The following is a 243,793-nucleotide window of genomic DNA, read 5'->3' as shown; positions in this document are numbered from 1 at the left end:
CGTATTGGGATGTGAGTTTATTTTTGAAAATATGTAGGATGGTTGTCGACAAGACGGTTTTTGTACATAATATTATAAGGAATTTCTATTTTTTTTCAAACTTTCACTCCTCTTAATTATTTTTTCTCACCTCCGGGCGGAAAACGTCACGTTTCGTCCCGCTGCGCTTACCGATGTTGCCGTTTTTCGCCTCCGTCGAGGAGAAAAATAGTATACGCGCTATGGGCAGTAAATAAGAAAGCCTCAGATCACATGTTTGTTGATCTTGGCTTCGCCTCGGCCAACAATAACATGTGAACTGAGACGTTTCTTGTCTTCCTGCCCTAGGTGCGTATAATGTACTATATTCCAGTACGAAATTAAGACAAAGCTACAGACTGTCAAAAGTGTGGAGTAGACGCTGAACTAAATTTTTTAAACGAAATCACGATAGAAAGGCGGTTTTTCGGTTCGTATTTTCGCAGAAGACGTTTTTACACTTTAAATATTATGACCCTGATACAAATGTTATTTTTTAAATATAAATTGAGGTCTTGTACTTTTTAAGTGATTTAAAGATTATGTTGGGCACCTCCTCTTTTTTGACAAGCTGATAAGCAGCTATTTGAAACCATGGAGCGATTAACAAAACTTTGTAAGACAGAATTTGTATAAAAAATAATTGTGACCCTTGTTTTGTACTAAATTTTGTACTAAATTGAGTAAATATCTCTCCTATTTTGGGCTTTCTATGCTGTAACTTTTAATGGATCTCCAAATTGGTAGCCTTTGTTGATTATAACTTGATCAACCGTTAATTATGCAGCGAAATTTTTGAGTGAGCCATTATTAAAACCGGGAGTTTGCTAAATTGGTTGTTAATTCTCCAGCAATTAATGTAAACCTCATTTATATTACTTCGGTTCCGAACTAAATATTGAACTACGAGGGCTATTCGTCGAGATACAATTATTACAGGACCGAATACCGGCTTCCGCACGCGCACCCCCGCCTTGGTGACTTTGGTGGACTTGGTGAGCTTTATAATCTTCAATATAAAATTCTCATGTCACAATGTTTTTGTGTCCCGGCCCTAATAATTTACTATTATTTATTCAAAAAATGCACTTATTAATAAAAAAAAGCCAGTAGTCGATTCTCAGACCTACTGAATAGGCACATAAAATTTGGTAAAAATCAGTGAAGCTGTTTCAGAGGAGTACGGTAAATAACATTGTGACACGAGAATTTTATATTGAAGATTATAAAGCTCCTTTATTTCTATTAAAATACGAATATTATAAGACCTTATGCGTAGGCATTTACAATCATACACACACAAACAAGGGCACGTTGGACCACTAGTTGTGGCGAATACAGATGAGACATAGTTCTAATTTTACCAATGGATGTTGGCGAAAAAACTGTATAACCTATTTTATACTGAACGCTTTTCATATTTTAAAAAGAGAAGGCATAGTTTTTTACCAGCTACTATCACTGATACAGTTGAAAAATTTAGTTACGCTTTACACAAAAGGTACAAATGAGTCTTATAGAGTCTAGACTATAAACAGACTAAACGAGATTGGGTACTTTTATTTAATTCATTTGCAGAATCTTACTTAGGTTAGTGTTAGTGAAAAAATTGCCTACTCTGCGAGGTACGGATCTTCTTTTCTAGCCCCAGTGGCTCTCAATGCTACGAGCTAATAATATACCGTATAACTTTTCAATGAAGAGAAACCATCATTTTACTTCTTTACTAATGAAAACTCTAGGTCTGATCCCAGCCTTAGGTTTTTTATTTCAAACGACTCACAATACCCACATGAAGTAAATACAAACGATAAAATCTATATTGGCTATGCGACGGAAATAAAAGGGGAGGCCTACGCCGCCGCCTTTATCCGAAAATAGAAAACAAAGTTTTCCTTTTGTAAGCAGTCTGCCAAAGCATATTGTACTTAGAGTATGTCGTATTTGTCATATAAGGGCCAATTCATGCTGCAACGTGACGCGTAGATGCATTATTAAATTTGTACTGAATTAACCGATTTGCAAGACGTCTCACGAAGTCTGTCAAATCAATACGAATTTAGGAATGCATATTCTACCGGTCGCGTTGCAGTCTGAATTGACTCTAAGTAGGTAGGTCATATTATTTAAAGAAATTCAATCATACTTTACTTGAGTTGAAGGGAAAATTATATAGGTAAATTCAAGAGGATGCATTTATGCTGCCTATTGCCTGCTGAGTGCTGGCTGCTTGTTCAAAATTTTAATGGCACATTTAAAAATACATTGCGACGAGACGTTGTTATATTATTTAATATAAATTGACACTTTGGGTCAATTCAAACCACAACGCGACGAGGCGAGGCGCGGCGCGGCATAAATTTGTATGGATTTGACAGATTTCAGTTGCGTGAGAAGTCTTGCGAATCTGTCAAATCCATATAAATTTAGAAATGTATCTACGCGTCGCGTTGCGGTCTGAAACAACCCTTAATCTGATTATAGGGAAATGAGTTTTTAGTTATAACTTAGAACAAATAATTCTAGTTTAAATAGAAGTCTTTGACTTAGAATAGTATACTAAATTCCATGGGAGAATAAAACAAAAAAATATGAAAGAAACATTTTATTGATCACTAACAGTGCTTTCACAGTTATAGTTTCTTTATGGAGATATTAAACATTTATAGGAATGCGAAGGCGTGAAGTAAAAATAGCTTATTTTAGTGAAACATACATCTAGGCTCTATTAGATACGTAATACGACTAAGTTTACAGAAGGCCGTGTACGCGTACTATTACTTCGCTTATGACTACAACTATTTTTGATCGAAAATATAATGGAATACGATAAAATCTTCAATACGTTCTCATAGTAAAATGAAGCCTTCGAGTTTATATAGTTTACAATGACATATATCGCATTATTTCTATTTACATTGAGGCAGTAATTTCTACATAGGCTCTATATTTTATCTTATGTAGTCAAATTGCCAAAAATTAAGCAAGATACGTTTTTACAATTTAGCTACTGATATATTGTCAGCCAAGGCTTATATCCCTGACAAGAATAGTCACTTTTTTCAATTAATATAGGATAGAAATATACACACAAAGTATTTTTAAGGTGCGCAATATCAATTCGCATCCAGTAAACTTTTTACACAATATAATTGTTTCCCTTCTGAAATATTATATTTTATTAGACTACCTTTTATCGGAATAAACATTCTATAATTATTCTAAAATATTTTTGCGCGATAGTAAATTTTCATTTTGCTATAAAATCTTTTCAAAATAAAACATGAATCTACAGCAAATATGTTTGTATTTTTGTAAAGAAAATTTCAAAGTTGAAATTCAGCAAAAAGTATAGATTAAGCTTTATTGTCTAACGTGTACATTAATTCTACATTACTTAACTTATTCGCCGTTTGACTAGATCGAGACTAGAGAAAAATATACATCTTATGACAATTTAATTTTTAATAGAGATCAAACTTCCTTCGAAAATAATTTAATGAGTAACATTCTTGCCTGCCAATGAAGCATTAAAGGATTTGTACAAGATTCTTTATTTAATATTAGGTACAATCGACGAGGCTGGAGTCTCGTAATATGGCAAAAAGCTCTTTTAATAAAATTTAAAAAATCGGCCAATTGCTAGTTGGACTCGCGCACGAAGGGTTCCGAACCATTATGCAAAAATAGTAAAAAAATGTGATTTTTGTAAAGTCCCTTGATTATTAATTTTATTTTAATTTAAGCAACAATTATTAAAGTATAAAATAATACAACTGAATGTTTTGTGAACATTTCAGGTGCAGCAGCTGTTGTCATCATTGATACCGAGCAAAAAATGTTTGAAAAATCACGTTTATTGTATGGGAACCTAACCCTTAAATTTTTAATTTATTTTGTTTTTAGTATTTCTTGTGATAGCGGCAATAGATATACACAATCTGTGAAAATTTTAGAAATCTAGCTATTGCGGTTCTTGAGATATAGCCTGGAGACAGACAGACATCGAAGTCTTAGTAATAGGGTCCCGTTTTTACCCTTTGGGTACGGAACTCTAAAAGTAACATTTTATCACATAAATCAGAGATTTCCAACCTTTGGGGCGGGAATCCTCGACCCTCGAGACAGGTAAGCCGCCATTCACTGTCACAGGCGACATTCGCAGCGGTGTGGAGACAAATCGTTCTCTAAATGTTTCACCACTTTCACCTCCATCACGTACTCTTACATTCTAAAATGTACAAATTCTTAATTCATCGACAAAAAATCTAAGGCGCGATGGACTAAACCTAAATTATAATTTTATTTTCTTGATAATAAAATAAAATAATATTACTAAAATGACAAAAAAATATACTAGCGAAAAGCTCATAGACGACTCAAAATTGCTAATAAAATGCGTCAAGATAAAGTTGAAACTAAAACTTAATAACCTACATAATGATAAAGCAAAGTTTTGTCTCGTTAAATTTAATAAAAATGTACAACTGATATAAAAGTACTTATTAATTAAAATTAAGAAATATGGCAACCACAATTAATGCAACAAATGTTTTCACGGAAAAGTTTAGTTGATCACTAAAATAAAAATAAAATCTTTTTTAAAAACAAGTTCTATTACTAAGGAGTAAAAAGAAGTAAAAATCTCAAAATAATCATCAATATGAATGAAAAATGATCCCAAACTCGATGGGATTATGTTTTTGGTTTTATTACGTTGTTCCAAAGACCTTCTAGATCATTAATTATATAATTTTAGTAAAAATTATTTACAGATTTATTACACATTTATAATAAGATTATAGTAATTATAATAATATAGGATCCATATATACAAATGGATAGTAATAAGGTACTCTACTTTAGAACGTTCGCTTTTATTCAGAAAGAAGTCAATATACAACATTAATTAAATCTAATAATTATAATAATTACACAGCTTTTAAAGGAGTATAGATATTTTGCCTGAAAACGAAACTACTAATATTTTTCTGCATAACTGAGAATGTCGGGATTCTTCTGTCTTTTCGTGAATACGATAGTTTAATAATTGTTACAAAAGTATAATATCATTAATGATAGTGTAAAAAATACGTATGTTCATGAAGAAGGAATCTGCGGGGCTAAAATGGTCGCTTTGAAGAATCATGATATGAATCATAATATGATTCATTTTTCTAAAATCGCAAAATGTAACTCTGCTTGCAATTCATTTCTGTATTTTTGTACTGATTTGACATTTGTAAGTTTGACAGTTTTGACAATTCATTTGCTGAATTACTGATTGAGAGGAATTGCTAAATGTGATCATTTTAGCCCCGCAGTGTGTTTAAAACAATTATAGGTGAGTAAAAGAGATACCGTGCATTGTTTTGTTATAGTAAATGTAATTTATATAAAACCCTTTTTAACAATAAGGTTTAAAAATATATAATATTATTTGTAGCTATTTATTAACATTGATACAATAACTACAGTAGGAACTTGTAGAAGCTGTAAAATTATAAATTTCCTTGTAATAATTGGATTGTAAAACTAAATTAAATAATATAATATTCAAAATAAAATCTTTTTTCTTCAAATATTTGATGGCAAAAGGAGATAAAATAGTTGCTTGTAAAAGCTAACTTGAAATTTAGGTACTTATTCTCTATTTCAAGATTAAACACTTTTGAACATAACATTTTTATGTTAAGTAAATAAATTATATAAGATTTTTTCCTCTAAAATAAGCACACTTTACTCTACCAGCTAATTTGACTTATATAATATAAGGATCATTCTTCTAATAGAAAACGTCATTTATTTGGAGGATACTTGATATTAAAAAAAACGCTGAACAAATCGCAAAAAAAAGTTGTCAATTTTACATTACAGTCCAGCATGGATTTTTTTGTTTGGTATTATTTTAATAATTGTACTAAAATATGTTTTCTGTAAAGTCTTAAGTATGGAAAAGTCTTGGTTATCATTTATTAATGTAAAACGTAAATGACGTTCTCTGTTAGTGTGGCCCTGGCGTAAAGGGATATCTTAAGCCGAATCTATATATCTATATCTTATGAGATATATTATATTAAATAAGTCGTAATTATCCCAGATCGCTTATTTACATTTCCTTAAAAGATATCGTAAAGCTTTTAAGTACACTACTAATATCATTTGAAATTTGTGCTACGAGAAAAACATTTACAAGGAATACACATAATATATTACAAAGCGAAAATTCTTATAATTTACTTGTTTTAGGCTATAATATCTCAAAGCTCTAAAAACCTGAATCCGTAATATAATCGCCACAAAATTTTAGTGATTTGTGCTTCAGTGTCAATGCTTGCTTATTACTTATTAGTAGGGCCCGGATTTATATGTAAATACCATCGACATAAGAAGCTATATGGACACGAAATGACCACGAAAGATGCCTGCCTTCAAAATTTGTAAACTAAAAATGGCGGATCGATGGTATTTACATATAAATCCGGGCCCTACTTATTAGTTACCACTGAAAAATTGATCGAAAATGATTACCTGAATTGGGTCTTTTCCTTAAAAATAACAATATCAATGCGTGTAATATCAGTAATTAAGTACCTACATATACATACTTATATAGTAAAAGTATTTTGAACATAGATATTACCAAAAGGTTTTAGTTTTCTACTTATAATTTCGAATACAAAACAAAAATATTAACAGCTAAACGAAGCGAATTAATCCGGTTCTCAATATCGGTCCAAACTTTTTGATGGAAACTCTAAAACGCTTAATTTTCTACCACGTTCGTATCTTGTTAGAATTTAAATCTCGCAGAAAAATTGAAACTCTGCGAAAGCTCGTTCTTGTATTTTATTTCGCCTAAAGCGCTCTTTGCATAAACTTGCAAATAACCTTTGCTTTTAAGTGCCTACATTTTCAAGAGAAAGTAAAATCAAAAGTAAACTTATTATCGTAATATGTTAGGCTACTATAATAAGCATATTTGCGCCTCAGTCACTTTTAACAGTAATATTATAATTCATAACGACACCAATTATTTTGAAATATATTTATTTATAAGCTACATGTAGTTATTTTAATACAAGTATTTTTTACATTGTAATTTTTAATCCTTAGACAGAAAGGGGTTTTATGCATTTTCTCATATTCTATAAACAATTTAGTACCTAATATGGAATGTTAAGTACAATGACTAGAGTCTAGACAGGTATCGATGACTTATTCTACTATATTTTCTACAACTATGTTGGTTCTTCTTCGCTATAAACTTCCTCCGGTTTCGTCTGTCCGATACCGAAATCTTTGAGCGCGTCTTCGATATGCTTTACCTGTAATAGCGTCTTTTATAGTAAACAAAATAACGAGAAGTCTTTAAATTCTTGATTATAGCTTTGCTTAGCCAGAATTAACAGACTGCATAATAATATATTCATGGCCATTTATAATAAATAATAATATGTCATCCGTTACGTTACGCAACCTAGACATGTTGGATCAGTTGAGAAGTTCCCTCGCTGTTGCTCGAGAGCAAATTCTTGGTGTCTATTCTGCCGAATTTCCGCGGCGGAAGTTCGGCTTGATTCCGCCTGCAATGTATTTGAAATTACCGATGACACACCGTGCCAAAAATCCGTCGCGATATATCAAAGACCTTTGGACCAAGCCACAAAACTGCGTTGCGACGTCGCATCGTAAAAATCTACGACGCCGCAGAACGAATCGTGGAAATTTTCGATGCGACAGTGACTATTTCCAATGAAATTTTGCGCTCCGTCATCGCATCGCATTTCTGTGCGATGTTGTTTATGCGATGCGACGCCGCAACGCAGTGTTGTAGCCTGGCCCTTTCTTATGTCAATAATTATATTGTATGCGTTTGACATTGCTAACGTAATTATGAATTTCCGCCTCGGAAATTCGGCATAGTGTGTTTAGACACTTGGAGAATCTCTACATTTCTCTACAAGGCCATTAACGTTATTGACGACCATTAAAAGCTTTGAGGCCTTGTTGACAGGCCAAAAATCTCAAACAAAAGCGAAGGAGCTGTAACATTATATTCTAGAAAATCTCGTTCTTTTATAGAATTTAGAAAATCCATCAAGAAATTATTACCTGAGGTCGGAATTAGGTAGAGTTGTTTAATATGTACTTACATTGATCTCATACAGAAAAATAATAATGTAAACATGCCTCAAATCCCGAAATTAATTTAAGAGAGCAGAAAAAATCCCGTGATTCAATAAATAAATAAAAAATATTTACCTACGTGACCCAATTATTTAAATTATGCCACAAAAAACTTGCTTCATTTATCACAATAAATTAGGACCTACCTGACCGAATATTCGGCCGAATACGAATACTTGGTAAACATGCCGAATATGCCGAATTCCAAATTTGAAACAAATGTTTGGTCCATCACTAGTTTTTATTATTATTTGTGTGTAATATTGTTGGCCACACGGGATTTTCGATATAAGTACCTAGATAACCTTAGATTCCGACCTCGTCATTACACAACACAATTGATAAATCATCAATATAAGAAGCCACTCTTTATTAAACCTCAAGAAGGCCGTAAAATATTGTTGACAGCGATAAGCCTCGGCCAAATTCAATAAAGTCAGCACGTGGTACGTACCTGAGTGGCGTCGGGGTCCGTCCCTGGGTGCGTATACTTGTGTAGGAAGTAGCACGTCCCCGGGATGTCCTTGGGGAACGAGTTGGGGAGGCAGGAGCGGTCGCGTGGCTCCATATCGAAGCCGGGGAATTTTATTAACCACCTGCAAAATTGTTTTATTTAGTTTGATGCATCAGCCGTCAACGCTTCTGACAGCATCGAAATAATATACTGTAGAAGAGTAATCAAATCAAATAGTAGTTCCAATAATTCTACATCAAGGTGTGCTTACAGTTGATTCTGATTTCGGACGATCTACAATTTTCATTGCTCTAGCTACCTTAAGAGGCCGGGTACCATCGAAATTCTCATACATACGTAATACCGAAATCATTCATGTCTCATATGAAAATATTTAACATGTTTGAGTTATTTTTCAGCTGAAAAGGCACCTAGGTAGGTACTTAATTACTATTTTAAGCTGAAAAATAGCTCAAACATGTTGGGGCAGCTGCCCCCCCCCCCCCCCCTGGATCATGTTGACGTTCCTTCTAAGTATATTATCTAGTACTTTTATTTATAAAAATTAAAAATTAAGAACGAATTTTTGCCATTTGTTTGCAATACAATATTTTTACAACTAAAAATTATAAATTTTTTATTCTTTATAAACACATAGCTTATGAAAAATCTGATTTGCTAGTTCCACCACTCCACTAAGCTAGTTGCTCTACCTACTCACGTTCAAAGCATCTGGAGTCCAGTTTTCAGATATTACACCTATTTATTTCATAAAATTATGTCAAGTTTATAATTAAATTTTATAAACTTTCTCTATTATAAATTAAATAAAGTTGAAGTTGGAATTGTAAGCTTCTTAGATTGGGTTGCACCAAATAACTTTAACTATAACTTTAACTATAACTACAGTGCAAAATATAAAAATCTTTGGTTAAAGTTAAATATGGCGTCCAAGGACGCCATATTTAACCTCCGCTCATACATATATCTGAACTGTGTTTTACAGTGTTATATTTTTCCTGACGATTTTAACGGATAATTCAATTTTTTATACACTCAATCCCGTTACCTGTAGCTTCAATAAAAATAAAACGCAACAGACATCTGTGAATTTCTCCGGTTAAAGTTAAAGCTACAGGACGCCATATCCAACTATAACCATAACTTTAACTTTAACCACGCCTCTGGTGCAACCCCAACCTTATAGTGATAGTGCATGTACTTGAAAGTATTAGGTTTTTTCCGCTAAATTCAAGCTGTACCTTCGTGCAGCTGCTTGCTTATTAAGCATCATTTTGAAATTACTACATAGATAACGTGCGTACAATTTAATATGGATAATCTATATATATAAAAGAAAGTCGTGTTTGTTACAACACTTATAATTCGAGAACGGCTGAACCGATTGCCATGGTTTTTGATTTGTTGGATTTGTTTCCGTCCCGAATAGCAGCATACATCTTAAAAACAATGAAAACTCGATATGTGTAATGATTAATGAATACTTTATCATTTCAGTAGATGCTGATTTGTTTATTACATGTCAAACATTTGTTGTCCAATCCTGTCAAATAGTGTAACAACTATTTTTTTTGGAGCTTATGGCCTGGTTGCTGAGACCTTTAGCCCGGCCGCACATTGTCCGAAATTTCTGATACGAAACATTTGAACGTCGGCCGGACCGCCACACCGCACACTACGTCGGAAGCTGGCTGAACCAGCAAGGCTAGACGATAAAGTACGAGACGTCATCTTGCAGGAGTCTAAGGGCGAAGAAGGTCATGACAAATTTACCGGCGAAAATTACCAGCAGAGTCACCGGGAATTTTTATAATTTTGTAATTTAGAAGACAAGACTTATTTTATTACTTATTGATTATGTTTATTTTTATGAAGCATTTTTAAAATAGGTTTTGATGATTATTGCGCACATGTTGCCTCCCCCGGGAGTGTATTTATTTTTTGTAAAATGTCTACAAAGTTCAGGTACTGTTATATTTGTTTGTTTTAGACATTAATTTTCGAAAAATTTTTATTAACCGAAAATAATACCTAAGATTGCCATTATTGGTTCTGCCACCAGAGCCATTGTGCTCCCTGCTTTATGGCGAAACACTAGAATCACGACATTTTCCTTCGGTTTTCCTTCCTGGCGCTATAACTCCAGAACGCACGAACCGATTTCCACGGTTTTGCATTCGTTGGAAAGGTCTCGGGCTCCGTGAGGTCTATAGAAAAAAAATCAGAAAAACCTTCAAGAGAAAAGCAGGAAAATAGGGAAAATAATTTTATGGCAAAACAACGTTTGCCGGGACAGCTAGTATTATAATATAAGTACAGTAATACTGCCAAAAAAATCTTATTTTCAGCCATATTTTTACAATAAGAATTTCAGGAGAAATTAAAACAATTACTTTTTCACTCTTGTGTCTGTAATAGGTACAGTTTATCGTCGTAAACTGAATTTTCATTTTTCCTACAGATAACATGTTTGGCAAAATTGGTAATAAGCCACAGCCCACATGGAACATGGAAACAATTTTGGTATAATTTTTCGTAAAAGGAAAAATTCGGGATCGTATTCTACCCCTTATTGTAACAATAACTTGTCGGGCTGAGGAAAAACAAAAGTAATTTGATAACCAAATGTTCTTAGAGAAGAGTAATCAAACAAGGGGTACGATTTCAAACACGTTTCAATAGAATATTTATTTACATAAGTAATGTGATTATAATATGAATAGAGCTTTTTATAAGTCTAGGTTTTAAATAATATTATAAAATTAAATAATAATTTAACATATTTATGGGGATAAAAACAAAAACATTACACGACTTACGACTAATGAAGAAGCCGAAAGGCATAAATATTGAAATATCTTTCCAACTCCAAAAACTGACATAATAGGTTTTATATTATGGCTGGTTTACACGGACCGGGCGGACCCTTTTTTTGTCAACAAAAAAAAAGGTCTTATGTTTCTTACCATTGTGAATGACTCAATAACGTTAGGCAATAAATTAAACAGTCAAGTACGTTCTCTAACGTATTCAAGTGTTGATAGAAATATGATAGCGATAAAATACGCGCGTAATATGAGTGGTGTTATGTGTGCTGCCGGGCGGCACGCGACAGACAGGGGTGGGATTTGACATACCGCCGGGCGGCAAATGACAGAATAATAATAATAATAATAGCTCCCACACCGGTTTCGGTGACGGTGGCCGGTTTCATGGAAACCAGGCCAGCTACGCAGGAGTAATTTTATAGTGCCCAAGTGTGTGCGCAGTACACAAGAGCACTCTCTATTCCTTTACTCTCATAACCCAGTGGGACGGCAGACCGACACAACTGGCGAGAGATCAGGCGCAGGACAGACTTTTTACATGCCCATCCGACGCATTGATCATCTTACTTGTCAGACAATCAGGTGATCAGCCTGCATTATCCTAACCAAACTTGGAAATAACATGTTTCCAACGCGGGAATCGAACCCACGACCTCCGAGTCAAGAGCCGAGCTCTAAACCACTAGACCACGGAGGCGATACACGTAATAAGTAGATCAATAGAGAGTCAACAAAATTTTAACATAAAACTTTATACTTACTTAACTAAATTTAAACTTGCTACTTGCTACAAAATTTTGTGTTTACATGCAATTAATAACTTAAAATTAAGTTAAATTTTAGTTAACTACTTATCAACTTAACCCTCAAGTAACATCGTGATTTTTTGTTACATAACTAACATCGTGGGATAAAATTTTACCCCACATAAAACTTGAAAAAATGTTATAATTGTTAAAAAACTACTATATTTATGATCAATTTACATTAGACTAGCACATTATCCATACTAATATTATAAATGCGAAAGTATCTCTGTCTGTCTGTCTGTCTTGCTTTCACGCCAAAACTACTGAACCGATTGCAATGAAATTTTGTACGCAGTTATTCTAGAGTCTGAGAAAGGACATAGGATACATTTTGATGTGGGAAAATATCTTATTTCCATGAAAATATCGATGAAAATGAATTCGCATTGCGCGTGGCCAGCGCTCATCCTGGGGGTCCTGGGTTCGAGTCCCGCAGGCGGAACAAAAAGTTTTCAATGTTCCTGGGTCTTGGATGTGTATTAAAATAAAATTTAAAAAATCTTAAATATATTTTGTGTTATTATTAGTATAGATTATGTGCACACTGCACAGCTGTTTTTGGGTATTTTGATTAATTAAGGGCCGCGCTACACCGGAATGGCAGCGGCGAGGCGAGCACTTTCAGCGCTGTCATTCCGGTGTAGCGCGGCCCTAAGAGGGGTACCACTTACCAGGGTTTTAAAAAGTTTTTAAATTTGACTCAAATTTTGTTGACACCGCGCGCTATAAACTAAAGTCCACGCGGACGAAGTCGCAGGTAACAGCTAGTAAATCTATAAATAAATGTGCGCTATACTGAGAATACTTAAAAGGCATTAAATGTACTTTCGATACAAAAAATATTATTGCAGTTTTTATGCGAGTGGGGTAAAAATTTACCCCACGATGTTACTTAAGTGTTAATACGTGTAAACCAGCCATAAACGAGAGAAAATTTTCAATTTAATTGGGCAACGAGATGAGTGACATAAAAATGATGAATGGGCCAAAGTTTATGAATGATAAAAGAGGAGTGATTGCTCCAACATGTGCTCACATTGTGCTCGGTCTCCGTGGAGCTATCAATATCAGAATATTTATAATGTTTTGGCTGTAAACGCATTTTACGGTACGGGATTTACACGACGTAAACGAGAATGCTAAAAATATACGGAGAAAAAGACGAGATACGATGAAGACAAGATAAGTAAACGGAATTTTCAAAAGCCTTTTGTAATATTTGAGTTGTACTATCAGAGAAGTTGATTCCTAGGCAGATGGGGGACCTACGTAGTTTGGTCGCGTTACGTCAAACCCAGCCGACAGATCACAATTAACATTGAATTGACGTGATCCGACCAAAATTTGACGTTGGTCTGTCAACTGCCTAAGAATAAATTTCCTCGATGGTACATAAAAGCAAAAGCATAATACCTACGTGATCGTTTCGTAAAACAATTTAATATTGTTCAAAAACTATATTTCAACAATGCAATTTGCAAAGTTAAAGTAATTTTGTTACTTAACAAAATTTCTTTGAAAGTTGGCGTCAATTTAAATTTTCGCTACATTTTACTCTCAGGGGAGGGATTGGATAGTGCTTCCTACTTTAATTTTCATTGTTGGTGGCCTCGAGGCAGCTTTAAACAGCTTACTGGAGAAAAGTTTACTGTGGGAATTAGTAAACATCTGCAGTATTTTTCAATCTTGAAACAAGGTTTTGTGTATCACAACCATAATATTATCATCATAATATTATATTTTGTAGGCTAACTTACATTATACCTGAAAATACATTTTATTATAATAATATTAAAATGTAAAGACAAAATATTAGTTATAGTACGGGAGCTCTAGAACACATAAGACGAACAGCATTTTTATTTTCGAAAAATCTCAAAAGTGGTAGCTAACAGAGATAGAAACGATTTCATACTTTGACTTGATGGTCCTAAAATATGGATTGTTTTATTTGTAGGACAAGGTTAGTAACCTGTAAATTGGTAGTAACCAATATACAAAAAATCAGCTCCGTTCCGTTTTAGGGTTCTATAATCAACAAAACTTGGTTGACAATCCATATTTTGGGACCATCAAGTCAAAGTATGAAATCCTTTCTATCTCTGTTAGCTACCACTTTCGAGATTTTTCGAAAATAAAAATATTGTTCGTCTTATCAAAACGTAGCTACTCACAAAAAATTAGCTTGTTAGTGTAATCACAAAAAAAATTTGTTCACTATTACTTCTAACCAAAACATTGTTGGCATTAAAATAATATAATGTTTAGGCAGACAATAACGTGATGTATGTCGGTGTGGGCCAGAGATATGAGAATTAATGAACGTACCAGCTATCTATTCTTAAATGGAAATCTATCCATCTTTATAATATTTCACTAAACTATAAGGTTCATAAAAAAATTAAGTGCGTATTCAAGTTTATTGCTTATTTGATTCTTCATGAGTTTTTCTATACTTTTTATTTTCAATCGAATCACTACATCTATCGTCGATAAATCCTCGATCTTTAACATATTTTATTACTTTTCAATGTACCGTCACAAAAATTATTACTGATTCATAAATAGATGGCAGACCTTCGGAATTTGGTCCAGTCAAGTCAAAGAGTTGTGTTCTGTCAGCTTGGTTTGACATAATCTGACAATCACGTACGCCTATGAATCAATTTCCCTGGTAGTACTTATTAGGGCCTGTCGGTTAAAATTTGCAGATTGCGATATTTTATTCTCACGAATTTTTTCGTCGGCAGTGCGGATACTCTCAAAAGATTCAATGTGTTACAGAATTGCGAGAAAAACGTTCGAAACTTTCGTTCGTTCGTTTCGAACGTTCAAAATTCGCAGAGCGGACAGGCTCTTACTTTTTTATAAAGGGACTACTCTTTGTGCGTGTGTAACTAGAGATGTCGTTATAGATAACGGCCTCGAGGTCGTCACGTAGTCACGCGACGTCTTATCTCGGGAGGGTGAGTGTTGGAATTCACTCTCAAGTCCCGCTAGGATATGGATTTTTCTTTTAAATCCTTTTAAGTTGGATATCATAGATAATATATTTACTAAAAGTCTACTATAAAGTATATTATTATATAAAGTTTATTTTTTTACAGAATGCGATTATTTTATTCAAATGAATTCAGATGGCACGTATCGTTCTGAATGTGAATTTATGAATGACTAAGTACTGAATTAAGTGAACCAGTGTGATGATCGTGGAAATTCAAAAATCCTATATTTCCCGAAGAGCTCTTTGAAAAGTATATCAACATTTCAAAAGAAGAACATTAAAAGTCAGTTTACATTACAATGTGAAAATGCGATGCGATGTATTTTTAAATGCGTCCAAACAAAACTATTAAGTTTAACACCTGTTAGTTGTTACATGTATTACCTACATTACACAATTTTTTTTTATGAAAGAAGGGGGCAAATGAGTAAACGGGTCACCTGATGGAAAGCAACTTCCATCGCCCATGGACACTCGCAGCATCAGAAGAGCTGCAGGTGCGTTGCCGGCCTTTTAAGAGGGAATAGGGTAATAGGGGAGGGTAGGGATGGGAAGGGAAGGTAATAGGGGAGGATAAGGAAGGGAATTGGGCCTCCGGTAAACTCACTCACTCGGCGAAACACAGCGCAAGCGCTGTTTCACGCCGGTTGTCTGTGAGAACGTGGTATATCTCCGGTCGAGCCGGCCGAAGCATGGCTCTCCCACGTATAAAGATGTGCACTCTATTTTATATATTATTGCTAAAAGTGTTATTTATTAAAATCATAAGAACCTTATCACCACCTACTGTATTAACCACTTGTAAAGCAAATAAATGAATTGAATTGAATTAAATTGAAAAAACTGCATCTCATCGTCTCGTCACTTAACATCAATCAATTTGTTGACGTTGTAAATTCAAAACTGTTGTTAAATTCCTCGAAGAGTACGTCAGCATTAAAAAAGAACAAACTTACTCATATGTGGTTGGGCTGACGTTGATCTTGAGCGGCTCCGAGCCGGACTCGAACTTGTTGGCGAGCGTGACGTTGTGGCCAAACAGGCAGTACTTGAGCATGGTCTTGCCCACCACGCCCGCCAGCACCGTGCCCGTGTGCAGGCCGATACGCATCTGTGACGTCACAAAACAGAATCAGAATCATTTGTTTCAGTTTAGATTAAGCGCGTTTTCCCACGAGCTGCAACACGTCACACGACACGATTTAAGACTATACGACACATGGCACACATTAAGCTGTCGTTTGGACGCTTTCCCACCGCAGTAGCTTTAGTAGTTCCACAGACAACTGCCATATAATTATCGTGTCGTGCGATCCATAATGTAAAAGTTGATACAGGTTCTAAACAGTCGCTAAATCGTCACCGCAAAAAAAAAAACGTGACAACATAGCAGTATCTAACCACATAGTGCATTGTCGTCTGAAAATCATGTGTCGTGGTGTGTGGCGTCATTGTGTGTATAAACGGTACATAGAAATGTATGGCGCCCGGAGTCTTCACGCATTTTGCGGTGTCGTGTCGTCATGGCTCGTGGGAAAACACCCTAAAAGGTCTGTACTGCCGACTTAAGGCTTCTACCAAAATATTATAAAATCGGAGAAAATTGAGGTTTAATATTTTTATTTTATTTTCATTTTATCAGGAAAACATTCAGTGATTTGATTAACAACCTTAAATACTACAAAAATACTTAACACTGTTCGGTCGAACATAAGAGATGAATCAAAAACTGTACTCTTTATACAAATGTTATATTCTCGATATTTTTACAATTTTGAACTTGAGATAATAGAAATTTTAACTATGAGCGTCCACGGCGGTTGTAGGTATAGAAGTGGGGCTCGCGGTGTACCTCGTACCGCGCCGCGAATGTTCTCGTGCCTGTGCGTGGGATGGAAGAGCGCCGACGGCCGCGCTCGACGATTGTGTAGGTGTTCGCAGCTAAGGCGCGAACAAACACCATTGCACGTTTTCACAGTTAGATATAATGCAATAAGACACATCTCTAGTATTATATTATTACTATATTAAAATACTAGAGATGTGTCTTATTGACGGAACTCGGAAGTGTATTCTTGGTTCTCTAGTCCAATTCCATATTTCTGAGTATCACTCGCGTATGAAGATAACTCTGGTAACACCGCGCTTCTAGTGCTTAATTGTAAAAACGAAATATGACGTCCGAGCGATGGAGTATAATTTCTATTCATCGACTAATCTATAGAAAATATTACAATGTATGTATGCTGTAGTCATCTGGTTCAATCTGCGATTCGATTGAATGACTAGTGAATTCATTGAATGATACTTTATACTATTCAATAATTGAATGACACTATTCAAGTCCACAATCAATAAACCTCTATATTTTTAAAGTACAAGTACAAAAACATACATACACAAATTCAACCTATGTCGAAACAAATTCAGCTGCCAGCACTTTCAAATCAAAACTCCAGATATTATGTTAATAAAAATACATTTGCCACACAACACAAATCATTGGACACAGTATTTTTTACATACAAAAGGTTTATTTGAATACTGCTTATTGAGCGTAAGCAATTTTTTGCAGATTTATATTTTGTCCGTGGCATTTTCATACAAATGGCTTTTCCAAATTTTGCCGAGGGGAGATAAGAGGAGAGCCCTCGACTGTATTGACCATGATTAATTCTGAATTATGTGAAATTATCGAGCGTAGCAGGCAACTTCAAATGAGCAAGTCATTATTTCAATATGGAAATGAACGTGAGTGATTGATTTTGTTCATTTCGCTGATGATAAAATGTCGTGTTTACATTTATTTAGTAATACCGGAAAGTCAGGAACTTTTCAAATTGGATTCCTTCAAAACAAAAACAATTCAAAATTTAAAGGACTAAAATTTTACTGTTACAACTTAGTATGTGTGTGTGTGATTTTTGTGGTTAAGCGACAACTCCTTTTTTGTAATAAAATTCGGGGTCAAACGTGGCATACCTTTATGGGATTGCCTTCATGTGTCAAATGCTGTGCGCAGGTCTCTACCATCCTCAGCGCCATCCAGGCGATTTGAGGCGCGTGAGTGGTGATCTTCTTGTGGAGTCCGCTTGCAACACAGTATGCGTCACCTATGGTTTCCACCTGCAAAGCAAAACATTGGTTAGTTTTTCTAACTTGGAATAAAGGGTGGACAGGGTACCTAAATGCCTTCGAAGAAATAGATACGCAGACAGAGGATGTACGTCATTTAGTCAGTCGTGATCTGGCGGCTGAGTTTCACATAAGGGTTTATTCAGACTGCAACAGGACGCGTGGATGCATTTTATATAGATTCGATAAATTTGAAAGACGTCTCACGCAATTGAAATCTGTCAATTCAGTACAAATTTAGAAATGCATCTGGCGTCGCGTTGCGGTCTGAATTAACCCTTAGGGTCAATTCAGACCGCAACGCGACAAGGCGAGGAGGGGCGTGGCATAAAGTATGGATTTGACAGATTTCAATTGTGTGAGACATCTGCGAATCTGTCAAATCCATATACATTTAGAAATGCATCTACGCGTCGCGTTGCGGTCTGAATCAACCCTAACGCAACCAAATTACTCAGTTTCGCTATATAACTATGAATTAACTTTTGGATCCTTTCTTGATGCTCCCGTTTCGCAGTCGCTTGGTCGCGTAGGTTTGAACAAAGCATTATATTATGAGCGACAAGATAAAATGAGATGGCTAATACCAAAAATATTTCGTAAAACCTACCAATAATGGACCTGAATTTAAAAAACATTTTAAAGCCCCTAACAGCCGTAATGGGCAATTTACATGTCTTATATTACAGAAAAATAAATTCATGTGTCATTATTAAGATATTTTCGACCTTAAAAAAAGATTTTTCAAATCCAACACTTTATCACCTTTAAGCTGACGCATTTTTCTTGACGACGATAAAATTGGGAACACCCAGGGAATAAATTATCCTTTACTTATATTATGTTACATTTGTCACGTAACACATACTCCAGTTTCATGCTAAAATCTATTTTCATTAAATGTATTTCGACCTGAATTGTTCTGAAGTCTCAATTACAAGGGATAACTTTAATGCCGAATATATTCCAAAACATGAAACAATTTTTGATAAGTACATTATTTTTCTAAGTTGTCACTTTTAACTTTCCTTTTCTGTAAAAAATACTAATGTCATCTAACTTTATTACGTACAATAACATAATATTTTTATTTACGTTGTATTACTTTGGCCTTTACAGTTTTATATTCAGCTTTTTCCATTTCCATTTCATGGTAGACTGCATACAACCGCCATGGGACACGAACTTAAAGAGTATCGCTTCCTTTTATTAGATAACTTCTACCTTGTAATTTAACTTACAAAAAGTCCAACCATTAAATTCCAATTTCTTTGTATTTTTTTGAACGTTTGTATGTCTGTAAGTCTTCCCTCTTTCTAGACTTACGAAGTTTAACAGTATATGTACTTACTTGACGTAGTATATTTTTTGTTAACAAGCTTAGTTTATTTTTCAAGTTTTTATTAATAACTACATATTATATGTAATAAACTATTATAACGTATAATTTTTTTTTTCATTTTATACGAATTTTTGTGATTAAGTTTTGACCTTTAATTAAATATACAAATTCCAGGAGAATAAATTAAAGCTATAAGTACTAAGTATAATTATTTAAATGATCATATTATTTTAATAGCTTGATACTTCATACCGCCAGTAAAATTTGACGATTAATATGACAAATGGATTCTTCCAGAATAATCTAGCTGAATGATAATTCACCATCTTTATGGTTCTACATTCAAAGCAATAGCCGAAGTTTTGGGAGAGGCAATGAAAATATTCGGGCGGTTTGATAAATTGAACTTTATTAAGACAAAAGTCAAGGTTAACAGCATTAGGAGGCAGTTCCAGACCGCAATTACTGAGCACTGCCAGATAATAGCCGCACTTGGAACTTTTTTGAGAAATAAAATCGGCCATTATGCCACCTGACTTGAGGTGAAATGATTTTCCTTATACAAAACACAAAGCATGTCGAGACAAAAAGAGGACAAATTTGGAGTAGTTTCAGGCCATTTTGAATTTGTTCCTATTTTTGCAAATTACGAAAGTTTTCGTGCGTGAAAATTTTTGAGCGAAAATAATACTCGTAGCCGAGTTAAGATATCCTTTATTTTTCTGTTCAAAGCATAAAATTATCATGTTAGTTTTAAAGTTTTTCTTCTTAATTAGAAATTTATGAGTAACTTTTACAAACTTCACTCGGCGAACGAGACAAAAATATCTACCGAGTAAAATAAAATAAAAATAGGTAAAACGTAGTGTTCCAATATTAGATCCAACTGGAAATTTGTAGAGGTCTGATAGAACTATGAAGGTGCCATATTCGAACTATGGGTAATAATAAAGTTTAATATGTTAAACGTCAAAGGGTTCATCTATGAAAATTGGTTTATTAAAGATGGGTCCTCGTGTAACTGAATTATATAGGTCCACGATCGGGACCCTTTTACTCAATTATGAGAGCCTATGGAAGATAAATTGTTGATAACATCATAATAATTTCCGATATCATAATCAATGTTTGTATGTGCTCACTCCTGTTACCTATTTAATTTTTACATAGGTACTAATTTACATACCTTATTATTATTAGTTATTGCTAGAAACCATGATAGGATCATAAATTGATGTGTTTACTTTACACCGATTTTGATGAAATTCTGAATGCAGATACTTTGAGTCCTGGAGAGGGCATGGCCCTCTCTACATTTTCTGGATTTAAAATTATAGTATGTTAATATATTTTCTATTCAGAAAATGTAAACTTCCCGCGTGACATACGATTTTCGGCACGCAGAAGTTACCGCAAGTTACTGCTACTAATTTTTAACCGACTTCCAAAAAAGTAGATATTTCCTTACCTTATACACGTCCAGCTCTTCGCAGAATACGTCGAACACGCTGTACAGGTCCTCCAGCATGGCAATCACCATCATGGGCGTGGCGGTCGCGCAGATCGACGTGAAGCCCACGATGTCGCTGAACAACATCGTCACGTCGTCGTGACTCTTCGCCTCTATCGCCTCCCCTAAAAAAATATCACTGTATTATTAAAGAAAAAAATACGTGTGGCATTAGGGGATCGCCGAGGTAAAGCCATTGCATTTTTTTATCAACGTATGCAATTGTAACTGTGCCGGTCGGAGAAGGGTGTGTTAGATTTTTTCGTTACGGAATTTTTTGATTCGGTCGCCGATCTAAGCCCGCATTAAAAGCTATGCAATAGCTATACCCCCTAACTAATAAATGCTATAATAGCTGTATAAGCTTTGAATAGTTATACAGTGTTTTGTCTTCTCCAATCCAATTAAAAATGTCACTTGTGTGACAGGAACAAAACACTGTATAACTATTCAAAGCTTATACGTTTATTAGTAAGGGGGATAATGTTTACATAGTTTGAAGGGATAGTACTTATAAAGCAGACTATCTTTTATTTCAATGTAAGCATAGCTTTCTATGGATATGATGAAACTAACCTTCAAAAATAAGTTTAGGCAAGAAAAAACCGATGGAAATAAAATTAAGGTCCGCTAAAATATTGAAATAAAGAAATACATTAGAGTTCAAATTTTAAAATTACAAGTGGGTGAATCATTTCAAACGGAAAACACAGTTTTCATGAGTCTATAAACTATAATAAAGTACACCTGACTCGACGCATATAAAAGTTGTCGTGACTCGTGACCTATAAAAGTCTAGTCTTACCTAGCCAAAGTCTCTTCGCTATGTGCGGTGGAAATATCAGGTGTAGGAGGCTCACATTCTTCTCTCTCTCCTTGTCTACGGATTTACTCGTCTCCACTATTGAATTCTTCAATTTATCCATTCTTTTCCGTAGACCATCCTAAAAAAGAAGAATCATGAAAATTAAATAAGAAAAGCTAGTTATATTCTAATAATAATTATTAAAGCGAAATTGTGTCTGTTATTCTTCCTATTTAGATAAACCCTATTTTGATGATTTTTTTGGTGGGGACATATTTTGAGTCCCAGGAAAGGACATCGGATAGTTTTAAAATGAGCAGTTTCTGCGCGATGAACAAACTTTGATTATTATTGTTCATGAAGTGGCGAGCACATTTTGGTACCTAATAAAATAGTATAGTATAGGTAGCGGCTATAAACAATATTAGGCACCAATATTATGTTTTCCAGTATTTCACTATTATTATAATGGAACCCGTATTCGCGTTTTATCGGGAATCGAGGCGAAATAAAAAGGAAATAAAATCGAAATCCAATACACCGCGGTTTTGAGATAAAGTAAGCGTTTTCGTGGATCGGAACACAAACAAATAATCTTTGGGTACTTCGAATATATTTATAGCGTGGCGAAATGTATCTTCCTGCTACAACCATGCTTTTTAGGGCCTGTCTCACCACTTCTTGATAAAGTGCCGAATAAAGATAGCTACAACTTTTTGACATATTCTCCATACTCTATCTCATATCTGTCAAGTTAACTAGTGGATAAACTATTCGGCACTTATCAGAAAGCTGTGAAACAGGCCCTAAGGCTGCGTTTTCACCAGAAATGTGTTGCGAGAAATGCATTTTTAAGGTCCAATAGAATCGCTGCACTGAGCGAGGTCACGTAAATGAATCGATTCTATTGGTTTTTCAAAAACATATTCCTCGTAACACATCTCTTGTGGAAACGCAGCCTCAGTTGCTTTCTTGTTGGTTTTGATTTTTTAAAGCGAATATCGATATCGAAAGTGTATGGTAGGTATATTTTGTCATAGGGCAATAATTGCTAGCGCCATGACACGGTGACATGCTATGTCCACAATAGACATAACTACTATGTCCAATCTCATTTTTTTTATTTGCAATTCTATTTTCAAAACTATTGAATGCAATTTGCCTAAGAACTCTGAAGACTAATATACTTACTCCAAAGAATTTACTTTACTACATTGGTATGTAACTAAAACACAAATTACTGTAGCTAAATCTCTTGTTTCACCCGTGAAACACATTATAAAAAAACCATATGGCGGTTAATTCTCTAGCAGGTGACCCTTAATATTAAAACGGATCAACATAAATTAAATCAAATATACGGGTCTAAAAGATCATGGTCGTAAGCTCGTATGGGATTAGATTATAATACTGTATGATGCAGGACGGCCCAAACAAACTTAGGGTTACACAAGTATAAGCATTATGTACCTTAATATTTCAAAAAGGATTTGGTGTTACTAGACTATTTATTTATGCATTTCCTTTTACCATATAAATATTATTTTATTTTCTAATTTCGATTCTTACAAAATTAAGGCAAGCAAAATATTATATTCTGTTACATTTTAACAACCGACGTTATCGCATGTTCCTGGCATGTGACCATTTGGGTTTTGTAAAAACATAACGGGTTAAACAGCCTAATGATTTTCTTAATACTTATGTAAATTATAAATTAACGTAATTTAATAATCACCAGAACAACAATCAATTTTATGCAGCGTTTAAAGTGTATCGACGCTGTAAATAAAACTGACTAGTTATCATGTTCCGAGGTTTTCTTATTAAACAGCATTTTTGATTGGTTGATACTCGATAATTTGGCGTTAGCCAAACCGGGCATGTCATTCTTAAATATAAACATAAAAGGTTTTCATAAAAATGTATTATAGAGGTTTGCTTTTGATTAAATGACGGCCTTAATCTTTAGGCCACATATTATTAAATAGTTACTACGTAATTTAGTGTGTCTAATTCCGTTCGATCCCCTTTACGTCTTATGTGGGAACTCTCCGAATAATCTAAGTTTGATTTTGACTTCCATAGTTTCCGGCCAGATCGTTACTGACCCGAAGTCAATCCACGCAATTTATCTAAAGTGTAATCTGTCTAAACGCCTCTATCGAGATCTTGGATAACGGGGAAACAGGAAACTTGGATTATAGGTCTTAATTAAATGGAAAATCGATCCCACGATAAGGGGCAAAAGTTTTTATGCGACTTCAGTAACTATGACTTAAGAGTTTATACTGAAAAACATGTTTTGCAAAGAAGTTTTGTTGGAATTGCAGGAGTGAGATGGATAAGGCTAAATTACGTCAGCGCGAAGGAACGGTTTGACCACTATACCACGAGATTACGAGCGATATTAGTATGTATCGATTGATTTAAATAGCGATCTCGCGGTGTAGCCGCCAAACCGCGCGTTCGGGCGGATGCATGTAAATCAAACCTGAAGATCAAAAATGTTCTACCTCCTAGTTAATACAAACATTTGTTTGTTAAAATTCTGCATACAACATTATCATTAAAATATGATAATAGTCTTGCATAATTAATAGGTAGAGTCGGAAAATTATTTTGTAAATCATTGTTAAAATTATATAGTAAATTTTAGTTTGTAAACACAGAATTGTATGCATAGTATAATTTGTGTGCTTTCACTAATATAATGTGATTTATTCAATGCACTGGAATAATATCTACTAACTCAAACAAACGTAATATTGTGAAAATAACCCAACAAAGTCAAAAAATAGGATTGCAATATTATTAGCAATATTTCAAACCTTACAACATAATACTACGGAAAGAAAACAAGTCTGAGCGGCTCCTTTCAGATATAACAAGTTTTAACTACCAAAATCAAACACCTTCAAATGCCCTTATTCTAGCATCTTAAAAGGGCATTATTCATATTTTATATAACACTGAAATAATTTTTCAAATCGGACCAGCAGTTCCTGAGATTAAGGCGTTCAAACAAACAAACAAACTCTTCCGCTTTATAATAGTAATATATTAGACGTTCCGTGCGGCTTCGCCCGCGTACGGCGTAAATTAGATATTTCACAGACAAATTAGTCCACAGCTCCTATTAGTCTTAGCGTGATAAAATATAGCCTATAGCCTTTTTCGATAAATGGACTATCTAATACTGAAAGAATTTTTCAAATCGGACTAGTAGTTCTTGACATTAGCGCATTCAAATAAGCCCTTTTAAATAATTTCCCTCGTTTTTTCCACATTTTCCTCTATTTCTTCGCTCCTATTAGTTTTAGCGTGATAAAATATAGCCTAGAGCCTTGGTTGTGCACTTAATTTGTTATAATTTAATATATTATATTTCCTTTATTTCCTTAATAATTAAATAATAAGTTCTCAAATTACACTCTGGATTTGTGTTGTGTTTGATTTCCGCTGTTTGGATGTAACTCAGTTTGGGAGTTTCTGTTCATCAACCGTTGGATGAACCTTTAACATAATATGGCAATTCACCACTGTCGGAAGAAGACGAAGAATACATATCTTTGACACTTGACAGATGACAAGTGTTTGCTGGCCTCTTTATGCCGCGGATCGGGCTTGATGGCATACGAGAAAATCTTGTTCTGATAATTTTTCCTTGAAAAGGCTTAATCCAGCTGGAATTTCAAGCTTCTTTCCCTTTTCGTTTTTCAATATAATCGCTGTGAACTTTTTGTGTGGTCGGCCGACCAAAGTGCATCAAAATTCAAGAGTACTTCAGCTACGCTCCGGAGTGGACCACGCACTACAGAAGACAATCATCTTGCTCCTACAAGACCCAACGGGCTTGCTGCTACTGCAATTGCCTGAGGAGCATCCCTGTTGACTATGGAACAGGTTAGTCGGGCATGATACGGATTCCGGAGTTTTTTTTTTTTTTGAGAACTTTGTATTATCCCGCAGGCAATTTAGCTATTTACACGCTTTTGCCTTTCCAAGCCTTTTTCGATAACCCTTCAGCTGTGGCGGCCATTTTGAAAAAAAAGCGCATCTGTGGGGCTACTTCTGGATGTTCACGCGTGACGCGTTAAAATGACGATAACTCTAAAATTCCTTATGGGGGATGCATATTATAACTATGTCATTGGAATCTGAATGAATTAAGCTCAGATAATAAAAATAAATTAATCCTATTTTGCTATGTTAAGTCTTATTAATTTAAATTTGAAATCGGAATTACAAAAAAAAATCAGGTTTTTGTCCTTATAACAAGAAAATGAAATATAATTAAAAATATTTTTATGAAATTTACATTAATAAACATTATTTAACATTCAACAATAAGAAAAACACTCTTCTCCGTACATTTTCTTCAACCCACAAGCTTTAAAAAAAAACAAAACTTGTCAGTACGCGCGCGATTTTAAGACAAGGGTCAAGTTTGAAACTTCTAGCAATCCTCGTAAGTATGTTTTAGAGTCATTAGAAGTGACTATAGCCCGTCTTTGTTATATTAAGTACACTTTGTGCAAGTCAGAGCGGTAAAGATATAGTTTACGATATACTGTGGTTAAAATAAAACATGAAGGTGATAATCGAGCTCCAGGAGCGCGGTCCACAGATGCGCGCATTTTTGACATCCCGAGAGCGTGGTCCACAGTTGATGGGATAAATGGGCTATCTAACACTAAAAGAATTTTTCAAATCGGACCAGTAGTTCCTGAGATTAGCGCGTTCAAACAAACAAACAAACTATTCAGAATTATAATATTAGTATAGACTATATTAATAATACCTGTGCCCTTGTCTGCTCGCTGACTAATATCACATCCCTAGTAGCATCATGAAGAGGAATATCCGAGATGAACAGTCCTCGCCCCGTCAGACCCTCAAGTCCATCCAGGAAAGGCGAGCCCACGAACAGCAGCGAATCCGACTCCGTACAGAACACCATTTGACCTTTTATCTCCAGTCCCTGCGGAAAAAATTCAATTTTAGCACGGCGGCTTATGATTCAATTTCGCTTGGATAACATTTTTATTTTATTGACAGTAGACGCCTACCCAAATGGCGTACTGCAGCATTCATAAACAATTTTTGAGTTTAAATTACCAAATACAGCTTATGGGGACTCAGTTAACTATAATCGATAAGTGTCTATTCCAAAATATAATATGTAGGAAATTTCATAAGGGTGAAGCCAAACGTACGTAATTTGTGAGCTGTGAGTCGCAGAATTTCGGCTGGCAGAAATCCTGCTGCATTCAGTTTCATACAAAAATCCTGTTTGACTCACACGAGCGTAATTTTACCGGTATAAAATGAGTTACATAATTAAAAAATTTAACAATTAAATATATAACATGTTATTATTTAAAGTCAACTGCAGAAGGTTATTAAGAGACGTAAGTACTAAGCATGTAAAACGTTCAAAGGAAATTGGAGATCGACAACTTTAATAGGCACGAACAAATTACCTCAGTAAATTAACAGTCAAACCGAAATATTTGAACTGATTTCTACTAAGAAAAACAGATAGGTATATATTATTTTCAAACATTGTTTTGCAATTTTTTTGGTTTCCTCAAAATTGTTTTTGTCATGCGATTTTGAGTATTTGGACTTTGGAGTATTAAATTCTGAGTAATAAGTAGTTTTAAAACGTCTTCCGTAGACACCTAAACCATATTGCACCACCAAAATTATTTCTCCCAAATATTTTCTTCCGCATGAATAAAACAAACACTTATATAAAAATAACATTTACATAAGAATGCGTGCTCTCTTACAATTTGTTATAGGCGTAGACAAAGGGGGATACAGAAATTTCCTTGTGCGAGGAAAATTCGAAATGTTATAGAAATAGTTTTTTCATGCAAGTCATTTGGCAAGCGTTTTATATTTCGCTCAAGAGCGGGCCGACTCTTTGAATAATATTTTTATGTAGAACTAAAAGTTCAACATTATTTTTAGATACTAAGGGCTGATTTATACGTATTAAGTAACTTAATTTCAGGTGCCTGCCCGAAATGTGTCAAGTGACAAGCCCTGCCTGCCAACTTAGCAGAAAATAGTCAAAATTTTAATTTCCTTATTCAGTACTTAACTAAATTTTAGCTTGCTACTTGCTTCTAAATTTTGTGTTTACATGCAATAAGTAACTTAAAATTAAGTTAAAATTTAGTTAAATACTTATCAACTTAACACGTGTAAACCAGCCATTAGGGCCTGTTTCACGCGTTCTCGCGACTCGGCAACGGGAAGACGAAGAGTACCGACGGGTTAGGGCCTGTTTCATCACAAGTCCTGATAAGGCTATCCACCAATTAACTTGACAGATCAAGTATGGAGAATCTGTCAAAAAAGTTGTGAATAGCCTGTTAGGCACTTTTAATCAGAAAGTGGTGAAACAGGCCCTTATTGTTTACTAAGCTTACCAGTAAAATCAAATTATTACTTTTATTTTTATTTAATGAATTGAGACAATAAAATAAGGCATAATTTATAAATATAACATAAAATTGTCTAGGAACACTAGACTAAGATAAATTTTTTTAATGTAATAAGGGGGCAAACGAGCAAACGGGTCACCTGATGGAAAGCAACTTCAGTCGCCCCTGGACACTCGCAGCATCAGAAGAGCTGCAGGTGCGTTGCCGGCCTTTTAAGGGGTAATAGGGGAGGGTAGGGAAGGGAATAGGGCAGGGTACGGAAGGGAATAAAGGAGGGTACGGAAGGAAATAGGGGAGGGTAGGGAAGGGAAAAGGGTAGGGGATTTGGGCCTCCGGTAAACTCACTCACTCGGCGAAACACAGCGGAAGCGCTGTTTCACGCCGGTTTTCTGTGAGGACGTGGTATTTCTCCGGTCGAGCCGGCCCATTTGGGCCGAAGCATGGCTCTCCCACGTCAAAATTATGAGTAAAATAATAAATATTTTATAAAAAAACATAGAATAGGTGTTGTGACTTGTATCGTTTGATTAAAAAAATATGTCTTGAAGTTAAACTACAATTATTGCTTACTTTATAATATTATCTAAGACAATACAAATAATTTCTGATATATTATCTTTCCATTCCTTCAGTTCATAGAAAATACGTTAGTTCATCTTAAATCCGCGATTATAAGTACGATGAAACTATAATCTCGACAGAAAAATCTTATTTATATCAGCCCCTAATCGCAACGAATTGTTCCCGAAAACCTTTCCAATAACACCTCTATTAAGAGGGATCAGCTCGTATGAGGCGGCCGAAGATACCATAAAATGTAGCTACAATTGCCGGCTGTGTACGATCAGATCTTATTTTCCGAATTTTACCTTTATATTAAAAGATAGAATGATAGAGATCATTCCTGGTATAGTGAACCTAGGTGTTCCAGTTCTGAATTTAGAAGTGGTATACATACACCTTTTACAACTTGTCTCAAAACCTACTTACGATAGCGTGATAGCGAGTTCTAGATAACTAAGGTCAAAGGTCAGAAAAATATACGTGGGAGGGCCATGCTTCGGCACGAATGGGCTCGACCAGAGAAATACCACGTTCTCACAGAAAACCAGCGTGAAACAGCGCTTGCGCTGTGTTTCGCCGAGTGAGTGAGTTTACCGGAGGCCCAATCCTCTACCCTATTCCCTTCCCTTCCCATCCCTACCCTCCCCTCTTAAAAGGCCGGCAACGCATCTGCAGCTCTTCTGATGCTGCGAGTGTCCATGGGCGACGAAGTTGCTTTCCATCAGGTGACCCGTTTGCTCGTTTGCCTCCTTATTTCATTAAAAAAAAAGAACTTTTCGAGAAATTTTCCGAGAAGAAGTAACAGACAGACACTTATGAAATCAAATGTAGATTTTTCTTAATGCAAAAGACAGCTGGTGAAAATTACTAACGTTGATATGGAACCACACGTCGTTGGCCACATAATCACAAAGTTGTGGTTAAAAGACAGACAGACAGACATTTATTTATTCAACAAATTTCACAGCACACTACAATAAAACAAAGCATAACAAGAGACAGAGAAAACAAGAACAAAAAAAAGGACAAACAAAACAACAAAAATAAACAAAAAAAAAGCTTAGCAATATTCTAGAATAATTCAAGATGTGAGAGGAAGAATAAGGTAAGTAATATGAAAAAACTTTCCGATTTTTTCCTTAAATGGAGGCTGGGTCGGAAAATTATTTGAAATAGAAAAACTATGGATTATATTATGTGTAGCCAGATACTTGTTCAATTCTTACACTCGCGTCTAATTTATTACCTTTTTTTTACTCAAACCAAATACTGGACAAGAGGTAGTTAAATTAAATTCAACATAAAAATAAGGCAAAAACAACCGTAGCGCAATCTACCGCAATGCAACCAACCGCAGAATGCAGAAGCGAAAGCGGTGATGCCTGAAACTGACACTGATACTGCTCACTATAAGTAGCAGTATAATTTATCGCTGAATTAGAGAGAACAACCACTTCGTAACTTCTACTACAACCAATGACTGACTGCCGCACTCTGAGGCAAATATTTATTACTTATTATTATAGACATCGGATTATATGCATTTGCATACTTGCATATGCAAATGCATATAATGGGGTTTTTAGGCGATAGTGCATATTTTGGTATTTTTTCGTTGATAGTGCATATTTCGGCCATAATAATTCTTCAAGCCCCATAAGAGCACCGGTGATCGCGACAACAATAGAATACAATAGCCACATCAAAAAAAATATTAATAAAGTCGGTAGTTAACTTCCATGGCCACTAAGATGTAAGTAAGGAAAGAAGAAAAAGTCCTGGATTTAATGGAATTATGAAAATTAGTGCATTTATTATGAGCAACACCGGAAAACTCTTCCAAAAAGAATACATTTTTATAATAAGTGACTTTTGATTGTGCATATTTTGTGCATATCTCGACCATTTTTTCGTGCATATTTGCATGCATATTTCGGCACTTTCATCGTGCATATAATCCGATGTCTTCTTATAAAATAATATTAAAATACGCACTGTAAAACTTTAGAACGAACTGTCACCAGCAGTATTTCCAGACCTATACGACCTGCACCTGCAAACCTTCAAGAAGAGAGCATATTCCCTGTCGGCAACGCATCTGCAGCTCTTCAGATGTTGCGTGTGTCCATGGGCGATTGTAGTTGCTTTCCATCAGGTGACCTGTTTGCTCGTTTGCCCCCTTATTTCATAAAAAAAAAAGATTTCGATATGAGCTCGTGTGTAACATGACACACACAATGACAAACTCTTCATTAAATTAAAGTTTAATCATGATTAAATGTCTCAGAGTGTGGCAGTAAATGCAGTCTTGATTTGAAGTGGCAAAAGGATAACTAGTGATTCTTCCGCATTCATTTTATGGATGATATTCAAGTAAAATTACTAGTTTTAACTTAGACATGTTTTAATTAGGCACAACTTACCTAAAAAGAACGTCAGGTATTTACTGTGTTACTTTTATTGTTTCACCAAATACTTTTTCTGTCTCGTTCATTTTAACTTTTTTGTTTACAAAAGAAACAGGTGAAAGCTGAAAAATTAAATTAAAACTTCCAAATATTACACGTCGCGAACAATTCCGTTTCGGCTGCTGGAATGTCGGCATTTACATAATAGAGTGACTCGGAATGCTGAATTACCGCTTGAATAAAAAATGGACAAATTGAAATTTCGCTTGGTCTTTATAATTCTTATTTCTTTGGCTTCATGGATGGCTTTTTCTTCGGTTATTAGTTTATTACTTATTAGCTGCAGTTTTAGGTTTATATTTATTGTAAACAGAGAGCTGTTTTTGGTCTTAAATTCACATTTAACACCAAAAACAAGAATCTGTTAGATGTGTACAAGTAAACATCATTAAAGTTTGAAAGATTATCTTGTCCATATTAATTTAAAAAATTGTTAAAAATAGCCAAGCACTGTAATTTATTTAATCCTAAAATATTTTCAGAAATGATATAGATGATATAATAATCTTAGATTATAAAATAATAGGCTGTAAGCAAAACAATTTTTAATGCTTCTATTAAAATCATTTAATTTAAGTTTATGACGGTCATAAAAATATGTTATTTATCAAAAGTTTTACTTGCGCAAACTTTAATAATAATTCTTGTTCTTCGCCGAGTACGAAATAACGAGTAGGTAAGTACTTCGTAAGCCCCCGTAAAAGTGCCTAAATAAATTTATAAAAGTATCAAGCTTAATATATTGATTTAGGAGTCTTTGGAGCGTCGTGTAGCTTATATAGCTAATATCACAATATGATTTATAAGCAACTGAGAAAGAACATCTATTTATATTATCTTCCTTCGCCCGTCTGTCCTCGCTTACCGTCCAAGTCCTACTCATTCTTAAAAAGCTCAAATATAATATCGTTTTATATTTTGAATTCAGTTATTCAGAATACAGTGTAGTACAGAGAATCCATACTTTCATGCCAATATACTAATAATATAAATGCGAAAGTGTGTCTGTCTGTCTTTCTGTCAGTCTGTTAAAGTTTCATACCCAAGCCGCTGAATTTATTTTGCTGAAATTTAGTATGGAGATACTTTGAGTCCTGATAAAGGACATAGGACACATTTTATCCCGGAAAATGTACGGTTCCCACGCAATAAACGAATTTTGGCGCAACGTAGTTGCAGACGTCATCTAGTTTTTAATATTGTTTCTTTTACTTAACTTTTTTTTTATGAAATAAGGGGGCAAACGAGCAAACGGGTCACCTGATGGAAAGCAACTTCCGTCGCCCATGGACACTCGCAGCATCAGAAGAGCTGCAAGTGCGTTGCCGACCTTTTAAGAGGGAATAGGGTAATAGGGGCGGGTAGGGAAGGGAAGGGAATAGTTGAGGGTAGGGAAGGGAATAGGGTAGGGGTTAGGGGATTGGGCCTCCGGTAAACTCACTCACTCAGCGAAACACAGCGCAAGCGCTGTTTCACGCCGGTTTTCTGTGAGAACGTGGTATTTATCCGGTCAAGCCGGCCCATTCGTGCCGAAGCATGGCTCTCCCACGTATAAAACTACATTGAATATACATTGATGATAGTAAAATGTTTATGCTATGTACCCACATACGGTTTGACTCGATAGTTTTACTTCAAATCGAGTAAAAATTACCATGTGGACCGTAAAACTAACAGCTGGAAGGCTCGCATCGAGCCGGCTTGATGGAATTAAATCTAATTTCCTTCGGACTTACTCGACGTCAGGCGTCGAGCTTTACTCAAGCCATACTCAAGCGTGTGAGTTTTGCGGTCCACACAATAAATTTTACTCGATTTGGAGTAAAACTATCGAGTAATGCTAAATGTGTGGACGAAAGCCCGAGCCGTGGTTTTTAATCTACGTGATTGCTCGATCGAGCAAAACCGTATGTGAGTACTTAATTATAACTAGGTACTTAAAATCAACAATTCACATTGCTTTATAAAAAAGTGTTCAAAACCACGGACGTAAAAAACATTTACCGCTTATTTTGTACCGTGGCATGATAAACAAAGGTGAATCGTTGTGTACACAGTTGAAAAGTGCAGAGTTCTGTTTTCATAAGCTTTTCACATGATTCAAACAAAAATTGCTGACTAAATAAAACAAACGTAGAAAATAAAACCAGCAGAAATTGAGGTTATAAATTAATGTCAACGTATTTTTTTCTGTCCATTAGATTTTTTATATTTAGTAACCTAGATAAAGATATATTAATGTTCTGAATGCAGTTAAGTTTAAGTTTTGAGAGATTCTTCCGTTTATTTTAACATACTAGAGTCCTAATAGTATTTTCAGATGTTTCTTTGTTGACGTCAATAGCTTTTCCGAATGAAAAAAGAGTTTAATAAGCGATCAGCATCTATTTTTATTTCTTCTGTTCCACAATAAGATGTATTTCTATATTTTTTGACTTCAAAAAACTGCATTTAAATGCAGTAATTATTACCGAAAAGTCTCTTAGTCCGTTCAGTTTATTCAAAGATCGATAACATGTAGATGTGTCGCGACTCGCGACGAGCAGTCGCCTTTTACATTGGTGTCACGTCGTCTACGACCTTAAAAGCCTGATCAGAACGTACAAAATAAGTAACTTTTTGAGTTCCAAGCAAATTGTACTAACTTTCAAACAAACGGAAAGGAGACAAGGGGAAGAAAACACGCTATTATTACGACAATGAGTAAAACATAAGTTATTACATTAATTGAGAAATAAAAAAAAATCGGCCAAGTGCGAGTTATATATATATATATATATATATATATATATATATATATATATATATATATAAAGAAATAATATTTCCTTATTTAAAATTGGCGCCCATTCATAGTGGCAAAAATTAATTGTGCCACAATTTGATAAATATCAAGAGGAGAAGCCGAAGGAGTTTTATCTGTGACAACTGACAAGCATTACCGAGCAAGTTTTCATATTTTTCAAGAGTTTTCATATTTTAAGGTTAATAGTAAAAAATAGTTGAGAATAAACTTTAATTGTCGTTTTGTAATACGTTTTTATTACAATTTCTTATTTCAGAACAACACAACGTTTATTCTAATTTCAAAAACAAATTGTAATAAAAACGTATTACATATATATATATATATATATATATCGGAACCCTTCGTGCGCGTAAGTGTGTGACTGAAAGCGTACCAGCCGAACCTTTGCGCCTGCTATTTTTTAGTTTTTTGCTCGTCGTTTTTTTAAACATCAATTAAATCGAGTCAAAAAAACGAATCGCCCTAGATATATTCTTTGTCTTTAATTCAGTGCAAAAATTATCTGAAAATTCCAAATAATTTGGACATATTATGGAAAATTCGTTAAAAAAGAGGTTAGTTTGGGATTTTTTTCTATCGAGTGAAGTTCATGATATTGTGTAATGGAATATAAATTCCACTGTGTTAGATCCTTAACTAGCACATATATTTTTTTCAGAATTTAAATTACAATATTTTTGTGTCTACTGTCTTTTAAATCTTTCTACTCCTCTACTCTACTCTTCTACTTTTAAATCTTGAAAATCGTCCGTTTTTGGGAATACAGGGCCTTAAATATTAATTTTATTTTGTGTTTAGTATTTGTTGTTACTTATAGGGGCAAAAGATAATATATACAATCTAATCGATAAAAATTCGAGCTAAGATAACCTCTCTTGTATCAGTGAGTAGGCCTATGATGATGAAATAGGCCTAAAATGACAAAAAACTAGATCAAAATCGGTCTACCCGAAATTGGCTTTATCCACACTGTGCCTTTTTCTGTTCGTCAAGCAAGCGTTATAGCGCAGTTAACAGCAAACGTGAGGCATGCCCGCGACGCATGTTCTCTGACCGTATCCAAAACTTCAAAAATGACAATATTGGCGTTGCGTTCCTTGACGCATTCAATTATTGAATGCGCCTATATGAAAGTTGATGACGAAAATTGAAGATGAAAGTGCACAGTGTGGACATAGCTTTTTTTCTAATGAAATAAGAGGGCAAACGAGCAAACGGGTCACCTGATGGAAAGCAACTTCCGTCGCCCATGGACACATCATCAGAAGAGCTGCAGGTGCGTTGCCGATCTTTTAAGAGGGAATGGGGTAATAGGGTAGGGAAGGGATGGGAATGGAAGGGAATAGGGGAGGGTAGGGAAGAGAATCGGATAGGGGATTGGGCCTCCGGTAAACTCACTCGGCGAAACACAGCGCAAGCGCTGTTTCACGCTATTGGAATATACCAAGGATTTTGACTGGACTGTGTCTTTATGTGTATACATACACATTACACAGTACACACACCCACATACAGGCAGACAGATTCCATAATCGGAGGTTAAAAATGATCCAAAATACAGTCAAAAAGACAAAACTATAATTGTAATAGCCGCATAACTTAACCCTGGTATTATAATCGAATGCTAGTTTAGTTGAATACATTCGCTATAAATACAATGTACCTATTTAAATACAAAACAGGCAAATGTATTACTTCAATTGGTTTCAAAGCTGTATTAAATGCGTACATTGAATAGACTCTAAAACGTTAACATTACGGGCCATTTTGCTTCGTCACGGATTTCCCTTGATTCGTAAACACCGCCATAGTTCCAATTTGTTCAAACATAGTTAAGGGTTGGACAAACATCCACTATTTACATTCCCTAACAAATCCAGTGTAACGAGCCCATTTCAATTACACCTTTATTTCAGATTGGACTCTCTTTTCGAGGGTTTGGCTAAGCTAAATTGCTTTCAAGATTGTTTTATTATCACAGTACAGTGTACACTTATTACATTCATAGAATATAGTCATCGTCTTTATTATATACAAAGACGTACAAAATGTTTATATTTTGTCTGACAAGCCACTTTTCTAACATAGCGTATAAAACACATAATATTATTATACTTAAGTAAAACGTATACAATATAATGTGGATCTTTATAATATTAGTAATTGAAATGGGCTTTGTATCGTGTATCGTATTATACAAATATCCGCTAAGTGCGAGTTTGTACATAATCACGATGGATTCTATTTCATAATGTCGAGGAATATTATAATATATGGTATAGATCTTATAGTTTAAGAAAAAAAATTTACATACGGACGGACACACAACGAATCTTTAAGGGTATGGAACCCTTTTTTGACATTAGGCTACGGAATCCCAAAAAATGAGATACTTTTTGTTTTAAAGTAAGAACTAAGAAGGAATTAGAAATTATTTATTACAAACAACAAAAATATATTAAAACCATAAACTAATACAATAGCTAAATTAAATTACAATATAAAACTAAATTACAATAAAAACTAGCGTAATAATAAGTAAAAAAAAAAACAAATAAACTGTTTAAATATAAAAAAGGTTGTCATCCAGACTGCTGCCCTTAGGGAGAGAGCCCAGAATACTAGCCACATTTCCCCGCTGTAAGGTCAGGCTTAATCGCTGGCCAAAATACCCTCCAGCCTGTGCGATCTATGAGGCGGGATGATATAAGATTGAAAAACTTTTTCATATCATCCCCCCATGGGCCTAACGTTTCAAACGCAAGCGGCAAAAATATGTAGTCACGGCTTAAAGATACATATTTTCGCCGCTTACGCGTTTGCGCTTCGGACGCCGCCGCACCAGCCGTCACTGAAGTTCCATGTAAATAGGAGGCCGCCAGAGTGTCGACACATGTTGCGTCTCACACCAAGCACCTCCCACTTTTCCATGGAACTAATGTTAAGCCGTCGGGTCCCTTGCCATCATCACGGGCAATACCATTCGGCTCTAAAATAGCCGGAACGTTGATGGAGACAAGAGCCCGACGAACAACATCATTCAATGCCGCGTGGCGCGAGCGCTCCGCTGGCAAGAAAGCCCATGGTGACCCAGACGATCTACCATAGATCCACAAGGGCAGCAGTGTGGATGGTTTGTTGGCAAACCTAGTCGCAGACTGAAGGCAAGGGAGAAGGTGGTATTGTCCAGTAACGTGCCTAAATTTGGAGATGGAAGTGCTTGGAGCCAGAGTCCAGATTCCCAAGCTGCAGCAGCCAGAAGACGGGCCCGCTCAGCCGCGTCGAAACTAGAGTTAACTAGCTTATCAAATACAACACTGCAAAGCGGCTCATCCCAAAGACGCTGCAAACATATGTTGGCTAGAACGGCCCCATTGGCACTAGCTTCTCTCCAGGCCTCTAATGCTAGTTTAGTTGAATACATTCGCTATAAATACAATGTACCTATTTAAATACAAAACTTCAAATGGGCATTGTCCAAAAAAAATCACATGTACTTTTTATATTTTTTTTCGTTAAAATAGGGTATTTTAAGAATATAAATTAAATAATTTTGAAATTCATTGGCTAGTTTTTTCTCAATAAATTTTTTAAGTTTCGCTCTGACGTCATCATCGGCGGTCAATAATTGACCTCTGCAGTATGTTTTTTCCTTTCAATCTTATTTATAATGGCTGGTTCGTCAAATGCAAGTTCTCATTATGTGAAAGCTGATACGACAAGCTTACCAAAAGTTCGAAACGTAATGTTGGTCGAATTTATTGCTAATTTAACGCCGTTGAAGGTCAAACAAAGGTTAAACATATTTGTTCAAAAATATAAGTAACTAATGGGTATTTTTTTCGTTTATATACAGAAAAACGATTACTGACCTTATTCCTCGAAATGTTTTTGTAATGAGCAAAATTAAAAAAAAATGGACAATCCCCATTGTAAATCTCTAAGAAAAGTTAATGAAAATTATGTTTATTCATAAACATGTTACAGGAGAATAATATTATGAGTACTCTCTACTGTACAAAATATGCTAGTCTAAAGTTTATATTCCATTAAATAAAAACTTTATGCTTCAGAAGACTATAATTAAGATAGTTCATATTATTATGAGCTTTTTTTGCAGGCACACATGCAAACAAATTACATAATATCGATGGCCCCAACGAATAAACGTGCAAGAGCTCTTACCCAAAAATTTTTGATTTTACATTTGCATGAAATATGATACACCTATGTAAATTTTTTTTAATTATTTTTGACTTAAAATAACGATTTTATAGCAATGTAAACCTTTATTGTACGGAAAAATAATAACATAATATATCACATTAATATTAAAACATGCGCTTATTGCAGATTATTTGTTTATTTGAGTTCACTAGAATAAACGTGTTAAAACAATCTGGCGCTCGTGTCTATCTTTTCCTTTGGGTTATAACTCTTGCACGATGATTCGTGTAAAAATGCAAGCGACTTCTATCACTAATGCCTCATTGCAGATGGCGAAACTTTGAATATAATAATCACAGCTATTCTATTATCTTTTACTAACTTCTCTTGTCTTTTCTGCTTTGTAAAGGTTATTCGAAGATTTGTCTATTTATTATGCAGTCGAAGTTATGTGGCTCCAAACGTTTTTTTGACACAACAACCTTGAATAATACTTGTATAAATATCCTTAAAAATGAAGTTTTCTGATTTCTAATTTGCCTAAAGCCTCATCGATTAGAGTACATAAGAATACAAAGCCGCAGAATCATCGAAATATTATAAAAACAATTTTCCGTGCAACAAAGCAAGTAAATGCGACAACGCAAGAGGGTCGCGAAGCCGCGCTCAAAAGGCCCCTCTCAAAGGCTTACGTTGAAACCTCCATACTCCATAGGCGACAAAGGATAGCGCTGTAATAAACACTTTGAGACACAATGCTCTTGTCATATCGGACTTTAAATTTATATTCCTACAAACGTCTTTGATATACTTTGAAGATGGTTTACCAATTTCCTCTACAAAATATACTTAGTGTAAGTACTCACATACGGTTTTCGGCTACGGCTCGTACGGCTCGGGCTTTCGTACACACATTCAGCATTGCTCGATAGTTTTACTCCTGTTCGAAGGAAATTAGCTACGAATACGAGTATATATAAACTAGTGTCAACAAAATTGTCAAGCCGGCTCGAGCCTTCAAACTGGCTCGATGCGAGCCGTCGAGCTGTGAGTTTTGCGGTGCACACGGTGGTTTTTGCTCGATTTCGAGTAAAACTATCGAGCAAAACCGTATGTAAGTACTTAGCTTAAGACACTACGAATAAATAGTAGAGAACTATAAAAGCGTTATAATGCGATTCATTATCTTAATCATACTGAAATATATTTTTTCCCATGGTATCATTAAAAGATAATATAAATTTTTAAGCTGATAATGATAATAATGATGCTTTTCATCATTACAAGATTATATTTTTACAAGACATCAATTTTCCTCCCAAAATATCAATCCCGTCACATCAGACGCAAAGATATTAAGCGCTCAAATCGGATATTATTATCCCAAGATTATTAAGATTACGTCGATTTTCATTTAAATTACGGCATTTTGATATGATATTACGGATATTGTATTACAATATTATTATTATATTATCTATATTTATTAAGTTTTCATTATTCTTTTGTGTACTATCCACAAATGCTCTTATTTTTCACAATGTCTTGTAGGTCTGCTGGCAGAGATCTCTTCTAGAGATAAGCACACCTATGTACTCTATTAATGTTTGGTATATTTTAAGGTAGTCTTAGAAAATTGTACATAAAGAATAAATAAATATTTCTGTCGTAAATAATGTAATTTACGGCAGAAACGTCCCGATCTACAATTATGTTTATTTAAATACGGGCTGTAGGGTGTTATAATTTATTTTAATTATGTAATTTGAAGGCTTCGAAACGGTAATCCACTTATTAATTTAAATATACTAGATTTTACTAGTGGTTTTGCTCACGCAAAAGAAAATTATGATAAATTGTAACTAGTTTATGTGTTGATCGGTGTGCCAAATACTAAAGGCCATCCCCTGAGCAAACGACCTCAACCATACATTGACGCGTAGCCGAGATTGCACCAAAATCCTATTTTTTTACATAATATCATAATTCAAAATTGACCTAAAAAAATTCAAACGGCGAATATGTAGTTAGGTAATAAAATTGTCGATCTATTGGAGTGTGTTTCAAATAAACGTAATTTATAAATATACTAGGGGATACTGAATGAATGCTTGAATTTAAATAAATTGGTATTACTTCGGAAGCTGATATCATGAGTATAATAAACAAAAATAGGAAATTAATAACGATGAAGGAAATGTTCATATGCTGAAGATTATTGCTGTATTTTTATTATAATTTTGTAGCTTTCAAATTATGAGTTAATAAGACTCTAAAACCGGTAAATTACGGTATCACCGTAGGGGCGCCTTAACTATTGTTTATACAATAGCTAAGGCGCCCCTACGGTACCCTCGAGTCGAAACTCGAGGGTAGTCGTAGAACCGACCGCCCGGTGCAAACGAAGACGTCGCGCTCCTGCAGTCCCCTCGTGACCACGGCCGTTGCAACACGGCCGAAACGTCGAGAAAAAGTATGTACTCGTAGTAGCATTACTACTTAAATAAGTCGCGTTAAGTCCCGATTAAAAAGTTTCATTATAATGCAACGCGAAAGTTTAAAATGTTATATTGTATAATATTATGAAGATACTAGAAAGTAGAAACTTATAGCCGGAAAATAGAATTTTCTAGTGTCTTCGTTGCACTTTTTTTCATTCAAATGAAATAGTACTACAAATTACATTGTATTTTTTACTGGGACTTAAAATATCTCATCGTCAAACATCTGAAACCGCTTGTGCTTGAGGACTGAGGAGGTAACAATTATTACTTTTTCTCATCTATACTTTCATACTAATAATATTATTATAAATGTGAAAGTGTGTGTGTCTGTCTGTATGTATGTTACCTCTTCACGCCTAAACCGCTAAACCGATTTTGGTATAAATATACTTTGAGTTCTGAGAAAATACATAGGATACTTTTTATCCAGGAAAAATGTACGGTTCGTGCGATAAACGAACACATAACATCTAACTAATTACTAATAGATAATATTTATAGAGGAGCTATAGGAACTAGGCCTATTTTAACAGGTAAGTATGACGTATTCTGTCTGTATTTTTCATATATTTTTTATTTTTTGATGAGGACGACTTACGGCCGTTCCCAATATTTGATCTATCTCTGGTTTTGCCCTACTAGAGATAGAAATAGCTCACATTAGACATTAGAGACATATATTTTATGTCAATTGTGAGCTATTCCTATCTCTAGTAGGGCAAAACCAGAGATAGATCAAATATTGGGAACGGCCGTTAGATTACTTACAGAAACGATCATAATATTAATCATTTATTAAAATAACAACAAAAATAACCAAATAAATATAATTTTATGGAAGTCGACGAAAAACTAAAACTAGATAACTACTTTTTGTTTCAGGTAAGTGAACATTTTTCAATGTGTCAAGATTTTAGCAGGTTATTATTTTAATCTATCATCGATATTTAATCTAAATAAATTGCAAACTCAATTCCTTACGAATTACGAGTCATTACTCCCTTCATCCGTTAACGTTTTCACACTACAAAATGGGAATTTCGTATAGCGCAGTTATGTATTCCACAATAATTGAGAACGAGATCCCTTACACCGGTACTAATGACTTGTCTATTGATCGCACACGCAAAAGAACATCCGCTACAGAATTTGGAACACGCTTTTGGAGCATTTATGATACGAATATCATCAGGGCGAGCGAAGCGAGCCCTAGTGTATCACACAACCTGAACATTTTGTAGTACACTTTACGGAAAAACTATAACGCCAATTGATTTGTCCCATTTTTAGGGTTCCGTACCCAAAGAGTAAAAACGGGACCCTATTACTAAGACTTCGTTGTCTGTCCGACTGTCCGTCTGTCAAGATCCGCTATAGCTAGACTTCTGAAATTTTCACAGATTGTGTATATATTCTGTTGCCGCTATAACAACAAATAGTAAATACAAAATAAAGTTAATATTAAGTTAATAGTCAGGGGGGGCTCCCATACAAGAAACGTGATTTTTTTGGCCTATTTTGCTCGTTATCAATAATGGTAGTGTGAAAACGTTAACTGTTACCATTCACACAAGCACTTAAAATTTTCACAAAATCCTTTTTTATAACTATACTTTAATAATAAATTATAATATTAAAATAAATTAAAAAATTAAGGGCGCTCCCATACAAAAAACGCCATTTTTGGCGTATTTTTGCTCTATAACGGTACGGAACCCTTCGTGAGCGAGTCCGACTCACACTTGGCCGATTATTATTTATATGTCATCTACATAAAAATAAATGTTATCATCAATCAGTCAAGGTGTGACGACGCGAGCCCTCACAAAGCTTGGCTTTTAGCTAGTATTTTTAAGTTTTAGGCTGCGTTTCCTACAGAGACTCGGCCCTATAGGTGATTGTGAACCGCAAAAAATGGTTTAAAATAAGCTATTTAAATTATGTGGTTTCATCTTCTTTAGTGTGAGTGCTAATGAGAATTAATTATTCGTAGTTTTAAATTTGTTTTATTTGTATGCAGGTAAAATTCGATGGGATTGACATCGTCTTTCTGTACAAAAATCCCTTTAAAAAATAAAGATTAAAAAAAAAATGTAACAGGGCGTCACAAAAATTAAAACCAGACAAATACTACGGACTCCAGCGCAGAGGTGGTTTGGTGGATGGTTTTTTGGTAAGTATATTAACTGTCAAATTTTCTGCCCAACGCATTAAAATTTTGACCTCTTGTAAATGTACACTCGTAATCAATTAAGTTTAGATTAAACATCATAATTAAATTTGAGTTTTTTATAACGCATAAGATGTTGAAAATTATATTTTAAGACCATAAAAAATATTTTTCCATTAATGGGACTGTCGGACCACCAAATCGATTTTCGAGAATTGGGATCCTGAAAAACTTATTTTCATGATCTGTTTGTAACAGCTCTCGTTATGAATGTGGTTATATTAATTATATTAAGCCTAACTAATCTGGATTAGTTCCATGCAATAACGTTGATTCACCTGAACTGGGATTTATTAGTTTAATTAGCACTAATATATTAATACAGACGCTCCTGTATTAGTTTAAGATTAAATTGCTATTGTCGCTACTCATAGACCACGCATCACTTGTAAACATTGAATTAAATTGCTGTGGTGCGTGTTTTATTATGATGATATTTCGATGAACTACAACGTACCAAAGCCTACTAATATACCTGCAGTTTATTAAGTTTTGAGTACATTTCAGTTTGGTTTCTCAATAGAATAGCTGGTTAGTGGTTGATTCAACATCCCAATTCATCCCATCCAAAAGCATTCTAAATTTTATAGCTTTCTATCAACTTATACGTAATTGAGACTATACTGGGTAACAAAAATAAGTGATAATACTTTAGGGTGTGTACGTGTTCGTTGTAGAGAGTTCACTGTGAAAGTAGCAGCGCTAAAAGACGAAACATTTTTTTCACTTTTGTATGGGCAAGGGCCCGAGCGTCACGAGTTTCCCCATACAAAAGTTAAAAAAAAAAATTGTTTCAGCGCTGCTACTTTCACAGTGAACTCTCTATAAGGAACACGTGCACATCCTAAAGTATTATCACTTATTTTTGTCACATCCTGTATTAGGCTGGCCAGTGGCCGCATACACGCGTTTTCCACATAATATTATGATTTCCGTATTCTGTAGATGCATTTTTGATTTTTTTTATTTTATGAAATAAGGGGGCAAACGAGCAAACGGGTCACCTGATGGAAAGCAACTTCCGTCGCCCATGGACACTCGCAGCATCAGAAGAGCTGCAGGTGCGTTGCCGGCCTTTTAAGAGGGAATAGGGGAGGGTAGGGATGGGAAGGGACGAGAAGGGAATAGGGGAGGGTAGGGAAGGGAATAGGGTAGGGGATTGGGCCTTCGGTAAACTCACTCACTCGGCGAAACACAGCGCAAAGTATAGAATTTCTAAATTTGTATTGAATTGACAGATCAATCAAATTCGTACAGAAATGCATCTACGCGTCGCGTTGCGTCTGAATTGACCCAAAGACTACTTACCTCCGCAAGCGACGCCGCGCCGGGTATTTTGAGACAGAACATGAACGGAGTGTTCACTCGCTTGAGGATCTCGTTGAAGTCCAGCGGCACTCCTCGCGGCCGCAGCAGCCTGAAGTATGTGCCGAGTGAGGAGCCCCGGCTCGATAGGGAGGTACCCAGCAGCCGCATGAAGCCACCACCTGATGGACAATATAAAATTAAAATATTTTCGGATTTTTTATGTAAAATAAGTGGGCAAACAAGCAAACGGGTCATTTTCATCACATTTAAAATAGTACTTAGTCGCCTTCCGTTTGACTGACTAAATTGATTTTGTGTCATATATTTATTATTAAATAAAATAACGTTGAACTCGGCACAACTGTTAATTAGATAGAATTGAAGGAAAAATTATGTAAAGCAGTTAGGTACTAAATAAATTAACAGTAATTAAAATGAAGCCAGGTCACCATTTCATTAGCAGGTTCAGTTAACTTTAACCGCGTCATAAATTTAACCGACGAGTTTATTAAATACAGCGGTCATTTCGCTAGGAAAAAAGTAACTTTGACTATAAAATTTTATTGGAATAACGCGCTTTTAATGTTCCACGTTTTTAAAACCCTCCATCGTGGGTATCACAGACACGATAGATTTTCAATTCTTATTCGACAGCCATACCTACTAAGTTTTCTTTTTAAGCTATATTTCATATCTTTTATCACGGGCTTTGAGCGCGGCGACCGAATCAAAAAAATCCGTAACGCAAATAAATCTAACACATCGTTGTTTCAGTTCGGCAGACTTCGGCACGGTGTTTGCATGGGTGCGAATAGACGTATGCGTGTAGACTAGCTATTGCTATGCTATAGTCTTACCGCAGTAGTCCCCGAGTGTCACACGTATTTTTTCTGTTGATCCGATCTTCTATCTAAACATTCTTAGGGCGTTTTCACATTATCCGATCCCATATCGGGGTAAGTAAAATGTATGAAATATGTACCTGTCTTTCATATTGTCCGGCCCGATATCGGATATCGGTTCATACATTTTAATTACCTCGATATCGGATCGGCGTCCATCACCGATATCGGATCGGTTAGTGTGAAAAAGCTCTTATACGAGCAGCAGCAGCTGACAGTATTTTCAGAACTTCAATTGATTTTACAAAATCTGTCACCAAAGACCAAACATCGATAGGAAAATTTAAAGTAGGTACCCATGAAACCTTTTTTTAATTCCAACATTAAAATCCTGGTAAAGAGTAATCTGCTGACGTGCGACAACAGTGGTGCCAACATGCAACAAACAATTTTCACAATGGAACATTTTCCACCCTCGTGTCCTTCGCGTGACCGCGCCCGTGGAATTAATCGCTGACCTCTATGCAGGTGGCAGGCTCTGGCACGGTTGAACGTGTCACACCGTTAACACGGTAAATATCATAAGTTTTTTAATAATAGTGAGACAGTGACATTTATTAAAAGCATTTAAATTATTATAAATGAGCATCCATACCAACATTATAAATGCGAAAGTGTGTCTGTCTGTCTGTTACCTCTTCACGCCCAAACCGCTGAACCGATTTTGCTGAAATTCGGCATGGAGATACTTTGAGAATCGGGAAAGGACATAGGATACTTTTTACAACAACAACACAACACCGTTACGCCAGAATTCGTTTATCGCGCGGGAACTGTACATTTTTCTAGGATAAAAGTATTCTTTGTCCTTTCTTGGGACTCAAAGTATCATCATACCAAATTTCAGCAAAATCAGTCTAGCGGTTAGAGCGTGAAGAGAAGACAGACAGACAGATGATGCACTTTCGCATTTATAGTATTAATTAACTAGTATGGATGGATTAGGTTCATAATAAGTAGCAGCTCAGTTGTCACGCCTTTTTGATGAAAGCCTAGAAACTTTAGATTTCTGTGGCGCTCTGTAATCTGTATCGCCTTTGACATAGATTACGCAAAAGCCTACTAAAGTTAAAATAATTTATACAGATATTGTCACTGATGGTATACGAAATGTTCCTGTCAAAGTTGGTAATAAATTCCTTACAAGATCATGGGAAACTGCTAAACTACTAATCTATACTAATATTATAAATGCAAAAGTATCTGTCTGTCTGTCTGTCTGTCTCGCTTTCACGCCAAAAATACCGAACCGATTGTAATGAAATTTTGTATACAGATAGTCTAAAGCCTGAGAAAGGACATAGGCTACTTTTTACTGGAAAAAAGCGTTGTAAGGGGGTGAAAATGCGTAAATTTGTTCAAATTAAGTTAGTTCCAAAAATTGAAAATAGATGGCGCCGTGCAGACGCACGGCGCCATCAACAGCGTTAGCGCGATGTAGGAGACCCTACATCGCGCTAACGCTTGCTCAGAAGTCGGTCTTTAAGAGGTGGTATTATTGTATTGTTAATTTTCTCGATTGTTATTTCTTTTATACATACGTTACTTATTAAATCAGTACTTTATCTGTGCAGTGACGTAACCTTAAACCTATCAATGATAAATAGTTTATGGGTAAAGTTGTGTAATTGGGGGGCTAAATAAGCTTAAAAAATTGGCATAAAATATAAAGATTAATTTAAAAAATTGAAATATTATATGCACACTAATAGGGTTATTGCGGAAGTGATTATGAGGAAGAGGAATTTTCACGCGTAAATTTAGAGGATGCGGATGAGGAAGAGGATGATAGAAAATTATAAATACTAGCGGACCCAACCCAAAAGTCTTTGTCCTGTCTATCCATAACTAGGTACATACATTACACAAAAAATAATTAAAAGGGCATTTTCCAGTGGACCAAACTATGAATCTAAACCATTCTCAAAACACACACAATAAAGAATCATCAATATCGGTTCAGCAATTAAGGAGGAGTTCAGTAACATACACAACACACGCACACAAAAAAGATGGATACGCGACACGCATGCGCAGTGAAATTCCTCATAAATTCCTCTTAAATTTTGAGGAAGCGATAGCGGAAGAGGATTTTTTTTATTTTTATTTATGAGGATGCGGTAACGGTTGAGGAACCTAAAATATTGCGGAACTTCCTTATTATGAGGAAGCGGAAGAGGAGTCCTCAGCAACCCTACTGACACTGCTTAAGGGGGCGACTAACCCTAAAGTGTCGGTTTTATAATTCATTTTTTTACTTGAAAATAAGCCCCGAATTGTTTCATTTTCTAAAATAAGATACTACATTATACTTCCGAGAATCCGATCTGAGCAAAAACACGAAATCTTAAAATTTTCTTGTAGGAAAAAAATCTCAAAGATGCATCTAATTTTCACGAATTTTTCATTTATTGCCGTAACCGTGCATTGAACTAAGTTAATATTTTAACACATTGTATAAAATTCTATCATTGAGAGATCGACCTAGCGGATTTTTAAATTTTGTATATTTATCGAGTTATTGAGAAAAAACTAATTTGGCGATGAATCCACGTCGTTCTTTTTCACCTGGCATATGAAAGACGGGCGTGAGTGTGAAGAGAGAAGGACGATGTTTGATTTTTGGGGTTAGTCGCCCTCTTAACGGGTACCAGGGTTTTTTTATTAAAGCTTTTGACACCAATTTTGTTGACATCGCGCGCTATAAACTGAAGTCCACGCGGACGAAGTCGCGGGCAACAGCTAGTATTAAATAAAAAGTTACTATAATCTTATATATAAAATTCTCGTGTCACAATGTTAGTCACCCTACTCTTCCTAAACGGATTTACTGATTTTTACCAAATTTTATATGCATATTCTGTAAGGTCTGAGAACTGGCTACGAAGTACTTTTTATACTGATAAGGGCATTTGTTGAATAAATAATAGTAAATTATTACAACTCGAGACTGACGGCGACCATTGTTTGTGCGACGGGATAGCATGGACGTTGACATGGTTAATTACTTATTTAGTCACTTCAATAAAATAATATGGGCGAAATCCATACTAATATTATAAATGCGAAAGTATCTCTGTCTGTCTGTCTGTCTTGCTTTCACGCCAAAACTACTGAACCGATTGCAATGAAATTTTGTACACAGTTATTCTAGAGTCTGAGAAAGGACATTGGCTACATTTTGATGTGGGAAAATATCTTATTTCCATGAAAATATCGATGAAAATGAATTCGCATTGCGCGTGGCCAGCGCTCATCCCGGGGGTCCTGGGTTCGAGTCCCGCAGGCGGAACAAAAAGTTTTCAATGTTCCTGGGTCTTGGATGTGTATTAAAATAAAATTTAAAAAATCTTAAATATATTTTATGTATAATATTATAAAAAATCCAGAAATATATCGATGCAATGAACATTTTAGTTCTAATACGATTCAACAGATGGCGTTTTATTTTTTACTTCATTGTAACATAGAACTAATCATACTTATTAGTTAGTATGTTTTTGATTATAGTTTTTAATACGTTAGAATATTATGTTTAATAATATAATCACTTGGTATAATAATAATCAATCTATCTTATCTTATAGAACTCCTACTGCATTTCTAATATATGTGACAAGTTGACAACAGAAGGCGCTCTAAAATAAAGGAGTTCGAGTGTACCGTGTTGGCCTATATTCCATCCAGAAAATATATCAATGCAATCAACATTTTAATTCTAATATATGAAAACAGATGGCGTTTTATTTTTTACTTAATATTGTAACAGAACTAATCATACCTACTTTACTATATAATATTGTTTTTATTCATAACTAGCTGTTACCCGCGACATCGTCTGCGTGGACTTTAGTTTATAGCGCGCGGTGTCAACAAAATTTGTGTCAAATTTAAAAACTTTTTAAAACCCTGGTAAGTGGTACCCCTCTTAGGACCGCGCTACACCGTAATGGCAGCGCTGAAAGTGCTCGCCTCGCATGGCAGCTCCATTACGGTGTAGCGCGGCCCTTAATTAATCAAAATACCCAAAAACAGCTGTGCAGTGTGCACATAATCTATACTAATATTATAAATGCGAAAGTATCTCTGTCTGTCTGTCTGTCTGTCAGTCTCGCTTTCACGCCAAACGCCAAAAGTATCTCTGTCTGTCTGTCTGTCTGTCAGTCTCGCTTTCACGCCAAACGCCAAAACTTCCGAACCGATTGTAATGAAATTTTGTATACAGATAGTCTAAAGCCTGAGAAAGGATATAGGCTACTTTTTTACTGGAAAAAGGGTTGTAAGGGGGTGAAAATGCGTAAATTTGTTCAAATTAAGTTAGTTCCAACAATTCATAATAGATGGCGCCGTGCGTCTTCTACATCGCGCTGACGCTTGCTCAAAGGTCTTTCTATAAGATGTGGTATCATCTTACATTTAAGTTTCGATTTTTTTCGATTGTTATATCTATTCTACGGTATTAAATAACTCAGTACTTTATCTGTGCAGTGACGTAACCTTAAATCTATCAATGATAAATAGTTTATGGGTAAAGTTGTGTAATTGGAGGGCTAAATAAGCTTTAAAATTTGGCATAAAATATAAAGTTTAATATAAAAAAATGAAATACTTATTGTGTGCACACTGCACAGCTGTATTGATTTAAGGGGTACCAGGGTTTTTTTATAAAAGCTTTTGACACCAATTTTGTTGACATCGCGCGCTATAAACTGAAGTCCACGCGGACGAAGTCGCTGGCAACAGCTAGTACTTTATATAGCAAAGAAACGTTTGCCGGGACAGCTAGTATATATTATAATATTTGTAGCAGCTAAAACATTCCAATCGAATTCTGTCTAAGTTAAAGTAACGTTACAAGTAATTCCTTGTACGCCAAGCGACGTAGCAACAATTAATAAATATACACAATACTGGTCAGTGTTTTCTACAGAAAACCGTTGAGTGCATACATCGTTAGTCAGATTAATGGCCAAAATGGACATTCGCAACGGAACAAGATGAATGGGACAGACAGACGGACGCGGTCGGCACAGTGAGCCGGAAATTCGCGCAAATTTTCAACATTGCCAACCTTTTTTACTACCGCTCATTTTGTATTTTACCTTTTTACCTCTGACATATTTCATTGCTGACCAACCTTTTACAAAGTGATTTTTAACGGCGACGTAGGGGCTTTATGGAAATTAATGGTAATTAATTTTTGATTCGTGGATTTATAAAGGCTTATCTGAGCTGAATTCGGGATATCTATTTGAGTTACATTTGAATATTGAATTCCATTTTTACTTTGTCGAGTTCGTTTTAACTTTCGTATTTCGATAAAATATTAGGTTTGAATTATTATTGTGATGGGCATTTTGTTGTACTTATTACCTAATTGTATTAATTTCACGAGAAGGGCATTAACATTTAGTATTTAACTTGAGCTGTCCCCGTGAACTTCGTGTCACTTTAAAACCTTCCCTGGACTTCTACGAATATTTTAAGACTAAAATTAGCCCAATCTTTTATAACAAATGCGTGTATATTACCTTGAATAACTCATAAAAATAATAGAATAAATTCAACAGAGTAAGAATATCATCTAAATGTAAAATAGGTTCTGGAGACGTAAAAAACGTCAGATATAAACTTTATAAGGACTCCGTTGGACCTCTATTAAGCACAATGACTGTAATATTTCTTTGCCTTAAGGACAATAATATAAGAATTCAAATAAATGAAATGGGAGTTTTCCTTGTAACATTAAAATATCAACGTTTTTGAGCAAATACCTAAAACCCATGGCAATATCTATTATAATTTTTTTTCTTTATTCATTGTACATGATATTTTATTTTGTTATTTTGACATTGAGTAAATAAATAGTCGTAATGATTGAGGTAAATATTGTGCTAATCGTTTCGACTTAAATGAGTTGGCCGGACTTTTTAACCGACTTCAAATAAAGGAGGTTATCAATTCGACCCATATGTATGTAATATTTCCAGAACTGCCCAGTTTTCGTACATTATGTTATAGTATATATCAGCGTCTGAACAAAATATGTGCAAAATTTCAAAAATGTATTTATGTATGTATGCATGTATGTAATATTATGTTTTTATGTTTGTGTTCGTATATCTCCGGAACTACAAGTCCAATTTAAGTGATTCTGTTTTTGTTGTACTAGGTATTGTTTACCTTATCGAATACTGAATGTTTCACCAAAATCGGTTAAGCCGTTTTTGAGACGCACAATTTTGAAGTCGGTTTTATCTTTTTAAAATACTATTACTATATTATATAGTGTTGCAAACAATTTGCACAGGCGTATATCAAGCCATATTAGTGTATATTACATTATAATCAGCGCCCTACATTCTACTTTTCATAATTATTTTGACATCATTAGGAAACCTGGAGCCTACCTCGTTATAAAGATATTTCACTGTAAAATTTGAGAAACGTAGCTGACAAAAAAGCTTTGAAACAAAAAAGGATCATTAATTATTTTCTTCATCATTTAGTAATAAGCTTTGTCTATCTTTTGAAAGATTTTATTCATGAATTTTTTGAATATTAATGTGCGGCACACGGCGAAATTGTGATGTTGCATTTGTTTACATGAAATACTAGACCTTATTTAATATAAATTATTTTCATTTGTTTTTTAATTTTTATTTTAATGAAATGTTTACTACTTCTGTGTAATAACTTATAGCCTGCATAATACTTAAATATTAATTTTATTCTTAGCAATATCAATTGAAATTAATTAAATTATGAGAAAGTAAATAAAATTTATACGTGGGAGAGCCATACTTCGGCACGAATGGGCCGGCTCGACCGGAAAAATACCACGTTCTCACAGAAAACCGGCGTAAAACAGCGCTTGCGTGAGTGAGTGAGTTTACTGGAGGCCCAATTCCCTATCCTATTTCCTTCCCCACCCTCCCCTATTCGCTCCCCTTCCCTTCCCATCCCTACCCTCGCCTATTACCCTATTCCCTCTTAAAAGGCCGGCAACGCACCTGCAGCTCTCCTGATGCTGCGGGTGTCCATGGGCGACGGGAGTTGCTTTCCATCAGGTGACCCGTTTGCTCGTTTGCCCCCTTATTTAAAAAAAAATTTAACCATACCACTATCTCCTCATAGAAGCTTAGAACACTCTTGCTCCGTTAATGATTCATTACTTCCCTAATTATATACGTATTACAAGTTTCCTCAACATTTTAATTAGAGGGTTGTTCGAGAAATTTTATACAAGCCTATTTCGTAATCATTACAAGACGCAAGCTTCCTTAAATTACGCAACAAGTTAACAAAACAAATCCCTGGGAATTTATGATACCTTGCCTCTTAACTCTGATTGTAATTAAGGTGTTAGGTGTAAATGAGTGCCCTATAAAAGTAATTAGTTCGAGGCACTTCTATTACCGTGTTTTCATTGTCTACGTTCTAGTTTTATGGTAGAGGCTAGAGCTTTTCGTACTGCTTTTTTAATGGATACTAAGTAAGCGTCCGCATTTAAGAAAAGTTTATGAAGTATATAATGGGTAATTATTCTGAAGCTTTTTTTTCTAATTTTTGGTTTTTATTAATAAGCCTAAAAGCTGAACAAAGTTGGTATGAAGATAATTTGAAACCGCGTAAAGGACAAAATATTATGATAATAGTGTTGTTGCTGAGATAGGAAGATGTATTATTATTATAGATATATTGACTGTTCCGGCAAACGATTATTTCATTGAAGTGACTAAATAAGTATGTTACCATGGCAACGTTCGTCGCGATCCCGTCGCACAAACAATGGTCACAGTCAGTCTTGAGTTGTACTCTTGTACTACTTGTAATACTTGTAATAATTTACTATTATTTATTCAACAAATGCACTTATCAATATAAAAAGTAGCCAGTAGCCGATTCTCAGACCTACTGAACATGCATATAAAATTTGGTAAAAATCAGTAAAGCCATTTCGGAGGAGTACGGTAACTAACATTGTAATTTGTGACATGAGAATTAAATATAAGAGAAGATTTATAGTTTTTCGTGATATAAAAAATATATCGGGACAACCACGTTGCTGGCGACATCTAGTATTATATTTAAACATAGTAAGTAACTTCTAAAGATAATATCGTTACCACGTGGCTGAAGACACAGGAAACAGACTATAAAAAGAAATCATCTGTAATTAAACTCGAAAACAATCGCTAGTGATTCTATTAACAACAAATGAGCCATAAAATATGCGACATACACAATAGGAAACATACACACATAGAAATAGGAAAATATCGGCCAAGTACCAGTTGGCCTCGCACACGCAGGGTTCCGTACCATTATAGAGTAAAAGAAGGCAAAAATTGTGTTCTTTTTGTTAACTAATTTAATTATTTAATTCATTTTAATTTTATAATTTATCATTGAAGTACAAATGAGTACTTTGTGAACATTTCAAGTGCAAGTCAAAAAATAGCAAAAAAAAACAAGTTTGTTGTATGGGAGCCCCCCAACAATAAATATTGAAAAAAACTATATATTTAAGCTTTTTCAGTATTTGTTGTTATAGCGACAACATAATAATATTTTATAACGAGCTTTTACCCGCAGCTTCGCTCGCGTTAAGAAGTATTATTATATTATACAAACTTTCATCCCCTATTTTACCACCTTAGGGGGAGGATTTTTTCAAATCCTTTCTTAGCGGATGCCTGCGTCATAACACCTACCTGCATGCCAAGTTTCAGCCCGATCCGTCCAGTGGTTTGGGCTGTGCGTTGATAGATCACTATGTCAATCAGTCAGTCACCTTTGAGTTTTATATATATATAGATATCTGCAGTTGTCGCTATAACCTACGTCCTACACAATCTATGAAAATTTCAGAAGTCTAGCTATAGCGGTTCTTGAGATCCATCCTGGAGACAGACGGACGGACATTGAAGTCTTAATAATAGGTCACGTTTTTATCCTTTGGGTACGGAACCCTAGAAATGCTATTGTTTGGTTACGCAAGGTTATGAAATATAGATGTTATTGTCTTCATGTCGTAATTATTAGAATAACTTGAGTTGAATATTCCATTATGATCAGACATATTATATTTTCCATTATTATTAGACATTATTTTACTGCTTGCGATGATATTATGAAAATAGTTTAATTTTGTTTTACTGTGTCTAGCTGCCTCATTTACTTCATTTTTTAAAATTAAATAAGGGGGCAAACGAGCAAACGGGTCACCAGATGGTAAGAAACTACCGTCGCCCATGGACACTCGCAACATTAGAAGAGCTGCAGGCGCGTTGCCGGCCTATGATAATGTTAAGTAAAATCTGAACTATGAAGTAATGATGATTCAAAGTTCAAACATAACGATTTTTCGTTCAACGACTGAAGTTATAAAAATATGCCTAGATGTTTACCATCAACTTAAAAATATAATATAGGGAGCCAAACAATATCACCTACTATTTTTAACAAACTTTTGTCAATCGGTTTTGTAGTTATTGAGATCTTTGATAAGCCTAGTAGGTGATTAATCGGTTGAGTTGTTAAAACAAAAGATAATAATTAATGAAATATCAGGATTATAAACGATTTTCTATGTTCATGTTCTCGGAAATATACCATTTACCTAGTAACTGTTTTTGTCTTCGACATTAATGACTTTTATTTTATGTAGAGCCACCAGCTCCAAAATCTACAAATCCCACAGAAATGGATCTAGTTAGAACCGCCATGTCGCTCCAATTTGTATGAACACGAGCGTGTCACTTTTTTCATACCTACTGTGACGTCACAAGAGCGCTTTAGTGATGGGAATACCCGTACGCGCGTAATCGATTCGAAGGCATCGCCGCGCCCCGTTTCTTTTGCCACTTAAATAGGTATATCGATTTTTAATCAATTATTATTATTCGATTAATATACAGAGGAATTATAAATCTATAGATACGTGCTTACCAGGACAGCTAGTAATATATTATATTATTCTAAACTAAATCACTAAACAGGAACATAAATACATATTACATAAAATATAATAACTGAGTCACAAAATATACCAAAGCGAACATTATCATTCCTCTGTTTCATGTCTGTTTCGAAAATCGATTAATTAGAATCGATAATATGTACAACACTATTTGCTTCATTTGACAGAAAAATGAGAATATTGAATGTACCTCGAAACTAAGCAATGAGTGAAATTATCGATTGTTTTATTTCCATTGCGCGTTCAATAGCGGACAAACAGAACGGGCTCTTTAATTTTCTAACTAAAGCGGCAATGTATTATGAATCATGCGGTACACACGCAGTTACGTAGATTTTATAGTAAAAATTACAACCACCCACGATTAACATTAAATAATTGATTTTAAAATAAAGGACACATGATTTAATAATACAATTACTTACCGATGATAAGAAACGTATCCACTATTTAGACCAACGTTTCTAGTCGAATTTCCACAGCCTAATACGGCACAATTAGACATTTTTAGAATTCCGATTGACGTCCGATTCCGATAACGGTGGAGCGCAGACTAAAGAACAGACTTTTGAAAGATTGACATTGTACGACGTTTGGAAACGCGATGGCACGCGAAGTACATACACATGGCCTATCTAACAAGATCCATTTCTGTGACAAATCCTAACATTACATCTACATTTTAGTCCAAAACATCATTAATGATATTATATTTAAATGTAATATATATTACAATATACATAATTTGTAGCAAATATTGTATCAACTTGAAGAATATTCAAGTGTGCCAAATAACATAAAAATTGCTCCAGTAGTTCTTAATTCTTAATCTAATAAGCAATTTCATATCATTTTCCCCGTTTTATCCACATTTTCCTCTATTTCTTCGCTCCTATCCTTCCTCGATAAATGGGCTATCTAACTGTAAGAATTTTTCAAATCGGTCCAGTAGTTCCTGAGATTAGCGCGTTCAAACAAACAAACTATTCCGCTTTATAATATTAGTATACTTACTTAGATTATGATAATACTAGATGACGTCCGCAACTCCGTTGCGCCAAAATTCGTTTATCGCGAGAGAACTGTACATTTTTCTGGGGTAAAAAGTATCCTATATCCTTTCCCGGGACTCAGAGTATTTACATACCAAATTTACACAACATCAGTACAGGGGTTTTGGCGTGAAGAGGTAACAGACAGACAGACAGACACACTGACGCTGGACAGACAGACTGACAGACACACTGACACTGGACAGACAGACAGACAGACACACTGACGCTGGACAGACAGACTGACAGACACACTGACACTGGACAGACAGACTGACAGACACACTTTCGCATTTATAATATTAGTATGGAAGTATGGATAGTATGGAATTATGGATGCGTCAATGTATTCACTTAATGATAACGATTCGCTTAATGACGGAGGTCATTATCGCCATCAAATGGAAGTATTATTCCGTATCATTGATCATAATATTAACAAATATTGCTTACCGTGATAATTAATCGTCCATATTATATTATCCTTATATAATTTATAAATCTTCTATACGTGTGTTATTCAGTGAACTAATCATAAACGGATATACCGATTTTGATGAAACGTTTAATTTAAATAGGTTCGAGTATTAATTTTATTTAAATTTAAGTTAAATAATTGTTTATTAATGTCTCTTAGTGTTGCTATTAGTGTAAATAAGCATAGCACTTATAATTTATAATATTATTATTTACCAAACAACTTCTAAAACGTCTAAAAGTTCACTCAACTATATATAATAGACGGACATACTACAGACCACGAACTAGAAATGTCTTAAGATATTAATTACTTAGTTTTTCTCGTGTAGTAGTTAAAACGGGGTCAGTTTAAGACAGAAGATAAAATGGAACACTTGTTAGTTAAAAGCTAGGAGCCCTATTCGTTAACACTGGACGTGTTTTATTGTTGTACGTTATATTCGAATAAAAGGAAATTAATGGCCATATCACTACTATTTGCGATATAAATCAAACGAATTTAGAACTAAGCATTCAATAGCTTTGTCCACACCATGCCTTTTTCTGTTCGTCAAGGGCATGCGTTATAGCGCAGTCAACAGCGAACGTAAGGCGTGCCCGCGACGCATGCCCTCTGACCGAAAAAAACAAAAATGACAATGTTGGCGTTGCGTTCGTTGACGCATTCAATTATCGAATGTGCCAAAACGAAAGTTGAATGAATGAAGATGACGAAAATTGAAGACGAAAGCGCATAGTGTGGACATAGCTATAATAATTATCAAAGTTTATTATTTCCGTGCAAGTAGACGATAAAGCCCGTCACAGACTTAAGCTATAATATATATTTATATATCTATTTATAGCTAGACATATTTTCTATACTAAATCCACATGCCACAGAAATATATATTATAGCTGAGTGTGTGGTCACGCGAAATTAGTATAGAAAATATATATTAATATGCCGAGCTATAAATATATTAATATATATTATAGCTAAGTATGTAACGGGCTTCATCATCCAAGCGTTGCTACCAAGTTTTTCTGTTGGTGACTCAGGTGAGTTAATTTAATTGTATAGAACTAATAAAAGTAATACTTAGAATGATGATGGGTACCGCCTTTAGAGGTAAATAAATTTCTATAGAGCCATTTTATGACCTGGGCTATGTGCATAGATCAAAATGAAACAACCTAGGACCTAGGTCATGAAGTAGTATTTTATTTTATTTTTTTCGGTCGCGGTCCCTTGCCGCGAGGATCGAAAAGTCGGTTCATTTGCGTTCAGATTTGTGAATAGTAATAATATGTCATCGCTCAAAAATTGTAGGCCGTAACCTAACATAAAACATTTACCGTCTTACTACAAAGATTTAAGAGGGCGACTAACCCAAAAAATAGTGCGTATTTAATTTTTAGAAAAATAATTATGAGTTTTAAGTACTTACTTCAAAACGTTTTAAGAGGGCGACTAACCACAAAAATCAAACATCGTCCTTCTCTCTTCACACTCACGCCCGTCTTTCATATGCCAGGTGAAAAAGGACGACGCGGATTCATCGCCAAATTAGTTTTCTCTCAATAACTCGATAAATATACAACATTTTAAAAATCCGCTAGGTCGATCTCTCAATGATAGAATTTTATACAATGTGGTTAAAATATTAACTTAGTTCAATGCACGGTTATAGCAATAAATGAAAAAATAGTTAAAATTAGATGCATCTTTGTGATTTTTTTCTATCGAGAAAACTTATGATATCGTGTTTTTGCTCAGATCGAATTCTTGGAAATATTTTTTTTTATTATTAAATAAGGGGGCAAACGAGCAAACGGGTCACCTGATGGTAAGCAACTACCGTCGCCCATGGACACTCGCAACATCAGAAGAGCTGCAGGTGCGTTGCCGGCCTTTTAAGAGGGAATATGCTCTTTTCTTGAAGGTTTGCAGGTCGTATCGGTCCGAATATAATGTAGTATCTAATTTTAGAAAATGAAACAATTCGGGGCTTATTTTCAAGTATAAAAATTAATTATAAAATCGAAATTAGGGTTAGCCGCCCCCTTAAATACCTGTTGAACAGTTGATTAGAAAAAAATCAGTACAAAATGGTCTCATAACAACTGTTCAAAGATATTTAGATCTTTTGTGATAATACCGTTAATATATACACATCAATATTACATTTTTAGGGTTCCGTACCTCAAAAGGAAAAAACGGAACCCTTATAGGATCACTTTGTTGTCCGTCTGTCCGTCTGTCAAGACCCTTTTTCTCAGGAACGCGTGGAGGTATGAAGCTGAAATTTATATCAATTACTCAAGTCTACTGTCCCTTGAAGCTGTGAAAAAATCAAACTTCTAAGCCAACGCAATCAAAAGATACAGCCGTTTATGCCGCAAATTTTCGACACTTGCAAGGGAATCAAAACCTACAGGGTGCTTCCCGTGAACTCAGAATCTTGAAATTTGGTACGAAGCAACGTCTTATAGCATAGATAAAGGAAAAATTACGAAAACCATAAATTTTTAGTTACATCACATAATATATTTTTTTTAATAATTTTAAACTTACTACCCATTTCCTCATAAACGCGTAGAGGTATTAAATTGAAATTCATACCAAATACTCAGGTCTATAATACCTTTAAGCTGTCGGAACCCTCGGTGCGCGAGTCCGACTCGCACTTGGCCGGTTTTTTTTTTACATACATACACTTCTGAAATACCGCAGTCGTAGTCACGTGTAACCTACACTTTTATTATTACCCTCTTTTTATGCTATTACCTCCACATACACATTAAAGGACACTAAACAATCATAAATAAATTCCTTATCTTTATTCTCCCCCACATAAAATCTAAGGTATGGCGGCAATTATAATTTTATTCCTCTACCGCCGTTCAATATTTCAAGTTACGCACCTCGGAGTACGACAACGTCACGCGTTCACCTTTAATAGTACACCATTAAGAACGTTATGCTCCTAAATTGGAAGCGCTTAGCGTTATGGTACGACCATAACCCTCACGACTAACAACTAGGTAATGTTATAGAGATTTTATTTCCGTTTCATTATCTGTTTTATGTTTGGTTTTTGGAGCTGTAGACGGATAAGATAAAAGTTTAATTTGAGACTTGAGTTATTTTAATGATATGGAATTGTTTTGCAATGGATTTTACATTCAAATAAGACTTTACTAAATTTGCCAAATTATTATACTTAATCTACGAATAATATATATATTTTTTTATTTATTTAAAACACTTTATGCAAATATTTACATAGGCGGGCTTAATGCCGTGTGGCATTCTCTACCAGCCAACCTTAGGGTGATGATGAAAGTGTAGAATAGGCGCATTCTAAGACTGAATTGGTTTATTATTCGTAGTTTTTATTATTCGTAGTACTTAATTATAATATTCCATATTTCGTAACCAGTGCTTGTATGTTGCTTTCATTGATTTTAAGCACCAAATCTTTAAATCCCAGCTAAGATTAACCACGATAGTAAGGCAAGTTCCAAATTCTACGATATTAATCCAAAATGGAGGCCTAGTCCGTTTTCTGTAGACGTACATCACACGTAATGATTGTACCACATTGTACCCAACAGCCTACTAAATGTTGGCCGCATCCATTAAATTTAACGTCCCATACAAAAAGGGAAAACATGATTGCGACAAAACACCACATTTTGTCTAAATGAGTTTTGGGAACGGAGCCAAAGGAAAGCTATGATGCGCTTGTAACATTAATATTAATTAGCATTATTAGATGGACTTAAATGGGGCGAAATAAGTTAGGTTGATTAATAATATTAATGTCAGTCTGTCCTGCGATTATTTTTTTTTATTAATTACATAACTCAGTAAGAAATATAAAAAACAGTGAGGGTTTAACACGAGCAGCGGGGATAAAATGGTCACATTTAACAATTCCTCTCAATCGATTCAGCAAATGAATTGTCAAAACTGTCAAACTGACAAATGTAAAATTAGTTCGAAATTACTAGACAATATAGACATGAATTGCAAGCAGACTTGCATTTTGCGATTTAAAATTATTATTTTTAGCAAAAAATTAAAACCGACTTCTAAAGTAAAACCAATAATAATATGAACTAAAAAGTATTAAATAACTCTTACTCTATAATAGTGCCTTTTTCAGAATTCGTCTAAATCTCAACTATTTCTGTACATACTACAGTCTTCATTACTTTGAAGTCGGTAACAGCTAATTTTATCGTGAGTTCAGTCAATGTCAGAATATCTGAAGCTTTTGGGACTGGTACCGACTTCAAAGTAATGAAGACTGTTGTATGTACAGAAATAGTTCAGATTTAGACGAATTCTGAAAAAGGCACTATTATAGAGTAAGAGTTATTTAATACTTTTTAACCGACTTCCAAAAAACGAGGAGGTTATATATTCGGCTGTGGATATTTTTATTTTTTTTTTGTATGTTCGACCACTACTCCGCCGTTTGTGAACCGATTTTCAAAATTTTTGTTTTGTTATATTAGGTTTGACTCCAATTTGGTCCCATTTTCACAAAAGTGGTGATCTGATGATGGGATCCATGAGTAATCGAGGAACTCCTCAAAATTTATATAGAAACATATGGTGATTTTTGTTTTATGAGAAGCATCCTAAGCATATTCTACCAAAACGCAAGATTTTGCACCAAGGTATACTATGGTTCCGAAGACACTAAGAGAACTCCGGATTCCTTATAGACACAAGTTTGGGGGTTTAGGCGTTGTTTTAAGAACTGAAAGCATATGCTACTATGCAAATTACATTCATCATCATCATCATCATCATCATCACTACCATGTCAGGGTCACCAATGTCACAACTCACATGGTTGTATACGGATACAATATACACACAACACCATAAAATATCATCAGTCATCACGTTATGTCATTTATTTGGTACATTCCAAAGCGATTTTAATAGAAAAATATATACTTAATGTTGTTTCAAAATACATAATATTTCAAGTACCACAAAATTGAACATAAGTAACAAATTCAACCTTTACTCCAGAGCGTAAGGCACACATTTGGGTTGGACTGAAGGAAACGGGTCACTATGGAAAAAATACTTACAAAATTTTTCGTCCAAATTTTAACCTCTTATAACCACCCCTTTTGAATACACCAATCGATAGGGGGCGCCAAGGGGAGTAACAAAGCTCAACTATTTCTGTACTCAATCTTCATAATTTTGAAGTCGGTGCCAGTTCCAAAAGTTTCAAATATTCTGTCAGAGAACTAAAGATTCAGCTATCTGGTACCGACTTCAAAATGATGAAGATTGAGTACAGAAATAGTTGAGGTTTAGCCGAATTCGGAAAAAGGCACTATTAGATAGGAAAAATTATTTAATACTTTTTAGTTCATATTATAAGGATGTTATTATTGTTTTTACCCTGGAAGTCGGTTTTAATTTTTTGTTAAAAATGATTAGTTCATATTAATATTGTTTTTACCTTTGAAGTTGGTTTTAATTTTTTTGTTAAAAATAATAATTTCACTCTTTTTAATATCTACAAGATAAGGCTTTATGCGTAAATAACCACTACGAAAGTCAACTATTCATATTATGTTACTGTAAGCGAAATTGTGGTAAATGCTTGCAGTTATCTAAGCGATGCTGCAATTTAAACACATTTATCTTTAAAGGTTCAGGAGTTCTGTTCAGTACTTTAGACCAAGAGACACCTTCGTATGAACTTTCTCTTATTCGTAACATATGTTTAAGTTACTAGAAACAACATTTTAACCACTATGAGTCTTTTGATAAATTTCAAGGACCTCAATTGCTCATAGATCCCATCATCAGCTCACCACTTTCGTAATTATTATACAAAATCAAAATTATATCCTATACAACAACAAAAGAATTTTGAAAATCGGTTCACAAACAGCGAAATAATCATCAAAAACATCTGCTTCGATGCAAAATATCACGAAAAGCATCAATAATTGGGCCATAATGTGATGACCCATGGCATAATTATGATTGTAATGATGATAATCAATTAAATTGATGTGTTGGCTTATGCTTTTAGTTGTTTAAACAACGCCGAAATCCCCGAATCTGTATCTATAAGGATTCAAAAGTTCTGTTGGGTACCTTTGGATCCAGGGTATAACCTGGTGCGAAATCTTACTTTTTGGTAGCATTTACCTCACATGCTTCAGAAAAAATCAAAATCACTATATGTTTCCATACAAATTTCAAGGAGTCCCCTCGATTCCTCCAGGATCTCATCATCAGATCACCACTTTTGTGAACATGGTACCAAATTCGAGTTAAACCCAAAAACCCAACACAAAAAGAATTTTGAAAATCGGATTACAAACGGCTGAGTTTTTTTTTTTGTATGTTCAACGATAACGTTGAACATACAAAAAAAAAAGATTCATACAGCCGAACGTATAACCTCCTCCTTTTTGGAAGTCGGTAAAAAAATGAATCATATTATTATGATTCATAATATTATGATTCTCCAAAGCGACCATTTTAGCCCCGCAGAACGTCAAGCTCTCTGTATATTATCTTCTATCTACTCTCTAGTCTACTTTCTTATTATTTTTAATCAAAAGACAAATCAATCATATCAATTTTATTGCTTTAATATGGCCGATATAACACACATACATAAATAGTGATTTTATTAGGTATTCTGAGTAAAAATGAAGTAGTGACGACCTCTGTGGCTCAATTGGTTGAGTGTGTGGCAGATTAAGCCGGGGGTTGCGGGTTCGAATTCCGCGCGCCTACGTAACAAAATGTTTCTGGGTTCTGGATGTGTATTTAATATATTTCCGTTATCTGGTACCTATAACACAAGTCCTTCAGGTATTTAGCACGGGGCCAGACTGACGTGGTGTGAAGCGTCCACAGATATTATTATTATATTATTAACTATATTTTAGTAATCTGTTGTACAGAACATAAGAAAACTTACCCAGTTGTACCAGTTCCAGTCGTTTGTCAGTGATGAAGTGCCAGGGGAAGGCCTTGCAGAAGCTGGCCACACCAATCCTGAGGTCAGTGACCTTGGTGGACGAGGCCAAGTTACCGTCGCTGGCCTCACAGTTCTCCTCCTTGGACTTCTGGCGCGAGGACACTGCGCTTATGTCGTATCTGTTGAAATATAACGCTGTCAGCAAATGTGTCTCTCAATTCGTGGAGGGTAAAAAATGGACCAAATTCCTGGCACCATTCAAAACTTTTTGCTTTGCTGAGTTCAACCCCATTCACAGAATCCGGTCCTCATATTTTGCATACTCCACTCCACTCAATGCCTGCTCTATCCCACAAAATAACGAAAAGTCATAATCGTGACCATATTGTAATTAAACAATCACAAAAAGCCAAAATTTAAATCACTCTTAGCAGAACACAGCCGAAACTTTTTACCAAATAAAATCATTTTACTAATAAAATTAACTTTTCTTTTTCATCTAATCTATTATACGTCATCCGTGAAATAAGAACAATTCTAATAATGTTCATTTTTAATTTCCATATTAAAATTGTCTCGTAATTGTTAGACTCGTTTCGCAGTGAAATAATTATGACCATTAAAATCTTAAGCCTGACTTTCATTGTTATATCAGATGAAGGAGACATTTCACGACGACTAAGTGTTTCCAGCATATTTTACGACATTTAATGGATTTTAGTATTATTTTTATACCATTTAACTGCTTTACTTTGCATTTTATATAAAATATATCCAATATTTTAATTGTTCATTTTATTTGAAAGTTGCAATTTGGCAAATGGTAATATTTACTCAACAAATAGCTAAAAAATTGTACTTATATCATCTGTAAATGTGGTTTAGTAGACTGTATCAGTGCATTGGGCAACGGGCATTACTAAGGGTAGGCATCAGTTCCTGTAGAGAGCTAAGCACCTAATCGTGAAAAGAATGGCTTATATGCATTTGAAATATCAAATTCGATATTACAATTATGAAGCAACGAGCTTTTGCCCGCGGCTTCGCTCGCGTTAAGAAGTATTATTATATACCAACGTTCATCCCCTATTTGAACCCCTTGGGGTTGGAATTTATCAAAACCCTTTCTTAGCGGATGCCTACGTTATAACATCTACCTGCATGCCAAATTTCAGCCCGATCCGTCCAGTGGTTTGGGCTGTGCGTTGATAGATCACTATGTCAATCAGTCAGTCACCTTTGAGTTTTATATATATAGATACTTGAGCTCATCCCTCAGTTCACTAAGGTCAAACTGGAGCTTACAATATAGTTAAAATATGTCTTCCTAAACTATTATCCGCATTTTAACGACAAAGCAACAACTCAACATTTCTACTCACCTAAACCTCCTAGGATCATTTGAATAGCTTATCAGTCTTATATCCGTGTGTGTGTTGTATAGTTTCAGCGCGATTGCCTTCAGGCTACCCACAAGGAGGTAGGCGACGGGCTCGCTCTCTGTAGTGAGGTGCAGCTGGATTTCCCCGGCCTGTGACGTCGTGCACACAAACGCTGCCTCGTTTTCTCTTGACTCGTCTTTTAGCATGTCATCCTGGGAGAGAATAGTTAATTAGTAGAGTAAATTGGTAATAGATATTATTGGAGTTTTCGAGGATTGTACATGTGTAATATATTTAATTATAATCATGTAAGTTCTGGTAGAGTAGCAAGAGATCGGTCATCATGGCATTCATTGAGAGAGGTCTATGTCCAGCAGTAAACGAATATAGGCTGTGCTGATTTGATTGATTTATTGATATACTTAAGTTTGAACTTATATCAATCAATCAATCAAATCAGCCTATGCCCTATAGATTCAAACTAGAGTTTGAAATTAATTTTTCAAAAAAGTTTTAAAATATTTTGACTTATTATAGGGTACTAGATTACATCCGCAACTCTGGCCAAAATTCCATTATCGCGCCGGAACCGTCCATTTTTCCGGGAGTATCTTATATTCTTTCCCGAGACTCAAAGTATCCCCATACCTTTAAAAAAATCGGTTCAGCGGTTTGGGCGTGAAGAGGTGACAGACACACAGACACACTTTCGGATTTATATTATTAGTATGGATATATTAAGCTTTATGAAAAACCTCGTCTTTTTCTCATAATTGTAATCTACATTACTTAATATTTATGTCTATCTGTTATTTATTACGCTAAAACTGCTGAACCAATTCGGCATGAAATTAACTGGTTACTTTTGTCTTGGAGAAAAAGTATACCGCGCGTTAAACGTATTACTTCTCATTGTCTGGCAACATCTAGTAAGAAACAAATCTCTATTTAAATCCTTAACAGGTTAATACCTAAATTAGCTACTTCAATTAAAGTTTCCATAAAATATGAGCTGCTAGACCCAAGGGGTGGGAAGGTATCGTGTGTTCCCTCGGGGTTATCCTTTGTGATGTCATCCATATTGAAGATCGGACTAATAGAACCTTGTTTATGGAATACAAATTAATTAAGACGGAATAACCATTAATATTAAATTCCGCTGAGATGCCATCTGTGTTTATTATACTTTTGTATATTATCTTAGATATAGCTATTATTATGGTTTTGCTTGAAGTTGTTTATGTCGCAGTCGACTGGTTAAAAAAGCCATTCAATCAAACGGCTAGCCTTTTGACTGAACAACGACATTCAATCACACGGCTATGCGTCGTTTAGCCGTGCGATGTGTGTGTGCATGTGTGTAAGTTAAGTGCAATAATTACACAAGCGTAATAATAACAAGCAGATTAATAATTGTATATTTACTCATTTGGAACACGATTGCAATAAGTACCTACCTTGGTGATGCATTTCATAATAATATTTATCCCGTAATTTATCCTCGAATATTAGTTTAAATTTTGATTCACTCGTATGTAATCCCATAGTTTCTGTCTCTTTAATAATACAAGTGTAACGTATATTTACGAAAAATATCTTTATACAATTGTTCCACAATACACCGGCTAGTTGACGCCATATTGTAAACAAAACGCACCTAGCGCGGTGGTGAGCGCTGAACTAATTCAATCAAACGGCGGCTTTTGAATCAGTGTTGAACGACGTTTTGAGCGACTTAAAAATTCAATTAAAACGTGGGATTGAATGGCGTTGTTCAGTCAAAGGGCTAGCTGTTTGATTGAACGGCTATTTAAACCAGTTGGCTGTGAAATACATAATACATAAAATGGGGGATATAATAACAAAATAAATAGTAATATTAGTCAGCGTTGCCGAACGAAGTTACAACTTCGTTCCACCGAAATTCGTTACTAGCAACTTACCTTCCTATTGTGCTTTTCTAGGACTTTAGTATACGTCAAATTGTATGAAAATTTAGTTGCCGAACCGGTGGTAGGCAACGTAGTTTCTTCGTTCGACTTTTAAACAGGGTATCATGATACCCATTTTGAATAAAAAGATATTTTATTTTATTTTATTTATAATTGGTTCAGGGATAAAGACACTCTTTCATATTTTAAATATTACTACAGAATGTGAATTATTAATTGGGCTTAAAACTTGAAAATATCTAAAGTTAGTTGGTACAACAACTCTTTCGAATTCAGTCATTGAAAATTTTGATCGATTGTTTAATGTTTTTATTAGGTACATTACACAATGCGTTATTTCTGTTTTAAATAGAATACTCAAGTTCGTTCACATATAAATAATATTATAACTATACATAAACTAGCTAACATCAAGTCTGTTTTATCCGTTCTGCAAAAACTTTAAAATTCGCATAACGAAGTTTTAGTAAACACGCTCGCAGCTAAAAGCTAACTTTTGTCATTTGGAATTCAAAAACAGCAGTAAACAATATGACTTTGGTATCTATTTTGGAGCAAGGCCAAAATAAGAAATAGTATGAACTATGAATGCTTTTGTAGTATTCTATTAGGATCTTATGGCAATTAATCGTTACGGAGGCGTGGCTACGAAATAAATGTCCCTCAAAACGACATCATACTCACATCATCATACTTATTGAAATGACATAGTGATACTTGAATGATTGACGGCTACGAATAATAAAAACTAAGGAAGAGTACCTAACTGTGTCAAAAAATTTGTTCCGATTCTACAAAATGTGACCCGAATACATGCATACTTTATGCATAAAGAGGCCCGAATTTTGTGTAATTATAGAATTGACAATTATTGTCAACGGCTTTATTTTGTCAATTTGAATGTAGTGTTTCGTAGCTTTTGTCATATTATTTAAGTGTGCAAAAAGAACCTTGATAAACATTAAAAAAGGATTGAAATGTGGGAGTTACGTTTCCTTAGTTTTTATTATTCGTAGATTGACGGTCAATGAACTATAAGTACATATCTTTTATCTTTAAACGAACAATTCTTGTATATATATATATATATATATATATATATATATATATATATATATAATCTAACGATTTTCATGAAATTTAGTATATAGGGGGTTTCGGGGACGATAAATCGATCTGTTTTATCGAATACCAAGCAAAGCTTGTACAAATAGTTATATTATTATGCTGGCTTCTCACAGGGCGTAATATCACGAGCCGCACCACGCCAGCTCGAGCTACGTGCCGTGTGCACGGGCTGGCTTGTTTATATTGTAGGGTGGGTGCCACCTTTAACAATGCCTAAACTGCCTAAGACTTTATAGGTTGACGACAGACTTGTAGATAATATTATGTGCGTTGACCGTCGGTGTTGACACCGATATGTATAAAATATCAGCGCTGTATACGCGTTATTAAAAAACGGTTACTAGAATTTCATACATCTCAGGCCATCAGCGCCGAAGGTGTGCGTGCGGTCGGCGTAAAGAGCCCCACACAATAACAGTTCACCGGCAGGCCGCCGCCTATAGAGCGCAAACTCACAGTTGCCCTGACGATTTTGTAGGTTTTTTTTATCGACGGTCAATGATGAATGACTGTCAGGCAGCCTGCCGACCAGAGCCTGCAGGCGGACTGTTTATGTGTGGGACACTTAAGACTAAAATCAGCCAAACTGCTCTATGCTTTATGCTATGCTCTATCTATAATAATTTTATTTGGGCATTATCACAGACATAAGGATTATGTAATTTAGTCACCTGATCATGTAACACGTCGTGTACGCTGTCGAGGGTCGTCAGAAATTCAGTCAGATTAGTACCCAGGCATTTGAAGGCACGTTCGAGTCGACAGTTGTGGGAGAATGCGGTCAGAATTAAATATTCCCCTAACTTCGCCATGAAGTCCTTTGTACATACGCCTGGAACAAAAATGCTAATTAGGCACCCTGTGTAACATAAAAGAAGGAAACAGCTACGTTTGCAAAACTAGCAGCAAATGACTGGATGTAGTGGGTAACTACAATTTTTTTGTTTTTTTACATAAATTCAAGCTTAAGGACTGGAAAATTGGTTTTAAATGAAATAAAAATCGACCAAGTGCGAGTTAGACTCGCGCACGAAGGTTTCCGTACCACAATAGAGAAAAAATAGGCTGAAAATTGTGTTTTTTGTATGGGAGCCCCCTAAATTATTTAATTTACTTAAATTTTATTACTAATTATTAAAGTACAAATACTACTAAGTATTTCGTGAACATTTCAAGTGCCTATGTATTGCCGTTATCAATATCGACCAAAAAAATAGAAAAAAAATCACGTTTGTTGTATGGGAGCCCCCCTTAAATATATATTTTTTTTTAGTATTTGTTGTTATAGCGGCAACAGATATTATGCACAATCTGTGAAAATTTCAGAAGTCTAGTTATAACGGTTCTTGAGTTACAGCCTGGAGACACACAGGCAGACAGACAGACAGACGGACAGATATCGAAGTCTTAGTAATAGGGTCCCGTTTTTACCCTTTGGGTACGGAACCCTAAAAATGGGTTATATGTATAGCCAAATATATTTCTTGACGATATTTATCACTAGCTGTCGCCCGCGACTTCGTCCGCGGCAATAATATTATTATAGTAGTATGTCTGCAGGCTGATATATCTCAGCATCGAGCGAGCTAGAAAGGTGAAATTACAAAATATGTATGAACAAATATAAAAATTTAAAATATATCCTCCTCCTTTATTGAAAGTCGGTTAAAAGGTAGCCTAAGTTACTCCTTATTATATCCGCTATATATGTATAGATAATATTATTTTTCTATTTGGGCTTGTAGTGCGATCCTTTTGCAAACAATAACAAAGTCTGCTTAATTTATAACTTGATTCTAATTTTATGAACAAACAAAGTAATTAAACAGAGCTAAACTGTGCACTCATTTTTCAAGAATTAAGAGGATACACCGGGGGCGAGAGAAATTGAAAATAGGTATTTGAAAATGTATTGCTGTCTCACCAATCTCAAGTCTCCCACTGCAGAGCGCGATAGAGACAACACGACAAAAGTTCTAATAAAAGAACAGAAAATCTTCGATTCGTTGTCCGCTGATTCCTTCTCCAAAACTTAACTGATTTTAGTACTTTTTTCATCAAGAATTAAAGCAAGGCTTGAGCTGTGTTCCTATGTTTTATTAATTTTTTTGTATATTTTAGCCAGTTTTGTTTTATGGGTGTTTGAACACAGAGGAAAATCTGGCCATTTTTTGGGTTTTTGGACGTTCTTATCTTTTTTAATAATAAAATTATGAAAAAAAAAAAGAAAACATAGGGACATGCTTTTAGTAGCCGTAGATATTGAGGAAAAAAATCATAACTCTACCGGCATTATCCAGGGAGAAAACAGGGGACAGCGTTTGTATGGAAAAACGGCGGTGTGGACTCCTCTTAAGAAGCCGCCAAAAACAGCTAATCTCGTCGAATAAACTCGCTACGCCTTTCATTTCGAGGATTTTTATAGCTCCCTAAACCTTGTTTATTCTGCCCGCATTTCCATAATGGTGTTTTAAATCAATATAAAAATAACACAAAAACATAATTTGGCGAAAAACAAAGAGGAGAAGAATTCGATTCGAGGAAAGAAAAGTAATTCGTGAATAAAGGAATCCCCCGTAAGTTTGTAAGTCACTTTTAAACCTGTCAACAGGGCGAAAGTCTTGAGAAGTTTTACCGCGTTTTGTCCTTAGCGTTTTCACTTTTCTTTGTTTTCCTAAAACAAAGTGGAACTTCTTGTGTCGGCGCCTGTTGAACTATGTTAAATTACCCCTAAACTTCGAGAAGTACTAAATCTTTCGAAGTAACATTATGTCCTCCCCTTTATACGTTAAGCCAATATCAAACGTTGATGATAATATAATAATCCAATATTATATAGAGTTAAGATATAAAGGTATGTTTCATCTTTAGAAAGACGGGGAAATTTCTGAAGAATTCGTTTAAATTTGATGTATAAAAAAACATTACTTTCTATTCAAAATTGTAATGAACCGCTCTCTTTGTATATTTTTATAATTTTACCTATTTTAGAATTAATATTCATAAATATAACTACTAACTATTAAGTAAAGAAACAATAATTGAAGACACGAGTGGATGAACCGGACAACGAACATTTTGCAACGTAAGAGCAATTACTCATTTTTTTCCCTTATAATTTAAACAAACCTTCTAACTTGCCTACTCCATCATCTATCTAATATATTTATCTATACATAAACTCCACATTTTTTTAATGTTGAAATCATTTTCCCGGCCTCCATTTATGCAAAAAAGTCAGTTTTCAAATTGTTAACTCGCCTCATATACTCATGTCTTCAGTTATGACATTTAAATATCGTTAGGGTGTCTCACACACACTCCGCCAGTTATTTACACTTTCAACGCAAATCCTATTCAAATCGTGAAAGTGCCAATAACTGGGTGGTTTAACCTACGCAAATATTGTTTATCGACACTCACTGTCCGTTGCACGCACGGCGTCGTATATCTCCTGTAGGTAGGCATAGTTCCTGCACGACCTCACATCATCCGGTAGCCTGCGTCTGAAAAAAAGTAGAAATAAAAAAATAGAACAAGCTACAAGGATGTTTTTATGTAATTTTTAGTCGCGTACAACTAAATGAATAAATGGTTATAGTTGCGAAGCAAAAAAAAATGTTGTAAAAGCCATTTACAACTTTATTTTTTGTAGTAAGAGCCATGCGATCTCTGAAATTATTGAATGTAGAATATTTTGAGTTTCTATTTAGTAAAGTACCCGATAATCTAAGCTTAATGAGCTATAGTGGTTTATTATAACTTCAAAGAATAAAAAATATGCGTGAAACAAAATTACAAGTTTTGTTTTTTTGGCATACCTACTGTAAAATGGCCATTTGGCTTTTACGACGTTTCTACCCATACAGAAGGGTCGATATGTATAAATTATAAATGCGAAAGTGTGTCTGTCCATTATCTCTTCACGCCAAAACCACTGAACCAATTTGGATGAAATTTGGTACGGATATACTTTGAGTCCCTGGAAAGGACATAGGATACTATTTATCCCGGAAAAATGTACGGTTCCCGCGTAGTAAACGAATTTGAGCAACAGAGTTGCGGGCGTTATCTATAGTATGATATCAATCAAACTTTTCCGCATTTCCAGGAAATAGCGAAAACACATGAAGCAATGAAATGAAAACAATTACCAATCAAATATTATCGTGCAGCGATATTTTTACGTTCAACTACAAAAGGCTTCGGACAATATTCATTTGTGATCCGGATCATCCATTATCTTTATTCATCAATGTTTTAACGAATGAACTAGGTTTATCTATACTTATAATATAGTAGTGTTTAAAATAATATAAAACAGAAGTAAGGAAATAATGTTTATTATATGTATATTATGAGTGTGTTATAGACGTAACGTTATCAATTGTTGAATTCTCTAGACATATTAATAGACCATAATATTTTAAGGAAGTGGTAAAGAAGAAAATTGAAGTTTTTGAAATTTTCTCTGGAAGTCTGTTTTCAGACAGTACTAAAATAAGAAAACTTGAGCACTAAAGTCTGCACCAGTTCAAAAAAACCATCGAAAATATAAAATACCGCTCTAGACGCGATAAATCTAAGTTTAAAATTTTACTTTCGTACTAAAGCATATTTACTACACGGTCTAATTAAATTGGAAGACGTTTCCTTTTATAGAGGTCATAAAGGAGCATTCTATTAAGCGTATTAACAAGGAAATATTTTTTTGTTTCCCTTCGATACCGGAGTCGTAGAATTGATGGCGATTGACGTTTTCCTTATTGCGAATAAAACAAAGACTCCTAATTATAAGACTGACAACAGGAGATTAATGTTGTTCACAATGATTAATGACGTTAAGTATTATTTCTTAATTGTGAGAGATTTAAAGGACTCTATCGACATTACAGTCGTCATTATTCAGCAGTAAAAACACATTTAAGTAGTTGGCCTGTTGACTAAAAATGCGATAAATGAAGAACCGCTCGACCGATTTTGTACAAACTTCACGTAAACCATCTGCTAAAAATTAATAGTCCGTAGAAAGGCTTAACATTTGATTTGGATAGGCGAGCCCGTTCTGTAGTTGTGGCCGTATAGTCGGCTTTACGGACTAGTCGGCACATGTCTAATAATAATTGCTACTTACAAACAATGATATCTGTCGTAGTGCTCCGATTGATTCTTGGTGAGTGACGTCACGGCCGCGTGCAGGCTTTCATTCTGAAACAAATACCTGTATATTAGCCATAAAATTATAACACATATATAACAGTTAAGGCCTCATATGATAGATAGAGGAATGAATAAATAAATGAATATTTTTATTTTACTGGCCAAGATAAAAAAAAACACGTTATTCGAATATCATAATGATAATATAATAATAATAAGCAATTTGTTTATTTATTTAGCATGCTTTAGCTCTACAATCACAATAGACATAACGACCAGTAGTTCGACTGCAAAGAAACGAACAGGTTTCAATATCTGTCAAATTCGTCGGGTTTCACTAGGATTATAAATGGAATGTGCCTCGCGCTGGCTGATATAATTTATTTTTAAATATTTAAAATAAAGATTTCAAAATTGGATTCTGACAATTTTAATCGCATGTGCCAAAACACAAACAACAATACGACCAAAGAGGAACACGCCCAGCGAATATGTCATAGTTTTAAATTCGTAGGTAACAAGTTAACAACCCTAGCGACGATTTTCGTCATAATACGTCAAATTTAAGAAATTCAACATCAGTTCTAAGTCGACATACTCTATCATTCTGTCTACTCTGCTACAATCAAGAGCCTGGCGTCATGATAATATTACGAGTTTTAGTTGTACAAGTAGATACATTAATCTTAGTGTTTTTCAAATTACGAAAAAATTATTAGGTTATAAGAAATAGTAATAGTTTACAGCAAAAATAAATTAAAGTTAAATCATTAAAAAGACTCATTTAAGATTCCGGGTGTTATATTATTTTCCATGAAGAACAGTTAACTACGAAACTAACGCCGAAACATAAACACATCATCCGGCCCTCAATATTTCAATTTTATGAATATTCAAATGTACCGCGGACTTTAATGGCTTCCTTCGCGTGCGATGAATACTTTTATTGCGAATTTCCTGCACCAGTATTAGATCCGACTGGAAGCCCTACAACCTGACCTATTTCTAGAGAAATCTATCTTCCGTTCAAACTATATTAACACAGTATAATTTATATACAGTAGGTCTTATTCCAAAGGTACTTAACCGCCAGAATCGAGCGTATGCATGACTGTTTTTTCAGATAGATTTAGAAAGCATAACAATGCAACCCTACCCTGTTATATATTACAGTACGACGATATTTTCAGTCATTTGTCTTAACCGTTTAGGCACGTTTGATAACAGATAGCATTAGCATTATGTATTATTGTTCTAGGCAAAAAACGGTGGCTGAATCACAACCTACAACGCGCACACATCAATATTTGTGCTGCACGTATTCAAGCCCTGCTGAGTTACCCTACTGTATATAAATATATTGAGTTATGCTGTGAATTGTGATACGGGGCTTCGAATTTTCTATAAGCCGTTTTATGCTCCGATAGAAGCCATAAAAGGACAATAGAAATTGCTACACAATTTAATCTGGTGTTGCCGTGTAACATGAAACTTGCTTGTTCTATTTTATTGCTGTTCGTTGAAGCAAAACATTGCTATCAAAACTTTTGTTTTATAATGTTAGAAAAATGTTTGTAGACATTACCAAAATTTATTTATGTTTGTATGGTATAAAGTAAGTTTTAACAGCTAGGATTGTTATTAGGTCTTCTGACAGCACTATACGAAATTGAACTATGTTGGTGTCAATGACACTTCCTGATAAGTGATGGATAGGCTATCCACCACTTAACTTGACAGATAGAGTATGGATAATCTGTCAAATAAGTAGTGGATAGCCTATCCGGCACTTTATCAGGAAGTGGTGAAACAGGCCCTAAGTGTTTTTTGTTAACAAACAGGTTGTGTTTAGAAAATGCAACACTTTTTCAGTAAGGGTCTAAAACTGGGGATGGAAATTCGTATAAAAATCCAAAATTTTTGAGATCTTAAGAATTTCAAATGTACGGTATGGGCTTAGTACGGAAGTGCACTAAAATACATTTAATTAGAATTCAGCCCCCTTCAGAGGTTAAAATGGATAATGGTAGTTTTGTACTAAAGCCTAATTCCGATTTTTGAAAATTGTACCCCCAAGGGAATAAAAATATGTTTCAGGAATATTGTTCTGCGCAGGCTAAGCCGCAAAAAAAACCGACGACGACGATCGACTTATAAGTAAACACTCATATTGAATATCACGTCCTGGTCATCGTGGGGATCATCAATCAATCACCAGCCACAAAGTGGCTTCTGACAGTCCGGGTTGGACCATAAAATATATCCCCGAGCTACGGATGGTCTCTCTGGGAGATATTCCAAATGGAGCTTTATCATTGGATATTGAATATTATGTGAGATATTTTTGTCAAAGAACAAAGAAGTGGTACGGACATGCCCGAATAGGGTGGCCATGTCTTATTCCGTTTTTGGTTCATTAGGTCGTGTATTCAGATTACAATGCTCTTTTTTAGAAGACCTTAAAAATAAAATTAAGACAATTAACAAACATAATATTATTATGATTACCACCAAATGAATATGCTAAACTGATGTTATACTTTATCTTTGTTACTTTTAATCCTAGCTGAAGCAGATATGAAAATCAGAACAAAAACATTAACTTTTTTGTTTAAAAACATAATTTCGTCGCTCTACTTTTTAATTAGGTAGTTACTCGTTCATAATGATACTGACATAAACATTACGATCACATACAGGTAAAAAAGAGATAAGAGTGCGTTCCTAACGTCATGTTTATTTTGGAACATACCAAAAAGCTTTATTCAAAAAAGGCACTCAAAAGATAAGTCGAAAAGCCACAAAAACAAGTGGCTCGATGGACAAAAGCCTTCTGATGTTGGAGTTAAAATATTCATGAATGTATGCTGATGGGAATTAGACTAAGTAATGCAATTAAGAATGAGCCGTTTACTTTTCATTCTAAAGAGATAATTTTCGTCGGAGCGGTAAACGCACGATTTGGAAGGGGCGCCATGTCAATTTTGTTAATCAAACATGACATTAACCTGTTGACGACCTCTGTGGCTTACTGGTGAGCGCGTTGGTAGCTCAAGCCGGGGGTCGCGGGTTCGAATCCCGCCGACGGAACAAAAAAGTTTCAAAAAGTTCCTGGGTCATGGATTACACATCCATAATATGTGTATCATGTATAATAAAATAAATATGTGTATCGTGTATAATAAAAATCTTAAATATATGTATAAGTAGTATAAAAGTATTAAATATATTATTTCCGTTGTATGGTACCTGTAACACAAGTCCTCCGGGTACTTACCACGGGGCCAAACTGACGTGGTGTGAAGCGTCCATAGATATTATTATTATTTAAAAAAAATAACCTTGTATGGTATATGGTGATTGTGAAACACGTAAACATGAGATTTTTAATTCATCAAAAAACAATAATTTACCTACCTCCCAAAAAGGTAGGATATAACCAAAACCACCCAAGTTCAAACTTGAGTAGGTAACAGATAGAACTTTTGCTTTTCAAATAGTATCACCACATAGCATATTTTGTGGATTATGTAACACATGCTTAGATTTTTAAGTTAGAAATAAAATATCTCATGAAAACAGATGAACAATAATAAACCTGAAATTTGTCCGTTTTATTTTGTCATTGAATATTGTAGAACAATATTCTCCAAACATTGGCGGCCTTCGCAACCCGATCTGTCTGATCACTTAAGATATCGGGTTACCGTCAAATTACTGAAAAAATAAGACAGACTCGTTTGTTGTGGTTATGGAAAAATTATGTTCATTATTGGGTATTGTGACAAAAAGAAGTTAGTGCTGTCTTTGAGCGTAGTATTCTTTGCTCTGAGCCTACCTATATAATATCTATATATACAGTGTGTAACAAAAATAAGTGATAATACTTTAGGGTGTATACGTGTTCCTTGTAGAGAGTTCATTGTGGAAGTAGCAGCGCTGAAAGACGAATTTTTTTTTCACTTTTATATGGGCAAGGGCCCGAGCGTCACGAGTTTCCCCATACAAAAGTGAAAAAAAATGTTGGTCTTTCAGCGCTGCTACTTTCACAGTCAACTCTTTACAAGGAATACGTACAAACCCTAAAGTATTATCACTTATTTTTGTTACACCCTGTATATATATAAAACTCAAAGGTGACTGACTGATTGACATAGTGATCTATCAACGCACAGCCCAAACCACTGGACGGATCGGGCTGAAATTTGGCATGCAGGTAGATGTTATAACGTAGGCATTCGCTAAAAAAGGATTTTGATCAATTCTACTCCCAAGGGGTTAAATAGGGGATGGAAGTTTATATATAATACTTCCTAACGCGGGTGAAGCCGCGGGCAAAAGCTCGTAATATTATATAATAGTAGGCATACATCGTTAAGATAATATTATATTGTAGAATTTTTTGATAGTGTATACTTTAGTACAATACCTAATTACAAAACTTATACCTGGCTAATGAGGATTTTTTTAGGATTAGATTATATAGGATTATGACAACGTATTTATCTGAAAGCAGTGTTTTAATTGTTTTGTTGTTAAAATGTTTCCACCTCACATATCAGTGTCGTTTCAGATGTTTCACGCAATACAGTGAAGTTTTCACGCAAAACATTTATTCGTGTCGTTGTTTTATTTCTGCGGTTGAATGGGTATTTCAACTATTTCAATAAAAGCGGCTTACTCGGTTCGCCAATACCCGACGATTGCAATACACAAATATTTAAAGAATTCGCCAAATACGACTCCTAGCTAACCGCAAAAACAATATTTTTGTTAGATACACTGCTTTTTCGCTGATTTGCTATTCCAAACGTATCCCAGTTACCTGTCAAAGTATATGCAGATTTGCTTTTGTTATTTTCGCTTATGTAGCTATATCGGACTTGTGATTTATCAGTAGTAGTATCAGAAAATTTACAACAGGTAAAGAGGGGTAGGTAAATTAATAATCTGTCTATATTATATTGTCTGTCACGTAAAAACTATACAGCTCACTAACGAATATACAGGATGTAACAAAACTAAGTGATAATTCTTAAAGGTGTATGGTACATGTTCCTCGTAGAGAGTTTACTGTGAAAGTAGCAGCGCTGAAAGACCAAGTTTTTTTTACTTTTGTATGGAAAAACTCGTATTCCTCGTGCGCTTGCCCATACAAAAGTGAAAAAAAATTGATCATTCAGTGCTGCTACTTTCACAGTGAACTCTCTACCATGAACACATACACACCCTAAAATATTACTACTTAGTTTTCTTACATACCCTGTATAAGAAAGCTAGCTAGCGGCATCATTTAGTATAATAAAACCTTATACATGAATACTTACGAGAAACAAAGCCCGAAATACAACAATTTTAACTAACAATATACGAGTACATTGTAGCTCCAGGGGGGTGAGCCAAAATCTTTTCGTTTTCGCTTCGTTATAGAATCGCCGATGAAAATGTATGGAATTGACATATATGACGCGGACGTTGACGTTCGACTCGTCTTATGTCAATTCCATACATTTTGATCGGCGATTCTATAACGAAGCGAAAAAGAAAAAGTTTCGGCTAAATGGCCGTGTTTATCGCTCCGTGCCCTTAAAGGAGTCTCTCACAATTAAATCATGACAATTAATTGATTGTGTAAATCAATTTTGCTGGGCCAATTTGTCGTCGTGATATATAGGCCAATTTGTTTGGGCTTGGTATATTATGAAATGGATATATACATAGGAAACCTCGCTTATCATTTAATAAATTCTAAATGTAGCATCTTATACACGATTAGGTTAAAGACCTAGGGCCTGTTTCACCTCATCCTGATAAAGTGCCGGATAGGCTATCCACAACTTATTTGATAGATTCTCCATACTCTATCTGCCAAGTTAAGTGGTGGATAGGAAGATAAGAAAGACATCTTGGTATAAATTGTACTGTACCCATAATGGGGTCCTTACCCCAAGCAGCCTGAAAGTGGGGGTATTATTGAATTACTAGATGACGCCCGCAACTCTGTTGCGCCAAAATTCGTTAATCATGCTGAAACCGTACATTTTTCCGGGATAAAATGTATCCTATGTCACTTCCTGGGACTTACTTTGAGTCACTTCATACCAAATTTCAAAAAAATTGGTTTAGCGGTTTAGGCGTGAATATGTAACGGATAGACAGACATACATTGTCATTTTTAATATTAGTATCGACGAATACCTATGAAGACATAAAATACCTATAACACAACAATACGCCATCAAACGTTGACCTTTTCAGCTTATTTGAACTAGCTATAAGTATTACTTTGATCAAATTGTTTTAGAAAAAAATATGATTTGAAATTTTATATACCCTCCTTATAACAACGGACCTTTTTCGACATAGCTGCTTGTTCGCCCGGGGCGGGACATCCACCATTTTATATTACGTCCACTCTTACGTCTGGTGTACTGAATAAACATTGTTATTCGATAAAATGTTTTCTCAAATTACTTTAGATACTTGTGCTGCTGGGCCCAATGGGAAACGTAAAGGGAAAATAAGAATCATATGATTTACAAATAAATAATCGGCCAAGTGCGAGTCGGACTCGCGCACGAAGGGTTCCGTACCGCTATAGAGGAAAAATAGGTGAAAAATTGTGTTTTTGTATGGCAGCCCCTTTAATTTTTTATTTTATTTTAATATTATCCTTAAATATTGAAGTAGACATATAATGAAGGCTTTTGTGAAAATATCAAGTGCCTACCTGTTGCCATTATTGATATCGAAAAAGGCCAAAAAAAATCACGTTTGTTGTATGCGAGCCCCCTTTAAATATTTATTTTATTTTATTTTTAGTATTTGTTGTTATAGCGGCAACATAATATATACACAATCTGTGAAAATTTCAGAACTCTAGGTATAGCGGTTCTTGAGATACAGCCTGGAGACCGACAGACGGACAGACAGACGGACAGACAGACGGACAGACGGACAGACAGACGGACAGACAGATGGGCAGACAGACATCAAAGTCTCATGAATAGGGTTTTCACCGTTTTCACCCTTTGGGTACGGAACCCTAAAATTATTGAGTAGATAAGCAACTGTCATAGCTATTGCCTATTTCGATTTTCAGACTGTCTCGATCGCATAATTTGATGCGTATGCGTATGATATGGCATTCAACCAGACTGAAATTTCAGTTCTATTTCAAAATATACTTATAATTTTTCATATTTATTAAAAATGCTAACATAAAATTCGCAAAATTTTCTGAAGAAATTTCGTTAAGAATCAGCAATTCTCATACAAAAAGGGCTTTGGGCGCTTTTATATAATTTTCAAGTGAATGTCTAAAAATATTCATAAAAACATCGTTACATAAGGCGTTTGAGTCCGCTTTGCAACACGTCGCGACTGAGTAAATGATGGATTGCTACATAAACAAGAACGTGGGGCGTCAAGACGTGAAAAGATAGAGACTTTTCACACTAACACGAAAAACGCAGCGGATGAAATTATAAACGTTCAGATAGAAATTGGAATGACTCAAGTACAGAGAATTTATATTTTTTGAGAGAAGTATATTTTATAATATTTATACCTTGCACATATATTAGAAGATGTTTGTTTTATATATTCACTAGCTATTTGACCGAGCTTTTCTCGGTATTCGATAAAACACGAATAAAATGACATTTTCTAAAAATTATTCCTAGCTAGATCGATTTATCGCCCCCGAAACCCCCTATATACTAAATTTCATAAAAATCGTTGGAGCCGATTCCGAGATTCCAATTATATATTATTAATTCTTGTGAATTGCTCGTTTAAAGATATAAGATTATTATGTAACTTCAATACGACGATTCAATTGACGACTTCTGTGGCTCAGTGGGCCACCAACTGAGCCACAGAGGTCGTCAGGTTGCGTTGGTAGCGCAAGCCGGGGGTCGCGGGTTCGAATCCCGCCGACGGAACAAAATGTTCCTTGGTCTTGGATATGTATTAAATATAATAATATGTATGATGTAATAAAAATCTTAAATATATTATGTATAATAAAAAAGTATTAAATATATTTCCGTTGGCTGGTACCCGTAACACAAGACGTCCTTCAGGTCTTATCACGGGGTCGGACTAACGTGGTGTCAGGTGTGAAGCGTCCATATAGATATTAAAAGAAAAAAATATATATTACACAAAACTACAGAAATTTATGGTGGACAATTCCCGTTAGTCAGTTAGCAGTAAGAATATTCAAACAATATTTTATAAAAGTTTTTATACCATTGCTGTTAAAAATTGGCATTTTCATTGTTGTCATTATTGGTGTCTTTGTCACTGCGTTTCCGCAGTCAGTGAGACGCTACCTTTTCACGAAAAACGGAGACGGAATTATAGCTGACAAGTTAACTTTGTTGAAAATTATTTGTTTACGTAGCCGTATTAGAGGATCAGTGGCTCTCTAAATAGCTGTGCGGCGCGATAAGCAACAACTTCTACTAACAAGATTATGACGCATGACGTCATAATTACTGTAGCCAACAGTTTTCATATTAAATAACAATGGATATTATATTGAAACTTCATTAAGATATTATAATGTTTCTTTAAAGTTTTATTAATAATATAATGCTTCTAAACTACTAAACAAATTTTAATAAAATTTGCATAATATTACAATATTTTTTAATTTTGAAAATGTAATGAAAACACTATTTTAAGAAATTATTATTAACAAAGATGATTTACAGTAATTCTGAATAGGTACTGAAAGTTTTTTTGGGTAACGTGAATAATATTTTTGTGTTGCATCGGCTACGTGTTACCTACTTTATATATTTATTTATGACTGTTTGTTTATTTCTTCGTAGATAAGCTGTTGTAAATACAAGCAGATTAAGCTCTTTACATTATCCCTAACGCAAAATACAGGGTGTAACAAAAAAAGTTATAATACTTCAGGGTGTGTATGAGTCCCCTGTAGAGAGTTCACTGTAAAAATATCAGCACTGAAAGCTGCTACTTTCACAGTGAACAGATACGCACCCTAGAGTATTATTACTTTGCTTTGTTACACCCTGTATACCAACAGTCTAAATATGACCTAATTTTCTCCACAATTTACGAGATAATATATTCTCCCCCAACTTATTATTATGTTATCATACCGAGAAGTGTCTCCAAACTCCAATAACTCAAGTTCACACTACAGTACTTAAGAGCTCACTGAAACTATGAACCAAATCCTTCAGGATCATGCTTCTAGAGGGTGAGAGATGAACAGCTGGAATGTTTTGGTCTTTGTTGTATAGGGATGATGACAAGGTCAAAGATTTGCGAATTTTGTTGATAAAACAAAGAAATAACGGTAAAAAATAAGTGTTTCCAAAATATCAGCTTGATAGCATTTGTATTTTTTTTGTTATGCGTCTTCAAAGTTGGATATTCAGGTCGATTTTTTTTTCTATTAAATTTCTTAATATTTGTATACCATTCGATAACTTATAATTTAAAGCAACTTTTGAAACCACTTTCATAAACGCAATAATTAATATAGCTATCGAACAAAGTTCTCCCGCGATGCCTACAAGCTACTCTAAGGTGACGTCATAATCGAGTAGCATTTTGTATGGAGCGTTTCGAACAGATCTATTTTATGAGAGATTTGAATTGCCATATTATCTTGATAAATTTTTAAGCTATCAGAGTCATTCTTTCACAGATATTTCTATATTTGAAAGTTTCAATTACCAATAAGAAAAAAAATAGTCATCATGCCTATTGTGCTAGGAATAATTACATATACTTACTCATGTGTAGGTTATTGTACTATTATATAAATTGATTCATAGGCAGTTGGCGGACCTACGTCATTTGATGGCATTATGTCAACTTAATATAAAGGCCTGTATTCACTTTGATTAGCGATAAGTGCAGGAGGCTAGTGCAGGTAATTATTACTGATTAGAAGAAAGTAAGGGCCTGTATTCACTTTCATTAGTGCGAGGGCAGGTAATTAGTGCAGGTGATTAGTGACTAGTAGAAAATAAAGTACTTTCACTAATTAGTCGCTGTTCACACTTGCTTTCTCCTAATTAGTAATCACGAGCAATAATTAACTACACTTATCACTAATCAAAGTGAATACAGGCCCTTACTTTCTTCTACTAAACAAGAATGTCCAAAAAGTGTCCAAACACTACTTGCACTATACACCTGCACTCCACAGCCCCAATTACTAACAATCTGCACTCGCACTAATCAAAGTGAATACATGCCTTAAGTCATGATTTGTCGGCTGGATTTGTCAAAACGCGACCAATATACGTAGGTCTGCCATCTGCCTAGAAAGAGAAGAGAGAGTAGATTTCTCTGATAGTACATTATAAGTATTATAATATGTATACGCCTATACAATAAAATGCCAGAAAACGTCCAAAACCTTTCAATTAATAAATTTAAAAAAGTTGTTAAAGAACGTTTGTGTGCTATGGCTTATTATAAGGTAGGTAACTGATTTTCTCAATGATAGCACACCTTGGGAAAAATAAGCTGACAAACCATAGGCCGCTTCTATAATATAATTAATGGTACCACATTTTTATATACTTAGTGTAATTTAGCTTAAGCTATTATTATTATTTTCCACCTTTTTGGTAAAAGGTGGCCCCGTGCGAGTTTCTTACGCCGATTCTTCTCGCCGGGTTAGTTCCCGAACGGGTGGTAGGCCTCATATAGACGCGACGTTCTAAAAGTGTTAACTTTGTTAACCTACTTAGAAATAAATATTTTTCATTTCATTTCATAAGTAGGTGCAAACATTTTTTATTTATTTGAATTACTAATGGGAGAATGAGTTTTTCTCGATGTTAAAATAAAGAAAAACAGCCATTGACGACAGACCTGAATTTAATAGAAATATAATAATTCTCTTCCGTCCTTTCAGTTTTCGTTTCGCCTCCATTAAAGTATAAAAAATAATAATATTTTTATAGTATGTGTCATACTATTCATTTTAATAGCTTTTCAAATCCATAAAATGTACGCAGGTGCGCTATAAAATTGTCACATGATTTTTAAGGACTTGTACCATTATAAAACGATATAGTCATAGCTGAATGAAATGTGATGTAACTCAACCTATGGTTAACAAATTTAATTCATTTTGCGCCAGAGTAGGTAACACGTTTTTAATTCTCACTTGCCAGGAAAATTGACGTTTATTTTATCTAGTTGAATTGACGTTTATTTAACCTCCCCCCCTACTGCCCCTACCTGGGTACGCCCATGCACACGTGGAAGTTTGTGACTGTATGTACTATGTTAACCCATCAAGCCCCATAAGCTCACCGGTGAGCGAGGCACAATAAAATAACAATAGATTTCCAAGAATCCACGACCGAAGGATTAATTTTCACACAAAAACTCTTGGATGTTGTTAAAATTTTGCAAGATGAGTTTAGGCTCTGGATATACAAAATAAGTTTATCATGGAAAAGTTTTATATTTTCATATTATGCTGTTATAGCTATTCTCTTGCCCACGGAGTTTCAGGTAACAGCTAGTAGCTAATAAACTAATTAATGTAGGCAATGGGCGAGTTATATTACGTGTTTCCCAAAGTTTTTCGTTAGTTGAAACTTAGAAAAAGTTAATGTTATTGTTTGAATGTAGAGTGTATTAAGGTTGAGGTCATAAAACATTATTAAAGCTCGAAAGTTGGCTTGTATTCAAAGATATTTTTTGCAGTGTGGAATAGAACAAGGACGACATTACATAACAGCAAAAACTGAGATATTTAAGGAACTTCTATCTTTAGACTTTTTTTTAAAAAGCATATTTTAGGCTATCCATAATAACTTATAGAAATTCAAGTAAGAACTAAACCTAACATTATACCTAATATTAAGCTAAGGTAGCTAATAATTATAAGTATTCTGTGGCCCAGCGTATTAAAAGTAAACAATGAGTCGGACAAAAGGGTAATAAGACGTAAATTTAAATTTAAATCTGCAGAGCCAGGATTATTCGGACTCGTTTTTTGCTCGCCAGACAAGACAACCCCCACACATTAAAAACTTTAACGGTTTATTTAAATCTCCGAAGTATTCTTTTTCTAAATCAAATGAAAACTGTAAAAAAAGAATTCATGTAAATTTATTCATTGAGGATTCATATAGGGGTCCAATAATTTTCTGTATTAACTCGCATAAAATGAACATACGCCAAAAGCGAGAAATCTTTCAGGCTTACTTTTTAATCTCAATGAAGCAGAGATTAAATGAAAACCAATAAACATTTTGCATGCATTTTATATGCTTCATATTTATTAAAGTGAGTTTTTCGACGCTCTTTTAATAATATTTCGTTAATAAACAAATATTGAACGAGCTAAAATATAGCTGGACGGCTGGACTGTTTATTTTATTGGGTACATAAAACTGAACAAATACCTAGGCACTTTTGAATGGCATCAGGGCATATTATTATGGTCAAAGAGAATGTCATATACTACGTATTATGGTATCGTAAGGGGCTCTATAAATTCTAGCAAAGTAAATACCAACGCCGGATAAGATACCTATTTAAATATAACTTTTTTGTCCTTGATTGAACTTGGCTTTCATTTCACATATTTTATGTTTTTGACAGGGTTACCAAAAATATACAATTAGCAAAAATATTAATACCTAATAATTGTGAAATACCTTTTTACGGAAGAACCAATTATTTAAAGTGGTCGAATATCACTTGATGATTTTTAAGAACTAAAAAAATACAAAAGTCCAATAAAAATATAAGCTACAGTCGTTTCGTAATTTTTGTAGGATTCACAATAGAAAACATTCAGATAGATTAGCTCACAGAGGATCTTTCGTTTCTAATAGCTTAGAATGAAGCTGAGATTACCTCGTAAAGAGCTTGGAAAGAAGCTAGTACTTACAGACGGTGCGGTCAGCAGCTTCAGTGCTTCGCTAAGCTGTTTTAGCGTTAACGTATTGCTTTCCGCTTCCTCCTCATCCGCCCCGGCCAGATGTATCGACGACTGCCGGGAACGGAACTCCAGACTCTTGCCACTGGGACCTCCATTCGCGAACTGAATCTGCGAGGACGCGCGGCGGAACGGACACGCCATCTTGTGCTTTATTCTTCACGGCTTAAGACATTCTATCGCGTAAAAACTGTCCCGCAATTTAATCCACTTTGATCTGAAACAAAGAAAGCAATACTGATTAGGGCGACATCAAATTATAGTAGCCCAATAAACAATATTGTGTACTTGAATGGAGTGGACTGGAATCTCGGGGTCGTACTTAAGTTCTAGTTACTCAAGGGTTAGTAGAGTTTGAGATTTATTTCTTGTAGAGAAGAAATTCAAGATTTTTATTACTAGCAATACCGCAATGAAATTTCGTTCTGTTTAGTTTTTTTAACTAGCAAATTACAGAGCAATATAAAAGAAAGAAAATACATTTATTTGGTGTAAGCATACAAAACTAATAAAGTAATAACAATAGATTATTTCAAAAAGCCCATACTGCAATGCTTCGCAGTCAAATCCGATATTTTTCAACTTCACTGTAAAAACTATCCTATGCAACTTTCTTTTAATCAACATAAAAAGCGAACACTTCTCGTTTAACAAAGGAGTTAAATCACTTCGGAATTTTAATACCAGCAAACGCAGTTAAAATATCTTCAGGTGAATTATTATACACCAGGATATTATAACGATTATCGGCAGTGGATTCTCCGGGGCGCTGTAAGGGAACCGTGTCACGGTCTATCTGCTACTAAATTTAAGCCCGTGTCTGGTTTAGCTCCGATCATAACTTTGATTCCCTTTATCGACGCTCAATAAAATTTTGAATGACAAAATATTGTAGTGTGTATCATTTCATATTCATCTTCTTTGCAAAACTGCGCAAATAAATTAGGTGAAAACCCTTTTTTATAATATAATCTTTGATTACATAATATAATATCATTGGTGAAAACCTGTGGTGAAAACTGATTTTAGGTTTCGTTTAGTAAAAGTTTCGCGGACGATATAAAAAAAACCGCGTCGAACATACGTATAGATTTACTGCTAGCCTGAAGTAAAAGCAACAGTGACTGTTATGTCAATAATAAGTATACAGACTATACCTACTGTACTCGGCGAAACATGGCGGTGCCGGTCATTGACTCCCTATCAAAAACTTGTCAGTTTCTATACAAAGCCACGATTGACAACATCTGACACTTCATTGTCAGTCGCGGTTTATATAGAAAACGAGCTTTTGCCGCGGCTTCGCTCGCGTTAAGAAATATTATTATATACAAACTTTCATCTCCTATTTGAATCCCTTGGGGTCGGAATTTATCAAAATCCTTTCTTAGCGGATGTTTAGTCATAATATCTACCTGCATGCCAAATTTCAGCCCGATCTGTTCAGTGGTTTGGGCTGTGCGTTGATAGATCACTATGCCAATCAGTCAGTCAGTCACCTTTGAGTTTTATATATATATAGATGACAAGTTTTTGACAGGGAATCAATGACCGTTACATGTTTCGCCGATATCGGAGCGTGCGAAGTGGGTGGAGGGGGTAAAGAAAGCGATTGCCGCGCTTGCCGCGGCAAAAATATGCATAAAAATAGGCTCAGCTAATAGTCAAACAAACTTGTCGATATTGTTTCGAAATTTTTAGAAATTGGTCTTAATTGTTTTTGTATCGTAGACTGCAAAAATAACAGCAGAAATAGGTGGTCAGTATATAAATTTAATGTTTTTCCTAAATCCACTAGGAAATTAGATCAGATATAAATGGATAGCTGCTGTAAAAATGAAAAAGTATGTGATTCGATATAACCTAAAATTGCATTATCAGTCAAGTCAATTAATTGAGAGATAAAGATATTAATTGAGTACCTAACTATTATTTTAGTATTGATGAATGATGGATCACCATGGTCTCCATAACCCGACAACAAAACTTGCAGTGATAGTTTCATAGAATATTTAATTTAAATCCAAAGTATTAGGTGGAAGAAATAGTGACTCACAAAATATGACGATAAACCAGATACTACATACTAGTTTAACTGATCTTTTAGAAGCTGGAGATAGAGTTTTGAATCAAAAAGGTTTTTCAAGTAAGCAAGTTTTAGATGAAAGGGGTCAAAAAGTTAAAATTATTATGCCCCCATTTTGAGCAAAACAAAATGAGTACTCTCAAGAGAAAACCGAAAGGGCTTATGATATTGCTCGAGTAAGAATCCATATTGAAAGCAATGATATTCTATGTTACTATTTTAGGAACTCATTGATTGAAAGTGTATTAATGCAAAGACTCAGAAACATCAAGAATGTTTGCAGTGTTTTAGTAAATTTATAGACTCCGACTTTCTTCAAGAGTATTAATGTTGTAAAAAATAAATAAAAACAAGATTTTTAAAAACATTACATTTATTTTTTTTAAGTATAAAGTATTGCTCGTATTTTTATTACTGATTAAAGCAGCAATATGTTTGCACTTGCCGCTCTGGTTATAAACGCAGCTGCATTTTACTCCAGCAACAAGTATTATCTATCTGTAAGAATGAATAAAAATGTTAAGAATTGCTTTATCCAAATGTTTAGTTACGTTTTTTAGTTGGTTGAGTACTTACGTTTGAACTTGTTTTACAGGGTGCTAAAGTCACCGATGTTCGGCGAATTATATTGGCTCGTATTAAATAACATTGCCATTAGTTCTTAGCTCTTCTACATCCCTTACATGTCCTGCTAACACCAATTTATTTCTTTTTAGCATATATTGGGCGTTGAAACTAATTGAGTGTTTTACACTCTCAAACCAGGTTTTTATGATTATATTTATTTTCCACAAGTAGTTTTTAACTAAATATAATCCAAATACCATTAATTATTGTTCTAGATATACTTTATTCTTTTTAAGTCTTTTACTTTAGTTTCCCTATATTTTGTTAAAAATAACTTTGAAAAATACGAGAAGAAATTATACAATTTGCATTTACTTTCTACTCGAGTCTTTCAAAGTTCCTCAACGTACTAGGAGGAAACTTTTATCTGCAACTCGAAATAATGCCAGCCACATCTGCATTGATAGAAAACTTATAAAAGTCGACACAATAAGACATTGCATTTTATCAAATCATCCGCAGACTTCAATTCGTTCCTTTATTTTGAACTGCTTGAACTTTCCGAATGCGTTTTAACTTACAAACTACCAAAGATACGGACAGATTTTCTTTTAATTTTAATATTATCTTCTTTATTATTTTGCTTTATAAAGCATAAATAAAATGGCTACATTTCAATAGTTAAAATTATAGCGCTTATTTAGTTAAATTCCTCTTATAGAGTCTACACTCTACATTCTATAATATGATGTACATTGTACTAAGTAATATATTTTTTTCTATAAAAACAGAATGTATGAAAAATAATAGCATCTGAATTCTGATATCGCAGTCTGTGGTCGTTTTTGTGCGGAAACAGGATAGAAATTAATAATGGCTATGATGCGAAAATACGTAATAATAATATAATACATAAAGTTATCGCTTATAATTTATTTTAACTATAATGCAAGGTCTATAAATCATGATTTTAATTAGCCACAAAACGAGTTTCTTAATATAAAACATTCACTTGCAAAGTTTAATAATATTTAAGGGTTTTAAAAGAGAAACTTATAATGATATTCCTTAAGTTGTTAACTTTTTTGTTTGGGACTTCAAGTAATCTGATGAAGAAATAAAAAAGTTGTACGACAAATTAATTACTCATCACTTTAATATCGGTGCTTTCAGCTCGACACATTTTTATTTGTCTTACTGCTGCAGCTGGTCAGAAGCGTATTACTGCATAATAATATAAATACTCACCAAAATTTTAAAATGAATTTGTGGTAAGTTTAACTACAATTTTATTAACATTTGAAAATATATTATACCACTATTGCTTTGGACATGCTAACAAAATAAGAACCAATGAACTTCACCAAACGTTTTAAACGGGTAGTATTAGGTCAAAATTAATAAATTTGGGTTATAGAATTACTATTTGAGCGACTGAGAGTCAGTGACGAGAAATTAACAGAACAGCAACTTAGAAATTATTTATTTGAGTTACTTAAAATACAAAATGAGCAGCTTTATAATTTTTGAGCGACCTAAGATGTTTGAGTGTCAACGTTACGTCCTGCATTTTTTTTCAATATTTGGCAAATGTAATTTTTATACTGAGCGGCATTTTATTTTAAATGAAGTGTTTCGAATACCAAAAACCACTTTGAAAAATACACTGATGAGCAGAGTATAATGAGCACACATTAAAACAAAAAAAAATTTATATAAAATAGGTAACTATTTGATGAAACACTTTTATTCAGGGACTACTACGGATAGGGATAGAACAAATTTTTTTTGTGAGTAGCTTCATTTGGATAAGAGGAACAACAATTTTATATGTGAAAAAAAGTGGTAGCTATGAGATAGAAAGGATTTCATACTTTGATTTGATGATCCCAAAATATGTGTTGTTCTATTTGTAGGAACTTAAATTATATAACGGTAAAAGTTTTGAATTATACCGAACTATTTAGGGGGCAGTGGAGGGGGGGGGAGTGGGAGGGGGGGGGGGTAAACCCCGTTTGTATATATAAAAATCATTAATAAATTACACAAATTATAATCCTTAACGAAACGTCAAAGAAATGGGTAAAATTTTAATGGCGACTTATACCAAAAAAAAAAACAACTGGCTTCAATTATGATTTGACGAAGCCCCGCTACGCGGGGCTCCTACTTCTGGGTGGTTTACAAAGAAATAACCGCGATGGCTAAGGCGGGAGCTTCGCTGCGCTACGCTCCCGCCTTAGCCATCTAACCTAACCCAAAAAAGTCGTATTGGTCCGCAGCCCAACTCACCTGACTGCAACTATTCGTCGCCTCGCCCCCATTCAAATTCGCACGCATTTAATAATATGTAGTTTTCATTAAAACGCGTATCAAAATATAAAATATAAAGCCTCAAATAGAATATCAGTAACCAAATATCATTAATAAAGCGGCTCACAAAAGTTTGCTCAAAATTAACTTTTTAGTAGCTCGTAATAAATAACCTCACTTAGAAAAATTGAATCTATATTTAATATTGAAATTGCCCGCTATGTATTTCCAGTCACTCACTTAGTAATACAGTCGCTCGGATAGAATTTTAATATCTGAAATAGATTAATCGCAATCCACATTCTGTAAGCTCGTTCTGGATTTTATTATAAATCAATATTAGTCGTTAGTTTAGTTTATTTTTCGCTTAGTCAAATTAATACCGCTTATGTTATTAAAACAGTATGTTCATCATCAGTCGCAAAGTAATTTTTTGTTCGCTCGTTTTATTATTTCCCGTTTTAAAATATGCGGTGTTCCTTCGAGAATTTGGCGTAGTTATATTTTCGTTATTCGCTAGTCGCTACCGTTCTTGGCGTATGATCCAAGGCCGATCGATCGGTGCAGCATCGTGTATTTTGGTATATATTTTTTTAATTTTAAAAGGCCAATCGATGAGTATTATTTAAAATTACATCCAATCTATACTAATATTATAAATGCGAAAGTATCTCTGTCTGTCTGTCTGTCTGTCTGTCTGTCTGTCTGTCTCGCTTTCACGCCAAAACTACTGAACCGATTGCAATGAAATTTTGTACACAGTTATTCTAGAGTCTGAGAAAGGACATAGGCTACATTTTGATGTGGGAAAATATCTTATTTCCATGAAAATATCGATGAAAATTACTTCGCATTGCGCGTGGCCAGCGCTCATCCCGGGGGTCCTGGGTTCGAGTCCCGCAGGCGGAACAAAAAGTTTTCAATGTTCCTGGGTCTTGGATGTGTATTAAAATAATATTTCAAAAATCTTAAATATATTTTATGTATAATATTATAAAAAATCCAGAAATATATCGACGCCATGCAATGAACATTTTAGTTCTAATACGATTCAACAGATGGCGCTTTTTTTTACTTCGTTGTAACATAGAACTAATCATACTTATTAGTTATTATGTTTTTGTTTATAGTTTTTAATACGTTAGAATATTATGTTTAATAATATTATCACTTGCTATAATAATAATCAATCTATCTTATCTTATAGAACTCCTACTGCATTTCTAAGGAGTTCGAGTGTGTTGTGTTGGCCTATATTCCATCCAGAAAATATTTTTACATTTTAATTCTAATATATGAAAACAGATGGCGCTTTATTTTTTACTTCATTATTATAACAGAACTAATCATACGGTACCTACTTTATTATATATTATTGTTTTTATTCATAACTAGCTGTTGCCCGCGACTTCGTCCGCGTGGACTTTAGTTTATAGCGCGCGGTGTCAACAAAATTTGTGTCAAATTTAAAAACTTTTTAAAACCCTGGTAAGTGGTACCCCTCTTAGGGCCGCACAGCGCGCTACACCGGAATGGCAGCGCTGAAAGTGCTCGCCTCGCCGCTGCCATTCCGGTGTAGCGCGGCCCTTAATTAATCAAAATACCCAAAAACAGCTGTGCAGTGTGCACATAATCTGTACTAATATTATGAATGCGAAAGTATCTCTGTCTGTCTGTCTGTCTGTCAGTCTCGCTTTCACGCCAAACGCCAAAACTACCGAACCGATTGTAATGAAATTTTGTATACTGATAGTCTAAAGCCTGAGAAAGGACATAGGCTACTTTTTTACTGGAAAAAAGGGTTGTAAGGGTCGTAAATTTGTTCAAAAAATTCATAATAGATGGCGCCGTGCGTCTTCTACATCGCGCTGACGCTTGCTCAAAAGTCTTTCTATAAGAGGTGGTATCATCTTACATTTAAGTCTCGATTTTTTTCGATTGTTATATCTATTCTACGGTATTAAATAACTCAGTACTTTATCTGTGCAGGCAGTGACGTAACCTTAAGACCAAATTTCACCAACGACTGTTAAAGTTAATGCTCGAATTAGTATCACGTTAGCTGTTTCGTTTTTCATATGAATGAAAGAGAAGACAGGATATTTTAACAAGCTGTTAACACTAACAGACGTTGGTGAAATTGGGGCTAAACCTATCAATGATAAATAGTTTATGGGTAAAGTTGTGTAATTGGGGGGCTAAATAAGCTTTAAAATTTGGCATAATATATAAAGTTTAACATACAAAAATGAAGTACTTATTGTTTGCACACTGCACAGCTGTATTGATTTAAGGGGTATCAGGGTTTTTTTATAAAAGCTTTTGACACCAATTTTGTTGACATCGCGCGCTATAAACTGAAGTCCACGCGGACGAAGTCGCGGGCAACAGCTAGTATATTATAATTTCAAATGCAAGTTTCAGACGTGTCTATGAAAGACTGATAGATATTTATAGAAAGTTTTGCCTCTTATCTCTATTAATTGAAGAAAAGAAAAAAAAACCGGCCAAGTGCGTGTCGGGCCACGCACAATATAGGGTTCCGTAGTACCGCTCGTTTTTGATAAATTTTGTATGCTCATTGGCCAATGAATGTACATTTATAACGTAATCGCAAATAGTCAGGATAATCTTAGTAAGTATTAGGCTTATACAGCTTCGTCATCCTCGCGATATTTTACTGTAGTGTCTGTGACCTAGTTTTTATAAAAGCTTTCAAACTATACCTACAATAAGTCAAGATGTATTTTACGTGAGTTAGTTAACTACGAAACGAGACGAGACAAAATGCAAAGCGATCTATAATGCGGCAGTGCGGCCCGCGACGGGTAAGCGAATCATAATGTATATTCATTATTTATTATTCATCTTTGTTTGCACAATATAACAATCGATGGCGATTGTGCCTACTGTAGCGCTTAGCTCGTTGGTGCAGCCATGTTGACAATCATGGATATCCATCATGTTTTTATCTGGAGAGGAGCCTAAAAAGCAATAGAATAAATACTTGTAATATTAACATAACATCTCTCTTTAATATTACGTATCAACGAGATGAACATTCTACGAAAACATTCTCATCTGGTTCAGGAATCTCACAAAAAAACCTTATTATTCAAAGCCGAATGGAATTTTCTCAAACAAAGAATTGACTTTATTTTTCAACATTAGGTCTTTGTTATAATATGATATGATTAATTTCTACGTCAATTTCAAAAGGAGCATCGATGACGATTGTGCCTACTGTTCAGCGTAGATCTCTGGTGCAGCCAAGTTGGCAGTCATGGATATCCATCATGTTTTAACCTGGAGAGGAGCCTTAAAAGCAATAGATAATAATTGAAATACAATTTGTATAATATTGGAATAATACATTGCCAGGTTTTGTTTCGTCTCGATGGCAACTGACCCTTACAATTCACACAATTTCTTCGTACGTAAGATAACATAAATCAGTTTATTTTACAGTGCAAAAACAAAACTACAAAATATGATTTTAGTGGTCATAAATTATTTTAAATGACGCAGTTAGAGAAGAAAACGCCAACTTTAGAATCTCTTGGCCTCGTTCTTCATTTGTTTATGCGTGTACTGAAAATTCAGTTTGAACCGACTTGAAAAAAACTAGAATGATTTATACTTTTCTCAAAACTTTCGTACCTATTAGATAAATTAAGTGTTTGAAAAAGTTGCGTAGTAGAAATAAAATATAATATAAATAAAATATTTTCATAATTTAAATTGATTTCATAGTGATAAGTAATTAATTTTGTACTACATAGCCAAAAAGCACTTAGAATGCTAAAAAGCCTAGTTAATAACTTCTAAGTATTTTTAAGCTTTAATAGTATTAGACATTAAAAATAGCTATATTTTGCAACTGGAGTCCCTCATGATTTATGAAGGTTAAACCCATTATATATTGTAACTACCCTAATCAAAGTATTAAATTACACCCAATTAACTACCACTCCTCGCCAGTAATTATTCTGCTATTGATTTTGAGTACAATATTTTATCACAAACGATCGTTGTTTTTATTTTTTGGTCTTAATAATTAACTTCTCATCAGCATCTGCAGTGTGCCAAAATTTTACCGTTATTCCCCATGCGTTTTGGCGCCTTTCAAATCAGCTGCTTATGACAAAATATCTAATTCGGGTTCGCAATTAACTAAATTTTATAATCCAAGAGCCAGGCGATAGCCAGACTAACGTCATTTATAAAAGCTGAAAGGTAAGAACGACCAGCATGAGCAGCTATGGACACGAAGTAACTTCGGACGCGATAACTTTTAGAGTTCTTAAGGTCGGGACAATTATCGTAACGATTTATCTCCTCGATGTTAAAATCGAACGACAAATTGTACGTGTGTAGCAATATCGCAAACGATTTTACGTTCAAAAGATCGATTGGACGATTTTCTGGTCGATCGATCGAAACGAGTAATTGTCCCGTGTAACCTTCCATAAAGTATGAAATTTTATATTTTATTTGTCGATTTTCTTCGAGATAACTGTAAGAATCTCGCTTCGCACTGTTAGACACTTATATCATAGTTGCCTCCCTCTGCCAAACCACCTGAAAGTTTAAATACTTCGAAGTTAGCAGTAGAAGGGAACTGTCAAAAATGTCCGGCTGCGGGAGACGAGCTTAAGTGTTTTTTTTTAGTTTCGATCTTTTTGAATCATGGCGGATGATATCGGAAGACGCAACATTTAGCACAACTTTGCAAGCATATCTTTGCTTACTTTTAACGACGTATATCGGATGTTTCTCGATGTATCACGTTTCAACCTTTATTGAGAATCCCTAAAAGGTTTCTGGTATTTGAATTTCCCCATCACGTATTTGCTATATCAATCTCTGTAGTTAATTTGAACTCAATAATGTCTTTGCTTATTTGGTGCTATCATTTATATTATGACGAACATTAAAGGAAGAAGTAGGCACAGAATGAGTATTGTATGCTCATAATATTATAAGCGCGCCTGAATCAGGTACACGCAAACATAGGCGCGATTTTATAGAACTATGATACAAGTTGGAAGCCGACTACATAAAGTTGCGGCAGACGACGTGTCGTCGCGACACTACAGGGGGGTGAGCCGAAATCTTTTCGTTTACGCTTCGTTATAGAATCGCCGATGAAAATGTATGGAATTGACATAAGCGTTCGTTAATTATGACGTTGACGTTCGACTCGTCTTCTATAACGAAGCGAAAACGAAAAAGTTTCGGCTAGGTAGGTACATGCCCTGGTGTACCTACCTTTCCTCGAAGTGTTTTGTCGTTTTTAGGGTTCCGTAGCCAAATGGCAAAAAACGGAAACCTTATAGATTCGTTATGTCTGTCTGTCTGTCCGTATGGCACAGCCACTTTTCTCCGAAACTATAAAAGCTATACAATTGAAACTAGGTAGGTAGATGTAGTCTGTGAACTCCATTAAGATTTTGATACAAAAATGGAAAAAATAGTAAAAATGTTAGGGGTCCCCACAACTGAAACGATTATTTTTTTTCATCTAATTTAAGCGTGTTTCTATGAATAGGTCTTCAAAAATCATATTGAGGTTTCTAATATTATTTTTCCTAACCTGAATAGTTTGCGAGAGAGACTCTTCCAAAGTGGTAAAATGTGTGCCCCCCCCCCCCCCCCCTCTAACTTTTAAAGTGATGATAATTCTAAAAAAATATATGATGATTACTATAAAAACCACCAACGAAAATTAGTTTGAACGAGATCTAGCAAGTAGTTTTTTTATACGTCATAAATGGTAAACCTTAATTATATTTAACTTTCATTAAATCAACTGAAATATAAAAATAAATCAAAAACCTTTTAATTTCATAAAATTAAACCTTATTGCTGCTGCGGAACCCTTCATGGGCGTATCCAACTCGCACTTGGCTGGTTTTATTTTGAACTCTCATAGAGTTCGTTTCCGATACATGTACCAGATAGTTCATATTCTCAGGATATGATATCAGTAATAGCTGTAATACTTTAGATATTTTATGAATTAGGACATAAGAGATTACACGGGACTGTAGACAGTAACTAAAAAACCTTTAAATAAGTAAGTACTCACTTATAAAAACAACTGAAATTCCACCAAAAATATTTCTAGTAAAATGTTGCCAAGACCGTCACATAAGGCCCTGTGAAAAAGATATGAGATCTCATCATGTAGAGCCAAGCTTCTTAATCTACACGGAATAAATCTACTGACTCTAACTTAAACTAATTAATTCTATTGACGAGTATTGAAGAGATTAACATTCTGCGATGACATTCTCATCTGGTAAAGGAATCTCATAAAAGAAACCTTAATATTCAAAGCCGATTGGAATTTTCTCAAACAAAGAATTGACTTCATTTTTCAACATTGGGACTTCGATGTCATATGATTAATTTCTACGTCGATTTCAATAGGAGCATCTATCTTCGTTTTTAATTTGAAAACTTTTACGAAGTCATCCGGGGAACCGTAGTTTGGATGTGGAACAATGACGAGATGGTTTTTCATCCCTATTCTTCATTTTATTTTTTAAATGAAGAATCCCTATTCTTCATTTTATTTTTTAAATGAATCTTGTTGCTTCCTAATTTTTGTGTTGTTTTTTTATTGATATAATATAGATAAATTGAGCGCACTGTTATGACAACTGAATAAGACTGATTAATGCAACTGATTTTTTATTACAAATGTAAACAAATTTTGGAGATACAATTTTAATAATTAACCCTTATTAAATATCTATGCACACTTTACATCGTCTTACAAATGTTCAATCAGGTCACGTGACCGCCGTAAAGATACTTATTTACTCCTTTACTTCAAAAAGGTACTCATAGTCATAAGCAAGCTCGGTTTAACAATGGGCATAAAATAGCTTCTAAGTACACAGTAAATGTTACAAACAAGTCGCACTCAAATGCAGCAGTGTAAAGTATCAAAGTTATTGCTCCGAGGAATGGTATATTGGTTCTTTATATAGCTAAGATACTGGTTAATACGTTACAGGAGAAATGGCGCGTGTTAGTGCGCTTGAAGCAACATATTAAGCTGTAAATTTTCTGTAAAGCTGCCCACGGAATTTATAGTTGTAACCGAACGTTTCATTTTGATGATAAATTAAGGTAATTTAAGAGTTAAAGTGGCTTATTTCTTCGATCTTTTATGTATGTTCAATAAAAAACGTTGAGTCAAATCGAAATATTAAACAGATAATCACACGTTAATACCTAGGTAACACTGAAAATGTTTAGAAAATGAAAAACGGCTTAATGTAGAAAGTTGACAATACTTTTATTGTTTTTAGAAGTAATCTCCGTTCCTCTCTACACATCGTCGCATTCGATGGAACCACCGAAAAAAGCAGTGGGCCCAGTCTTCCTTAGGGGTCACTTCTGTGGCATTTTCGTACGCTTTCATCGCATCTTCAGGGCTCGTAAAGCGAGTACCTCGAATTTTATCTTTATTTCTTGAGAATAAATTAAAGCCGCAGGGCGCCAGGCTAGGACTATATGGCATATGACTCAATATCTCAATACGTGCCATAGTCAAATATTCAACAGTCCGTCTCGCAGAGTCCGCTGAAGCATTGTTGTGGTGAAGAAGTGTCCTGCTTCGAGGGCGCTGCTATCGAAATTTTTCCAAGACAACAGGCATACAGCGATTGACATACCATTCTGCAGTAACTGTCCTTTCATCTTCTAGCACAACTGTCGCAAAATTACATTTCCGACCAAAGAATGAGGCAATCATCTTTTTGCCTTGACTTCTTCCTTTCTTTACCTTAGTTGGCCAAACCTCGAAAGGAAAATCCCCTTGAGCTGATTGTCTTTTGGTTTCGGGTTCGTAGCAATATATCCAGCTTTCATCACCTGTGAGCTTATCAAATACAGCATTTGAGTCACCGCCGTTGAACTTATCTAACATTTGGCGACACCAGTCCATGGGAAGGCGTTTCTGGTCGTCGATTGAAGTATGGGGAATCCATCTGGTACAAAGCTTCCTGACGCCTAAATGTTCATGTAATATTTTTTGAACTTGACTCATAGCAATGCCTAGGCTTGCCCGTATCTGCTGGTAAATCACTCTTTTATCTCCCTCTATCATGCGTCGCACAACACTAATGTTAAGTTCAGTAGTTGCTGTTAAAGAACGTCCCGCACGCGGATCATAAATGAGATTGCTACGTCCACGTTTAAACTCGTTAAACCAATTTTAAATAGTGACACGAGATGAGGCTTCATTATGAAATGGTAATAGCAGCCTATCAAAGCTTTGTTATTTAGTAAGCCCATAACGAAAGTCATAAATTATTTATGTCATTGTCAAATTTGTTAATTTTCACGTGTAACAAGAGTTTTAGATTTGCCGCCAATTCACCAAAACAAACGACAAATAAATGTAATATACCAGATTATGTTACCTAAGAGTTCTGAAATTGTAATTTAAAAAAAGTTTTCATTAGTAATGTTTCTAACTGGCTAGTTCTAAACACTTTCAGTATGACCCCCGTAACTGACAAAATTGCCTTATTTAGTTGAATTATTATTATGAATGCATCTTTATATGAACCCTTTAAATCATATTAAAATATTAAGAAATACACTTTTTGAAAATATTATAATAATAATAAAATAATATCTATGGACGCTTCACACCACGTCAGTCTGGCCCCGTGGTAAGTACCTGAAGGACTTGTGTTACAGGTACCAGACAACGGATATATATTTAAAACTTTTTATACTATACATATATTTAAGATTTTTATTATATGATACACATATTTAATACACATCCATGACCCAGGAACTTTGAAAAACTTTTTGTTCCGACGGCGGGATTCGAACCCGCGACCCCCGGCTTGAGCTACCGACGCGCTCAGCACTGAGCCACAGAGGTCGTCAAATATATTGTTGGCATAATATTATTATGGCTTTAAATACAAGGTATATTTCTGTCGAATTCGATTAATTTTAAAAAAGCATTTCTGATAACAAGTAATTAATTTTTTTACGGGTCACATTGATGGAACACGACAACAGTATTTATTTAAATCGTTCGTTTAATTTTTACAACACGCGGAGCGGACCATAGTTTTTATGAAGTTGATTGAGTTTTTAATATTCATGGCATTTAGCGATTACTGGCGTGTTGACGAACTCTACGCCGATACTACGTTATAGGGTTAATTCAACCGCAACGTGACGCGTAGATGCATTTGTAAATTTGTACAGATTTTTTTTTTTTAATGAAATAAGGGGGCAAACGAGCAAACGGGTCACCTGATGGAAAGCAACTTCCGTCGCCTATGGACACTCGCAGCATCAGAAGAGCTGCAGGTGCGTTGACGGCCTTTTAAGGGGTAATAAGGGAGGGTACGGAAGGGAATAGGGGAGGGTACGGAAGGAAATAGGGGAGGGTAGGGAAAGGAAAAGGGTAGGGGATTGGGCCTCCTGTAAACTCACTCACTCGGCGAAACACAGCGGAAGCGCTGTTTCACGCCGGTTTTCTGTGAGGACGTGGTATTTCTCCGGTCGAGCCGGCCCATTCGTGCCGAAGCATGGCTCTCCCACGTCAAAATACGCGTCGCGTTGCGGTCTGAATTGACCCATATAGAGCTATAACAATAATTCAGACCGCACTCGACGCGTAGATGCATTTCTAAATTTGTATGGATTTGACAGATTTGCAAGACATCTCACGCTCACGAAATCTGTCAATTCAGTACAAATCAAGAGATGCGACTGCGCGTTACGAGTATATGCATTTTTAAATCGGTGCGGTCTGAATTGACCCTAACAGTTAAAAAGACAGGACTGACAAGACATAAGTTAAAAAATATCCACAGCCGAACATATAACCTCCTCGTTTTTTTGGAAGTCGGTTAAAAAAGTCGTTACATTTTACAATATGGTGGCGATCTGGTTTAATTGGCTCCAAACAGCCTTAATAACGAACAATATAGTTATCGTGATTTGTGATATTATTTGACTTGTAAGTCCATAAGTTAATAAACTGGCCACTAAGCGTCAAAGCGAGACGTTAAACAAACATACATTTGTATTTAAGTTTCACTTCTAAAAGGTTTTGACAGCGAATTAAGCTTGAATAAATATTTCTCACAAAATTAAGTTAACGAATTTTATTATTTTTAGAAGAATTATTCAAAGGAACAGCTGGTCAAAATGTGTATGCCGAAAATAAAGTTTAAATAAAATAAAAAGTATAAAAACCTTTATAAATCAAATAAATATATTTCAGGGTGGTATGGTAGGGTATTTATAGCGTGGTCTGTCTAGAATGTTTAAAAAAAACTATTCAATCTTTTGCTTAGCGTCCCAGTAGACGGTAAACATGTTTTTTTCTTATAAATACAAAATACAATAAACTATTACTTATAGTTTATAGAGTTCACAAACTTGTCTTCTGCTTGCAATATTTTCTGTATGAAAAACACGTCTAAGCGTTTTAGTTCTTTACTTTCAAAGTCTTAGAAGAGCTTTTTATAAGGAAAATTTATACCTCATTCCAAAGTTATATTCCATTTTATAAACTTCTAGAGGCAACTTTGTGCAACGAAGAACCTTGTGGTTTTAGGACAGTCATACTTCTTTCTGCACTTAAATATTTACTTGATATTTATCTTCATACCTTATTTTTTAAATCATATAAAATACGAAAATAAACAAAGCAAAAATATGTTAACTTATAAGGGTCAATTCAGACCTTAACGTGACGCGTAGATGCATTTCTAAATTTGTATGGATTTGACAGATTTCCAAGACATCTCACGCAAATACAGTAATGCATCTACGCGTCCGTTGCGGTCTGAATAAACCCACACCCCTTTTAATCGTTTTTCCAGGACATTTGTCCGCAAAAATAATTTTATGTCCTATTCCCAGTACTCATTTATCTCCGTAACAAATTTTATCAAAATCGGTTCAGCAGCTCAGGAAAAGGTAATAGATAGACAAGCATAACACACTTACGCTTTCTGTTATGACTAGCATGGTCGCTTACCGCCGGACTCAGATACATTAAGTTATGATTAACCTTCAATTAAATGCAGAGTTTGACAGATAATGTATGGAGCTGATGTCAAAATTTTGAATTAATTACAGTAATTAAATGTTCCACTCTGAGTGCGGCAATAAAACACATTACTTCGAGTTTTTAAATTCAAGCTTTTACGTATTCAAAGAAAAATCTAAAATCAAACGACATTACATCACATTTTAAATATTGTACAATTTCCCAGCAATAATATTATTTTGAAAATCCGTAAAAGTGAACCTAAAAGTCAAGTTGCTGAACATTGGTTGTTAAGTATTCATTGTTAGTTGTTACTAACTGTAGTAACAACTAACAATGAATACTTAACACAGAGTGAACCTAAACTCTGACATGATAGTAACACTAACACTGGTTTACCAGTAAAGTCACATTACGCCACTGATTTACACTATGGACACCGGTCCTCATTACGAATTCAGTTCACATTAGGCACATCTACTAAACATGAGGTGCACGAAATAATAATGTAGATCGACGGCATTAGAATAGGAAGGGCTTAGGAAAAGAACTTTTTTACAATAATTGTTACATATATGTAAAATATTCTGTTGTACTTATAAGTTATACAATATGTAACATACTTCAAAATAATTGTATCTACTTATTGAAAAAATAATATTTTTTTGTTTCGAATTACTTTTCCTACCATATATTTTATTTTAAAAACATAAAACTTTTTAACTACAATAACCGTTTATTGTAACTTTAATAAACCTTAAGAGGATACAACAGGGGCTAGAGAAATGAAAAAAAAGTACGTGTAATATCTATAGTTGTCTCCCTTACCTCAAGCCTATACCGCAGAACGCGATAGAGACAACTGCAGAAAATCCAGAAAATCAACGATTCGTTGTCCCCTGATTCCTTCTCCAAAACTTAACCGATTTAAGTACTTTTTTCATTAAAGATTAAAAAAAGGCTTGAGCTGTGTTCCTATGTTTTGCTTTTTTTGTATAATCTAGCCAAATCTGTTTTCTGGACGTTTGAACACAGTGGAAAATCTGGCCATTTTTTTGGGTTTTTGAACGTTCATATCTTATTTAATAATTAAATTATGAAAAAAAAGAAAACATAGGGACATTGTATTAGTGGCCGTAGATATTCAGGAAAAAAATTATAACTCTACTAGCATTATCCAGGGAGGAAACAGGGGACAACGTTTGTATGGAAAAAAGGGCGGTGTGGAATCCTCTTAATATCTTCCAAACCTCAATCTTAAGACAACCTGTGTAGGGTGTAACCATTTTAATCAGTGGAGCACACACGGTGTCATATTCAATTTTGTCCCGGGGACCGCTCAAAATTTATGGTAACCCGAATTTAATGCAAAAGACGTCTGCTAGGAAATTGAATTTAGTAAAAGATTTTCGGGTTTTCCCTATCTTCAATTCATAGTTTATCGCAATAGAATCTAAATGGAGAACAGGAATAAACACTAATTGATGTAGCTATTTTAGCTTAGCTAGCTAAAATCTTTTACTTTTAGCTGATGCTGATCAGTTATTTCAACAGTCGCTTTGCAGTTTCAGTTTTTGTCAGTTTCATCAACTTTGTTGTGAATTTTTGTTTGTGCACCTGCAGCCATTTGCATTCATCACATAATGCACGTGATGAAGTCTGGGCTCTCGAGGAGATTGTGACACAAATGTACAGCGCCAATAGCCGTTTGTGAATAATTTTAAAAATGGAAACGTGGAAAAATGGCCGCGAATAAAAATTAATCTGCTACGTTCGGTTTTACTGGCAGCCAAATTAATGAAAAATGTATACAATGTGTCCCGACACTGGTGTCCGATCCTTTAGTGTACATCTATGGCATATTTTATCGACAAATTGGCTCTCAAATTTTTTCTCTCTCTCACGGTTGTAAAATGGCAACCATTTTAGTTTTTCTCAGCCTTTACACTAATGTGACCAGTATTTCTCATGTAAGTATCCTATGAAGATAAAAAAGGTCTCATTTGATAGTTAAACTTGTGTACTACGCTTACACAGGCAATATGTTATACATTTCGTGAAATTAAACATAGAAAAACCAAAGTTTAAGAAAAAAAATCTGTATTTTTAATTAATGGCTTTTTGTGAAAAATCTAGCGGATTAAACTGGTTATTTTTTGTTTTAAAAAGAAAGAGGAAGTTTTCATTAAATAAAAAAATTTGTTTCAATTCTCTAAGTCAGATAGTTTAGAAGTTATAACGATTTTCTTATGAAGTATAGGTCAGATTAGTAATTTTTTTTTTCAAAAGTTGGAGAAACATAGTTAATACTTATGTACGTTTAAAGATGTTTTTCTTTATTTATTTAACTTTCTCAAAATTGCACATGCTCAATGAGTCATTTTCTGTGTACGCTATATTTTGTGTAGGAATGAAACACGTTTTATTAGGTCAATGACCAAATTTTTATTTTTTGACGACCGGACTATGGAGGGTGTCACACTAAATCATTGTGTTGACATGGTTGCATATAGGCTCCCCGTTTTTGTGTACCTATATATTGAACGTACAAGATTCCCAAAGTTCTTGCTCAGTTTCCAACGAACTCAAGTAATTTCCCGACAGATCTGACTTAATTGACAATTTGAGTGCAATTGGATTGTTTGTGGCGAATCAAAGACGGTCACACATCAAGCCGTACTTTGTGATCGGTTGGCTGAATCGGTTCACAATTGAAATGGTGGATAACTAACAAATTGAAAATTTTCTTTTTTTTCGCATAAATGGAGGCTTTAGGATCAGGAAAATTTAGGCAATTAAAATAATATGGATCTTATGTTGCCCGTTTTTTTTATATTTCCGGTCTTTTTCTATCTTCTTTCAATTTGGCCAAAGAGAAAATATTGAGATTAAAAATAAAATATAAAACATTAATGCATATTATCATACAACTCGCAGAACACTATTGGACATAATTTTAAAAGATATTTTTTCAAACCCACACATTTTTTACGAACAAATTTTATGTTTAAAAATGTATAACTTTGAAAAAAATAAATAAGTATTTTTCTACGTAAGTATTTTTACATTATGTCCAACATGTGCGCTATATTAGTTTAAAAGCGCTCAGGGCAACTTTATTTTATTGCATACAAAGCTACAAAGTTTATAATATTATACCTACACAAACACATTAACATTTTATATTGCGGTTCATAAAATGGCGAATGTCATATTTTAAACTTGTTAATTAAAAGCATGTGGGTGTGTGGTTATTATCTAATTTGTATCTCATTTTAGTGCTGGTTGCGTCAACCTTGCCACTGTCTCGCTTCTAAGGGTTGTTAGCAACCTACGAATCCAGAATTTATACAAATGTGTAGGCATTTATTTAGATTTTTAAATATTAATAATATACTTAATAATATTTTATTTATTACAGTTATTAAATTTTTTGGAAAACGCTCCTCACAAAAATACATTTTTTTTTCTTTCCCAAATTGTTACAATCGCTTATCATTTTTTGGATATCTTTAATGTACAGAAATCACAATTCTGTACATTAAAGATATCCAAAAAATAATAAGCGGGGGCTGTTACTACATCGCTATAGAAGCCAAAACTGTGGTTGGTTTTTTGTCTGTCTGTCTGTCTGTCTGTATGTTTGTTCCAGCATCACACGAAAACTACTGATCCGATTTGAATGCGGATTTCGCAGATATATTTGTCTTCTTCCAACTTAACATCTGGTATACAAAAATTTTTCCCCTCACCTCTCCAAAGGGTCAAAAGAGGGGTAAGATTTTGTGCCAATCTTTTTTCTTTAACACGAAAACTACTGATCCGATTTGAATACGGTTTTCGCAGATATATTTATCTTCTTCCAACTTAACATCTGGTGTAAAAAAATTTCAATCAATCAAAGAGAGTCAAATTTTGTATCAAACTTTTTTCTTCAATGGACTAACTTCATATTATTAACTGTATTTTCCAATTTAACATCAGTAGTGTTAGCACGGCGACCAGCGGAAATGCGAAAGTATGGACAAACTGTGGAAATAAACCTAAGGTGCCGTTCCGATCTTTTTTCGTTTCGAAAAATTCAATTAAAATACCACTTTATGACACACTATAGTACATGTCATAATGTAGGATATTATTTGAATTTTTAGAACTATAGTCTATCATAAAGTGGCTTTTTAATTGAATTATTCGGAGCTAAAAAAGATCGGAACGGCACCTTAAGTTTATCTCCACAGTTTGTGACTATAGTCTGTCATAAAGTGGCATTTTAATTAAATTTTTCGGAACGAAAAAAGATCGGAACGGCACCTTAGGTTTATTTCCACAGTTTGTCCATACTTTCGCATTTCCGCTGGTCGCCGTGCTAGCACTACTGGTGTATACAATTTTTCCCCCACCCCTTTAAGGGGGCCGAAGAGGGGGTCAGATATCGTATCAAACTTTTTTTTTAACATGAAAACTACTGATCCGATTTGAATATGGTTTTCTCAGATATATTTGTTTTCTTCCAACTTCATATCTGGTGTATAAAATTCCCCCCCCCCCCCACCCCTATAACCAAAAACGAAAGAGGGGGTAGATTTTGTATCAAACTTTTTTCTTGAATAAACTTACATCATATTATAAACTGTATTTTCCAATTTAATATCTGGTGTATAAATTTTTCCTCCCTTAATATAATAATAATCGTTACAAATTGGTTATAGTTAATAATCAAGCCTATTTCTTTGAAAACACAACTCACATGAAGAAACGTTAATACAAAATCTATCACAAAGCTCTAGGAAAAAAATGTACTGGATTTTTCGCAGACAAGTGACGTCATAGCTGAGTCATGCTGAGGTCATGGGTATTGTATATAATATGTATGGGATTGTAAAGAACACCATTGTTCAGAAAATACCATTGACCCACAGAATGTGACTGACGTTAGATTTATTATCAGAAATCTCTTTTATTTTTTAGATTCGGGTAAAAACGTGGCTTTTAATTTCTTTTAGACTTTACATTCCTCTTTATATATTAAAAAAAAGTATTACTTCCTCGTTTCATTATATATACATGCTAGCAGCACGCTTTCACATTGAAAAATACAGATTTATTCTAAAATAAAAAAGTAGTCCACAAATAAAAACCATAAGCACGATACAGCTGTATCTCTGTAGTACTTGTTATGCAATATCCTTTATGCCCATAACCGCAATGCGTCTACAAAGATCTCCGAAACTTCCGTATTCAAAGAACAAAAGTCTATAATTAAAACTGTGGGACGGCACTTCCATTATTTCAGCACACACGCGACTCGCTCACGCTAGTACTCATTTATTAGGTCCGCCCAGAATATGACAAGCTCGTGACGTCATCAAGTCAAATATACTTAGGTTGGGTTGCACCAACTTACTTAACTGTAACTTTTACTTTAACTACAATTCATCAAAATCAGTTCAGTGGTTTGGTCGTGAAGAGGTAACAGACAGACAGACACACTTTCGCATTTATAAAAATATATATTAGTATGGATTTCATGAAGGTATCTCTAAACCAAGTTCAATGTTAATTGGTTCAGCTGGATGTTATGAGTTTGAAAAGTATCACATATGAATGAAAAATAGTGCACACATTCGAATTGACATAATCCTACTAGTATATTATAAATGCGAAGTCCATCTGCTTATAATTATAACCTTTTCACGTACAAACCACTGAACCAATTTTTTTTTTTTAATTTGGTATGGCGATACTTTGAGTCCCGGGAAAGGACATAGGATACTTTTTATCCCGTAATAAGTACGGTACCCGTGCGATAAACGAATTTTGGCGCAACGGAATCGCGGGCGTCATTTAGAGTGGGTTGCACCAACTTACTTTAACTATAACTGTAACTTTAACTACAACTTTAACTACAATGCAAAATGTCAAATCTTTGGTTAGAGTTAAAAATGGACGCCATCAAGACGCCATATTTAACCATAACCTTGAGCTCGACAAGGCTTTAGATGCACGTGGCGAAAAAAGGAACTAACGCTGTCATGATACAAAAACGCCATTTTTGACAGTTCTCCTTTACCAGCAGCGCCCCGCCCACGTTTTATTTAAAGCCTTGTCGGACCAGCTGTCATCTGTCAAATTCTGTGGTCAAAGTTAAGGTTAAAGTTAAAGTTAGCCCTAACTATAACCATAACTTTGACCATAACTTTAACTTTAACCACGCCTCTGGTGCAACCCACTCTTAGCGTCAGGCTACGAATAATAAAAACTAAGGAAATGTAACTTACCCATACTTCAACTGTTTTGTATTTGGTTCATTTTCGCACACTAAAATATGGCAATAGCAACGAAACACTAACACTCAAATTGACGAAATAAAGCCGTTGACATATTTAATTGTCACTTCTATATTTACACAAAATGATGTACCGAATACATGCATTAAGTGGATACTTAATGCATGTATTCGGTACATCATTTTCTACACATTATCATCATTTTCTGTCCACGAGTCTACAAAATGTGGATACATTTTGTAGACTCGTGGACAAATTTTATGACACAGTTACTCTTAGTTTTTATTATTCGTAGGCGTCAGGCAACATAATATTAGCAGAGTAGACAGAAATAAGGAGTAGGTTACTTTTTACCCTGGAAATAGTTCCCGCGTAAACTAATTTTGGCGCAACGGAGTTGCTGGCGTCATCTAAGGTGTTATATTTTTGAGTGACTAATATAAGTGCAGGTACAGATTGGGCGTTTTGAAGCGCGCGTTAGGCGCGTGCTTTGCTAACGCGCGTTTTGAGAACCCGGGATCGGGGATTCTATTGAAGCGTACACAATGTGCAAGCGCGCGTTAAACGCCTAACGCGCGCTTTAAAACGCCCAATGTGTACCTGATCTTAAAGCAGGACATTGCTCAGTTCGACCGTGTGTATAATAATATTTTTTTTATGTTTGTACGCCGATAAATTCGCCGTTTGCTAACTGATTTTGCTGGTAATGTGTCATTAGTGGGATGGGTGCAATAATTCTTCGTGAACCAACCTGTAAAACACTGGTAACTGGAGAGAGAGTCACCATGTTACAAAAAAATAGAAATATAATCTTTACAAAAGGAACATTACAATTTCACTGATTCACGTCCGGCGTAGCAAATAATTTCGCAACGAATTCCATTTACGGTACAATAACAAACTCAATTTAATAATAATAAAAATGTTTCACTATAAACAATGTTACGATTAATTTATAAAGACTTTTATTACGAGCACGTACTCAATACAAAAATGTTACGCAGTTAAACAACTTTTTTATGATGTACTGTAAAAACTCTTACAACTTGGAGAAAATCATTAAACGAATAATTATTATAAGAATGATTTTGTTTACTAGATTCTTAAGAATACATAGAAGCTTCAAGATGTATATTAAGTATATTATATAAACGATAAAGTTATCTGTTAGTCTGTCAATCAACTCTTCTAACACGAATGACAAGGAAAAAAGGTAAGTACTTTTTTTTATTTCGTCCCCCTAACATTATTAGGGCTATTTATTTTCTATTTGTCTATAAATACAAACAATTTGTCTAATCAGCCTTTGATGTAAAAATTTTTTTTTTCCTTTGTAACAATTATGTTCAATATTATACTTTGTACAAAATTTATGATATCCAATATATAAAATATTATACAATGTAATTAACACTAAATTAAAATACCAATTAAAATAAAAAAAATACAATAAATGATTTTATTAAAATAAAATACAATTAAATTGTCAAATAATAACACAACGGCACAAATATAAAACCAAAAGTACAGAGACTATCCTAATATCACAGCTTAAAATTAGAACCTAATTATTGTTATTTTCATAGAAAATACTACCGTTACGCTTATTTACTACACCCACGATTATCCTGCAAAAAGCCAGGAAGATATCCCGCTTTTTACCTCCCAGGATGGATGACAGGTTCTCACCCGTTATCGATGTGCCCAATTTCTGCTCAATATCATATATATTGCTAGCAAAAATTGGGCACTCGAGTAGCAGGTGAGGAACCGTCTCCTCTACTCCTGGCTGACACAGGCAGGACGGATCCTCCTTCAGCTTGAATCTGTTCAAGTAGAAGGCGAATCCGCCGTGACCGGTCAGAATCTGTGTGGTATGATGTGTGATGTCTATTTTCTGTACTATTTTGTATGCAGCAGCAGCGTTTGGGAAAAAGAGCTTCGTGACTCCGGCCGTCCCTCCCACTTCGTATAAGGTAAGTACTTATACTTTGCAACTTATTATAAGAGGGAGAAAAAGTTTTTATTCCTTAAGTTTATCTCAAACATAGAATAAATAGCTAGTAAAAAGTTATACTTCTTGTTGTAGGTACCTAAAGAACAAATATGGTAAAATAGTTTCAGCGGAAGTTGTTCCTTCGTTGTACCTAAGTAGGTACAATGAAGGGGCTATTTATTACGGGACTATTTCAGAAAAGTCGAATAAAGTTATTAGACTTTTCTGAAATAGTCCCGTTGTTAAAAACAACGTTTTATGCTACCACCATAGTTTTATCTGATAACTATCATCAAAAACTTGGAAGTCAAGCAGAACTTACGTTATGCCATTAAAGATAAAGATAAGATTTCAGCACGAACTGCAATTTATATTTCTTCGAGGAAAGCGTGATTTCTTAAGAATCAGAATTAAGCGATACGCTTATCAGATTTATGACCTTCTACACTGACTTGAAATTTTTGTACGCTAATAGGTACGCGATTTGTTAGGTTTTTAGGGTTCCGTACCCAAAGGGTACGGGACCCGCTAAGCTGTTTATCTAACAGGGTTGAACTACTTGTTAATTTTATGGCATGTTACCTCAATATTTTCACTCTAGAGACCAGCACCAGCATTAACAGTAAACAATAAATTTTGTTCCACATATTTTAACAACGTTTCTTTTAATATTTTGTTATGACGTGTGCATGATGTCGGATTTTGGTCATAATAAACTAGCTGTTCCGGCAAACGTGTTTTGCCATAAAATTATTTTCCCCGTTTTCCTGCTCTTCTCTTGAAGTTTTTTCAGTTTTTTTTCCTCTCACGGAGCCCGAGACCTTTCCAACGAATGCAAAACCGTGGAAATCAGTTCGTGCGTTCTGGAGTTATAGTGTCAGGAAGGAAAACCCGACTTATTTTTATATATTAGAAGTCTAGTGACCCACCCCGCCTTCGCACGGGTATAAAATATATAGCCTACTAGCTGTCCCGGCAAATGTTGTTTTGGCATTAAATGATTTTCCCTGTTTTCCTGCTTTTCTCTTGAAGTTTTTTTCTATTTTTTTTTTTCTATAGACCTCACGGAACCTGAGACCTTTCCAACGAATGCAAAACCGTGGAAATCGGTTAGTGCGTTCTGGAGTTATAGCGTTAAGAAGGAACTTCTTTTTATATTTTAGATTATATTTTCTATATATTGTACTAGTAATGCCCTGTTCCTACTCCTCCTATTTTCATCTGATTAATTTCGTTGCGGGTCCCAAGACAGTTTAGCATGTCCCTCGGGCTCCCTGAGATCATATCAAAGGGTTTTCGTGGTTGGGTACCGCTGTCGTTCTTGACGACACAGGAGATACAGTGGTGGGAATGTGTGGTGGGCCAAAGCCCGTTTGAAAAAATAGTAGTGCCCTCTGCTCTGACCTCTACGTAATATTATTCCCTATTGGTTCACTTTTTGACGTTCTTCAATGAAGGGTTTAATTGTGAAAGGTCATATTGTTTCTTCTCTCATTTTTAATACAATATGAAATAAAAAGTATGAATCTAAAATAAAATAAAATTTTAAAATAATTTCAGCATTGATTCTTATACTGCAATTTTATTCATGAATCCATATTGTTATTTTCTAGAACCAAAACTGAAAACTGTTAAACGAGATACCTACTAGAGATAATCAGTAGATAGATCAAATATTGGGAACGGCCGTTAAACAACGGCCGTTCCCAATATTTGATCTATCTCTGGTTTTGCCCTACTAGAGACAGGAATAGCTCACTATTGACATAAAATATATGTCTCTAATGTCTAATGTGAGCTATTCCTATCTCTAGTAGGGCAAAACCAAAGATAGATCAAATATTGAGAACGGTCGTAAGCTATGAACCAATAATTTCTTAAATTATTTGACAAAATCAAATCTTACAAATTGTTACAAAAACATTTTTAAAACAAAACAAAACACGGACGTTATTTAACTACAGCCAAAAGTATTTCTCCCCAGTTTCTAAGTTGTAATTGTCTAGTCCATCCAACTCTTGTCAAGTTTTGCTATCATTCACTTTAATTCTTCAAAATCGAAACCAATTCGATACAGTTCAACTTTGATTTAGCGTTTATTTTGTTTACTGTTAAACATAGAAAAATAAGTAAGCAAATATTTTTTTTTATGAAAGAAACGAGCATACGGGTCACCTGATGGAAAGCAACTTCCTTCGCCCATGGACACTCGCAGCATCAGAAGAGCTGCAGGTGCGTTGGCGGCCTTTTAAGAGGGAATAGGGGACGGTAGGGATGGGAAGGGAAGGGAATAGGGGAGGATAGGGAGGGGAATTGGGCCTTCGGTAAACTCACTCACTCGGCGAAACACAGCGCAAGCGCTGTTTCACGCCGCTTTTCTGTGATAACGTGGTATTTCTCCGGTCAAGCCGGCCCATTCGTGCCGAAGCATGGCTCTCCCACGTATAATATAATTGAGGTGTAGTTCTAAACACAGAACAATAAAAACAGGTTCTAAATGATTCAATATTAAATAGTGTCTATTTTTGGAAAACCGTCTTTGTAATATTTAATTTTCGTAGAGCTTTTTCACACACCATATTTGACGGTGTGTAAAAAAGGGAATGTCCTTATTTTGTATGGAGGCCTTCCATGTTGGAAGGTAGTTTTTGTTAAAAATAACAATGAAATAGTATTGTAGAAGTTTATGCTTTAGATTATCATACAGACGTTTAAATATTTTATACGGGAAAGTTTTAATCACGGGGCGGAGTCGCTAACAAAAGTTAAAATAATAATTATATTATATTAGGTACCCTTCATATTAACTTGTTTTCGTCGACCAAAATTTTATTATTATTAAAAATTATATTTTTGTTTTTACTTATAATAATAGTTAGCAATAAAAAATGGCTATTCAAGAAAAAAAAATCAAACAGCTTATTATATTTGTAATTTCAATAAATAGCAATTACAAGACAGTATTGGACAAAACTATCAATATCGTCTTTATTCGAAAAGGAACACGCTGTAGCATATTTAATATTTTTATTTCCGCAGTTTCAGAACTAATTATTTACAACCTTTTTTTCCAGTTAAAAAGAAGCCTATGTCCTTTCTCAGGCTTTAGACTATCTGTGTACAAAATTTCATTACAATCGGTTCTGTAGTTTCGGCGTGAAAGCGAGACAGAGATATTTTCGCATTTATAATATTAGTATAGAAGTATAGATTTTTATTTCCGCAGTTTCAGAACTAATTTTACCTCCCGCGCACCCACATTCAGACAAATAAACTATTTACAACCGACATTCAAAATTTTATACCCCCGACATGACGCAGGATAAGCTCAAATATTGAATTTATGGAATTAAAGTTTTCTTGTTTATTGAGCAACTTATGTTCGAAAGATCTTTGTTAATAGTTACTTACCAGAAATAACATACATAATGATAATACTACAACCGAATTAAAGTAGTTAAAAAAACGGTACAAAATTTATTTAATTTAAAATAAAATACAATAAAATATTTAATTTAATAACAAGTCATCAACATATACTTACGCGAAACTTTTTTCATGAAATCTCTTACCAAATAATATTTAAAAAAACATTTTTAACAACACAACTTAATCAAAACAAAAATTACCAAAAAATCATGCATAAAAGTTCACTGACCTCGATTGATTGAATCAACAACGATCACGATCACAACACTTCGCACCGTAGCGCCGCGTAGCGCTCCCTGTGCGGCCTACGCGGTACTGCCGCGGACTCCGCGCGCGCATGACGGGTTGAGCTACAAATCGCAACGCAATTGTTATTTGTTGCACCTATTTTTATTATTCATAACTCATATTACGTAATATTTAACCCTTAAGTAACATCGTGGGGGAAATTTTTACCCCAGTCGCATAAAAACTGCAATAATATTTTTTCAATTGGAAGTTCATTTAATGCCTTTTAAGTATTCTCAGTATAGCGCACATTTTAAAGGGTAGTGGACTCGTAGTAGGCGAAAAGACATCCGTTTGACCTATGGAGTAAGTTTTTACCCCACGAATTACGATATTCAATACGTATGTAGTTTTTTTTACTATCCTAAAAATTCGTTTTGTCTATACTTATATACTTAACTAAGGTTTGTCTATATTTATATAAATAATATGAGTATTTTTTTTATCCAACAAATTAGTTGATAACATTCTAGAAGACGAATTTTTGAAGGAAAACAAGACTTATGGGATTCCATAGCCAATTTTAGTGCTATTTAGAAGACGCACCGTAAGACCTTAACACACGCCAGAAATCATGAAACTGACACTGAAACGGAGCTGGAAAGAGATAAAAGTATGAATAATAAAAGAATTACATAGGATTTAATGTTTCTAATGTGTGGAAAAATTTTTTTTTTTTTGGAGAAAATTTTGCAACATTTTTGTTGCAGAAAAGTAGTTTACATTTTTTCTGTTTATTTCATTACAACAGTAAAATTTTACCCCACGATGTTAGTTATATAACAAAAAATCACGATTTTACTTGAGGGTTAAGTAATTATTATTGCACCCATTTTTATTATTCAAAAGTAAGTAATATTTATTTAATTATTTATTGCATCTATTTTTATTATTTAAAAGTAATATTTATTAAAGATTTTATTGCACCTATATTTATTATTCAAAAGTAATATTTATTTAAGTAATTATTGCACCTATTTTTATTATTCAAATGTAATATTTAATTAAGTAATTTTTGCACCTATTTTTATAATTCAAAAGTAATATTAATTGATGTATGCTTTATTGCTTTTGAATGTGTGATTTATACATGAATTGTATACCTATCTATACTAATATTATAAAGCGGAAGAGTTTGTTTGTTTGTTTGTTTGAACGCACTAATCTCAGGAACTACTGGTCCGATTTAAAAAATTCTATCAGTGTTAGATAGCCCATTTATCGAGGAAGGCTATAGGCTATATTTTATCACGCTAAGACTAATAGAAGCGAAGAAATAGAGAAAAATGTAGAAAAAACTGGAGGAAATTATTTGAAAGGGCTTATCTCACGAGTCACGAACTACTGGAGCAATTTTTCTGTTATTTGGCACAAATAAGAAATAGACAACGTGAAGGATATAGGCAATTTTTTGTGGTCTAATTTGTCTGTGAAATTTCTAATTTACGCGGGCGAAGCCGCGCGGAACGTCTAGTAATTTATATAATAGAGGTTTGGTAATGAAATACTGTAACTTAGGACGAATCAACAAGTTACTGTTATTTACTTTGAATAGAGCAGATCATTTTACCTATTAAAAGGATAACTGTGACAGGAAAACTTTTAATCAATAGGAGAAGAATTTTTAGACTGCATAATTCGATTTTTAATACAGTAAGTATTGTAGCCGCTATAAGGAAAAAAAGGATAATGTTCTATTCCAATTACCCCGGTATTGCTAGAGTCATTTCTCACTTTTTGCCATCAGATTCTGGTAGACCTATAATATTGAAGTAATAAAAACGGGACTACGATCCGAATGCATTATCCGAGATCAACATAAACCATTTTGGTTTCAATAATGGAAATGCATCGGTTTCAATAAGGCAGACCAGTAGTTGGCAACATTTTGATAGGCAAGGGCCGCAAGATGGCAAAATAAAATGCGGACCGTATAATTTGTAATATTCTTAAAAGTTTAATATGGGCGTAATCGATATTATCTTATTATATATAAAATGCTCGTGTCATAGTGTAAGGCCGCGTACTCCTCCGAAACGGCTTTACTGATTTTAACCAAATTTTATATGCATATTCAGTGGGTCTAAGAATCGGCTACTGGGTACTTTTTATATTGATAAGTGCATTTGTTGAATAAATAATAGTAAATTATTACAACTCGAGACTGACGGCGACCATTGTTTGTTCGACGGGATAGCGATGGACGTTGCTATGGTGACATACTTATTTAGTCACTTCAATAAAATAATACGGCCGAAATACTTTATATGGCAAAGAAACGTTTTCCGGGACAGCTAGTCATCCCATAAAAATTCAAATTAACTTTAGGTTTAAAAAAGCAACATACAGACAATGCTCTTGCACTTATAATATAAAATCAAGTATTATTAGGTACTATTTGATGCCTGCAACTCCATTGCGCAGGAATTCGTTTATCACGCGGTAACCGTACATTTTTCAGGATAAATGAATAATCCTTCCCCAAAACTCAAAGTATCTCCATACCAAATTTCATCAAAATTGGTTCAGCGGTTTTAGCCTGAAGAGATAACATATAGACAGAAGAACACACTTTCAGTTTTATCTGGAACCACTGGTTGCTGACCGCTGACGTAGACCATGATTATGGTTCGGTTGTGTTTTGATTACGCAAATTAAATGCGTCCATAGATAATGAGCAATTGTGGGTTTGCTGTAGATCTTTTATATTCCCAATGATTTAACGTACGAGGAATAAAAGGATATTGTTTAACCATTTAAGCGTTGTAGGACGATCCTTACATTGTTTCAAGTATCAAGTAATATTTATATAATAACTAGATGACGCCCGCTACTCCGTTGCGCCAAAACTCGTTAATCGCGCGGAAACCGTACATTTTCCGGGATAAAAAGTATCCTATGTCCTTTCCCGGGGCTCAAAGTATCTCCATACCAAATTTCAGCAAAATCAGTTCAGCGGTTTGGGCGTGAAGAGGTAACAGACAGCAAACAGACAGACGGACAGACAGACAGACACACTTTCGCATTTATAATATTAAGTAAGTATGGATTGTTGTATTAATGACAATAAAATAAATAAGAAAAATAGATATCGATCGATTGCCAGAGTTACAGGAAAAACATACAAAATTTTGGAGGTGGTTGTTACAACAACATACAATGCGACACGAGAATTTTATGTTATAAGAAGAGAAATATTGTAATAATTTTCTAAAGCATGACCATAGCATAACGTTATAATTGTCATAGATTGTTTGTTATTACAAGTATATATTACGAATTCCTGTGACGAAAATTCAAATGAAGTTCTCTTCTATTACATACGTAATGAAATGGAAATATGATTATGAAATATTTTGTGGGCGGTTTGCGAGTATTGTAATAAAATGTATGGTAATAATATTTTATTATTGCTGTTGTCGTTTTCATCATAATTTTCTTATTTTATTTAGTTTTTTTATTGACTCTACATATCACCCCCTGTTTTACTATAAGTATTACAGTATATATTTATAATCAGTTATGAAGCAGAGGGATTCTTTTGGTTTCGTAATTTACGCATTTTGTATGAACGCTTAGAATCAAAATTAAAATAGATTGTAATACAGGATGTTACAAAACTAAATGATAATACCTTAGGCAGGGTTCACCAGTAAGTTTCGTTCGGGGTCCAATTTTGGTGACCCCTGCTTTAGGGTGTTGTATGCGTCCTCTATACAGAGTTCACTGTTCACTGTGCAGTAGCAGCGCTGAAAGAGTAACTTTTCTTTCACCTTTGTACGGGAAAGTTCATGATGCTCGTGCACTTGCCCGTACTTCTGCCACTTTCACAGCGAACTCTATATAAGGAACACATAATACACACGACACAATAAGTATTATCTCTCAGTTTGTAACATCCTGTATAAGGTACTACTCTTTATAAACATATTATGACTAAGTGTCTAAACACACTAGGCCGAAGTTACGCGGCGTATATTCCGCATGATTACGTCCGCAAAGTATTTTAAATTACCGATGACACTATTCCGTCGCGTTCCGTCCGTATATTGTATGCGTTGACGTAATCATGCGTAATTTACGCCGCGTAACTTCGGCCTAATATGTTTAGACACTAAGTGCGTAGTCGTTGGGGTGTATTTTAGAAACCTACAAATGCCTAAAACAGTGTTTTAACGGTACTGGTTTTTCAATAACAAGACCATACTGCCTCTATCTTTGACAACTAGCAGTCGTATCCTGAAACGTGGCAATTTGGTGAGGGTAGTTAATCAATGAATGTTTAGTAAACTCCTTTACTTTTGGAATATCGTGATGAAAGTAATTTGGTCGCTGAAGTGTTGGATCTTATCACGATAATTAATCACAACAGTGCCTTCGTAGTTAATGGTTTTGAAATGCAGAGGCCTATTAATAGAATAATATTATGGTTACCACGGGCCCAGTCAAAATTTCCATACAAATTACGTTTTATATAAAGTTTTGGATAGTAACTAAGTTATTGTTGGACAAAGTTCAGAGAAATTGACTGTAGGCAGATTGTGTTCAGTTTACGCAATTTAGTAGGATTATGTCAAGGCCCGCTATAGCTTGACCGCTGTAAAGTCGACCCTTGTAGCATACTCGTAGCATACTAAATGTATGCTACGAGTATGCTACGAGGGTCGACTTTACAGCGGTCAAGCTTAAACATAATATCACAACCTTTTACTTAACATAACACAACCATATAAGTTGGACCGGAAACTGCCCATTTCATAATAATAATATCTGATGGTACATTATCAAAAACATTTAGTGGAGTTCCTAAAGCGTAAAAATCTTGCAAACCTCCGATTTCTGTAATAGTGGATGAAAATTGAAAAGAAAAAAAGGATTGTGTAGCTGATAACATAAATAAAAAAGTTTACCTATTGAAAAGTTGTGCTTTTGATTTTTATATCATAAATGTTAAAATTTTGAAGAAAACCTGCATTTCTTTCAGTTCAGTTATGTAGCAAAATAATAAAATATATTATAATTTTTTTGATTGCTTATATTCCAAGAAAAGAAAATAAGTGGAAACAATATATAATTTAGATTTCAAAATTAATATTTTTGTATCTAGATGAGCATACCTCCGAATAAGTTTGTTGTGTGCCTCATATCAGTAGTAAGTACCTGATAAATGGCGTTCCTATTTTTTTTGGTTTTAAATAGTTTAAAATTATTTCTTAGGCTTGACAAAGCCTTCTATTTGTTAATGCGTAAATTTTTTTAGCTTTTACATTTACTTTTCCGAAAATGTAGCTTAAACTTTTCACGTATATTTCGAAGAAAATCTGCATTTTACTTCTTTTGGTTAGGTTAAAACAGAATATATTTTTTATTTTTAATTCATTAATTATAATATTCGCTAAAATATACCTACTTAAAGGAAAAAAAAGACAAATTAGGTTAAGAACTGTTTTTTTTTGTATTCAGGTAAGCATTTTCCAAACATAGGTTGCAGCATGCGACTTTAGTATGTACGTGAGATATGTAGCACCCAATTTTTTTCTGGCGTTTAATATTAAGTTGAAATATATTTCAAACGCTAGAAAAAGCCTTTATTTGTCGATGCATTTAAATTTTTAGCTCTTACTTCAATAAATTCTTAATAAATTGAGCAAAAAATTTAGGTCTATTTTACACATTTTTGGAGTTTTTTTTGGTTCATAATTTTTCCAAAAATTAAATACGCACAATAAGTTCGTGTAACACTTTTTTCGTTACAACACTGAAATCCGCCCAAACCCTTTTATCTTGGTTATGACGAGCGTTAATATCTAAAAACTTTGCAAAAATCTTATAGTTTGTTTGATAATTAGATTGAAGGCGGGCAATGTTTATTATTATCAATTCTAGACGGTCAATAATACAATTAGATTGAAGGCGAGCAATGTTTATTATTATCAATCCTAGACGGTCAATAATACAATTCGATTAAAGGCGAGCAATGTTTATTATTATCAATCCTAGACGGTCAATAATACAATTAGATTGAAGGCGAGCAATGTTTATTATTATCAATCCTAGACGGTCAATAATACTACGCAATACGTGATATTGTTCGATATTATTGTAGGTCTATAGGGGCCTGTTTAAATACATTTCGATTTAGACTACGAGACAGGAACAGCAATAAATTATAATTTCAAACAACCATTAAATGGATCTTCAATAATAATTTATTTTATTTGCATTAAAATAACGCTCAATCATAACTTCACAATAAATAGCATAATTTGAACAAACACCAAGACCTGATAACAATATCAATCAACGTCAGCCGTTCAAATAATTATGACAGATTAAATTTTACAAATTGCCGTGTACTATTTGTTTTATTTTCATAATGGTTACGACGAATGATGAACAAAAACAAGTATTAAGAAAATGCAGGTGATTTATTTATTATTAAGTAAATGTCTAAACAGTAAACACACTATGCCGAAATAGGAGTAGGAAATCAAAAAATAATAAATATAATATCTGATTATAGACATATTTTAAATAATTATATTTATTGGTATGCGCTATAAAACTAATATAATGTATCACATTTCTCGTACATATTCATTTTCCAATTCGTCATAAAATCTATTCTATAAAAACTACTTGAACAAAATTCTTCTTAGGTGCTTAAAAGCAACGACAACTGATTTTCGTTCCATTAACTCTTATGACACGTCTCGTTATAATCCGCAGATTCCAGACGAGGAGACCATTATATTTTTAAGAGTTTCGAAAGCGCCAAGATGATAGAATCCCGACGGAACAATGTAAGTATCTCAAGAGGAACCATTCAAACATCGAGCACATATGACAAAACATGCAATTTAGTTTGCAAACCTAACAACTAGTTCCACAAAGTTTCAGCGAAAACCAATCTTTTACCCTGAAAATAAAGCATTTTATTCCTTGGCAAGAAAATGATATCTTCGTTGTATGAAATACGGCATTAAAGTGGCAAAATGTTGATTCGTCTTGAACAAATATGCATTCATATGGAATGTAAATATACTTCACATTATTCAGTACACTGAATTAAAGTTTGTGTAGGTATTTTGTTTCCTTCACTTACCTCATTTTATTGCCTCTACTTACCATTTAATTATAAGAGTTTCAAGCTATGCATATCTTTTATCGCGGGCGCGAATCTTCGCTTGAGTCAAGAAAATGCCGTAACGGAAACAAACCTAACACACCTCTGACGTATCCGCACCGCTGTGCCGGTCAGTGCGGTGTTACCGTGCATCGTCTAACGTCGTTTCAGTTCGGCAGACTCCGGCACGGTGTTTGCGTGCGTGCTACTGGACTATGTATACTATACGTGTATACTATACGTGCTAATTATAATTGCTTAACTTGATAAAAAATGCTAAGAGATAGCTTTACCCACACGTCTTTTTTTACAAGGTGTAACAAAACTAAGTGATAGTACTTTAGGGTATGTCATATTGTTCCTTGTATAGAGTTCACTACGAAGGTAGCAGCGCTGATAGAGCAAAATTTGTGATTTGTATGGGCCAGCACCCCAGCGTCATGCACTTTCTCATACAAAAGTTTAAAAAAGTTGCTCTTTTAGCGCTGCTACTATCACATCATACTCTATATAGGGAATACATACACTCCCTGTATATTACCATTACCACTTCAATTTTCGAAACCAAATGGGCCTTAATGTCACAAAATTTTGTTACTTGGAAGGTAAAAATTTTTGACGTGGGAGAGCCATGCTTCGGCACGAATGGGCTGGCTCGACCGGAGAAATACCACGTCCTCACAGAAAACCGGCGTGAAACAGCGCTTCCGCTGTGTTTCGCCGAGTAAGTGAGTTTACCGGAGGCCCAATCCCCTACCCTTTACCATAGGCGTACCGAGGGGGGGGCAGGGGGGTTCAGCTGCCTCCCCCCTGGATCATGTTGACGTCCCTACTAAATATATTATCTAGTACTTTTATCTATAAAAATCAAAAATTAAGAAAACGAATTTTTGCCATTTGTTTGCAATACAATATTTTTACAACTAAAAATTATATATATTTTTATTCTTTATAAACTCCTAGCTTATAAAAAAATCTGATTTGCCCCCCCCTGGCCCAGAACCTGGGTTATTTGCCCCCCCCCCCCCCCCCTGGCCCAGAACCTGGGTACGCCCATGCCCTTTACCTTTCCCTACCCTCCCCTATTTCCTTCCGTACCCTCCCCTATTCCTTTCCGTACCCTCCTCTACTCCCTTCCCTACCCTCCCCTATTACCCCTTAGAAGGCCGGCAACGCACCTGCAGCTCTTCTGATGCTGCGAGTGTCCATGGGCGACGGAAGTTGCTTTCCATCACGTGACCCGTTTGCTCGTTTGCCCCCTTATTTCATTAAAAAAAAATTGGTTTAAAATTTTGTAGCCTCTTAGTTGAAACCGTAGCAAATGAAATCCTAAATCGATTTTGTTCTCAGCGTTTTAACTTATAAAATAAAGATCGCGAGACCTCACAAAGCTTTTTGCCCGTAATAATATTTTTGGAAGGACATTATTATTTTAGTCACGAATAATAAGAATCTATTTCCTTCACCTTAATCTGACGAGCAATTTATTTTATTACGTTGCTTTCAATATAGGTATTCTTGTAGTTTGTTACAAAGAAAAGTTGCAATAAAACATTTAATGGACCAACATTATCATTATTTATTTTTATAATGTCATATTTAATTTATTTCTCAGAAAATAAGTCTTTATGATGAGATAATTCAAAAAATGAAGAAGCCACAATAATTGACCATACTTATATTTTTAGTTTTTACCGCCATTTAGTGTATGTTTGTTACCAAAAGGGAACTGAAAACTGATTAATATTTTGCAAGCAAACGGGTCACCTGATGGAAAGCAACTTCCGTCGCAGATGGACACTCTTAGCATCAGAAGAGCGGCAGGTGCGTTGCCGGCAGTTTTCTGTGAGCCCGTAGTATTTCTCCGGTCGAGCCGGCCCAATCGTGCCGCAGCATGGTTCTCCCACGGAAACGTTGTGTGGGAACCGCATATTTTTCCGGGGCAACATTCTTTGTCCCGAGGTTAAATTAGTATCTCCATGCCAAAATTGTTTAGTTGAGTAATTAAAAATATACTTATATATATTTTTAATTACTTATTTTTTTAACGTGGGAGAGCCATGCTTCGGCACGAATGGGCTGACTCGATCGGGAAATACCACGGGCGTGAAACAGCGCTTGCGCTGTGTTTCGCCGAGTGAGTGAGTTTACCGGAGGCCCAATCCCCTACCCTTTTCTCTTCCCTATCCTTCCCTATTTCCTTCCCTACCCTCCCCTATTACCCTACTCCCTCTTAAAAGGCCGGCAACGCACCTGCAGCTCTTCTGATGCTGCAAGTGTCCATGGGCGACGGAAGTTGCTTTCCATCAGGTTGCTCGTTTGCCCCCTTATTTCATAATTTTTTTTTTTATTTCAAAATAATATTAGCTCGATGCACCCCTTCACCATAATAATAATATAAACTATAACTTACTAGCTGTTGCCCGCAACTTCGTCCGCGTGGACTTTAGTTTATAGCGCGCGGTGTCAACAAAATTTGTGTCAAATTTAAAAACTTTTTAAAACCCTGGTAAGTGGTACCCCTCTTAGGGCCGCGCTACACCGGAATGGCAGCGCTGAAAGTGCTCGCCTCGCCGCTGCCATTCCGGTGTAGCGCGGCCCTTAATTAATCAAAATACCCAAAAACAGCTGTGCAGTGTGCACATAATCTATACTAATATTATAAATGCGAAAGTATCTCTGTCTGTCTGTCTGTCTTGCTTTCACGCCAAAACTACTGAAACGATTGCAATGAAATTTTGTATACAGTTATTCTAGAGTCTGAGAAAGGACATAGGCTACATTTTGATGTGGGAAAATATCTTATTTCCATGAAAATATCGATGAAAATGAATTCGCATTGCGCGTGGCCAGCGCTCATCCCGGGGGTCCTGGGTTCGAGTCCCGCAGGCGGAACAAAAAGTTTTCAATGTTCCTGGGTCTTGGATGTGTATTGTTACGTGCTAGGGTTCGAGGATTTGGAGAGAAAGACCTGGTGACTCTCTTGAAGACTTTATTAACACTGCACTAAACACTAGGTCACAACACTTAGCACTAGGTCCAATCACTAAGCACTATCACTGCCCTAGGTCGTAGCCAAGTCGCAGGTTTCACTGGTTCACTCACTATTGATCACTTGTGTTCACTCCGAAATCGCCTTGATGAAAGCTCGAAACAAACTGAATTGCCGGGCCTGCCTTGCGGCTCTTTTTATATGGCGAGACGTATTCCAGAAATTTCCCGATTCACGTAAACAAGTAAACAACCGTGGGAAATTTCTAGTAGGCTCGGGAATGTGCCACAATAAAACTGCCGTCCTTGCGATAAGTGCAGTAAGTTGAATTTAATTTAGACCTTATGAACTCAGTCATAAGGTCTAAATTCAAACACGCTAACAAATAAAGGGTAAACACGTAAACAAACATTGGACCTTTTTAGAAGGTTCGAGTATGTACTTGCGCACCACGTGTCCGTATACCATGTACCGTAACACTACTCCCCTCTTAGAGATGCTCGTCCCGAGCATCATTGTTACTGCCATGGTATCGCGCCAGACGGTCTATGTGTACCACTTTGAATGTCCCTCTTGGTTGCTTTTGAATCCTGTAAGTCACATCGTTCAATCGGGTAACCACTTTGTATGGGCCGTCCCACTTGGTCTGCAACTTTGGAGATTTGCCTTTTCGGCGAGTTGGGTTATGCAGCCACACCAGTGACCCTTCTTCGAAGCCGCTTGTATTCGATTTCCGGTCGTATCTGGTCTTCATGTTCTCACTTGACTGTAACCCATTTTCCCGAACCATGGCGTGTATATAGCGCATCTTTTCCCTTAAATCGCAGACATAATCTGGTACGGTCTTTGGTTCTTCCGGTGATCCTCCTGTCAAGAGGTCTACTGGTACTCGCAGTTCTCTACCGTAATTGACATACGCCGGGGTAGCTTTTATGCTCTCATGCTCGGCGGTACGGTACGACAGAAGGAAGAGCGGTATATACTTGTCCCAGTCCTTTTGTTTGTCATCTACCAATTTCGCCAAATGCCTCTCAAGGGTCTGGTTAAATCTCTCAACCATTCCATCAGACTGTGGATGGTACGCGGTGGTCCTCGTTTTATGCATTCCCAAAATTCTGCACACTTCCTGGAAGACCTGCGATTCGAAATTCCTGCCCTGATCAGAATGGATTTCCAGAGGCACACCAAACCGAGATATCACTTCTTCGACTAATTTAGAAGCGACTGTTGTAGCTTCTTGGTTTGGTATGGCGAACACTTCGGGCCATTTGGTGAAGTAATCCATGACGACCATAAAATACTTGTTTCCCGATTCCGTCACGGGAAATGGCCCAGCTACGTCAACTGCGATTCGTTCCCACGGTGCGCCAACGTTATACAAGCGCAGGCTCCCACGGCTCCTTGTCTGTGGTCCCTTCACTGCAGCGCAAGTAGTGCATTTGCGGCACCAATCCTGTACATCATCTCGACAATGCAACCAGTAGAATCGTTCTCGCACTTTCGTTAACGTCCTCTTTACTCCTAGATGACCTCCTGATACGCCATCATGCATTTCACGGAGAACATCCGGTACTCTCGTTCTTGGGACAACTATCTGAAGATGGAACTCTCTGCCGTTGGTCTTCTCCCATTTCCGGTAAAGTATTCCGTTTTGAAGGATCAGACTGTCCCATTGCGCCCAGTACGCCTTAGTGACAGCGCCAGTGGGTGCAACCTCACTCCAGATTGGCTTTACGTCATCCCGTTTCTTCCATGTGATGATGTGTCGAAGGTCGTCATCTCTTTCTTGAGCCTCTCTCATACCATCATTCTCCCATGGACCCAAAGGACTTGTTTTCGTTAACTTTAATGTTACTTCATTAGATTCCTGCTTAACACAATGTTTGCAGTCTTCCGAACACGGCCTTCGCGAAAGTGCGTCGGCATTCCCATGTGCCTTTCCGCTACGGTGTTCCGTCTTGAAGTCATACTCCTGGAGTTGTTCAATCCATCGAGCTACTTGGCCTTCTGGGTTCTTGAATTGTAGTAGCCACTTCAAGGCTGCGTGATCAGTTCGCAGTAAAAAGTGTCTGCCGATGAGATACTTGCTGAAATGTTGTAGCGTCTTTACGACAGCCAAGAGTTCTCTTCTTGTCACACAGTAGTTTCTCTCTGGCTTAGATAAAGATTTGCTGAAATATGCAATTACAACTTCTCTTTCACCCTGTTTTTGAGATAACACCCCTCCAATGGCCGTGTTGCTTGCGTCCGTGTCGACTATAAACTGACCTTCAGGTTGTGGATACCCCAGGATTGGTGTTTCACACAGATGTTTCTTTAGTTTCTGAAAAGAATCTTCGGAAGTCTCGTCCCAAATAAACTGTCGTTTATCTTCTGTCAGCCGATGTAATGGCTTGGCTATCTCCGAGAATCCCTTAACAAAACGCCTGTAGTAGGAGCATAGGCCGAGAAATGCCCGCACTTCGGTTTTGTTCTTAGGGGTTGGCCAATTTTGGACTGCTTCTAGTTTCTCTGGGTCCGTCTGAATTCCATCACTGGAATTGATTGAAACATGGCCGAGATAGTTCACCTTACTCTTGAATAAACGACACTTTTTCGGATTCAACTTTAACTTGGCCCCCTCTATTTTGGCGAAAACTCGTTCTAAGTTTCGCAAATGGTCCTCGAAGTCGCGGCCAACAATGATGACGTCGTCCAAATAGACTAAGCAAGCCTCTCCAACTAAGCCTGCCAGTACACACTCCATGAGTCGCTCAAATGTGGCAGGTGCGTTGCACAATCCAAAGGGCATGACGTTAAACTGCCATAGACCTTTACCGGTGGAGAACGCTGTCTTCTCCTTGTCTTTTGGATGAATTTCCACCTGCCAGTATTCAGATTTCAGGTCCAGGGTCGAGAACCATTTCATGCCACTCAAGGTATCCAGAGTGTCGTCGATTCGAGGTAATGGATAGCTGTCCTTCTTAGTGACATCATTGAGACGTCTGTAGTCCACACAAAATCTTGTGCTGCCATCTTTCTTCTTCACTAATACAACCGGTGAGCACCACGGACTTGCAGACGGTTCAATTATCTTATTCCTTCTCATGTCCTCCAAAAGGCCTTCAACTTCTTTTTCCTTTGCAATGGGTATCCGTCTTGCTCGTTGACGAATTGGGTTCTCGCTTCCGGTATCTATCCTGTGCTGAACCATCGACGTTCTTCCAAGGTCGCCTTCCTGACTGGAGAAGATATTCGCGTGGCGTTGTAAAAACTTCTTAGCTTTCATGCCCTGCGAATAAGTCAGATTACTCTTGCAGTCATCGAGTAGCTCAGTCACTATTCCATAGTTGCTGGTGTTTGCTGCGTCTGAGCCTGTGATCGAATTACACTTTCTCATCTAGACAACTTCCTCGCACTTTCCAATGACGTCACCTTTGTTCAAGCAGATCTCGCGATCACCAAGATTCAAAACTCTGACCACAGCGTTACTGCTTCCACTAACAAGGGTTCTTGCCGTCATCAATTTTTGCGCTGATGTCTTGGTAGGTGTGTCTTCGATTAACACGCATCTGTTTGACTTCTTCTTTCCAGCTGGCGGTAGTTTCACCAGCACCCGAGCTTCCGCACGTCCAGGTATTATGACTTTCTTTACACATTCAACTTTCCCGCAGGCGCCTCCAAGGATGAAAATTTCTTCTTCGCCACACTTGAACACTCCGTCGGCGACATTAATTCTGCAGTTGTGCTTCTTCATGAAATCCAAACCCAAGATGCAATCATCCATAATCTCAGCCACGATAACGTCATGAGGGTATGAGAACTCCCCCACATTCATCGTAACTGACATTTCTCCCAGGACGGGTATTGGCTGACCGGAGGCGGTAAGAAGCCGATAGTTAATTCTCCTCTTGTGCCTCCTTGCGGCTTTTATCAAATTTGGGTTCACTATTGTTCTAGAGGCTCCTGTGTCTAGAGTCATTTTGCAATTCGTCCCGTTAATAGTCCCCTGAATCACCAGACTATTCCCGCTGCTTGCTTGGGAGACAACCGTTATTGGGGCTTCCTCCGTGTCAGCCAGCACTCGCCCCTTAGTCCTGGCTTTTATTCGTTTCCCTGCTCCCGGGCAGGGGACGAAGCTCCTTGCTTCTTCGGCTCCTTGCTTCTTCAGCTCCTCTACTTGTTCCTCGAGCCTTTTCATCCTTGCCATCTGGGTCTCCCTCTGCGGGCAGTTGAGCTGAATATGGCCCCTCTCGCCGCACTTGTAGCACATGGCTCCAGAACTTCTCTTCGTAGGAGCCTTAATCTCCTTCTGTAGGCAGTTGAGCTGAAGATGGCCCCTCTCGCCGCACTTGTAGCACATGGCTCCAAAACTTTTCTTTATAGGAGCCTTAACCTCCTTGACTTCTTTAGAGACATCGCGGATCTTATAGGTCTGCCGTATGTCACGCCGGACAGCCTCGACCTCCAAAGCATGTGCCAATGCTTCCTTAAGCGAGGTGTGGTGACGTAGCCTCACTTCAGCTCTGACCTCCGGATCCTTGATTCCGTCGACAAATGCTTGCACAATGTTCGTGTCGATCATCTTGGAATCGGCTCCTGGGTGTGCCTTCTTGACCAGTTTTTCTATTTCCAACGCCCATTGTTGTAGTCCTTCTCCTGGGCGTTGGACTCTGTCACGCAGTTGGGCACGGAACACGTGCTCCAGGTGTCGCTCCCCGTATCTGGATTCAAGTGCCTCCATCAGGTCTTTAAACCCATTTCCTGTATGCGCTTCTAGGACCGACAAAGCTTGCCCTCTGAGCGCAACTGTGAGAGCGGTCAGGCATTGTTCATCATTCCATCCGTTGGCAGAAGCAACCGTCTGGAATTGCTGACGATAAGCGTTCCAAGAAGTAGTACCGTCGTATGGTGGCACTTTAACTCTTGGTCCTTGTACCACTACGGAAGTTCCACTAGGCGTCGCGATTCCTGTGGTTTCCACGCGCACTTTCCACTTCTGTAATTCTGTGAGGCCGGTTTTCACATTTTCCATATCCACTCCTAACCCCGTAACTCGTTCGTCCATTACGTCTACATCTTTTCGAAGCTTAAACACCGTGTCACTGACATCCTTTATAGCTCCAAGCGCTTTTTCTTGGAGGTCTTTTTGTTGCTCTTGTGATTCTCGAATCGCTCTGATTTCAGCACCGAGCTTGCGTTCTTGTGACTCTTGTAAAGCGCCGAACCTGCGGTCTTGTGCCTCCATCATTGCCCTTTGAGAATCTTTCAACGCCTGACTTTCAGCTTTTTGAGACTCCTGCAAAGCCTGAATTAATTCAATTATGCTTTCCAATTGAAGGGCCATTTGAGGGGCCGTAGAAACTACGGGCGATGCATGGTGGCTGGAGCCAGTAGGCAGGGGTTGAGCAGACGGAGCTCGGTGGGCGGAGCTAGTGGGCGTGGCCTGGTGGGCGGAGCCAGTGGGCGTGGCCATGTCCAAAGTGGGCGGAGCCTGAGGGGCGTGGCCAGTGGGCGTGTCCCGGTGGGCGGAGCCAGTGGGCGTGGCTTCAGCCAAAGTGGGCGGAGCCTCATGGGCGTGGCCAGTGGGCGGAGCCATGTGGGCGGGGCCTGTGGGTGGGGCCTGTCCCTCAGTGGGCGGAGCTTGGTCCCCAGTGGGTGTGGCCTCCGCAACTCCTCTCTCGGAGTCAATGGCAGCAGCTCGCTGCGCCCTTGTCCTGACACTCCCCTTGAAGTCCTCTCTCGGAGTCAATGGCATCTCCAAATCCCACTTCTGACACCAGTTGTTACGTGCTAGGGTTCGAGGATTTGGAGAGAAAGACCTGGTGACTCTCTTGAAGACTTTATTAACACTGCACTAAACACTAGGTCACAACACTTAGCACTAGGTCCAATCACTAAGCACTATCACTGCCCTAGTTCGTAGCCAAGTCGCAGGTTTCACTGGTTCACTCACTATTGATCACTTGTGTTCACTCCGAAATCGCCTTGATGAAAGCTCGAAACAAACTGAATTGCCGGGCCTGCCTTGCGGCTCTTTTTATATGGCGAGACGTATTCCAGAAATTTCCCGATTCACGTAAACAAGTAAACAACCGTGGGAAATTTCTAGTAGGCTCGGGAATGTGCCACAATAAAACTGCCGTCCTTGCGATAAGTGCAGTAAGTTGAATTTAATTTAGACCTTATGGACTCAGTCATAAGGTCTAAATTCAAACACGCTAACAAATAAAGGGTAAACACGTAAACAAACATTGGACCTTTTTAGAAGGTTCGAGTATGTACTTGCGCACCACGTGTCCGTATACCATGTACCGTAACAGTATTAAAATAAAATTTCAAAAATCTTAAACATATTTTATGTACTAGCTGTTGCCCGCGACTTTGTCCGCGTGGACTTTAGTTTATAGCGCGCGGTGTCAACAAAATTTGTGTCAAATTTAAAAACTTTTTAAAACCCTGGTAAGTGGTACCCCTCTTAGGGCCGCGCTACACCGGAATCGCAGCGCTGAAAGTGCTCGCCTCGCCGCTGCCATTCCGGTGTAGCGCGGCCCTTAATTAATCAAAATACCCAAAAACAGCTGTGCAGTGTGCACATAATCTATACTAATATTACAAATGCGAAAGTATCTCTGTCTGTCTATCTGTCAGTCTCGCTTTCACGCCAAACGCCAAAACTACCGAACCGATTGTAATGAAATTTTGTATACAGATAGTCTAAAGCCTGAGAAAGGACATAGGCTACTTTTTTACTGGAAAAAAGGGTTGTAAGGGGGTGAAAATGCGTAAATTTGTTCAAATTAAGTTAGTTCCAACAATTCATAATAGATGGCACCGTGCGTCTTCTACATCGCGCTGACGCTTGCTCAAAAGTCTTCCTATAAGACGTGGTATCATCTTACATTTAAGTTTCGATTTTTTTCGATTGTTATATCTATTCTACGGTATTAAATAACTCAGTACTTTATCTGTGCAGTGACGTAACCTTAAATCTATCAATGATAAATAGTTTATGGGTAAAGTTGTGTAATTGGAGGGCTAAATAAGCTTTAAAATTTGGCATAAAATATAAAGTTTAATATTAAAAAATGAAATACTTATTGTGTGCACACTGCACAGCTCTATTGATTTAAGGGGTACCAGGGTTTTTTTTATAAAAGCTTTTGACACCAATTTTGTTGACATCGCGCGCTATAAACTGAAGTCCACGCGGACGAAGTCGCGGGCAACAGCTAGTAATATTATATAGTATAGAACGTATATAACAATTGAAACAATCGAAAAATCTAGCTTGACATGGTACCACCTCTTATAGACATACGCATGAGCAAGCAATAGCGCGATCTAGGGGACTCTTGGCGCCATCTATTTTGAGTTTTTAGAACTAACTTAATTTGACCAAATTTACGCATTTTCACCCCCTTACCCTTTTCCAGTTAAAAAGTAGCCTATGTCCTTTCTCAGGCTTTAGACTATCTGTGTACAAAATTTCATTACAATCGGTTCAGTAGTTTTGGCGTGAAAGCGAGACAGACAGACAGACAGACAGACAGAGATACTTTCGCATTTATAATATTAGTATAGATTATAAAATCGACACTTTAGGGTTAGTCGCCCCCTTAAGATGCAAAATTGACAAATAAAATATGATTAACAAGAAGATATTATACACAACAAGATAGACGAAACATAGGCCACCTAGTGCTTCTCTGAAAGAAATTTCTTCCAGCAGTTCAATGGACTATTACCTTAATTAAAGCTTTGGAATTTGTTTTGCTCGTTTGCCCCCATGATTTCATAATTTTTTTTAATTTCAAAATAATATTAGCTCGATGCACCCCTTCACCATAATAATAATATAAACTATAACTGTGCAAAATTTCATGCACCTACGTTTCCCCATTTTTCGTAAAAAGGGTTGCAAGAAAATGGCTTATTTCTAAGCATTCGTCTCGTAAATTGAGCCCTTTACGATATCTTATTACGTTATAAAAAAACATAAATATATTTACGAAACTAATGAGATGGAGCCCATAAATTGTTCTCGTAGGGCCTTATCACATTATAGGGATTTGTCAGGCAAATAAATAGCAATAAACGGGTCTTATTACATTCAAGAGCTTGGAATAGCAAAAAGACAGTAATAGCACAAAGAGATGAAAAACAGTGACTGGGTCGCTGAAACGCTTACTTTGTCATCTCTTGTTTCATCTCGCTAATAATATTTCAACACAATTTTCCATTCATCTTCTGATTAATGTAACATATTTTTAAACTCGTTTATTAAATAAAGTAAGAATATTTATCTTAAAGGGAATTTATAAGTTACACGTGTAGACTCCTTTATAAATCACAAAATCCAAAGCTTTAATTAAGGAAATAGTCCATTGAACTGCTGGAAGAAATTTCTTTCAGAGAAGCACTAGGTGGCCTATGTTTCGTCTATCTTGTTGTGTATAATATCTTCTTGTTAATCATATTTTATTTGTCAATTTTGCATCTTAAGGCAGACTAACCCTAAAGTGTCGATTTTATAATTCATTTTTATACTTGTAAATAAGCCCCGAATCGTTTCATTTTCTAAAATTATATTTCCGAGAATTCGATCTGAGCAAAAACACGATATCTTAAAATTTTCTCGATAGAAAAAAAACACAAAGATGCATCTAATTTTCACGAATTTTTCATTTATTGCCATAACCGTGGATTGAACTAAGTTAATATTTTAACACATTGTATAAAATTCTATCATTGAGAGATTGACCTAGCGGATTTTTATATTGTTGTATAGTTATCGAGTTATTGAGAAAAAACTAATTTGGCGATGAATCCGCGTCGTTCTTTTTCACCTGACATATGAAAGACGGGCGAGAGTGTGAAGAGAGAAGGACGATGTTTGATTTCTGGGGTTAGTCGCCCTCTTAACTAAAATGAGTCTTCAGAGTTTATAAAATAATATCCGGTGTTTAACTTGTAAAGATTGTACATTTTAATGGAGTAAAGTTTGCCTCATAGCCGTGGAGCAGTGTTTTTCAACCTTTATTAATGATGCGACGATGCAATGGTTTAAAAATATTTCGCGAAAACCCTTTTGCTTTCTTATCAAGTACCTAGGTATGTTTATGAATCCATACTTTCATACTAATATTATAAATGCGAAAGTGTGTCTGTCTGTCTGTTACCTCTTGACGCCCAAACCGCTGAACCGATTTTGCTGAAATTTTTCATGGAGATACTTTGAGTCCCGAAAAAGGACAAAGGAAAGTTTTTATCCCCGAAAAATGTACGGTTCCCGCGCGATAAACGAGTTTTGGCGCAACGAAGTTGCGGGCGTCATCTAGTACAATAATATATTATCCGTCTGTTAAAATTCTCCTGCCTAATATATCAATCTTTTTCATCTTTATTATCTTTAAGCTATTGCACTATCTTCTACTGCGGGCTTTGAGCGCGGCGTGATCGAATCAAGAAATTCTGTAATGAAAATAAATCTAACACCCCCCCACTCCACCGTCGCGGTATTGCCGTGCAACTGGCGTCTAACGTCGTTTCAGTTCGGCAGACTTCGACACGGTGTCTGTGTGCGTGCGACTAGACGTATGCGAATTATAATTGCATAAGTTGATGAAAAATTCTAATTAAAAGCTTTACCGCGGCTGCCCCCAAGCGCCACACGTATTTTTACCCCCCTATTGAAGATTCGCGACCCCCTAGGGGGTCACGACTCGCATGTTGAAAAACACTGTGGTAGAGCATCTTGAGACGCGTTACCGCATGACTAAGCTATACGTGGGGTAAGACAGCAATTCCCCAAGTTTTACTAGCGAGTTTACTACGAACCTTTACGACGAAACGTGTCGGAGGATTTTCACAAAATCACAAATATTATGTTACATAGCAAATTTTTCTATCGTAAAATTTGTTGTAGTGCTGTTTATAAGCATAGCCTATATGTTTTGTCAGCTGATAATCAGGATGTAATTTGTAAATTATTTGAAAAATTAAAATGATTTTAAGCCAGAGCAAACGACCTTGACCATACATTTGACGCGTTGCCGAGATCGCACAAAAATCCTATTTGTTTTTTTACTTATCTTAGTTCAACATCGATCTAAAAAAAATCAAACCGGGAATATGTAGTTTTAATTGAAATTAAATAAAAATTTTAAATACTAGGGAGATGCTGAATTATTTATATTAATAAATTGGTATTACTTAGAAAGCAGGATATCATGAACATAATAATAAACAAAAATAGAAAATTAATAATGGGGAAAGGATTGTTGATACACTGAAGATTATTGCTGTATACATTTTATTATAACTTTGTAGTTTTGAAAATTATAAGTTAATAAAGCTCTAAATATGGTAAATTACGGCATCTCCGTAGGTGGACCGCCTTAATGTAAATTCTTAAAAAATATAATTCAGTAGGCCACAAAACATTGCAAATTGCATGATTTTGACTTAGGTAAACTTCTTTAACAAATAATTATAAACTATTTTTAAAAGAATAAATTGGTAAAAAATGTTTTTATCAATTTATTGTTACCTACCTAATGGTGTCACTATTAAGAACGTAATTTAAGGTATCTTACGGCCTACAATATTATCTCAAACAGCTTAGAGGTTTACGCGTAACATCTGATCATTCAGCATTTTCAGTATTAAAATGAATTTTTATGGTTAGACTGTAAAAAACATAGGTCTTATGAGGTAAGCATAAAACAAAGTCCACGGGTTCACGACCCACTAAAACCATTTCCCGATTTGGGCCACATATTGGGAATCGTTTTATTTTAGAGACGGACATGAAAAACGTCTTTATACTTGGTCATTTTGATTTTTGAGGAAAACGTTAAGACGGACTTAACGATTTTGTCAAAATGTTATTATCGAGATTCGTTATCATTTCTATTTATGTCATAAGGAGATACAGTAATAGGTATTGTAGTGTAACTATACTTTTCATGCACTTATTCCACTTTATCAATATAATATTTTTTACAATATCTTATAATATCTTAAGACGAGCTATTATTGTATTAGTACAAGTATATAGGGGGTTTCGGGGCCGATAAATCGATCTAGCTAAGAATCATTTTTAGAAAATGACATTTTATTCGTGTTTTATCGAATTCAATTAGCTAGTAATTATTAATGTGTGTCATTCGAGTCGGTTTCGATAAAATCATTCTTATACATACCTACAACATTTATTATAACTGTGAAACATGAATTTCCACAGCGAAGTTACAGTACATCCAATATCATAATAATATTATATAAAGAGTTAAATTTTTTATCTAAAATCTGTGGGCACGGCAGTCTAGCAAAAAAGCGGCACGGCCGTACCATCCTTTTTTCGAACCAATTCAGGCTCTTTTTGACCCCCTATAACTTCATTGTGGATAAACCAACAAGCCTGAATTTTAAGCAAGCATTGTATAAACACGGTATATTTAAAATTTCATTCAATTTAAACCAGTAGTTTAAGAACTGTAACTTGTTAAAGTTTCTTAATTTTGTCACTGACTGACTGACTGACTGACCGATCACCAAAAGTCTAAGGCACTTCTAGCAGACATAGAATCTTCAAATTTAGAATATAGTTAGTGTTTAGTGTCTAAATCAAGGAAAAATTCAAATGTTTCGAAATTTCTGTCCAGTTTTCTAGATACACTAACTTTGTAAATAACTTTGTAATCCCATATAAATGTATATGATTACAAAGTTACATTTGCGTTTTATGTATCGTTGTACCCGTACCATCATATCTCCGGTTTAGGCTGCGTTTCCACTGAAGCGGAGCGGAGCTTAGCGGTGCCCGAATTGACCAATCACCATGCTCGAAATCTCCGCTCCGCTTCAGTGGAAACAGCAAGAGCAGTGGACGCAGCTGAGCGAGGCGAAGGGGTGCGGAGGACAACGGGGTGCAGAGCGGAGGACAGCGGAGCGGTGCGGTGCGTACTCGCGCTCAGGCGGTCACTGGCGACCGCGACATCGTTACGTCACAATAGACATAACTCCGCTCCGCTCGACTCCGCTCCGCTCGTCTCCGCTCCGCTCCGCTTCAGTGGAAATACTGAGCACTTTTCGCCGCTCCTCTCCGCTCCGCTCTGCTCCGAAGAGTGGAAACGTATCCTTATCGTCGGTAGAGAGATATCTAGCTAGTGTTAAGTGTCTTAATTAAGGGAAACATTTCATAATTACTGTCCAGTTTTCTTCTTCTTTTTCTAACTTCGTGAATAACTTTGTAATCTCATAATTATAGTACATGTATAAGATTACAAAGTTACATTAATTGCAATTTATGAATCATTGTACCGGTACCATCGATATATCCGTACGTCTTTCGAAGGAGTAATAGTTGTAGATAGGTATCTATATATATGAAGCACTAGCTTTTGCCCGCGGCTTCGCTCGCGTGGAATTCAAAAATCGCGTAAAATATGAATATTTCAGTTTTTATACCGTAAAAATTTATGAGATCCATGCAATACCAAGTCGGTTAATTTATTTAGTCCCTACCTAGGGGACCTTCTGTCTTAAGTTATTACGTAAGTTATTATTATCATATCAATATTAAAAATCTTTTACGTTTTAAATAAATAGATCGACTTGGACATCACATGAAAACACAATATATCTTACAATAATTTATACATAATTAATATTATAATTATTATCAGATTGTATTAGTTTATTGCGCTCCATACGATTGATGCAGGCCCGTATTATAGCTGTGTGATACTGTATAGTGTTATACTAAACAATCTAATCATGCGATGTCCAAGCTGATCTATTTATTTAAAACGTAAAGTATTTTTAATATTGATATGATAATAATAACTTACGTAATAACTTGAGACAGAAGGTCCCCTAGGTAGGGACTAAATAAATTAACCGACTTGGTATTGCATGGATCTCATAAATTTTTACGGTATAAACACTGAGTTGCGAGAGTTATTTTTCAATATACTTTTCTGATAAGGCTCTGATGAGGTTGACTTGATAGAAACGCAATGGACTGTATAACAATTATTATATTCGTAATTAAAGGTACAAAAGAATGCCCGTGTGCGACGCGTACAAGGTTTGAAGGTGAAGTGGCGAGCGGCGGGAACGCGCGGGCCGCGGTGGCGGCGATCCGCGATGCGCACGCGCAGCCAACGACGCCCGAAGAGGTCCGCTCGGGTACATTCGGCCGATGTAGATGCGCCGACATCCTCCCCGGGTTGAAGCGTCCAGGTCTTCAATCTATTGGGAGCGGACAGATAGAGTTGAAGGCGCGACGGATAGTGCCCTTCCTGGTCTTCAACTCTGCGACCCTCGTGACACCGTCAACGCCCGGGTAGGTCTTGATGACCCGGCCCAGGGACCAGAGCAGAGGTGGCGCCATCTTGTCTTTGATGAGGACCAAGGACCCTGGTTTCAATTCCCCTCTGGAAGCAAACCATTTTGTTTTCACCTGCAGCAGAGAAGTATACTCATTGTGAAATCGGCCCCAGAAATGTGTTCTGATGTGCTGGACTCTCTTCCAGCGGTCCAATCGAGAGATGTTGGCGTCAGTCACCTGGGAGCAAGGCACACATAAGAGTGGTCTACCAATTAGGAAGTGGGCAGGTGTTAATACACAAAAATCCTTAGGGTCTGAGGAAAGAGGTGTAAGAGGGCGTGAGTTCAATACAGCCTCAATATGAGTGAGACATGTAGCCAGTTCTTCAAAGGTGAAATGAGTTTGGTTAAGAAGTCTTTTTAAGTGTTTTTTTGTAGACTTCACAGCAGCCTCAGCAAGTGAATTAAAATGTGGGCTGTATGCAGGTGTAAAAATAAACTCTATTCCCTCCTGCGCCATTTCAGATGCAACATTTGAGGAATTTATAAATTTATAAATCTCGTTACACGCGCCTACGAAGTTAGTCCCGTTATCGGACGTGATGCTTTGGGGCTTGCCTCGACGCGCCACGAACCGATTTAAGGCTGCCATATACGCCTCAGTAGTGAGGTCGGAAACGAGCTCCAGATGAACCGCCTTTACAGCTGCACAGACAAAGATGCACATGTAACTTTTTGTAAGCTTGCAGCCACGACCCTTTCGATCGGCAACCAATACTGGACCAGCGAAGTCAACATAACTATTTAAAAAAGGGTATTCTAAATTAGTTCGTAACGAAGGCAATTGACCCATAATAGGCTGTACATTTTGAGCTTTATGTCTATAACATTTAAGACATTTATTTACTGTAGATCGCGACAAGTTTCTACCACCTAGCGGCCAATATGACTGTCGAATGTGTGACAGTAACAGTTGTGGACCAGCATGTGCAAGCTTTAAATGTTGCATATGAAAAATAAGCTTAGTAAGAATGTGCTTACTACATAAAATAATAGGATGCCTAACATTAAAATCGTAAAAAGAATTACAAAGCCTTCCGCCCACGCGGATGAGGTCATCCTCATCTAAGAAGGGTGTCAACGGAAGCAATCTACTTTTGCGTGGCAATTTTTGACTATCCTTTAGAAGTTTATACTCCTCAGGAAACATGTCGAGCTGTGAGAAATGTATAATTGTTTTCAATGAATTTTCTAACTCTGTAACAGAAAGATTGCCACACAATTTAGTTTTATTTTTTAGGTTGTTAATAAACCTTTGTACATATGTAAATATTCTTTGAATTTTATCTAGATTAGAATATTTTAATAATAAATCATGAATGATTGATGAATGAATGGATGTGCCTGAATGATGAATATGATATGAAAGGTTACTAAGATGATTATCTAAATGAATCTCTACATCCGGTAGATCATGTTTCTCTGAGTTTGGCATTTTAGGCCATAAACTTTCGTCAAGCGAGAGAAACGAAGGTCCAGAAAACCAATTGGTATCTTTAAGAGAGGTTGCATTCAAACCACGTGAAACAAGATCTGCCGGGTTGTCCTTTGACGGTACGTAGCTCCAGGTATGACCATGTGTGCTCTCTTGTATTTCGTTGACTCTATTTTTAACAAAAGGTTTTAACAGATTAGATGGAGTAGAGAGCCAACTTAACACAATGGTAGAGTCACACCAGAATCTGTATTTATGAATGGGTATGGTGAGCGATTCTTGGACTTTAGTACACAGTCTTGCCCCCAATAGAGCTCCACAAAGTTCAAGTCTCGGGATGGTCGTAGGCTTAATAGGCGCTACACGATTTTTGGAGAGAAGGAGCTGTACACTAGTAACTCCTGCATTATTGGAGGATCGAATATATACGCAAGCACCATATGCCTTCTCGGAAGCGTCAGTAAAAATATGAACTTCGTGTATGGTAGAGCTTTCATGCAGTACCCAACGGGGAATTTTTAATTCGTTTAGAGCTGTGATACTATTTTCAAAGGTTAGCCAAGCGTTACGTACCTCATCCGATACAGCGTCGTCCCAGTCGTACCTGTCTAGCCAGAGTCTCTGCATTAAAATTTTTGCTTCGACAACGCACGGACCAATGAGGCCCAGAGGGTCGAAAATCTGGCCGATAACAGAAAGGATGTGCCGTTTCGTAACCTCTTGTGTAGGTATAATGTTAATGGAAAATGTTAAAACATCGGTGCTACAAACCCAGTTCAGACCTAAAGTTTTAGACTGATTATCATTTAGATTTTGATCTGAGAAAAACAAATTATCATCGGTAGTTTCCGATTCATTACAAGTTATTTGATTTAAAATTTCTAAGGAATTCGATCGCCACTTTCGTAAATTAAAATTAGCGGAAGCAAGCGTAGACTTAACCCTGTTTGTAACCTCAACAGTTTCTGGTATGGTGCTCCCCCCATTAAGATAGTCATCTACATAAAAAGAACGTCGTATAGCAAATTGCACACGACCGTCCTCAATGTTATCAGCCAGACTCACTAAGCATTTGGTAGCAAGATAGGGAGCAGACGCAGTACCGTAGGTAACTGTATTTAAAGTGTAGGTTTTAAGGGATTCTGTGGGATCGAACCGAAAAACAATATTCTGAAGGAATCGTTGGTCTGGACATAAATATATAGAACGGTACATTTTCGCTACGTCGCCTGAAACCACATACCTATATTGACGAAAACGTATTAGTATACCTAACAGATCGTCTTGCACTACCGGACCGACCATCTGAATATCGTTAAGTGACACTCCCGTACTAGTAGGGGCTGATGCGTCGAAGACAACGCGTAGTTTGGTAGTGGTGCTAGAATCACGTATTACTCCATGATGTGGAATGTAATAGTTAGCAATATCAGGTGGCGAATTAGTTGTATTTAATGTCATATGACCTAAACGCTCGTATTCCCTCATAAAATTATAATATTCAATTTGAAATTCAGGGTCTCGCTTAAATCTTCTCTCTAGGGATAAAAATCTGTTCCTAGCAGTTAAATATGACTGTCCTAGAGAGCTTGGATCCCCTTTCAAAGGCAATTTTACCACGAAACCACCGTCAGTATCACGATAGGTGGTTTGTGCAAAATGTTGTTCACACATTCTCTCTTCAAGAGAGTGAGAATATTTTGGTGCTATGCTGTCAAGCTCCCAAAATTTTGTTAAGTCGGGAGTGACACTGGAATGATGGCAAAAATGAGAAGAAATAGTGGGAAAATTATTAGACTTATGCGAAATACTTCCGGATACAAGCCATCCGAGTTTAGTTTCGTACAATGTAGGTAAATTTTTCCCTAAGCCTATTTTACTGCTACCTATTACATTCCAGAATACCTCAGCCCCTACCAGGATGTCTACGACCGACGGAACGTTGAAGTTCGGGTCCGCTAATGCAAGTCCTGAAGGAATAGGGACGTGAGTGATGGGCACAAATGATGACGGTAGGACCTTAGTGATTTCAGGCAAAACATGGCACTCGATCTCCACAGTAAACGAACAGCATAATGACTCTATTGTGAGGTGACAAGACTGTGTACTAGTGGATATATGATTGCTAATACCCGTTACCTTGGTGCTCGTACCGCGCAGAGACAAACCCAGCTTCTCGACGAAGCTCTGCGTAACAAAATTCGCCGTACTACCGTTGTCCAGCAGTAGCCGTGCTGTGTACTTCTTACCCGTCGCACTGGTCACGTTCACCAAAGCTGTGGACAGGTAAACAAGCGAAGATGTAGCAAGCTGCATGGAATTAGCGGAAAGCACAACATTAGGAGATTGCGATGAAGAAGGCGATATAGAATGATTGGCAGTAGGCAATGGATTGCAAAGTGGTTTATCGCTAGATTCTATATGCAAGAGTGTATTGTGCTTCAATTTGTAATATCGGCAATGAGAAAATTTGCACTGCTTAGAAGAGTGTCCTGGCCTTAAGCAGTTAAGGCAAATATCAAAGTCTTTAGCTTTTTGTATGCGATTTTCAATAGCTAAAGCTCGAAAAGATTCGCATTTGTACAAAGTATGTACCTGGGAGCAGAGAGGACATTTATTATTAATTTTATTTTGTTTTTTAATATTACTATTAGATTTATTTAATTTAGAAGTATTAGAATTATTTGACAGGTGACTATTATTTAAAGCTACAATTATTTTATTATTAGATGAATTTAAAGTATTGTTACTCTCAACAGATTCTAACCAGTCAGCTTTTCTATTTAAAAATGAACAAAATTGAGTTAAAGTTGGATCACCTGAAATACTATTGTTTCTATACTCCTCCCAGTCACGGCTGGTTGTTAAATCTAATTTTTTAACTAAAATAAAAATAACTATTGCTTCCCAATATTTCGTTGGCTGTTTTAAATTTGTGAGAGCACGTATATTTTTGTTTGTGACATCTACGACATTCCTAATGCTGGCACTAGATTCTCCTCTGATAGGTTCGACATCAAATAAAGCCTGCAAATGGTTGTTCACAAGTAAACGATTGTTATTGTACCGCTCACACAACAAGTCCCAAGCTATTTTGTAATTGTCCTTTTTAAAATCGATATTTTTAATTAGTAAAGCGGCATTACCTTGAAGAGAGGCGCGTAGGTAGTGAAACTTGTTTATGTCATTAATGCAATCGTTTTCATGGATTAAAGACACGAAAGTGTCTCTAAACTCGAGCCAGTACTGGTAATTTCCGTCGAAATGAGGCAAATCAATTTTTGGCAAACGAACAAAGGAATTGGAAACATGTGCACCTGAGTCAGCATCTCTGAAGCCCGCCTCCGAACCATTGGACACCGAAGAACCGAGCAGGCTGCGCGTGAGTGCCACCAGGCTGAAGAACTGGCGGTCGAAGTCCTCACGTTCCACTAAGGATGCGGCACTGTCAGCTTCTTCGGAAAGCATCTCGATGTTCGTCTGAAATTCATCGAAGTCCGCATGTAAGGTTTCGAATTTATTAAAACGTTCCTGCAGGTCTAATCGTTGCAACTCAGATAAATGGTCACTACTTTTAATTAAATTTAAATAGTTGCTAAAAATAGTAACCTTAGATTTAATAGAACTACGCTTCTTTATTAAAATTTTCATGTCCGCCATTTTGTAGTGCCAATGACTCGCAAAAATGACGACGTGCGCTCACAAAATTACAAATATCAAAATTATCCACCAATAATAATCGCAAATAGCAAATTATACAATAGTTAGTTATTACAAATGAATAATTGTAAACGTAAAAACAAGTTATTGAATGCAGCTGTGCAATAAATCGTTAACTCTGATCAGATAAGATAACGACGCAGTTGTTTACTATTTCAAGTTCAAGTTCATTAATGCAAGCTTGTTTTTAGTACCAATTCTAATAAGAATAGTTTTATGCGAGATTGGTGAATTTGAAAAGAAAATTAACGAAAAAAGTATTTTAAATCACCTCTGTTTTAAAATTAGGGAAAGGAAATGGATAATAATTGGATATGACTCACTCAAATATGCAAATATACTCCCAGAAAATGACTTCAGCTCCTTCCAATGTTGCGAACACGCTGCCACGGGGACGACTCCTTTGTTCTTTGTCTTCCTGGCCACGTTCAAATTCCAAACGGCGGCCGTGACGTTGGTTTTCGAAGACGAAAAAAATTACGACGGGGCAAGTACTTTTCCGCGAGAGGACCAGTTTGATAAGGCTCTGATGAGGTTGACTTGATAGAAACGCAATGGACTGTATAACAATTATTATATTCGTAATTAAAGGTACAAAAGAATGCCCGTGTGCGACGCGTACAAGGTTTGAAGGTGAAGTGGCGAGCGGCGGGAACGCGCGGGCCGCGGTGGCGGCGATCCGCGATGCGCACGCGCAGCCAACGACGCCCGAAGAGGTCCGCTCGGGTACATTCGGCCGATGTAGATGCGCCGACATTTCAGTCGAATAATATTTTAAGATTATTACTTTGGAGTGAAAGGAGTTGAAAAGTCCATAACTTTTAAGCTCAATTTCTGTGAGTGCGTTTTCGAGTTAGCAAGCCGATCCGCACCCGATTCTAACGATTGGGTCGGACCATCCGTCCTATGAAATGACTTGTGAATGTACAGTAAAGGTGTGAGCACACTGAGACGTGCCGTGCCGGGGCTCAGCGTGCCGGGGCTCATCGCAAAAATCCGACTCCATACAATTTGTATGGAAGCGGATGCGCGTATCGCACACTGTGTCGGGGTGCAGCGGATTTCCGCTTCCATACAAATTGTATGGAGGCGGATTTTTGCGATGAGCCCCGGCACGCTGAGCCCCGGCACGGCTCGTCTCTCGACTCGACTCCATTATTAGTCATTTACTGATAAAATATGTGCTTTCAAAACCATACTAATATTATCGAATATGTGGAAGTGTGACCTATTCTTTGTGCTCAAACCGCCGAACTGATTTCGATAAAGAAACTCTGAACCCGGAAAATTTAATTTTTTCTCGCTTGACAGCTATGATATTCTATTATAAAAAAGGTAGATATCGCACTAGCGCGTACAGTCTGATACGGCCAAATGAAGCTAAGTCCCTTCTTTTGAATTAGTTGCATGTTGGCAGCGAGTGAGCGACGAGGTGTCACGTTAGAATATCATTGTGTCACGTTTTTGACTTAAAATGCCAAGCTGCGTTTTTAGGAAATGCAAAAATTATAGTTATAAGGTAAAAAAGGATGAAAAAGTTACGTACCACAAGTACGTACGTACGTAAGTACATGAAAACATCTAGTAATTAATTTTTATTTGGATATTTTCCAAAATTATCGACAAATTATTTAATGCAAAAAATTAAACTAAAAAAGGATAAAAAATACGAACGACAACTGCAGCGTGATAAGGACAGATAATCGTGTGACAGAATAATCGCGCATGCGTGCCGATGTGCAACTCAAAGTATATAACAATCCTTTTCTATATCATTCGTAACGTAATATCTGTCGCATTCATTGTTGTAATTTATAGATATACCATAGGTAGGTATTTATATGTCGTGAGGACCGCTTTGTATGAGCATACGCCATCTTTAATAAAACATTATTGGTTGACAGTATCTCTGTATCTACGGGTCCAAAACTGTCAAAGTGACGAATATCAAATTAGTACGAATTGTGCGAATTACTCGACATATTATGAATTGCAAGCAGAGTGACCATTTTGCGATTTAAAAAAAAATATTCATATTATGATTCATAATAATAAGATCCTCCAAAGCGACCATTTTAGCCCCGCTGTTCATCAAAAACTTTCAACGAAGTATTGGAAAAAACTAGCGTAATAATATTATGTGTCATAAAATTGTACAATATATATCAGAGGAATTGTTTCAGATTTGGTCGGGTTAGGTCAATATTATGATGACGTGATCTGACAGCTGAGCCAGTCCTAACCCTACTAAATTACGTAGGTGCACCATCTATGAATCAATTTGTCTGTGGGATCATAAATACGAGCAATTAAAATGTTTACACGTGTTATAACTATTTATTCACTGAAATGTAAAATTAGACGATTTTTAGGCTTCCGTAGCCAACAAGAAACCCTTCAAGTTTCGGTCTGTCCGTCCGTCTGTCTGTCCACAGTTTTGCTCAGAGACTAAAGGGCCTACAAAGCCGTAATTTGGCATGAATGCACTTTGCACATCATAATGATGCCAACAAAATGGTATATACGAGTAAAATCTTTAAAAAAAAATTACGATACTTCCCCTACACATCAATGCGGGGGTGGTTTTTTTTGCGTCCACCCCACCGTGTGGGGTGTCGTTGGATAGGTTTTTTAAAAGTATTATGAGTATTCAAAGATCATCATTTTCCGATTTAGGGATCCATTTGTCAAATATGCAGTTTTAAAGTGGAAAAAATCGTTAGAGTCCAGTGTCCTCCCCTTCTACCAGCTAAACGGTTACTTCTGGAAATGTAATAAATTCACGGGAGTAGGAAATATGCTGAATTTAAAAGGAAAACTATCACGGCTAAGAATACATAATAAGTTATTGAGTAATAGTCGATCAACTAAAAAAATGTATTCGTAGAAGTACAAATAAAGTTTAAATTTCTTTGAACGTACTCGTAACTGAGATGATTTTGTAAAGTGACATAAAACAGACCGTTATAAATGTGTATGTATTCATTGCCTATACAAAAAATTTCAAAACCAGCCATGTGCGTGTCGTGCCATGCGCAATATAGGGGTCCGTAGTGCCGCTAGTTTTTGGGAGACACTGGGGACACTTCCGCTTTAAAACTTCATATTTCACAAATGGATCCCTAAATCGGAAAATGATCTTTAAATACTCGTAATATTTTTAAAAACCCTATCCAACGACAGCCCACCGAGTGGGGTAGACGCGAAAAAAAATCATCCTCGCATTGATGTGTACCGTACCGTACCGTATTTTTTTTATTTATTTTACATACCATTCTGTCGGCATCACTAAGATGTGCATTCATGCCGAATTTCAGCTTTGTAGGTCCTATAGTCTCTGAGCAAAACCGCGGACAGGCTGACGGACGGAAATACCGAAACTATAAGGGTTCCTTGTTGACAACGGAACCCTAAAAACTAGCGGTACACGACACGCACTTGGTCGGTTTTAATATTATTTCTGTTGAATTATGAAAAGGCAAAGTACAAAGAGAGTATAGTATCAGACATAAAAGGTAATTTTTCACCCACGAATGTCTTAAGATATTCATGAATACTAATTATATAATTACTCATGTTGTTTCACTAAATTCGCCACTTCGCTACGAGAGCCTTCTTCGCAACAGGATACAAATATATTATTTATTGTCCTGTCGTTATGATACGTACTTCTATTGTGACACAACAAATAATAATCCTGGATTACATCTGCTAATGTTATTTATGTTTACGTCAAGATTCCGGCTACGATGATAGGAATTGGTCTTTTCTAGAAGCGTAAATTATGTTTTGAAATAAGAGCAAGTTAAACGCTAAAATATTTAAGTATGTTTTTTTTTCATAAAACTAGTTATTATAATATGTCGATTGCTAACTTTTTTCCCCAAACTGCCAAACGGATTTCCATGAAATTTATTTGGTGTAGGTTTCTTATGCATAATATTATGGTCTCTACTAGTTTATCATTCTCAAAGATCATTCCGAAGCACACACGGCTAGTTTTACTTTACACAAAGATCACAATTAGTAAAGACATCACATGGACGTTGACCTCTATAGAAATCAAAAACTTTTTATTAGATTTGAGCAAAAAGTTTTTATACACCATTTAACACCGACCACAGTTACCTAGCTCGAGTTGTATTTACTGTCGAGACAGCTGTATATTTCGTACAGTCCCTGCTAGCAAATAAATACACCCTTTTTTTCGTTTTACTACGGCGAGGGGGCTATTTATTTAAGACACCGACCGTACCTCATCTCTATAACATTAAACATTTACGTTGATAGGGCAGACGAGCAAAATAAATTTTATGCTCCAATCACCACTACGGAATTAACTTTTCCAAGCTGATATTGTGTCTGTGTTTTATATATTAAAGGTTTTCTCGTTTAATTAAAAATATTTTGCTGCATAGTTTAAAATTTATAGTAGATATTTTTAAAAAAATCACGAAATTCATAATTGCATATACTCTTTAGTTCTAGTTGTGGTAAAAAATATATTTTTGATACTAAGGGCCTGTTTCAACACTTTCTGATAAAGTGCCTAATAGACTATTCACAACTTTTTTGACAGATTCTCCATACTTGATCTGTCAAGTTAATTGGTGTATAGCATTATCAGAAAGTGGTGAAACAGGCCCTAAATGTTTTAACAATTAAAATATGTTGTCTGAAGTCATAAAATCCATTACCATTTTGGTACATTTTAGGAATAATTATTAACCGATCAGACAGCAAAATGTTAGAGGTCGTCCGAAGATAAATGGTCTACAGCTGTCTCTATACTCGGACTGAAATCTGGAGCAAATCAATTTTGGGTCCCTATTGCTGTGGGACACTTGTCTCCCTGAAGGACATATTGAGAGAACTATGGGCTTTATTGACCCAAATATTTGATCTAGTTACACCAATTAAATGATCTGTCATTCAATTTGTGGTAGTGGCATATTTTTTTACTTTGGTGTGACCAACTTACGCGGCCTCGCATGTTGGCCAATGATAGACAAATTAATAAATATTATTAAGAACCTGCACAGAAATATGTTGGTCTATTATAGTCTATGATATATATTATGTCGAATATATCTACATACTATGAGACAGCTACGAATCGCCAGTTATATTAACGCCCGTTATAGCCCAACGTGAGGGTCGGGCGGTTATATTTTTTTAGGTATAAGCCGCATAACTGATTAAAGTGGCCAAGTTTATTATGTTTAAATAACTTTTACTTTATTCTGTTACTTTTATTTGTATTTTTGATACGAGTGAACAAAGTCGCAAGCAAAAGCTAGTTGGATCATCAAAACAAACACGCCAAATTAGTGTAAACGAGGCCCAATCCCCTTCCCTACCCTCCCCTATTCCCTTCCCTTCCCTTCCCTAACCTATATTACCCTATTCCCTCTTAAAAGGCCGGCAACGCACCTGCAGCTGATGCTGCGAGTGTCCATGGGCGACGGAAGTTGCTTTCCATTCCGGTGACCCGTTTGCTCGTTTGCCCCCTTATTTCATAAAAAAAAATACAATACAAACACTTTAATACTTTACAAGTACAATTCACTTAGCTTTTCCTCATTTTCATAAGCAATCGAAACAACTTTTCTGAAAAAAACAATTATTAAGCTGAAAATAACAGATATTAACACTTTGATTTTAGCCAAAAGGCCTAGAAGCGTTTAAGCCAATAAAATACTACAAATACTTAATTTATAACGATCTTTGTTTGAAGTACCTAATTACTAGCTAAAAGCTTTGTGAGGACTCGCGTCGTCACACCTTGACTGACTGATAATGACACATCTATAAATAGAAATTACTTATTGTTAAAGCACAAATCAATTAGGCGTGATAGTTTTTCCGTATAGTGTACCACAAAATGTAAAGGTTGTGGAATATACTAGGTCTCGCTTCGTTCGCCCTAATTATGTGGTTCACAACATAGAGCCTATTGACAAATATACGGACAATTAATTAATCTGCGTTTGTACCTTTTGAATATGGAAACATAAAAATAAATTGCAAGAAAATATTATTAAAGCGAAATAAATATTTACCTTGCCATGTTTATGTGAAGACTGCATGTATTGAAAAGGGTCTAGAAGCAAATAAGCAGAAATCGTGTTAGAGTCACTTACACGGAAAAAGGTATGGAGCGAATTTATTTTAACTTGCTGCGACGTGCGGTCTCAAAGTCCACCTATCATTTTCCACGTCGCTTTCATCGTATTTAATTCCTAAAGCAGATTTTATTTCAATGGCTTACTTGGTTTTTTAATGTTTTGATTTAAGGCGGGGATTAATCTCAATCAAAAACGATAACCTTGCACACAACCAAAGACCAAGCGTATACGCATCGCAATAAGATTCATATTAGCTTAGCATAAAACTGTAACTACTCCGGCGGATTTTCTCTATTTTTCATGTTTTTTTAAATATCTTTGGAAATAAATATTAAGAAACAAAATTGTTCGGTTATAGAGACTTTAATATAGATTTACTAACAATTTATTCAAATAAAATGTATAATTATCCTAGTTAATACTTATATTTCGATGAAATAGAGTTTTTTCGGAGGTGAGTTTGTAAATTAATTACAACCGAAGCAGAGTAGACAGAATGATAGAGTATGCCGACGTAGAACTGATGTTGAAATTTTTAAATTTGACGTATTAAGACGAAAATCGTCGCTAGGGTTGTTAACTTGTTACATACGAATTTAAAAATATGACATATTCGATGGACGTGTTCCTCTTTGGTCGTATTGTTGTTTGTATTTTGGTACATGCGATTAAAATTGTCAGAATCCAATTTTGAAATCTTTATTTTAAATATTTAAAAATAAATTATATCAGCCAGCGCGAGGCACATTCCGTTCATAATCCTAGTGAAACCCGACGAATTTGACAGATATTGAAACCTGTCCGTTTCTTTGCAGTCGAACTACTGGTCGTTATGTCTATTGTGACCGAAGTATTACGTTTTATTAAAATGTTTATGGTTTAAGGTATTTTAAATATTGTGCTTTAAATCTCATATTTTTTAACACTTCGTTATTATATTGGAACTAGGTAAACCGGGAGTCACGGAATAACAAATTGGGGTTTATCCTCGCCTTAAGGCGACGCCTTGATAATTTGGCTGTAGCGATTTCGATTTTTTTCAGCAATGACTAAAGCTAAGAAATTAAAGTTCAGTATTCATCATGTCTCTGTCTTTGAATTACCCATAGCATAACACTATTGGTCAACTTTTATAACACAGAATAATCAATCAAAAAGACCTCTGTAAAAAAGGGATTCCTATTTTGCCAACAGAGGAAAGTGATTTAAGCTTCCAAAATTTGTACATAAATTGTTTCAAGCATACACTTTAATTTTCCCACATATGAAATGTATTTATGGTTTTTAAATTACGCCTGTCGCTTACGCCCTTTCCATTTTTTGCTGTTCCATTGCTTGTTTTCTATGAGAGGCCGGCCTCTCATAGAAAACAAGCAATCTAAAACATATCCAATACGATTTTTTACTTTAACGCGGCGTCATCTTAATTTGTATTTCAACTTTCATCAAGCAATTAAACATGAATTGTGCATTGAAGATAAACAAATTTAACAGCAATAAAACACATTTGCACATAATTTTATACGTTACACAATTACAAAATGCACATTTTTTATATTTTTGAGCCATAACCAATACGAAAATATTATTACTAATTGTAAGATAAAACTAGAAGCAGAAATACCAAAAGGAAGCTCTAGCAAATGTCTACTTATGCAGGCCACTCCCTAGTCCCTGCACTCAGACAGCTGGTGTTACAGCTCAAACTAAAGCTTTTAGCTTTAATATAAACAGTATTCTTTGATCAGCTTTTATTTATGTTGAGTATTACCGCCGCATTTCCAAAGGAAGCTAACAGTCAGCTCGGTGGGTGCACATTTCCTTTGCGCTACATAGATTTTCCCAAATGAACTTTAATTGCACCGCAGAAAATGCTCTGTTTATTTTACATTATCTGTGCTACCGCGGATTTGTGGAATTATTCAAAGCTGCTTTAAGATTACGCTTGCCATACTGATACTATTAATTTGCCACGAACTGACTTGGTACGACTGATTAACTTTTTTTTTGTTTCTCATGCATCTCATACTCAGGAACCAACGAGTGAATTAGTAAATGCGAATGTCGGTCCGAATGTATGTCTGTCCGTCCGTCCGTCCGTCTGTCTGTCTATCTGTTTGTCCGTCTGTCTGTCTGTTATCTCTTCACGCTTAAGCCGCTTAACCAATTTTGCTGAAACTTGGCATGGAGATACCTTCAGTCTCGGGAAGGGACATGGGATACTTTTTATCTCGGAAAAATGTACGGTTCCGGCGCGATAAACAAATTTTTGCGCAACGGAGTTGCGGGCGTCCTCTATAGTTAACCTTAAGTGTTTTATTCAAGTGTTGAGCCCGTTATTTTGAGGTCATGCGTTTTTGTGACGCCTTAATTATTATTTATAACAACTAGCAAAATAATCAAAATTTTATCTGTATCGTAAAAGTATCATAAAAATTATAATATGAACTCAGTAATTCGTGTTTTGAATATTATATTGGTTACAAATCTTACAATTCTAGAAATGATATTTATTGTCATCAAAATAAAAACCTTTGACAAAGTAAAATGATAAAAGCTCTTTAGAAAATAATATTATAAGTTGTCGAGTAAAGTCGCTCAAAGTCATAAGTAATTCCCAGTACCTACCTGAATAAATAAAGACCACGTATAATTATACAAATTTTTCGTCAAAAAATCTTTATGTAATAAATGAAAATGATTGATTTAAACTGCCTTATGAATAATAACTTCAGTACTTACCCTTATAAAGTTTTATACGCAAGTTTTTATGAGTATTAATATAATTTATATACAGAGAAGTTTCGATGTTGGGGGTTTGGGGATTTTCTTAAAAAAATAAAATATCAGTAATACAGATTTATTAGAGGATTAGTGTTTTAAAATAAAAATAAAAAGTTATGAAATTATATAATACGTTACTCACGAAATTATATAATACGTTTTACTTAATTCTGAAACCAATTTCAATGCGAAAAACAAATACCCAAAAAAATTGCAACTTCTATATTTATTAAAGGGAAAACCAGCGAAGTCAATTCTTCTATAAAAATACAGTGACTTTAATACCGTGCCCGGTTTAGCTAGTCCCGGCGCCGAGTGCAAGCCAGAGCCAAGAGCAAAGTGCGGCGCTGCGGAGGACACGGCCCAGCATACCCTTGAGGTGTGCGATCGTTGTGCCATGCAGCACCACGATCTCATGGCAGTGCTAGGCTCGCTCCCGAGCATGAGCATGAGCACGAGAGCGATGAGGCCTGGCAGGCGGCGATCTCTTTCTGCGAAATTGTTATGTCGCAGAAAGAGGCCGCGGATCGGGACAGAGAGGACGATCCCACCTCTCTGCCGCTCTTCCGGCGTAGGAAGGGAGTGCGGAGGCGACGCTATGCCAACCTCCTAACTCTCGTCTAACGGGGCTCCGGGAGAGGATGGGAACCTCCCCGGCTTAGCCAGTCTTGGCACCGAAACCGCTTCAGTTTGCCGAAGCGTTCTCTAACTTTGGTGGAAGTCCGGTCCATTCTGAGGTAGATCCGGGATATCCTTCCTTTATCGGCTGAAGACGAAGTCCTGTTATATTTGTTAGATCCGGGACATCCTTCTTTTATACGGCTGAAGACGAACCGCAGTTGGTTTTAGTAGGTAAGCCCGGCGCTCTTGCCGGCAGCCCCACATACCCCCGAGGTGCTTCAGCTTAACTGAGGCACCTCCCCATCCCGGGGCACCCATAAAGTTTTTCCCCTGCGCATTAAAAAAAGGTTTAGGTTAGGTTCAGTTTAGGCTCGGTTACAAAATTACCCATTCTCCTTTCATTTCAAACGGTACTGTAATTATAAGGCATATTAAGCGGTGCAAGCAAACTTTCTTGTAACATAATATTTTAAATTATTATAATAATTTAAAACTAGAGATCGCCCAATGGTCGAAATTCGACCTTAGTTTCAACACCATTAGGACTACTACCTATAAGTATTTTGTAAAAAATATTGACTTTATCATTTTTTTTTTCAACTCTTGTCTCAACTGGGACTTAGCTGATCTCAGACTGGCCGTGTAAGCATTGTCTAATATGTAGTATCTTAGATTCAATAAAAAAAACTATAATCAATATTCAATTTGTCAACTTGTTGTCAACAGACTTCAACCATAAATAAAAGAGTATAATTCGTATGTATAGGCTTGTCACTCAAAAATCTGTCATTAGTAGTGTGTGTAATGTTTTATTTGTTAAAAAATGTATGATAAAAGCATAATTTCAAAATAATATTAGTTCGATGTACCATATAAACTATAACTGTGCAAAATATCATGCACCTACGTTTCCCCATTTTTCGTAAAAAGGGTTACAAAGTTTTTCGTTCACGTATTAATATTATGATATTATGTTAAATGTTATGTTAAAAGTTAAGAAAAGTTACTTTTTAAGTACCGCTAGTTTCACATTAAACTCTGTACAGAAGATTCATACACACTCTAAAGTATTAATTTGTTACAGCCTGTATTTATACAGGATGTATTTTATTTATACAGGGTGTAACAAATTAATACTTTAGACAGAGAGAGCGGTACTTAAAAAGTAACTTTTCTTAACTTTTGTAAGGGAAAATTTATAACGCTCGGGTAACAAATAACAAAATAAAATTTTCTCTTTCAGCGCTGCCACATTCACAATGAACTCTACACAAGTTATGTGTCCCATAGGTAGATTTAAGTTCTATATACCCTAAAGTACTTTGACTTTGATTCGTTAGTTAATAAATAATCGTGTCTCTACTAATTTTGTGAAGAGACAAGCCTAGTCATTATGTAAGTCGTGTGCGTGACTGTGTACACGTAAGTGATGGGGAATTAGCAATTCAGATTCACGACGTGATCCTTCCGTGATTCGCTAAATGTTGGCTGCTTTGACATCAATTGCGCGCGTAAAGCCATCAGTTGTCACGCACGATTAGATTCGAGGCTAATTCTTGTGAAAATACAGTATAAGGGTCGATTCAGACCGCGACGCGTGGATGCATTTCTAAATTTATAATATGGATTTGACAGATTCGCAAGACATTTCACGCAATTGAAATCTGTGAAATCCATACAAATTTATACCACGCCGCACCTCGCCTCGCCTCGTCGAGTATAATATCGTTAATGTAGTTTTAAAGCGTCTTCAATGGAAACTAACAAACATTTCCTCCTCATAATTAATACTCCTATAGATATTATCTTCAGCTTTAGTTGATCCAATAAAAGCCTATTTTCATATAAATTTGATTGTGATTAATCTCCATTGTTGAACTAATGTAACGAGAACAACCAAATTCTCCGTACATAGAGCACAATATGTATTGTTCTAAGCTGAACTGAGCCTTCTTCCGGCGAAGTGACCGGAACAGCTTAGCGGGCCTGTTAGCACTGCCCCTTTGTCTCATACATCGAGCTCAACTGTAACCGACTTGTATACTGTAAATATAGTTTATACCAGACAAGTTATTATTATTATTATCAGCCTACAGTGTCCCACTGCTGGGCAAAGGCCTCCCCTCTTTCTTTCCAAAGTTCACGATCCTGTGATGTTAGTTGGCCACTTTATCAAACGCATCTAGTTCGTCGCGCCACCTTTTCTTGGGTTGGCTTCTGTTACGCCGGCCAGTCGGTAGCCACTCCGAAACTAGACGCGCCCACCTGTCCGGGTGCATACGGGAGACGTGCCATGCCCAGCTCTACTTAAGGCTAGCTGCCTTTCTGCCTACGTCAACGACCTTCGTTTGGGAACGCAGGGTGGTATTCCGGATGCGGTCAATCCTTTTTATACTTAGAATGCTGCGTTCCATAGCTCGTTGGCAAACTCCGAGTCGGGACTTCTGTGAACCTGTCAAAGACCAAGACTGGGCAGTGGGCACCGTAGGTCAGAATAGGCAAGATACATAATATGTCCACTAGTTTACGTTTTAGGTATTTTGGTAGGTCATCAGATGTTTCATTGACCAAAAGCTTCTCCATGCCTTTTCAACACGTACTGTACCAAATTAATTTTATCCATACTAATATTATAAATCCAAAAGTATGACTGTCTGTCTGTCTGTTACCTCTTGAACCGATTTTACTTAAATTTGAGAAACCGCGAGTTACTTTGAGTCCCGCGAAAGGACGTAGGATACTTTTATCCCGGAAAAATGTAGGTACGGTTCCCGTACGATAAACGAATTCGCGCGGAGTTGCGGGCACCATATTCTAGTCTCATATCAATAAACAAACCCTGTGTAAGTTCATGAGTTTGTCCGTGGCATTGTGTTATACATATACAAACGGGTGGGCCAATTTGATCCACTTTTTTTTTGTTCCCGAGGGAGTTCTGCAGCAGCAGTTCGTATGGTCAGCTTGCTCGCTGCAGGAAAAGTTAGTTTTTATTTATTTATAATTTTACATTAATGCTACAGTGTAGATAATAATATTATGCAATTTAATCATTGTGCCCCGATAAAAAAATGTGCTATGATGTTATTTGACTATTGACGCTATTTCGATAATAGTCCATCAAAAAAGAGACAATTAGTTTAACAAATTAATATCCCGCTTTTCTAAGGCAAAGAGTTTTTAAAAGGTTGCTAAAGACAGACTTGTATGCATGTTAAGATAAGATCATTTCTTCGTAAAATGGCTTCAGTTTTCCGATAAACCTTATAAAGGTGAAGGTCTCCACTTAAAATTTCCCTAGTGTTATTAACACCGACCTTTGATGAAGAACTGATAGCACGAATCGCTCGTTACTGATTAAGCTGGATCCCAATTAACTTCGTAATAGGTTTCGAATTTAGAACAGAAATTTCATGAACCTTGGTCATCACGGTTGGATGTGATACGAACTTCAAACAACAGGAAATACAGAAAAATATTTTTTTTTTGAAATAAGCTTTTATTACTAGTTATTAATACTTATCATAACAAATCAAACGAGCCCATATACATAGCTGAGTTATGTCGTTAAGTTTTATTAGGAATATCCTTTGCCCGCCTTCCAATTTCATCATCAGACCTTGGAAAATATCCCAATGAATGAAATGAGCCCAATCTCGATAGGGTTATATGGTTTTATTAAGTTCTTATGGCCATCATCAGATCCAAGTCAACCTAAAATTACAGTACAGCTCAATCGGCAAACGGAAATCAGTTTAAGACTGGATTCCCCAAACAACTTTTTTGCGCGGCAAGGCTGAAAAGTGGAGTCTCGCGACGGTCAGCGTGCGAGGCTGAGGTCTGGACATATTCCATTGAACGCTTTCGGTTTCCTTATGAGGAAGACGCCAAGTCCCAACTGCTGTCACGTGCTGATGGAGTGTGTCCAGGCCGAGGCCGAGAGCCAGGATTATTTTTATGTATTTAATTATAATTTTCAAGTCGGATTTTGTAATACTGTTTTGTCTTCTCCGAATTCTACAGCTGCCAGAGGGCTTTATAAACTTTTTAAATGTTGTGTTAATCGGCGTTAGCATTTGTTTTTGTATCTTTTTTTTTTCTTTTTGTGTTGATTTTGTATTGTTTCTGTAATTAATGTACTATGGGGGTGATGTTTTCCGTTGGGACAAAATCCCCTGCTTAAAATAATAAATGAAAAAAAAAGGCTGAAAAGTATCTTATTTTTTCAAAATATCGTTTTCATTTTTGATTTTAAAAGTAAAACATAACGCTTATAATTCGGCCTGTCCTTATTTTTTTAAATAATAATTATTTTTAAAGATAATAAACATAAATAGGCGATTTCCAATTTTGGTGGCTTGTCGCGGAACTATAAAATTTGTGACGGAGAAGTTAAAGTAAATAAAATAACCCAAAAGCCAGCGACACTCTTAAAGTATTAGACTTTGAGGTGCTCTAGCAGTAGGAAGCAACTGTCATAAGTGTTCTGCAGTAGGAGACAATATTGTTACAGTTATCCTAAAGAAATTAAGACAAAAATTTAACTTTATACGTTATCGAAGGTTAGGTAGACCTTCAGAACTGGAACTCCTGAAGTAACCGCTACCGAAACTCCATGTCTCATTATAACTGGTCGTTCTAACCTTTAACAGGAAAACTTTTAGCTTTTATGAAATGACGAAAGCATAGATGTCGCTGACTCTTGGGTTACACGCTCGCAATAAAATGAGAAAAAAAAAACTTTCAACTTGATCCGATGAAAAGGTTTATATTCAATCAACGGTTGGTTGGTTTAAAGTATTCCTAAAATTTAATATCTAACCAGTAAAAGTAATAGATGGTAAGTAATGAAATGAAATCGAAAACTGTTATCATTTGATTTCCATTTTGTAACTACTTTTTAAACTGGGAGTTGTGACACAATATAATAATATTATGTTAATTAAAATGGAAACAGCTAGACAAACACTTGTGTTTGCTACACACGTTTTTAAACTCCAACATTAACTTTCAAATGTTTAAATAAGTCTTGGTACCATCGAGGAAGTTGATTCCTATGCAATTGACAGACCAACGTTATTTGGTCAAATATGTCAATTCAATGTTAATTGTGATCTGTCAGCTGGGTTTGACGTAACGCAACCAAACTACTTATGTCCCCGATTTGCATAGGAATCGACTTCTCTGATAGTACATCGCATATTTTATCTCTCTTTGAAAGTAATACGTTTGGATATTACATTGATATAAAATATTGGGAATCAAATTAATAATATATTGTATTATAATTCCGACAATAAATACTAGTTTGACTCTAAAATTTCGCGTACGTCATTCAAAATGTTATTATTCTATAACTAGGAACATGCTGGAACTTCTGGGATATTCGTAGGTATAGTATAGGGGTGTTTAAACAACACATAATATGACTATTTTAGCTGAATCAGTTGCTACATTCAATGTGAAAGGCATGAAAGCCATAATTTCCACGGTAGGTTGGATTTATATACGTCGAACGAGCGGTTTGTCCGCCATACTATTTTTGGAAGGAAGTTCATTGTCGCGTTGTGAAAGAGGGCTAGACGGAAAAAAATCATACGAAAAGTTGTAACGTCACTTTTTGCCACAGACCTAGAAGATAGATACCGCTTCGCAGGACATGCGGTATCTATCTTGATCTATGTCTGTGCTTTTTGCTATAGTTGTAAGCCGTGCTATAGTGCGTATTTCTCTCTCTGTCTCTCTCTCTCTCTTTTTTCTTTTTGCTTTTTTAATTTTTTTATATGCATTTTTCTGTACAACATTACTGGTGAGACATGTTTAATACTTAAGTAGAGTACTCTGTACTCGATTCTCATTGCTGGGCAATGGCCTCCCCTCTTTCCTTCCATACGTCTCTACCCTTTGCTGTGTTTGGCCACTCTCTATCAACAGCATCTAGTTCGTCGCGCCACCTTTTCTTGGGTCTGCCTCTGTTTCGCCGACCTTTCGGTAGCCATTCCGTAACTAGACGCGTCCATCTGTCCGGGTGCATGCGGGTGACGACGTGTCGTGCCCAGCTCCACTATAGACCAGCAGCTTTTGTAATCTACGCGTCGCGTGGATTACAAAAGCTGTGTAAAAAAATTACCTTATAATATAGCCGCCAAGCCGCGCGTTTGGGCGGACGCAAATAAATAGAACCTACAAAATTCATTACACTTGAACGAGTATTTATAACATTTTTAAACCGACGTGTCACTTTCAAGTGAACATTTTCATACAATCCAGGAAATTATGTAAATAGCAACCCGAATTTGTTGAAGAAAATGTTGTGTCACATTAATTTCCATAATATCAGGCCTCCCGTCAGAACTTCCACTTAACATGCGAATATTAAATTATAACCGAGTCTCACATAAATATGTTTAACCGGCAAACTTTGTTACATTATTAGTTTGTAATTAGCGAACTCATTGTCATTAGAGAAACACTTTAAGTCACATCCAAAATTAAGAGACCGCACATGATCTTTGAAATGGGTTGAGTGGTTAGAGGTATAAACTGCCTTGTTTAATACTTACCAGAGTCGTATTGTGTTAAGGTACACGATGCTCTTAAGTAGTATCCTACTTCCTACTATCCTACTTCCTACTAGTCCTACTTCCTACTAATATCCTACTAATATTATAAAGGCGAAAGTTTGTTTGGATGTATGGATGTGTGGATGTATGGATGTTTGTTACTCTTTCACTCAAAAACTACTGAACGGATTTTAATGAAACTTTGCAATAATATAGCTTATACATCAGAATAACACATAGGCTACAATTTTAATCGACTTTCAAAATGGGAGAGGTGTTATATTCGTTTTCTTATGTTCAACGATAACTCCGCCGTTTGTTAACCGATTTTCAAATTTTTTCTTTTGGTATATATACCAAAAGAAAAAATTTGGATGATACCCTATAGGGTATCATCCCAATTTGATATTATATTCACAAAAGTGGTGATCTGATGAAGGATCCATAAGTAATCGAGGGAACTCTTCAAAATTTATAGGGAAACATGTGGTGACTTCGGTTTCGTGAAAAGTATTCTAAGCATATGCTACCAACAAGTAAGATTTTGCACCGTGGTATACCTGGTATACCGTGGTTGGGAAGGTGCTGAGAGAACTCCTGATTCTTTATAGATACAAGTTTGGGAGTTTCGGCGTTGTTTTAAGAACGGAAAGCATATGCTACTATGCAAATTACATTCATCATCATCATCACTACCATATTATACCATGCATCGTCCCATGGTTATGACTTATGAGCCTATAATGACCCTGTTATTGGTACTTTTCATAGTCTTTTAGATCGAGACCCGAGTTTGTCAAGCGATAATTAAAAAAAAATCTATACCTACCTAATATTATAAACCTGAAGAGTATGTTTACTTGAACGCGTTAATCTCAGGAACTACAGGTCCGACTTAAAAACTTATTTCAGTGTTAGATAGCTCATTTATCGAGTAAGACTATAGGCTAAATATTATCACGCTAAGACTAATACGACCGAAGAAACTCAGGAAAATGTGGGAAAAACGGTGGAAATATAAGACATTACCAACTACTGGAGCAAATTTTATGGCAATATTAAGCACAGATATAGAGTAGACCAAGTGAAGGGAGTAGGGACATAAGCTATTTTTTATGGGAAAATGTACGGTTTCTGTAAAATTCCTAATATACGCGGGCGAAGCCGCGCGGGACATCTAGTTATGACAATACTAGAATATTATGATCTACCATTTGCGTTGAGATAATAACGTATGTCTGACTCGTTAGAAGAGCCCAAAAATAACATTTGTTTTGCTATAACGTCTTAACATAGTACACTATAAAACATAGGGTCAATTCAGACAGCAACGTGACGAGGCGAGGCGAGGCGCGGCGCGGCATAAATTTGTATGGATTCGACAGATTTCAATTGCGCGAAGCGACATGCCAATTTGTCAATTCAGTACAAATGCATTTCGAAAATGCATTTACGCGTCGCGATGCGGTCTGAATCAACCCTTATTATTGTGCCCAGAAGGCACGCGTGGGAACAGTCTATTTTCCCAGGATAAAAAGTATCCTACGTCCTTTCCAGGGACTCAAAGTATCTCCATACCAACACAGACAGACACACTTTCACATTTGTAATATTAGTATGGATTACCCTGGATCAGCCTTAATGATTACTTGCGGATAAATTGGCAATTTGATTCATCGGAGTAGCATACGAAATAGATTTTTTGTGGCAATAAATCGCACGAAAGGATTACGTTTATTGCCATTAAAAAAAAAATCCCTGGCTTTATTTTCATCCGAAATGACAATGTATTATTATAATAAGTACCTGGATGACCGAGCTTTGCTCGGTATAGCAAACGCTAATTGACTTCGTGTTACTTAATAACGCCATCTGCTGGTCGTTAAAACAATTAGTTGCTAACAAAATAGTATTATTATTCGCCAATAGATGTCAGGAAGAGTCATATTTTTCAGTTTATCGATAATCGATAAAACACGAATAAAAAGACATTTTCTGAAAATGATTCCTAGCTAGATCGATTTATCACCCCCGAAACCCCCTATATACTAAATTTAATGAAAATCGTTGGAGCCGATTCCGAGATTTCAATTATACAGTGTGTAACAAAAATAAGTGATAATACTTTAGGGTGTGTACGTCTTCGTCGTTCGTCGTACTGTGAAAGTAGCAGCGCTGAAAGACCAATTTTTTTTTTTACTTTTATATGGGGAAACTCATGACGCTCGGGCTCTTGCCCATACAAAAGTGAAAAAAAAAATTTGGTCTTTCAGCGCTGCTACTTTCACAGTGTACTCTTTGCAAGGAACACAACACACCCTAAAGTATTATCACTTATTTTTGTTACACCCTGTATATATATACAGGGTGTAACAAAAATATATATATATATATATATATATATATATATATATATATATATATATATATATATATATATATATATATATATATACAAGAATAGCGTATAATGAAGCAACCAGCTGACGCCCGCAACTCCGTTGTCCCAAAATTCGTTTATGGCGTGGGAACCGTACCTTTTTTCGAGAAAGTATGCTATGTCCTTTCCCGGGACTCAAAGTATCTCCATACCAAATTTTAGTAAAATTAGTTCAGCGGTTTAGGCGTGAAGAGGTAACAGACAGGCAGACAGACACACTTTCGCATTTATAATTTTATGTATGGATAGTTGGATACTAATTAAATTTATTAAATTGTTACTTAGAAGAGGAGGATTTGGAACAACGAGGAAAGATTTTAAGTATACATCGGGACTAAACAAACATTTCAAAGTTAAGTCTAAGACACAATGAGCAAGTTGGAATGTAAATTTCAGTGTCCAGTATAAACAGAGCCGACTACTAGGTGTACTTCAAACGGAGCTTGACGCCTTTACCTATTCTCAAGTAAATATTTACTGTTGTCCTAGCTAAAACTAGAATTTTCTTGAAGGTACCTACTATTTTCTTACTACATAATATAAAAGTTAAATGACAACTTAATCTTAGGTTTAATAAAAATTATGCAAATTTTTGCGGTTTTTCATCTAAGTGCGAGTCAAACTACGATACTGCACGGCTAGTCTTCACTTTAAAATGTTAATCTCAAGTTAGCCTAACGTTAGATAAATTTGGTGAAGTATCTCACGCTTAAAAATATTCCAAAAAAGGCCGCGTGATACATTTCATAGAAACAAGATAGCATACTCGTAAATCGACATCTACCTACGCTAGGATCATTTAGAGCCGCGATGCAGTAGTGGTAAAATTAGATTTAAGCTATCACGTCGGCGCATAGGTTCAAGGGAATACTCAGACGTTATTTTTTACTCAAAATTCTCTCAAAAAAACTTGAGAGGTGTCAAGGGACACCCGAATGGAACGAAGGTATTTCTTATGTTCAAAAATCCTGTATACATATTATTATACACTCAAAAAAATATTAAAAAAACGCCATCTAGTTGACACACAGGAATACTTACTATCAACGCCCTCTGCCCCTAACATGCAGGTACTAATAAACATGTCGAGGTCAAATCAAGGACAAATATCGTTCTGTCTAGCCTTCAGATTTACGCCGAACGCGCGATAAGGAACTTGGTTCCAAAAGGGAAAGGTTTAATGATAATAATTTTAACAGGGTCTTGAATTATCTATGGTTTTATAAATAGCTCGTATCTATTATTACATCTCTAGTTTAATGGTACATCATTAGATGTATTTTGTAACAAAAAACAGTGTAAAAAACCATAAAAGTCAATGTCATTTTTTCTTTTAATTTAAAGGTGTAATAAAACCGCTCTTTGCTTTTTCTACCCAGTGTCTCTCTCACAATTAAATATCATGCGTTACGGTGTACGGCTAACGGTCAATTCAGACGTGAATTGAATTGAAATTCAACGTAACGCTTAGATGCATTTCTAAATTTGTATGGATTTGACAGTTTTTCATGACGTCTCACGCAATTGAATTCTGTCAAATCCATACAAATTTAGAAATGCATCCACGCGTCGCGTTTCGGTCTGAATCAACCCTTAGTGCTACGAGACAGCTACGAAGGTCTACGAAATATCAAAATCTCACAATTAAACAACTCGCGCTGCAGAGAATGCTAAACATATTTTATGCCTACTCCCAAAAACTACCCTTCGTAAAATGTAACGTAATTTTTACCTAGGTCGTTAAAAAAATACCTTGCATATTACTACAAAACATTTCAGTTCACTGATTTATGTAATATTTCGAAGTTACGATATTTGTAACTAATAAATCACCAACTAACGCCAAACTTTTTTCTCGATGTAGGCGTTATGGTTTCCAATAGCCATTGCCAAATCGTATGTTCATTGAGAAGCAAAAACTTCCATAAAAATAAATTTCCTCGACCTCACAAATTCGGATGCTAATGGTAATTTTTTCTGCAACTTCGGCAAAAACATTGGACGAATTTAAGACAAGGAAAGAACAATAAATCACACGGCGCACATAACAGGCGTAATGCCTTTTGATTTGTGTTATCTCCTAGTTATAATAGGATCCTAGTAGGTACAATTTAAGAAATAAAAATGATTCTTGTGCACATTTGGGACGCTAGCAAGTAGCAACTAATTGTAGGTATTATGCTTTTTATGGTTCCGTGGCCAAATGCCAAAAAACCAAACCCTTATATTTTTTAATCATTTTTATTTTGATCGAATCTCATACCGAAATAGAAATTAGTATTCTCATGAAGTATCAAACTAACATCTAAATAATATATAAAACTCAAAGGTCTGACTGACATGGTGATCTATCAACGCACAGCCCAAACCACTGGACGGATCGAGCTGAAATTTGGCATGCAGGTAGATGTTATGACGTAAGCATCTGCTAAGAAAGCATTTTAATAAATTTCAACCCCAAGGGGTTAAAATAGGGGATGAAAGTTTGTATATAATAATACATCTTAACGCGAGCGAAGCCGCTGGCAAAAGCTCGTTTAAATAAAGTTGATTTGACTCTACGAGAGTTCTATTTTGGAGTTTGATAGAAAACGCACAGGATCAATGAATTAACGCTTGAACGGTTGCTGAAGCGATTTTGGTGTTTGGTATGAAGATACATTGAGTCCCGGCAAAGGACAGAGTATACTTTTATAACAGAATATTTTACGGTTCTCGCGCAGAAAACGAATTTTTGGGCGCAACGGAGTTGCGGGCTCATCTCTAAAGGTGGCTTTCGGATCTTTGCCGCGAGCGACCGCGACCGGTGAAAATTCAAGTAAAATGCTACTTTATGACATAGAATATAAGTGTCATTTTCTACTGACATTTTGGTGGCGACCCACGCTGCCGCCGGCGGCGGCGTAAAAGCTAGTAGGTAGAGTAAAATGAAACCTATCGCCTATGTCATAAAGTGGCATTTCGTTTGAATTTTCGTCGGTCGCGGCAAAGATCCGAAAGCCACCTTAAGAGGAGTCCACACCGCCCTTTTTTCCATACAAACGTTGTCCCCTGGTTCCTCCCTGGATAATGCTAGTAGAGTTATAATTTTTTTCCTGAATATTTACGACCACTAATACGATGTCCCTATGTTTTCTTTTTTTTCATAATTTAATTATTAAATAAGATATAAACGTTCAAAAACCCAAAAAAAGTGGCCAGATTTTCCGCAGTGTTCAAACGTCCAGAAAACAGATTTGGCTAGATTATACAAAAAAAGCAAAACATAGGAACACAGCTCAAGCCTTTTTTTAATCTTTAATGAAAAAAGTACTTAAATCGGTTAAGTTTTGGAGAAGGAATCAGGGGACAACGAATCGTTGATTTTCTGGATTTTCTGCAGTTGTCTCTATCGCGTTCTGCGGTATAGGCTTGAGGTAAGGGAGACAGCTATAGATATTACACGTGCTTTTTTTTCATTTCTCTAGCCCCTGGTGTATCCTCTTAAGTATCATCGTGGGCTTCAAGCCAGAAAGAAGGGCGTATAATATTTTTTTTAGGAAGAAAATAGATGTAAAAGCAATATTGGGAGATTTGGAATAGGTAAAATACAATAAGATCATTTCACGAAATAAGTACTTATACTTACAAGCTTTCACAGACACAATATTATATTACACGTGTAGTTTAGTGTAGTTTTCAGTTGAAGACAATTTTCTTCTTAAAAAACGACAATTTCTTATTCGCCCTTCTGACTTGAAGCTGGCAAATTATATCCTAATTCCTAACCTAAAAATCTTTATGTAAGCTGTCTTTGTTTCTAATTTCATCGCACAAGCCGGCGAGGGTACAGCTGTTAATTAAAGCTACATACTCAGTTTGCGAAATGATGGCGCTCGACTAACAATGTTCCATCGACAGCCTCATCCTCATTAAATTTATTATGATGTTTGATAAATTGCTTCATACCATATTATTTTATTACGTAAAATGATGTAACGTAATCATTTCGTACCTAATGACTTTCTCCTTGACGTCTTTATGTTACAAATTATATTGTTTTCATAAGATCATTGTTATTTTCGGTAGATCTATATCGTGTTCGTTCGTCTAGAAGCTCTTTGGTTGAGTACCGATAAATATTCTATCTTTTATTTAATATTGCTGCGATATCTTACTACATTATACTTTTCTAGTAAATAATAATTATTATGAGTACAGTAGTAGAGACAATTCTACGATTGTAGGTCTGCTTGTTGTCTGATTGATGTCTGCTTGTCTGTCAGTCTATTATTTCTCTACGCTCAAACTACTACACCGAATAAGATGAAATTTGAGGTAAGTTTAAGTGTGAACTTTTACTAAAAAGGCTGCACAATAATTATCCACTTATTATTGCTCTTTATATGGCTAGTTAGCTTTAAGTAAACCGCTCGATCTATCCACCAATAAATGTTGATGATAGTGATGATGCGCTATTATAAAATCCGGACGAAACAAATACATGAATAATGTATGTGGGAATTCGTAACTGATATAGTAGTGTCAATGGAGCTGCGGTGAGCCTCCCAGCCAGGAATATTCTAATGGAATTGGATGGAATACATTTTTTAAAGGGAAATTTATAGTTTAGAGTACTTCACTACAAAATACCTAATCTTAAAAATAATAGACATTTTTTAAGTGAAATGTTCCAATTATTTAATTTTTGGGATGGTTACACATCTATATATTAATATGCAAGCGAAAAACTTTGTATCTCTTTTGCCGAATAATGCGGAAACGTAGGTGAATGAAATTTTGCACAGTTATGTTATAGTTTATATGGTGCCTAAAGAGTGCATAGAGCTAATATTATTTTGAAATTATGCTTTTATCACACATTTTTTTAACAAATAAAACATTATACACACTACAATACGCACACTCAAGAAGATGACAGATTTTTGAGTGACAAACCTATACTGTATACGAATTATACTCTTTTATTTATGGTTGAAGTCTGCTGACAAATTGTAAATGGATTATAGTTTTTTTATTAAATCTTAGATACTATTAGACAATGCTTACACGGCCAGTCTAAGATCAGCTGAGTCCCAGAGACGAGAGTTAAAAAAATATATGATAAAGTCAATATTTTTTTACAAATTAAACGTAGTAGTCCTTATGTCGTTAAAACTAAGGTCGAATTTCGACCATTGGGCGATTTCTGGTCATAATTATTCTATCGAAAATTTGTAAAATGGAGGGGGTGTAGACCGCCCCGCCGCACCAGTTCGGCGGAGGATATCAGTCACAAAAAGTTAATTTCCTGTCTGAGATAAAACATTGATTAAATAAAATAAATAAAATATCTTTTTATTCAAAATGGGTATCATGATACACTTTTTGAAAGTCGAACGAAGAAACTACGTTGCCTACCACCGGTTCGGGAACTACCCCGCCGAGAAGAACCGGCGTAAGAAACTCGCACGGGGCCATCTTTTGCAAAAAAAAATGGAAAATTACAATGTTATGGCTTACAGCTATGTAACAAAAATAAAAGAAAAGTAACCTGCATGGAGCCACCCTATTCCCAAGGTGTGCTGTCCTCGATGAAATCATTGACTTTATAATACGCTTTAGCACACAAACGTTCTTTAACTGCTTTTTTTAAATTGTTTAAAGGTAGATTTTGAACATTTTCTGGGATTTTATTGTATAGGCGTATACATTGGCCTTTAAAGGATTTGCTTATTTTGGCTAGTCTGAACATTGGTATTGCTAACTTGTTCTTATTTCTAGTGTTTACATTATGATTATCACTTTTCTTTTTGAAAATATTTATGTTCTTTCTAACATATAAGAGATTTTCCAAAATGTATTGAGATGCGACGGTCAGAATTCTTATTTCTTTAAATTTTTCTCTTAGAGTTTCAAAAGATGACATCTTATAAATAGAACGAATAGCTTGCTTCTGCAGCACAAATATTGTATTAATGTCCGCCGCGTTTCCCCACAAGAGGATGCCGTAAGACATTATGCTATGAAAGTAGCTAAAGTAAACTAATCGCGCGGTCTCTACATCAGTGATTTCACGAATTTTTTTAACAGCATGTGCTGCAGAACTAAGCTTATCTGCCAGTTTTGCAATTGTCTTATATTACATTTGAATAGAGTTTCGTATAACAAGCTTACAGCTGCAATGTTAAGGTAACATTTATTGATAAATATTTTTCGTTGATCTTTGTCCCAAATACCTACCTAAAATAAAGGAATGAAAATCTGATCCGCTTAGAGTATTTGCTACACAAGCATTAGAAAAAATAATACGTGATCCACAAGCTAAATTTTAATAACATCAAAGGCATAGAGTAGCAAATGGCTTAGCTTTTTCTGGGAAATCTCTGAATGCCATCTTTGCCTCTCCCCAGAGTAACGTTATTGAAACCGGCCATTACAGGGGTCCGTTAAAGAATTAGGGGTTTGTGTAAAGGGAAAACTGACATCAACACGCATGGTATGTCATTATCATTTTATACGAGTTCTCACAACTTTTTGTAAATGTTGAAATGGCCTTTTCAACGACGGTCATCCGGATCTTTGAAGCACAAAACTTTTTAAGGTGCCATCGAATCGATTCATAGGCTGCCTCCATCTGGTGGACCGGGCTCATTTGGTCGAGTTTTGTCAATTCAATGTTACGTCTTGATCTGTTGGCTAGGTTTGAAATAACGCAACCAAATTACGAAGTATAGTGACACAGACGTCGCAGTGGTGAGAATAGGATATATCCATAAAGTTAATATACCTAGCGGAATAGAGCAACAATCTCGAGCTGTCAAACGAAACCGAAATTGGTTTCATCTGTATGTAAAAATATGTGTACGTATACACTTACACAAGCATGATTGAACATGATTTCTATGAGATTAAATTGTCAACGTGCGGCACCGCACATGCCGACTGGACGTCAAAAAAGAGTGCTGCTGTCATGTATCACACGTCTCTTTTTACCACGCAGTGTTACTGATAGTGACATCTCTCTCGCTCAGGCCTTTGTTTCTCTATTCCATTAGGTATATTAACTTTATGGATATATCACTGCAATGTTTTGACACTAGAGGCATCACTAGCATATGCAGTAAATAAAAAGTTTTCTTCGACGTTTGACAACAATTTTGTCTATATTCTGATATTATGAGTTTATGACGTGTGCAACAAGTCCGATTTTGGTCGGATTTTTACTGTATATATCATAGACTTAATATATACCATAGACTTAATATAATATACTGATATATACTATAATATGCTAGTAACGCCCTCTGAGTAATATTCCCTATTCCCGGTTGAAAATAATTCACAAAGCAGATAATATTTCGGATATAGTTCGTCGTTTACTACGTCCAAAATAACTTTTTAGTTTTGTAAACATTTTCTGGTGAAATAGCGAGGGAAATATAAATATGAGATACGCTATACGCCTTAGGGATTGGAAGAGAATTATTGATATGTAAAGTCGTTCAAGCCGCGCCGCCGAGATCTTTGACTTTATATTTTCCATTGCACATTTGTCTGTGTTCCGCACCGGTGTTCTGTAACAAAATGCGCTTTGAGAATATTTATTCATTTTAAACTATAAATATTCATTTTATTACGCCTTTGGTATCTGTAATCTGTATATTAGTATTTAGTGCATTTATTTTTAAAGATATTTTTGCGAAGCTGTATAAACATATTATGTACGAATGCATATACGTTAAAAAGTACAGCCCCCTAGACAAGTGGCAAAACGCTAACGCTAGCGCTTACGCTAACGCTACAAAATGTATGGATTTGACATTAATATTCGCTAGAGAAGCGATGACTTATGTCAAATCGTATACATTTTGTAGCGTTAGCGTTTGTGTTTTGCCACTTGTCTAGGGGGGCTGTTCTTTGTACCTTCGAAGAAATTGATTCATAGGCAGTCGACGGATCTACGTGATCATTTAGTCGAATTATGTTAATTCAATGTAATTCAATCTGTCAGCTGGGTTTAACGTAACGCGACCAAACTACGTAGGTCCCCCATCTGCTAAGAATAAACTTCTCTGATAGTAGCTAGAAACTAATTATTATTAAACACGGTTTAAAGATGAATGCATGCATGTTATCTGTATAAATAATTGAGAACGCGTTTTACGCATTCTATACATTGCCTAGATATTGTATACAGATTTCCGGTAATATAGACCTATTATCTTACAAAATAATCATCTTAGTACCTTGATTGTTTACACATGTAACCCTAGTGTCAAGCCTCAAGGTGATCTAGATAGGTTTATAACAAGCTCTACCTCAAACAAAAGACAGTAGTGGTCGCTGTCCCTACTTAAAACTAACAAAGCTGTGACCCGCGATATTGTTGACAAAGTAAACAAAACCTAAGGTTCCGTGCAGACGAGCCACTCGCGAACTAGACAGCAGCTTAACAACTTGGCATAGACGACCACAAGAGTAATCTCATAATAATACAATTTCAAATGCAGTGTCAGTATTATGACAAAAATAAAAAATGTTATTTTCAATATTATGCAAAAAGCCTATAAATCTTGATTTTTTTTCATATTTTGTGCAGCAACGATGTCTTTCCTATAAGTACATAATATGATGTCAACGACAGCATTAGAAATTAAAACCCATCTTAACACTGATATTTTCGCAATGGTCACTACCGATCGCTCTATTATTAAAGTTGATCGCACATTTGTCAGCACCGTACGTGCCATACGCGCCGCATAGTTCCAGGAATGCGGCGCGTTCGGTGCATGCTTGCTGATGTTCGGGCCACACTAACGAGAAACGCCGTTAGTTATCGCGTGAATTCTAAAACATGTTATAGCATTATCACCTTTAATTAGTGGCATGTAAAGGCGATAATGCTATGACATGTTTTAGAATTAACGCGATAATTAACGGCGTTTCTCGTTAGTGTGGCCCGAACATGACAAATATGCGATCACCTTTGTTCGCTTGTGGCCGGTTTGCCAAGAATCAAGCCGCTTATAAACCAGCCTGTATCAGAATTTAACCCTTCATTCATTATTCAGGTGCGGGGACACAAAGACCTACATATTGCTTTCTCCGTTTCACTGGAAATTCTCGAATTTTCGTTAACTGAAAGGGGATGACTGAAGGATTCCTAAGATAATGCTTTCGGAATGTGTTCCTATTCCAATCTGTAGAAAACTCAGCCTTTTTGAAGTTGGAGTAATGTTTGTAAATAAAATATTAAGTATGTTGATATTTTGTAGAGTGAACTGTTTTCTCTTAAGATTTCGTTGTTGTTACTAATATTACTAGGTAGGTGATTAAATAAACGAATATTTTAAAATATATTGCCGACGTAGTTTTAGTTTGCCAATTTTAATCTAGTTTTCAGGCGATATTTTTAGCTTTAGAAATGGTGGCTGTGCCCTGTTTGGAGCACAAAAGTTGGCTATTTTCAGTTACACCCATTCGTCAAGTCAAGACCCGCGCTTAGACATAGTGCCGATAGTAAATCCATAGCCCGAAGTTTTCACTTTACCAAACTAAAATTCAATAGATTTTAAAATTGAGCAACAATTCTTTAACCATTGATTTTGCAAAATTTCCGTGGCAAAAATGTGCACTTTTCTATAGTACTTTGTCATTATCAAAGGTCTAAAAATCATTAAAAATTACAATCATACACCTTTTTATTCTTAAGTATTTTCATTGATATAATTAATAGTATAATATTATTTAGTACTAGCTGTTGCGCGCGACTTCGTCTGCGGCAATCATATTATAGTAGTATGTCTGCAGGCTGATATATCTCAGCATCTCGCTAGCTAGAAAGTTGAAATTACAAAATATGTATGAACAAATATAAAAATTTAAAATATATCCTCCTCCTTTATTGAAAGTCGGTTAAAAGATAGCCTAAGTTACTCCTTATTATACCCGCTATCTGCCAAAAAAAGTCCTGTTAAAATTGCCCCAGCCATTTCAGAGATTAGCTGGAACAAACAGACAGACATACAGACAGACATAAATTGTAAAAAGTGCTATTTTGGTATATGTGCCGTATGTAAATTCATATGCATTTAGTAAAAAACGGTTCTTTCACTATTACAAACAGACACTCCAATTTTATTTATATGTATAGATGTAAGTATAGATATCCGGTCTCTGTTATTGTGTGAATCTACAGAATATATTATATTACGCTTTATTGTATCTTCATACCAAAATATTTCCTTAGGGCTGCGTTTCCACCGGAGCTGAGCTGCTAAGCTGCGTTGCGAGGAATGTGTTTTTAAGAACCAATAGAAACGCTTCATTTGCCTGACCACGTCCAGCGCTACGATTCTAGCTGGGCATTAACTCGTTAATCGTTAATTAACGAAGTTAACATTTTGATTAACGGATTAACTTTTAAGTTTTTGAAATATTAACGGACTCATTAACTTCCGTTAATATGCAGAAGTCCGTTAATCGTTAATCCAATGCATACTATTTACCGCACGGCACCGCGGCGCGGCGCGGCGCGAAAACAGGTTCAGACAAAACAAAAACAATACTAGATACATTTTCAGGCGCACGCAAGTGAGAAGAGATTTGTTTCGTTTTATCATATCTTTTGTCCCTAACCTGTTAACTTCCAAAACCTTAAACCGACAGGTTTTGTATGTACACTAACGCAATGATATAAGTTACAACATGGCCATATTACACAATATATTAACGTTAACTTGCGCACAGTGTACGGAGGAGACGAAAAATCGGAAATTTTCTATTTTCTTCAATTTCGAGTAGGCATTAGTATAATGAATGCAAGAGTAGAACACCCGCGTGTCAATTCGCAATAGTTTTGATGCTACGAGCTACCAAAGTTTAGCGATTTTTAGCGGCCCGGAAGCGAAAAGTCCATATTTCTCCAAAACATTTACGTAATAAATAAAATTTTGTATTCCACGTGAAAGCCTTTTTTCTGATCCGCTGTGTCGATATTTTACCTACAATAAAATAATTTACATTTTTAGGTTTTTATTTTTTTTATCCAAAACCAAACAAAACGCGCAATCGAAAATATCAACAAATTAAAGGAATACAAGCATTCTATACACACAAAAAAATCACTCGTGAGATCTGTTTAGTAACAATTCTACCCTTAACTAATAAACTACCTTATTAATAGGCTTTCAGGTGGAATACAAAATTTTATTTATTATGTAAAAGTTTTCGAGAAATATGGATTTTTCCCTTCCGGGCCGCAAAGAAACGCTAAATTTTGGTAACTCGTAGCATCAAAACTATTGTGAATTGACACGCGGGTGTTCTACTCTCGCATTCATTTTACTAATGCCTATTCAAAATTGAAGAAAATTGAAAATTTTCGATTTTTCGACTCCTCCGTACACTGTGTTGCGTTAATTCGTCCGAAATGTAACGCTTTAACGTTTCACGAAGCTAAAATTTTTTTAACGGATTAACGATTAACGAAGTTAACTATTTGATTAACGGTGCCCAGCTATGCTCGCGTCGCAGCTTAGCTCACCTCCGGTGGAAACGCAGCCTTGCTTGTGTAAGGCATCATAATAATATATTTACACTCGAATTACACTATTAACGTTATCAGCTTTTGTTCTGCTTTTTTGTTTATTGCTAGAAAATATTGCATGCTTAGGTTCTAGAGTTTCGGTAGGTTCTATCGTACCCGCATCTCTGCCTTAAGTGCGGAGTGGAGCATCATGGGGTTTTAGTGGGTAGACTAGAGAAAGTCCCACATACTCCGGCCGGCCCATTCGCCAAAAAGCATTTTCCCAAGTTAAAAAATGGCTTAGATTTACGCGAATAGTTTTACCGTCTTAATAATTTACGGAAATCCGTAAGCGCTTAAAACTATTGCGATACGTAGCTTGTGAACACCCGGCCTTAATATTGAACGTTCATAATGTGACATTCGTATTCACGTCACGAACTACCCCCGCAAACGTCTCAAATATTGTCTTAGATTTTATTACTCGTTGATCCAAATGGAATTTATTGTGGGGTTGGCATCTTAATTTATAAGCAGTTATTATAGTATTAGTAGATTTTTCACTAGGAACAATATTGTTTTGGTAGATCATACTTATATTAAATTCTGCAGCCATAAAACGTTGGACTGTGGAATGTGATTCAAAAAAGCTTTAAAAATAATGACTTGTACAAAAATATACAAGTAATTTAACACGTTTTAATTCATTAAAAAATAAAACAGAAACATAAAATAGGAACACGTAAAGTTTTTAAATATAGCAAGCATAGTGGCCGAGTTAATGCTAACCGTATGTGTGTCAAAAGGTATTTAAAAGGTGGTTTTCAGCATTTTACTATTTACGAGTGGGTTTATGAAGTGGTCCCGTTGTAAAGACCCTTTTAGACCCGCGGCCAAACGTGACGTGCCCCTGATAATTAAATCGCACTTACACGTGTTTACGTCGGGTGATTACACCTGCAAAACAAAGCTTTGTTCGCCTTTGCCATGTGATTTGGGGTGACAATCTGATATTAAAATGTTGGTGCGTAAATTACCTTTTTTAGGGCTCCGTACCCAAAGGGTAAAAACGATACCCTATTACTAAGACTTCGTTGTCTGTCCGTCTGTCTGTCTGTCTGTCTGTCTGTCTGTCTGTCTGTCTGTCTGTCTGTCTGTCTGTCTGTCTGGCTGTCTGTCCGTCGCTAGGCTGTATCTCAAGAACCGCTATAGTTAGACTTCTGAAATTTTCACAGATTGTGTATAATATCTGTTTCCTGCACAAAAACAAATACTACAAACTAAAAACAAAATAATATTAAAATGTGAGGGGGCTCCCATACAACAAACGTGATTTTTTTTGGCCCTTTTTGGCCGTTATAAATAATGATAACAGGTAAGCACTTGAAATTTTCACAAAGGCCTTAAATGTATGTGTACTTTAATAACTAATAATAACATTTAAATAAAATAATAATTTAAGGGCTCCCATACAAAAAACACCATTTTTGGCCTATTTTTGCTCCATAACGGTACGGAACCCTTCGTGTGCGAGTCCGACTCGCACTTGGCCGATTATCTTTAATATACCTGCATACAGGTCCGATTGGTATGATAATTTCGTTAACATTTTTGTTTTTGTTTTCAGGTAAATCTTATAGAACAAGTCTAGACTTTGGCTGAAAGTGAAAGTACGCTGCAACAATAACTACAATATGTTTGGTTTATTTGTAGCAATTGACTTTAGAGGCAGCAACAGAAAATGATGATAATATGCTAAAAAACTAGCAATAATAATTATTTATTCTCTACATGTAAAATGATACTTTGATGATTATTGTAGGCGGCTGCGACTGCGAGCTTAGTGTAATAACACCGTCAATAACAGCATACTAGATGACAACTTTCTTGAACTACTTTTGACCATGCATCACAAAAATATTTAGAAAATTAATCGCCCTATAATTGTTATACCATGACATCTCCCCGGTTTGCGTGATACAGCTGCTTTAGACTACGCACCACAAAATAATTCAAAATTTTATCCTTTTATCATCCCATGGATATTCCTAGTTCACGAAGTCCATAGGCCGCATCCCAGGGGATAATAAAGTCCATGGGCTGTCCCCAGAGATGCGCCGGATAAAACGCGTGAAGGATTATGGCTGCGCTCCGAGTAATTCCGAAAGCCGGTAAGCCTTTAAAGCTGTCGCATTTTACCCTACAATGTTTATATTTTTCATGAAAATTGATGGAAAATTTTATGGGTTTTTTACCCTAACATTAGGGTCAGCTGATGTAAAGTGATATAGGTTGACGTACCATCGTTAAGGGTCCTGTCCTTAACATGTAATTTAAGGTTTCACTTGTATACGGAGCGCTAAAAACGGTTACATGCGCTGGCATGTAACCGTAAACCAAACCAAGTAAACCTAAGTATGTAGCTCCAAACAAAAAAAACTTTTAACTGGAACAACATGGCTGTATGTGGCACGAATCACTAATATTACATGATTTGTTTTTTTTAATTACATAAAACTTGAGATGGCTTCGTATAAAAATCTGTAAAAAAAATATGTGTGAGTCGTTATTTTCATTTTTTAGTTCAACACGTTAGTTTTAGCTAAAAGTTATAGAATTTGAGGAGTGAAGAAATAGGATTAATAACAAGGTAATCTTCTTGTGAGCAAAGATAGTTACTTCAATCCACACAAAACTTATTAAAGACTGAAATTGTAATGGAATTTACTTTGCGAGTTTTCACTTTCCTCAATACGATGTACTTAATAAAACTTTCTATTTGATTAAATAATGTTTATAAATTCGAATCTCGCAACTTTATAATTGTCCTGTACATCTCTGTTATTTTAATTAAAGTTATTCAGATATATTTCTACAAAACGATTTAGAGCAATAAGCATTTAATTCCTCAAACAATAAGTAACAGTTTGTGTGAGGAAAAAAAATTTAGGTACCATCGAGGAACTTGATTCCTATGCAATTGACAGACCAACGTTAAGCTTGGCACACACAGAGCAGGTAATGTAAAGATGTATATTATAGCACGATACATCTCGATACATCTCAATACATCTTTCTATAGAAATCGTCAGGAGACCACACACAGCAGCTATAATGTATATTTTTACATCTTCGTATCTTAAGATACCGAGCTATATGAAAATATATATTTACATTTTGGTACATCTAAATACATCTCAATATATTTCTGTATATTACGATACATCTCTTCTCTTCATAGGGTGTTCAAAAATTTCTGTGATTATATTATTATTATGTACTAGCAACCCGCCCCGGCGTCGCGCGGGTATAAAATATATAGCCACTGAAAAAATGATTAAAATCGATGGCATACTTATGATCCTTCACGTGCTCTACTTCTTATCTGTGCCAAATAACATAAAAATTGCTCCAGTAGCTCGCGAGATAAGCCCTTTCAAATAATTTCCCCCGTTTTTTCAACATTCTCCTATAAAATTAGTCTTAGCGTGATAAAAAGCGTGGCCTATAATAGCCTTCCTCAATAAATGGGCTATCTAACACTGAAAGAATTTTTCAAATCAGACCAGAAGTTCCTGAGATTAGCGCGTTCAAGTTATAATTTTCCACATTTTCATCTATTTCTTCGCTCCTATTAGTCTTAGCGTGATAAAATATAGCCTATAGCCTTCCTCGATTCCCCCCCCCCCCCCCCACCCTCTAAGGGGACAAAAGAGGGGGTCAGATTTTGTATCAAGCTTTTTTCTCTAATGGAGTTACTTCATGTTATTAATTCTTCAAGCCCCATAAGAGCACCGGTGATCGCGACAATCCCCCCCCTCTTAGGGGACAAAAAAGGGGGTAAGATTTTGTATTAACTGATAAAGTAGAAATACTGTAAATGGCAAAACAACTTTTGCCGGGACAGCTAATTTTATAATAATATGTAATACCACCTCAGCACAGCACTTCACAGCAGGCACTACAGGCAGTCTGTTCCCCACAGCCTTAATTTTCAATCAAATATCTTCAATTCACATCGTTCTGTAATGAGCACATATTGTAACATTTTGCGCGCATCAAAATCACAATCTGAATCATCTTCTGATAAACTATCTAGTAAATCTAATATCAAGTAACTCGAATCATGGTCCAACATCGTATTACGATTTACGATATTAAAAATATAAGAACAGCCTGTATAACACCTCAGCAGCTGAAATGTGCGTCAAGCGGGGCGGCTACCATTGAAATGTAGCGAAAGATACATTACATTACCTGTCGTGTGTGTGATAGATTAATATAATGTTAATATATATATTCCGGGATGTAATGTACCATCGAGGAAGTTGATTCCTATGCAATTGACAGACCAACGTTATTTGGTCGAATATGTCAATTCAATGTTAATTGTGATCTGTCAGCTGGGTTTGACGTAACGCAACCAAACTACTTAGGTCCCCGATTTGCATAGGAATCAACTTCTCTGATAGTACATTAATATACATTACCTGCTCTGTCTGTGACACGCATTATTTGGTCGAATATGTCAATTCAATGTTAATTGTGATCTGTCAGCTGGGTTTGACGTAACGCAACCAAACTACTTAGGTCCCCGATTTGCAAAGGAATTAACTTCTCTGATAGTACATTTGACCCCTCCAGTCATAGGACATTTTGAGAAACTCCAAGGACACTATGGTGCTATGGCGGTGCAACCAGTCGCCGCTACCAACGAAATGCATAGAGGTATAGCGCAACCAAACGGATATCAGGTCAGGTCTCTATACAGCTGTATACATATTTTGTTGATAGCAGCGACCATTGCCTGATGTCCAATAAACCATAATATAATCTATACAAATATTATTATAAATGCGAAAATGTGTTTGTTTGTCTGTCTGTCTGCCTTTTACCTCTTCACGCTCAAATCACTGAACCGATTTAGCTGAAATTTAGTATGAAGATACTTTGAGTCTCGAGAAGGGACAAAGGACATTTTTCTTTAAGCATCGATTTTGAATTTTGAAAACTTTTATTTCGACATTCGATATAAAAGCAATAAAAGTTTAATCCATCAAGCCCTATAAGCTCACCGGTAAGCGAGACACAATAGAATAACAATAGATTTCCAAGAATCCACGATCGAAGGATTAAAGTGAAAAGAAAAGTTCTAAAACATTTAACAAAGCAAAACAGTCAAAATCCCTTACATTGTAAGTTGTAACTGAACAATGATTAAGGATATTAATTTGACTGATGGATTTCTCATTACGGATTAATCATCAAACTTCGGTAGTTACAAAACGAAATGTTCATTTCGGTATCGAAAACTTGTCAATTTACGTAAAATTAGTTTTCTATATGTGTTGTCGGAAAGCAAATAAATACAAATACAAATAATTTATTTTAAATAAAAATAACATGAACACATATGTAAGTAAATTTTATTCACCGCAATAGAGATATGTCTACGAACATGATGTAAACAGAGGCTGGGTAGAACAGGAAATACGGCACATATACACTGTAATAATTTTTACACGGAGCTGAAGGTGCAAAAGTCGGCAGTATCTGCTTAATATATTACCGTATATGTTCTTATATGTTACCACGTACAAGCTATAAAGATAGTCTTGATATATAAAGTATGGTGAAAAACTTCGTTGTAGGAGCACACACCTATGGGTGATGATCTCTATTTATTTCTACTTCTATTTGTATGGATTGTGTGTCCGTTATCTCTTGACTTTCAGTCCCGGAAAGAGACCAGTTTTTATCAGGGCAAAATTTACTGTTTCCGCATGATAAATGAATTAACAGCATACATTATAAACAAAACCTTAAAAAAAAGTTTAATAACTTAAACATAACCTTAAATATTTATTCTGTAGATAAAGAATAAAAATAGATTATGTGGGAGAGCCATGCTTCGGTACGAATAGGCTGATTCGACCGGAGAAATACTACGTTCTCACAGAAAACCGGCGTGAAACAGTGCTTGCGCTGTGTTTCGCCGAGTGAGTGAGTTTACCAGAGGCCCAATCCCCTACCCTATCCCTTCCCTACCCCTACCCTATCCCTTCCCTACCCCCCCCCCCCCCCCCCCCCCCTATTACCCTATTCCCTCTTAAAAGGCCGGCAACGCACCTGCAGCTCTTCTGATGCTGCGAGTGTCCATGGGTGACGGAAGTTGCTTTCCATCAGGTTACCCGTGTGCTCGTTTGCCCCATACTTCATTAAAAAAACGTAAAATAGTCATATTTGATATTATATACTAAGTAGTGAAATATGTTATTATACTTATTAAAAACTTTAAAAATATATTTCAGCAAGTAAACATTTTTGGTGTTTCTCAAACTCACCGAACTAAAAACAATCTTTCGAAAAACTCACCGAAATAAAAAAAATCTTTTGAAATTCTGCAAAAATACGATTCACTCAAAAAATATTGAACATTTGCGCAACTACGCAAATGTGTTTCCAAAGTTTCGGCCAACGAATATAGGTACACACTGTTCGATAAACAATGGAAACACTTGCCAAGTTTTTCCCAGTTTTCAGTTCGCAGATTTGTTTTTATACCCTTCTACTGATAAAACTTCCTTTTTCCTAACTTATTTAGTCATTGCATGGAGTTTTATTCGTCGTAAAAAGTTTATATTCGAGCCTCTGTGACCCTTAAGAATATATTTTTGTGCTCCAAAAAGGAGGCAAAATCTTTTTGTTTTTAAGTATTACTAAATCTTATCCAACCTTACATTATTGAAAATTGGTTTACTAGAGCTACGTGTAAGATATTTGCCCTCTTTATAGTGATTGAGAATGTGTATCTAAAATGAAAAGCGTGTTGGAAAAGCCGAGTTTTCCTTTCCTTATCACTACCGTACCTATCAGTTTATCCGCGCGGATAATTTTATTTAATTTTTTATTTTCGTGTATCTCTTCTCTTCGTGGGTCTCCAAACAGTCTTATATAAATATTAATAAAGTAAAGTATGCAATTATAATATTTACTAAATGCAAAACCAACGGCGGTGACCAATGTTTGTGTGTCAATTGTGTGTTAAGTATGTTTGTTAATAATAGTTAAATTAAATTTAGTATAAATAATTGTAAGTATAATGTTTGTAAATTATTGATTGAAGAGGAATGCAAGGTTCTAATTATTTATAATATGTACATTTTTAAGTCTATCGATAAGACATTTTTTGTATTTGGCATGTTTGAGAGCAAATATAATATCTATATCATTGAAATGATTATTAAAGTTACGAACTATTCGAGCAATGGGAGATCGTATACCTGCGTTGGTATGTAATGTTCTACCTTCCACAGCTACGCAGTCTTGCGCAATACTTTTTAATTTTTATTATATTCGGAAGAGTTGATAACTTAATAAATAAGTGATATTTTATTATTTACCTCGATTATACCTATTTACTTCTCACTATCTACTGACAATTACTTCTGCAATCTATATATATAAAACTCAAAGGTGACTGACTGATTGACATAGTGATCTATCAACGCACAGCCCAAACCACTGGACGGATCGGACTGAAATTTGGCGTGCAGGTAGATATTATAACGCAGGCATCCGCTAAGAAAGGATTTTAAAAAATTCTCCCCCTAAGGGGGTAAAATAGGGGATGAAAGTTTGTATATAATAATACTTCATAACGCGAGCGAAGCCGCGGGCAAAAGCTCGTAATATTATAAATGCGAAAGTGTCTATTTGTCTGTCTGTTACCTCACCACGCCCAAACCGCTAAGCCAGTGTTGTTCGGTGTGGAAATACTTTGAGTCTTGGCAAAGGACATTAGGATACTATATTTTTATCCTGGAAAAATGTATGGTTCCCGCGCGGTAAAGGAATTTTAGCGCAATGGAGTTGCGGGCGTCATCTAGTTCAGGGGTCACCAAATGGCGGACCGCGGTCCGCACCAGGACCCGCCAACCCATTGTGTGCGGACCAAGCATTTTCGAAGATGAACATAGTTAAAAATAATTTTCGGTCTCGAGTCTCGACTTACTGATGAACATCTCTAGGATTTAGGTAATATCACTTGCACCAATTTCACTCCAAACATCAGAGAGATAATTAGCTACAAAAATTATTGTCACTTTTCTCATTAATGTACAGTATATAAATACCTTTGTAAATTCTGTAATATACCTTTGTTTAATCGTTTTTTTTTATGTGTAGACCGCGATGGTTTCATGTCTTAATGTGGACCCCGAGTGAAACTAATTGGTGACCCCTGATCTAGTGCATTATAAATTAGTAATTACCTGAAACACTTTAATCAAACCAAAACATTATGTTTGCTAGTCGGCAGGTACGTAGTTACGTAGTCGGATGCATTCTGATAATGAATGCTCGGTTTTAAACAAATATTATAAATATATAGATAGTGTATATAATATACACTATTGAGTGAGCCAAAAACTTTGTATCCCTTTTGACGAAAAATGGGTAAACGTAGGTGAATGAAATTTTGCACACTTATAGTTTATATTATGGTGTGAAGGAGTGCATCGAGCTAATACTATTTTGAAATTATGCTTTTATCATACATTTTTTTAACAAATAAAACATTACACACACTACAACACACACACACATGAGAAATGACAGATTTTTGAGTAACAAGCCTATACATACGAATTGATACGTTGATACTAAGGTCGAATTTCGACCATTGGGCGATCTCTAGTATAAATAAGCTATTGATTCTAACCCTGCAACAACATAAATCAACCTTTGGTCTTCACTGGGCTGGAAAAGGATCGATGTATTTCGGGTTCCAATTCTAGTTAAACTAATTGCTTCTACACAACACACAAACCAACAAGATAGAATCAATAAACAACAAATACGTATGACAAAACAACCAAAAACTACACAAGTTAGCTCTAATAATAATAAGATCAAGTTCACTTATTGATAACTATTCGAAACCGGAGAACATAATCAGGCTGTCATAGCTTAGAAGTCTTACCGCCGTACTCAGAGACAATAAATTACGATTAACCTTCCATTTAATGAAGAGTTTGACTGATAATGTATGGGGCTTATGTCAAAATTTTAAATTAATTACTTTTAACTAATTAATGTTCCACTCTGAGTGCAGCAGTTAGAACCTAGATAAAGGATGACAGCTAATGAATTTCGACGACCTCTGCGGCTCAGTATGTGGGCTGTTGGTAGCTCAAGCCGGGGGTCGCGAGTTCAAATCCCGCCGACGGAACAAAAAGTTTTCAAAGTATCTGGGTCGTGGATATACAGTATTAAAATATATGTGTATCATATAATAAAAATCTTAAATATATGTATAGTATAAAAGTATTAAATATTATATTTCCGTTGTCTGGTACCTGTAACACAAGTCCTTCAGGAACTTAGCCCGGGGCCAGACTGACGTGGTGTGAAGATATTATAATGAATGAGGGCATAGATACTAGAATGAATGAGGGCTGACCAAGTTCAGGATAACTGTCGCTTATTAGATTAACCATGTTTATTGTTTACAGTAAACGGTGATAGGCTGACGATTATAAAATAACACAAGCTCATTTCAGTGTAATCATTCTACATAATATTACAAGCACTTTAAAAATAACAATCCTGGTTTCACATATCCATCCACGATGCATAAAAAGAACTTTTAATATAAAGTGAAAAAATCTATATTATATCTTATTCTCAAATGAAATGAGTTCAGAGTGGAACCACGGGAGCTAGCTAGTGCTAATTAAAGGCATATTTTATAGAGTTCGCTTTAAACTATGTTAGCTGGTATTCATGGAGAGCGTCACACAGACCATTAGTGGCATAGAGGCTCACAATGAAATCAGAGAAAATTTCCTTACAACCTCCATAATGGCTTTTAGTGGCGCATTAAAGACCCAATTACCTACTGTGAATTTCGTGTTTAAACTTTGGTGTAGGGTGTGTTTATGGTCAAGGCCCTTCAATATACTAATTAAAAGTTTTTTTTTTTATAAAAATGGAAAAAAGTTTCAATAAATAAAAAAAATAAAACTTTATTCTGAAATGGGCACAAAACGTAGTAAAAACTATCAACGCAATAAAACAAAAGGATGACCTCATTCAGTTAGTACTTCTAATTCTTTTTTCTACTGTTTAAAATAAATTGGAACAGCGTATACAAAGAAACAAAGCCAAAAGTCAACAGGCTGTGGTCAGTGGTGCACTTAGTCCGAAACTGGTTTTTGACTTTAAAAATATACGTGAAATCCTATTAACCCAAGAGCCAGCTACAGCCCTCCATCATTTTATAAAGTTGAAAGTTTTTCCGATTATGACCCCTGTAGGCCTATATCGAGGTAACAACGACTAGGAAGTATAGAGTTTCGGTCGCGCTTACAGCTTACTTTAGGAGGTAACCAAGTCTGAAGGTCTACCTAACTTTACGACGTATAAGGTTTAATTTTTTTCTTCGGGGTAAGAATAGATATATTATATTGTAATAGGAATCTCATCTCCCGCTGCCAAAGACAGTTGACAGTTGCCAGACCATCTCGAAGTACGAAGGTGCTGGTTGGCAGCGGGCGACATGAAGCAACCGCAGACGACGTGTCGTCGCGACACTACTGTTTTCTATGTATTTCTATGAAAAGTGTCGCTAGCTACGGAGAGTATTGAAAAGTGTCGCTAGCTGCGCAGAGTATTTCATCGAAATACGTAGAAACCAGTTCTGTCGCGACGACAAGTCGTCTGCTGCTGCTTCATGTAGCCGGTTTCCAACTCGACCTTAATACTTAAGGCGAGGATAAACCTCAATTTGTTATTCCGCGACTTCCGGTTTACCTAGTTCCAATATAATAACGAAGTTTTAAAAAATATGAGGTATAAAGCACAATATTTAAAATACCTTAAACCATAAACATTTTAATAAAACTTAATACTTTGGCTGTAATTAATTTTCAAACTCACCTCCAATAAAAATCTATTTCATCGAAATATAAGTATTAACTAGGATAATTATACATTTTATTTGAATAAATTGTTAGTAAATCTATATTAAAAATTCTTTAACCGAACAATTTTGTTTCTTAATGTTTATTTCCAAAGATATTAAAAAAAAACATGAAAAATAGAGAAAATCCGTTTGAGTGACTTCAGTTTTATGCTAAGCTAAAATGAATCTTATTGCGATGCGTATACGCTAGGTCTTTGGTTGTTTGCAAAGTTATAGTTTTGGATTGAGATTAATCCCTGCCTTAAGAGGCGAAATTATGACCGAAACTTCATAGTCTTTAAAAATGACGAAAATCTGGCTGTCGCTGGCTCTTGGATTTACAAAATTCAAAGAATACAATATAATGGTTAACATCACTGTGTAGGGCCGTATTTGCAACACAAACGTCGGTCCCTTTGACCGGCGACACGTATCAAATACAATTTGTACATATTGTCTATTCATATTATCGCAATGCGTTCTACATTTTTATATCTAAAACTGTACGGTTTTAGCGTGAGTCACCTTGGTGATTGATCTTTGGAGTCTATTGTACAGTGTGCTTTTAATCCTACATAATTTATGGAGCTAGTGTTATTTTTTTTTACATGGGGAAACTAGGTACTTTTTAATCCTACATAAAATATGGTGCTAGTGTTATTCCATACAGTTTTTTTACATGGGGAAACGCTTTACGCATTCCTGGCGGACTGGTGATAAATTCCAGGGTATGTGGGCTATTTGCTCTACCCACAAAACCCCATGGCGTTCCACTCCCCGCTTGAGGCAGGTACGATAGAACCTACCACAACTCTATCAGTATTCAGCAAGTAGCACAATATTATTATAATGTCAAGAACGATTTTGGAAAGAAATACCTTCCTACTAATAAATATCTTACATTGTTTAATTTGTACAGATCCCTGGTTTCAAATCATAATTGCTTTATTTGTTTGTAGTTTCGAAATTTCCTTCCAAAATTCATAGGTAAGTACTTAAATAATAAATTTAATTTTAATAATATAGAATGCTTTTAAAATATTCTATGATTTTATTATTTTGCATCAAATCTCTTTATAAAAACTAAATTTAATTTTTTACACAAATAGAGCCACTTAGGTACCTACTTAGCTGCATACTAAAATTATATTTAAATAACTTAGTTTACACAACATTTTAATAAAACTTAAAAACTACTGCAAATCTAATTAAGTTAAAAAGTGTAACTTCAGCTCACTTTGTTTAACGTTTAGACTAATTTTATTATGCAAAGTAAAAAGTATGAATAAGAAGCCCTTTGATAAAAACTAGTACCCTGATTCCGCTACATTAATTCAACATTAATAAAGCTTGATTCTTTGTTCTATTGATCTACGTTGTCAAAGGTCAATGATGTGTGTTTAATATTTTATAGGAATGCCATTTCATACTTAGATGGGCACTAGATGGGCCTAAAATATAAACAATATTCAAATTCACGTAAGCGTAAAAAAAATATTGCAGTTCCAATAGCGAAGATAAATATCAAAATACATCGCAAGCGTCTTTTTGATTTGTAGTTTTACTGTCGAAACTCGAAACTGTGCGATTTGAGTAAAGGCTCAACATATTGTAACTTAATAAAAATTCTACAATCTCAAAAACGACTGAACCGATTTTGATAAAACTTGCAGTATTCCCTAAGTTAAATAATAAGAACAACAAATAAGAATTACTTATATCGGACTAGTAGTAGCGGAAATATGCGAACACAAAAATAAAACCATACATTACACTTTTGAGGCTCATTTGTTCAGACGCTAATATACAAAAACTGGGCAGTTCTGGAAATATTACATACATACGGGTCCAATCTATAATCTCCTATTTTGAAGTCAGTTAAAAATAGAATCTGGGTACACCTTTCCAGTAACAGTACGTGACTTTTATAAAAATCTTATAAAAATAAACCTTATAAGAGATCTTTTTGCGCTTATTCTCGGATCAAGGGACGATTTTCTTCGAGTGTTCGAGTCGACTTTTTTCCTTCACTCGTTACTCGTTAGTGCTTGTTTGATTGAGACTAACTGATATAGAATACGACGATTTCAAATGTAATGTACCTTATCGGTTTATGAAACCTTTATTCGTTGAAAGTGAAATACTTATAGTAACTTGTTGTAACCTAATGGTGTTAATCTCACTGCTAAAATGATTTTTATTATAATTAAGTACCTGGATGACCGAGCTTTGCTCGGTATAGCAAACACTCATTGACTTCGTGTTAAGTAAAAACGCCATCTGCTGGAATAGCTTTAGCTGTTGTTTTGTCGTTAAAACAATTGAGTAGTTGCTCACAAAATAGTCAGGAAGAGTCATATTTTTCTGTTTATCGATAAAACACGAATAAAATGACATTTTCTAAAAATGATTCCTAGCTAGATCAAAGACATAAGTTACCTATCAAATAATACTATTGTTACAAATCGTTTAGACTACAAATTAAAAAAAACATACTATCATACTAAATAATATTATCATACTAAATTTTAACAAAATTGGTTGAGTCGTTTGGGCGTGAAGAGGTAACAGTGCAAACAGTATAATGTTAGTATATAAATACATTGATAACATAGCTTTATGCCTTATTGAGGCGTTTGTAAAAATAATCTTAAAGCGGTGTATAGATCCATAGTGTTATTGAGAAGAGAAAGAGGGCTTGATTGATTAAGGTTCTGATTTATTATGGTGTTCACTTGTGATGTAATCTTTCATATGAAGTCGAGGAAAGGATAGATATATATTATGTTGTAAGATATATGTTCACGACAGCATCGATTTCCTACACTACACCATAATTGTATTCAGGCTATTAAAGTCTAAATTAACTACAACTAATAAAATATGCCAGCTAGTAATCGCTGTTTACGTTTAAAATTAAAAATACTATTGATTAATTATTTTTTAAAATAATATTATTAGAAACACAATAAAAAAAGGGAACAGTTTATTGATAAAGAAAAATTTTTTTTTTTTAAATTTTTCGGCAAAAAAAGTTGTAATATAATGTAAAATGATGATCAACAGTTTACTGTGTTGCAAATTCAGATACCTAAATAACTATACACGATTTTTCGAGCAACAGAACGGGGCAATAGTTAGCCGCATTGCTCGCTCACTGTAAACGGAAAATTGTGGATATTTTTCTACCCCTTTTTATACCCTTACAAGTGAATAATCCAGTTTTGTTTGCATAGTGATGTTACTTTTAATTTATATATAATCGATAAAAACACTAATAAATGAAATACAAACAATAATTATTAATACACAGAAAACAAGATAGCAGCCAAAATGTCGGGTAAGTTAGCCGCGACAAAATTCATAAGTTATCTTTATTTAAAATACAAATCCATACTAATATTATAATTAAATGCGAAAATGTGTCTGTCTGTCGGTCTGTCTGTCCGACTGTTACCTCTTCACATCCAAACCGCTGAACCGATTTTGCTGAAATTTGGTATAGAGATATTTTGAGTCCCGAGAAAGGACATAGAATACGTCTTTTTGTCCCGGAAAAATGTACGGTTTCCGCACAATAATTTTTTAAGATTTGCGCGTAAACTATTCAATCTATTTTGATGAAATTTGGTATGGAGATACTTTGAGTCCCGAGACAGGACATAGGATACTTTTTGTCCCGGAAAAATGTACGGTTTCGGCACAATAAACTTTTATGATTTGCGCGTAAACTATTCAATCGATTTTGATGAAATTTGGTATGGAGATACTTTTAAGTCCCGAGAAAGGACATAGGATACTTTTTGTCCCGGAAAAATTGTTAAAGCGAGCGAAACTGCGGGCAAAAGCTAGCAAGTAATAGTTTAAAAAGCACGCTTTTTTATTTAAGTATTTTTTTTTTCAAAATATATCATCAAATTATTGCATTGTCATTGGCTCTTAATACGTGTAGGTATGCAAAGTTTCGAAGTAATTAGACTACTGGAGATGGGTAAAACTCGTGTTCAAAGATTCCGTTACATACATACAGCCCAAGCTTAGAAAAGCATGAATTTTTAATTTTGTTAGTGTCGTATTATCTCGAAAACAGCTACACCGATTTGGATAATTTTGATCTTGAAATATTTGTGAAACTTCAGGGAAGGTTTGTACGGTGAGAAAATATTTTTGGTGGTAAGTGATACCAAGTTCACCGGGTAAGATATCTATATATTAATACGTGAGCCAAAAACTTTGTATCCCTTTTGACGAAAAATGGGGAAACGTAGGTGAATGAAATTTTGCACAGGTATAGTTAACATGTTGAAGGAGTGCATCGAGCTAATATTATTTTGAAATTATGCTTTTATCATACATTTTTTAACAAATAAAACACACACTACAACACACACACTAGGAAAAATGACAGATTTTTGAGTGACAAGGCTATACATACGAATTAAACTCTTTTATTTATGTTTGAAGTCTGTTGACAACAAGGTGACTAATTAAAAATGGATTATAGTTTTTTTTATTGAATCTGAGATACTATTAGACAATGCTTTCACGGCCAGTCTCGGTTCAGTTGAGTCCCAGAGACAAGAGTTGAAAAAAAATATGATAAATTCAAAAATTCAATATTTTTTTACAAAATATAGGTAGTAGTCCTAACGTCGTTGAAACTAAGGTCGAATTTCGACCATATCTCTTGTTTTATTAAACATCACATTTTTTTCTTGATAGGAAACCGGAGTAATATCTCTACAAGATTGGAATATTGACTTTGTCTTTATTTCTACGAATTCGATTTGATAGTATGTCGATCATTCTGTTGGGTCAAATAATATTACATAGAATGTTAATAATGTAAATAACTTCTTGGCAAACCACCAACTCTATCGTTTTGGTATTCATTTTGAGATATCGTTGTGACTGTACAAAATAGATGGCAATGAATCTACATTCGATATAGTAAGTATATTTCTGTTCCTAAATAATATACTTATTCAAATACCTTATTATTTATTCCTAATAATTCAAAATAATATTCTTTGTATTTAATCCCCTAGTTCGATCTCTTGCGAGTAGAATTAAAAAACTTTTTTTTTTACTTTTTTAATCAGAAAATATTAAGTATATTGATATTTTAATCGAATTAGCATTTTACGAGTATATTATAAAGAAATTCAAAAATGTGTTTTTATCGACAATGACATAGTTCCCACAACTATCTTGACCTGTGCAAAGCAAAAGAAACATTCTGTATATTTTCCGGTCTAGCGAATCCAGTAATCATCCAGTCAAACGGTTTTATACAGATAGCTTGTATTTATTATACCCATTTGGAAACATAGTTAATTTATTTTAATATCGGATATCCCATTCGATGACTTCACTTAATGACGTTTAGTCAAGACGTTGAACGTTACAGTCAACGACTTGACGAATTTAATTAAATGATTTCATTCAATAAATACGCTAGTCATTCAATCAAATTGCAGATTGAACCAGACAACTGCTACATAATATACATAATACAGTATTATATTACTAATTCCAAACTTGTCACGGAAAAATTAAAATTATAATGTTCTTTATAAAAAAAAACCTAAAATGTTTTAAATATTCTACAACAATTTAGGTAGGCTGTAGATTTTAATGTGTAGTCGTCCTCCTCATTAATATTAATAATTTAATAATATCCATACTAATTTATATATATATATATATATATATATATATATATATATATATATTTGACGACCTCTGTGGCTCAGTGGTGAGCGCGTTGGTAGCTCAAGCCGGGGGTCGCGGGTTCGAATCCCGCCGACGGAACAAAAAGATTTTCAAAGTTCCTGGGTCATGGATGTGTATTAAATATGTGTATCATATAATAAAAATCTAAAATATATGTATAGTATAAAAAGTATTAAATATATGTCCGTTGTCTGGTACCTGTAACACAAGTCCTTCAGGTACTTAGCACGGGGCCAGACTGACGTGGTGTGAAGCGTCCATATATTTTTGATTTTGGATTGGGCTAATTATAGTCTTAAAATATTTGTAGAAGTCCAGGAAAGGTTTTAAAGTAACACGAAGTTCACCGGGACAGCTAGTAATATTATAAATGCGAAAGTTTGTCTATCTGTTACCTCTGCATGCCTAGACCGCTGAACCGATTTTGCAAAAAATTTGGTATGGAGATACTTTGAGTATCGGGAAAGGCCATTATACAATGTATTTTTATCTCAGAAAATGTATGATTCCCGAGCGATAAACAAATTTAGGCGCAACGGAGTTGAGGGTGGCATAAAGTTCTTAATGACTTTATATTATACAGGTGGTCTTATGGTATAGAGCGCGGCTCTTGACTCGGATGTCGTGGGTTCGATTCCCGCGTTGGAAAAATGTTATTTCCAAGTTTGGTTAGGACAATGCAGGCTGATCACCTGATTGTCTGACAAGTAAGATGATTCATGCGTCGGATGGGCATGTTAAAAGTCGGTCCTGCGCCTGATCTCTCACAGGTTGTGTTGGTCTTCCGTCCCACTGGGTTTTGAGAGTAAAGGAATAGAGAACGCTCTTGTGTACTGCACACACACTTGGGCACTATAAAATTACTCCTGCGTAGCTGGCCTGGTTTCAATGAAACCGGCTACCGTCACCGAAACCGGTGTGGGAGCTGTTATTATTATACAGGTAATTTAATAACAATGCAAGCCACGAGGGGATTATAACAGTATTTCACAAAGATTTCGTCAACATTAAATCACCGATATCGCTCCTTTGTTTCTGCAATTACCCCTAATTGCCAAGCTAAAAGTAAAGTTACCTGAAAGAGATGGCTATAAATAATAGATGCGGTAGTACCCGAGACTGCCTCAGTTAAAGGTTGCTTCACACGAGTCTGTGCGTTAACGCTGCGTGTAGTGCGGTCGACATAAAGTTTAGTAAAATTGATAACAAATACTAAATAAATACAATAACAAATAATATTAGTTGCCTTTTTAAATAAATTTAGGGAAACAATTGGGAACGTGACTGAACATCAGTGACATGTCATCAAAGTGCGCAACGCAAAGGACGGAGCTAGACGATATAGCAAAGAAAGCACATTAAAACGATGAACTACGAATTAACAGAAAAAAATGCGAAATGCAAAACGCCATTTCTAGTCGTAAAAAGGTACAAAAAATGTAGCACTGCACTACGTATTAACAGTTGTGGCAAGGCACAAAAATGTCACTGCGTGATTTACGTCGCAACCGCAGGACCGTGTGAAGCGCCGTATTTCCCGGGATCGGCCGGTAGTGCCCGGGATACCCGCCCCCGGCCCTAATGGATCGCAGTGTCAACGTTTACCCTGAAACTCAATATTGTGTAGTTAAAGTGGTCCGTCCAAGATTTTAACCTTACTTAATTTTATTATACCCTAACAATACTTTTCTAGTAATTGATATTTTTCTTTTAGTACTATTTTTAGTTATCGTTTTTAGGGTTCCGTAGCCAAATGCTAAAAAGAAACCCTTATAAGTTCGTCATATTATATATCTGTCTGTCCATCCGTATTTCATAGTCTCTTTTCTCCGAAAATTGAAGAATTATGCTTTTAAAACTTGGTAAATAGGTGATCCACGTCACATAAAATGTAAGGCTCAATTATTAATATATCGGCATCAAAGCGACAGGTTTATAACGAGGCACAAAATTTCTTACAAATTTTGCCATTTTAAATGATGTTCGCTGCCCCAATTTGCCGTTTGAATTTTAAATAACTATTCTTATAGTAATAAATATTACATTTTTCCTTTTCACTTTGAATTTGGTGGCTTAATTAAATTTTCTTATCTGCACAGTCGGTTCAACTTGGCACTAATTCAGATAGTTTAGGCAAAGCAGAGCTAAGCTGTACGGTACGTTCTATGCCAAAATCAATATTGCTTTTATACTGAATTGAGTAAGCAGCATCAGTATTTAAAGTTTATAGAGTTAACTAAAAAGCCTAGTTGGGAGTTTTCAGTTTTGTGTGCACTACAAATTCAAACAACAGACAAACAACAGAGTAAATAAGAAAATACTAGACTAGCAAATTGGCTTTAATGGATTACCCAAAGTTTGGTATCCCTGAAACATCCATAAAAAATTGACGCAATAATCAAAATATACTGCCAACCATGGAATCTTTTAAACTAAAACCAAGTTTTTAACTTCCATTCTCTGCGAAATTTTCAATTTTCAAGTTTAACTCGTACAAATATTACTCGTAAATTGTACTTCGCACCGCACATGGTCAGTTGCAGAAAATCTGTAACTTACAGTGAGTCTATTTCTCTCACGCTCGTACACCGCAATGACTTTACTTTCTATACGAGTGATACAACTTATAATCTTTATTACTTTTCGTACTGATGCCATTATAGATATACGTGGGTCATATTACTAGGGTTTTTTTCGTTTACAAATATATTTAGGAATATTATTTGGGTCACGGAAAACAACGACGTTGGTATATGGTTTGTAAAAGTTATATTTGCAAAGTACATCATTTCTTTATTTATACATTTGTATCTTGATAATATTATAATAGAACACGCTATATCTCTATTGGTCTGTTATACTAACAATAAACCAAGCATAGGTCCCTAGAGTTTAATCAAAAGTTGGAGTACGATTGCTTGTAACAATAATTTATAGCTAGTGAATCAGTCAATCAGAAGTAAGTATAGGCCCAAACACTTGAATACGTGAAAGCACATTGTGTGCATTACCTCGTCTCACGAGTCTTATCCAACAAGCAAAATCAGTACTTATAACAGCATTCTTAAAGGCTGCTTCTATTTTGACTTTTAATCAACCTAGTTTTATAGTCGCTTTCCAATAGAAGCTTTGCATTGGAGATGGAGACATTTTAACGCCCACACAAAACCTATCTTTACGACAATAATAGTCGACGATGCACTCTAGTGATTAAGCATCAGTCACACCTATCTTCTCCGAGCAAAACATAGAGATTAATGGTTCAACACACAGTCATGAACTAAATGATACACTTACACAAAGTTGCATTTTTATGTTGAACTAGCTGTTGCCCGCGACTTCGTTCGCGTGAACTTTAGTTAAATATACAAATGGCGTAGTTGTCCGAGAACAAATACAGAAAAAGTAAAATTTATTATATCCTCCTCCTTTTCGGAAGTCGGTTAAAAAGTAGCCTAAGTTATTCCTTACTACATCAGCTATCTGCCAAAAACAGTCCCGTCAAAATCGCTCCAGCCATTTCAGAGATTAGCCGGAACAAACAGACAACCAGACAGACAGACATACAGACAAAAATTGTAAAAAAGGTTGTTTTTGTGTCTTACCTTATATACATTCATATGCATCTAGTAAAAAACGGTTCTTTCAATATTACAAACAGACACTCCAATTTTATTTATATGTATGTATGTATGTATAGATGTTCCTTTCTTCAATTTTATTAATATGTATAGATGTTTCTTTTCCACCTTAATAACTTATGTGATTCGTAAGGAAGGCAATAAGTTTTGTTTTAAATTATTATTCACTCAATCATACCTAATAATAATAATTCTAAATTGATTTTATATACAACTTTTACCTGTAAATTATGCTCTTTTTTGCATCTAACCACGATTTTTAAGATATTAAAGTGACAAAACTTTTATATTAATACTTAATTCATTTAGGTTGGGTTGCACCAGAGGCGTGGCTTAAGTTAAAGTTATGGTTATAGTCAAATATGGCGTCCTTTAGCTTTAACTTTAACCTTAACTTGAACCGGAGAAATTCGCAGATGTCTGTTGCGTTTATTTTTTTTATTGAAGCTACAGGTAACGGGATTGAGGGTATAAAAATTGAATTTTCCGTAAAAATCGACAGGACAAAATATAAAACTGTAAAACATAGTAAATTTTGAGATATACGTACTCGTATGAGCGGAGGTTAAATATGGCGTCCTTGGAGGCCATATTCAACTTAAATCAAAGATTTGATAGTTTGCACTGTAGTTAAAGTTACAGTTATAGTTAAAGTTAGTTGGTGCAACCCAACCATAAAATTCACATTTTCTATAATTTCCGTAGATTAACGAAGTTTACCAGTTTCATGCGCATTGCGTGTCCGGCCAAATTACTTTTTTATCCTATATTAACTTTGATTGGTTCTTAGTACATATTGAATGATGTTTAAAGTGCCTTTATGAATTTTAATATTTGAAATGCACGTAGTTGGCTAACAGATTGAGAGTAGATACTTCGCTCCATTCAATTTCCTGCATCCGCTGTTGGAGCACGATAATAATATAATTTCCCTTCTCTCTGAGAGCCTGATAATATCTGAGTGATAAAAAATTGATATAATAAAACCTAGATTTGTCTTCGTCATGCTCCGGTGGAATAGAAATTAATACATTTTTTCTCCCATTGATTTTAGCGTCGATGGTTTCTTTAAAACAAATCCTGAGCTAAACGCAAAAGCCGTTTTATATTGTAATATTATACACTATAATTTCTCTACTCTGAGAACACAGACAAGACAAGCGATAAGAAGGCCACGACTAGCTTTCTACAAGCCCACCCAACACACGATATTATTTTTTCAGCCAAACAATAAAATCAGTCTGCACTGTCTTAAGCCTAACCTAAGTTGAAGAAAATCCTTCGTCGATCCCACTGCCTCCGAGCCTTGAGCCAATTTTTAACACCCCTAGACGAACGCGTTATATTTCCAAAAGTTTGGTCTACCACTTTCCTGGTATAATTTTTTTTTATGAAATAAGGGGGCAAACGAGCAAACGGGTCACCTGATGGACAGCAACTTCCGTCGCCCATGGACACTCGCAGCATGAGAAGAGCTGCAGGTGCGTTGCCGGCCTTTTAAGAGGGAAAAGGGTAATCGGGGAGGGTAAGGAAGGGAAGGGAATAGGGTAGGGGATTGGGCCTCCGGTAAACTCACTCACCCGGCGAAACACAGCGCAAGCGCTGTTTCACGCGGGTTTTCTGTGAGAATTTTATTTGAAGCTAGCAGGTAGCACTAGTTTTGTTTGGTGTAAGTTTGATCTAAGCTAAGAATTTCGGCGAAATTGACCCGTCTAACATGAAAACCTTGGCTTGTTTGTTATGTTATACATCCAATCTGTACTGAATATTAGTTATCTAATAGTCGACTAGACACAATTTTTCTTGATAGTACGCTTTATCCTAATATTAGTTGAACTATTCTTGTAATACTCAGTCTGAATTAACTTATGGATAACAATGTTCAATTCGATTTCTTTATTCTTATAATTTTATTCTTTATAAAATATTATAGTATAAATCGTATGAAATAAATATTATGTATCTAACGATGATGATGATTATGTTATTAAATATTTATGTGATACCTGTTATTGTATACTTCTAGCTGAATTTTGTACTAGACATGCATTACTGTAATAAATACATATTCTACTAGAACACAAACACTTTCAATATAAGTTTTCAATTAGTGCCTTATCACACTGGCGATTAGCGAGCGATTTGAAAGCGACGCGACTGCGCAGCGTGCACGTTGCGACAGCGCAGCGTCGTCGCGGCGTGGCGTGGATGCCATTTTGTACACTCGTCTACACAGATTATTATTATATATAGAAGACTCGTCTAGGGAGTTCCGTCAGAATCCATTTTGCTTAGAAGACAAGCTGCGTGCACGCCGCGCAATCGCAGCGTCATCGCGGCGTGTGCGCTGCGCAGTCGCGTCGCTTTCAAATCGCTCGCTAATCGCCAGTGTGATAAGGCCCTTACATTTTACATTGTGTCAAAAGTATTAAGCACGGAAGCAGCGTGCAGCTGGTCAAAGAGCAATAAGTAGTTTAGCGGGACGACAATATTTGCTTTGAATTGGAGGAGTAATCTCGTTTGCTTAGATTGTTACGTTCTATCGCTGGCTGTTTTTCTCATTTTCCTGTCTCAATTATCATCAGACGAAATGAACAAACTATACTGTGTTTTCTCATCGGGGTTTTCTCATTACGTGAATGTTGGTTGGATAGTGACAAAAGCATTAAGTGTGATTGTGTGGATTTCTGGAGCTAAAAATGTTAGCTAATATAGGATGTATATATACGTATACTTAATACTTGTCATTAAGAGGATACAACAGGGGCTAGAGAAATGAAAAAAAAAGTACGTGTAATATCTATAGCTGTCTCCCTTACCTCAAGCCTATACCGCAGAACGCGATAGAGACAACTGCAGAAAATCCAGAAAATCAACGATTCGTTGTCCCCTGATTCCTTCTCCAAAACTTAACCGATTTAAGTACTTTTTTCATTAAAGATTAAAAAAAGGCTTGAGCTGTGTTCCTATGTTTTGCTTTTTTTGTATAATCTAGCCAAATCTGTTTTCTGGACGTTTGAACACAGCGGAAAATCTGGCCATTTTTTTTGGGTTTTTGAACGTTCATATCTTATTTAATAATTAAATTATGAAAAAAAAGAAAACATAGGGACATTGTATTAGTGGCCATAGATATTCAGGAAAAAAATTATAACTCTACTAGCATTATCCAGGGAGGAAACAGGGGACAACGTTTGTATGGAAAAAAGGGCGGTGTGGAATCCTCTTAAATATTCCAACTAACATTACTTCGCAGTTATGAGTAGAATGATTATGGAAGAGTTAAAAGAAAAAATGTAATACTTCCATAAATTTAAGTCTTCAGTTTTGCACAAAAACTATCGAGATTGAAATCCTGGATTTTAATTATGATATTATTACTGAAAAATAAAACCAACACAAGTTTAAAAAGTATGAAATAAAATAAAATTAAGAAATTTAAAAAAACCCCCGCCAAAACAACTTTAAAAAGTAATGAAATAATATTTACTGCCTTTAAGTTCAAATAATTCCTAACTTGTGTAAAGTAATATTTTAGTCCATAATTGTTGTCACGGTGTGTCGGGGGACCGCCAAGTAAACTACAACCTACAAGCGCCAAGTCGCTGATTATCTATCCCGATTCAGATCGCTGTGAATTGATCCATAAACTTGTTATGTGAAATTAAACATCTACATTAGCGGTCCCCCGACACACCTTGACAACAATAATTATGGACTAAAATATTATTTTACACAAGTTACGAATTATTTGAACTTAAAGGCAGTAAATATTATTTCATTACTTTTTAAAGTTGTTTTGGCGGGGTTTTTTTTTTAATTTCTTAATTTTATTTTATTTCATACTTTTTAAACTTGTGTTGGTTATAGTGCAGAATAATTCCTATCAACAGAATCATATTCTCATGATTACCATCTATCAATGTCCTTTTCGAAGAGGCCGTTAATATGAGCCCAAACATGAAACCTCCACTTTGGGTTCATACGAAGCTTGCTTCCTATAGAATCCAGGTGATGCTGCAGCAGCAGCATGTAAATATTTACTGTTTATACATTATCTACTTCTTACTGGTTGTCGCGATTAAAATGCGCCCAAACACGAAACCTCTCCTCTTAGTTGGCGAGGAGTTGGATATCCTATTGATTACCAGGCGATGCTGCAGCACCAGGTCAACTTTCCATTATTATGTATATGCATATATTGTATATTCACAAATGTCACGAACTAGAATGAAATATAAAACCCATCAAACGACTACAAGTTGCTAACGGCCTTTCATGAACCAGATAAACCCTAATTGTCCAGCACTGAGCAGGCTGATGATGATGAATTATAGCTAAGAACACTCTCGACCATGTCAGCTTTCAAACAAAAAAAACTAGATCAAGTCGGTCCACCCGTTTGGATGCTACGATGCCACGGACAGATACACACACAGACAAACAGACAGACAGACAGACAGACAGACAGACAGACAGACTGACACGTCAAACTTATAACACCCCTCTTTTTCGTCGGGGGTTAAAAAGGGTATTGTTTGGTTCTTTGGTTGTTCTGATGGTTCAGTATGGTTAACACACGCGTGGTTGGTAGAGTTAAAAGATGCAAAACTGGTTAAATTATTTATTCACTGTTTACTACACTGTTTTACACTGGTTAGTAATTATGGTTTAATTAATGGTAAATGGTAATGGTTGTAAGATTTTACAGATTTTACAGATTTAATTTTTACGCATAAAACAATTATGTTACCATAAATTTCATCAACTCAATATTGTCAACTTAATAAACACGCAAACAAATGATAAACCTGCTAAAATTGCATACGCTGAATTATAATATTATGGCACATGATTTAATTAAAAATGGGATTACACGTCCATGGGGCGACATATCGCAGTGATATCGCTTGATAATTGAGATACAATAAGGTTTCGTTTTTAATAAAAAAGATTATGATAGTATCGTTAAAAGTATTAACAAAAAAGGTTATCCATAATTTATTCTAATGCTGTAAAAACTTTTAGTACTACTAAAAGTTTTTACGGCGTTAATACGTAGTCTGGCCATAGATACTGTTACTAGTAAAAATAAACAAAATATTACATTTGAATTTGGATTCTGTAATTTTTATATTATGTTTGCTTATTGCGTTTTCTCATTTTGGCGCCAATGTATTTTACAATATTTTGCGATATTGAAATGGAGTGGGGTGATCAAAAGAACCAAATCGCTGTGATTGCATCGCACAAAGTAGGTATGGAGTCCAATGTCATTTTTAAAACTCTCCATACGCTTGGTATTAGTAAAATGTTTGTGTACCGGGTCATTAATAAGTACAGTGAGACCTCCTCTGCTTGTGGCAGAAAAAGATCTGGCCGTCCACGCAGTGTTCGTACAAAAAAGATGGTTAAAGCAGTAAGGGAAAAAAATTGAAAAAAATCGGTTTGAAAGTAAAAGATTTTATCTCACGAAATAAATATAGCACCTAGAACAATGAAAAAATCCTGATGTTGGCAGTTACGTGTCTGTTTCCAAACAGCAAAAGCCCTGAATTATTTGCAGTTGCGTATTCGTAATTTACAATTATTTTTTTATTTAATTTATATATATAATAAATTAATGCTACCTACATGAAAACATGTAGGTAGCTGTAAAAAAATTATTATATATTCTTTAACAGCAAAAACCCCGATAGTTGCGTGTCTGTTTTCGAACAGCAAAAGCCCCGACCTTGGCCGTTGCGTATTCGTAATTTACATCAAAATATGACAGCAAAAACCCTGAGGTTGGTAGTTGCGTGTCTGTTTTCGAACAGCAAAAGCCCCGACCTTGGCAGTTGCGTATTCGTAATTTACATGAAATATAACAGCGAAAACCCTGAAGTTGGTAGTTAGTCGGTAATATTAGCGGTTGCGTATTCGTAGATATTCTACATTAAATGTAGGTAGATGAAAAATAAATTTCGACGGTACATTTTTATTTAAATTTAACAGAAAACCGTTACGTGAAAAAATTATAATTATGCGTTATCTATTGATATATCCCTTGGTATTATTAAATTATAATATAAAATAAGTATAATTGGTGGTAAATATAAAATAAGTAATAAAATATATAGCTATTCCCCCTGAGTTAACACTTACTTGGTCTGATATCTGACGAGGATGAATCGATTTGTCTTCCCATTTTTCTTCGAATATTTTCTCCGCTATCCGGACTCCAACGCTTCTTCCCCATGTTGAAAGCTCCACACCGTTGACCGAGTCTAAGCGCCGGAAAAGTCATGAATCATGACAGGTGACTTAGCGACAGTGACATTTTTTTTTTTTTACATATCTCTAAAATACGTGCAAGGGTGACGCATGGGAGCGCCACTATACAACAAGTAAGCATAAATCGCTAAGAATGAAGTCGCGAAATATAATATTATATCGTAGGGCTAGGGTACATAGCATAATAACTGCTCGTGTACCTAGCAACAGTTAACCATATCCTAAAATTATAGATGTATTAATATTCTGTTAATACGATTATTACATTTAAAATAAAACCAATAAATCAGTGTGTACACAAAGTAATGATAACATTCTGTATGTGAAGGGTCGATGCTTACGACAAAAACCGGTTCAGTCGCAGTCCGCAGTTCACAGCTGACACTATATTGTTACACTGATAAGTGATGTAGTTTAGCAAATTAAATTATAATAATGTTTTTATTTGCAACTGCAAAATACATCATATTTAGTTTATACTACACTATCTTTGTTATTAGCTGTACTTCCCCGTGAAGGATGAATAACTTTAGTCAATAGATTATTGGATAAGTTTATTTGTTTATTAGTTTCTTACTAGATTATAGTGATTTATTATTGCGCGTGGTGAACTTTCTAAGCTGTACCAGACAAACCTTGCAGGTTTATGGTACACTCTCAATTAGACATAAGGTATAATTTGTATTACTTAAATAAATAAATAAGAGACGTACTTACTAGTTATTTCACTACATAATATTATACAGTATGTAACAAAATAAAGTTATAATAATTTAGGGCGTGTGGGGCACATCCGTTACGTAAAGTTTACTGTAAAAGTAGCAGCGCTGAAAGAGCATTTTTTATTTTTATATTGAAAATGAAAAGATGACACTACTGACTATACAATTAAGTTTAGCGATTGCATCAATAAAAAGGGTGGGTTAAAATGGGTTATTCTATTGTGTCTCGCTCACCGGTGAGCTTATGGGCGGTGTTGCCAATTTAGCATTTTTTATGCTAAATTTGGGTTATTTTTACGTTGTTTAGCATATTTATTTGTTGTTTAGCATATAGCATATTTTTTAGCATATAATCTATACTATAATAATATTATAATTCTGCAAAGTTTGTTTGTTTGTTTGTACGCGCTAAACTCAGGAACTACTGGTCCGATTGAGGAAGGCTATAGGCTATATTTTATCACGCTAAAACTAATAGGAGCAAAGAAATAGAGGAAAATGTAGAAAAAACGGGGGAAATTATTTGAAATTGCTTATTATCTTAAGAACTACTGGAGCAATTTGTATGTTATTTGGCAAACATGAAGAATAGACCACGTGAAGGAACAAAGGCTATTTGCAAAATGTACCTATATCGTGATCTACTATGCTAACGCGGACGAAGTCGCGGGCAACAGCTAGTTATTTAAATAAAAATTTAAGCATGAAACAAACGATCCGACTGAACTACTAAGCGTGTGTTCTAAAACAAAGTAATAATTACTCTGAAAAGAGTGTTTTCAGCTAAATTAATGAAGTTGAAACTTCGGAACCGTTTGTCAGTGAAAACAATGCTATTTTATAATTTTTAGAGAGGCCTAGAGAGGACAAGGAAATGCTGTTATTCTTACTCAATTCCGGATAACATTCCGCTCTATAGGTACCAACTACTAAGGAGAGTTAGAGTTTACATGATCAGCAGAATCAGCTATCGACGAAAAACAAGATATTAATATTTTGTTCGATAACGTAATTGATTAAAGCATAAAATAAATTGAGATTTTGTTGATTATTTAAGATTTAAAATTAATTATAACGTTTTTTTTTTAGACTTTGAAAAGTTTTAGCATAATTTTATAGCAATTGGCATAATTTTGGCAAATTTTTAACAGCAGCTTAGCAAACTTTGTATGAGTCGTGTTGGCAACACTGCAGTTATGGGGCTTGATGGGTTAATGCGATAAAATATCTGGGAATCATTTTTCATACCAGAAAATAAGTACGGTACATGCCAAAACTAGATTAGCTAGTATTGAAATAACTTATTATCAAACCATTCAAGTAAATCAACATCAAAAGACTTAATATCTATTTCAACATCGTTCGGAACCGTAATAAGAACTAATTGAAAAAGTAATATTAAATACTTCGTGGAATAGTACTAGGTACTGGATATAAAGGGTCGCCTGCCTCTTCTTAATATTTGTACCGAAGCAATATAAGGCAGAATACATAAGGTCGTTAATGTTTTTTCATAATACAAAATATTCATATGAAATTGTATTATGAGTTTTATTATATAAGGTTGGCAAAGCCGCAGTGTGTCATAATAAATAATATTATTATTATTTTGCAAACGAGCAAACGGGTCACATGATGGAACGCAACTTCCGTCGCCCATGGACACTCGCAGCATCAGAAGAGCTGCAAGTGCGTTGCCGACCTTTTAAGAGGGAATAGGGTAATAGGGGAGGGAAGGGAAGGGAATAGTTGAGGGTAGGGAAGGGAATAGGGTAGGGGTTAGGGGATTGGGCCTCCGGTAAACTCACTCACTCGGCGAAACACAGCGCAAGCGCTGTTTCACGCCGATTTTCTGTGAGAACGTGGTATTTATCCGGTCGAGCCGGCCCATTCGTGCCGAAGCATGGCTCTCCCACGTATAAAGTTATAGTTATAAGTGTATACATGAAGTCGCTGAAACGATTTGAATAAAATTGTCTAAGTAAAAACTTTGAGTTCCGACAATGGGATAGTTAATTGCAGTAAAAGTCAAAAGATCTATTTTTTAAATAACGACGAAAATTTTAAACTATTGATATGATTTAAAACAAATTCCCAAACGCAATAATAGCACTTTTACAAAAAAAAAGCATCTGATGATACAGGAATTCATATTATTTTGTAAATGAAATGATGGATCATCGTGATAGCTCCCTGCGGTTCCGTAACAATGCAATGTGCAAACTTTTGTGAAAACTCGCTGCGAATTTCCAGCCCGAACGTTCAGTGAAAAAATCGGCCAAGTTCGCGTTGAACTCGCAAACGTACGGTTCCATAGGACAAAAAATAGCCAAAAATGTTGTTATTTGTATGAAAGGTAATAATGGGGATTGTCCATTTTTTTTTAAATTTTGCTCATTACAAAAACATTTCGAGGAATAAGGTCAGTGATCGTTTTTTCGTATATAAAAAAATACCCATAGGTTACTTATATTTTTGAACAAATATGTTTAACCTTTGTTTGACCTTCAATGGCGTTAAATTAGCAAAAAATTCGACCGACATTACGTTTCGAACTTTTGGTAAGCTTTAACATAATGAGAACTTGCATTTGACGAACCAGCCATCTATATACTTATAATAAAATCGTAGAGGTACATTTTTGTACATTGAAAATAAACTTGAAAAAATGAGTCAGGGGCATAGTAGAAGAGTAATAGAACACATTTTAACTGTTTTTGAAATTTTTGTTTCTCTGTCTGTTTGTCTGTTTGTCTGTTTGTCTGTTTGTACAGGCTAATCTCTGAATCCGCCGGACCGATTTCAATGAAATTTGGCATGATAACACGTTACATCCCTGGTCAACATCTTAGATACTTTTTTTTAACCATCTTTCAAAAAAAGAAGGAGTTAATGTTTACTTTGCTGTTTGTAATCAGAATTTCAAAATTCTTTTTTTATTGTACAGATTGCGAAAATTTGATACCACGTTTACAATAAAATCGGCCAAGTGCGAGTCGGACTCATGCACGAAGGGTTCCGTACCGCTATAGAGAAAATAGGCCAAAATTTGTGTTTGTGTATGGGAGCCCCCCTTAAATTTCAATTATATTCTAATTTTATTAATAATTATTAAAGTAAACATATAATTAAGGATTCTGTGAAAATTTCAACTGTCTGTCTGTTGTCATTATTGATATCGAGCAAAAAAGGCCAAAAAATCATGTTTGTTTAGGGAATGTTATTATTCGACAAATTTACTATTCGCATAATTCGAATATTATTCGAATAATTTAAAAAAATAATGAAAAATGCTGAAAACTCTGAATAAAAGTAACAAAAAGCTTCGTACAGCCATGTACAACCTATTTTGTTAATACTATAAAGTAAGCAATTCTTATTTTTACTTATATCAACATAAATCTTTATAAATGACATAGTTCATTTTTATTGTGAACACTTTAAAAATGTATATTTTTTTAAGGTTACAGCTGGGCAATAAAAGAAAGGCTGTAAAGTGTAAAGCGTTTTCGATCGTAGCACATTTTACTTTTCTCATGTGATTATGCTTAAGTCTTGCTAGGCAGCAGTTGAGATTAAATAATAATAGGATATTCGACGTTATGATATCTGTTCATTAATACTAAGCCAGCTTACCCGTCTTTTTGATATTTTCGATCCACGTTCACCTAGTTCACCTAATCGGCTTCACCTGTGTCAACGTGGCTCGAAATTATAAAAAAAGGGCCACTAGAAAACCAACCCCACAACAAAGAAAAATAATTTCAACGAAGCCCTGGGAGAGGGTAAAACAATCCTAGAACTGGTAACTTGAAGTTTGATAGCACAAATAACATGATATTAAGGAGCCATTGTCATTTTTTGTTACTGTACTAACTGTTTCAATTATCAGTCGAGGACTGCCGTGGTAAAGCTATTGAATAGAAAATTTTTATCAACTTGTCGAATAGATCACATCACGAGCTTCAAGCCAGAAAGGCGTATAAAAAAAATATCTTTTGTATTTTAACTACATATTTTTAAAATCTCAATATTGCACTTACATTTATTACCTTCTTAAAAAACGAGTTTGTTTTATATACACCCTTCTGGCATAATGAACATGAACAACAATGAACTAAAAACATGGTCAACGGCGACGATGAATGGTCGTATACTCATTAGACTAAAAACAGATTTATATTATATATCATTAAAGATGTAGAATACTCATAAATAATATTATTTTTCTGAAATAAACTTAATTATGTTCTTATTCCATGTTTATTTTATGTTTGATAGCATTTTAAACAAAAATAAAAAATATTTTTATTACTTATTCGAATTATTCGAAAAATAAATTTGCGAAATGAACTATTCGAATATTCGACGATTTTATTATTCGAATAGAATAATAAAATCGTCGAATATTCGAATAAAACGAGTATTCGAATATTCGAATAACATACCCTATGTTTGTTGTATGGAAGCCCCCCTTAAATATTGATTTTATTTTATTTTCAGTATTTGTTGTTATAGCGGCAACAGATATACACAATTTGTAAAAATTGCAGAACTCTAGCTATAACGGTTCTTAAGATACAGCCTGGAGACAGACAGACGAACAGACAAAGAAGTCTTAGTAATAGGGTCCCGTTTTTACCCTTTGGGTACGGAACCCTAAAAACGGTGACTTGATAAGTAATGGAATTAAAGAAACTCCTTGAAATTTACAACGACAACCAAAGGAGAGTGGTGGGAATGTGTGGTGGCCGGTGGGCCAACGCCCATAAAAAAATTACATCGTGGGTAAGTAAGTAAACAACTTCAAGCGTTATTTTGTTCTGGTTTAATTGTAGATTATGAATCTGAGAATAAGAGGTAGGTTAAAGAGGGATAGATGCCTAAGATTGAAAGGAAATTTAAAACATACTGCAGAGGTCAATTTGCCGCCGATGATGACGTCAGAGCGAAACTTTAAAAATTTATTGAGAAAAAACTAGCCAATGAATTTAAAAATTATTTAATTTATATTCTTAAAATACCCTATTTTAACGAAAAAAAATATAAAAAGTACATGCGATTTTTTTATTCACATTATTCACTTCACTTATTGATTTTATTATCAAAAATATAAATTAAAATTGAGTATTTTGTAAACATTTCAAAGGCTTTAAGCGTTCGATTTAATTTGTTTTAAGCATTTTTGCTATAACGTCATTAAAACAAACTTCTGTAAAAAAATCAACTCTGTAGCCATAACTTTTCTTAAGATACAACTGGAAACGGACGGATAAACATCGAAGTCTTAGTATTAAAATAATCGTTTTTACCCTTTGGTTGCGGAACCCTGAAAAGATCGTGTACACAATATTTCGTATCAAGATAATACGTTTACTCGTGCGTTAACGTTAATATCTATCAAAGAACAGTATAAATAGAAAAAGCGCCCACATAAAACCTGACCTATTTAATTTAACATGATTGATTTGTATCCGTATCTGTTACTCGGGCTTTTTAGGAATTGAAACAAAAGTGAGCAGAGCTTTTTAACGTTAATACGAATGTGACGTAACGTTAAAACGAAGTTTATTTGCACCCATGGACTATTTTGCTACAACTGTAATATTATGTACAATGTTATTCACTTTGTTGCAATGTTGATAAACTATGTCTGTGTAAAATTATTGTTAGTTTTTAATTGCACTCCCATTATTAAGTAATATTTTTTCTATCTGGGTTAAGTAGATTCACTTGTGCCACTTCAACATTTAAGTATCAACTGTCTATATTCTTGAAAATACTGTTTTTTTTTTAAACGGGCTTTGGCCCACTATACATTCCCACCACTGTATCTCCTGTGTCGCCAGGATCGACAGCGGTATCCAACCACGAAAACCCTTTGATATGATCTCAGGGAGCCCGAGGGACATGCTAAAGCTGTCTTGGGACCCGCAACGAAATTAATCAGAAGAAGATAGGAGAAGCAGGAAGTATACAGTTTGCCCTCCCCATAAAAAGCCGGAGTCAGCACAAAGTTGCAATGACAAATGAGATCAATATCCATCCAGTGTTTGGATAGCCGTTGACGTGTATCTGGAAAAAAGTTATAAAGGTGGCGACCTTTTGTGGAGTTATCCCAAAGCGTTTGCCATTCGGACATTATGAAACGTACTGAATCATCTAAGGGTTCAAACAATCTAGCAATTTTTGGTTTATCGCGAGCGTTTAAATAGTCCGGGCTAGTAATGTTTTTATTGTGGTGGTACATAGTCACACGACGCTGTATTTCAAGGTCTACGGGTAAAACTCCGGCTAGTACTGGTTAAGCTTCGGTACTTGTGGTTCTGTAAGCTTTACACAGGAATATGACAGCAAGACGTTGGTTTTGTAATAATTTGCGACGAGCCACACCAAAAGTTGCTCGGTCGGCCCACACGGGAGCCCCGTAGCATATAGTACCTAGGAATGTCGCTGAGTAAATTAGTTTGAGAGTTTTAAATGAGAGACCCCATGTTGAAGTGGAAATTTTGGTAAATGAATAAAAGTTACATTTAGCTTTCTCACCGGTCTGAATTATGTGATCTAAAAACAAAAGTTTATTTTCTTAAGTAAAACCCGTGATAACAGAGCAACTGCTTGCGTTTAACGTAAACATTGTTAAGTTTAATGCTGGGTGTCGACAAGAGGGATCCCTTCAAGAGTATTTGGTAGGTTTTATGCACGGCAAAATTTAAGCGGTTGCGGTGGCCCCAGTCCGAAATTAAGTTTAAACTTTGGTTTGCTTTTATTTCAATTTCGGAACGTGAGTTAGCCTGAATAATGAGAAAACCATCATTGGCATGGCCAACTAGTATACAAAGCGGTGGTAGGGAGAGGCATAACAGATCGTCGAAGCCTACGTAGTACGAAACACACGTACAGTATGAAGTACATATTGCAGAAGTGCATTAAAAATAACTATTCCCCTGTCTTGGATGAGCTGCCATATTGGATGTAGAATGACATTACATTCGTTTTCGAGTTACACTCGATGAGCCCTTTCATTTAATATGCATATTACTCATAGAAAATAGCTATTTCTCCATCTTGGATGGTCGGCCATTTTGGATTAAGAGTGATGTCACATATTATGATACGTGCATTGTCATCCAAACTAAACGTGTATGCAAAATTTCAGCTCAATCGGTTAAATATTACTGCTTTAAAATTGAGTTCCAAAATTTCACCCGAACATACATACTTACATACATACAGAGCAAGTTAAAAAAATTACGTTTTAAAAAGATTACGAAAATAGTAGTTTTACAGAACCCTTTCAATACAGAAATTCACGAAGATACTTGTAGCCTTTGCCAAAAGATCAATTATTTACATAATATATTTACAAGAATATCGTTTAAATAATTTCTTATATACGAACACGTGTCGACCTCAAAGTTCAAATATCAACGTATAACATTGCTTTGTTCATAAGGAAATATTTACCCTTTGAGCAACAAACTAATATTAATCAAGGCCCGCCACCAATCAAGGCTTATTCTGATTAGATCGTTCGGGAAGCAGTGACAATATGTCGAAACTTCGTTGACAGAGCTCGCCGAGTTTGTGTCCAAACTTATCTATTACGAGTCGTACCGCGCTTCGCTGTTCCTATAAATATGTATTGTATATTGTAAAGACGAAGTTAAGATGGATTGGTTTTCTTTCGACAAAAAATATCTATAACTTATTCTCTGTATTATAAAGTTATTTTAAGAGCTTTCCCACTGCTGGGCAAAGGCCTCCCCAAAGTCTTCCAATCCTCTCGATCCAATGCAGCCGTAGGCAACCTGGCTCGTATTTGTCTGGGGTTTTTCGAGGCCGACCACGGCGGCGTCATCCATCAGATCACCACAAAATGGGTACCACATATCCATTTTGTGGTGATCTTTGCCCAGCGCGGCGGTCAGAATGCATGCGGCTTGTATGGCTCGCCCGGACTGGGCGAGCCATACATTTTAGCTTGGCAGATTTTATGCCGACGTCTGCAATACCAGTTTTGGAGCGCAGTGTGCTATTTCTTATTTGGTCCGCTAGTCTGACCCCTAAAATGCTGCGCTCCATCGCTCTTTGGCAAACCCAGAGCTGGGACCGCGGTAGCGACTATTACAGCGACTAAAGTAATAATTGGGACTTAAAATATCAATTATTTTGTGTTATGTGACCAACTTGAACAATGTGAAATAATCCTATTATGCAGTATAATAACAATTAAATCTGAATATCGTTTCATAAATAAATAATATGTTTCAATAAGGACAAACGAAATTTAACATAGTTCAAATTCTCTTAATCCCAAGTTTATAATTTAAGAATAACAACCTACATTTCGGGACTAAAATGAAATTTGAATTAAATATATAAATCACAGCGAGTTAGGAACAAAATAGAGTTAATAAGACAAAAGTGATCTATTATTTGCGCAGGCTTATTGTGGGAAATGTCTACGCGCACTGCAGTAATTTTACTATATGGCTTGTTTCATCACCTGTCGCTTATTTAGATATTTGTATATCTATGTCAGATACAAATAAAATGTATTAAGATTTTTTTCATGTCAGACATAGACATGTTATACTTGATAATATAATAATAATAATGAATTTTATTTTCAGACTACATTTGGCCCAATTGTTAGTAATACTTTATTTTTAAAAGCTAATTATAATTTTAAATAATTATAAATTATGATTTAATTTAACAAAATAGTCGCTAACAGCTGTGTATTATGATGATGATGCTAATTAGTTATATTTTAGCTATAAAATATATAAAGTATTTTATTTTTTGTACTTTTAATATATTTATATAATCCATAAATCAATCAGCGGACAATACGTCATGTTTATTCTTCAGTGTTAGTTTCAGGTAAAAAATATGTATGTATAACTTTAAGGTTGATATAAATTATAAAAAAAATAATAGTGCGGCGACACCTTTTCTTTTAAAACACTTATATCTTTAAACGAGCAATTCTTGTATATATATATATATATATATATATATATATATATATATATATATATATATATATATATATATATATATATATATATATATATATATATATATATATACTAGCTGTCCCGATGAACTTCGTGTCACTTTAAAACATTCCCTGGACTTCTACGAATATTTTAAGACTAAAATCAGCCCAATTCGTTCAGCCGTTTTCTCGAGTTTTAGCGCGACTAACATATTTTAATCCATTTTTATATATAATTGGAATCTCGGAATCGGCTCCAACGATTTTCATGAAATTTAATATATAGGGGGTTTCGGGGGCAATAAATCGATCAAGCTAGGAATCATTTTTAGAAAATGACATTTTCATTGAATACCGAGCAAAGCTCGGTCAAATAGCTAGTAATTTTATTAAGTTGTGAATCCTTCCGAATGAATAATTCAATGAATAAAGCTCTCGCATCCAATTCCAAAATAATATGCCGGAAATTGCTGGTGAAGGATACTCATGAATATGTATAACTTGATAAAATTATTATAAAGCTGGAAATATTATAATTTTGCATTGATTTATTTCTGATACTTTTATTCGTTGAACTGGAGTTCTTTCAATTGATAATTCCCTTGCCACCTTACGCCGATGCTATCATACAAATACTATAAAGGCGAAAGATTGTGAGTTTGTATGTTTGTTACTTCATCACGCTTAAACAGTTAGCTGGAACGATTTCGATAAAATTTGGCAAGGAGTTAGCTAACATCGTGGATTAACATTTAACACAAAAGCTACACTAGCTATTTGACCGAGCTTTGCTCGGTATTCGATAAAACACGAATATAATGACATTTTCTAAAAATGATTCCTAGCTAGATCGATTTATTGCCTTCGAAACCCCCTATATACTAAATTTCATGAAAATCGTAAAGATATAAGATTTGACTCGGCAAAAATGTCTTCTTCCTATGGAATAAGCAATGAAAATGAATGCACGAAAAATCATCTACTGTTTATACGCTCTTTTTACTTTTACTAAAAACCACTAATACTAGAGATCGCCCCATGGTCAAAATTCGACCTTAAATTAAATATCTTCTTCTTTTGGCTCCCTGTTTAAAGTATTGACTTTTTCAGATGTAATAAAAAAACAACAATCCGTTTTTAATTTTACAACAGACTTCAAGCATAAACAAAGGAGTATAATTTTAAAATAATATTAGCTCGATACACTCCTTCACCATATAAACTATAACTGTGCAAAATTTCAATCACCTACGTTTCCGTATTTTTCGTAAAAAGAGTTCCAAAGTTTTTCGCTATAATTATTATAGATAATATTTTAAATGAAAAATTTCAATTTGAAGTAACTAACTCAGATAACTCGTAGCTTAGTCCCGCTACGAACTCGTAGACGCGTAGCAAATTTCGTAGTGGTGCTACGCAACGTCTACGACAAAACTATTCTGATGAACTTTTTTTTTTATTTCTAAGTTGGTTAAAATCTAAAACGTCTTGTTCTGTTCCGATGACTACCACCGGTTCGGGGACTAACCCGGGAAGTGGATTGTGGAACCGATGATATAATTTTAAGTGCGTTATGCCTTCATTTTTAGCTCATATTTTCCTTTTTTTTTAAATAACTTATATTACTTTGTTTAATGTATTGCTCAAAAATAGTCAATTGTTAGTAGTGTGATTCTATGTAGTGTAGTCTTAAGAAATGTATTCAATTTTCTCGCTTCAAAACCTGAGTCATACAAAATACATGTTTGAAAGTTTGCGCTTAATTTTATTAGTCAGTTTAAGCGGAGGCAATCCATACGTGTCTGGGTGTAATATATGTCGCCGTCCGGTGTGATTTGCTGTCAATAAATCTAGCCGACCGGGGAGAGATTGCGGCCCTTTTTTGTAACCAACTTGTGCAGGGATTAAGTGATAGATTTCAATCATCACTACTCTGACCACTTAAAGCATGAGTCTCGAGCATACTCGTAGCATACATTTAGTATGCTACAAAGGTCGCGCCTAAACTGGTCGCACTATAACTGCCGAAATTATTGTAAATATGTAATTTTTTTAAATGTATAATAGTTTAGTATTTCTGTGCTTTTTAAAGTAATAATAAAAGTAATATTGTTACACTGCATGAAAGTATTATAAAAGTATATAAATTTTAATATTAGTAATTACTAATTAGCAATAATAATTTTGCAATATAGTGATAAACACTTACTTACCTGTTTATCACCAATAATACTAACTCCCTTACTAATAAACGTTGTATAAGCTTTGAATAGTTATACAGTGTTTTCTTCCTATCACACAAGTGACATTTTTAATTAGATTGAAGAAGACAAAACACTGTATAACTATTCAAAGCTTATAAGCGTTTATTAGAAAAGGGGGTAAATGATTTATGGCTGTAAGATCTTTTCGTGCGAGTCGGAAACGTTTCAATACGTAGACAAATAGATATAGAAATAAAAAGAATTTATATGAGCCCCGCTCGTGTACAAGTAAAAAGCTTCACGAGCTCATTAAAAAGATTTTAATATTACAACGCGAACGTTCTAGAAAAAATTAGTTCCAGACGAATAGCTAGTGGAATAGGAACGGATTATTCTTTGAAATATCCGAGCCAAAGAGAACTCTATTGAACAAAGTGGGCTTGTTTACAGATACACTTTTATAACACTTATTACTTATTGTGGTGCAATTATTTGTTTGTTATTAAAGTTGTTGCGGAGTTCGCTTTATCCTTTGAGATTTTATGTGTTGTTTTAAATCTAGTACAGTTGTATAAACCCGTATACTAAGATTGTAAAAAGGAAGTAGACTAGACTGATTTTGATGACCCTGTTTGCTACTCTCGTATTTTTATGGGCAAATAGTTCATCTTAAAAATAATAATAATATCTATGGACGCTTCACACCACGTCAGTCTGGCCCTGTGGTAAGTACCTAAAAGACTTGTGTTACAGGTACCAGACAACGGAAATATATTTAATACTTTTATACTATACATATATTTAAGATTTTTATTATATGATACACATATTTAATACACATCCATGACCCAGGAACTTTGAAAACTTTTTGTTCCGTCGGCGGGACTCGAACCCGCGACCCCCGGCTTGAGCTACCAACGCGCTCACCACTGAGCCACAGAGGTCGTCAAATCTTAGTCGAGTCTTACTTAACAACCACTGTAATACCTGCTTACTTCTTCCTACTAGCCACTTGCAACTAACCACTTGTTATTCTTTACTTGCTTTCTGGCATGTAACCTGCATCTCACCACTTGCCACTCTCTACTCATGACAGGTTACTTTGTTTTAATTTTTTTGTTACATGTAATATTGTTGTAAATTTTATTATTTAAGAAAATCCATCTTTTTGGTAAAAGATGGTCCCGTGCGAGTTGCTTACGCTTGTTCTTCTCGCCGGGCTAATCCCCGAACCGGTGGTAGTTATCGTAGTCGCATCGTTAAAAAAGTATACCTAATACCTGTTGTGGCTAAAAAGATATTTTATTTGAATGCTTGCCAATTACTATATGCTAATCGCGTCTAGCTATTCACAACCTCTACTTGCTACTTCAAACAGTTTCACAGTTCGAGCGCCATAAATTAAGTCAAAGCTAGTCACTTGTTTCCGTTTGTTGATGTCGTGTTTGAGCTTAAACACAGCTGGATGTCAGTTCATTAAATACTGTTTGTAAATAATGCTGTACACACGAATTAAGCGTTGAAGCTTTTTTAAAGTTTATGAAGGAAAGGATTTTCTCGATGTGAAAAGTTTCAATAACATATTCGTAGTAATTATTTTTGCTAGCTCCTTAATAATCAAGGAGTCCCTATTACATTTAACAATAATTTACCTGCTTAATTATTTAGGATCGACAAAATATTATTATGTTATTTTCAATCTGTAATCTGTATTTTTTTATTAGATGTTAATGTTTTAACACAGCACACAAGCGCAACTCATGCAGTTCATAAAAGTACCGCGAGTACGATTATTATATTTTATTCCGAAAATACCAAACGCTCTCAAATATTTCCGTTATGGGTTTAGCCTTTTCAGAATTTTCATATAGCATTTTCAAGCCCTGTGCATCCTGTCTACTTAACGATAAGCAGAATCTGGGTCAGCCGCGCCGGCAAGCGGCACACGCGAAATTTTGAATGAACGAATTGGGGAATTGAATGTGCATTTTATTTTAAATGTTACAGCGCTGTTCCATTCCGCTCGTACCAATTTTGTCCAGGAATATAGTGGATTTTATTTTACTTACCAGTAAACAAAGTTAATTATATATGCCGTGATATGGTATATTCACTAATTGGACAATAAAACATTAAGGGCCTGTTTCACCACTTTCTGATAAAGTGCCTAATAGGCTATTCACAACTTTTTTGACAGATTCTCCATACTTGATCTGTCAAGTTAATTGGTGGATAGCCTTATCAGGAAGCAGGCCCTAAATTTCGTTATTTAATTTACAAAAATATGACGGATGCTGGTAACTTTGCAGATATATTACTTTTGACAACTGTAAATAAAAAAAATCTTATGTCCTGACCACTGACCTCCATTATACAAGTACGCGTACTTGTATAATGGAGGTCAGTGGTCCTGACCCACAGATACAAAGTCAAATTACATCAAAAGTTCACCAGTTTTGGTGTGAAGATTTAAAAAGAGATATAGTACGGGAGCCCTAGAACATTTTTTTTTATTACTATCAAGCTAATTTTTGTGAGTAGCTTCATTTTGATAAGTCGAACAACATTTTTATTTGCGAAAATCAACAAAACATGGCTGACTACAGAATCCTAAAACGGAACCCTAACAAGGTGATTTTTTGTATATTGATAGTTTAATGGTTAAATAATTCAAGAGTAATATTGTCCTACTAATAGAACAATCCATATTTTAGGACCATCAAGTCAAAGTATGAAATGCTTTCTATTTCTGTTAGCTACCACTTTCAAGATTTTTCGCAAATAAAATGCTGTCCGTCTTATCAAAATGAAGCTACTGACAAAAAAATTAGCTTGATAGTAATAAAAAAAATGTTCTAGGGCTCCGGTACTAACAGTCAGACATTCTATCTTGTTATTATTTCAGTCAATAAGATAACAAGATAGATTCAAACTTTGCTTGATGTAGCCTTGGACGTCAACAATAGATAAGGCTGCGCCAATTTCTATTGCATTCTCTAGTTCATACCGGTCATCAAAATTAAGGATTTTGTTTAATTCTTACAATTCATGTTATTTTTACTGATTCTAATGCTAAGTACTCACATACGGTTTTGCTCGATCGAGCAATAACGTCGAGCACAACCCACGGCTCGGGCTTTGGTTCACTCATTTAGCATTCCTCAATAGTTTTATTCTAAATCGATATATTTAATTCCATTAAGCCGGCTTGATGCGAGCCTACGAGCGGTTCGATGTGAGCCTTCGAGCTGTGAGTTTTGCTGTCCACACAGTAATTATTACTCGATTTGGAGTAAAACAATCGAGCAAAACCGCATGTGAGTACTTAGCATAAAGGAGAAAAAGATGTTTATATAATATATTGAATGGACTCCGAAACTACTGTACCGACTATTACCGGCGTTGATATAGAGTTAACAGTAGTACAGTAGAGCAGTAGTGATGACCGTAAGATAATATTATACTGTTTTACCTATAGTAAAGTGTGAACGCCTCCGTGGTCTAGTGGTATAGAGCGCGGCTCTTGACTCGGAGGTCGTGGGTTCGATTCCCGCGTTGGAAACATGTTATTTCCAAGTTTGGTTAGGACAATGCAGGCTGATCACCTGATTGTCTGACAAGTAAGATGATCCATGCGTCGGATGGGCATGTAAAAAGTCGGTCCTGCGCCTGATCTCTCACCGGTCGTGTCGGTCTTCCGTCCCACTGGGACATAGGAGTAAAGGAATAGAGAGTGCTCTTGTGTATTGCGCACACACTTGGGCTCTATAAAAGTACTCCTGCATAGCTGGCCTGGTTTCAATGAAACCGGCCACCGTCACCGAAACCGGTGTGGGAGCTATTAAAGTGTGAAGTACTTACGCGAAGCCGTACGCCACTTCTAGCATAAAATTAATTTGGCCTTGTTCAGCAGAGTTTAAGGACTTGAAAGACATCAGACAGCAGAGTTCAAATTACAATTTGCTATAAAGTATATAACCTATAGTTATTATAAAATAAATCAAATATTCATTGAAATAGGTCTCATGACTGCTTTTACTATAGAAGAAATCTCTAAAGATTCAACTTTCAAGTGTAGGTACATAATATTACTTTACTAACTTAAACTTGTTTTCGGCACTTAGTCTCGAGATCGCTCTCCAGTCGAGTATCAAATAATATTGGATATTTGTAAACCTTTTTATAATTGGTTATTAGAGGATAATATGTTCGGTGAAATGGAAACATAAAAAGATACGGTTTTTTTTTAAATAAGACCCCAACTTTTCTATCCTAACGATAATGTCGACAATCGATTTATCATGGGCTACCGAAGAATCAACTTTTTAATATTTTCAGATACACATATTTATAGTGTTTTCATTTGCTGTAACTACGAAACCTTGACCTTGATTTTTATACTGTAACCACCTCAGTAACAATAGTAATCACTAATAAAGTACAGCAAATTATAAAAGTTCTGCTCGTTTATAAATTATCTGGCATATAAGAAACGTCACACGGCAGACAAAGACAAGCAGACCATAAATAATCTGGGGGCACGGCAGTGCCCCCGCCAAGTCGAGCAAAAAAGCGGCACGGCCGTACCATCCTTTTCTCGAACCAATTCAGGCTCTTTTTGACCCCCTATAATATAATATGCCGTGTAAATAATATTATTGTTAAGGGGTTAAGTTTCGCTTTTATCGCTCTATAATATGTACAAGAGCGATGCGATTAAGTAAGCGGACTCGACGATCTTTTTCGCCTGTGTGTCACCTTAAAAGAGCGTACTCACAATATTCCGAATTTCCGCGGCGGAAGTTCGGCTTGGATCCGAATGCAGTGTATTTTAAATTACCGATGACACACCATGCCGAAATTCCGTCGCGTTATATTATATGCGTTTGATATTGCTGACGTAATCATGTGGAATTTCCACCGCGGAAATTCGTCATAGTGTGTTTAGACACTTACAGGCGAAAAAGATCGTCGAGCCATAAGTCCGCGTACTTACTCGGACGTCTATCACCCCTTTAAGATCTCATGCACAATATGTCTTACTCGCACATGAGATCGTGTTTAAAAAGAAATCCCCAGAACCGTTTCACCAATAAGGAAAACACGGACAGAACGACAGAGAGTACGCAATAAAGCAAATACATACAGAGAGTTTGCTCATATTTATATGTAAGTTAATAGCACGGGTAAATAGTTATTAAATCATTCCAGCCGAATTCCACCCACGAAGTTGATAATTCAGTGATATCGTGTGATTCGCAACTTTGTTCATTAGTCAAGTTAGTTATAAAAGCAATCATAACAGAAATCCAAACTGCGGCTAACTTCGCTATACGTGACTCAACTCCCTACAATATTACACTCGCACTAATTTCATATTACTGGCCTAAACTTAATTCTCGTAACTTCAGTATCTCCCCAGCATAATAAAAAGGTAAACTATAACTTCCAAATTCACTTGTAACTTAGTTTTTGTAAATTTTCCTTCCATTGATGTTAATGGACACTCTTAAGCATTCGTGTACTAACCCACAAAAAAATACGTATTGAGTTATGAATGCAGTTATGTTCTTAAGATGATTTACAACCTTTGTGGGTTAGGACACTATTGCTTAAGAGGGCGACTAACCCCAAAAATCAAACATCGTCCTTCTCTCTTCACACTCACGCCCGTCTTTCATATGCAATGTGTAATTTTATACAATGTGTTAAAATATTAACTTAGTTCAATGCACGGTTATGGCAATAAATGAAAAATTCGTGAAAAATTGTCTCGATAGAAAAAAATCTTTGTGATTTTTTTCTATCGAGAAAATTTTAAAATATCGTGTTTTTGCTCAGATCGAATTCTTGGAAATATAATGTAGTATCTAATTTTAGAAAATGAAACAATTCGGGGCTTATTTTCAAGTATCAAAATGAATTATAAAATCGACATTTTAGGGTTAGTCGCCCACTTAACGGCGACCATTTATTTTGTAAGTTATATTGTTTTTGTTGAAGTTGTAATAAAACACCATTTAATATATCTACACTTTATGACTAAAAATGCGAAAATTTATCTCCAATACTTCATCGCGTCACACCTAAATCGCTGTCCGACCGATTTTAACGAAATTTGGTATGGAGATATTTTGACTTTCAGGAAAAAGACCATGCGAAACATTTAGTTGCGTTGGGAAAATGTATAATTTTGCTCCAAATAACCTTATAATATATTAGTTGGAGCAAAACATTATTGTGTGTATCCGCAAGTGTTGGCCGCGAAACTATTTTCGTCTATCAAATGGATACCTTCGTCCGAGCTGAGGGCACTTCAGTTATTTATTTACGTACCCGACTTACCTCACTAGAAGATCACAAAGAAAACGAAACTGTACACAACTGCGAATTTTGAATGAAATAAAAATAAAATGAATGAACAGCAGTATATAAAAATATTATTATGTTATGTTAGCTGTTTGTAAATTACTGATAACTATATTTTTCCATAACTTCGTTGGCACAAAAATGTTGTTATCTCGTGGTAACACTACATTTTGCCGTTATAAAAACTTTTACCGTTCGCGTTTCCGTGACTTAAAGTAACTTAGCACTTTTAAATCAGTTCAGCAACTCAAGCGACGTAACAAAGAGACAGACACGCAACTATTTATATAAATTAATCTAATATATTATAAAATTCTCGTGTCACAAACCACAGTATTCAAAATAGCTCAACCGATTTTAATGAAATTTTGTTTGTCGTTAGGCGTGAGAAAAGGTTTTATCTACTTTTTATATTGATACTAAAAATAATTTATACGGCAAAACGACGTTTGCCGGGTCAGCTAGTAATATAATACGAACTTATGGATTATCAAAAATACTTTTCATAAAAGACGGTCAAAAATAATCCGTCTTGAATAGTCTTATGGCGTGTTGTTGATGAAGGCATTTTATCTGTACGTGCACACTCAGTAGCCCTGTCCCTTACGGGTCCATATGCCATTGTCCCGGATATTGGTCGTTATTCCACCTTATACCCTTTTGTTGAAGTAGGACAAAACTTGTCAGTGTGTGAAAAGGCCCATACGTGATCGTATATAACAAATCCGATACACATTGTATTCATTTCAGCGAGTCTGAAAATTGAGAACCGTGGACAATTTCTACAAATCCAATAATAATATTATATTGTTGTAACGTTATGAACCACACTCAGGATTTATAACATAATAATTAGTCTAAGGTCCAATAGTATTCCACTTTTTATTATATTTGATCTACTTTTAAAAGAATATTAAAATAGATTAAGTAATATATTATAAAGTTATGACCATAAATTGAATATATTTTTTATATTCAAAAGAATTAAGATGCTGGCCTAATCTTTTACCGTAATAAGTGATCATTATATTTAAATAGGTTTAATTAATATAAAAGCATCTGGTGCGCTTAGGATATAACAAAAGAAATTCACTGAACAATTTTAATTAAAAATTTTCTAAGGCGTGTTTTCATTCATAAACACCGGTACAGATAAAATTTTATAATTATATTAAATATTCCTTATTAAACAAGAGGTCTTTGGGGGAAAAATGTAATTTCGTCTCACATAACTTGCTACAACTTTGCGGATATTAAAGTGCCCAGACCATGCAAAGAGTGGAGAACATTCTTTAATTTTCCTAAAGGCGATAGCTCCTCACGACATTTTGTCTTATTTTAAACATAAAATATACAATTTAATATCTCTCCATTCAGAGGCGAAAGCCATATAATATAAATCCTTTTTCGTCGCATATTTCACGCCACAAAAGGAAACGACAAACAATACCAGAAACCTTTTACATCATTTATCGTTAGCCATAAATATAAAATCTCGGTACGTTTAAAAATTTATCACCTCTAAAGGAGGGGAAAGGGGAATACTGCAAGGAGGTTGGGGGTGGAATTGTGCGCCAACTCGTCAATTTCAATCCCGCCGGCGAAAATAACCGGAAACAATTTTATGAAACCTTTGAAGGTTCTAGTAATACCAAATCTAAAACCTCATTAGACGGATGATCTGATTACTTAGCGCCTTCGCGTTTGCTTATCCTTTAATAATAAAGTATCAAATTATATATTTAGGTAACGATTTCACAGGTTAACGTGGCTTACGATTTATACATACCTCTTGCGATTTCATGATTTTTAACGTGATACACTGAAAAAATAATATTTAAAACTAGATAAGACCCGCAACTCCGTTGCTCCAAAGTTCGTTTATTACGCGGGAATAGTACATTTTCATAGGATACATGTTATATCCTATCCCGGGACTCAAAGTGTCCCTATACCAAACAGCAAAATCGGCTTAGCGGTTAGGGTGTGAAGTGGTAACAGACAGACAGACACACCTTGACATTTAAAATATAAGCATGGATTTATAAAATACTGAAAGTTATATAATAATAATAATAATATCTATGGACGCTTCACACCATCTCAGTCTGGCCCCGTGCTAAGTACCTGAAGGGCTTGTGTTACGTGTACCAGACAACGGAAATATATTTAATACTTTTATACTATACATATATTTAAGATTTTTATTATATGATACACATATTTAATACACATCCATGACCCAGGAACTTTGAAAACTTTTTGTTCCGTCGGCGGGATTCGAACCCGCGACCTCCGGCTTGAGCTACGAACAGCCTACCAACTTAGCCACAGAGGTCATCGACGTATATAAATATCGACGTAAGATCGGAGTAGGTATTGTATACTTATACAATATTTTATGACGGCACTACACATCCTAAGATTGTTTTGGTTTATGTGCTCGTAATAAAATTTCGTGATAAACAACAGATCAGCTGCTATAAAACGTTATATGTTTTTTCGATTACCGCGGCCTCAGTCACTTGCGTACTTCACTCTTATGGAGATCAAATCTGAAACGTAATTTTCGTACATAGTCACATATGACATAGTACAACATATCTATCTATCTATATAAATTAAATTAATGAATTTTTATTTTATTTTTATTTATTTAAATTGATACACCAACAACTTATTGCTACAAGATTACATTATTTCTCTACAGGTATACTTATTCTAAAACAAAAGTTAATTACATGTGTACACAGCATTCACAATAATTAATGTATTCTCCGTGCAGTTATCAGAAATACCTATTATATATTATAATGGCAAGACACAATTTTAATGATTCACATTTACATTAAATACAAAATTACAATAATATCATTTACAATTACTTAATTAATTATAGTTTACTAAAAGTATTATTTTTACATTTCAACATAACAAAATTTTAAATTTTGTTTGTCTAGCTTGAGACCCGAGAGCATTGAACCGATATGGCTAATTTTAATTTTGAAATATATGTGGAAGACTAGGGAAGGTTTATTTTAAGATTTAAAAGGGAAGTAATACGAAGTTTACCGGTACATAGTGTATCAGATAGTGTACCATAATCTAAATAAAATTCTCGAGTCACAATGTTTGTGCGAGAACTCCTCCAAAACAGCTCAACTGATTTTAATGAAATTTTGTTTTAGGCCTGAGAATAGGTTTTTATCTACTTTTTATATTGATACTATAATGGAAAAACAACATTTGCCGGGTCAGCTAGTAAGTTTTATGATATTTATTAAAAACTAGCTGTTGCCCGTGACTTCGTCCGCGTCAACAATCAACATAGTATAAAAACAAAGATGGATAGTCCGCTAACAAATATAAAAAAAGTAAAATATAACCTCCTCCTTTTTGGAAGTCGGTTAAAAAGTAGCCTAAGTTACACCTTACTACATCAGCTATCTACAAAAAAAAGTCCCGGCAAAATAGCTCCAGCCGTTTCAGAGATTAGCCGGAACAAACAGACAGACAGACAGATAGACATACAGACAAAAATTGTAAAAAAAATTGTTTTGGTGTATGTAGCGTATATAGATTCATATGCATGTAGTAAAAAACGGTTTTTTCAATATTACAAACAGACACTCCAATTTTATTTATCTTAATATATATATTTCTTGTGTGCGTGTGTATGTGACTGAACTCCTCCTAAACGACTGGACCAATTTTGATGAAATTTTTTGTGTGTGTTCGTGGAGATTCGAGAATGGTTTAGATTTACAGTTTGGTCTACTGGAAAATGTTTTTTCAATTAATTTCTTATTTATAAGGAGTTGTTGATTTTGGAATGTTTTACATTAGATCCGGCGGACGGCGCTATCATCGCATTCAATATTATTCTATTTCAATTTTAGTTTGTCCTGACAGATGGTGCTACGATTAATTTGAAAAAAATTTTGTTATTCAATTCATGTGCTGATTAAAATATTAAATAAATAACACATAGGCTACAATTTTAACCGACTTTCAAAATGGGGGAGGTGTTATGTTCGTTTTCTTATATTCAACGATTACTCCGCCGTTTGTTAACCGATTTTCAAAATTTTTCTTTTGGTATATAGGGTATCATCCCAATTTGGTATTATATTCAGAAAAGTGGTGATCTGATGAAGGATCCATAAGTAATCGAGGGAACTCCTCAAAACTTATAGGGAAACATATGGTGACTTCGGTTTCGTGAGAAGTATTCTAAGCATATGCTACCAACAAGTAAGATTTTGCACCGAGATATACCTGGTATACCGTGGTTCGGAAGGTGCTGAGAGAATTCCTGATTCTTTATAGATACAAGTTTGGGAGTTTCGGCGTTGTTTTAAGAACAGAAAGCATATGCTACTATGCAAATTACATTCTTCATCATCATCATCATCATCATCACTACCATATTATACCATTTCATAGTCTTTTAGATCGAGACTCGAGTTTGTCAAGCGATAATTAAAAAAAATCTATATCTACCTAATATTATAAACCTGAAGAGTATGTTTGCTTGAACGCGTCAATCTCAGAAACTACAGGTCCGATTTAAAAACTTATCTCAGTGTTAGATAGATCATTTATCGAGTAAGACTCATCATTTATCGAGAAGGTTATATTATATTATTACTCTAAGACTAATACGACAGAAGAAACTCAGGAAAATGTGGGAAAAACGGGGGAAATATTTTTTATGGGAAAATGTAGCTACGGATTCTGTAAAATTTCTAATTTACGCGGGCGAAGCCGCGCGGGACATCTAGTATGTGTATAGATGTGTATAGATATCAGCCTATTATACTACTACCATGCAACTTACCACGAATATTATAGCGCGTGTAAAACATCGTATCACGTATTATAAAAATAAACACTCAATAATTATAATTTATAATATTAAATTTCATGAGTGTCCATTTGAAATTTTCATATTAATTTAACTTTATTGATACAATATAAGTTCATTACTCTGCGACTTAAACTGAATAGGTAAAATAAACATTATCGACAGATGCTACAATGATATAACATGGAAAATATAAAGAAATTTAAAATTTCTGTATAAAAGTGCGGTCAGTGAAATTTCGCATGTGCATATTTTAGTCCATAAATTTTCGTATTAAGGACGGGTTCGCCGTAACGGCCGCGTTTAAAATCCCCCACACACCTGCTGCTCCGTTAATTAGCGCATAATGTGAGCTTCCTAAAACGTTTTTAACTTTTTATTATTAAGTTATGCCTGCACTATTATGTTAGTGGCACCAACCTCAACCACGTTGTGCAATTTATGAGAAGCATTGGGTCGGGGACGATACTGTATTGCGAAGGAGTCACAGTTGATTCTTAAGGATTGCAGTGATCCCAGAGCTGCAAAAATCTGCCTTTGAAAAAAAAATCACTTTATCTATACATCTATACATATAAATAAAATTGGAGTGTCTGTTTGTAATATTGAAAGAACCGTTTTTTACTAGATGCATATGAATGTATATATAGGGTACATACACCAAAATAACTTTTTTTACAATTTTTGTTTGTATGTCTGTCTGTCTGTCTGTTTGTTCCGGCTAATCTCTGAAATGGCTGGAGCGATTTTGACGGGACTTTTTTTGGCAGATAGCTGATGTAGTAAGGAATAACTTAGGCTACTTTTTAACCGACTTCCGAAAAGGAGGAGCATATATTTTACTTTCTTTGTATTTTGTTCTCGGACAACTACGCCATTTGTGGACTGATTTTCAAAATTTTACTAATGTTCACGTGGACGAACTCACGGGCAACAGCTAGTTAATAATAATATCTATGGACGCTTCACACCACGTCAGTCTGGCCCCATGGTAAGTACCTGAAGGACTTGTGTTACGGGTACCAGACAACGGAAATATATTTAATACTTTTATACTATACATATATTTAAGATATTTATTATATGATACACATATTTAATACACATCCATGGCCCAGGAACTTTGAAAACTTTTTGTTCCGTCGGCGGAATTCGAACCCGCGACCCCCGGCTTGAGCTACCAACCTTCCACCAACTGAGCCACAGAGGTCGTCAAAGTCGTCGGTCGTCGTTTATTATAACGTGTAAAAGCTTCGACAATTCCTGGTGAAAGCTGTGCCCTAGGGGAAAATATCCTCTATATCAAAATAAACCATATACCTAGGCTCTACCCTTTTATCCTGATTTATTTTTCCTAATTTCATGTTGATACTAATAAACTATTCAACCAATATTACAATGCTGACCGCTGGCACCTCAGCTGTCGGGTGCATATTGTATGACGTAATTAACCGGCATGACGTCACCGCGGGCTGAATAATGTAACACCAGCGATATCACTCAGGTCTCCAATGGGACGGCTACCTTAGATATTATCTGACCTAGAAGATATTCTGTGGACATATCGAAATAAAATATTAGGGTACAAGATGTTGCCTGCAACTACGTATAATAAATAATAATAAAAAACTTGAGAGGTGTCAAGGGACACCCGAATGGAACGAAGTTATTTCTTATGTTCAAAAAACCTGCATACATATACACTCCAAAAAATGAAATTAAAAACGTCATCTATTGACGCCCAAGAATACTAACAACGCGTCGGTGTTTATTCTCAAAAAACCCCATCTAGTTGACGCACAGGAATACTATCAACGCCCTCTGCCCCAACCATGCAGGTGCTAATAAAAAAGAGTCGAAGTCCAATATCGTTCTGTCTAGCCTCCTTTACGCCGAACGCACGATAAGGAACTTCTTTCCAATATTATATTATATAATAGTGTGTCTGCATATTATTTTCATTACTATTTTTAATTTTATAATACGTGGGTCACACTGAAAGTGTTTAGAACTAGCCAGTTAGAAACATTACTAATGAAAACTTTTTTTAAATTACAATTTTAGAACTCTTTGGTAACATAATCTGGTATATTACATTTATTTGTCGTTTGTTTTGATGAATTGGCGGCAAATCTAAAACTCTTGTTACACGCGAAAATGAACTTAACGCGAGAAAATTTTTTATGACTTTCGTTGTGGGCTTACTCAATAACAAAGCTTTGATAGGCTGCTATTACTATTTCATAATGAAGCCCCATCTCGTGTCACTATTTACAATTGGTTTAACGAGTTTAAACGTGGACGTAGCAATCTCATTGATGATGCGTGCGGGACGTCCTTTAACAGCGACTACTGAAGTTAACATTAGTGTTGTGCGACGCATGATAGACGGAGATAAAAGAGTGACCTACCAGCAGATACGGGCAAGCCTAGGAATTTCTAAGAGTCAAGTTCAAAAAATATTACATGAACATTTAGGCGTCAGGAAGCTTTGTACCAGATGCATGCATTCCCGTATACTTCAATCGACGACCAGAAACGCCTTCGCATGGACTGGTGTCGCCAAATGTTAGATAAGTTCAACGGCGGTGACTCAAATGCTGTATTTGACAACCTCACAGGTGATGAAAGCTGGATATATTGCTACGAACCCGAAACCAAAAGACAATCAGCTCAAGGAGTGTTTCCTTTCGAGGTTTGGCCAACTAAGGTAAAGAAAGGAAGAAGTAAAGGCAAAAAGATGAATGCCTCATTCTTTGGACGGAAATGTAATTTTGCGACAGTTGTGCTAGAAGATGAAAGGACAGTTACTGCAGAATGGTATGTCAATCACTGTATGCCTGTCGTCTTGGAAAAATTTCGACAGCAGCGCCCTCGAAGCAGGACACTCCTTCACCAATGCTTCAGCGCACTCCGCGAGACGGACTGTTGAATATTTGACTATGGCACGTGTTGAGATACGCTATATAGTCCTGGCCTGGCGCCCTGCGGCTTTAATTTATTCTCTAGAAATAAAGATAAAATTCGAGGTACTCGCTTTACGAGCCCTGAAGATGCGATGAAAGCGTACGAAAATGCCACAGAAGAGACCCCTAAGGAAGACTGGGCCTACTGTTTTTTTCGGTGGTTCCATCGAATGCGACGATGTGTAGAGAGGAACGGAGATTACTTCTAAAAACAATAAAAGTATTGTCAGCCGTTTTTCATTTTCTAAACATTTTCAGTGTTACCTAAGTATTACTTAGTATGAATTCAAAATAGGTCTCAAGACTCAAATCATATCATACTAGAATTAAAGAAACAGATTTAGCAGATACTCGCATTAAAGTGCCTTATAGACACCGCTTATAAATTCTTCCCCCGCTTTTTCGCACTTACCAAACCCATATGGAATCCTTGATCCTAAGTAACTGTGTTATTGGAGTGACAAATGAATATTACAACCCTTTCTCTTGAAAATATCGAGAATAATCCCAATGTCACCCTGTCAGGGCGTTTGGGGTAGGGGTGGGGGCGTTCTGTCTGATGAATTATAGCACTTTCCGCCCACCTTCCAATTTCAGCTTTTACATATTTTTTAACCGACCTACTAAAAACGCGTTACGTGTTTACTGCTTAGTGTTAGTTTTATATATATAAATATGCATATAAGTACTTATGTCAGTCTTTAAGAAATATACAGGGTGTAACAAAAATAAGTGATAATACTTTAGGGTGTGTACGTGTTCCTTGTAGAGAGTTTACTGTGAAAGTAGCAGCGCTGAAAGACCAAAATTTTTTTTCACTTTTGTATGGGGAAACTCATGACGCTCGGGCCCTTGCCCATACAAAAGTGAAAAAAAATTTTGGTCTTTCAGCACTGCTACTTTCACAGTGAACTCTGTACAAGGAACACGTACACACCCTAAAGTATTATCACTTATTTTTGTTACACACTGTATAATACTAGATGACGCCCGCAACTCCGTTGCGACAAAACTCGTTTATCGCGCGGGTACCGTACATTTTTTCGGGATAAAAATTACCCTATGTCCTTTCCCGGGACTCAAAGTATCTCCATGCCCATCGGTCCAGCGGTTTGGGCGTGAAGAGGCAGACAGGCAGACACACTTTCGCATTTATAATAATATTAATATATTAGTATGGATGTATGTATTAGTAATATTATGCAGTTATGTATCGATTGTGTAAAGTTAGTGTTTAACATAATATTTTACCGGTAAGGGTTTTAATTTATAGGATCAGCTAAATCGGCTTTTATTTTTAATACCGATAGAAACTATAAGATAAAACAGATTTTGTCTGTTTGCTTGTCTTTTTATGTTAAAACTTTACTTGCTAACAAATTACGTTAGACACGTGGGAGAGCCATGCTTCGGCACGAATGGGCCGGCTCGACCGGAGAAATACCACGTTCTCACAGAAAACCGGCGTGAAACAGCGCTTACGCTGTGTTTCGCCGAGTAAGTGAGTTTACCGGAGGCCCAATCCCTTACCCTATTCCCTTCCCTACCCTCCCCTATTCCCTTCCCTTCTCATCCCTACCCTCTGCTATTACCCTATGCTGCGAGTGTCCATGGGCGACGGAAGTTGATTTCCATCAGGTGACCCGTTTACTCGTTTGCCCCCTTATTTCATTAAAAAAAAATTATAAGCCAAAGCACAGAAATAGAACTTAATATAATAGTAAGTACCATTTCAATTCCCCGTACAAGCAGTGCTTTATTCTATATCCGTTACTTTAATGAAAATGTTCTCTCGGTTAAAAATATAAAAGCAATGGAGCCTCCGCGCCGTTTCAATATTCAGTTAAATCAAATTGAGTTTTAAACGCTCTTGTTTGTAACAGAATAAAGGAATATATTAAATTGGCTTACGGCTCGCTGTAATATTTTTGTTATGTTAATAAAAGTTTTTTATGCGTTAATGTTTTCATATTTTATTAATTTTCATTTTAAACGTCAGTCAATAATGGGCATTGTCAAAAAAAATCTCATGTACTTTTTATATTTTTATATACGTTAAAATAGGGTATTTTAAGAATATAAATTAAATAATTTTGAAATTCATTGGCTAGTTTTTTCTCAATAAATTTTTAAAGTTTCGCTCAAAGATTTTTTTTGGACAATGCCCATTGACCTCTGCAGTATGTTTTAAATTTCCTTTCAATCTTATTTATAATGGCTGGTTCGTCAAATGCAAGTTCTCATTATGTGAAAACTGATACGAGAAGCTTACCAAAAGTTTGAAACGTAATGTTGGTCGAATTTATTGCTAATTTAACGCCATTGAAGGTCAAACTTAGGTTAAACATATTTGTTCAAAAATATAAGTAACTAATGGGTATTTTTTTCGTTTATATACAGAAAAACGATCACTGACCTTATTCCTCGAAATGTTTTTGTAATGAGCAAAATTAAAAAAAATATTATGGACAATCCCCATTGATCAAAAAATATTTTGCGAGATTAATTTTCTGGATGGCAAATACAAGGCATATAAGTATCTATTGCAAAGAATCATGACATCAATTAGGTAAAAATAATTTAATTATTAACCGACTCCGAAACAGAAGAATGGTGTTTTGTTTGGCTGTATAGATGTTACCCTCAGAGATCTAAAATGCTCACTGAGCGGAAATATAGCTCACAACGCGTTGTGGTCACAGTAAAATATCCACAATGCGAAATTCGTGTCTTCGAGCTATGATATTCTATTATAAAAAAGGTAGATATCGCACTAGCGCGTACAGTCTGATGCGGCCAAATGAAGGTAAGTCCCTTCTTTTGAATTAGTTGCATGTTTTTTTTTTTTTTTTTAATTTAATTTCTCATCCCCCTAACTGTGTCAGGGCTTGTTTCTATCTTCTTATTACATTAATTTGTTCTTTAGTATTAAAATTTCTTAAACATAAAATTTCCAATAAATTGCTACAAAATACTATAAAATTAAACAATAAAAAATAATAATAATACGGCACAACATTCAACTACCCTAATATCACAGCTTACAATCACAATAGTTTACTAGAATTTCTCTTGTTCACAACACACACTATCCTCTTACAAAAAGAGAGAAACAAATCTCTCTTTTTTCCCCCCAGGATGGCAGGCAGATTCTCACCCGTCATCGATGTGCCCAATTCTTGCTCAATATCATATCTATTTCTAGCGAAAATTGGACACTCGAATAACAGGTGAGGAACCGTCTCCTCAACTCCTGGCTGACACAGGCACGACGGATCCTCCTTCAACTTGAATCTGTGCAAGTAGAATGCGAATCCGCCGTGTCCAGTCAGAATCTGTGTGGTGTGGTGTGTGATGTCTATCTTTTTGACTATTTTGTATGCAGCAGCAGCGCTTGGGAAAAAGAGTTTCGTGACTCCAGCCGTCCTTCCCACCCCGTATCTCCCGTCCCATTCCTCAATCGTATCCTCTCTCAAAATACGCTTGACGAATGAAACAGGACACAGATCGTAGTTAGGTTTCCTTCTCAATCTCAGCGCGGCCTCCTTGGCTAATTCGTCAACCCTCTCATTCCCTCTCAACCCTGCGTGCGCCTTAATCCAAAACAGGGTGACCTCCCGCCTCTGCAATGCAGCTTTTCGGAGGGCAGCCCTTGTTTGCACTGCCAGGGGATGAAGGGAACTAAGGGTGATAGCCTGGAGAGCCGATCTGGAATCGCTAAGGATACCGACCTTTGTCATTCCACTCTTGCAGGCTATACTTACTGCTCTTTGGAGCGCTAGAAGTTCGGCCTGGTAGACGGTGCAATACGGCGACAAAGCAAGCTTGACGGCCTTCGTCTCGGCCTCACCCTTCCATATGGAGAGAGCGGCTCCGACTCGACCCTCAATCTTGCTGCCGTCCGTATAGATCCTATGGATGTGGCTTTCAACCACGTCAGCATACGAGTCCTCATCTACCATCCCGAACCTCAGCTCTACCTGCTCTGCCGGATGTGGGTCCTCAATCGCGGAAGCCATTCGTTCCACCTCTCTGTCCCTCAATGCCGGGTAGGACACTCCCTTCTTGATCTCATATAGTCTCGATGCTTCAAGTATTCTGAGATCAAGAGGGAGTATCCCAGCCAACAGCAGCGCAGAGTTCAGGGAGACGGTCCGATATGCTTTGCAGATCTTCAGGGCAAAACCCCGTTGAACGGAGTTGAGCCTTTTTTGGACCTCCATCTTTTCCACGGTGGGTGCCCACGCTGCTGATGCATACAAGATAGTTGGTTCTATGACCGCCGTATAAATAATCTTAACTACTTGGGGGTTAAGCCCCCAGCCTACTCTAGCGGCCCTGGCAAGCTGCTTGTAGCGCGTGATTGCCTTTTGGCAAACGCTGCTAACGTGGGCGTTAAACGTCAAGCCTTGATCGATAATTAAGCCCAGAATCTTTAATTCACTGTAGTATTTAATTTCCACACTCCCCATTCTCAAGCGCGGTGTGTCATATTTTAGTCGCCTTGTCGACAGTAATGCGCAGGTTTTGTGCGGCGCAAAATTCAATTTATTGGCTCTGCCCCAATTTTTAACGACGCTTAACACTTTGTTAGCTTTTAACTCCACATCTAAAGCCGAGTCTCCCTCAAAAACGAGCACGATGTCATCAGCGAAGGCCTGACAAAACACACCCATTTCCTCTAGCATCCTTAACAGTGGGTCTAACAAGAGGTTCCACAGGATGGGACCGCCTATGGATCCCTGTACACACCCCTTGTCGGTCCCCCTGTTCACTTTCACTCCGGCATATCTAACATTCACACACCTTCCACTAAGGTAACTGCTGATAACCCGCCTCAGGTTCCCCGGACACCCAACTTCAGCCAACCGAACCTTTATGGACGGCCACCATGCACTATCGAAGGCCCCCTCTATGTCCAGCGATACCACAACAGCGTTTTTAGGCAATGCAAAAATTATAGTTATAAGGTAAAAAAGGATGAAAAAGTTACGTACCACAAGTAAGTACATTAAAACATCTAGTAATTAATTTTTATTTGGATATTTTCCAACATTATCGACAAATAATTTAATTCAAAAAATTTAACTAAAAAGGATATAGAAAATACGGACGACAACTGCAGCGTGATAAGGACAGATAATCGTGTGACATAGAATATTCGCGCATGGGTGCCGATGTGCAACTCTAAGTATATAGCAATCCTTTTCTATATCATTCGTAATGTATTATGTGTCGCATTCATTGTTGTAATTTATAGATATACCAGAGGTAGGTATTTATATGTCGTACAGGAACAAATTCTGAGGACCGCTTCGTATGAGCATACGCCATCTTTAATAAAACATCATTGTTTTCGAGCCTAACATAATATTATAGCACCTGGATGACCGAGCTTTGCTCGGTATAGCAAACACTCATTGACTTCGTGTTACTTAATAATGCCATCTGCTGGTCGTTAAAACAATTAGTTGCTCACAAAATAGTATTATTTTGCGCCAATAGATGTCAGGAAGAGTCATATTTTTCAATTTATCGATTATCGATAAAACACGAATAAAAATACATTTTCTGAAAATGATTCCTAGCTAGATCGATTTATTGCCCCCGAAACCCCCTATATACTAAATTTCATGAAAATCGTTGGAGCCGATTCCGAGATTCCAATTATAAATATATATATATATATATATATATATATATATATATATATATATATATATATACAAGAATTGCTCATTTAAAGATATAAGATAAGATATGTCATTATAATATATTATATATCATTATATAATATATTTTTTGTTTATGTCATGTTTTTACCGTGATTTGTTCGAAAAATTAATTTAGTACTGATTTTTAACCATTAATGACCATAATTTATACTGTAATCAGTAATGTAATTTTTAAATACCTCTAGGCAATACAAAAATATATTTTCAAATAAGAAAAGAATATTAAGCTATTAGTTTTCAAATAAGAAAAGAATATTAAGCTATTTGTAAAAAAGGCATTGGTTCCAAAATCTCGAATATAGGTTAAATTTCATACCGAATGCACGAGTTTAATATTAGTTCACATTGAATAAATTCAGATTCTGTTTGGGAATTTTATATTCATAACCTTTGCCGCAGTTTGGTCAGCATTACCATGTGAAAGAACAAGTTTTGGCGCGTCAACACAAGCTCACATATTATTATATATTTGTAGATTTACCATAAGTCCATAACCACAACGATATAATCTGCACAGTAGATATCTTCCCCTGTACATTCTCTGTTCCGAATTTGGATAGTAGGTGTCTTATAGAGTGAGGCATTTGTTAAAAACAGATTTAAAAGAAACCAAAAGGGAGCAACGCGAGAATTTTGTATAACGGTCCTATGTTTTTCAAGTAAGGGACTTTGGTTTTGCCAGATAGGTTTCTTATAATAGAGTTTGGATGATATATTTTTACAGATGAGCAACAAGCAACCAGCGCTGGTCGCGCAACATCAAATGTAATTGTTAATCGATAGCATTTTTATTTAATAAAGATACATAGCAGCATTAAATTATGCCCTAGGGTAGTTTTTAAAAACTTCAGTAATTATTGTATCCATACAAACACAGATGAAAAGTGATTGCAATATCTTATAGCAACAGCGGTTGTATTTTGTTAATAAAAAAAAATAAGAAAAAGCAGCGTTAAGACTTGATTTATTTGCGTCCGCCCAAACACGCGGTTTGGCGGCCAAACATTTATACGTGGGAGAGCCATGCTTCGGCACGAATGGGCCGGCTCTACCGGAGAAATACCACGTTCTCACAGAAAACCGGCGTGAAAAAGCGCTAGCGCTCTGTTTCGCCGAGTGAGTGAATTTACCGGGGGCCCAATCCCCTAGTTTATTCCCTTCCCTACCCTCCCCTAATTCCTTCCCATCCCTACCCTCCCCTATTACCCTATTCCCTCTTAAAAGGCCGGCAACGCACCTGCAGCTCTTCTGATGCTGCGAGTGTCCATGGGCGACGGAAGTTGCTTACCATCAGGTGACCCGTTTGCTCGTTTGCCCCCTTATTTCATTAAAAAAAATGTAAATAACCGCGTACTGACCAAGCGAACAGCCTCGCGAGGCAGCCTCAGACATTTGCCGCAGCAGCATTTGCAGGCTGCTCGCTTGGTCAGTAGGCGGCTTATGATAGCGTGACAGCATATTGAAATAATTAATCGTAACATACGTTTGCTTGTGATCTCACGGTGTAGTGGCCAAACCGCTCATTCGCTTGTCGCAACACAATAATACGTGGGAGAGCCATGCTTCGGGACGAATGGGCCGGCTCGACCGGAGAAATACCACGTTCTCACAGAAAAGCGGCGTGAAACAGCGCTTGCGCTGTGTTTCGCCGAATGAGTGAGTTTACCGGAGGCCCAATTCCCTTCCCTATCCTCCCCTATTCCCTTCCCTTCCCATCCCTACCCTCCCCTATTACCCTATTCCCTCTTAAAAGGCCGGCAACGCACCTGCAGCTCTTCTGATGCTGCGAGTGTCCATGGGCGACAGAAGTTGCTTTCCATCAGGTGACCCGTTTGCTCGTTTGCCCCCTTCTTTCATAAAAAAAATCCAGCTTTAGCCCGTCTGCACTGATCCTGAATACTAGCTTACATGTACCTGCAGTGCAATTACTGTATTAGACTTAGACAATGTGTCTGAGCCACTAAGATATTATCTGACCTATTTCACCTCGGGGCTCGGTTTCCTGGACCAGAAAAGCCACTATTATGCTCTTGCAATATTGTACTGATATCCCATTTGGTGAATAATATTATAATTCTAAAAAGCAAAAACAGCTTTCTTCTCTCTTATGTAGTAAATATTTTTACTTTAGCCTGAAAATGGAAAAATTCACGAACTTATCGACACAAATTACTATTAATCTTTCCCGACACTTATCGTATTTTCCTTAGGTGAAGAAACTTCGGCGTAATACTTGTTGACAAAAAATATCGATACACCAATCACCGATGAAAACACATTCATATTTTAGAGAACGTTTTCTTGGCCCTCTTTTCTTTGTCAATTTAGGTACCTATATCTGACAATCAGACACTTTGATGGCACGTTCAGAACAAACTTCGATAGAATCTTATAATTCTGTCTACTCTGCTTGTCACTTTTTCCCTATTTAAATTTTAAACTAGATGACCTGGTGAACTTTTCCTATAAGGGTGCGTCCAGACGCGCGCGTGTTTTTTCAAACGCTCGTCTGAAGGCGCCCTAAATCTTCCATCATCTCCCTAAATATCATCGTTTTACAAACTTCACTGAAACAAAGTAAGTAAAGTAAGTAACAAACAAAGTATTTCAAGCAGTCAAACTATGTTAAATCATAACAACAAACTAACCTACCTAAACCAAACCTAAAACCTGTTTTCAAATTGAGTTGGAACAAATTTTTATCCCTAGTTCCGTTCGTACTGCAACTTTTACGTTAACAGCTTAATGAAAGTGTCACTTAAATTAAATAAATCTCCTCTGAAAATGGCTCGGTTTACTCCGGCTAAGTGCCCTTCGCTGTCGAACACTTTATTGCCATAAATAGTGGAACTGGGACACAAAAATCACCTGGAACTTTCCAGCAAAATATTTTAAACTAATGACGCCCGCAACTCCTTTGCGCCATAATAGGGATTGTCCATTTTTTTTTTATTTTGCTCATTACAAAAACATTTCGCGGAATAAGGTCAGTGATTGTTCTGTATATAAATGAAAAAAATACCCATTAGTTACTTATATTTTTGAACAAATATGTTTAACCTTTGTTTAACCTTCAATGGCGTTAAATTAGCAATAAATTCGACCAACATTACGTTTCGAACTTTTGGTAAGCTTCTCGTATCAGCTTTCACATAATGAGAACTTGCATTTGACGAACCAGCCATTATAAATAAGATTGAAAGGAAATTTAAAACATACTGCAGAGGTCAATTAGCCGCCGATGATGACGTCAGAGCGAAACTTTAAAAATTTATTGAGAAAATACTAGCCAATGAATTTCAAAATTATTTAATTTATATTCTTAAAATACCCTATTTTAACGAAAAAAAAATATAAAAAGTACATGTGATTTTTTTTTGGACAATGCCCATTCGTTCATCACGCAGGAATCTTACATTTTTCGGGGATAAAAAGTATCCTGTGTCCTTTACCGGCACTCAAGGAGCCTCATTAGTAAATTTCTGCAAAATTGGTTCAGCGGTTTGGGCGCCAGCCACCAAGCGGTAACAGATATACAGACAGACACACTTTGTAATATTAGTATGGAAGTATGGATTAATTTTGCAACGCAAAAGTGAAATTAATTCTTTAAGTTTGAATGTCTAAGCCAAATTTAATTTTATTTGGTGGATAACTACTGCAGATAGTCCTGAGAAAGCAAATTTTTATCTTGGAAAAATTAACGGTTTCCTAGTGTTAAACGAAACCAGGGTAACGAAATAGATAACATCTAATTTCGTATATAGTTTTGAACGTAAATTTGTATAACGAAACTGTTTTGTATCATTATATTTTATTTACACCCTGCATAAATAAAAAAGAATTTTTAATTTGTTAGTATCGCTAACTCGAGAACCGCTAAAACGATTTGGCTAAATTTAGTCTTGAAAAAATCATGGAAGTCCGGGCAAGGTTCGTAAATTATAAGTAAAACGAAGTTCACCGGGACATCTAGGTCATAGATTAAATTAAGCAGTGACTTTTAATGTCCACATAAATTATAAGGGTTCTTGCAAATTTTTGACGTAGCGATTTGGTTACTGTATGGACACTTTTGGATCCTTCTATTTAAATTCGCTAAGAAACCTACAGACTTAACTTTATAGATTTCCAGTTTATTTTAATGCCCTCCGTAATAATTTGCCAGGCGCTGTTTTCGCTAATGATTGTATTAGCACATCAGTATGAAGTTAGCTACCAAAGTTCAGACTGAAGACGGTTGGAACAGCCGACATTTTGATTTCGTCAGACGACTACGGCTCAGCTGATCGATGACGCTGCATACCTACTTTTACTGCTTACAAGTTTAATATTGTAATATTAATAATTTATATCTTACAAGTAAAATACTTATTATAAATTGTGTTGTTTTTTTGTTAATTGTGAGTGGTGCACTATATATTTTTTCTATATTGATTGTCGTTAGACTTATTGAATTGCTTTGTCATTGTCACTTGTAGATTCATCAAATTGAATTATTCACTCTTCGTATTGTTTTTGATTGATTGGAATGCTGTAAAATAAAATTAGCAGGGTTTTCTTGATTATGCCGAGTTGTCCTTGCTTTGATAAATTTATTTTTCAGCTATTTTGTTAAACGTCGTAACGGTTAAAAATTATGACATTGGCCGTTGTTACCAATGATATTCTATGTTACTAACGTGTTGTTACCATAACTACTATCTACATTTTAGTTAAATAAGCCATTTATTTTTGTTAAGCGTCAAAGACAATTCTTCTATACTTTTTATATGTGGAACCTTTAAAATATGATTATTTAACATTTAACATATTACAACCTCAAGTTGTAATTACCTATTTAATTGTCATTGACGCTTATATTTCCATTAGTTAATAATAATCATTCTGTATGACTGCCTCATCATCGATTACTAGCTTTGCTTTAATCGCGCTTTATCATCCTTGCTCCACTTCATCAAGTCTCAACCGTTGATGTCGCAGTCAAAGTTGAAAATCGGACGAACACCAAAATGTCTGGTCTACTGATTCCAGGGTTCCTTGCTACGTTAGAATATCGCCGTGGTTAGAAAGGGACGAGATCTTACTGGAAGGAGTAATCTGCCTACTTACGACCATACCTGCAGGAATCGAGGACCTGTCCCACCTACCTACAATCAACAACTGTTGGAGACACCGGAGGCTCTTCTACTACAGGATAGTAAAGCCGATTGGTTCGCATTAAAGCCATACTATTGTGAGCGTCAAACCCACGACCTGTTCTACATATTATAGCTGCCTATTTTTCTGCAGTGTAATTGTTTTATTTGAACACTCCCTAGATAAAGTGTTACAACTAAAAATAATGACTCCGAAGAACTACATTTTTCTTAGTCTGGCTTATTCGACGTGGCACTTAGGAGGTCATTTGTCAAAACACTTTGTGAGTTCTAAAAGCTTTTAATAAAAAAGGTGAACTTTGCAAATGAAACCGAAACCAAAGCAAAGTATTAGCAAGTTTACTTGATATTCAAAATCTTCGAATTAATTAAAACTATCTTAAAAGCAAAATTTTCGAGACGATCCTTAATAAAATTTATTCAAGCGTTCACAGAAGTACTTTTAGTCTTCTTAAAATATTGTGGTCTGTGCCTTCAAACAACATGGTACTTCACTTGAATTTCAATACAACAAAATAAAGTCTTGTTACGAGTATATTTGATTTATCTATACTCATAGCATAAATTCGAAAGTGTGTCTATATATTTTAACTCTTTATTCGTCAACCCAGAACCAGTTAAGATAGGTATGTAACTTTACGTCACGGTAAAAGGACACAATAGGTTTTATTATCTCAAAAAAAATGTTCTGTGAGATAAACAAATTTTCAAAATCTAGTCATTTTTTAAATCAAATCATGCAACAAACTTTAGTCTAGGTCCTCCTCGAATATAACTATTAACTATATATTTTTACTACGAAGATTTAGTAAAAATAGCTACCACAAGTATTTGTTCGATCCCACAAACGGTACTCTGACAAAGCAAAAAGACTAAAAGACTTAATACGGTGCATTCTCTTTGGACTATTGATACTTAAGTTTAATGCAAACAGAGTAAAACTATGTCAAGTACCTCCGTACCACGCTTAGAGCCGTAATCTTCGGAAAATGCTCTTAGATAAAGAGCGGAATAGCTATTCCAAGAAGCTTAACTGTAACCGAAAGTTTGCAATACAAATGAGCACGAATTGAATTTATAATATTAATAATAAATGAATGTCGCAAAATTATTAGACCAGGGAAAGAACTTTTTATTCTGAAAAATGTGCTGTTTCCGCGAGAGAAGAAATTGAGGGCAACATCTCTTGTATTTTGTTTACGTAATATAATATTTAATACTTATTATTAAATATCATAAAAAATCTATCGACATTTATAATATGACATTTTAAAAGCTAAAGCATGATATAAAATTTTATTAAGCACCAAAAAAATTTTTCGTGAAAATTAGTTTCAATTTATCAAAGCCACGGAGCAAGTTTTTCAATAATTCGAGTCTCGTCGCTGTAAGTCCGGAGAATCCCGACACTCGCCATTCGAAAGCAAAATGAATATTATTGGATTAGATGTCTCTGTTTCATCAAAATTCGTTTATCGCGCGGTAACCGTACATTTTTCCGAGAAAAAAATCCTATGTCCTTACCCGGGACTCAAAGTATCTCCATACCAAATTTCAGCAAAATCAGTTCAGCCACTAGGACGTGGGAGAGCCATGCTCCAGCACGAATGGGCCGGCTCGACCGAAGAAACACGGGCTCACAGAAAACCGGCGTGAAACAGCGCTTGCGCTGTGTTTCGCCGAGTGAGTGATTTTACCGGAGGCTCAATCCCCTACCCTATTCCCTTCCCTACCCTCCCCTATTACCCTATTCCCTCTTAAAAGGCCGCCAACGCACCTGCAGCTCTTCCGTCCATGGGCAACGGAAATGATTGTGTCCCATTTGCTCGTTTGCCACCTTATTTCATTAAAAAAAAAACAGACAGACGGGCGTCGTCTAGTTATCATTATTATACGAATCACAAAAATGAAACTGCTATTTATGAAAGAAATACAGCCGAACACAACACAGTAAAATGTTCAAAATCTATTCATCCTATAGTAGTTATCACTTTGTATCCAATTTAGCAAACAATTGCAATAATAATAATTATGTAATACACATTAACACCTCAGTTATACGCTCTATTAATGAGAGGATAAATAAAGTAATTATCAAATGCTATAGAATATAATTAATGATAATAACTATATTAAATAATTCATATTTATCCACAAATCCTCATTAATAATGCAACTAATGATGTACGATGTACATATTTGAATATGAATTAACAATATTATTAGGACTAGAATTAGTCGTTAAATTATTATTCGTAGTTTAAACATAGTTTAAAATATAATGTCATGTCTCTCTTATTCTTTGTATTTATGAAAGAGATGGCTTGATTTTTTGCCTAAAGATTACAAATGATCCGGGCTAGCGTAAATGTGCCACATGAAACAAAAAAGTTCAATCAACCAGTACCGTTTTATGTTTTTACAGAAGAATATTATATTCAAACTTTAAATACATATTATATCACATTTCCCTTACAAGACTCGAACGTTACGTTGGATGTACCACGTGTACCGAGCGCGAGTTCTGAAATATAACTCAGTACAGTAGTAAGGCCCATAACGATATAATATTGTACTGGTATGCCGTATGCAGCATACCACTAGCATACCTTAGACTACACTGGTGAGACATAATATTGTGTGCAGTGTGACGTAGTGTGCAGTGTGACGTAGTGTGTGCGTGACTTGCGTGAGTATAATATTATTATGTCATATTTACACAGATCCCCACAAAGTCATATAATGTACTATCGACGATGTTGATACATAGGCAGTTTCAAGACCTACGTCATTGGGTCGGGTTATGTCAATGTAATTTTGGATGTGATCTTTCAGCTAGGCTTGGAATAACGCGACCAAATTAAATACGTCCCCAATCTTCCTACGAATCAACTTCTTCGATAGGACTATAAGAGAAGTTTTCTTCTCGAAGGATTCTCGACTGTGATCTGTCAACTGAGTTTTGTCAAACTCAGTCGACAGATCACGTCTAACATTGAATTGGCATAACCTGACCAAATGGCTACCTATATACGTGGGAGAGCCATGCTTCGGCATGAATGGGCCGGCTCGACCGGATAAATACCACGTTCTCACAGAAAACCGGCGTGAAACAGCGCTAGCGCTGTGTTTCGCCGAGTGAGTGAGTTTGCCGGAGGCCTAATCCCCTACCCTATTTCTTCCCTATTCCCTTCCCATCCCTACCCTCCCCTATTCCCTCTTAAAAAGGCAGGCAACGCACCTGCAGCTCTTGTGATGCTGCGAGTATCCATGGGCGACGGAAGTTGCTTTCCATCAGGTGACCCGTTTGCTCGTTTGCCCCCTTATTTCATAAAAAAAAAAATTGACGTAGGTCTGCAATCTGCCTATGATTCAGTTTCTTCGATGGAACCTCAAATCTCATTAGACTGGCCAGTACATTTCGGAACGAATCAACGATCAACGCGTGATGACGTCACAAGCGGCCCGCATACTGGGTCATACTTCGGAACACACCCTGTACAAACCCTAGACACTCCGCGTTACGCGTCATATTACACTACACATATTGGATTACACATTACGTCTGGACTCAGACAGCCCCGGATCCAATATGGCGGACACCCGCAGATTGTTTTGCCGACCACAGAACTAGGATTCAATTAGCTAGGCCGAGTTGTCACATTTTGTACGGTGACGTTTAATAGCTTTGTCCACACTGTGCCTTTTTTTGTTCATCAAGGGCATGCGTTATAGCGCAGTCAACATCGCACGTGAGGCATGCCCGCGACGCTGTGACACTTTTCTTTCCAACGCGGGTGGATTTTGAAGCAATTAAATTATTGAATATGCCAAACGAAAATTGAATAAAAAGATCATGACGAAAATTGAAGATGAAATTGCATAGTGTGGACTTAGCTAATTAGGTAATGAATGTACAAAATAAAAATAGTTTTATTTATATCCATACTAATATTAGAAATGTAAAAGTGTCTCCGTCTGTTACCTCTTCACGCCCAAACCGCTGAACCGATTTTGCTGAAATTTGGTATGGATATACTTTGAGTCCCGAGAAGGACATAGAATAATTTATATCTCGGAAAAATGTACGTTTCCCGCGCGATAAACGGATATTGGCGCAACGTTCAACAGACGTCATCTCGTCATACAATATCCATACCAATCTTATTTTATATCTTTAAACGAGCAATTCTTGTATATATATATATATATATGGAATCTCGGAATCGGCTCCAACGATTTTCATGAAATTTAGTATATAGGGGGTTTTGGGGGCAATAAATCGATCTACCTAGGAATCATTTTCTCTCTTCTTCCTGACATCTATTGGCGAATAAGAATACTATTTTGTAAGCAACTAATTGTTTTAACGACCAGCAGATGGCGTTATTAAGTAACACGAAGTCAATGAGTGATTGCTATACCGAGCAAAGCTCGGTCATCCAGGTACTATTATTTAAATGCGAAAGTGTGTCTATCTTAATAGATAGACACACTTTCGCATTTAAACCTCTTCACGCCTAAACCACTAAACCGATTTTGCTGAGGTATATAAATACTTTGAGCCCCGGGAAGGGACATAGAATACTTTTTATCCCGAAAAATGTACGGCTCCCGCATGATAAACATCTAGTAATTGGTGACATACGACATGTTGTGTAAAACATCAAGGACCATAAATATATATTAAGTATTAACTATTATCATATTTACCACCATATCTCGATCATATTATAATGTATGTTATTTCACTTTCTTTATTACAAACCACTATAAACGGGGCCCTCGTAGCATATCAATCTTTCGCTACGAGGGTCACGCTTACGGTGGTGATGTATTTAAAAATGCATAGAAATATGAAACAATACGAATATAGCTTTATAAAGACAGTAAAGATTTTCCTTTGGCTTTTGAGATAACATTTTCGAACTGCTTTGATATTTTAAACAATGAATATTTCACGATTTTGCAATTTGTTTTTGTATCTATTGCTCTTTGTTGGATTGAAAGCTGTAGACAAAAGTTTACCATGACCACAGATATAGATCAAGATAGATACCGCATATCGCCCCATTTGTATGAAAACGAGCGTGCCACTTTTTAATAGCTACTGTGTCGTACCGATTATAAGAAAAGTGCCCATCTATTCATATATATATATATATAGAGCCCAACGTTTCTATTTGAATTTCTACAGCTCAATACGGAACTTTTAGGCATTTAGATATTTTTAAAATTCCTATTCCTATTCGATAACAGACTAAAGAACAGACCTTCGAAAGAAGAGCATTGTTCGTCGTTTGGGAGCGTGATATGGCTCCTACACATGCGGTATCTATCATGATCTATGTCTGTGACCATGACAAAACGAAAGTTAAATAAAGCTTAATTACTTAACGTGAAATGTGGGAATATTGTGCAATGAATTAAAAATGATGAATGTGAATGTAAATTAAACGAATGATGATTGCCGAATGACGAATAATGATAATAATTAATTGATTATACTATCCGAAAAATACTTTTTTTAATAGATTGCTGTTTTCTGGGTCTTCTTTTACAATTATTGTTGTTTGGAAGATACATTTTTGAAATTATCATTTATTGAGTAACCCGCTGACGAGTGTTTTACAGAAGAAAATTACGTAAAAAAAATTGAATTTTGCCCCTATCCATACTAATATTATAAATGCAGAAGTGTTGTGTCTGTCTGTCAATATAATAAATTTGACGGCGCTGCGGAAATAGTTTTACTTCAAATATGATTTTTGGTAGATTAATATTGTAATTGGTAATTTCCAAACGAAATAGAGTTATCGCTCTGACGTAACGCTAAACACTGAATAGGCGGCCAATTAAAAAGATACTGGCCGAATTTGGCAAAACTATCAAGTTCTATGATTTATTGTCTGTGGATAAAAAAGAAGGAGAAGGAGAAAAAGGTTCGGACATGATTCCGGTGACTTGTGAAAAACGCGGTCGCAATTCAAGTGTTTAGCGGACGCCATAGTTTCAATTGGAAATTATTACGGCTAATTGTCGTTGTTTCATAATCTCTATTAGTAGAAACTCAATAACAATTATAGTAGAGAGATTATAAGGTGGTATCTTTTCGTACTGATTTCTCCTCGCCCGTTTTCCCACGCCACTGTCTTGAAGCAGAACTTTACGATGAAGACCTATCCTGATATTAACAGCCTAGTCCCTTTAAATTTATTATGCATTTATTAAGATAAAATAATTATTGGTGAAATTTTATGTTATTTTATTAAAATAAAACAATTAAATCATGATAATCCTTCTGTAATCTGTCTCTTCACGACCAAACCGCTAAACCGATTTTTCTGAAATTTGGTATGGGGATATTTTGTATCCTGGGAAAATGTACGATTCCCGTGCACTAAAAGATGGAGTTGCGAGCTTTATCTAATAATGTAATATTTTGTATGCTGTATTCATATGCGGCTCTATAAACTTTCAGTTACGAACTTCTAACTTGTCTAGCACATACTTTAAGAACTTTCTCAGGGACGTGTCTCCTTGTTATTAATTGTCGTTGGCAATTTTGTTTATTCAGAATACTTCAGGCTTCATTCTATTAAAGTACAAGAAAGTTACAATCTATCCATTGTTATTAAATGGAATGAATACTTAAAACAATTATTAAGAGGAAGAAGCCTTCTAGAGACGTGATTATAAAATTACACTGGAGGCTTTTTAGGGTTCCGTAGCCAAATGGCAAAAAACGGAACTCTTATAGATTCGTCGTGTCTGTCTGTCAGTCTGTCCGTACGTATATCACAGTCAACTTGGTAAGTAGATGTAACTTGTGAA

At 35.6% G+C, this 243,793-nt stretch overlaps 2 protein-coding genes and 1 long non-coding RNA gene across 7 annotated transcripts; all 3 read right to left on the bottom strand.

The window, feature by feature from the left end:
• Nucleotides 1–7,120: 7,120 nt before the first annotated feature.
• On the bottom strand, nt 7,121–114,629 carry LOC121726388 (head-specific guanylate cyclase). The gene is made up of 15 exons (XM_042113733.1): nt 114,561–114,629; nt 86,553–86,817; nt 73,611–73,684; nt 71,900–71,982; nt 69,148–69,308; nt 65,397–65,608; nt 64,015–64,193; nt 44,628–44,806; nt 26,921–27,100; nt 22,117–22,255; nt 21,270–21,436; nt 18,307–18,450; nt 16,281–16,435; nt 8,663–8,804; nt 7,121–7,346 (listed from the first exon to the last, which is right to left on the bottom strand). The coding sequence occupies exons 2-15, from the start codon at nt 86,742–86,744 to the stop codon at nt 7,260–7,262; spliced, it is 2,094 nt and encodes a 697-aa protein (XP_041969667.1). The 5' UTR covers nt 86,745–86,817; nt 114,561–114,629; the 3' UTR covers nt 7,121–7,259.
• A 23,159-nt stretch (nt 114,630–137,788) lies between these two features.
• Nucleotides 137,789–143,377, bottom strand: LOC121725929. Of its 5 annotated transcripts, XM_042113120.1 has the most exons (3): nt 141,689–143,377; nt 139,144–139,311; nt 137,789–138,759 (listed from the first exon to the last, which is right to left on the bottom strand). In XM_042113120.1, the coding sequence occupies exons 2-3, from the start codon at nt 139,262–139,264 to the stop codon at nt 137,972–137,974; spliced, it is 909 nt and encodes a 302-aa protein (XP_041969054.1). In that variant the 5' UTR covers nt 139,265–139,311; nt 141,689–143,377; the 3' UTR covers nt 137,789–137,971. The 5 variants fall into 5 exon arrangements, with proteins under 5 accessions (XP_041969054.1, XP_041969052.1, XP_041969050.1 ...); XM_042113118.1 differs by having other exon boundaries at nt 137,789–139,311; XM_042113116.1 differs by lacking the exon at nt 139,144–139,311 and having other exon boundaries at nt 137,789–138,292.
• Nucleotides 143,378–150,372: 6,995 nt separating this feature from the next.
• Nucleotides 150,373–168,949, bottom strand: LOC121726561. The gene is made up of 3 exons (XR_006035555.1): nt 168,850–168,949; nt 159,443–159,448; nt 150,373–150,384 (listed from the first exon to the last, which is right to left on the bottom strand). It is a non-coding gene; the product is annotated as an uncharacterized LOC121726561 (long non-coding RNA).
• Nucleotides 168,950–243,793: the final 74,844 nt, after the last annotated feature.

This window comes from Aricia agestis, chromosome 4, assembly GCF_905147365.1.
Source record: "Aricia agestis chromosome 4, ilAriAges1.1, whole genome shotgun sequence".
Taxonomy (NCBI): Eukaryota; Metazoa; Arthropoda; class Insecta; order Lepidoptera; family Lycaenidae; genus Aricia; species Aricia agestis.
Note: the sequence above shows the minus strand (reverse complement) of the source record. Positions and strands in the feature narration are given on the sequence as shown.

What these genes read in the sequence shown, in the direction of transcription:
- LOC121726388 (XM_042113733.1), bottom strand. Translation starts at nt 86,744, where the DNA reads ATGGCGTGTCCGTTCCGCCGCGCGTCCTCGCAGATTCAGTTCGCGAAT. An exon ending in TACGACAGATATCATTGTTT is followed by an intron (nt 71,983 to 73,610) that starts GTAAGTAGCAAT and finishes ACTTTTTTTCAG; the next exon opens with ACGCAGGCTACCGGATGATG. An exon ending in CGCCGTGCGTGCAACGGACA is followed by an intron (nt 69,309 to 71,899) that starts GTGAGTGTCGAT and finishes TTTTTGTTCCAG; the next exon opens with GCGTATGTACAAAGGACTTC.
- LOC121725929 (XM_042113116.1), bottom strand. Translation starts at nt 143,209, where the DNA reads ATGGCGGACATGAAAATTTTAATAAAGAAGCGTAGTTCTATTAAATCT. An exon ending in TGCGCGGTACGAGCACCAAG is followed by an intron (nt 138,293 to 141,688) that starts GTAACGGGTATT and finishes CCTTGCTCCCAG; the next exon opens with GTGACTGACGCCAACATCTC.